Here is a 278676-nt window from a genome sequence, read left to right on the forward strand (position 1 = left end):
GGTTGGAAGGGACCTTCTAAAGGTCATCTGGTCCAACCCCCTGCCATGGGCAGGAGAAAACTATCCAAAAAAGGGTACTTAAGGGCAAAGCAGGGCAGGAATTTCATTGAAGTGATACATTTACCTGGATTCTGCTAAACTCCAAGAGCCAGGAGTCACCCCAGCAGAGAGATGAACACCAGCACAAGCGCTGGCTGGCTGTGCCCTCTTCCACCCCCCACCGAAGGGAAATCTCCTCTGGCTGTGTCATCTGCCCTGGAACAGGAATTGTTCTCCAAAGGGCACTTTGGAAAACAGCCCCAGCCCCGTTTAGGGACCTCAATTCTCTCTGTGCTCCTCTAAGCTGAATGAAATGAGGTTTCAGGGTCCTCAAACAATACAATTAATGCCATTACAACAGAGTGCTTTGCAGTAACGACCTGGCGCTGGAATGGAATTGCTTTTCTGGGGCTAATGGGAATTCTTGCATTTCTAATGGGGCACATTTAGTGCAGACATATGTTTTAGAGGCTCTCTCCCATTTGTAAATATTGCAAGGTGTTTATTCCAGGGGTGGGATGCAGCTCTCCCCACAGCCCAGCTGGTTTTCCTGGTGCTTGTCCAGCAGCACTTCCCCGGGATCCATTTGTGACTTTTCCAAGCTTTCCCCCCTCCTGCTGCCCAGAAGCTGGAGGAGGTTTAATAATAGATAATAACTCATGTAGCATTACCATGATTAAGTGCTCCAGCAAAAGCTCTGCCGAGTTCAAATGACCAGAGATGTAAATCCAGAAGGGACAGCTCCACTTTTCTCAGCTCACTGCACTGACTTCTCCAAGCATCCACTTTGTCTCCCTGGTACCCTGGGGGTTGTCTCAGAAGTTCTTCTGTTTCTCCTCTAATTGCCCTTCCCTAAAACACACCACGCTCCTCAATTCCATCTCCTGATCCCTCCCCTCAAATAACAGCTCAGCAGGAGTTATTTTGCAGTCTCAGATGACACCAAAGTCCCTGGTCCTGGGGACATCTCCCCTGTCCCTGTGCTGCCCCAGGGCTGCTCTCCTGTGCCACGTTCTCACCCAAAACAGAGGCTGTGTCCCCATGGGATGGTGCAGCAGGTCCAGGAATAGCCATCAGAACTTGTGTCCCTCCTGCTGGAATTCACAGGAACAAATGCACAGGGACACGGAGTCCTCAGCCGGGTCACTGCTGCTCCTGCTGGTGCTGCTGGATCATGGGACCATGGAATGGTTTGGGTGGGAAGGGACCTTAAAAGCCATCCAGTGCCACCCCTGCCATGGGCAGGGACACCTTCCACCAGCCCAGGTTGCTCCAACCTGGCCTTGGACACTTCCAGGGATCCAGGGGCAGCCACAGCTTCTCTGGGCAACCTGGGCCAGCCCCTCCCCACCCTCCCAGCCAGGAATTCCTTCCCCATATCCCATCTCTCCCTGCCCTCTGGCAGTGGGAAGCCATTCCCTGTGTCCTGTCCCTCCATGCCTTGTCCCCAGTCCCTCTCCAGCTCTCCTGGAGCCCCTTTAGGCCCTGCAAGGGGCTCTCAGCTCTCCCTGGAGCCTTCTCTTCTCCAGGGGAACCCCCAGCTCTCCCAGCCTGGCTCCAGAGGGGCTCCAGCCCTGGGAGCAGCTCCATGGCCTCCTCTGGGCTCACTCCAGCAGCTCCACATGGTTATGTCAGCACGTTCCCAAAACCTGGGATGTATCCATCCATCCCTCCATCCCATTGCATGGATAACAGTGGGATCCCCCACACTGGTGTAACCAGTGCAGCCACAGCCACAGTCACAGCATTCAGGAGACCCAAATAAGACTTTCCCTACAGGAACAGCCCAGCCTCCCTAAAATCCCCATTCCTGTCTGGTGATGAGGGAGGACCCTGGGCTCAGTAACCTGATGACTTCACTAAACAAAGGCAGAGCCACTCTGCAGTGCCCTTCTCCACTGAGAGTGCCCAGCTGGGCACCTTTGCTGGCTCCCAGCCAGAAGAATTCCCTCCTAAAGGGAAGAGGATTCCCAGGCAAACAGGAGCAAGGGCAGTCTCAGCTAATGGGGGTGAGGCCTTGCCAGTCCCCCAGTCTCAGTGTCATTAGTGAACATGTTGTAGCAAAGCCGAGGAGAAAGGATGGACAGGCAGGGAGTGACCTCCTGGTGGAGGCTCAGGATCAGGATAATTAGTGGACTCATTACCCCTTCCCCAGCACAGACCTGTCTCCTTTTCATCCTGTGCCTTGGTACCAAACCAGGCACCTTCTGGTAAAACAAAATGTCAGCAAATGAAGGTCACGAAGCAGGAAAAGCTGCTTCACACACTCTGTGAAATCACTGCCACCCCGAGGGCACCTCAGCACAGCTGCTCCTTTGAGTTGGCTGCTTTATGGGATGTGTGATCTCCAGCCCACTCATCCATCATTTCCAGCTCTCCCATCCAGCACCAGCCACATTTGAGCCAACACTGATCACCAGCAGCACAGAGACCCTGCCCCTGTAACAGGGAATTTGGGTCCTGCTCACACAGGGGGGTCTCTGGCACAACCCACGGGCTCCTGGGGGAGGGGGTATCCAACAAAACTATGGGAAGCCAAAATCAAGATGTCAAATCACTGGAAGTTATCCTGGTTACAAAGTAAAGGTCAGGCTGTGCTTGCTGGGAGTGTTGTTAATGTGAATCAACCTCCCAGGGCACCGGGGGCTCAGCAGATCCTGCTCCTGCAGGGAGTGGCTGGAACACGGGACCTGGAGTTTTCCACAGGAGACACAAGGGAGACCTGCTGGGTTACACCGGGTCAGAAAGCACAAAGGGAATGCTTGGAAGACAGAGGGGGGTTTTGCTTTGCATTTTTTGATTCATTCAAAGAACCAGCTGCAAATCTTTGCCAGAGGGAACCAGAGCTGGGGCCAAAGTAATCCTGGAATGGTTTGGGTTGGAAGGGACCTTAAAGCCCACCCAGTGCCACCCCTGCCCTGGGCAGGGACACCTTCCACCAGCCCAGGGTGCTCCAACCTGGCCTTGGACACTCCCAGGGATCCAGGGGCAGCCACAGCTTCTCTGGGATATCCATTCCAGTCCCTCCCCACCCTCCCAGCCAGGAATTCCTTCCCATCTCATGTGCCACCAGGCTGTAATTAGTGCCCCAATATCCCCCTCCCCTTCCCAGACCCACAGGGGACACCCTGGGCCAACAGTCCTTTGAAGACCAAACTGAAGTGTCCTGTTGGCACTCGGATTCCCCCACGGGGAGGAATTCTGCAGCACTTGGTTGTGCTGCACAGAATATCAGACATTTATTAAACATCTGGGGTTGCTGCCCAGCTTTGGGATGACTTTTTCAAGTCTGTACACTGGTGAGAGAGATTTTTTCACACTGAACAGCACTGGGCTGTGAGAGCTGCTGCTTTCCCCTAAATACTGGACACCAAAGCCAAAAACCCTGAGCAGGTTGAGGTCCCCAGAGCCTTTTTAGGGCTCACCTGTCCAATGACTTCACCCACAGCTGAGCTGCTTGGTTTTATTTCCAGCCCATACAGGAGGATTAGACTTCGAAATGGGGGGGATGTGTATTTTGGAGCCTCTGAATCATTGTCTGTATCTCTCCAGTGAGAGATTTTGTGTCTTCTTGCCACCTTTCCTCTAAAGGAAGGACAATCAGCAAACCCTTCATATCCATTTCAATAAAATCACCAGCTGGAGACACTGGCGAGGCCATTCCTGAGTTTCTGCTGGAACACCAGGGCCTGTGTGAAGCTGTTGGTCCCAATATCTCAAATATTCACAGTTAAATCTGAACCCAGAGGGTAAATGCTCATCCTGTGAGCCTAATGATGCTCCTGGAGAGGGGAGGACTTCCTTGAAGAGCTCCTCCATGGAGCTGTTGGAGCAGGATAATGGCATCTCACAGGCTACAATTAGGGAGGGATGTGGAAAAAGGTGTCAGGGAAAGCAATGAAAAGGGCAATTTATTTCTCCTTTTTCTCTCCACGTCTCCCGTGCTCCCTTTAGGCTCAGGTTTCTTCACAAGCAATTCATTCTTGTGACTTGTCATTTTAACAACTGCTCACACTTTTAGAGGACATTTCCAGGGGAAAGAAACCCATGGAAAAAACTGCTGCGAAGCTGCAGTGGCAAACGGGAAATATTTTACTTTTCTCTCCCTTTATCAGTGGCAGAACCATCTCCTGCCAACCAAACCATCTCTCTGTTATTAAATAACTCATAAGGGCTCAGACAATCCATGGCCTGCAGGGCTGCTTTGTAGGAGCTGAATTCCATCCCTGTTCATTCCTGTCTCTGGGATGGAGAATTTGACAGGAGTAATTTGAGGGTGAAGGAGGAGAATTCTGTTGTCTGTCATAAACTGTGATTAAGGTTTTACCAACCACCACTGGATCCTTATATTTTTGGGAGAAACACATGCAATATACTTTAACCCCCACGAGGGCTCTGTCCTGTGGCACAGGGTGGGAGATGAGCTTTGCTGACCTCCTTTGGTGCCCTGACAAATTCAGTGTCCTTAAAGCCTCCTCCTGTTGAGCACAAAGGCCACAAAGCTTTTATTATACCCTTAGAAATGAAAGACACTGTGATGCCTTGTTTTTTCATATTCTGTACATCCCCTGAGGTTTAAAGTTGACTTGTGGATCCCAGTTATTCCAAGTAAACCCCTTTCAGGCTGTTTTCTGAGGAAGTTTCTTATACATGAGCTTTTCCTACCTCTTGCAGGTCAAGTGGAGCAAGGCCTCCTCTTCCACAGCATCATCTCCCATCTGTCTGGTTCAATGCCAGTCAGAAACTTCAGGTCTTTTTTCAAGTCTTCAGGGGCCCAAGACTGTGGAATTCAATGCAATGGAAAAGCTCAATTCCCTGGAAAATCGTGGACCTCATGGAGCCCCAGCCCCACATCCCTCCTGCCCCCCCAGATAAAAACTCAATGGTTTGGGTTGGAAGGGACCTTAAAGCCCATCCCATTCCACCCCCTGCCATGGGCAGGGACACTTCCCACCATCCCAAGTTGCTCCAAGCCCCGTCCAACCTGGCCTGGAAATCCTTTAGAGCCAAGGGCTGCAGGTTCATGAACAACCAGGAGCCTAAAAGAGAGTTTTGGGGGAAATGTGTGTGTGCAAGGGAAGGAATAAAGAATGGAGATAGAGACCACCAGGAAAGCTGCATGGAAGGACCAGGATAAATGTAATTAAGGAAACCAGGGAATCCCAAAGAAAGGAGAAACTGAAGAATAATCCCACAAAGTGCATCAGAGACCAGAAGAAACTGGGTAAGTCCAGGAGTGAGTAAAGATCAAACAGGGACCGTGAGAGCGGGTCCAGGAGTCAGGGAGAAGGGAAGAAGGATTTGGGAAGGTTTGGGAAGGGAAGGTTTGGGAAGGGAAGGCAGACTGACAGTGGGGCTGCATGAAGGGGGATGAGAGTGCCCTGGAATTCCAGGAGCACAGGGAGCTGGGAGCACAGGAGCTCCCTGAGGGGGCACTGCAGTGTCCTGAGGGAGCTCAGCTGGGCCGTGAGAACACAAATGTCTCATTTTTGTCCTTACCTTGGAGATCTCTCAGACTCTCAGGGCTTCTGTAGTTGCATCCCAAATAACTCAGAGCAGTTTGGGAATCTGGGAAGTGGTGGCAGCTGACAATGAGCCACTCTGAGAAGGAAAGACATAGAAACCAACTAAGTAAAAGCAGCCAGTGCCCATGTACAGCTGGATCATGGCATTATCCCATTACAGCCCCTCCAAACCATATTCCTGACCAGGAGGGACCACAGGACACTCAGGAGATTTCCTGCTGGGAGCCCTTGAGCATCACCACTCTCCATATCATGGTCTGGACGTAATTCTTCAAACACAGGCCAAAGCCAATAATTAGCTCAGTGTGTAATTATCTCTTTCAGCACCTCTGCAGTTCAGACTCTGTGAGGAATTTATTTCCTGAAGGGCTTCGGAGGGTTTTGCAAGTACAGAATGAAATTTGTTAACTGTTAATAACTCCCAAATTAGCTCATTTATTAAGGGCTGGAAATAACTCAGCCCTGTCAGCCAGAATCAACAAGTTATCTGGGAATGTACAGAGGCAAAGAAACAAAAGGATATTTAACCCTTTCTCCAGTCCAAGGCAGGGGGAGGACCAGAGATATCAAAGGATGTCTCAGTTCCTGGCTGGGAGGGTGGGGAGGCCCTGGGATAGAATTCTCAGAGAAGCTGTGGCTGCCCCTGGATCCCTGGAAGTGTCCAAGGCCAGATTGGAGCAACTTGGGCCAGTGGAAGGTGTCCCTGCTCATGGCAGGGGTGGCACTGGATGGGCTTTGAGGTCCCTTCCCACCCAAGGTGTTCTGTAATTCCATGGCTCTGCTGGACCCTCTGAGCTTGATCCCCAGTTTATTTTATTTTGGGCTTTTCCCCTTTTGAGCACTGGGTGAGAAATTGTTTCAGAGTTCAGCTCCTCTCCCAGCACAACCCCCAGGTCAGACTGATACAAACTCCATGGTGAGCAGTGCCCTGGGATGGCACCAGGAGCTGAGCAGGAACAAACACACAACTGCTGTGCCAGTCATTCCCGTTTGGGAGCTGTGGGATGGCACCAGGAACAAACACACAACTGCTGTGCCAATCATTCCCATTTGAGAGTTGTGGGATGGCACCAGGAGCTGAGCAGGAACAAACACACAACTGCTGTGCCAGTCATTCCCGTTTGGGAGCCCTTGGAACAGACCTGCAGGTGTCGTGGATCCAGGAGGAAAGTCCTCGCTGTGCCCTGGATCTCTGCCCCCTGCAGGGGTCACTCCTTTGTCCTGCTCTCTCATGGCCACTGCCCTGCCTGGGAATAAACATTGTGTCTTGGAAGCCCTTCTCTAGTCCTTGTGTCACATGTGAGCCCCAGGCAGGCTGAGGGAAGCAATTTAACAGGGGGAAGCATCTCTCAGTGGTTTTGACAGGAATATCACATTCACTGGGTGAAATAAGGGCAGCAAATTGACTGCAGGGCTCTGGGGAAAGCTCTGAGTGCTGGGAGTCTCATGGGTTATTCACAGATAGAACCAGAGCAGCTTCAAGGGGCTGCAGCAGCAGTGACTGAGCCAGAGTGTCCCTAATGAGCAGCACAGTCCCCGTGTGACTCACTGAGCAGGACCCTCTGACCCCGCTGGGAGAGCAGTTCTGAGAGCTCCAACTCCCACAAAACTCGAGCTGGGAAAGAGTCTGGAGCAGCAGGAGGGGCTGAGGGAGCTGGGGGGGCTCAGCCTGGAGCAAAGGAGGCTCAGGGGGGACCTTCTGGCTCTGCAAGTCCCTGACAGGAGGGGGGAGCCGGGGGGGGTCGGGCTCTGCTCCCAGGGAACAAGGGACAGGAGGAGAGGGAACGGCCTCCAGCTGTGCCAGGGGAGGCTCAGGTGGGACAGGAGGAAAAAATAATCATGGAGAAGGCTGTACAGCAACCTGGTGAGCACAGTGGTGCAGTCCCCATCCCGGGAAGTGCCCAGAAACCGTGGGGATGTGGCACTGGGGGATGTGGTTTAGTGGTGAACGTGGTGGTGCTGGTGGAGAGCTGGACTTAAAGGTCTTTTCCAGCCTTAACAATTCCATGAGTCTGTTTTACAAACACGTGAAAGAAAAGCCTAAAAGAAACCTTGATCCCCAGCCCCTCAGGCCAGAGGTGTTCCTGGTGCATTCCCAGCCCTGTGGGCACTGGAGCTCCAGAGGCAGCACCATCTCCCTGTGACAAATGGGGCAGCTTTATCTCCAAACACAGACAACACAAAGCACCCTGATAAGGGCAAGGAATTTGTTTGCTTCTAATGGATTTCTGCCACTGGGAACAGAAATAAATGTCCTGTCAATTTGTAATAAATATACACCTGCCTTATCTCTGGTGTTAATCTGAGGAAGCAAAAGCTGTCTAATAAGAAGTGATAATATTTATTTTAACCTCTCCAAATCCTCAATGACACAGAGGAACGTGCATATTCCCAACTCCACGGGGTTTGTAATCCATTCCAGTATTTGGAAATATTATTTGAGGCCATTTGTTATCCCTTTGGATCAAAATAGAAATAGACTGTAAATACAGGTTTTTTTGGTCAAACCCAAAAGGTCACTGACTCTCTGAAGCTTTGACTGTGGTAAAGGAGATGCTGGGACTCCTCTCCAACCTGTATCCAGTGGGATGATCACTTCTTATCTGAGAACTCAATTTAAAACCATCCAAATCAGTAAGAAAACACCTTTAAAGCCAATTTTTGCCAGTGATTTGAAATGAGTTACCTGCAGAGAGACTCAACAGATCTTAATCTGCTACGTGGGACCTGTAAGAACATTTAACATGAAAATCTGTCAGCTCCCACATCACTGTGCTGAACTTGGGGAAGAAATTGCTGTGTTGGTAGAGGAGGAGGAATTGCAACTAAAAGAGAGAGAAAAGGGGCAGGAAAATGTTTCTATCAAAAATAGTGTGGGCACAGGCCTAGGGCAGGGACTGTCCCTGTGCTGGCACTGCTGGGGCACCTCCAGCCCTGGGGGCACTTCTGGGGTCTCAGACAAGAGAGACACGAGGGTCTGGAGCATGTGCAGGGAAGGGAAGGGAGCTGGGAAGGGGCTGGAGCAGCAGGAGGGGCTGAGGGAGCTGGGGGGGCTCAGCCTGGAGCAAAGGAGGCTCAGGGGGGACCTTCTGGCTCTGCAACCCCCTGACAGGAGGGGGGAGCCGGGGGGGGTCGGGCTCTGCTCCCAGGGAACAAGGGACAGGAGGAGAGGGAACGGCCTCCAGCTGTGCCAGGGGAGGCTCAGGTGGGACAGGAGGAGGAATTTCTGCCTGGAAAGGGTGGTGAGGCCTTGGCAGGGGCTGCCCAGGGAGGTTTGGAGTGCCCAGCCCTGGAGGTGTCCCAGGAAGGCCTGGCCGTGGCACTCAGTGCTCTGGGCTGGGGGACAAGGGGGGCATCGGGCACAGGGGGATCCAAGGGCTGGGAGGGCTTTTCCACCTTTAATGACTCTGGGATTCTACCTTTGGAGTTGGCTGCTGATGGTGGGAAGTGCACAGAGGGCAGTGAAATGTGTCTTCTGACTTTCCTACAGCTCAGTGGGATCAGTGCCATGGAAGGAATGGGAATCAGATCCACCAGGACAAAAGTCTGCAGAACTCTGGGGGGCTTAATCAGCCAAAATTTCCAGCCTAAATTGAGTTTCCAGCTCCCATTGCAGTGACCCCCCTGATCACACACACACTGCACACGGGGCTGTGGTGGCTCCTGAGCACTCCAACCCATTCCCATGGGAGTCCATAAAATAAACCAGCACTTGGCAGGAGAGAGCAGGAACCTTGATCAGGGAGGAAAACCTTTGAAAGCACCTCTTACAGGCCAAAAGGCTCCCTAAGGAAATCAGGTGAGGCAGGGACTGTGCTGAGCCAAAAGGCCTGATTTAGGTGAAACCCATCTGGATGAAAATGTCAGACAAGGGGGTGCTAAAAGAAAGGAAAATATAAAGATTGCTGGTGAGGGATGTCAGAATCAGGAGCTGATCCCATCTTATGGCTTCTCATTTTTCAGTAGACGTTGTTCATATCAAAAAATGAGATTTTGGGATCCAAAATTATTAGCATTTGGTTCTGTATAAAGTAGCAAAGTTTGGGTAAGGCTGTTATCCCATCCTTTCCTGTTGTGCCTTACTCCCTTGGCTCAGGTTAGTCAGACTTTGCCAAAAGAGTAATTTATGTGCATTTTAAGCATTTTCTAAGACACAAAATCTGGGGAGGAGGAAGAGACAAGGCACCAGAGTGGACAGGGCCTTGGTGGGCAGCTCCTGGCTGTGGCTGCTCTCCCACCACAGCTGACTCAGGAAGCATCTGTGGTCCCACATTCCCTGGCTTTCAAGCCTTTCCAAGGGACAAGTTGACATTTCAGAGCTCCCACCCCTGCCCATGACAGCAGCCACTGGCAACTGTCCCATGAATGGATGCTGGTTACAATTCCAGCTCAGTCCTGGGGAGGGAACCTGGGGTGGCTGTGAGATTCAAACCCAGGGAACCATCACAAACTGCTCAGAGCAAAGGAAGGGTTTTCCCTCCTTGCCAGGGCTTGCTGCCCATCCTTTAACGACGGAGCACAGAGGACTGGGGTGATAAAGGCAGATGGAGCACTTCTCATTTCTGTGCCCCTCCTGCCCCCTGACTGGCACCAGGCCAGCAGTCAGTGGCACTGAGTCCCTGGTGCCCCCTGCACATTCCTGCTGCTTCCCAGCACTGCCAGGCTGGGGTTAATGGATCACTGACACCGACAGATGGGATCCACGGGGCTGTGGAAGCTCAGGAGGGAACCTCAGGGTGACCTGAGCAGCAAAAGGTGACCTTGGACAGGAAGGTGACAGATAAAAGCTCAGCTCTGGCTGTTCTAAGGCAAAGGAAGCCTTGGACATGTGAGCAGGGGGATCCAGGCTCTCCTTGTCTAAACTCCCTGTTGGCAGAGCAGTTGTGGGAAGGGATGGACACAGGCAGAGCTGGTGGGGGTGTGTGACCATGACAATCAGCATCAGAGAGGATGAAAATGCTGCTTTTTGGGCAGGATTTGCCATTGCACTGATCACAGAATCACCAAGATTGAGCTCTGAGCTCACCAAGTCCAACCATTGCCCCAGCACGGCGTGTTCACCACGTTCTCAGGTGCCACATCCCTGTTTTTGGAACACTTCCAGGGATGGTGACTCCACCACCTCATTTGCTGCAGCCTTCCAGAAACCCAGCCCATTCCATGCTTTCAGGAGCCAAGGAATTACCACACCTTTGGGAGCAAGGCAAACATTCCCAGGGATCTCACTGTTACTGTGTTTCTCCAGATGGAAAGTCAGTTCTGAACTCAAACCTTCCTGACATTTTTGGAGTGAACAGGGATCCTCTGTCAGTCTTGGAGGATCTGAGTCTCTCAGAAACTATTCCCATTTTCAGGCAATGCCCTTTCTGAGGACACTCTTCCGAACTCTTTCCCAAAGATCTGTGCTCTCAGTGCTTTCCCTCTGCATCCCCTGCACAAAAGCTCTCCCAGCCTTTTCCTCCTCCATCCAACTGTGCAGCTCTCATTTGAACTTTTTAATGGATGCACTTTAGGAAACCAAACCCTTTGGATCTCGTTCCTCATTAGCTGGGGAAGGCTGATCTTTTGTCTTGGCTCAGTTTGGCTCCTCTGTGTGTGATCTGTGGGAGCTGAGCTGGGCTGGCCACGGCACCAGTTCCTAATCCAATTATCCCATTGTGTTCCCCTTCTCCGTGTCAGGGACCTCGTGTCTTCTTTGCACAACATGAAAGACACCCTTAAATCCTGGCACTAATTAGTTCACACATTAATATTGCCTAAGGCTGCCCAGATCCCTCTGCCTGAGGGGCTGGGAGAGCTGGGGGGGTTCACCTGGAGGAGAGAGGGATCCAGGGAGAGCTGAGAGCCCCTGGCAGGGCCTAAAGGGGCTCCAGGAGAGCTGGAGAGGGACTGGGGACAAGGGATGGAGGGACAGGACACAGGGAATGGCTTCCCACTGCCAGAGGGCAGGGACAGATGGGAGATTGGGATGGAATTGGGCTGGCCCAGGTTGCCCAGAGAAGCTGTGGCTGCCCCTGGATCCCTGGAAGTGTCCAAGGCCAGGTTGGATGGGGCTTGGGAGCAACCTGGGCTAGTGGAAGGTGTCCCTGCCCATGGTAGGAGGTGGCACTGGATGGGTTTTAAGGTCCTTCCATCCCAAACCATCCCAGGATTCCATGATTATCGACCCTGGACCTTTACAGCCTGGTTTGTGCTCAGGGAGCTCTGTGTGCTCTGGGCTTTGTGTTGATGGCTCAGCCACTGCAGAGAAGCTTTAAATGGCACAAACCCTCCCTGGCTGCTGGGAAAGCCTTAAAGGTTATTGCAAGAATTTTGATAAAGGTGCTACAAGACACAGGGTCCATTTTGGAGCTGTAAAGCTCAGACCTGCCTGATTCCCCTGTGTTGATTACAGGGTAACAGGATTAATCTTCCACACAGCACTGCAACGTATCCCATGGAACAGAGAGCCTGGAGATGAACCCTGTTAACTGGGAAAATCCCACCAGGATACAAACCATCAAGGGGGGCCTGATCCAGACTTACAGGGACCAAGGGAGATGAAGCCTCTGCTTTTTTTTTTTTTTTTACCTTGGGACAAGGTTTCCATGACCTTAAAGCATGAGTGATTTAAATCCTGCTCTTCCTGAGTGCTTTGGTCATTCAGAGCCGGGGACCAGCAGTGTAAACAATGTTCATTAATGAGGAAATAAATCCTTTGCCAGGACTGCAGGGATTTCAATGAATTTTAAACCTTCCAAACCACCTCTCTTGCTCTGTAAGGATTACAGCAGCCAATCGATTCCCCTTGATTCGGGGTGTTCATTTGTTTGGTTTCTTCTAATAAAAGGAACCCCAGGTGTTTATTGGCTGAACAGTTTATTTACACACTGTCCTTAAATCATGAACAGGGAGTGAAAGCAAACTGCCCGTGGGAAGGGTGTTGTGAGACCCAAAATGTAGGTGTTGGGTGGGGTTGGGGCTCCTCCAGGGGGACAGGGAAGCACCTCCTGCTCCTGTGCAGTGTCCCAGCAGTGGGCTGCACGATATGGAAATTCCTGTACAGCCCCATTCCACGTGGATTGAGGGAAGCTGCTGGTGATGTGAATGACTCACTCCCAGCAGCACATTAGGGGACTTTGCTGCCTGCAAACCCACTGCCTGTGCCCTAAATGTGACAAGAAGAAAGGGTTTCTTGCTCAAGCAAAGATAATCCCCTGACAGCCAAGCGGGAATGGGATGAGCCCCTGCTGCTTGATGATCCTCTGACAGCCAGGAGGGAACGGGATGAGCCCCTGCTGTGTTTGTGGGGTCACTGAGCATGGCTGGCACCCTCCAGGGCTGGACAGCCCTTTCCAGGAAGAACAATTTCCTAATATCCAATGAAAAAGCTTTGTTTTCCATGCAGCAGCTGGGAGGAACTACAACCCATCAAGCACCTTCTCTCAGTATTTTCCTGTGTGTTAACACGTTGTTGGAAGAGGAGGAAGTTCCCAAACACTTCCAAACCAACTGCTGGCTACTGAAAAATACTTCTTGGAAAATCCACAGGCACTCAGGCAGGTCTGTGCTGGGAAAGGGCACGACTGGGGGCATTAAACTGAGCCTTATCAAGGCTGGCACTGAATTTTGGGTTTTCATTAAACAGAGGCTAATTTAGGTCTTCAGCACTAAAATACAAAACATTGTTTTCATAAAATCATGGGATCCCAGACTGGTTTGGGTTGGAAGGGACCTCAAAGCCCATCCAGTGCCACCCCCTGCCATGGGCAGAGACTCCTCCCACTAGCCCAGGTTGCTCCAGCCTGGCCTTGGACACTTCCAGGGATCCAGGGGCAGCCACAGCTTCTCTGGGCACCAATTTTGGGAGTGGGTTGTGCAGAGCAGGATCTCAGAGAGGAAAAAGGCAGGATCTACGACCAAGTCCTGCTGTGGGCAGAGGAACTCCAATATCTCCAGAACACAGCCAACCCACACCCTGCCAGAACTCCACATTTGGTCCTTCATCTCCTGCTCAACTTTGGCTGCAACATCCACAAGGTTCAACATTTATTAACCAGGACAAACAGCATTTTCCCAGACATCTCATTTCCTTGGGGATCCTGGCTGGAAGAACAGCCAATGACTGAGAGCCTGAGCTCCTCCCGTGCCAGACTGCCCGTGCCAGGCTGCTGGAAATGCTTTGTACTTGTAATGGAATATGAAAATCAATTAAAAAACTCCTCTTCCTTAATTAAGGCCAAACACATGTGTGAAACTGTGTGACAGGTTGTTCAATAATTCAGCTGGAGCAGGGAGATGGGAAGAGCAAACAGCTCTGGAAGGTGTTTAAAGCTGAGGGTGAGCAGCAGCTGATCCGAACGGGAATGGCAGATGTTTCCCTCCATGTCCAACAAGTGTCATTGCCCCAAATAAGGGAAGAAACACTCCAGTGCAGCTGACAGGAATATGGGAACAAGGATGGGCGGGTGGGACACTCCTGACTGTGCAGCACCTCCATCAGCCCCTCCCCTGCTGCTCTGCCTTGGCCCTCCTGGGTCAGGGCCAGCCCAGCCACCCTCCCACCCCTCCCTCTGCAGGGCACAGGGATCAACTCCAGGGTTTTCCGTGGAGGTGAGGATGGGCAGGCTTCAAATCTCCAGTCCTTCAGCTTCTGCAGTTTAATTTTCCAGCTGCCCAGCCAGAAGGAGCATTTGGAGCAGTCCTGGTGCATTTGGGCTTGTTTTGACACGTGTAGGGATGTGCCACTGAAACTCGGGCACTGAGTCAGCCCTTGGGTTGGAAGGGACCTTAAATCTTGTCTCCTTCCACCCCCTGCCATGGGCAGGGACACCTTCCACCAGCCCAGGTTGCTCCAAGCCCCGTCCAACCTGGCCTTGGACACTTCCAGGGATCCAGGGGCAGCCACAGCTTCTCTGGGCAACTTGTGCCAGGGCCTCCCCCCCCTCATGGGGAAGGATTTCTTCCCAATATCCCATCTATCCCTGCCCTCCTTCAGCTCAAAGCCACTGGTGGTTTGCAGCAGGCAATGTCTTACACTCTGTCTGGGAGGAAAATAGGGAAGAGTCTTCTGCCCTGAGAGAGGTGGCAAAGGAAGCCAAGGCCTCTCCATCACTGACACACAGAGCAAAGCACTCAAACACCTTTTGTGCCTCTGCTCTGTCTCACAGAGATTTATGATTCCAGGCAACACTGCCTTTATTCTACACCAAGTGCAGCTGCAGCCCAAAGATGCGTTTGCTCTGTGGGAAATGAACAGTCCTGAACAAACCTGGAGCCATTTGGGAGCTGCTCTGCACAGGCAGGGCCCAAAGCAGTGCAGGACAGGGGAGGATGGATTGCAGGAGCATCCCTGGGTCAAAGTGCTGTGCAGGGAAAAGAGCCCCACTCCTACAAAAAGAATTCTTTTCCTGTGTGAAGCAGAGGAAGGAGCACTTGGAGTGGGGCTGATGGTCCTGGGAGAAGGCAGCTCTCAGAGGGGCTCCCCAAATGCCTGGGATTGAGATAGCACTGGGGCTAAAGTGGGAAGGGAGAGGGGGCAGGAGGCTGTGTTTTACCCCCAGAAGCCTCCTGGGGTGCAGGGCAATGGACCTGTGCTCAGGGTCACTGCTGACGAGTGACACAGACCTGAGATGAAGCAGCTCCAGGAAACAGAGTCCCTATTTTTAAACAGAATTCCTTGTGGAGTCAGACAGGCTCCTCAGCACCACAGGGAGACTGGATTTAGCTATTCCAGTGGCACTGCTCAGTCAGGATCAGGTCCTTGTCCTTCCCTAGTGAGTAACAGAACAGACCTACAAGGGTCAGAAACCTGGAGCTCCCCTGGAGTTATGGAATAAACCTGCAGACACAGTGCCCACAAGCTCAGGTGACTCCTGAGTCCTCAGCCAGGAACTCATTCCCTCATTAAACCCTGGACTGGCCTCCCTGCACACAAATGCACAGACACTGGTTCAGTGGGTTCAGTAACTCCCAGCTAAGATAACACAACATCTGTTCTCCCTTCATTTGCTCCCCTCACAATTCCACTGGTGCCTTAAACCCAGCAGGGAGGAAAACTGGAGCTGGTGGAGTGAGTCCAGAGGCCGTGGAGATGCTCCAAGGGCTGGAGCCCCTCTGCTCTGGAGCCAGGCTGGGAGAGCTGGGGGGGTTCACCTGGAGAAGAGAAGGATCCAGGGAGACCTGAGAGCCCCTTGCAGGGCCTAAAGGGGCTCCAGGAGAGCTGGAGAGGGACTGGGGACAAGGGCTGGAGGGACAGCACACAGGGAATGGCTTCCCACTGCCAGAGTGTGGTACCTTGTCCCACTGTATCCTGGAATCCCTCTGGTCTGTTCAGAGCATCACATCCCCCTCCCACCCCTCCCTCTGTGCCCAGGGCAGGCAATGTCCATATTTCACTTCCCAAACTTCCCCAACAATCCCAGAGAGTGACAGATCCACACCACAGCTTCAGAGGATCCGTGTTCCGTTCCTTTTACCCCCTGCAGCTGATTTGACAACACATTTCTCCCCCTGACACTTATCGAGGAGTCAGTCCTTTCCACAAGGACAAAAGCAAAATTCCTGGGTTTACTCAGAGCACCAGTTAGAGCTGTGCCCTCCCCAGCTGTTCTCTTATTCCTGGAGAACTGACATTTTCCTGCTTGTGCTGGACACTGCTGTAAGCACAGAGTTCAGCCCAGCCTGGACACCTCCCTGTTCCAGCAGCAGGAGGATCAAGCACAGAATTGTTCTGATGACCTTCAGTGTAGGACACACATGAGCAGCAAAATTGCCCCTGATGTGCCCAAAGCACAACCCTGCAGAATTTAAGGGCTCATCTTCCTCTTGCCACGAACAGGAAAAAGGACTTACCTTGGGTTTGACAATTAAAAAAGTGATTTTTCAGGATTGTTCACCATTTTAGTCCCTGTTCATCTCCTCCCACACCCTGCCCTGTCGCCCCAGCACATGAACCTTTCCTGGCTCAGTCTCACCATCAAAGATATTTCTGGCAGAAAGAGAAAAATGCCCCCAAAAATGTGGTACATGGTGGGTTTTTGAAGCAGAGGGAGCACTCTGTGTCACTGTGGCTCTGCAGTTCATTACAGAACTCCCTGCCCCAGGACAGTGCACTCTGCAAGCCACAATTTCATTTTAATAGGAGAGGATCTTATCCATGTGGATGAATTCCTGAGGGGAGGGAATGACAGGGATGGAACCAGGATTCTCTCAGCACTGACAGGACAGAGGCACAAATTAAACACTATAAAATTCTGTCTGAACACAAGAAAACACATTTTTCCTGTGAAGGTGGGCACAGGTTGCCCAGAGAAGGCTGCCCCTGGATCCCTGGAAGTGTCCAAGGCCAGGTTGGAGCAACCTGGGCCAGTGGAAGGTGTCCCTGCCCGTGGCAGGGGTGGCACTGGATGGGATTTAAGGTCCCTTCCAACCCAAACCACTCTGGGATTCTGTGAGACAGAGGGAAAGCAGTGTCCTGGCCCTGCTGCAGTTTCTGGGTCTTTCCACAGGAAGCTGACAGGAATCCTAAGGCACTATGCTAATGGATTTGGGAATATGAAAGAGCCCCTGCTGTGCACCCACATCCCTGTGCCATCCCTGGAGCACAGGCAGCTCCCGTGGCTGGGACAAACCCAGGAGTGAGGCAGACACAGCCCCAGCCCCTTTTCCAGGTGTCTAAAGGGAAGAACCAGGTCTTGAGCAGAGCTCAGACCTTGGTTTGGTCAGCACAGAGCAGACTGAGCTGATCCATGGGGACTGCACCTCTCCATGTGCCCCAGGCCATCATCACTTCCCAAAATTCCTTCCTGTGAAAGAGCCCAGGCCATGACACCCCACCCCAGGGATCATGGCTGTCCCTGCTGCCCCCGGGGCCTGTGGGAGGCTGGCACAAAACCCCTGCCAGAATCCCTGGGGATTTACACTGGGCATTGAAAATCCAGGCCAATTATCTCAGTGCTCATTAACACAATGAAACCTTGCAAAATTTGGGTTGTGTGCACTCATGGAATCCTGGAATGGTTTGGGTTGGAAGGGACCTCAAAGCCCATCCAGTGCCACCCCTGTCATGGGCAGGGACACCTTCCACCAGCCCAGGTTGCTCCAACCTGGCCTTGGACACTCCCAGGGATCCAGGGGCAGCCACAGCTTCTCTGGGCACCCTGTGCCAGGGCCTCCCCACCCTCCCAGCCAGCAATTCCTTCCCAATATCTGAATAATGTTTAATTCCAGGCTGCTCCAGGCAGCCCAGGATTTCCAGAGAACAGACAGAGCAGGACTGGGGGAGAGATGCCAGGCCATGATGGTGCTGTTGGGATGCACATCCTCTCCAGGCACAGCTGCCAGGAGGACTGGGAGCTCTTTGCTTTTAACATAAAACAAACACACTCCTTCCCCTCTGCCCTTCAGGTCACACATTCCATTTGTATTCTTCTCCTTCTGAATCCACAGTGGAGAGTAATTGCCTGGGAGTGAATGACTGGACTGCACAAGCAGGAGGGTTGCTAATTCTGGGGTCATTATCCTGCTGGGGAATGGAGGAGCCAGAGCTGGCAGCTGAGATGAGATTCTGAAGGCAAACACTTGTTATAGTCAGCTCTTAAATGATTCACTCTGAAACACAAGTTTGGGCCACTAATTACAAGAATGTAAAAATTTTTACTATTAAACAGAGAAGTCCATCAAGGAAAACTGGCCTTTCCTCAACAGAATCATGGAATCCTGGAATGGTTTGGGTTGGGAGGGACCTTAAAAACCATCTTATTCCACCCCCTCCATGGGCAGGGACACCTTCCACCAGCCCAGATTGCTCCAAGCTGGCCTTGGACACTCCCAGGGATCCAGGGGCAGCCACAGCTTCTCTGGGCAACCTGGGCCAGGGCCTGCCCACCCTCCCAGCCAGGAATTCCTTCCCAGTCTCCCATCTCTCCCTGCCCTCTGGCAGTGGGAAGCCATTCCTCTGTCCATGGCCTCTCACAGTCTCCCAAGCCCAGCTGAAGCCCCACATCCCTTCCCAATCCCCTGTCCCTGAGCAGCTCTGATGCCACTGGATCCCAGGCCCTGGTAGCCAGGTTTTTTCAGCCAGACTACAGAAGGCCACCCATGTGATTTTTGGATCAGGAAAGCAACTCCTACTATTGCCAGCCAGCTGTAACCCACTCCCACACCATCCCCAGTGTCTCTGAGGGCTCGCAGGGAGCTGGGCTCTCACGGGGGTATTTCCCAACCCCACGTGCAGATGGGAGCACCTGGGCTTTGTCTCTCCACAGGATGCCCTGGAGCATCCCAGCTCCTGATTAAATCAAATGCCAGCTTGGATTCTGTCTCACAACTTTTCTGCAGATCTCGGTGTTCGGCTGCTGAGCAGAGCCCATCACAAATTATTAATGAGTGAGTTCCATCTCCCTGTGCCCCTTTATTAGGCTGCTCAGCAGAGCCAAACCTTCAAAGTCCAGAGAGTGAAAGGATTGAGAAGCAGTGGGTTATTGAGAGAGGTGTGTAAATCCTGCCATTAATAATGGTTTAAAGGCAGGGAGTGTACACAGGGATAATTCCTCAGGCAGAGCCAGGAGTAGTCCAGACAATGGCAACAGCATCTCTAATTAAAGGAGGAGTCAGTGATTAATTAAACTTCTTTTAGAAAGAAAGTAGACACAAAATCCCCCCCTTCTGGAGACTTGCAGGCCATGCACTGGGCACAGGGAGGGGGACTCCCCAACACCTGGGGCTGCTCCAGCCCAAACTACCTCCAGGCCACCATTCCCACTGTTATTGTCCGTGCCTCCCTCTGTAACCACAATCCATGGAATTTGATGCTGGTTTGGATTCACCAGTGACAATTTACTGCCAGGTTCTCTTTAAATCCTGTCCCTTGGTGACATGCTCACCTCCACATCCCCCAGGGGAGGTTTCCCTGCTGCTCCAGCAGTGCCCAGTTGTTCATTGCTCTGATCTCCACAGGAAGCGCTGTCGGCACCGAGGGGCTGATCCAGGACTGTCCATCCTCTCCTGGGAACAAAGCAGGGACAAATCATTTGTCTCTTCCCAGCATTCAACCAAACTGCTGCTTTTCCAGTGTTCCCTTTCACAGGCTGAAGACTCTCCCTGGGCCAGTGGAAAGTGTCCCACCCATGGCAGGGGCTGGAACTGGAGGGGCTGGAAGGTCCCTTCCAACCCAACCCACCCTGTGATTCTGTGATAATTCAGTCCCCTCCTGATGTCCCTGTGTACATCTCACCCATCATCACCTGATTCCCACGTGCAGGGACACCTCCCACTAGAGCAGGATGCTCCAGGACTCCTCCAGCCTGGCCCCCCCTCTCCCAGTTCCCGGTGCCAATGCTGTGCCCACCCAGCTCTCCCAGCAGGGCTCAGGCTGCTTTGGCTCCACGGATGGAAAGCTCACCCTGACTTGCCCAAGGCAGAAATATGGTGATGGCCTCAGTCGTTCCAAATGTCATGGTTTTTTCCCTGTGTTTCAGCACAAACCACCCTGACATTTCAAATCCCTGCTCGGATTTCAATGAGGGGTCACTCAGTGCTTCCCCCCTGTTATCCCTGCAAAGTCCATAAACGCTGCGAAACGAAGGAGCTGCCTCCCTGGGAAATTCAGATGCCACTGATCAAATGAGTGTCTGCCCCCATCCTGCAGAAATGATGAGCTGTAAATGCAGATTGCAGGTGAGCTGTGTTTTGGGAGCAGGTCTGGGGGAGCAGCACGGTGTGTGCCCTGCTCACAGAGCGTGGGGCTGGTTGGGATCCAAACCTCTGCTGTTGCTGGTTTTCTCTGGTTCAAATTATAAATACAAGTGGTTCATTAAATGTTTTTTAAATTCATTTATGCAGCAACTACCTGACACCTGGGTAGTGCACTAGGAAGGCTGTATTTTATATGTACATGTAGGATTGGGAATTTTATTATAATTCTAGAGAACTGTAAATTTGCAAGCAAGAAGAAGCAGGCTCATAGTTACAAAAGGAGTAGAATTGGTTATATATCACTGAAAAAATAAGATCAGCTTCCCCTGGAGTATCCACAGGGATCACTCCAGCTGGGGGCTCAGTCCAACATTGGATTTGCCCCCTGCTCCATCAGCTCAGTGCCACTGAGCCACTGGCCAGTTCTTAGAACAAGCTGGTTCTCAGAAGTTGGTTTAATAAGTCAGAGACACCAATTTATTCAAACAAATCAGTGCTCAGATTTGGGAAATCTTATTTTCCTCTGTACCCCCAGCTTTGCACTGACACGGTTTGTGTTGGTGTCAGTGGGAGGAATCCAGTCAAGCAGTCAGGGAAAGAATCATAGAATTCCAGACTGGTTTGGGATGGAAGGGACCTCAAAGCCCACCCAGAGCCACCCCTGCCATGGGCAGGGACACCTTCCACCAGCCCAGGTTGCTCCAACCTGGCCTTGGACACTTCCAGGGATCCAGGGGCAGCCACAGCTTCTCTGGGCAACCTGTGCCAGGGCCTCCTCACCTTCTCAGCCAGGAATTCCTTCCCAATATCCCACCTATCCCTGCCCCTTCCAGTGCCTGACCACCCTTTCCAGGAAGAAATTCCTGAGGAAGAGGCTGCCCCAGAAATACCTGGCTCCTGCAGCAGCAGGGGAGGGACAGACCAGTCTGTGGGTCTGCTCTGGTGGCACCTCGTGCTCAGCCAAGGGACAGCTTTGTGCCTCTTGCAGCAATTCAACCCAGGGATGATCAGAGAGACACGAAAAGCTTTGTAGTCGTGCTCGTGGTGTCCTCCCACACCCCCACAGGGCCTTTGATTGGTTATTGGGTTCGTTCCCTTATTCCCTCCAACTGCAGTGCACAGACAGGAATTCATTACAGGCTTTGGATTAATCTTAAAAACCACTGACAGAGACAAGACTTTGAGGCCAGTTCCTAATGCGTCATCTCCAAACTGCCGCTGAACTTCCAGATCCCCTTGGAGGGCACAAAGTATTTGAAAAAGTTTCCTGAGGTGGCACAAAACTTTCAGTGTCAGAGATCTCACAATAGACCCTGTTTTCCTGCTGGTCCCATGGAGAGATCTGAAACCATGAAGCAACAAGCGTGCCTGTTCAAGCCCGTGGCTTTTGTTGGATATTTCCCTGGCATGAGGTGGGAAATGGTGGAGCCCCATTGTCCAGGAGATAAATGTGCTCTCCCTGGAAAGCCTTCGGAGGTTTGAAGAGCAGATTCTGCCTCGGAGTTTCATGTTCCTCTCCAGATCTCGAGCAATGGCTCCTGCTTTGAGGTTCTTTATCTTCCCTCATCCTTTCTTCTTTAAGGAGCAATTTTTTGCTCTTCCTCGTGCTGGAATGAGCCTCCCTGTGGGAATCTGAGAGCACAAAGGATCAAAGTGCCCGGCCCTGCAGAACTGACAGAAATGTCTGCGGGTTTCCAGCAGCACTGACACCACATCGCTGCCTTTCAGTGGCCCAGGATTGTCAGGGCACTGGGAAAGGCAGCCTTGGAATGACATCCTGGGCTCAGGCTCCATCCCTCTGGGCTCAACCTGGGCAGGACTGAGTCGTCCTGATGTGAAGCATCTGGAGCTGTGAACACCATCTGTGGAGCTGCTCAAGGTACTTCTGAGCAGCTGCTGGGAAGGAAAAAGCAGACCCAGCTCTATCCAGAAGGGAAGTTTGAGAAGTCCATGTTTTCCCCAGCAGAAACAGTTTTCCCACGATCCATTGCCTGGATCCCATGTTGTGGTGGGAAGGTCCCACCCAGCCTGGGTGTCTGTGCATCCTCCTGGAGCACCACAGGACGTGGATGCTGCTTCCCCAGGGAAGCATTCCTGTGTCCTCCTGTGAGCATTCCAGGTACACCATCAATCCACATGGAGCAAGCCAGGCCACCAGGCACCAGGGGAGAGAGCCCAGCCCCAGAGAAAAGGGGGATCCAGCCCTTCCCAGTGCCAAGCTCCATTCCAGGCACACAAAGCAGAGCACAGCCCTAGGCCGGGTTAACACGGGTAGGAAGGGTGTTGGGATGGGAATCCCCAGGCCTGGATTCTTCTCTGGCAGCTTTGGGAAGCTCCCCAAGGAGGCTGAGTGGGGAAGTGCAGATCCCTGCCAGCAGCACCCTCTGAGGTGCTCACTGCTCCAGGGAAGGACAGGGACCAATCCAGCTCCCGGGGGCTTTCCTTGGCATCTCTCACTTCCAAAGTGCCATCCAAATCCAGGATTTCCCTTTTCTTTCCCTCAGGGATAATGCACAGGGATGCTGGGCCTCCCTGACAGCTCTTCTGGCATCCAGGGAGAGCACGAGCTCGGGTGATTCAAGGTCCTGCCCCGTGGAATGAACATGGAAGGGGAAGGTTTCATCGCCTGCTGTTCACCAGGAACACTCCTCATCCAGGGAAAAGGAGAGACTTTGCTGGGTGAAGACAGGAAGGAAGCAAGCAGAGACTTGGGTTATAAAGATCCATTTTCACATTCCCTCTCCAGCTGTCCCAGGGATGTTTCCCTGTGGAAGGCCCTGTCCCATGGGAGCAGGGGCTCAGCAAAGTGCTTTTAGCACTTCCAGCAGTGCAAAGCCCCCTGGGCAGGGAAGTGGAGGGGGGGGAAGTACTGCTGTGCCACTAAGGTGAGCATTAAAAAATACAGCTTTTGCCCATGAAATATTTAGGACAGAACACATCCATATTTATACTCCAATCAAACAGAATGGGAAAGTTCTTCTGGTGTCAGCTTTTGGAAACCAAAACAAGCCCGGCCTGACAACTGCTCTTCCAGAAAGGAAATCAAAAGTCTGGGGAGGAACAAATGTTCAGAGCACAGAGTTTGGGAACCACTGCCCAAGGCAGGCTTGGAACACCAGCAGGAATGACAGTCAGCAAATCCAGAGAGCCCAGAGGCTTCCCAGCCCTGGAATGTCCCAGGCCAGGTTGGACGGGGCTTGGAGCAACATGGGCTGGTGGGAGGTGTCCCTGCCCATGGCAGGGGTGGCACTGGGTGGGCTTTGAGGTCCCTTCCAACCTAAACCATTCCATGATTCCATGATTTGTGGATACATCTGTAACTCTCTCAGGCTGTTTGGGATGCCTGGCCATGGTTTTGGGGTGTCTGGCCATCAGGTTCCAGCCACTGACATCACAGAAATGGCCCCATGTGGAATAAGATTCTGCAATTTTATTCCCTGTGAGTAAACAAAATTACTTCTTCTTAAAAATCCAAAGGTAACCACAGTCTTTTCAAACTGTGTGAAAGGGTGGGGAGTGGATCCCTGTTCCCAAGACATTAATGAAATCCTGGCTCAATTTAATGATGGCAGCAGCCATGTGCAGCTTTCAGAACATCCAAAGGGCTCCTGTTGGAGTTATTTGATCTCAGGCTTTTTGTTCAATGTTTTCAGAGACTCTGAAATGTCTGAGAAGCTTCATGTCCTGAATAGGGAAGGGATCACAGGACTAATATTACTATTTATTACTATTTTTCCCCCTCAAGCAAAGCTAAATTTCCTGCATGAAGACTCAGGGTGATGTGAGGGACATAAACACCCATGTTTAGTGTTTTGATCAGGCACAGAAGAAAGCAAATCATGAGCTCGTCTCTCTGAGCTGCCAAAGTCGGGGATGATGCTGGGAAATAATGAGGTGGGGGTTAGGAATGAAGTTTGTGTGAAGGTAAGGCAGCATTCCAGCATTCCAGCATCCCCCTCGGCACCACAAACAGGCCTTTGATGAAACTTTCAGGAAGGGTTTAATTTTTCTCTTTTATCTTCTCCCACACTCTCCTCTGCTTCCTCAGAGCAGCACCCACTGAGGAGCAGATGGTCCAGGAGGAGGGAGACCCCTCCTCAAGGTGAGAGGGTTCTCTGTGGCTTGTTGGAGGAGAGAGCCCAGTTCCAGGTGTTGGATATTCCCAGAGGGACCACAGGCCCTGGCCTGGCCCATGGACAGCAGGCACAAACAGCATCCTCGGGACACAACTGGCTCAGCAGGAGCTCTGGGTCTGTCCATCCTCTGCTGCCTGGGAGGGCTGAGTATTCCCTGAGAGGAGACTCCCTCTGCAGTGGCAATGGTGGCACTGCCTGGCAGAGGGAGGATGCTGCTTCCAGCCTTTCCCTGCTGGGGTTTATTCCTCATGGAGCTGTGCTGCCACAGGGGCCAAGAGGTGCCCGGCCCCAGAAACCACCAGTCCTGGTGCTCAGGAGGAGATCCCAGAGCAGAGATGTTCCTGTTGTCACCTACTGGTGGCCTTCACTTCCATAAACCCCCTTCCTCTGGAGAGCCAACCTGGAGCGTGTCCCTCTGCCCTGTGCCACAGCTGCACCTCCAGAATCTCTCCATATTTTCTGAAAAAAAATTGCCTTCTTGGCTCTCTGCCTCCCTCCAGGCACCTCATGGAATCAGAGACTGGTTTGGGTTGGAAGGGACCTTAAAGCCCCCCCAGTGCCACCCCTGCCATGGGCAGGGACACCTTCCACCAGCCCAGCTTGCTCCAACCTGGCCTTGGACACTTCCAGGGATCCAGGGGCAGCCACAGCTTCTCTGGGCAACCTGTGCCGGGGCCTCCCCACCCTCCCAGGGAAGGATTTCCCAATATCCCACCTTGGACAAGGGATGGAGGAACAGGACAGGGGGAAATGGCTTCCCACTCCAGAGGGCAGGGTTAGGTGGGATCTTGGGAAGGAATTCCTGGCTGGGAGGGTGGGCAGGCCCTGGCTCAGGTTGCCCAGAGAAGCTGTGGCTGCCCCTGGATCCCTGGGAGTGTCCAAGGCCAGGTTGGACGGGGCTTGGAGCAGCCTGGGAGCAGTGGAAGGTGTCCCTGCCATGTCCAGACAGAAAACAGCTTTCCCTGAGGAACAGAACAGGCACTGGAATCTTTCTTCAGGTAAGGAACAGAGGGAGCAGCTTCCAGAGCAGATAATTCCAGCAGTGCAATGAAACCATCCCAAGGGGTGTCTGAGCAGGGCTGAGTTGTGCTGGGAAGGGTCAGGAGCAGGGAAGGGTGATGGACTCCCACACACACTGCACTGATCTCAGCTGCCCAGCTCCAGCAGAGCCCAGAGATGTTCCCAGCCCTGTCCTGGGAGCTGCACTGGGGGATTCCCTGGAGGATCAGGAGGGAGAGGTCGAGGACAAACTGCCCTCCCCCTTCACTGGGCTGCCTTGTTCACATCAACAACCCACAGCAGCCACAGCTGGGAAGGGGAACAGCTGGAAACTCAGAACAGAAGCTGTCTCTGTTTGGGATCTGTTTGTGCTACAAGAGTATAACATCTTTTTTTCTTTATTGTTCTCCAGACACACTGTGGCCTCATTGAAAGACTCAGCAAAATGTGATATCACCCATGTGGAAAGTAGGAAAAAAAGGGAGTGAGTTCCTTTACTGGTCTGAAAACTGCTGGATGTCTCTTCAACAGTTATTTTGGAAGGATTTGCTGGTGCAGGATCCCCCATGTCTCATTCCCAGGTGTGAGTAATGAAATTAAATTAGAATTAATTGCAGACAGTCTATTCCCTGTCAGAGCAAAATGGTTGGGAAACACATGGCTGGGACACCTCTTCCTGCAGTAACAACTCCAGCATGCAAAGGGAAGGATGAGGTTGGTCTTACACACCAAAAACTGGAATGAATTTTCCTGGACACTCACCTTCCATGTTCCTTTCTGTGCTCCCTGTTGTGCCACAGTGCCCAGAACCCAGCACAGCAACGTGGGCAGGAGAATCTGGGGGAGGCCACATCCCTGTGGTTTTGGACACTTCCAGGGACGGGCACTCCACCACCTCCCTGGGCAGCTCCTTCCAGTGCCTGACAACCCTTTCTGTGAAGGTATTTTCCTAAATATCCGACCTAAACCTGCCCTGGAGCGACTTGGGGCTGTCAGTGTTTGTCCCTGTCATGTCCAAGGCACTTTATTGATGATATCAGTTATTGGTGTTGCTGTGATTGTGCTGTCATTACTGCAGGATTTCTTAATGGAGCTTCCTACAGAGAAAATCCCACCTTCCCTCTGGATGCCAACCAGCTCCAAAGGGAACAGTTAAACAGGTTTGTGCAGATTGATGCAAACACTGAACCAAACTCATCCCCAGAGCCACGACTTGGCCTTTGCCCAGAGAAGCTGTGGCTGCCCCTGGAGCCCTGGAAGAGTCCCAGGCCAGGCTGGAGCAACCTGGGATGGTGGAAGGTGTCCCTGCCCAGGGCAGGGCTGGAATGGGATGAGCTTTAATGTCCCTTCCAACCCAAACCATTCTGGGATTCTGGGAGTCTGTAAACAGGCTGGCTCTTTGGGAATTGAGGAAATCACGGAATCTTCCCAGAACCTCAGAGTGATTTGGGTGGGAAGGGACCTGGAAGCCCATGAAGATCCACTGCCACCCCCTGCCAGGGTAGGACACCTCCCAGGTGACTCAGACCTTCCCTCGACAAATCCCTGTTTGTCACCTAAATTTATGGATATGTGAGACTGTGGGGAAAGTGTTTCTGGGCTTGCACAGCTCGTACAGAAACACTATTTTGTTATTCATTAAATGTCTAAATAAATAATGCACTGCTGTGCTGCTCGGGAGCCTTTTTTTTTCCTCCCTTCATAATTTGGATATGAAAAATTGAAAAATTAAAAAGTTTTGCAGCCTAACTGGATGTTTAATCCTCTCTGCAAGCCTGGGTAAGGGTTTCATACCTGCAGGCCCTGGTGCATAATTACCATGCCCTGCTCCCATCGTGGGGTTGCTCTACAAGAAGGTTCTGGATGGCATCAGAAAACACCTTCCCTAATTTTAGTATGCAAAGTTCTAATTACAGTATGAATTTTTTATTTCTTAATTCTTTACCGTTTTTACTCACCCTCCGGGTACTGCAATGTAATTAATTCTGCTTTACTTTTTTTCTAATAGATTTATGTGTATTATCATATATATTGAATTTTCAGCTCTGTAGCTTTTTTTCATTTTTATTGCTTCCCACGCTGACAGTGTTCACTTCATTAAAAACATGTAATCCCTGAGCTGTGATCAAGACATAATTGCACTTTTTTTGTGTTATAATAACATGCATGTTTTTTCCTATTTTATTGCTGAATCCCTGTTATGCTTCCAGGACTTCGAGCAACCTCCCAACCTGCAAGGAGATTCCAGGCTGGAATTAAGGCTTTAGGGGAACTGTGGGCTCAGTTTCCATGCAGTGAAATGTCCTACTCAGAGAAAACAATAAAATAGTGCTTTTTGCCCTCTTAATTCCCTTGCACCATTCATGGAGTCCTGGAATGGTTTGGGTGGGAAGGGACCTCAAAGACCCCCCAGTGCCACCCCCTGCCCTGGGCAGGGACACCTTCCACCAGCCCAGGTTGCTCCAGAATCATTCAACTCCCAGAAAAACCTACAGATGAAATCAGGGGTTTTACAGGACCTGGTTCAAATCTGGTCATTTGTTGTTTATTCTTGTTAGAATTTGATTTAATTCTGGCTCCTCTGAGCCTGAGTTATGTAATACCATCATTGAACTCCTCGTGCAGTTCTGTGCAGCTCTGATATAATTCTTTATATCTATATAATTCTTTAATTCTAACAAACATCACTCACACAACTATGGGAATTCTTGTCTCCACCATAAGCAGCCCAAAAATCTCACAGACTTGTGCAAAGCCCAGGACAGGTAATTGGTGAATGAAAACTGAGTGTTTCCCAGTGGCTGGCAGGATGGTGGGACAGGGAACAGGAGCTGAAGAGGGAGCAATCCATAAGCTGTGCCTGGCAGAGCAGGCACACCCTGTTTCCCAGCAGGATCCCTGTGGGATGGAGGCCAGCAGGGTGATGGAGAGCTCCACTCACACCCAGGGGCAGTGCCACGGCCCCCAAACCACGCTCACATCCCTGGAATTGCTCTGGATCAGCGGGAACAGGAGCCTCCCCTCAGGAAATAATGAGCTCTGTACCTGACACGGAGAGATGGGGATGGATTTGGGAGTGATTGGACTCTTAATCAGCCCATTGTATTTCTTTCTTGCTCCTCAATTAAAGAAGGAAGTGGCTACAAGATGAAGACACTTTTACAATAAAGCCAGATCCATGGTATCCCACACAGATCACAGAGTGATCCATAAAAATGGGAGACTTCCTGAGGTTCACAGAGACCAGGCCCAGACAATTCCTGCTCCCAGAGGGATGATAAGGAGGGAACCCTTCAGCAGCACTGGCCAAGTGTGGACAAGTACAGAAACAGGGAGGGAACTGGGAACAATTCCTTCCTGGAAAGGGTGTCCAGCCCTGGCACAGCTGCCCAGGGCAGGGGTGATTCCCATCCCTGGAGGGATTTAACAGCCCTGTGGATGTGGCACTTGGGGACAGGGGGCAGTGGTGGCCTTGGCAGTGCTGGGGATGATTGGACTTGATGGTCTCAGAGGGCTTTTCCAGCCTGAGTGATTCCATGATCAGACTCATCCCTTTGTACAGGGTGAGCAGGGAAGCCTTGCAGAACAGAAGGGTTTGTCTTCCTGATAAGAAAAACCCAAACTCCTTGTGCCTTCCCTGAGCCCACCCTGAGCCCTCAGAGCTCACTGTGCCCCTCCCAGCCCGAGCCATGGGGGAGCTGCTCTGAGCCCACCTCCCAAAGGGAGCTGGAGATCCTGGTCCACCCACTCCCTCTGCCTGTCCAGCTCCAACAGGAGCAGTTCCAGCTGGTTCCCAAATCCTTTCACACTTCCTACATCACAGACACAACCTCAGTTGCCCAGAGGAGCTGTGGCTGCCCCTGGATCCCTGCAAGTGTCCAAGGCCAGGTTGGATGGGGCTTGGAGCAACCTGGGAGAGTGGAAGGCAGTGACCAAAGGACATGGGGGGAAATTCCAGCTGCCTCTTCCTTGGAACAGGGAATTCCAGAAGCAGGATATTCCATTTCCTTCCTGTGTGTGAGTCTGGATGGGAAAGGGCAGGTGGAGGCTGTGCTGGTGAGGGAGCACCTTGGTGGCAGGGAAGGACATGGGCTCTAATTCTGGATGGAAGAGCATTTCTGTCCTTTCTTTCCTGGTGCAAGTGCTCATGCCCTGAAAGCCCAGACACTTGCAACACCATCTGTCAGATGTGAGATTTGCTGCCTTGGTTATTCCATAGGATCCCAGAATGGGCTGGGTTGGAAGGGACCTTAAAGCCCTGCTCTGGGCAGGGACACCTTCCACCAGCCCAGGTTGCTCCAAGCCCCAGCCAACCTGGCCTTGAACTCTTCAGTGTTTAACTTTGGGAACAGAGAGCCCATGGATTTGCCCAACAAACCCGGATGATGTCCCCCAGCAGACCCACAGGGCAGCCCAGGAAGGAATCCAGGGAGCCACTGTCACAGTGCCTGGGAAGCAGCACTTGCTGGTGCTCTGGGATCAGGCACAGGTCCTGCAAGGCTGCCATAAGGGATAAATCTGCACCCTCCAGTGGGAAAGATGACCCACTGGCAACCCTTAGGAATCTAAATGTCCTCCCAGGAGCCAGGGCTGTGCATTATTCCCAGGAATAACCCCAGCAGCACCAAGGTTTGTGGAGCATTTCAATGGCCCAGAGATAATGAAGGATTTGTTCAGGGAACAAAACTGGAAACCTAAAAATCACAGCAGCTGAACCAATTATTCCAAAAACCTGCCTCATTTATTTCATGGTGGTGGAGGTTTGCAGAGAATTAACATAAGATGCAACTCCAGTAGCTTATGTTGAGCTGGGGAACACAAGGAAAAGCCTGGCTGTGGGTTTAGTGGAGTTGCTGTGGACAGGAGCCCTTGGCACTTCCACTCCTGACTCCTGGGTGAGACAACTCTGGATGATGCTTTGCCCACGTTTTGGCCCTGCAAAACCACCTTAGTTGGATTGCCAGCAGGAACTGTGCCCAGTGTATACCCAGTCTGCAGCTTTCCTTTCCCATCTCTCTGGGCTGGGCTGCTCCTCTGTCACCAAACTCCTCCTGGTTAAAGCCTTGGATAGTAACTCACTCCCTTTTGAGGCAGATCCAACCTAAGGAATCCTTTGCCAGAGGGTATTTTATCCCTCTGGCACATTTCTAGGTGAGTAACACAAGACTGCAGACAGACCTAGCACTGAATTCCCAAAATCTAATCCCAGGAGCTATTCAGTGACACATCTGGTGCCCTCGGATTTCACAACAGCCCCTCTTTTAACCATGACAGGAACAACACCTGGATTTTAACTGCCAGGGATCCCAAAGATTCCTGTTCCTGTGTATTTTCTGACGAGCAGAGTGTGCACAGTTCTGCTGGAGGTGGCTGTTCTCTTCCAAAAGGGAACCTGCTGCTCCAGCTCCGTGGAAGTCAGCCCTGCCTCCTGCACCTGCCACAGTCCCTGGATCAAACACAGCCCCACCTCCAGCCCGGGGAGAGGCAACAAGGATGTGGGAATGAAATCCAGAGGGTGACAAAGACGTGGGAATGAAATCCAGACTCAAAATACAAACGAGTCTCACACAGGGCTCTCCCCCCAGCAGTGTCTGCCATCCACATGCGCCAGACTTTTCCCGTGGTTTTTCCAAAATACCATTTTCAAATACTCTGTGAAGATGGACAGACTCTCAAACTGCTGCTTTGGCATGAAGTCCCAGAATGCCTGAGGCTGGAAAAGCCCTCCCAGCCCATGGAGTCCTGGGGAGGGCAGAGAACCCAGCCCACAGAGCTCCCCCAGCACATGCCAGCAGTGCTCCCCGTGCCCCTGGGGAGGGGCAGTTATTCCCAGGCACTTCCCGGGATTCTCTGCTCCCTCCACCCCCACGGCAGAGTAGGAACCAGTGAATGCTGAACAATGTGGGCAAAGTTCTCTGGGGCTCTGCTTTGATGCCAAAGCACCGGATGCGAGGACTGAGCCGATGTGGCTGCGGCTCCCGAAAGGGCAGGATGGAAGGGAATGAATAATTCCTCCTGCTGGTCCCAGCACTTCAGGAGGTTATTCCCAGCAAGACAGCACAAGGGTTTGAATTTGCTTCCAAAAAATCTTCAGCTGTCAAATTCCCCAGAAAGTCGTGTTAAGAAGAAAAACTTCCCAGGAAAGCAAGTGAAACCTTTTTAGTGCTGAGACAGAATATATGTATTTTTCAATCAAAAAGCCCTAAAGCAGTGACAGAGCCACCAGGGTCAGAATAAAGCTGGTGTTTCTCCACTAAAGTGAGCAATGTTTCCTCTTTGATGTCTCTAAAGACACATGGTTAGTCAGGATTGGATCTTCCCCAAGAATCCTTTGCCATGAATGTTTTAAACCAGTCCCTGAAACCGCAGGCAGAAGCCACAACTAAACCTCTGGATGTGGGGACTGGAGGTGCCAAACAGCAAGGCCACATGTATTAGGATTAATTCATGTCACAGACCATGAAAAGAGCACCAGCTGCAGAGCTGTTTTTGGGGGAACTCACGGGAGAACAAGAGAGAGGCACTTTCAGGACAAGGGGACATTGATTTCCCCAGGACAGATTCTTTCCCTTCCTTTGAAGGATCTCCTACCAGCAGCAGATTCATGGGGTAACTCTTTGCTGTCTTCACCCCATCAGTCAAAGGAACCTGCTGGCCAGACATCCCCAAAAACCTGTTAAAGCTGTACCCACAGATCATGGAATCCTGGGATGGTTTGGGCTGGGAGGGACCTTAAAGCCCAGTTCCACCCACAGAGGACAAAGCAAACACTGAGGTGTGAGGTACTTGAAGCCTCTGCCCAGTGCCCTCCAGGCTCAGCACCAGCCCTGGAGGTTGTTTTGGCCTCCAGTGGGATTTCATGAGCGTTCCCGGAGTGCCAGGAGCGTGAACCAGCCAGTGCTGGTGGAAAATCCCAGTCCCTGGCAGCAAATCTGCTGCCTGCAGGAGTCAGGTAGAGCCAGAATCCCAGGAGGAAGCAGCACAGCTGAGGTGCACAGGAATGGGGAGGAAAGGAGCTTCCTGGCACCGTGAAACCCTCCAATAAAATGAACTGCAGGGTGGTGAAGGGACACTTCACTGTGCCACTGAGCTTGTGGAAATAACTCTTGTGGCTGTGCTTGTGTCTGGAATGGTGGGAATGCCAGGAACACTCGAATCCCACACAATTCCTCACTGTAACTCATCAGCATCTCCAGCCCGGGCTATCAAAGGCTTTTGGGGGGTTGACTTCAATGGTTTGAGACTGTTACAGAGCACCTGAAAAGCCTCTCAAGCAACACTGGCTTTGGAAACACAGAACTAGATCAAACAAGATCTCAGGCCCGAGAGCTGAACTGCTGTGTCCCACACAGCGAGTCGGGGAAAAAGGAGGAGCCACCAGAGGAAGGAGGACCTTGCAGTGGAGGTTTTAGGATGTTCCACAACCCCTCTGAGGGTCCTGCACCCCCAGCAAAGCAGGGCAAGGCAGCTGCTGGGTGCTGGAGGGGATGCCCAGTTCCAAGGATGTCAGATGAGGACTCTTGGTGCCTCCAGCCCTTCCATATTTGAATTTAGTTAAAGAAGAGGATTTCAGTTCTGGGTAGAGAAACACCCCTTACCTGCTCAGGTGTGAAAAATCAGGAAGCTGACTCCATGGCATTCCTCTGCAGAGCAAGGTCAAGCCATCCACAGCAAAGGAACTTTTCTGTTGGGCTGTGACCACTGGAGCAGCACCTGGGAAGGATCAACAGATTCCCAGGTCAGTTTGCACTGAACAAACTCCACATACAATAACATTCAGTAGTAACACTCCATCATATAATAATATTATAAGATAAAATACAATAATATAGTAATAACAACAATCAACACACTCCACATTTCACATCTGAGAACAGTGTTATTGTTCTCTTTTTCCATTCTCTTTCCTGCTCAGAGGCCACAATGGAAATGTTTAAGGAGAGTAATAACTTCCCTACATACCTCTTCTCATACAAGAAGCTTATTTGAAACAGAAATTCTTAAATTACATTCTAAAGGCAAATATGAACCAAACAACAATTACTTGAGGCTGCTGATGCCATCTCCTATAATCTTCTCTCCTGACTCTACAAGAGGCATTTTCTCTGCCTGACAATGACATTCCCAGTGTTCCAGGTCAGCACAGACTCTCTCCTAGTGCAGGTGCCTTCACCAGCCAGACCCAGTGCTGACCAGTGTTACACCACCCTCCAGACACAGCAAACCCAACCTTCCCCAGCCAGACCCAGTGCTGACCAGTGTTAGATCACCCTCCAGACACACCAAACCCAGCCTTCCCCAGCAGCTGCCCAGCAAACAGCCCCAGGGCTCACAAGTTCAGGATCCTGCAGAGGGCTCAGGGCTCTCCTGGCACACACAGCTCCAACTGGAGCTGGCTGTCAACCCCAGCCTCAGTTCCCAGCCTCTCCCCAGGACCTCTGCTGTGTAACCCTCCACTGTCATTCCCAGAGACATCAGCCATGAATAAAAGATGCTGCAGCCAAGGTCAGGGGTGGGGTCAGGTTGGAGCTGGAGCAGTCCCACATCACTTGGCAGCACTCGACCTCCAAATCCCACCACAGATCATCCATTCCACCCACGGGCTGAGCTCTGCAGGAAGGAAGCTCTGTTTGCACCTCTGGGAGCACGAGGTAACTCTGAAAGCTGCCCTCCTTTCCCAGGAAAGCCCAGTGGTTAATTAATCCTCCCTGAGGGGAGGCAGTGTGTGGGGCAGGACCCGCCCTGGGCTCTGCAGCAACCCCGAGGTGGGAAATGCAGCACTTGGGGGACACTCTCATGGGGCTGGGGGGGATTTTCTTCTTTAGGATGTACAAGCTGTGCTCAGGGCTGTAAAACTACACCTCGGTTTGGGGAAATTATTCAGAAATGAATGGATTGCCCAGGGAAGCTGTGGCTGCCCCTGGATCCCTGCAAGTGTCCAAGGCCAGGCTGGAGCAACCTGGGCTGGTGGAAGGTGTCCCTGCCCATGGCAGGGGTGGCACTGGGTGGGCTTTGAGGTCCCTCCAACCCAAACCCTCCTGGGAACCCCTGAAACAAGAGGTGTCCAAGTGACCTGGGGGTCATTCCTTGGGATCTGTGCCTCTCTGATGCACTGACTGGGCCGTCAGGACAACTGCACCAAAGAAAAGAAAAAAGGAGCTGCTGAAGCTTTAGCTGTAACTCTGCACCCCACAACAAGCCACCTTTGCCTGGAGCCTGCTGCAGGACTCCCTTTTCCTCTCCATGTATTTCCCTGGCAGAGGAATTCCAAGAGAGGGAAGGCAGGAGAGTTTCCCAAGCGTGATCCTCCACTGATGATTTTGGATCCTGTTTAAGCAAAGCCCCCCCAGGCAGCACCAGGAAGTACCTCCTCCAGCAGAGCAGTCAGTTTTCTTAGGAAGCTCCTGATAGCCAAGGGAAAAGTATAAATTCTACCCTGTTTTCATAGAGTCACAGAATCCCACAATGGTTTGGGGTGGAAGGGACCTTAAAGATCATCTCATTCCAACCCCCTGCCCTGGGGGTGATTTGTTGAAGCTCAAGGAAAGATCTTCAGGGTTTTCTCTCCTCCAGCTGTAATTATAACAGGAGTTTTAACTCCATCCAATGAAATGATTGAAACGTGCAGAGAGGGGTTATGAAATGGAGCTTCTCCTGTTTCCCTTCCAAACCCTCAATAATTTATGGATATTCAGAAGTTTAGGATGTCACAGGAAGGTGTTTGTCAGGGATTGCTTTTAAGGGTGGGGTCAAAACAAACCAATAAAATCTCTGAGTCACAGAAGCTGTGCAGGACAGAGGGATTCCAAGAGGGCCCAGCACCTCTGCCCAGCCTCAGATCAGAAGGAGCAATGAGTGACTGACAGTCAAGAGGGGGAAAAGTCTCCCTGCATCCTGATTCCATGTCTCCTTTGCTGACTCCGGGGCTGTCAGTCCCTCCCAGCCCTGCTCAGCAGGAAGGAGGTTCTGTCTCCATTTGCTGCTCCTTCCACACGAGGTATTTAAATGTTCTCATCTTGTACTCAACAGAAATGTATAATAAACCTCCCAATTACCTCCCACCCCGTGAAATGTCAAACCAATCAAAGGGCTGAAGGGGGAAATTAAAGCCTATTTTCAGAAGAGCAACTCGCTGATGTGTCACTGACCTTCAAGAGAAGAGCAGGGGAGCACAACTTCTGCAGTCCTGGGTTCCAGCCCTCAAGAGGAATTCAGGAATGTGGGATCTCTGAGATAATGTAATCAGATTTAATCGAGGTATTACCTAAAACTGCCCCATCTGGTGGGCTCTGGGTTCAGTATCAGCTCAGAGACCTTGATGAGCTGCAAGATCATTTTGTGTGGGAGGAGCAGAGACCAGACTGGGTCCAGACTGGAAATCCATCTGCTTCCTCATCTCCTGACAGAGGCCATGTGAGGCTTGAGACATTACCTGGGAGGGACCTGAAAGCTCATCCCATCCCACCCCTGCCATGGGCAGGGACACCTTCCTCCAGCCCAGGTTGCTCCAACCTGGCCTTGGACACTCCCAGGGATCCAGGGGCAGCCACAGCTCCTCTGGGCAACCTGGGCCAGGGCCTCCCACCCTCCCAGGGAGGAGTAAACTCCACAGCAGCAGAAGAAGGAGCCCTTTAGAGCTAATTTAGCCACTGGTATCACCCCAGGAATGGGGCTCTGAGGAACATCCCAGTGTGATGGAGCCCTGGAGAGCTCTGGATTGTACCTGTCACAGCCATCCCTCCTGCCCAAGCCAGGCAGGAAGTTTGACACAGGGACAGGTTTTAATCCCCAGGGATTTGCTGGGACACAGGGAGCACTGGAATAGCTCCTGGGGAGAAGGGGATTATTTCCCAAATCTCTCCTGCCCTTCAGTTCAATCTTTTCCTTGAGAGAAAATAAAAAGAAAAGCCCAACAAAATCATTCAGCCTTTTTCCTTAAAGAAACCCTTCAGTTTTGGAAGTTTCTGATCCCTCTCTAAGGTGACACAGTTGGCTCCCCCCTCACTGCCTGCCTGGGCAGGATTTATCTAACTGGGAGAATACTGGTAATGATTATGGTACCAAAATCCATCTGTGATAATTACTGACCTTCTACCACTCTTGGAATTAAAGTTTTATGCTTTATTTTCTTCTAAATCAAGTAATTGATCCTCACATGAACTGGAATTATCCCAAACACACAGACTAATTGAATAGTTAACTGAGTGTTCAATAAACTCCACGCCTCAGGATCACACCCCTTAAACTGCTTAATTAGATTTTGCACGAGGAGCTGGAAGTGGAGCTGCCTGGTTTCACTTCCCACCTCACTTCCCCCTCTGAGCACAGTGACAAACTAACCAAGGGCTGAGCAGATGTCTTGACATTTTTCACAAAATGGAGCTGCTGGAACAGCTGGAGGGGTCTGACATGTTTGTAAGTGCTCCTCAACCAGCTTTCCTGCAGCCAGAGTGTCCCTGAGCCCAGACTTTGGACACCCAGCCCAGCAAAGCACTTAAACCACTGCTCAGCCCAGCTTAAGCTGTTCCAAGAGCTCTGCTGAACCCCACCTTCCCACATTTGCACCCTCAGCAGTTGCAGGGGGTTTGTTTCACAGAATCCCAGGATGGTTTGGGTTGGGAGGCACCTTAAAGCCCATCCAGTCCCACCCCAAGGACTTTAAGGTGCCTTCCTACCCAGACTAGTCTGTGATTCCAAGGAAAATGATGCCAGGGTTGGGCTGCAAGAGGTCACCTCGTCCAGCCCCCCAAAGCAGCTGCAGCCAGAGGTGAGTCTGTCCCCAGCCAGGCTGTCCCAACCCCCTCCTGGCAGCCCAGGAGGCTCCAAGGCTCTGGGCACTCTCCTCCTCTTTCCACTTCTGGACCCTCATCCCAAACTCCAGCAGAACAGAGAGTCCTGAGAACGCACAGAACGTTTTAAAATAGAGCCTTCCAAAAAAAGCAACACAAAGAAGGGGCACTAAATCCCCCCCCCCAGTTTGTTCCAGTGTCATTTACCAGTGGGTGGGTTATTTCCAGGGAAAGCTTCCAACAGTCAGGCCCTGCAACCACTTAAAACTTTCTATTGGCAAAGGCAATCGACCTGGCAGCCCTGAGCCCCAGGTATTTAACAGCATTAACCACCCCATTATCCACTCCCTCACTTAGCACGGTTGCCGGGGTATCCACCTTTGTTGTGCTTGTGCTTCCAGCTCTATTAAGTGTTGCAGGAATCACTGTGTCTGAGACGATGGAAAACACCAGGCTCCGAGGGCAGAGGCAAAAGGAACCTGGATTATATTTAACTCACTTACAGATTTGTCATTTAAGCTGCCGAGGCCATTAATCTGCAGCCCTGATATGCCCATCATATTAATTTTGGGTTCATTTAAGCTCCGGGGACACAAAAGAAGCGATTCCCAGCCTCTCCTTCCCGCTGTCACACGGAGGCAGGGCAGAGCCGGGGCTGGAAGGATGAGAGAGCAGCACCTCTCACCTCTGCTGCAATTTGACGGGGGGATAATTAAACTCACTCTCGTGGCATTAACTGGCTCCACGTGACACAGAATAAACCCTGAAAGGAGCTTTGCTTTTGAACAAAATAATTGTGCAAGCTTCACATGGGCTCTGAGAGCAGAACAGCCACGGCTGAGCTGATTCCTCCCACGGCATCCACGGGGATCCAGGGGCAGCCACAGCTTCCATGGGCAACCTGGGCCAGGGCCTCCCACCCTCCCAGCCAGCAATTCCTTCCCAATATCCCATGTATCCCTGCCCTCTGGCAGTGGGAAGCCATTCCCTGTGTCCTGTCCCTCCATCCCTTGTCCCCAGTCCCTCTCCAGCTCTCCTGGAGCCCCTTCAGGCCCTGCAAGGGGCTCTCAGCTCTCCCTGGAGCCTTCTCTTCTCCAGGGGAACCCCCCCAGCTCTCCCAGCCTTTCCTCCGTAATTCCAGGCCATGGAATCAAGCCACAATTCAGCTCTCCCTCACTGGAGGCTGCAAACACCCATCAGAGTGAAGTGCCAGGAGCTTTTATTGAAATGAATCCTGTGATCACATTAAAAATTCTGTCCCTATGAGGATCATTTTTTAATTACATTTAAAATCAGGTAATTGCCCACTTTGGTTGTTTGGGTTCTCTGGGGGCCACTCACAACAACAGTGATTATCCAACCTGGGGGTTCCATATGCAGCATTCCAGGCTGAGCCACAGAGGGGCACATTACACATCAAAATCCAGGGAGAGATTGGCACTCCTTTGCCAATTTGACATCCTGAAGTGATTGTCTGGAAGGTTTTAAAGGCAGAACAGGACGTGTGTGTTATGGTGGTGGAATAAAAGCTGATGCAGGTTGTTAGATGGGGTGAGGAAAAGGTAGTCAGGGAGAAACACACGGATCATAATCCAAGGCAAGAGACAGACCAGGCACAGGAAAAGCCCTCCCAGCCCATGGATCCCCCTGTGCCCGATGCCCCCCTTGTCCCCCAGCCCAGAGCACTGAGTGCCACGGCCAGGCCTTCCTGGGACACCTCCAGGGCTGGGCACTCCAAACCTCCCTGGGCAGCCCCTGCCAAGGCCTCACCACCCTTTCCAGGAGGAAATTCCTCCTCCTGTCCCACCTGAGCCTCCCCTGGCACAGCTGGAGGCCGTTCCCTCTCCTCCTGTCCCTTGTTCCCTGGGAGCAGAGCCCGACCCCCCCCGGCTCCCCCCTCCTGTCAGGGGGTTGCAGAGCCAGAAGGTCCCCCCTGAGCCTCCTTTGCTCCAGGCTGAGCCCCCCCAGCTCCCTCAGGAGTTCTCCAGCCCCTTCCCAGCTCCGTTCCCTTCCCTGCACACGCTCCAGAGCCTCCCTGTCTTGGCCCTCAAGAGATCCTTCTATTTTACCAGTGTTACCCCAGGAAACTCGGCCCTCACATGTGGAAGAGAACCTGAAAATCAAGTGCTGGGCTCTGAAATGGGAGAGATCCCCTGGTCCCTGACACCTGCCCTGCTCCACTCACTGAATTCCAGGGCTTTCCATCCCTAATGGAGAGCTCCCTGCAGATGGAATCGGGCTGTGAGTGAAGAACCTCTGAGATATTTAGGGAAGCAATTCCTCCTGCTCCTAATCCTGCCAACACTGAGTTCAGATAAAAACCAAAACCCAGCAGTTTTTATTGGAAGGGATTTAGTGCCTGTGTTTAAATGTTTAAATAAGGGAAAAGAAAAACCCAAACCCTGGCTCAGGGCAGGAGCAGGGGATCCGTGCTGGGATTGTGGCTCAGGGCATTTTCAGGGAATAAAAGGAATTATCCCCTCCACAGTTCTCCAGGTGGGCTTTGCTACAGCTTCACTGTGTCCAGGGAGAACAGGAACAAGCTGTGCCTGTTCCAGAGAACAGTTAAACAGGAGAGCTCACCCTGCTTTAGAGCAGTGCAGACAATGAGGATCAGAACAGCACCGTGGCAGAATTCCTGCTCCCAGAACTGGCTGGCAGGCAGCAGGAGGGAGATCCACACATCCCTAAAATCCTGGAGACCAGCAGGGAATGTGATGACTCTAAATGTGCTCATAGATTAAAGAAGCACAAGGAGTAAACAGAGCAAGGCAGTGGAAACACCACAAGTAAGGGAATTTTACAGGTGCTCAGCCTGCTGGGGGGCTTTGTGCCACAAGAAATTTAACTTTCTTTGTGTGTGTTTTTAGGCTTTCAGGGGGTTTAAGCCTTCCTTTGGCATTGCCTCTGTTTGAAACCTAACCCAGCTGCAGCACTGCCTGCACACACTGGAAATGCTGCCCAGTCAGGATTTATCCCCTCGCTCCCAAATCCTCCCCTCTGCTTCAGCCCAGCCCCAGAGCTGCCACAGAACCATGGAATGGGGCAGGCTGGAAGGGCCCACAGTGGCCCAGCTGGTGCCACCCAGAGCACAGGGATTGTGTCCAGAGGGCTCTGGAATATCCCCAGGGAGGAGACTCCCCCCTCTCTGGACAGCCTGTTAAATCTTTGTAGTCCAGGAGTTAAAGACCCAACCAAGGGAGCAGAACACGTGACCTGGGAGGAGAAATGGTATTTTTTCAACTCCAGACATGCAAGTGGCCCATCAAAACTCAACTATGGAAACGAAAATTTACCCTGCCAAAGGCTGGGATTCTTTTGTAATGAACTTAAGGATCCCAGCACAGGGAGGACATGGAGCTGCTGGAGACAGTCCAGGAAAGCACCAAGAGGATCAGAGGATGGAGCAGCTCTGCTGGGAGGAAAGGCTGGGAGAGCTGGGATTGTTCAGCCTGGAGAGGAGAAGCTTTGGGGTGACCTGATTGTGGCCTTCCAGGACCTGAAGGAGCTACAGGAAAGATGGAGAGAGACTGTGGACAAGGGATGGAGGGACAGGACACAGGGAATGGCTTCCCACTGCCAGAGAGCAGGGAGAGATGGGATAATGGGAAGGAATTCCTGGCTGGGAGGGTGGGAAGCCCTGGCCCAGGTTGGGCAGAGAAGCTGTGGCTGCCCCTGGATCCCTGGAAGTGTCCAAGGCCAGGTTGGAGCAGCCTGGGCTGGTGGAAGGTGTCCCTGCCCACGGGATGGGTTTTGAGGTCCCTCCCAACCCAAACCAGTCTGGGATTTGATGACAGTTTTTGCTGTCTGGGCTCCTGGAATCAGCCCTGCAAGGACCCAGCAGCCCATCCATGCAGGGTGGTCCCACCTGGCTCCTCTCTGGGCTGGCAGGGAGGGGGTGATGGAGCCCAGGGGTCCCTGTGGGACAGGGGGGGGTGTTCAGTGCCCAGGGACCCCCGCTTGGGCTGGCGCAGCCCCTGCACCCACTGTAGGGTTTGCATTTCAAAATCAATTGAGAGATAAATTTCACTGCAGAGCTGCTCCCCCTGATTGCTGCTTGCAGAAAAACATAAATAATTAATTGCATTAGAGAAATGTCACTCAGTCCCAGTTTTGCTTCACCTGAAGTGAAAAATGACCACTTGAAAGACAGAAAAATTGTCAGGCACTAAATCTTTACTGAGTGCTGCTGTCTGTTCCCCTGCTTTCACAGAACCACTGCCATGTAAGCAGGGAATTCTCTTTGGAGACTCAGCCATCCTGATTTATCCATGGGGGGAGGATGTTATCCCAGCCTGACCCTGCAAGAGGACGAGGATGGCACCAAGTCTCTCATGGAATCAACAGCAAGGATGTCCTGGAAGACTCAGAGATCTTTGCCAAGACTGAGCCCCTCCAGAACAACTTCATTTTCAAAGGACACATAAAACCTTCCTGCTTGTGGCACAGAGAGCACTGAGCCATGAGGGGACACGGGAGGTCTGGGGGGGTAAGGTGGGATCTCATCCCCACCTCCCAGGGTTCTTTAGGATCATCCTAGACCAGCACTGGTGGGATCAAGCAGATCTTCTCCCAACCCTTCTCAGCAGAAGGACACAAGCAGAAATGTTCCCAGGGCTGGAGAGTCAAGTTGCAGTTTGCCATTTGCCAGACCCTGCTTTGCTGTGTCACCCCGGGGAGGGACACACTGACGGGGTTTCCTACCCCAGCAAACCAACAGAAAATGGAGTTTTACACAGAGTTTGCAGATTTCAACTCAAAGAAGGCTGGATATAAAATGAGTTTGTTACTCTGATGCTCCAAGAGCCTCTTGTCTCACTGGAGCAGCAGCAGGAGGGTTTTCAGGGATGGACTGACTGTTGCAGTTCATTTTTGGGCTGGAGGAAGAGTTGGCAAACTTGAAAGAGGATAATTCTGAGTAATGATTCTGAGTGAGCAAGAGACACCATGAGTGCCAAGGATGTGCCCCCACCTGTAAAAACGGGGTGGCTTCAGCTACAGCCTCCAAGGTCATTTATTCCCATCACCTCTCCAGAGATATCCCGGGGGGAATCATTGTACAACAGGAATAAAACCCAGTATTAAACTGCAGGAAAAGGCTTCTTACCCTCACCAGTACACTTGAGAAAAGTGCTTTTAACTGGAGACAGTTTCAAATGGGAATCTTTATTCATCTGTCCGTTTTCAAAGCAACTTGTGACTTCACTCTGTGGAAAAACCACCCCATTCCAAATGCCTGAGGACAACAGGAACAAGCAGCAGTTGCCTATGCTGCCCTTGTGCCTTAAACCAGGTTCATCTCAGGGTGATATTTAACCCAGGATGGCATCACCCCTTGTGTGACCCTGATAAATGGGGCTCCTCCTCTGTTTAACCTGCACAGGAATTAAAACCTCCAGAATATCTGCACTGCCACAAATAAATCACAGGTCTGCTTGAACGAGTCTGAAATCTCCCTCTGACAACTGCTGAAGGAATAAATAAGCCCTGGAGCTCTGCAGGGGGATGAACAGCCCCGTTCTCACCATCGTAGCTCACCGAGCAAACGACGCTCGGGTTTCAACCCCAGCAGGGCCCGTCCTGCCCAAAGGGGTGCCAGGAGTGTCTTAAGCAAGCCTGGCTCAGCTGGGTGCCAGGGGGGCAGGACGTATCCCAGGGGGTCTGGATGTGATTTACAGATCCCAGAGCAGCATCCTTGGGCAGTTCCCCTGGTGCCAAAGCCTCTGGGTGTCAGCTCAGGGGGCAGAGCAGCACGATGGATCAGAGCCTGGCATCGGAGCCCAACACCCACCTTGGGCATGCAGGACTGAGCCATCCCAGTGAGCCCCTGGCATTCTGCAGGGCACCTTTCCTGGGAAACACACCCCAGAACAGGGACCACTCTGTCTTCATCTCCCTCCCTCCACCATGAGACAGAAACAAAAGCGGAGACAGCAACTCCCTTCCCGGCCCCCTCTGGGTTTGGGGAAGGCCAAACTGCCCAAATGGATCCCTATTTCATGGCACAAGAAGAAGCAAGGCAGGGCACCTACTGGGAGAATGCTGGGTTTTCCCCTGTGCTGGCTGGAGCAGGAACAAGGGTTGATTCCAGGGACTGCAGACCCTCAGTAACACACGGGACTCACCGGGACTATGAGGGCTGGGGGGATCTAAGAATGATTTCTGGCATAAACCAGCAATTCCATCATCACTTTCCCTGGCCTGGGTATCCAGCTGGTCCTTTCTCTCTCTTCCACCTCTGAACAGCTTCTGAGCAGCCAAACCCAACCTTTAGTTTCCGTGAGGAGCCAGTCCACAGTGTGCTAACAAAGCAAGGCTCCCCTTCCACAGCAAATAACATCACATCTCATATTTCACTGGCAATAAAAGCAATTTCCCTGAAGGGCTGATTTTCACCAAACCTGGCACTTGTGGCATTTGATAACTCAGTTGCCTTTTATTTCTGGTTTTGAGACATCAAGTGGCAAAAGGGGAAATAAAAATGGCAGGAAAAAAAACTATTCTGAGGACGTAACAGTCCATTAAGCAAAATTTTAAACCAGCCTGTCTCTGGCTCTCTGTGGCTCAAATGCAATCCTGCTCCTGCCCTCCAGGCTGTTATTAACGCTGGTGTAATGAGTAACTAAAATAAAACTCAAGTGAATGAATATGCTCAAAGGCACTTTGTTATTTCTGCAATTAGAGACAAACTGCCACGGGAGAGCCGAAAGCTTTGGGGAAATCACACCCAAGGAAACACTTGCCACGACTGCAGTAATCCTTGGGCTGCTCTTGGTGGGAGGCTCCCAGTCCTCCCAGTGCTGTCCCTGTCCCTCCTGGGTGCCCAGGGTTTGTTCCAGAGCAGAGCTCTGTGTGAGTTGAGCCCTCCCTGCCCACAGGGCACCGTGCCCAGCACTGCAGGTAACGATCACATTAACTCAGTAATTATTTATCCCAGCCAAACTCCAAGGGGATTTATTCTTGGAAGAGACACAGCAGAAAAAAGGGAAAAAGGAACAGGCAGGCAAGGTTTAAAATCCCTCATGTTCCCTGTGCCTGGCTAACAGGCTTTGGGAAAGCACCAGACAGTAAATGCCATTTATTCTGACTTTAATAATCCTTCTGAGGCTCTTTGGCCTGACATTTCCGAGCGAGCCAGGGAAACACGGGTGGAACAAAGCAGAGGGAGGGAGCCAGAACGTCCCACTGAGAGAGCAGTTATCCATGAGCAGGGACAGCTGAGTGTGCCTCTGCATAGCCCTGCAGCTGGTGTTATTTGGCTGCTCCCTGAACAGCCGGGTGAGGAGAAGCACCCCAGGCATGGCAGGCACAGCAGGGACCGACCCGGGGCGGTCTGTGAGCAGCTTGGGCAAACAGACTGAGAATTCCAGGGAATTGTGACAACTGGCAAACGGATTTGAACAAAAAATACTTCAATTTATGACCAAGAAGAGCCCGGTATTTCATGGAGCAGGGTATGCTGCAGAAGGACAGGCTGGGGAGAAAATGGGAGAGCAGGAGCTCCTCGGAGAGGGGCTGGACTTACAAGGGATTGCAAGAGAATTCCAATGGCAGCAATTCCCAGTCTTTAGGGAAAAGGGGAAATGGGCCCTGGGCTCATGGGTGGCTTTAACCACCTCAGTGCTGACAGATGGGCACTGTCATAGAACAGAATCCCAGAGTGGGTTGGGTTGGAGGGGACCTGAAAGACCCTCTTGTTCCACTGCCATGGGCAGGGACACCTTCCACTGTCCCAGGTTGCTCCAAACCCCATCCAGCCTGGCCTTGGACACTTGCAGGGATCCAGGGGCAGCCACAGCTTCTCTGGGCAACCTGGGCCAGGGCCTCCCCGTGGCTGATGTGAGTGCTGCAGGGCATTCCCAGCAGGCATTACAGACATTTCAGATGCCAGTGATGAATGGGATGAGCAGGGGAGGTGCTGTGGGACCTGCTGCTCACCCAAGGAGGACAGCTGCTGGGTGACACAGCCTTGGACACAGTGACCACGAGAGAATGTGGAGCTCAAGGCACCCAGAGGACAAGCAAGATAAACGGTACAAATACAACTGTGGGCTTCAGAAGGAAATCACTGCAGCCCCCTCATGGACCTCACTGGCAGCATCTGCTGAAGATACATCCCTAGGGGGGTGAAGGGGCCCAGGAGAGCTGGGTAATGGCCAAGGACAGCCCCCTCAAAGAGGAGAATGGCTCATTCCAGTGCACTGATCACACAAGTCCATGGGGCTCTCTTGGGCTGCAGCAGTTCCAGCAGCTCCACACAGGTGTTCCTCAACCACTGAGGGCTCTGTCCAGCTTTGGGTCCCTTGCACACGAAGGACAAATGTGCTCCAAGTTTACTTCTAGCTCTCTGACTTTGTTCTTTGTCTGTCCTGCAGGCTGACACTGAACCCATGGACAGATCTCTCCAGAAATCCCGTGGCTGGATCTCTCCCTAAATCAAGGCAACTGAGAAGAACCAATGTTTTTAACACACCTCTTTCAGTCTGTACCCACCGAGGATGATCCTGGGGCTACAGATGAAAACCATGGACTGGGTTTTCCACTTTGGACACATCTCCTGAGCAAGAAACTCCTTTATATTTTAATAGTGAAACTCCTCAAGAACCCCTGTTTCCAAGTAAACTCTGCCAGGATGTTTGGCAGCATCAAAAAGACCTTCAAATAGACTATTTAGCAAATAGCCTTGTCTGTGAGAGCTGAGAGACTCAGCAATGCTCCGCAATTTATGTCCTGCTTTTCTTAGGGGAGGTGATAAATCAAAGCAGGGATTTTACCTGGAGATACAGAGGGAGAAGGTGCTCTCTGCTCTGCACCTTCATTATTTGTGTGCAGCTTCAAAGCACAGAGCTGGCTGAGAGCTCCGAGAGGGACAGATAATGATGCCCCGTAATCAGCAGCGTAATCAGGAGATGGCTGTGTTACATTCCTCTCCTGGAATATTAATGGAGTGAGGACACTGCAGACTGATGTGCAACCAGGGTCTAAAATCCTTCCAAATGGCTCCCTAGTCCGTTCCTCCTGCTGCTGTGCTGCTCTGCTCTCAGGGCTGAGGGGAGGAGGAAGGCATTCTGGTGAGGAGCAGTGCAGGCTGCACCTCCTGCTGCACCTCCTGCTCCCCAGAGCCACAGCACAGACAAAACACACTGGGTGCTAAAAACCAGCCTGGGTTTGGCCTCTGGGACTGAGCCTGCACTCACTCAGGCTTTAGGCTGCCCTGACAGATGTCCCCAAGTGCCACATCCACAGGGCTTTGAAATCCCTCTGGGGTGGGGGCTCCAAACCTCCCTGGGCAGCCCCTGCCAAGGCCTCACCACCCTTTCCAGGCAGAAATTCCTCCTCCTGTCCCACCTGAGCCTCCCCTGGCACAGCTGGAGGCCGTTCCCTCTCCTCCTGTCCTTGTTCCCTGGCAGCAGAGCCCGACCTCCCCCGGCTCCCCCCTCCTGTCAGGGGGTTGCAGAGCCAGAAGGTCCCCCCTGAGCCTCCTTTGCTCCAGGCTGAGCCCCCCCAGCTCCCTCAGCCCCTCCTGCTGCTCCAGAGGAGGGATTTGGGTTCAAATTTCCAGTCACTGTTTCTGCTGGGAAGCACATACAGAGAAAGAATTCTTGGCTGTGAGGGTGGGGAGGCCCTGGCCCAGATTGCCCAGAGAAGCTGTGGCTGCCCCTGGATCCCTGGAAGTGTCCAAGGCCAGGCTGGAGCAACCTGGGCTAGTGGAAGGTGTCCCTGCCCATGGCAGGGGGTGGCACTGGATGGGCTTCAAAGTCTCTTCCAACCTAAACCATTCTGGGAGTTTATGAATTCCAACCCCTGCCACAGACTTTAAGGCATGAGGTGAAACAAGTGGGGCAGAGCATCTGTCAGAACCCACCACGCTGCACTTTGGACACCCAGCTGAGGAGAACACCCACGGCCTGGGCTCATCCTAAATCCCAGGCCTTTGCAGGATGAACACTGGAACGTTCCCTCCCCAGGCAGGAAAGGCTGGGAAGTCTATTCAGCAGGAGGTCTACTCCATGGCTGGGAAGTCTATTCAGCAGGAGGTCTATTCCATGGCTGGGAAGTCAATTCAGCAGGAAGTCTGTTCCATGGCATATCCTGCCCGGGGAAAGCGTTTGCATCAGGACCCGCACGAGGAGCCAACACGGCTCATCCCACCCCCCTGCGGTGCTCGTGCAAGGCAGGAAACACGATTTAAACAGGTGTTCCAAGGCTGCCGCGTCGCTGTTCCCGGTTATTCCCGCGGCTGGGAGCAGGGATGAAATCCAGGCTGGGCCCGCCACCTGCTGCTCCCGGCGGCAATTACAGGGAGCAGCGATGGGAAGCCCTGGGCTGCTCCACCTGCCTTCCAGGGAAGGGGCACCTGGAACGGGGCTGCTGGCACTGCCACCGGCAGAACTGGATGGAGAAAACGGCCTGAGCCCTGTTCCACACAGGAATGACGGGATAATAACCCTGCTCCGGTGCAGTCCTGCGAGAGGACACAAACCAGCTGCTCCTCGGTCCATTCGGGAAGGAGGAAATGGCAGGGACACCTCCCACCAGCCCAGGTTGCTCCAAGCCCCGTCCAGCCTGACCTTGGACACTTCCAGGGATCCAGGGGCAGCCACAGCTTCTCTGGGCAACCTGGGCCAGGGCCTCCCCACCCTCCCAGCCAGCAATTCCTTCCCAATATCCCATGCAGCCCTGCCCCCTGGCAGTGGGAAGCCATTCCCATGTCCATGGTGTCCCCAGGTCTCCAAATCCCAGAGTGAGATTTGCCAGGGAAGCTTCACATCCCTGTGAAGGGAAACACCTCAGCATCACCCCCAAGTGCCTTTGGGGTGACAGTGACATCCTGAGGATTCCACTGATTCTTTACTGCCACATTTTCAGTTCCTTCCCTGCAGTGACAGTGAGCTCTGTGCCATGACTGCAGAGCTGGGACGTGACCCCAGGGCTCCTGTTACACACATTCCAGAGGCCCTGGAGTTGGGAAATCTGCACCAGGTGAGGTCTCAGGGCTGTCCCACACCTCCCCACTCTCAGCCTCCCAAAGAGTTCAGCAGCAGGCAGGGCAGCCAAAACTCCCTGCAGGGAGCAGCCCTGGGCACGGCCATTGGCACCACCGGGTCTGAGGGACAGGAAGCAGCAGCCAGGCAAGAGGGCAGAGCCAGCATCTGGAGCCATTCAATCTGGAGTTAACCACATAAATTATGTAATGAGAGAAGATGAACTCAATTAGTGTTTCAGCAGGGAGAGCGTGACCGGAGCCTGTGCCCAGAGCTCAGCGCTGACACTGCCCAAAACACCTCCTGGGGTGCATTTGGCCAAGAAGTAGTGCAGGCTCCAGAGAAGAAGACCTGAGGGCTGCAGCACTTGCTCTTGCCCCCCAGGAAAGCTGCTGGAATACCTGCTGGCACTGGTGACACTGATGCCAGCCCCAGCTCCCAGCTCAGCGTGTGCTGACCTTGGGCTCTGCTGGAGGAAATGAAGGTGCTGCAGGAGCAGCCAAGTGGAAAACTGAAACTACCATTTTCCAAAGATATTCAAGGTAAAAAAGCCTCAGGGACAATCTTTTGTCAGTTCCTGAGACTTGATTAACTGCCTTAATGCCACATGATTAATGGCTTTCAGAGGCCCAGTCTCCATGCACGTGGTGTGACTGGAGTGTCTCCCTTCTCCAAACCCCCACGAGCTGCTCCAGAGCCACGGCCCCAGTGACCCTGAGGGACCTCACAGCCTTCCTCAGGCTGCATCCTCCTCCTCCCAGCCCAGGCAGGGGGATGCAGCAGGGAGCACACTGCACATCAACCCGGGCCCTCGGACAAGAGAGACACAGAGGGGCTGGAGCATGTGCAGGGAAGGGAAGGGAGCTGGGAAGGGGCTGGAGCAGCAGGAGGGGCTGAGGGAGCTGGGGGGGCTCAGCCTGGAGAAAAGGAGGCTCAGGGGGGACCTTCTGGCTCTGCAACCCCCTGACAGGAGGGGGGAGCCGGGGGGGGTCGGGCTCTGCTGCCAGGGAACAAGGGACAGGAGGAGAGGGAACGGCCTCCAGCTGTGCCAGGGGAGGCTCAGGTGGGACAGGAGGAGGAATTTCTGCCTGGAAAGGGTGGCGAGGCCTTGGCAGGGGCTGCCCAGGGAGGTTTGGAGTGCCCAGCCCTGGAGGTGTCCCAGGAAGGCCTGGCCGTGGCACTCAGTGCTCTGGGCTGGGGGACAAGGGGGGCATCGGGCACAGGGGGGACTCTTCCAAACCTCAGTGATTCCATGAGTCTGTGACACCTACACAAGAGATCTGTGACACAGAGCAGAACAAGTGGTGGGAAGAACATTAGAGAAAAGGAAAAGCCTCTAAAAAGTTAACAAAACTCTGCTGAAGAGTCAGCAGGACCCTGCTGAGTACGGTGCTGACCATGGGAGCAACAATCCGAGCAATTCCACTCTCTCCAGGGATCACTGGTGGAGGCTCCCCAGGACCAGCAGTGACAGGAAGCCCAAAGAGATCATTTCAGCCCTGGAACCTAAAGCAGTGGCCAAACAACTGCAAATCACAGAATCACAGAATCCCAGAATCAGCTGGGTTGGAAGGGACCTCTGAGATCATCCAGCCCAACCCTTGATCCAACCCCGCCGTGGTTCCCAGCCCATGGCACTGATGCCACATCCAGTCTGTCCTTAAACACCTCCAGGGACGGAGAATCCACCCCTTCCCTGGGCAGCCCATTCCAATGGCTCAGCACCCTCTCTGCAAAGAAATTCTTCCTAATCTCCAACCTCCCCCTCCCCTGGCCCAGCTGCAGACCCAGCCCTCTTGTCTTGCTGAGAGTTGCCTGGGAAAAGAGACCAACCCCCCCTGGCTCCCCCCTCCTGTCAGGGAGTTGCAGAGAGTGAGGAGGTCTCCCCTGAGCCTCCTCTTCTCCAGGCTGAGCCCCCCCAGCTCCCTCAGCCTCTCCTCCCAGCACTTGTGCTCCAGTCCCTTCCCCAGCCTCGTTGCTCTCCTCTGCCCCTGCTCCAGCCCCTCCAGGGCCTTCCTGAGCTGAGGGCCCAGAACTGGACCCAGCACTCCAGGGGTGGCCTCCCCAGCGCTGAGTCCAGGGCAGGAATCCCTTCCCTGGCCCTGTTGGCCACCCTGTTCCTGAGCCAGGCCAGGATCCCTTGGCCCTCTTGACCACCTGGGAAATGGGAAGAGAAGACCAGGAGAAGAAAGAAGCAAGCACTGGCCTCGTCCCCTCGTAGGACTGGCTGTGTCAGCACGTGTTCTCCAGATGGATAATCCCTGTTTCACAGCTCATGGCAACTCTGGGGGTGCTGAACACTTGGATTAATTGTCACAAACAAGACCAAATGCCTGTATCCCATGAGCAGGAGGTGGTTAAGCACACGTGCTCCACACAGGCCTTACACAAGCCAGCAGTGAAGCTCCAGGAGTGAATCATTAATCACTTGTCAGTGGTTAAACCAGTGCAGCCTCCAGGAAAAATTCACAGCCTTTTCTGCAGCCCTGGATCAAAAATTCCTCCTGTTCCTGCCCTTGTTAATAGAATGCAAGAACTGTGCATCTCAGGGATCTATAAATAAACTGCCAAGGCTGACTTGCTGCTCCTGTACTGAATGGTAGGAAATTGCATCCTGGAGTTGCTGGGGCAGGCAGGGACCCAGAGGAGCTGGTGTGGAGGGAATTTGGGATGGTCCCTCTTGTACCCCTCACCAGGCTCCCTTTCTCAAAGGCACTGGGAAACAGGATTAGTGCCCCTGGATCCCCCTGTGGCAGGATGTGTGTGGGAAATGCACACTCAGGTATCTGCATTACAGGGCTCTTGCAGCAATAAACTGCTCATTACATGGTGCCATTGCCAAAATCATTCCTCTTTTCCCAGAGGAATGGAGCTCATGGAGACAGAAATGCCTGTCCATTCCCAGCTTGGAGTTCTCCCAGGTTTTTAGGATCTTTGCTCTATGGGGAGTTCTAGTGCCAGCCCAAACTCAAGTCATTTTACAATACATATTTATTTCCCTGCTTCTTAACAGAACAATTTGGAAACCTCCCAAATCCTTCAAACAACAAAAGTACTTTTCCTTTATGGCACAAGAACAGGTTCTTGCCTTTCTTTTCCCAGGGAGAGCAGCCAGCAAGGGCAGCCCCCCAGCTTGCACAGGGATGGATTTTTCCCTTAAAAACTTCAGGAGTTTGGCATTTCCAAGCTGTCACTGCCACAGCACTGCCTGTTAATTACATTAATGATTCCTTCAATGTGGGCAGCAGAAACGGAATATCAGGTAGAATTGACTTTGTCTCCCAGAGAGTGGGCAAATAAAACCTGGCTGATCTTACTGTCATTTCATGGCATGGGGTGGTGAGAGATCCCTCAGCAATGTGACTTAGCACTGACAGGGAGCACTGGATTCTTTCTTCCTTTGATTTTTACCATGGCCAAGGCTGTAGGAAGGCTCCAGAAGGCCCAGCTGGGAATACAGGGGCTGGAGAAGCACCAGTGGCACTTCCAAAGGGAAGAGTCAGCTCCTTGCTCCCCCCTCCCTCCCCACACCACAAGAACACCCGTGTCACTCCCTAAGAACTGGTTTTACAGCTCTTTCCCAGTCTTAAGGGGCAAACACCCTGATGATCTACAAATGATCATCCTGCACATGATTTGGGAAAGGAGAATACACTGAGATGAGACCATAAGGATGAAACAATCTCCTCACCATGCCAGATGTCACTCTGAATAAAGACCTTGGAAGAGGAAGTGTCATTAGTGCAGCTCAGGTGATGTTGTTTTTGCAGGAGCAGGGAATACACTCCAGGGAAGGATGGTTTTCCCTGCTGAGGGAAGAACTGCCAAGAGATCCTGTGGAAATTCCCATCAGTGCCTTCCTGTTTTGTTTTGCAAGGGCCCTGTTCCCTCAGGAGTGGTGCCTGGCCTGGCATGTTCAAACACCCAGTTCCACCCCAGCAGCCCAGGGGGACACCAGCAGGCAGGGACTTGTCCCAGGATCCCTGTCCCACTCCAGAGCATGGCAGCTGTCACACAGGGAGGGCTCAGCTCCCAGCTCTGGGAACACACAGCCAGTCCTGCCTGCATCCCACATTTCAGGGCTGGGGAGAGAATAATGGCACATTCCTGCTGCCTCAGCTCTGCTCCCCTGCTCTCCACGTTCACGGGGAACACTGAGAGTGAAAGCTGAGCTAAATGGAGATTTCAGGGGGTTGCAAAGCAAGAATTCCAGGGAAAAGCACAGAGCATGAAGCTGCAATGCCCTGAAATCCTTCCCAGCTGCAGAGGCAGGGAGCTGTCTGCCCAGTTTAACCCACAAACCCCGAGGAAAGAGGCCTTCCAAGGGATGCTCTGCTCGGCAGGCAAACACAGACCGGACCCATCAGCACCTGGATCCACCAAAGCACAGCTCCTGCCTGGATGGGGCCAGGAGGGATCCCTGGGAGGGCTCCAAGGGCAGCACCAGGCCAGGCAGGGGCGTTGCTGACAGGGAGGGGCTTGGCTTTGTTGCACCAGAGCCCTCCAGAGAACAAAAGCACTCACAGGAAGCATCATCTGCCACTTCCTGACACAGAACCCTTCCCCTCTGCACCCTCTGAAAGGCTAAAATTTCACGGTCTCCTTTTACACCTGGTGCTAATTCTTCAAAAAGAAACCAGAGAATATTCCAGTAACCTTCTCTAGTTGGTCTAATATTCGAAATCTGCTCCTTTCCTATTCTTGATTATCTGCCCATCAGCAGTGCTGATTTTCATAGAATCCCAGACTGGTTTGGGTTGGAATCATTCAGGTTGGAAAAGCCCTCTGACACCACAGAGTCCAACCATCCCCAGCACTGCCAAGGCCACCCATGTCCCCAAGTGCCACATCCACAAGGATTTTAAATCTCCTCAGGGAAGGAGACTCCACCCCTGCCCTGGGCAGCCTCTCCCAACACTGGAGCTCCCTCTCTCTGGCTGGGAGCAGGAAAAAGGAGGAAGGACATTTCTGTGGTGCTACTGCTGCTTTTGGAAATTTAATAACAATGTTAGAAAACAATTAAAGAATGTTTTCATCAACTTCAAACAGACAACAGATGTTGGGTTTAATAAAAATGAGTTATGAAAGCAAAGAGAGTAACAAGAATTAATTACAGAATGCTGAGCAAAGTCCAGAAATCTGACATTTCCTCACAACTAATTTATAGGTCTGTGTTTCCTCAGGAGAGGTGGATACTCTTTCTTTACTTAATTTTAATAACACAGAATCCCAGACTGGTTTGGGTGGGAAGGGACCTCAAAGCCCATCCAGTCCCACCCCTGCCATGGGCAGGGACACCTTCCACCAGCCCAGGTTGCTCCAAGTCCCATCCAGCCTGGCCTGGAACATTCCAGAAGACAGGATCACACTGGTGTCAGCACCACAGAAGGCACAGATCACTGGCTCTGTATTTCAGCAGTGTAATATCAGACAAAGTCACTGCTCCAGCTCCCAGGGGCACCTCCTCCTGAAGTTCTTTAGCAACACAAGTGTCAGAATGATCTCCTCCAGCACAGCGATCCCCAGGACTAACAGGAGGAAGGATCAGTGACAGGGATCACTGCAATCACAGGCTCTGCCCAAATTCTGCATAAGGAACAGTTAAATGGACTGAGTTCCCCAAAACATCAGGGTTCTAAAGACCTGACCATTTTCCCTGTTCCCCCAGGGCACTGTGGCACTGACAGGACTGAGGGACCCTCAGCAGGAATGCTCCTCTTCCCGGGTGGAACTGCCCCCCCCAGCGCCCTGCCAGCCCCTCCCAGCCTAACTGGTGCTACTGGGGCAGCAAGGGGGGCCTGGGACTGGCCCTCTCCCGGTCAGGACAGCCCCGCGGCTCTGGAATGCAGCCATCCAAAGGGACGGAGCCACACGGCCGGAGTAGCCATAGCAACCCACAGTGCCATCTGCCTTCCTTCTCCCTGCATTAGTGCTCCCCTCCCAGCTCCTGATTTTCCAGCAGCCTGTGTAATTCCCGGGCCCAGGGAGCTCCAGCCAGCTGGGATGTCAACACTCTCGGAAAATAATTTTATTAACAGGTTTTATTCTCCTTGTCTCGGAAGTGCTGCAGTTAAATCAGATTTTATCTAAACAGCAGAGATGGAAAGGAAGGAGATGCCACCAGTGCTTAGTCTCGCTGGATAGAAAGCTGGTGCAGCCATAAAACTGTGGTTAGACTATAAAAACTGTACAACTGACACTAACTTTCACCATGAATGGATGGATGAACCTCACCCTCACAAAAGAATGGGCAGAATCAGCCTCCTACAGAATCTTAATGGCTTGGTTATTTTTTATTTATTATTCTTGTTCCAATGTGAGGAAGAGGAAGAGTGAAGGAAGGAATGCATTTCAAATTTATAACAACATCTACTCGCAGTCACGCTGCACTGGAGCTCTGCTGGGAGAGCACTACATTGGGAAACTTGGAATCCCAGGATCCCTGAGGCTGGAAAAGCCCTCCCAGCCCTGGATCCCCCTGTGCCCGATGCCCCCCTTGTCCCCCAGCCCAGAGCACTGAGTGCCACGGCCAGGCCTTCCTGGGACACCTCCAGGGCTGGGCACTCCAAACCTCCCTGGGCAGCCCCTGCCAAGGCCTCACCACCCTTTCCAGGAGGAAATTCCTCCTCCTGTCCCACCTGAGCCTCCCCTGGCACAGCTGGAGGCCGTTCCCTCTCCTCCTGTCCCTTGTTCCCTGGCAGCAGAGCCCGACCCCCCCCGGCTCCCCCCTCCTGTCAGGGGGTTGCAGAGCCAGAAGGTCCCCCCTGAGCCTCCTTTGCTCCAGGCTGAGCCCCCCCAGCTCCCTCAGCCCCTCCCCTCCATCTCCTGAGCAGGGTCATGAATTAGGTGAAACCTTCCAAGTCTCGCTGGCTTCAGAGGAACAGAAGTCTGATGCTTCCTTAAACTGTAGCATGAGGAGAAAGGTGAATTTCTCCCACTCCAGGTTCACCCCACTAGTGTCCCTGACAGGATGGTGGCTGCTACGTGTGGAATTTTAATCCCCTCAGACACTTCCTTACTGACAGAACCAACAGCAAACCAGCTCTGTGGCTCTGGAACCCCACAACCCCAAATGCAAAGGCATTGACATCACCTCCCCATCGCTGGCTCATGCAAAGGAACTTGCCCAAGAGCACATTAATGCAGAAGCCCTGTCTGCAGGGTCTCCTTGCAGGAATGGGAGCCTGTGCTCCCTCCCTTCCCCTGGAATTAGTATGCCGTGGTGAGGATCAAGGCCATTTGCACGAATATAAAATATTCAATTAAGAAGGCTCTGGAATATTTAATCATGACATTGAAATGCTAAGGAGTGCATTAACATTTATTATTCCCTATAAAGGATGGATCTCCAGTGCTCTGCCAGCCACTGTTCCATAACAGCCCTTTGGAGCTCCGTGTGGGTTTTTGGTCTCCTTCCTAAACCAATGCTAAAAGGCAGCATTAATGCAGATTAGGTTAAACCTCATAACCACTGCAGAAACACTCCAAGAGAGAATGGAATTACCAGCTCGTGGCTTAAACAACTGAGGCAAACTGGGTTTATTCCTATTTCCAATTAGCAGAGCTGAGGTGGCAGGGAATTACACAAGGAGTCTTTCCAGCAGTGGCTTAGGCCACAGTGAAAAGAAAAGGCAGGAAGAACACAGGACTCTGCCCAGAGCTCTGCCCTGGTTTGCCCTTTTTTGGATCAGGGGCTTGTTCAAACACACGAGTTTTGATACATTTGTGACTTCTGAGGTGATTTCTCTTCCATGAATGGAGAGGCTGCAATACAACCCTGCCAGGAGCAGCAACACTCAGATTCTGTAACTCAGCCCTAATTATGAGCCACGAGGATTTTTAAACTCCTTTGTTCTCTTGCATAACTTCCTGCCAAATCCTGGGACAGGTTATGACACTGGGAAGCCACTTCATGTCCCTGTGTTGTGGTTTATCCTCATCCTGAATCCAAACCACAGCCCTGCACCAGCTCCTGGGAGGAAAATTAACTGTATCCCAGCCAAACCCAGGGCACTCCATACTCCCAGTGTGCTGCTTCCTAAAACCAGGAATAACAAATCTGTCTCCCAAACAAAAATCAGACATGCTGCCTTGCAATCAGTGGAGGTTACTCAAAGGGATCACTTATGAGATACACTCAAAATGTAAGAAAAGTGACAGAGACAAGTAAAAATAAATCCTTCCCAAGAAGGCAAAGGACAACAAGGATGTTGTAAAAGAATAATATTGGGGAAATTATTTTAGTAGCTCAGATCTGTTATTGGGAAGGAATACAGTAACTTTTAGTATTAGAGAATGCATGAAATATCCATCCTTTGTGCTTGTGAAGATGCTGAGTAGGATCTTCATTTTTGATGGTAGCAACAAGATATTTCCCAGTCAACAGTGACTGTTTAAATAAGATTATGAACCACCCCCAACCTCAGCTAATCACAGATAACTTTCAGGAAACTTTAAAGCCATTTTTGCGAGCTCCAGAATGTTTAATGTGCCAAACCAGACAGGCAACACCAGGCAGGCTGGGAGGGCTGGGGTTTGGGTGGCAGATTAATTACCAGGACATTGCAAAACTGATTGGATTTAATAAAAACTAGACCTCAACGCCCTACAGAAACATCCTGTGCCAGAATTGTAATTAATAACCAAGCTGGAAACTCTCATTCAAGCATCTGAGGGTGTGCAGGGAAAGGTGCTCACTGTGAGGATGTGAAATTCCTCCTGCCCCTGTGCAAGCAAAGCTTCAGAGCCCAAATTCCAAGACAAACTGGTGCAGAAGCAGCAGTGCCAGGGCTCAGTGATTCCAGCTGGGACAGGTGTGACTGCCCTCCAGGGACACACCAGGGACACGGTGGGGGAAAGGGCAGGGCCAGCACGAGATCCAGGGGTAGGAATCAGCCAGGAACACACTGACACTGAAACAAGAAGGCAGCAGCCAAGCACTAGAGGAAATACTGAGGAATGCAATCCAACAGCAACAATATGGCAACGGGAAAGATAAGAAAGCAGTTTAAAAATGAGCTTATGGCAGCAGTGGGATAGGACTGAAAGCAGGTATTCAGGAATCCTTGATGTTCCTAAGGGATACTGCTCTTCACACCAGCTGAGGAAGGGAGCAAAGCCATTCCAGGGAGGAGGTAAGGCAGTTTTGCACTGAAGTGACACTCACTGGAACAACTTCCTAAGAGCTGTGGTTGGTTTCTTAATCAGATCAAAAATCATTCATAGAATTATGGAATATCCTGAACTGGAAAGGACCCACAAGGACCATCCAGTCCAGCTCCTGGCCCTGCCCAGGACACCCCAACAATCCCCCCCTGTCCCTCAGAGCATTGTCCAAACCCTCCTGGAGCTCTGACAGCCTTGGGGCCGTGCCCACTGCCCTGGGGAGCCTGGGCAGTGCCAACCACCCTCTGGGGGAAGAACCTTTCCCTGAGATCCAACCTGACCCTGCCCTGGCACAGCTCCAGCCCTTCCCTGGGTGCTGTCCCTGGGAAAGGCACTTCTGTGGCCCACATGGCACCAAAATTCCGACAGTGTGGCCAGAATGCTTCTCTCCCGTCTGGGGACCCGTGGGAGCAGGAGCAGCAGCGCTGCCCCGTGTGTGTGCAGGAGGCTCAGCTTTCCAAAGGCAGGGAATGCTGGGCTCGGCTGGGCTCCACGCGGCTCGTTTTCCCGCAGCCTCGCCCGTGCTGGGAGAGCCGCAGCTGGGGCACAGCGAAGTGCTGGAGCCGGGAGCGCCGTGGATAACGATGCTGTCACACGAGCGCTTCAGCAGGAGCCTGTGCTGGCCAGCGCCCGCTCCCGAGGCCGGGGAGCGGGAAGGGAGCTCCTGCCATCTCGTGGAGACCAGCGCTCTGCTCCACATCACACACCCGCACGGCACACGGGCTCCTCCTTCCCCAGCACCCCAGGAATGCCTGTGAGCCAGCCCTTCCCACCGGGATGCAGCAGGAAACGCCCTCTCAGCGAGGAGCCCCCGGCAGTGCAGGTACCCCAGGCGGCAGCAGGACAAGTGGGCGGCCCGGCCACGGGGCTGAGAGGGATGGGTTGGGTGGGAAGGGACTTAAAGCCCACCCAGTGCCACCCCTGCCATGGGCAGGGACACCTTCCACCAGCCCAGGCTGCTCCAACCTGGCCTTGGGCACTTCCAGGGATCCAGGGGCAGCCACAGCTTCTCTGGGCAACCTGGGCCAGGATGTGTCCAAAAAACCTGTGGCTGTGGCACTCGAGGACACGGCTCAGGGGTGAACACGGTGCTGGTTGCTGGCTGGACTCCATGACCTCAGGGGTTAACACAGGCCATGGCATCCCAGCTGCCAGTCCATTATTCCATAGAATATCTCTCCAGTCATGAATAAAGTTCAAATAAAGGGCAAACCTTGCACAGCAAAACAAATGAGTTGCACGAAGACATTTGCATTCCCAGCAAAATGACTAAATAAGCAGGGGCAGGGTGAATGCAAATGGATTCACTGCTGATACACTGAGAGCAAAACTCAGGCCCCAAACAGTAAATCCCACGTCCCCACTGCTGCAAGCACAGCCTGCAGAGCCCTCCTCCAGCCCAGGCACCTGCAGCAAATATTAAGAAACGGTATAAAAATTATTGTACCTGCTCATAGACCCAGTGCTTTTCCAAACAAACAATATCCAGCCTCTCAAAGGAAACAAGGATTGTCCTCCCACTACGGGAGATCCCAAAGGTACATGGGAAGTCACAGATCAAACCTCATTTAGGCATCAGCTCTTTCTGTTTGGAGAAGGTCACCCAGCTTGTTTGGCAAAAAAATGTGCATTGTGACCTCTGTGACCAAACCCATCCCTCAGTCACATCACAAAGAGTGAGACCAGAGCCCAGACTGGCATCAGCAATTTGCAGCAGGGAAAGGTTTAAACAGGTTTAACAAAGACTGTTCTGCATTTTAAAGCCAGTAATAAATGAGCCTGTACAGACCTGTACATGTATAAATATATGAAATGTGGTTTTCTTCCACCAACCCCAAACAAAAGAAGCATTAGGGGTGGGTTTTTTTCCAACCATACAATTAATGGACTTAAGATCTCAAAAATCTGAAAGAAGGGCAAGCTCCAGACATTTATTCTTATGCCCCTATACTTATTATATGTATATATAATTTATGGGATTGCTTCATTGGCAGGACCTGTCAAAAGGGCCTCCCCAAAGAAGAAAAAAAACCTTAAATATTTCCATGAAAAAACATGGAAAAGCACAGACCCCTCAGCCAAACAGCATGCAAGTGCTGTTTTGGTGGGGGTTTTTTTTTCAGTTTTCCCACACACTTGTAGTGACCTGACTGAGGTTACTGGGCTTTACATGCTTTACACAGACTTTTTGGCTTGTGTTTCTGCAGCTGCTGCCCAAAGAACTTACACCAGCCAAGTGAGGAAACTCCAGCAGCATGGATTGTGGAGTGCATCTCCACTGGGAGCTGAAGAGGGAGGAAGTGTGACAGAGGGCCTTGGAAAACCCTCTGTAATGCAACCAGGATCTGTGCCATTATGAATCCCATTTTTCCAGGGAGATTTTGATTGGCATCGGCAGTTTCCCCAAACAGAACCAGCAGGATGCCCAATTTCAGGTCCTTTCTGGCAATTCCTGAGATTAACATGGATACATCCCTAATAAAATACAATGGGTTTCCTCTTAAACCCACAGCACAACGAGCTGAGAAGGCTGACTTAGAGATGTGACCTGGAACCAGATTTGCACTTTATTGATTATCTAATTGTCTCCAGGTGTAGCTGCTCTCCCCAGAACCAGCTCTGCTGGGCACACACAGCTGCTGCTCCAGCCACACACTCAACAAAAACCACATTAACTCTTGTTTCCTCAACAGCTTTCTCTGCTTAGTCTGGATTAGCCTTTTTTCCTCTATATAATCAACCTGATCTCTTCCTTTATGGAACAACAAAACAGCAAAAAAGCTTAAAAATTATACAAGAAATGTTATTTCTGAAAAAAAAAAAAAAAAAAAGAGTTTTTCTGAGAGAAATAAGTTTAGATGGGATTTCAGAAGGAATTGCTGGCTGGGAGGGTGGGGAGGCCCTGGCACAGGTTGCCCAGAGAAGCTGTGGCTGCCCCTGGATCCCTGGAAGTGTCCAAGGCCAGGTTGGAGCAACCTGGGCTAGTGGAAGGTGTCCCTGCCCATGGAGGGGGTGGAATGAGATGAGATGAGCTTTAAGGTCCCTTCCAACCCAAACCATTCTGGAATTCTGTGCAGGAAGCCCCACTGGCATCAGGTGGTACAGACAAGAGGGGACTTGCTTAGTCATGCTAAAAAAATTTATAGTAAGAATTCTACAACTGCCTAAATTACACCCACAAATCTCACACACATGCTTTGTCACCAGAAAAAAAAAAAAAGAATTACCACTCCCTTGACTTTCTGTGGATCCGTTTTTGCTCCTGAAAGGAAGCACTGTGGTGGCTGCTGCAAATAACTGGAGCAAAGCAAATTTCCTTTGCTTTTGCTGATTCAGGCAGAAGCTGAGCTGATAAGTACTTAAGAAACTATGGGAGCACTAATTTATTGTCAGAGATAAGGAGGAAATTATGGGTTGAACGGGGGGTTTTGTGCTTTTTAGGGAGGAAGGAACCCAGTGAAGCTGTGCCAGCTGTATGGAGCCAGTGGATCACAAACCACGATCAGACACTCAACAATTCCTGCAAAATCTAAACGCAGCCCTTCCTCTCCATTCCTGCTTTAACTGTTCCATGCTCTCCTTCCCTTTTCCCCGGTGCCTGCAGACACCTCTTCTCTCCTCCTCCCAGCTCGTGCCCCCTCCCCTGGCACACACCTACCTGTGATCCGTAACACCGTGTGACACCCGTGTCCCGTGCTCTCCTCCGGGCAGGAATGCCGGCAAAGGATCCCTGTCTGCTCTAGAGAACCGGGCTGCTAATTACCACGTGCATTCCCTGCAAGAAGCCCAAAGGCTTGAATTATTCTAAAAAGTTGCAACAGCACCCCGAAGTATCCAACTTGAATATTTTATTATTTTTTTTTTTAAAGCAGCTATTTGTTACTAGCACACCCCACAGTAATTCCTCCCCGGAGGTGAATCTCTAACCCACTTACTGGGGCTAATTTGAGCGCCAGACCCACCTGATCCCACAGCTGACCCCGCTGTGGCTGCCCGTCAGGGCTGGGCTGCTGGGGGCACCCGTGATTTCCATTCATTACGTGTTATTCACATAGTACTAGGTAGTTTTTAATGTATTATTCGAGTAGCTTGCCTAGTTTCCCACTTGGAACCACGAGACCTTACTACTGAACTTTCCAGCCAGGACAGGCTTCCAGCGCTCTGATTAACCCCGGTATTTAACACGCGGTTACACTGGGCTCAGCCAGGCTGCTGCTCACACCTGGCTGTTAGTTATTTATTTACCTGCGGGCGGCACACTCTGTCCGCGGCCTGGGGGCTCTCCCTGTGTGAGGGGCGTGAGCAGCCCCTGCCCCGCCCGCCTGCCCTCCTTTCTTCCTACCAACGCGGCTGCTGCTCCAGCCCACGGGGAAGGCTCCTCGGAGCACCGCCTGCGTCTCAACCGCTGCCGGAGAGCCCTGACCGGGCCTTCCCCCGGAGCTCGGGCCGCCCCTCAGAGCCGGGCCCGCCCCTCGGAGCCGCCCCTCAGCTCTAACGGCCGCGGAGCCCGCCTTCGGCGCGGGTCGAACCACCGCGCCGGAACGGGGGGAGCCTCGGCATGGACCCTTCCTGCCCCGCCTCTTCCAATGGCTCCCCTCCAGGGGGTCCTTTCCAAACACCCCTCTGACTCTGCGCAATGGTCGCGGCTCCATGACGCGCGCGCGCGCGCTGCCGCGCTCGAATCTGAGCGCGGGGCCGCTTTGGGGGGGGGCGGGACTGACCCGGGACCGCCGTGAGGGGACGGGACTGACCCGGGATCCACCTGAGGGGACGGGACTGACCCGGGACCGCCGTGAGGGGACGGGACTGACCCGGGGTCCGCCTGAGGGGACGGGGCTGACCCGGGACCGCCGTGAGGGGACGGGACTGACCCGGGACCGCCGTGAGGGGACGGGACTGACCCGGGACCGCCGTGAGGGGACGGGACTGACCCGGGATCCGCCTGAGGGGACGGGACTGACCCGGGACCGCCGTGAGGGGACGGGACTGACCCGGGATCCACCTGAGGGGACGGGACTGACCCGGGACCGCCGTGAGGGGACGGGACTGACCCGGGGTCCGCCTGAGGGGACGGGGCTGACCCGGGACCGCCGTGAGGGGACGGGACTGACCCGGGACCGCCGTGAGGGGACGGGACTGACCCGGGGTCCGCCTGAGGGGACGGGGCTGACCCGGGACCGCCGTGAGGGGACGGGACTGACCCGGGACCGCCGTGAGGGGACGGGGCTGACCCGCGATCGCCGTGAGGGACCCACCGCGAGGGGACAGGACTGACCCACGATCGCCGTGAGGGGACCCGGAGGACCCGGGCCATGCTCGCCGCCCCCGGCCGCCGCCGCGCCCGGGGCGAGCCCCCGGTGCGCTCGGTGCCGCTGAGCAGCGTCCCCGCGGGCACGCTGACGCCGCTGAAGGAGCTCCTGCAGGCCCAGGGCGCTGTCCCGGCCGGGCAGGGCCCGCCGCCCGCGGGGCCGTGGCGGGGGGCGCGGGATGTCCCGCACGGCCAGGCCGGGCCCGCGGCAGAGCGGCCGCCGAAGCGCCGCGCCCCGGAGCCGCCCGGGCAGGAGACGCCGGCCAAGATCTTCCAGCGGATGAAGGAGCGGGCGGAGCGGCAGCGGGGCCGCGGGGGCGGCACCGACGGGATCCTGACCCGCGGCACCGGGCAGGGCCGCACCGGCCCCGACGGGACCTTCCTGACCCCCAGGACTGGGCAGGGCCGCGCCAGGCACAACCGTGCCACCGAAGGGATCTTCCTGACCCCCAGCACCGGGCAGAGCCAGGGCACCGACGGGATCCTGGCCCCCAGCACTGGGCAGGGCCGCGGCACCATCGACGTAATCCTGACCCCCGGCACCGGGCAGAGCCAGGGCACCAACACCGACAGGATCCTGACCCGTGGCACCGGGCAGAGCCAGGGCACCGACAGGATCCTGACCCGTGGCACCGGGCAGAGCCAGGGCACCAACACCGACAGGATCCTGACACGCAGCACCGGGCACAGCCGTGCCACCGACGTAATCCTGACCCCTGGCACCGGGCAGAGCCAGGGCACCAACACCGACAGGATCCTGACCCGTGGCACCGGGCAGAGCCAGGGCACCGACAGGATCCTGACCCGTGGCACCGGGCAAGGCCGGGGCACCATCGACGTAATCCTGACCCCCGGCATCGGGCAGAGCCAGGGCACCGACGGGACCCTGACCCGCGGCACCGGGCAGAGCCAGGGCACCAACAGGATCCTGACACGGAGCACTGGGCACAGCCGTGCCACCGACGTGATCCTGACCCCCGGCACCGGGCAGAGCCAGGGCACCGACGGGACCCTGACCCGTGGCACCGGGCAGGGCCGGGGCACCGCCCGGCCAGGACATGGTGAGTGCCACGGGCTCTCAGTGACTCCTGGAGAATGGTTTGTTTTCCTTCAAAACACTTGGAATAGAAGGTACAGAGCTGTAATTCTTAGTTCAGTTCACTTGTGCTGCAGTGACATCCCCGGTTGTCACATTTTCATAAGTCTTTCAATTGTTTGCTTACATCAATCCGTAGCCTGAATGACAGGAATTATTAATAGTTCCTTTTCCAGAAGAGTTTTGGTTATTCTGGAACACACTGGGGTCAGCTGTTTACGGGGAAGAACTCAATGCTTTGCCAATTAGTCTGAATCCTTCCTCCTTGGAAGGACCATGGAGAGGACAAACCCTGCGAAGCTCCATGAACCAGGGACCAGCAGAGCAGAGCCTGGTCACACCTGGGAAACAATGGTTGTTCCACGGGAGAGCTGTCCCAGGTGTGAACACTGTCCCTGTGTGTCCTGCTCATGGCTCATCCAGTCTCTGCAAAAGGTGCCAGTGGCACCTGGGTGGGTGTAGAAGACATTGGCAACCAGCACTTGTTGTCCCCCTGATGGCTGGGGTTAAACAGAAAGGTTGGAATGGTGGGATTTTTAGTGCTGAAAGGTGTCTGTGGCACAGCTGATTTCCCTGCTCCTGACACAGAAGATTCCCTCCTGTTGTGTTCTCACTCCCTTTGCCCCAGCCTGGGTCTAACTGCTCCCTGCCTTGTGTCTGTGAGTGGGATTGATCCACTGCAACACCTCCAAAGCCACTTGGTACCTAAAGATCAAACAGTTGCTTTAACTGCTCCTACAGCCAGTACATAAGGGAGGGAGGTTCATGGAAAACTTGTTTGGGTGTGAAATCCCACTGGGCTATTTCCCTGATGGCTTTGCCAGTGCACCTTTAGTTTTTTCCTTACAGACACGGTGAGATCCAGGGCACCCTCAGGGAGTTTGCAGGTGACATGGAGCTGAGTGTGACCCTTTTTATAACGAGGGTGGGGAGGCCCTGGCCCAGGTTGCCCAGAGAAGCTGTGGCTGCCCCTGGATCCCTGGGAGTGTCCAAGGCCAGGTTGGAGCAACCTGGGCTGGTGGAAGGTGTCCCTGCCCATGGCAGGGGTGGCACTGGATGGGCTTTCAGGTCCCTTCCAACCCAAACAGTTCTGGGATTTTGTGGGGTATTTTAATAAGCATATCAACAAACCACATCCCCCGGGAATGTTTCTGTTCCCCAGACCAAGGAGTTTTCCCTGTGGTTGCTTTGCAGGGTCAGTGTTCCCACGGGTCCCTCAGGCCCTGCCCACTGCAGAGCCCCCTGTGCTGGAGACCCCCCAGAAGTTCTTCCTGCGCATAAAGAAGAAACTGCAGCAGCAGCAGCAGCACAAAGGTACGTGGGACTGCCCTGGGAAACACTTCACAGCCTTCCTCAGCTCAGAACCAAGGCACTGGGGAGGCTGGAAAAGCCCTCTGACCCCATCGAGTCCAGCCATCCCAAGGCCCCCACTGCCCCATGTCCCCCAGGGCTCCACCACAAGCCCGTTCCAATGCTTAAATATCACTAACTTCTTTGTTGCACCTTTTTTTTTCTAATGTGCAGATCCAACACCTTCAAACCCCATCCAGCAGGACGTTCCTCCTTCCACAGCCACGGAGAAGCCTTTAGTCAGAGCTGCCTGTGCTGAGCAGCCCAGGGCTGAGCCTCCCGAGGAAGTGGACACCAACAAGGAGGAGGATGTGGACGTTTTCCTGGTGGAACCAATAGATACCGATGGTGAAATGTCTCCGAGTGCAGGGACTAGTTTTCTGAATGTAAATTCCACCCCTTTGAAAAACGAGGATCAGGTAACAGAAAAGTGGGGAAATGGAGGAGCAAAACATACAGAGCTTCATCAAGACAGAAGAGAGTTGCAGCCCAGTAAAAAACAAGCTGCTCTGGGAGTGGAAAAGACCGTGGAGAGTAATTCCCCAAAGCCCTCCCAGCACTTCTGCAGCATTATGCTGTCTAGTCCCACAGTCCACATCCCAAAGAAGCAGAAGCTGACAGAAAGGCCTGAGGACCCTCTGGACAAACGTCATACCGACCAACCTGCTGGCAAAGCAGACAAAGAGGTGGGAGAAATTAATCCTGTAGGGAAAAGAGAGATTCCTCTGGGCTGGGTGTAGCTCGTAGTTGTGGGTTTTCTTGTCAAAAGCAAGGAGCACTCAGAAGAGAACAAACCACTGTTTCATTAGATTTTACTGGTAAATTTTCCCATCAAAAAGATTTTTTTTTTACCTTACTCCAAGATGAGTTACTCCAAATGTTCAGGTTTTGGGTGGTTTTTCTTGTCTAAAAGAGGCCCTTTTGGTTTAGTGCACAAGCCACAGTGTGGGCTGAAAGGGTCCCAGTGTTGGTTCCAGCTCTTGGCTGCCCACTCAAATCCAAGGAGGAGAGACCTTTCCCAGCTGTAGGCTAGGGATGAATCCATGAATCTGCCCAGCTGGTGAGGAGGTGAAAGGCTTGGCTTTCCTACAGAACATCTGGACTCCTTTGGAATCAAGTGGGACCAGAATCTTTTCCTAGGAGAGCAGTGTGCAGCCTGGCAGTATTCCCACCTTTCTGTATGGAAGGCAGTGGATCTGGAAGCATGCTGCATCCCTGGGATTCCCTGAAACCTGGCACAAGCACACCTGCCCGAGGCCTGAGTTTCCCTTGTTCTCTGGAGGGATCTGGGGTTGCAGTCCCTTCAAATTAAGCGAGTGACTTGTTTTGTTCTCCCACGTGGCCAAGTGTGTTTGATGTGTTTCCTGTACTAAAAAAAACAATTCACCTTTGTGGTGAGCTTTGACTGAGATAGGGATCAGATGCCCTTTAATAGTCAAGATTTGTAGCCAAGGAGAAGGGATGTTGTTACTGGATCTGAGCACTGAGGAGCTGCTGGGTAATAAATACAATTTTAAATGCTTTATTTTCTTTTTTTCTGTAACAGAAAAGCATCTGCCTGAGCAGCTGGAGGATCAAAGTGATGGAAGGCAACACGGCGATTTCTCTGGAGGGCAAACGGCAGTAAGACCCTGTTTTGTGGTTGCAGTGTAGTGTAAAACAGGCCCAGCCTGGGGCACCCACCACCCAGGGATGGTGCAGAGCAATTCCTCTGTGTGGGCAAGAGCTGGCCAGACAAGGCCAGAGCCGTTCCTGTTCCAGGCTAGGGAAGGAAAGCAGCACAGAGCACGTCCTGCCAGCACCTGCATCCCTCAGCAAACGGGCATCACTGCCACTCCCCTTGGAACACAGAGCTCCAGGTCAACCCCCCTTCTTTTCTGCAAAGGAGAGGTTGTGTTGCCCTTGCTCAGGCTCTGTCTCTCCCCAGGGACATGAAGGGCCTGCTGTGGCACAGCAATGCCGTCACCGAGCGCGTGGCCCACAACCAGCTGAGGACGTCCTCGGGCAGCCTCTACCTCCTGCAGGGCAAGATCGACTCTGCCACCATGAGGAGAGAGGGTGAGGGCTGGGGCAGAGCAGCACTGCCACTGCTCAGGGGTGCCCTGGGGAGGGGAGGGATGGACCTGCCCAGCTGGGCTGGGATCCTGTTCTCTGGCATGTTCTGCAGTAATGAGCTGCAGGTTAGTGCTTCCAGGCAGCCCCGGGGGCACAGAGATCAGCTGTGGCACAGAGGAATGAATACTTAGAATCACAGGATCTCCTGAGCTGGAAGGGACCCCCAAAGCCCATCGAGTCCAACCCCTGGCCCTGCCCAGGACACCCCAACAATCCCCCCCTGTGCCCCAGAGGATCATCCAAACCCTCCTGGAGCTCTGGCAGCCTTGGGGCCGTGCCCACTGGTCTGGGGAGCCTGGGCAGTGCCAACCACCCTCTGGGGGAAGAACCTTTCCCTGAGATCCAACCTGACCCTGCCCTTCCCTTGGCATTATTTCCCTTAACACAGGTGTGCCCTGGGTGTGTGATCCCAGGTTTTAACTGAACACACCTGCACTCTGCTCTCTCAGGCCCAAAGATGTGTCTGTGTCTTCAGTGTTTCCTTCTTAATTCCTGGGATACCTGCTTGATAAACACCTGACCTGGCTGCTCTCTGACTGGAAGTTTTTATTAGTTCCTCTGCTAAATACTTGTATTTGCTTTCATTTTACCATTCTGAGAAGAAGTAACAGCAATAGGTTTGTGAGCAGAGTGGCTCGAGTGCTGCAGAGGCTTCCTAAAGCCTGGGAGTGAATGGACTGTGCTGGGATGGAACTGGCTGGGCCAGTTCCTCTGATCTTTGGGCTGAATATGCTTGTCCTGGATGTTTTCTCTACCCTCAGTGATTACAAGTCTTGCTGAGCTGTTGGTGATGTCCCCTCTGTCCCCCCAGGGTTTCCCTACCGCTTCATCAAACGATTCACCTTTGGCTTTTCCAGGAGGTGGAAGGAGTATGTCCAGGAGTTCCTCGAGGAAAGGAGGAGGTAATTTCTGTTTCACTGCCATGTTCTTTAAAGTATTCTTTGAGGTTTTGCTTTTTAAGAACATTATACCAGAGAAGTGTGAAAGGCTGCAGATGTGTGGACAAAGCCACTGCTGTGCTGTGCCAAGGGGCTTCTGCCCACAGGAAGGCTTCACTTTTACATCGTTTGTTAAGGAACAGCTCTTTTAGATGCTTATTGTTTCTTTTCTTAAACTCTAAATCATTAGGAAAGACCGAAAACAGAACAGTGGTGTGGATGAAGATGAAGAGAGTGACACTGGGGTGGAAGGTGATGTGTTGGAAACTGCAGAAGGCTCAAAGAAGAAACCTGGAATGAAGAACACCACCTATGAAGTATTGCCAAGGAACAATGAAAACACCTGTGAGTGTTTGGTAATCATTGCCTTTGGAAAAGGCAACTGGGGGTGGACGGAATGGGTTGTGGAAAAGCTCCTTATGTTGGTGTTGTTTCCAAGGAATTGCTGTAAAGCCACAACCTGTTGAGCCCCCTGGTTTTGCTCAGCCTTAGAGAGCGGTCCCAGCCTTGTGGACTGACAGCTTTGGGCTTTGACTCGCACCTTTCTCTGGGTTCTCTGTCCAGTGGGGGTTTGGCCAAGCTCCACTGTGCTGTTTGTTGATGCTGCAATCAGATTTCCTTGCTAGCACTATAAAAGCTCCTTTATTTTTTTCTCTCCTCACTCCCATTTATTTGTCTCTCATCATCCACGTTTATTTTTTGCTCCCTTTTCTCTCAACGAGGAGCTATTCAGTGTGACAACTTCTCTTTATCATTCTCCCTCCCTCCATGACTTTGCCAGTATTTATAACCTTGTAAACAGAGTGAAAGTGCTCACAGAGAGTGGTATAACCTGTGAAGGTGATCACTTCAGTGCTGTTTTTCCAATCAGAACACTTTCAAAAGAACCACTTGGGCTAAGTTTTACATTCTCCATGTAGCCTGGTTTAAACACCACATTGCTTGTGAGGTGTGCAAGGCTGAATTTTCCATGCAATGTCTGGGACAAGCCCCTCATTTCCTGCTTTTCCCCTGCAGACACCACCCCAAGGCACAGCTCCCAGGGCAAGGACTCGGGCAGGGTTTGCACTCGCAGCGGGAGACAGGTCAGACCCCCCATGAACTTCTGGTGTGGGCAACGAGCCTTTGTGGATCAGAACCTTAATGTCACCCTGGAAGAGGGTGGAGTGGATTATATCAGCCTGGTAAGGCTTCTTTGGTACTTAAGTGTGTCTTAAATATAATGACTATATAATGAATAAACTTGGCAAGGCGTGTAACGGAACCGGTGCAGCTCTCAGAGGTACCTGAAGGGAAGGAAGCCTTGGGAGCAGGATGAAAACACTGTAAAACAAACTAACAGAATTGCCTTAGCTCTGTGTTATCAGGGAATTGTTGTCTGTCAAATGGGGACAATGGGGAATTGGTTCTGGAAAAAGACTGGGGTTTTTGGAAAGATAATGTATCAGACAGGCAGTTGGTGAGGTCCCACCTCAAATCCTGAGGTCCTTCACTGCAGGATAGCCCTGGAGGGGCTGGAGCGTGCCCAGGGAAGGGAAGGGAGCTGGGAAGGGGCTGGAGCAGTAGGAGGGGCTGAGGGAGCTGGGGGGGCTCAGCCTGGAGAAAAGGAGATTAAATTAGGTTTAGATTAAATTGTTTTATTTTGAAGATGCTTAGTAGTGAAAAATCCCGCAAAAAGACCAGTTTCATCTCTAAGAAGAACAAACCAAAGGAAGTCATGAAGACAACAGAGGAAATGCCCAAAAGCCAAAATAAAGGTAAAAACTTTTTTTTCCCTATTTTCAAGTGATTGATGGAATCAGTGGGATTGTGAGCTGGGTGCTGGAGCAGTGGGGTGGGGTCTGTTAACGCAAAGGATTTATTTAAGTCTTTTAATGGTCAGCTGCTTTTTCTCTGAAGGGTCATCAGAGCAGCACTGATGTAGTTTTACAGCTCCAGATATAAACTGTGCTTGTCAAAGTGTTCTCTAACTGCATAATTGGGACACACGTTTCTTGGGTCACACTGAAATGAAGGGATCCAGTGACTTGGGGGCCTGGCTTTGCTTTTTAATGGGGATGAAATAAGAGACATGACATGCCTGTGTAGGCGTGGAAAAAAAAGTCTATTAGTGGAGTTTTTGATAAAAACTTGTTAATAAAATGTGGGCAACAGTAGAAACCTGCAAACAGTGTGAAATGTCAAGCAGAAGTTTCTCTCCTAAAGCAGCTGCAATGTTTCCTGCAGAAAGGCTCTTTGGAGCAGGAGCAGAGCTTTTGGGAGGTGTGTGCCCAGGCAGTGTTGGTAGTCACGGACAGCCCTTCCCGGAGCTCTGAGTTTGTAGTGCCTGGCAGGTAAAGCTCTGGCAGGGGTTGCAGGTGCCCTGTGCTGAGAGCACGGCCACGACTCACCCTGCACCCTGCCATTGTCTCTTCCAGGGAAAAGCAGGGAGAGAGGAGCCAGCTCCAAACGGGAATCCCAGCCTGCTGCAAGCAGGGAGAGAGGAGCCAGCTCCAAAGGGGAATCCGAGCCTGCTGGAAGCAGGGAGAGAGGAGCCAGCTCCAAATGGGAATCTGAGCCTGCTGGAAGCAGGGAGAGAGGAGCCAGCTCCAAACGGGAATCCGAGCCTGCTGGAAGCAGGGAGAGAGGAGCCAGCTCCAAACGGGAATCCAAGCCTGCTGGAAGCAGGGAGGCCCAGCGGTTCCTGTCGGAGGAGGAGGAGAGTGACCCTGCAACCAGGGGCACAAAAACCAAATCCCAGCCTCCTGCCAGGGTGCCTTCCTCAAACAGCAAAGTGCCAAAGAGACGCAGCCCCAGAATCCTGGGAATGGCACAGGAGAAGCGAGGAGCAGACGCTGCAGAGCTGCCCGGGTACGAGCAGGCTTCCAAGTACTCCCTGAGGTCAGCCAGGAAGCCTTTCCCAGCCAAGCACTTCCCCGAGGAATCCTCAGGCAAGGATGAGGGAGAGGGATCCAGTGATGATGATACCCCACTGCTGATCAGAAGGAAAAATAAATCTGTGTTAAAACCAGGGCCTCAGAACTGCAGATCTCGCTCTGACTCTGACAGATCCCAGGATGGTGCAAACACGGCGTGGGGTGAGCCAAGGACAGGAAGAGCCTCCCGGAATGTGCCAGTGAGGCTGAGTGGGACCAGTGACGAGTCTGAGCTCACCACCGAGGGAAACACTCCTGCCAGTGGGTCCAGAGACTCCCTCCTGCCTGGGGAGGCCGTGAGGACATGGAGCAGAACCAACCCCCCCAGGTGCTGGCTGGATTTCGACAGCGAGCCCGAAACCAGCAAGGAGGAACTTCCCACGAAAGACAGGAATGCAGAAGTACCTGGTAAAAAACCAGGGGCTGGAGCTCCCAGCACTGCCAAGTCTGCAGCAGCCAGATTGAGAGAGCCTGAGAGGGCAAAGCAGCAGAAACCTCTGGAGCTTTTTCCCAGGGCAGCTGATGGTTGGTCTGAGAAGGAATTACAGAAGCTTTACAGGCAAGGGGTCGCTCTGTGTTCAGAGGGAACAGTTCCCGTCGGGCACTGGCAGGGGTGGGGTGGTCTGCTTTGGGATTTCCCAGATTCCCTCTCTTGCACGTGATTTTCAAGGGTTCCTTTATGTTTTAGTTCCCTCTTGTCCCCAAGTTAACCATCAGTGAAACAAAGGAGAAGCTGGGTATTCTCTACCATAGCTGGAGGTGTGTGAGCCTGCAGCAGCCCCTGTCACAGTGTGAAGGGAGAGGATTGTGAATCTACTCCTCTGCTGGTTTTCAAAACCACATATTTAATCTCGTTAAAAATAAAAACTCATTCCTATGAGTAACATTGAAAACCATGAGTAGGTAAATGACATGGTAGTATTTGTGTATGATGTGGACCATGGGTCAGTGGGGGAGGTTCTGTCCCCAGGCTGGAGTGACATGTTTAATGTGCCATGTTTATGTCAGCAGGTTTGGTAAAGGGGAGAGGAACTGCAGGAATGTGCATGTTCTAAGTGTCTGGAGGAGACACCAGAGGAAAAAATTCTTTGCAGAGAGGGTGCTGAGCCATTGGAATGGGCTGCCCAGGGAAGGGGTGGATTCTCCATCCCTGGAGGTGTTTAAGGCCAGACTGGATGTGGCATCAGTGCCATGGGCTGGGAACCACGGCGGGGTTGGATCAAGGGTTGGACTGGATGATCTCGGAGGTCCCTTCCAACCCAGATGATTCTGTGATTCTATGATCCCAGACTGGTTTGGGATGGAAGGACCTTAAAGCCCATCCCATCCCACCCCCTGCCATGGGCAGGGACACCTTCCACTGTCCCAGGTTGCTCCAAGCCCCGTCCAACCTGGCCTTGGACACTTCCAGGGATCCAGGGGCAGCCACAACTTCTCTGGGCAACACTGGAGAAGAGGCAGAGCCCAAATTCCCTCAATCCCTGGCTCAGGGCCCTTCCCGGGCGGGCTGTGGGGCTGTGCTGCAGTGCCAGCTGTGCTGCAGTGCCGGGGCTGCCCTGCTGAGGCCCCGCTGTGTCCCTGCAGGGCCATCGCGGCGCTGCCCAAGCACCGCAGCGGCTTCTGGCAGGAGGTGGCCATGGCCGTGGGGACACGCTCTGCCGAGGAGTGTCACAGCAAGTACCTGCAGGAGCAAGAGGCCAAGGGCTCCAAACCACAGGCCAGGAAGGCCAAGGCAGGAAAACCTGAGCAGAAAGGTACTGGCATCTTGATTCTGGGGGTTTGGGGGTTGTTAAATGGTTTTGAGACATGGAGGGGCTGGAGCGTGTCCAGGGAAGGGAAGGGAGCTGGGAAGGGGCTGGAGCAGCAGGAGCAGCTGAGGGAGCTGGGGGGGCTCAGCCTGGAGCAAAGGAGGCTCAGGGGGGACCTTCTGGCTCTGCAACCCCCTGACAGGAGGGGGGAGCCGGGGGAGGTTGGGCTCTGCTCCCAGGGAACAAGGGACAGGAGGAGAGGGAACGGCCTCAGGCTGTCTCTGGACAGTGACTGTTGTCCTGCAGATAAGAAGGAGCTGGTGATAAGTGCCAGGGTGGGAACCCTCAAACGGAAGCAGCAGATGAGGGAGTTCCTGGAGCACCTGCCCAAGGACAACCACGACGACGTGTTCACCACGACACCCTTCCAGAACAGGAGAGTCAAGGTACAGCCGGGCAAACAGCTCCAGGGGGTGTCTGTGGGGGTGTTGGTGTGGGTGTCAGTGTTTGTGCTTTCCCAGTGGGTGTGGGACCAGGCTGGTCTAGTTCCATCAGTAATGCCCTGTGGATCTGGGGGAGGAGGGTCCTTCCCTTGCTGTGCTGCTGCCATCCTTTGCTGCAGTGAAGCACCTGGCACACATCCAGCCATGGCTCCTGGGAAGTCAGAGCTCCCAGGCAAATTCAGCACGTGCTGTAACCAGCAGCGTGGCACAGAGAAATCCCCAGGACTGGGGATTCCTGGGACTGGGATGAGCAATTGGCTGTGAGGGCATCGATGCTTCCATGTCCAAGACACCCTGGTTTTGCAGAGGGATTCTCCAGACGTGACTCTTTTAATAGAATATAATTTCAGCCAGTGGTTCCAAAGGCTTCCTCAAATTCATTCTGCTTGTGCTGGGCAGAAGAGCCTGACTCCTCCTGTAGTGTCCAGTGGCACCTCCAGAGAGAAATCCTGTGTATGAGAGTCAGGAGTGGATTCCCCTTCCCTGAACCAGCACAGCCCCTCCTTGAGCCCAGGCAGGCTCTTCCCATCTGGAATTTCTGTGCTAAGTTCTAGAGCCAAATCCTTTGCTGTGTGAACAACACTCTCCTCTTGTGTGTTCTGAACTTCCATCTGCTGACTTTGTCCTCCTCTCCTCATGGACCCTGTCCTGGATCCTGTCCTGTCCCTGCTCCCAGTTTCAGGTGTGCTTTGGATCTTCTGTGCTGCTCCTCCCTGAGCCTTTCCAGTGCCTCTCTCTCTTCCAAACGTGAGGACCACAAGTTCCCTGAGTAACCCTCCTTCTGAGCAGCCATGGTCAGCTTTGAGCTCGGAATTCTGATCAGAGATCACTCTCTGAGTGTGTGGTGGCATCCAAACTGTCGCCCAGGGGCTGGGCAGCACCGGGAGCAGCGTGTGGAGCGAGGCAGGGCCGGGGATTGTGTCCCTGGCTGTGTCCCTGTCCCTGCACAGGGACGGGGTGGAGTCACAGCCACCGCAGTGAGGAAGGGCTGGAGTGACTGTGGAGGAGAGGGGAGAGTCTGGGCTGTCTCTGGGGACAGGGACACCCCTGGCTCAGGTCCCTGATGGCTCTGGGGGGGCTTTGCAGCTGCCGCCGCTCCGGAACGACGACCCCGAGGACTTTTCCCTGGGGGAGCTCTCGCTCAGCCCCAGCTCAGCCGTGTTCCCGCTGGCCAAAACCCCCCAGTGCGAGCACATCAGCCCGGGAATGCTGGCCCCCGTCAACAGGTAGGAGCTGGGAAACCCCCCAGTGCAGCACAGCAGCCCGGGAATGCTGGCCCCCGTCAACAGGTAGGAGCTGGGAAACCCCCCAGTGCAGCACAGCAGCCCGGGAATGTGGCCCCCAGCAGCAGGTAGGAGCTCGTCTGCCAACCTTGGCCTTTGGCTCTTCCCCAAGGTCCCTTTGAGGGAGGCAGCTCCTGGAAGTGGGACACCAGGTCCTTCACAGCCCCTCCTGCCGGCCCTGCTCCGGCCCCTGTGGCCGTGGGCGCTGCCCAGCTCGGTGTGGGCTTTGGGGATGGCACTGGGATGGGCTTTGGGCCTCAGCACAGCAGTCTGACCCTGTTACCCAGGGCTTCAGGCTCTGCTAAACTCACTGGAATCATCTGGAAACCTGGAGTCAGGGGGTTTGGCTGAGGGGCAGGAACTCCATACGGGAAGAGGAAGAAGTCCCGTCTGACCCTTTCATTAGGAGTTCCAGCACTGATCTCACCCGACTCTGTCTGTAACTGACCCAGAGCAGTTTTCCTGGCCGTGCCCATTCCCTGAGCTGGAGCTGGATGTGATGCCATGGCTGCATCCAGCAGGTTCCACGGGGGCTGTGGCAGCCCCCCGACGTGCTCCTTGTGCCCCGCAGGAAGGAGCTGGACAGACACGTGTTCCGGATGCAGAAGCACACGCAGGGCAGCAGGGGCACCTGGGACAAGGTCCAGAAGAAGTCGGTAATGCTGCTTCCCTCCAGTACTGCCCCCTGCCACCTCAGCCAGGGGCCTGCAGGAGACACATCCCTGGGATGGAGAGCAGGAACCCTCCCCAGCTTCCTCCCAAACCCCGGGGTTTGGTCTCTACTGCTGTGGAGAAAAGTCCCTTTTGTTAGAAAGGAGCTGCTTGTTGTCAGGATTAAAGCCACAGCCTCGGGTCGGGATTTGTAACTGCTTTGGAATTCTGGGGTCTTTAGGTAACATTGTTCTGAACAGTGGGAAAAGAGTAGCCATGGAATATCCAGAGCTGGAAGGGACCCTCAGGGATCACGGAGCCTGACTCCTAATCATGACCATAGCAATGGTCACCTTGTATCCTACTCCCTGAATTTAGGTATTGATTCCTCCACTAGCCCAGGTTTTGCAGTTCCAGGCTTTTCCATGAAAAGCCACAATCCCAGGAGCAGAAGTGTGGCTTGTGCCCCTGGTTCAGAGGGAGCAGTTGTGGCAGCTGAGCAGTTCAAATTTTGGGAAGATGTAGCACAGGGCTGGTGTGGCTCCATCCCAGCGGGACCCCGAGCTGAGCCCGTGTCCTTCCCTCCTTCCCCCAGGCTGGAGCCGTGCTGGGGACACCTTCCCGCAGGGCCAAGGTCAGCTTGGAGACCAGTGAGTATTCCTGCTTCCTCCTCCTTCATTCCCAGCTCCTTCCACATCCCCACCTTGCTGGGTGCCCTCAGTCTTGGCTGTCTGGGCCTCCTCCCCCTGCCCTTCCCCCTCGGACACACCGATGATCCCTGTTTTCCATTGCAGACGTGGCAAAGGACTCAGTGGTGGGGAAGCTCTTCAGGGCTCAGACACCAAACTCCTCAGAGGAGGAAGAGGAAGACCAGGGTTCCTATTTCTCCATGTGATGAATTTTGTGGATCTGCTGGCTCAGCACTTGGGTGCCTCATTCCGAGTGTGGTTCAGCCGCCCCTCCAGGAGGGAAGGGCTGGAACTGCAAGATCCATTTGGAAAATCTTCCCCGATCTGGTTTTTATGTATTTTAACCCCATTCCCATCTTGCTGGCACTGTTTGGCTTTTCCATGTGTACATAGTGGCCCTTCCTTGCCCAGCTCCTCCTCTCCTGTTTCTCCTCCTGCTGCCTTTTTCTCCTGGGAAGGAGAAATGTACAGGGGTGCCAATGACTGGCAAGGTCATTTTAAGATAAAATATCTCTTGGGATATGAATGTACAATAAATTCAGGTAAAATCTGGAAGTAACTGAAACTGCTTTTTACTGTCCCTGAGGGAGAATCTGAATTTTTACATTTCCTTAATGTAATAAACAAGGATGAGCTTATTTTACTCATGGATCCATTGGACTTTGTGGAGCAGCAGAATCCCTGACCTGTCCAGCTTGGGATGGGGCCCCAAGGCTTCATCCCCTTGGTTTTGAATCATGGACTCAGGGAATGGTTTGGGTTGGAAGGGCCTCAAAGCCCATCCAGTGCCACCCCTGCCATGGGCAGGGACACCTTCCACCAGCCCAGGTTGCTCCAACCTGGCCTTGGACACTTCCAGGGATCCAGGGGCAGCCACAGCTTCTCTGGGCAACCTGGGCCAGGGCCTGCCCACCCTCCCAGCCAGGAATTCCTTCCCACTATCCCATCTGTCCCTGCCCTCTGGCAGTGGGAAGCCATTCCCTGTGTCCTGTCCCTGTTCCAGGAAGGTGGAACTCCCTGCAAAGAGCTGTGAGCGGGAAGGGATGGGAATGAAGATCCCGGTCCTTCTCCAGGCAGCCACAGCGTGGCAGCAGAGGGACGGATCCCCCGAGCTCCTGCAGCCGGGGCAGAGGGAGCAGGACGGGCACGGGAGGGCCCCCAGGACCGGCCCCCCCAGGACCAGGGGACCTGCCCCGGGCCCACCCAGCAGCGCCCCGCTGTCCCGGGCCCCAGGAACACCGGGCAATTCCCTTTCTTCCCAGGAAACGCGGGGCTCAGCGCTGCAGCCAAGGGCAGGAGCTGCCGGGGGCTCCTTGCTGTGACCCCCCAAAGCTTTGGTTTGCCGAAGCACCGGAGCCATCGTGTTTTGCAAAGGAATCTCGGGATGCTCCCAGCCCGGCCGGAGCCTCCCAGAGCCCGGTGCTTGTGAGGGTTTATTGGGTTGGACACCAATCCCGGTAAAGTGCAGAGCAGGGCCCCCAGTCCCAGCCCCTCAGCTCCGGGGGGCCGCAGGGCCCTTCCCGCCGGCGCGGGGGGGCTGTGGCAGCAGCTGAGGGTCGAAGCTGTGGCGCAGGTACCGCTGGATCTCCTCGGCACAGTCCCGGCTCAGCCGCGCGGCCGCGGCCACCGCGCTGGGGGAGCTGCAAGAGAGGGCAGGGGGTGAGCGGGGCCCTGGATACGCTGGATACACCGGATACAGCACCGGGAACAGCCCGGGCTGCCCCGAGCACACCCCGGCAAGGCTGGGGAAGTGCAGGGAAAACAGGGAATGGCAAAGGGAAAGACGCGGTGGGGCGGCAGGAGGGAGGGTGAAGCAGAGCCCGTGTCAGTGCCCGGGGCTGCTCAGTGGGAGAGACGGGAAGGCATAAAGAGCAGGGATGAGACTGGGACAGGAGAGCTCCTGGGAGCCCTGGCAGGGACAGAAAGGATCTCTCCAAGCAGCTCTCCCAGCAGGAAAGGCACAGCAGGAAGGATCTCCCTGAACAGCTATCCCAGCAGGAAAGGTGCGGGGAAAGATCTCCCCAGCTACTACAGCTGGAAAGGTGCAGGAAGGATGGCCCTGGGAATCGATCCCAGCAGGAAAGGTGATGAAAGGAATCCTGGGAGCAGGTCCTGTGCCCCAGGAATGGGGCAGGCAGGCTCTGTGCCCCAGGAATGGGGCAGGCAGGCTCTGTGCCCCAGGATGGGGAAGCAGGCTCTGTCCCCCCAGAAGGTGCAGGCAGGCTCTGTCCCCCCAGAAGGTGCAGGCAGGCTCTGTCCCCCCAGAAGGTGCAGGCAGGCTCTGTCCCCCCAGAAGGTGCAGGCAGGCTCTGTCCCCCCAGAAGGTGCAGGCAGGCTCTGTCCCCCCAGAAGGTGCAGGCAGGCTCTGTCCCCCCAGAAGGTGCAGGCAGGCTCTCCCAGGCAGAGCCCAGGCCCAGGCAGCCCCGGCAGCCCCGGGGTGTTGTTACCTGTTGGCCAGGTCCCGGGGGCAGCCGAGGCAGTGGCAGAGCTGCAGGGCCCCCACGTAGCTGAGGGGGGGGATGCTCAGGTAGAAGCCCAGCAGGTCCCGCCGGGGCCCCTCCAGCTCCGTGGGCACATCGATGGCAGCTCCCTTCCTGTGCTCCAGCAGGGCCAGGTCCCTGAGCAGAGCAGCAGTCTCCTGCTGGCAGGAGCTGAAGAGGATGTGGATGCCAGCCTGGACCAGGGCCGAGAGCACTCCATCGTAGTATTGAGTGCGCTGGAAACAACGGGACGTTTCTCCTGCAGAGGGAAGGACAGGAAGCACAGTGAAGATCCAGTGTGAGGACTCACAAAGCAAACCAGCTCCAGGATCCCTCACCCTGAGAACTCACAACCAGACACACAGGGAGGGAACACATCCCGGGCTGGACAGAGCTTGGAGCAACCTGGGATAGTGGGAGGTGTCCCTGCCCATGGCAGGGGGTGGAACAAGAGGAGTTTTAAAGTCCCTTCCAACCAAACCATTCTGGGATTCCATGAAATCAGGAGAGGTTTGGTGGAGCCACACAAGTACCAATGCACCTGAACACTGTTCCATGAGGGACCAGCAGCACCCTGGAATTGGTGTAATGAGAAAAACTGGACAAAGAGGATGGAAATGAGTGACACCCTCAGCAGTGGGATAAACAGGCAGCTCCAACTCAACCCACTTCCTACAGCCCCCTTGGAGCAGCTGCATCTCCAGGGATCAACTCCAGCAGTGTTCCCATATGGGAACTATCAACAAGTGAGATCTGCCATGAAACCAAAGCTACACCCTCAACAACTGGATTGCAGTGGTGGAGTTTCATATCCCAGAACATCTGTAATGGAATCAGGATCTGGGCTCCATTCATCTGTGGAGCAGGTGCAGCAAGAGCTCTCAGTTACTGTCTAGATGGCTCTGGGAACAGACAGGGGAACCATCTGACTGCATCATTTGGGTTAGAACAAAAGTCTGCATGGATAATATTGTTGCTTGTTCCTTTATCATACGATCCCAGACCAGTCTGGGTTGGAAGGGACCTTAAAGCCCATCCTATCCCATCCCATCCCATTCCAACCCATCCCATCCCATCCCATCCCATCCCATCCCCTGCCATGGGCACCTCCCACCAGCCCAGGTTGCTCCAACCTGGCCTTGGACACTTCCAGGGATCCAGGGGCAGCCACAGCTTCTCTGGGCAACCTGTGCCAGGGCCTCCCCACCCTCCCAGCCAGGAATTCCTTCCCAATATCCCATCTACCCCTCAGCTCCGGCAGTGGGAAGCCATTCCCTTGTGCTGCCCCTGGGAACGCCCACCTGGTTTGGCCCTGTCTGTCTCCAGGATGACACAGACCCTCTGGAACAGGCCCTGCAGGCGCTGCAGCCGCTGGCTCAGTCTGTTCCTGTTCCCAGGGCCCTGCAATTCCGACTGGAAGGTCCTTTCCACGGCCAGGCGGGTGCTGACGACGTAGTCGGAGGTGCCCAGGGAACAGACCTGCACGTGGAGCCCGTGCACTGCCCGCAGGGAGGAGATCACCTCTGCCCCACAGCTGATCTCCCTGCTGTCTGCCAGGATGCTCAGGGAAGGGCCCTTCCCCGGGGGGTGCCGGCAGGGCCCGGCTGAGGCCGAGGAGGGCTCTGTGGCTGCGGGACACGCTGGGTCTGAGGCGCTCCCACGGGGGTTCTTCCCACAGCTCTTCACCTGTGAGGGCTGGAGATCACACAGGGACTGTAACAGACCACAAGGGGGTTCAGTCAAATTAATAAAGGGATGCTTTGCAGTATTAACACTTTCAGAGTGACACTTTCATCCCCTGCATCCCCCTCCCAAATGAGCTGATCTGATTATCCAGGAGTCGGAACGACAAAAGCAGCAGCTTTCACCAACGATTTGAGCAGAAGCTGGACCACGTACAGGACAGAAGTCAGGCTGGGAAGTGTGAGAGATGAGGAATCCAACCTCAGGCTGGAGGGAGTTAACTGAGGATGGTGAACAAGTATTTTACAAGCACAAACCCCACAGAATGGGTGGACACTGCTGTTCCACACAGATCCATGCTCCTCCATGGCTGACAGTCCCAAGAGACCATCTAATGCCCAGTTTTTATTTACTGACTGCTGAGATACCCTGGGAGTATTACCCTGACTCCAGGATACCCTGGGAGTACAAAAGCTGCAAGAGCAAAGGGTAGGGAGATGGTGTGAAGCAGCACCAGGAATGGCTCTGCTCCTGTGTCACCAGAAGCTGTGGCTGCCCCTGGATCCCTGGAAGTGTCCAAGGTCAGGCTGGATGGGGCTTGGAGCAACCTGGGCTAGTGGAAGGTGTCCCTGCCCACGGCAGGGGCTGGAATGAGATCATAGAATCAGCTGGGTTGGAAGGGACCTCTGAGATCATCAAGTCCAACCCTTTTAAGGTCCTTTCCCACCCAAACCATTCCAGGTTCCCCTGACTCCTGCTGCTGTGCTGTGACAGCCCCCAGAACAGCCCTGCCCCAGGAATCCCTTCCCAGCACGTGGGGTGAGAGGAAGGTCCCTGCTGTGACTGGACACTGACCTCACTGGGAGCCTGGACAGAGCCAGGGGCAGCTGGTGGGAAGGACGTGCTCCTGCTGGGATGGTCTGGGTGCAAATCCAGCCTCTCACAGCCTGAAGCCCGCAGGCCAAGCAGCATGTCCCTGTGGTGCCCCCCAGGCCGAGGGGCTGGCACTGCCCTGGCACCGTGGCTGTGCTGTGCAGGGGGCACCGAGGGCTGGGGGCACCCTGTGCTCCCCTGTCCTGCCCTGGCATAGCCTGCTGCCATGGCCTGCTCCCCGCTGACAGCCGTCTCCTCCTCGCTGGAGTCACTGGGGACAATGATCCGGGAGGGTTTCCTCCTGTGCCCCGGGGCGGGCGGGCTCTGCTCCAGCCCGGCCTGCTTCAGTCTCCTCCTGCGCCGGGTCAGGTACCGCCCGGGGACACTGTCCCTGGTGAGGAGACCCCAGTTCACACACTCCTCCTCCTCCTCCTCGCTGGGCCCACTCTGTCTGCAGGCTTCCTCCTCCTCATCCCCCACACAGAAACTGTCCTCCTCGTACTCCGCGTCCTGCTCGGGGATCTGTGGGAAAAACAATCCCAGTCAGCTGTGGAGCAGTGGAATGATGGTGCTGCTGCTCCCCATGGAGGCACTTGGCTCATCCAACCCTGGTGCAGGGACAGCAGGGGCTGAGGGGCTTCTCACACATGGAATGGTTTGGGTGGGAAGGGAACTTAAAGCCCATCCAGTGCCACCCCTGCCATGGGCAGGGACACCTTCCACCAGCCCAGGTTGCTCCAACCTGGCCTTGGACACTTCCAGGGATCCAGGGGCAGCCACAGCTTCTCTGGGCAACCTGGGCCAGGGCCTCCCCACCCTCCCAACCAGCAATTCCTTCCCGAGATCCCATCTAACCCTGCCCCCTGGCAGTGGGAAGCCATTCCCTGTGTCCTGTCCCTCCATCCCTTGTCCCAGGTCCCTCTCCAGCTCTCCTGGAGTCCCCTTAGGCCCTGGGAGGGGCTCTCAGGTCTCCCCGGAGCCTTCTCTCCTCCAGGTGAAGTCTTGTGTTAGAATTTATTATTTACCAGAAAATGCCAACTACCCCTCAGAGCAGGACTGGAGCCATGTGTTCCCACCCCCCAGGAATCCCCAGGGACAGAGGTCACTGCACACCTGTGAGAAAATGGCCGAGCTGTTGAACTCCCGCCGGACCATCCTGTACCTGCTGCCCAGGGCGGGGCTGCGCACGGACTCCAGGTACACCGCCCTCATCGCCGTGTCTGCCCCAGAACAGCAAAGGGATACAGAGTTACTGCTCACAGAACCCTCCAGTCATTCTTACACTGTTTGCCATATTCAGTCATTCCTTTACAGCCTCCCAAAAACCTGTATTTCCCCAAACAAAAATCTGCAGTTCTCCAGCCACCTCTGGAAATCCCAAAGCACAGCCCAAGGGCTCTGAGATGAAGGAGGGCAGGGACAGATAGGATATTGGGAAGGAATTCCTGGCTGGGAGGGTGGGGAGGCCCTGGCCCAGGTTGCCCAGAGAAGCTGTGGCTGCCCCTGGATCCCTGGGAGTGTCCAAGGCCAGGTTGGAGCAGCCTGGGCTGGTGGAAGGTGTCCCTGCCCATGGTAGGGGTGGCACTGGGTGGGCTTTATGGTCCCTTCCCACCCAAACCATTCTGGGATTCTAAATGTCCCCAGCTTGCTGTCATGAAAGCTGCCATGGAATCCCAGGATATCCTGAGCTGGAAAGGACCCACCAGGATCACCCAGCCCAACCCCTGGCCCTGCACAGGACACCCCAACAATCCCCCCCTGTGCCCCAGAGGATCATCCAAACCCTCCTGGAGCTCTGGCAGCCTTGGGGCCGTGCCCACTGCCCTGGGGAGCCTGGGCAGTGCCAACCACCCTCTGGGGGAAGAACCTTTTCCTGAGATCCAACCTGACCCTGCCCTGGCACAGCTCCAGCAGCTCCTCAGGCTGCAGAAGGTTTGCCCAGCTGGCAGAGCTGTGGGTGCCATGGCAGGAGCAGCCCCTCAGCCCAGGTGAAGGGGTCGCTGCTCATTTCCCCCCGGCCATGCCCATCCCACCCCATCCATCCCCCAAGGATGTGGGGTCCCACAGAGCCCCCCACTCACCATCCAGGGCCTGTGTGCCGTCCCCCTCGTCGTTGAGGAACTGGGCCATGGAGGAGCTCAGCTCGTCCTCGGCGCCGTCGCTCTCGTCCGACGACAGCCCCTGAGCCCCGTGCTGGGACAGCTCTGCCTCCTCCTCCAGGAACTGCCTGGCTGTGGCCTGGGAAAACAGGGGGCCTTGCAGGGGGTTCTGATGCACTAATGCTGCCCTGAGACCCCCGAGTCACTGCAGGCCAACAGGCACCAGGCTCCTGGCTTGGGCAGGGGAATGCCATGGCCTGTGTGCCCCTGGACAGGGAACAGCCCAGGCAGAGCCACCAACACGGGGGGCTGAGCTGCCCGACACCATCCACGGGCTTCACAGCTCATACACCCAGTGTGACTCTTTATTTGCTGTCAAAAACCTGGGTTCCTTTGGAAGGGCTGGATTCCCCCAAACCCAAATCAGTGGGAACTTCAGAGCCCAACCCCACCCAGGTGCACCCTTTTCTGCTCAGGTGCCAGCTCCTTAAAGGATTTACTGGCTCCAGAGCCAGGGGCTGCTCTGGTCACAGTCTGTGTTGATCTCATTGCAGCTCTCTCCTGACTGATAGTGGACTGGTCACAGTGGTTTTAATGCCTGGGAACTCCCGTGGATCTGGAATTCTGGCCTGTCCATCACTATGGATGTTTAGGTAAGGTCAGTGTGAAGGCACAGCAGAATTTCCTAAGCAGACACACTCTTTTTCTATGATCCTTTTGGTCCCAGCTGGCAGAGCTGGGACCAAAACATTTAAAAAAAATGTTTCAATCTAACTGAAAAAAGGATTTTAATCCACCTCATTCTTTGTATCCCGGAATATAAAACACCGATACCGTAGGGAAGGCTTGACAATGAAGATTATCTTTCAAACGTCAAAAATATCCAATGTATTGTGCCCTGGAGCCCTGATTATGGCAATTGCTGCCCAGTGGAACCACAGCCACAAATATTTAAGAGCTCTTCACTTGATTCTGGCCCTGCTTCCTCTCCTGCTGCAGTGATGGACTAAAGTATCAAATACTGAGCTAAGATTTAAGATTTGGGCTTGAGGGACCATTGCTGTCTTGAATGTTCAAAGTTTGAGCCCTCAGAGTAGGGGGTAAATTCATATGATCAAGTATCCCAATGCAAATAATAATAATAATAATAATAATATTAATTTCTGGGCAAGACCCTGAGCTCCCAGAGATGACTAATCCTCGAGCATTTCTAAAGACTGTAAAATGGACATCGTTATTTGGCTTCAGAACTGTGTCACCAGGGCCCTGCAGACTCTGACAGGCAGGAAGGGATGGCAGGGCTCAGACCTTTATCCAGTTCCAAGATTTCAGCTCCAGTGTTTGCAGTGCACTGGTGTGGAACAGCTGAGCCTCAGCCCTCCTGGACAGTGTCCTAACACCACAGACTGCCCAGCCCCATGCCCACCCCCCAACTCCAGTGCCAGCTGCTCCAAACACGACCTTCCACAGCCAGGAGACGTGGGGTCACACACACACCTGGGCTGTGGAGCTGCTCCGGAGCCGTTTGGCTCGTCCTGGCCGGGCTTTGTTCTGGGCTGTGCAGCTGCTCCTCGTGGTCCTGCTCCAGTTCTGGGCAAAATCCCCACTGTCATCACTGGACTCTGACTGGGAACAGGGAACACAGCCCTTAGAGAGTCAGGGGAAAGCAAGGAATGTTTAATTACAGTCATAAATCCCAGACTGGTTTGGGTTGGAAGGACATCCAGTGCCACCCCTGCCATGGGCAGGGACACCTTCCACTGGCCCAGGTTGCTCCAACCTGGCCTTGGACACTTCCAGGGATCCAGGGGCAGCCACAGTTTCTCTGGGCAACCTGGGCCAGGGCCTCCCCACCCTCCCAGCCAGCAATTCCTTCCCAATCTCCCATCTCTCCCTGCCCTCTGGCAGTGGGAAGCCATTCCCTGTGTCCTGTCCCTCCAGGCCTTGTCCCCAGTCCCTCTCCAGCTCTCCTGGAGCCCCTTTAGGCCCTGCCAGGGGCTCTCAGCTCTCCCTGGAGCCTTCTCTTCTCCAGGGGAAACCCCCAGCTCTCCCAGCCTGGCTCCAGAGCAGAGGGGCTCCAGCCCTGGGATAACTCAGTCATCCTTCAACATTTGCTTTTTAAGGAACACCTGATTTCCTGTGGTTGATATTTTGGGGCTTGGAGCAACCTGGGTTAGTGGAAGGTGTCCCTGCCTGGGGCAGGGGTGGCACTGGATGGGCTTTGAGGTCCCTTCCAACCCAAACCCTTCTGGGATTCTGTGATCTTTGGAGCCCTGGGGGAAGAACTGAAGAAGGGAAGCAGGGATAAGTTCCCATTATCTCCCCCCTTTCCAAGGCACTCACTGACCAGGTCCAGGGGGTGCTGACGTTTCCTGGGGACGCGACGCCGCGGGCACTCAAAGTCACTCTCGTCCATCCCCTGTGGGAACAGGAATAACCATCAGTGCTCACAGCATTCGTGCTTGGCTGCTTGAATTGCCATTTTGCTTCTCTTGCCTATTTTCTTTTTCTAAGACTCACATCAGGAGACTTCAAAACATTCTTTTTTATCCTGTTTTTTCTCTGGAAAACGATCTCTTCCTCGCTCTCACTGCTGGTTCCTGCAGCAAAAAGAGTAAACAACATTCACTGGGAATTGCACAGTTCACAGGCAATATTGCTATAACTGAGCAATCAAAACCTGCCTCTCTCACAAAAGTAACTCCAAAGGAGATTATTTATTGATCTGCAGGACAAATATTGTTCTCTTTAGCCTTGTTAATCAAAAGAGATAATCTCCAGCTGGGATGTACAATAAATCCTGCTTCCCTGGGGACTCTCGGGGTGGGAGTGATTACCCTGGGCAGCACAGAGATGGAAAAAGGGAGGGGAAACACCAAACCAAGAGAAAAAGCCCTTGAAAGTTGAGTAAGAGTTACCCTTGTGGCAGCATTTTGTGACACAAACCCCTCTGGGTGCATGGAATGGAGCCAAGGAACAGTGTTTGTGAGTCCAGAGGAGGCACAAAGATGCTGCCAGGGCTGGAGCCCCTCTGGAGCCAGGCTGGGAGAGCTGGGGGGGTTCCCCTGGAGAAGAGAAGGCTCCAGGGAGAGCTGAGAGCCCCTTGCAGGGCCTAAAGGGGCTCCAGGAGAGCTGGAGAGGGACTGGGGCCAAGGGCCTGGAAGGTGTCCCAGCCCAGGGCAGGGGTGGGACACCATGAGATTTGGAGTCCCTTCCAACCCAAACCATTCTGGGATTACATAAGAGATCCCAGGCTTGTGCTGCAGTTGTGATCAGAAAATTTGAAATAGAAGTCAATTGTCATGTGAGTAAATGGAAAGAAATCCATCAGTAGAGTTTCCATTCCTCAGGAACAGTGACAGGAAAACATGAAGGCATGGATTCAGGGATCAAGAGATCCAGAGGAGCACCAGTCAGATCCTGAGATTAAGAAAGGGCTTTGAAGGCAGCTCTAACTCACACAGTCACATCTCCCATGGCTTTAACACCTGTGAGGAGGTTCAGGTTTAATTCCCACTCCTTCCTTGCGTGTGGGGTGAAGTCTCCTCATCCACCCAATTCCAGTATTGCAGCCATTACTCCTTCTCCTTTCAGCCTTCCCACCTCACTCACAAGACCAAGCTGAGGATCCAGAAGACACTGGATCCTGTTGACTAAACATGAAGGTATCCAAACTGTCCCACCAAAACCCCTACCTGCAGCAGGACACGCTCGGGATCCACGGAGGGTGGTGTCTGCCAGGTTTGCAGTTCTTCCCAAAGGGGAATCCACAGCTGAACTCCCAAAGTTCTGCTCACGTGGGCTTTTATGGACTTTATCTCCAGGAGGCACCTCTGGAGTCTCCTCTCTGGCACTGGAGAAGACTTTCCTAGGAATCCTTTTGATAGCTTGGACATTCCCACCCTTCCTGCTTATTGGGGTTGAAAGCGCCGAAGGCAAAGGTTCGGGTGATGCCCTTCCCGTTCTCCTGCCTCCTGATTTCAGGGAAGGCACTGCAGCAGGAGCAGCCTCTGGCCCTTCCCTGTCATTCACACCCCTGCTCTGGAATGACAACGGTGTGGAAACGTCTCTTCTCTCCAGACCTCTGCAATCCCATTCTGGCGAGGTTTCCAGCCTGGACCCATCCCTCAGGAATATCTTTCCATCCTCAGCGGATTTTGCCCCTGCACCACTCCCCGAGGCACCGTTTGCTTTGCTGGTGTTCCCAGTATTCCCGTTTTCCTGGGGGGTTTCACTGTCACTGTCTGTGATGGAAAAGCCCAGGTCGAAGGTGACGGAGAACAGCTCCTGGGAACAGTCGTAGAGATCCTCGTTCTCCAGGCCCTGCTCAGGCACTCCTGCTGTTTCCATGGATTTACTGCTCTGGGGCTGCTCCCTGCAGGTGCTGGTGCTCACACAGGGCCCCTCGGAGGGAACCCCCTTGGATCCTCGCTCTCCATCTGTCCCAATGATGTTCCCACCTGGATCTGGCCTGGCTGGAGGCTCCTTGCTCACGGATAACCCGCTGTCCCCGGTGTCATCCACAGGCTCATCCTCAAACAAATGGATGCTCTGCTCTCCACCAGCCACCACCTTCTTGTGGTCAGTGGCAGCACCTGCAGTGTCTCTGTGCACAAAGTGCTTGTGGGAAGGGTCGTTTGTCAGGCTGTGGTTTGTGGTTGGAGCGTTCCCCTGGATGGCAGGGAATTCCTTGCTGTCAAACAGCCCATCAAAGCTGTCATTCCAGGCGTGCTGCTCTTCAACAACAGCAGCCTTGGAAGATGAGGCAGTTTTGGACAAACAGGGACTTCTTGGAGCACAGAATTCCCTGGGGATGTTCGGTTTGGGATTTTCCATGAGCAGCAGTGAAGGATCAGCTCCTGAGGATGGGGAGAAGGCATTGTCCCATGGTCCTGCAGAGTGACCCTCAGGGATAACCTCTGGGACAGGACATATTGTTTCCTCACTCCTCACCATGTTTTCCAAGTCCTCGAGTTCATTCCAGGAGGGAATGGGGGGAGGGGACCGTGACAAAAGCCTCTGCACCCGGGACAATGTTTGGTCTAAGCCAGGAGGCTCCTGGGAGGGTCTCCCGAGTGACTCCCCGTAGGATTCGGGGAGATAGAACAAGTCCGAGGACAGCGGTGATGTCTCGTACCCCGAATCCCCAGGGAGCATCCCCAGGGATCCAGGAGCTTTGCCTGCAGGTTCGTCTCCCTTTGCTGCTGGACTGTCAGGAATGTCAGTGCTGTCACTGCTGTCACACAGGTCAATAACTGCATTTAAGTCAAACGTCACCTCCAGCTCCTTGTCCCTCTCACTGCCCTGGTCAGGCTGTTCATCCAGAGCAAACGTTCCTGGGGGAGATGCTGAAGGATCCACCTCCACACTTGATCCAGGAGTTCTTTTGGGAGGCTTTGGCTTGGTTATCTTAAAGGTGGTGAAGAGTTCACTCTGGTTATCACCTCTGTCAGGCAGGAATGGCTTCATTTGGGATGTGTGTGCCACGCCTTTCCTGGAGGATCGTGCTCTCTGAGCCCAGCTGGACTGGGCCATGTGGAGATGCCTTTTGTTCCTTGGAATATTTATGTCTTCCACACATAAGTGGGGCTGGAGCTCCCGTCCATAGCTGCAGTCTCCCTGGGCCAAACACAGGGCAATATTTACTGAACATACCCCATCAACACACACAGCTCCCCAGCACGGGGGGTTCAAACAAGTGCCAAAGGTTTCGTTCTCCTGAAGAAATTCTCACTCACAGACTCTCAGCTTCTTTTTTCCCTGTGCTATTAATCCTCTGTTCCAAAGGGAACCAGCCCTTCTAAACACACCCCTGGAAAAAGCACCACGGACTTGGACACCACCCCCAGTGAGGGATCCACACAGGGACTGCCTGGATGGAAGAGCTGGTTATTTACTGCCCCTCTCACCCTCTCTCTTAAATTAAGGTTTCAAAATTAAGGCCTGCAAAGGAGCAGCAAGGGCCCAAAGGGGCTCTGAAGGCAATGGTTTAGAATGTTCCATCCAAGTTCCAACCCGTCTCACTAATTACAATAAAAATAAGGATGTAAGAGCTAAACAGCAGGAACAATCATTATATTATATTTTGGCAGTTCAGTGAGATGAATCCTTGGACTCCTCAAGCCCTGAAACAAAACAAGGTCCCTTGGGTGATAAAACTGACTTTTACAGTAAGAGATTCCCTGGATTATCTGCCTCCTGACAGTCCCCAAAAGTTCTGTCCTATATCACATACATGTGTGTGTGGGTATCCAGATATACACACATATATTTATTCCTTGGCAGAGCAGGAGAGCCCCAGACTACACGCCTGACTTCTGAGAAGTCTTCATTCCAAAACAGTGAAGAAAAGAACTGCTGTGAAAGGGTTAAAGGAGCATTTTGATATGGTAGGTTCTAAATAATTCCTTCCTTCAAGCTCAGTCAAAACACAGAGTCAAGGTTTGGAATTCTCTGTGCAATCCCAGAAGGTAACGGGGTTGGTAACGCTGTGGTCACACTGAGCTCAGGAACAGACTCAAGGTTTGGAATTCTCTGTGCAATCCCAGAAGGTGACGGGGTTGGTAACGGGGTTGGTAACGGGGTTGGTAACACTGTGGTCACACTGAGCTCAGGAACAGCCCAGTGCTGCTCAACCAGGCTCCTCCAGCCCTGAGGCATCACACAAACCAGACCTGCCCTACAGGGATCCAGGATTAATGAGCTGCCAAACCACCAAAAATCAGGGCAGGAGGAGTAGGTGCTGCTCCTGCCCACCCACACGCTCCTGACAGTGCCCAACACATCAGCCTTGGCCTTAGATTGTTCTGCAACACAAAATGAGTCAAACTGCAAACCCCAAACCTACAAACCCAAAACTAATCAAAGGACAGACCCCAAACTTACAAACCCCAAACTAACCCAACTACAAACCCCAAACCTACAAACCCAAAACTAATCAAAGGACAGACCTCAAACTTACAAACCCAAAACTAATCGGAGGACAGACCCCAAACCTACAAACCCAAAACTAATCAAACTACAAACCCCAAACCTATAAACCAAAAACTAACTCAACTACAAACGCCAAACCTATAAACCCCAAACTAATCAAACTGCAAACCCCAAACCTATAAACCCAAAACTAATCAAAAGACAGACCCCAAACTTACAAATCCCAAACTAACCCAAGTACAAACCCCAAACCTATAAATACAAAACTAATCAAAGTACAGATCCCAAACCTACAAACCCAAAACTAATCCAACTACAAATCCCAAACCTACAAATCCAAAACTAACCCAACTACAAACCCCAAACCTATAAACCCCAAACCAATCAAAGTACAAACCCCAAACCTACAAACCCAAAACTAATCAAACTACAGACCCCAAAACTACAAACCTATAAACCTAAAATTAACCCAATTACAAACCAGCAAACCTTCAAACTGAAAACTAACCCAACTACAAACCCCAAATCTACAAACCACAAACTAATCAAAGTATAGACCCCAAATCTATAAACCCAAAACTAATCAAACTACAGACCCCAAACCTATAAACCCCATACTAATCAAACTCCAAACCCCAAACCTACAAACGCCAAACCTACAAACCCAACCCAAACCCAACTACAAACCCCAAACCTATAAACCCCAAACTAATCAAACTGCAAACCCCAAACCTAAAACCCCCAAACCTACAAACCCCAAACTAATCAAACTACAAACCCTGAACCTACAAACCAAAACCAAACCCAGTTACAAACCCTAAACCTACAAACCCGAACCCAACCAAACTACAAGCCCCAAACCTACAAACCCCAAACTAATCAAGTTTCCCAGAGAAGCTGTGGCTGCCCCTGGATCCCTGGAAGTGTCCAAGGCCAGGTTGGAGCACCCTGGGCTGGTGGGAGGTGTCCCTGCCCGTGGCAGGGGTGGCACTGGATGGGCTTTGAGGCCCCTTCCACCCCAACCCAGTCTGGACTGTGGGATTCTCACACAGAATTCGGGAGCAGTGAGGGGTGACCACACCGAGAACCCCCCAGCCCCTGCACAGCCCATGCCGTGCCCTGCCCTGGCACACCCAGCTCCTGGAGCCTGGCAGTGCCATGGCCAAATTTAGCATGTAGGGCAGAGCTGAGTGCCCTGATTGCAGCTGCCAGGGCCTTATGTAACTGCTCCCCTTGCAGGGGCACTCCAAGCACTGCCTCCCAGGGGAGTGCTGTGCCAGCCAGTGCTGCTGCAGGGAAAGGGCACCCTGGGAATGACCACGCTGGAGCCACCACGGGCACGAGGGGTGGGACCTTAAATCACCTGCTCAGCCCCCCGGGCAGCCTGGCAGCTCCAGGGTGTACCAGCCACGCTGCAAATAGGTCAGGCAGGAGCAGCAAAACATCTGAGATTATTGGGCTAAATCGATGGCCCCGAGTCAGGTTAACAAGCAAGGCGGGTTTTAATGGAGAAAATAAAAAGGGAAAAAAAACCCTTAATATATGAAATGTTTCATGTTTGAGACAGAAATCTATGTGTGATTATGCACATCCTGTTTCCCAGCACTTAAAATGTAAGACAGCGACTCCCAAACCTGAAGTTGCCCTCTCTGTCCCCATGAGCTGCTCTGGGGGCACGTTTGCTGATTGAGCTCCCTGCCAGGACCCCGGGGGTTTGGCTATTTGGAAATTAAGAGAGAAGTCTGGGGGCAGATACAATGCAGGTTTGAACAACTAAAACTTCTTTAGTGGAGAGCTGGAGGGAAACCATCTGGGGTTTCCAGCCCTCAGTGTGTTCTGAGCAAGCATGTGCTGCAGCTCAAACACCCCCACCCCATTCCCAAAACCAGGCTTTTAAGGGAATCCTGGAACTCCAGTGGAAGGTGTCCCTGCCCAAGGAACTTGAAGGTCCCTTCCACCCAAAGCAGTCCATGATTCCATGCATTCTTTACGATCAGCCTGCACTCCCTTCCCCACAAGTCCTGTTTCCCCGCTGTCCAAAGGCTCCCTGGTCCAGCCCGGTCACATCCAGGTTGGACAGGTTGGTGCCCTGGGATTCACCTCCCTCACAACAGCCCAGCAGTTATTTCCACCTGCCAGGAGCTGCTTCATGAGCACAATAATCAATCCCTGGTCCAGCACTGCTTCATTTCCACAAGACACTCCAGGGGAAGAAACGCTGTCAGAAGCTGGTTTTTGGAAGTTTAAGTACATTACATGAGATGACCTTTAAAAATATATTTAGCTGAGTCATGGAAGAAGCCTGAGGGGCACAGAACCCCCAGCTTCCTTCCACGAAAGCTGGGATAATTCTCTTCCTGATGGTATCACATCATTGATGTATCTGCTAATTCTGTTGCTTTTTGCTTTCAGCTACACAATAAAAACACCCAAAGATCCCTAAAAAGAAAAATTATTAGCAAAATACAGGGTATGTACCCTGCAAATATGGGAACAGGCATCACTGAAGAGGCTGAAGAAGTGAGAGTGAATGTTCCAGCACATCAGGAAATAAATGAGGTTGCCCAGAGAAGCTGTGGCTGCCCCTGGATCCCTGGAAGTGTCCACGCCAGGTTGGAGCAACCTGGGCTGGTGGAAGGTGTCCCTGCCCACGGCAGGGGTGGCACTGGAGGGGCTTTGAGGTCCCTTCCCACCCAAACCATTCCAGGATTCCACTCCCTGAGCTACAGCGCTGCCAGGCCAACACTAAAACCACCATGAGAACAGGAATATCCAGGCAGGAGCAGTTCAATATTCTACATAAATGTGATTATCATCATGGAATCATGGACAGTTTGGGTGGCCAGGGCCTCCTCACCCTCCCAGCCAGCAATTCCTTCCCAAAATCCCACCTATCCCTGCCCTCTGGCAGTGGGAAGCCATTCCCTGTGTCCTGTCCCTCCAGGCCTTGCCCAAAGTCCCTCTCTCTGTCAAAACATAAATACTATTCCCAAAGCCATTTGTTCTACAGCAGCTCCTGCCAGAGTCCCAGGACTGTCCTGGAATTGCCAGCTCCCACTTGGCACATTTCCTGTCAAAGCCCTGCAAATCAATCTGCTCTAAAAGCTTAAGGAACAACCAACCAATTATTCACATTTATAAACATTTTGACAGTTTGAAAAACAACAGAGAAGGATTTTAAACCCAGCATCCGAAATGCAAAGTTACTGTACCCACCCAGCCATCCCTGAACTCACAAAATAACAATGGGACAAACCCCAAAGGCAACAGCAGGAGAACCCACACCTGCTGTGCCACAGAGCACCTGCAATCCAAGGCCTGAACAACCCAACCCAGGTCTCAGCTAATGCTCAGATTGAAATCATTTGGCAGCCAGGTCAGAAGAACCAGTATAGAGAAACTCTCTGAACTGGAGAGCTGAGATTGTGGGGCTCACAGGTTCTCCCAGCTCACCCTCCAAACCCAACCCAAACCCCCTCCCACCTTGTCTGAAATTATTTCCTGCTGGGGCAGAATCCTTTCCCTCCCTCAGAAGAGGATTTTAGCCAAACTATTGGCAAGGAGGGTCTTAAGAAACCAGGTGAAACTATTTCATTGTCCTTATTTGAAGCGTTTTTAACTCTGCATTCGGGGGCTCCTGAGAAGTGAAGTCCCAGCTGGCTGGAAATGTTGTGTTTTCCCCCCAAAACCTGTTGGATTCAGAGCTCCCAGAGCATGGGAAGCCTTTCCAGGTTCAGTGGGGTTTTGGGGTCTCCTGGGAATGTTTTCCCTGCTCTCAGGGGGTTCAGCTGGAGAACCCTGGGGGCAGCCCAGGACTGATGACAAACGACACCTGACTCCAGTGGCAGCTGTTCCAGGGTCATCCTGGGCTTGGAAGAGGTTTCCCAAGGGGTTTTTGAAGTGGAAAACAGAGACAAACCTCTGATGGGAGAATCTGGGATCGTTTGGTCACTGAGTTCCCACTGGCAGCTTTGGACTGGGAAATATCCAGTCACCCTCCCACTGTAAATTAGAATTAATGACCAGTAAAATGCAGCATTACCTGTCTCCCAGGAAAAACCCCAGCTCTCCACTTCCCTATTCCCTGTCCCTCCTCCTCGGGAGCTCAGACAAACACCATTCCCATAAAAAGGATTACTCTGCCCCAACCTTGTTTCCAAACAGCACGGCTTAATTTTCAGAAAATGCTTAAAAGAGATTGAATTATTTTGCAGAAGGACAACTTGATTGGTTCCCTTGTCACACCAAAAATCCCCCTGGGAGTAAATCCCCCCCCCTGCCCCTGTGCTGCTACAGGAATAAAGCCCACGGGCATTAAAGGCTTTGCTGCAGTGGATGTCCCTTTTCCAGGGATCACATTTGGGGTTTCTTTGACTTTTTTATTTTCTTTTCACTGGGCCAACATCTTCTTTAAGTTTTTAAGAGCATATAAATACAATGTAATTTTTCCCAACCACTTTCACTTCATCTATTTTAAAAACAAGCCCTTAAATTGACTTTTTTTTGATCTGTTACGCAAAAAACTGTTTCTTGAATCACTGAATGAGAACAAGGAAAGGAAAGCTGAACATCAGTAAATTTCTGACTGAATTTCTTCTCTAATAGAAAAAAAAAAAACCACCCAAAACCCCCCACAAACACCTCCTGAGCTGGCTCCTGTTGTGACTAATCTCTGACTGATTCTGCCCAAGAAATAATTTCATCAGAACCTTCCCGATCATTTGGTTACTCACAGGAACATTCAGTGCCTCAGTAAATAAATAATCAATAGACCTGTTTGAGGTTCACTATCTCAGGTATTTAAGGAAACAGCTTTGACCTTATTGGTCTTTATCCCTCTGCTATTAAGCCCCACAAATAAACAGCAGCCAGGTCAGCTGGGTACCTTTAGCCAGGGAATATTTATAGCAGGAAAACCTGGATGCACATCCACAGCAACCCTTCAGCCACAGGGCCCTGGAATGCTTTGGGTTGGAAGGGACCTTAAAGGTGATCCAGTGCCACCCCTGCCATGGGCAGGGACACCTTCCACCAGCCCAGGTTGCTCCAAGCCCCATCCAGCCTGGCCTTGGACACTTCCAAGGATCCAGGGGCAGCCACAGCTTCTCTGGGCAACCTGGGCCAGGGCCTCCCCACCCTCCCAGCCAGGAATTCCTTCCCAATATCCCACCTATCCCTGCCCTCTGGCAGTGGGAAGCCATTCCCTGTGTCCTGTCCCTCCATCCCTTGTCCACAGTCTCTCTCCATCTTTCCTGCAGCCCCTTCAGGTCCTGCAAGGCCACAATCAGGTCACCCCAGAGCTTCTCCTCTCCAGGCTGAACAACCCCAATTCTCCCAGCCTTTCACTAAATCCCTGCTAAACCAGTTGTTTTTCCATCCACTTTTCACACAGGACTAACATATTAGGTAGATTTCTTTTTTTTTCAGGCTTCATTCCTGCTTGAGGGAGATGTCCCAGAGGCTGGAGGAACATCCCTTCCTGCTGCTCAGGTGATGGAATTTCTCCCACCCAGCAGAGTCAGGAATGCAGCCAGGACAGACCAAACTATGGGGAGATGCCTTGGTAGGTGTGCAGAAAATGAAACATTGCCTAAAAATCCCTAAATTTCTTTACTTTTGCCCTTCTTCTGAAGTTTTAATTAATACTTTTTTTCTAAGAACAAGCCCTCTAGGAAAAATAAAAAAAGAATACAATAGTTATCAAGGCTCCCCATGGGGCCAGCTCCAGCTTCGGGAAAACTTTCCCTAGTTCTTTTAAGATCCTGATGGGAACAACTTTATCTGTAACCCAGGAGCAGTGTGGGTGCCCACAGGCAGGAGCCACAGCAGGACAGTCCCCAGCAGCCCAGGGACAGGACTGTTCTCCTCTCTCCATCCCCTGTGACACCCCCTGGGCACAGCTGGTCTGGTTCTGGGCCCCCAGGACATGGAATATTTTGGGACTGGAGCAAGTCCAGCAGAGGCAGCCAGAAGGGTCACAGGGCTGGAGCACGAGGAGGGAGGAGAGACAAGGGAGCTCTGTTCAGTCCTGCAGGGATCTGCTCCCCAGCTGTGCCAGGCTGGGAGCAGGGAACACAGAGCCCACTCCTTGGAGGGGTGTGGGGGCACCTGATGGGCACAGCAGCATGGAATCCTGGAATGGGCTGGGTGGGAAGGGACCTCAAGCCCATCCAGTGCCACCCCTGCCATGGGCAGGGACACCTTCCACCAGCCCAGGGTGCTCCAACCTGGCCTTGGACACTCCCAGGGATCCAGGGGCAGCCACAGCTTCTCTGGGCAACCTGGGCCAGGGCCTCCCCACCCTCCCACCAGCAATTCCTTACCAAGATCCCACTCAAATCTCCCCTTTTCCAGTGGGAAGCCATTCCCTTGTCCTGTCCCTCCATGCCTTGTCCCCAGTCCCTCTCCAGCTCTCCTGGAGCCCCTTTAGGCCCTGCAAGGGGCTCTCAGCTCTCCCTGGAGCCTTCTCTTCTCCAGGCTGGCCAGACCCTCCCCTTTGGTGAATTCCAGTGGGAAGACTGTCAGTGCCTTTCAGAGAAGTCAAGGGTTAATCCAACCTGCACCAAGAAGTCCCTGTGGGTGCTGACAGAGCAGATGAACCCATTGCACGTTCCCTTTCTGTGGTGCAGTTTTGGTGTCCATGACCCTGGACAGTTGGGTTCAGAGCCAAGAAAGCACCCAACAACTTGTGCAGTGCCAAACTTGGGTGTCAGTGTGATTCCAGGTGCTGCCTTGTCCCCCAGCCCTGCCAGGGCCCTGTTTTTCCCTAGAAGGATCCAGCAGGGTGGAGTGATGGTCCTGCAGTAACCTCTCATGTTCCAGGGAGGCATTTTGGGCACACCAGGAACATCCAGCCAGGAATCCTCCTCTCGCTGATGAGAGCTCAGCGTCTCCACCTCAGGACAGCTCAGCCAAAGCTGGCTGGGAGTCAATCCAGACAATGCCTGGAACTCTCACTGTGGAGCACCAGGAGGGGCTGAGGGAGCTGGGGGGGCTCAGCCTGGAGAAAAGGAGGCTCAGGGGGGACCTTCTAATTTCTGAACCATCTCTTTGCCTCCTGATTCCCTTCTCCTCTCTGTCCCTGACCTCTCCCTGAGCCCTCTCTCTCTGCAGCACATCCTTGACCCCAGCTGGAACAGGAACTCTCAGAGAAGTCAGGAATGTCACTGATGTGTGAAGGAGCAGCTTATCTGAGCTCAGAAAGTCTATTTACAGCCTCCCTTTCATGTTCTCTCCTAGCAAGGAGTACAACTACAATGTCTCCATTCTCTTCCTCGATTAGTCCTGTTATTCAGGAAACTCTGGCAGCTTAGCAACACATGCTGATGACCTAAAAAACTTCCACACACTAAAAGGCAATATTTGGGGAACAGAGAAGAGCTCAAGTGGAGGAGAAAATAGTGTGGGAACAACTGAAGTGTCCACCCACCTCCACACCCTTTTCCTTGCCTTTCATCCCAAAGGATATTTGCTATCCATACCAGTCAGCAAACAGAACTCCCATCTCCCAAATGGCTGTCATCCATCTTTGTTTGGCTGCTCTCCCCTTATCCTTTAATTATCAGGAGCAATTAGGTTTTTAGTTATAGCTTTCACAGAAAACAACCCAAAAATGCTCAAAACAATCCCCTTAGAACATGAACACATTCCTGCATCACTTTTGTGGGATGATTTTGATGTACCTACATGATACAGAGTTACTTCCAATCCTTATTACACTCTGGAATAGCTGATATCCCTCTTGGTGGCTTGGCCCCCTGGCATATATAGTTCTAGTATGTAATGTTACTCTGTAACAAACTGATACTTGGATCCATAAAAAAAAAAAAGACTGATTTAAGGGTTGGGGGTGTTTTCTCTTCTGTAGGGAAACACCAACTGTTTTGAAACCACTTCTGTGGCAAAGATTAGGAATCACAGAATACCAGGGGGGGACACTTTGGAACGAGCTCAAACACACGGAATTCATTCTGCAATTTCCTTTCTTTTCTAAATTTTCATTATTTTTTATCTCCTCCGATTGTGCAGGTTCCCAGCCAGCCTTACCTGCTCCTGCCTCATGTGCTCCATCATTTCCATGGCACTGATGAAGAGGTGACAGGGCTCTGAGTGCCCCACCAGGGCCGTGGGGAAGGGCCGGCTCTGCCAGAGGCTCCACTCGCACAGGGACAGCTCCCGAGCCACCCCCTGCTGCTGCTGGGGGGAAGGAAGGTGGGAAGAGACTGGGGTCAAGGCACTGTCCAGCAGAACTCATGTGCTATCCATGTCCAGTGCTCTGTCAGCACTTGAAATGCAGAGAAGTATTTAAACATCATCACAAAGGTGTAAGTCTGGTCTAAAGTTAAAACTCCACGAGCAACCTGGGCTAGTGGGAGTGTCCCTGCCCATGGCAGGGGGTGGGTGAGATGGGCTTTAAGGGCCCTTCCCACCCAAACCATCCTGGCATTCTATGAACACAGCATCCTGCAGAGACTTGGGATATTTTTAATTTACAGACCCAACCTCAGTGACCCATTTCAAACATCTCACTGCTAAATTCTCAACCTCAAAACCTACATGTAAATCTCAAAATGGCATTTTTAATACAGACCCTCTTCAAACTCAGAGTTACCTCTGTTATTTACAGTATCCTTTAGGCCTCGTGCAAAGGAAATATTACATTAAAGTCAAACTCACTGGTATTTCTTCCAGGTTTTCTAAGGTTTCAAACTGAGTTCGAGGCAATACTGGTTCCTTTATTCCATCACTCTCCTTAATCCTGTAGAGTCTGTCCCATGTTTCATATTCCTCAGGTGACAAGGACCAGTTCTCATGAGAGAAAGTTTGCTTCTGGCCTATGGGGGAAAAAACAGGAGCAGGAAAATGTTACCTGCTTTGGGAAAAGGGATGCACAGAATAAAAGGATACCAGTGAACAGAACAAACACCTTCCCTGTGCCACGAGCAAAACCAGGAACACAGGGTGGGACATCAGGGACAGTCCAACAGTGTCCATGTGTTACATGGACAAAGCTGCCTGGGAAAGAATCACCTAAGGACACAGGGAGACAGACAGATAGAAATCACTGCCCACAATAATGCCACATCCCCCAAAACAGCCGTGGTGGGGATGGCAAAGGAACCTCCCCAGAACCAGTGCTGAGCACGGGGCTGTGTCAGGGCACCTGTGTGAAGCTTGGAGAGGAATAATGAAGTTAATTTGCCAGTGTCTCTGCAGACAGGATTTGGGATGAATGTGCAGCCCAGGCTCTGCTGGGAATTAATTCCAGATAAGGGGAATCAGCCTGTGTCTCTCAATCCTCTCAAGTTACAGTTGCCAGAGTCTGTGTCTGCACAGGATGAGACTCAAACCCAGATCCCGGAGAGTCCAGAGTCCTGCTCAGAAAAAGCTGGAAAAATGAACAAACACCAAAGTTTTTTAAAGGCCATCACTAAAAATCCCAGAAGATCAACACTGCTGTGAAGTATTTTTTACTCCAGTGAAGGAGATGTTACACTCCTTTAAGATAACACCCAGTTCAAGGACCTGGGAGAAGAGGAGAAAAGAGACAGACCTGAAGAAAAAGCAAATTAGGAACACTTTTCAGAGAAGCATAGAGAATCATGGAATCATGGAATGCCCTGAGCTGGAAAGGACCACAGGGACCATCCAGTCCAAGCCCAGGCCCTGCCCAGGACACCCCAACAATCCCCCCTGTCCCTCAGAGCCTTGTCCAAACCCTCCTGGAGCTCTGGCAGCCTTGGGGCCGTGCCCACTGCCCTGGGGAGCCTGTTCCTGGTGAACTGTTGCCATCCAGACACATCCTGGGAAACACTGGGAACAACAGATGACTTCAGCTCCCTGTGTTACAGCTCCAGCTCTGTGTGTCAAAGACAAGATGAGCCTGTGATACCATCAGCCCAGATAACACATGCTGCAACACTACCACAAAGGCCTCCAGGGGCTGGCAAAATTCGGGAACAGATGCTTCCCAAAGCTCTGGGCTTCCTGCTTCTGAGCAGAGTTAGGATTTTGGCTGTCAAGAACAGTCCTAAGCATTTTTCTGGAAAGAAAGAAAGGGACACAGACACAAGAAGAACATTGCCATTCCCACTGAAACTGATAAGGCTGTTTGGGTACATAGCTGGGAATTACCAAGTTCTGTGGCATTTAGTCCCTGGCAAAGCCTCTGCCCCTCGTGTGAGGCAGCACATGCTCATTATCTTCCAGAACATTTTATGTTATGGATGCAATGTCCTACCAAACACAAACATATCATTCAATCATCCCTGTTATTGTCCTGGTTTTTCCCCAGAACCAAAACATTTTCATTCTCCTTGAACGGGGAGCAGAGCAAGAACCAGCCCAGAGGGGAACAAGGAGGTGGATTTAGCCTGTAGCCAGCAGGGAATTTGTCAGTTCCCAGAATCACAGTGTCACAGAATCCCTGAGGCTGGAAAAGCCCTCCCAGCCCATGGATCCCCCTGTGCCCGATGCCCCCCTTGTCCCCCAGCCCAGAGCACTGAGTGCCACGGCCAGGCCTTCCTGGGACACCTCCAGGGCTGGGCACTCCAAACCTCCCTGGGCAGCCCCTGCCAAGGCCTCACCACCCTTTCCAGGGAGCCTTTCCACCTTTGGAACCTCAATCCTGGCCACCTTTGGCAAATCAACTCCCCCCTGGCCACCTTTGGTGCCTCTCACCCCCCAGCCCATGTGCCTCCCCTGGTTGCCACAAGAGGAACGTGGCAGCCCCAGCCCTGCCGTGCTGCTCCCTGGGCAGGAACACGTTCAGCATCCCCATCTGGGTGCCCTCACTGCTCTTTTCTAAAACAGACCTACAAACACTCTGAAATTATTGTTTTCATTCCATGTTGTGCTCTGCTTATTTCCTCGCAGCTGTGTCCATTTAATCAGGTACTGGAATATGAAGTTTCCCAAGGCTTTAAGGAGTTGCTGTTGGTCCTTACAGAAAGCACTAACAAGCACTACAGAAAGCACAACAACTGCCAAGTATTTATAAAAAAGTAGATCTTTTCTCCTGTCTTATAACTGTGTTCACCTTCCTGGGCATTTCAGTGCCATTTAACTGCACCAGCTGAAGAGCCATTCCTCCTTTTAGATTAATTTTCCTCAATTTTCACAATTCATGAACACCCTGCCCTTGATTTCTCCTTTTCCTCCCTTTGCAATCCTCCTGATTTCAAGCACTGTTGTGTTATTGTCATTTATGAAGCCATAACACCCAGAGAAGCTGTGGCTGCCCCTGGATCCCTGGAAGTGTCCAAGGCCAGGCTGGATGGGGCTTGGAGCAACCTGGGCTGGTGGAAGGTGTCCCTGCCCAACCCAAATTATTCTGGGATTCTTTGATTAACATTTGCCTCTTCTGCTCACAGCTGGAGTTCCTGACCTGCAGTCAGAGATTCCATGGAGTCAGTGAACCAAATGCCTGACTCAAGGGAGGGATATTTCAGGCCAGAGCTGTGGGATGTCCAAGGAAAGGCTGAGGACCAGGCAGCAGTGGCAGCACAGTGTCCCAGGTGCCAGGAGTGGCCCTGCAGAGCCCAGAGCCCTGTGAGAGGCGGGTGGGATGTGCTGGGACACAAACACCCCCCGGCAGCTTACGCGGCGCTTAGAGCAGCACCATAATCCTCTTACCAGTGACACAGGAAAAGGGAGCAGATTTGTGCTGCAGGGAACTGCATCTTCTCTCCTTGCAGAGCCCTCTGGAGTTGCTGGGCTCGTATTTCTCAGCAGTGATAAACATTTTGTGCACCCGGGGGTTGATGCCCTCTGGAACCATCCGTGGGCTGCGCTGGTAGAAACGCAGGGCTTTGTTCCCCGAAATGGCCTTGTGGATGCTCCTTTTGTTACACTGGCTCTGGTTGTAAGTCTGGAAGGAGAAGATAAAGAGAGAAATCATATGTTGACTGCTTGTTTTGTCACAGGACTTGATCAAAACTCAAAGAGCACCTGAGTGTCTGTGGGGTTTCTTGTTATTTTCTGTTCTCTCGTCGCGGTGATTTTTGGTTTGGGGTTTTTAGCCAGAGCAGGAGAAGGCACAGCACTGGGAGAAAAAGGAGCACAGCTCTGGGCTGGGGGAGGTTCCAGTGTGCCATTGATACAGGGGTGATGGAAATGAGATTACATCAGAAACTGAGAAAGGAGGCCAAGCAGGAGAAAGGCAGAAGATGATTTGTTGATGTCATACACGATCTGAGTCCTTTAATTACACCCCACTTTATTGTGCAATAGAGAAACCAAGGCAAGGCTGGAGAACACAAGGGAAGAAAGCAGCGACTCTGAGACTGTCCTGTGCTCTCCTCTGGGTCCCTGGGACAGGCCACTGCTGGGCACCAATGCCCTGAGTGGGACAGTGTGGCAGCTACAACCTGGCAGAGATCTCTGGGGGCAGGACCAGAGGAGACAACCCAACCCAGGCCCTCTGAACACACCAGAGGAGACCAACAGCCAGCTCTGATGAACAGCCCCTTGGGCACTCCAACAAACAGCCTTTTCATCCTAGGGCAGCTCAGGAAATCCTGGGACAATCCTAGAAAGAAAAGGTCTTTTTATGGCAAAAAAACTGTGCTAGTAAATTCCTTCAGAGCATTGTCACCGTGCTGCTGTTCCCTTCCCTGCTCCCAGGGGCAGCTCCGAGCCCTGCACCCCATCCCAGCAGCTCTGAGTCCAGCCAGGCTGAGCTGCTGTCCCAGGACACCAGGAAACCCCAATCCAAGCCCATTCCATCCCAGTTCAGGGCCCAGGACACATGTGATGTGACAGCTGACCCGGGAAACACGTGGGAGCTGAGGAATAAACACAGGGATCCCTGCCAGCCTCACACTGCCAGGCCTCCACAAACACCCTGCTCTTCAAAAGCTGGGGAATGGAATTCAAGTGGTTTGATAACAGAAACCAACAAACTAAACCAAGCAAAAAAACCCCAAACCCAAACAAACAAACAAACAAAACCCCCAAAACACAAAGAAACAACCCCCCCCTCCAAATCCCCAACATTCCCACAAATTATGAGGGGCCATAACATGACCATTCATTATTCAGCTGCAAGTTATGTGATGGGAAAGAATGTCCACATTAACAGAACTGGAAGGAGACTCAATCTTAAAAAAGTCCAACAACTACCCCAAAAAACACCCCCCAGCAAAAACAACAAACAAACCAAACCAATATTGTTCAGCAATTAAATTTATTTCCTGATCTCAAAATAAAAACATTATCTACAATTGCTGTTCTACCTGGGAAAGGCTCTGCTGCAGAGATTTCTGAGAAAATCTGGAGAACACAGTAATCCAGCTACTTAAGTGAAGCTCCAAGGAATTTAAGGGACTATTCTATATCCCATTACAGAGCAGAGCTCTCAGTACTATCCAGCCTGCATAAGTAGCATGAGAAAACATCTATTCACAAACACCATTCAGGTTTATCATTTTTAACCCTCATCCCTTCAAAGCTGCTTTTTTCCCCCCTCAGGCAGGATCCTCTGCAGTCTCATCTAGAATTAAATCCCTGCCACCTACAAATACAAACCAGAGCGACAACATCGACTGGAATACATGAAATAACACCAAGACACAGAAATGTTGGGTTTACAATTGGCTTACACAGATCTTGCACTAAGGAGTCTGCATCCTCTCTCACCAGAGAGGTGGCAGCAGGGGCTGCCTGGCCTGGCCTGGCCAAATCCTGCCCTTTCCCACCCCCTGGATGAGCTCAGGCTCTGCAGGGCCGTGGGATGCAGGTGGCACAGCTGATGGGGGGCTCCCTGGCTCCCAGCCTGGTTTTGCAGTGCCCCATGGCATTCCCAAGGGACAGCCTGTACTCAGGGATGATTAACCATGCTCCACTTGAGTGCTGAGGTTCAGGAACTCGGCCAAAGTGGATTTCCCCTAAGCTGATCTGCTCAGACCTCACACGCAAGAGCAGCCACTGAGCACTGCTCTGAGCTCACAGTGTCGTCACCACGTCAGAACCAGTGCTCCCAGTGCTCCCAGTGTCAGCATCTGATGACATGACAGGCTGGGAGAGCTGGGGGGGTTCCCCTGGAGGAGGCTCCAGGGAGAGTTGAGAGCCCCTTGCAGGGCCTAAAGGGGCTCCAGGAGAGCTGGAGAGGGACTGGGGACAAGGCACAGAGGGACAGGACACAGGGAATGGCTTTAAGCTAGAAAAGGGTAGATTTAGGTGGGATATTGGGAAGGAATTCCTGGCTGGGAGGGTGGGGAGGCCCTGGCCCAGGTTGCCCAGAGAAGCTGTGGCTGCCCCTGGATCCCTGGAAGTGTCCAAGGCCAGGTTGGAGCCACCTGGGCTGGTGGAAGGTGTCCCTGCCCATGGCAGGGGTGGCACTGGGTGGGCCTTATGGTCCCTTCCAACCTAAACCAGTCTGGGATTCTCTGACATAGTTTCCCAGGACAAACTGAACAAGGAGACTGAGGGCAGAGCTCAGGGGTCTGCAGCTCGTCCCGAGGGGCAGCTCCGATCTCTGCTCCCTGTGACAGGGACAGGACCCAGGGAATGGCTGGAGCTGTGCCAGGGAGGGTCAGGTTGGATCTCAGGACAAGGTTCTTCCCCCAGAGGGTGGTTGGCACTGCCCAGGCTGCCCAGGGCAGTGGGCACGGCCCCAAGGCTGCCAGGGCAGGGTCTGGACAAGGCTCTGAGGGACAGGGGGGGATTGTTGGGGTGCCCTGGGCAGGGCCAGGGGTCGGTCCCTCCCAGCTCAGCCCCCCATGCCCACTCACCCTCTCCTCGCGGCCCTGGGCCAGGATGACGACGATGCGGCCGTGCCGGCGCCGCCCGGTCCGGCCCATGCGCTGCACCAGGCGCACGGGGCTGCGCTGGGCGTCGAAGCAGACGATGAGATCCACCTCCCCGATGTCCAGGCCCTCCTCCCCCACGCACGTGGACACCAGGGTGTTGTACCCGCCCTCCCGGAACCGCCTCACCACCTGCAGGGAGAGTTCAAGTCCCAGTTACCAGGGCAGCACAAACGGCCCTGCGGGTTTTCTACGCTGGAAATATTAATTTAACACTTTAAAACGACAAAACTTAGTCTTTCTAAATCAACTACTGCCTCTTGATCAAATCCCACCCACCAATGTGACCAATGTCAGCACTTCAACTGTTTAATTCCAAAATGAAGGAAAACAAGCACACCTTACTCTGACTCCAGCCATGGCATTCTTCTAAAACTGATCTTCCCAACTGTGCAATTAAATATCTTTGGGGTTGTCTTTTTTTTTTTTTTTTTAACTTTGCTAGGTCAAAATTTAAGGACAGATCTTATCTTTCCTGCCTATGAGAAAAAAGAATTCCCTAAGCACACATTTGAATATTCCCCCAGATTTTTAATACATGTGCGTCAAGAGTTGTTAATACACAAATAAACAGAATGCAAATATATATATATAGTATATATATTCACTATATAAATATATATATATATAAATAGTTTATATTTACATATTCTGTTCAGTGAGTATAATTCTGGATACTCTGACAGGCACTGGACTCCCCCAATGACAGCAGAAGTTCAGTTGTTTCCACACAGTGTGTACTCCTGGGGTTGTGCACACAATTAATGCTTTTTTATCACTATTTCCTGGTACAGCCTCCTCTTTTCTGTACCTCCAGCTGCTCCTTCTGGGTGAAGCCTTTGGTGCTCTTCCCTGTGGAGTGTCCCACGAACGTCATGGCGCGGACGGCCGGGCTGAGGCGGGACAGCATCTCCGCGATCTCCTGCACGCTGTCCCGGAAGGAGGAGAAGATCATCACCCTGGTGTCCCCACAGGGGCCTTCACTCCTCTCCTGATCTGTTGGATCGGAAGAAGAAGCAGGATTTTAGCAGAATTAGTAATGAAAAAGGACAGGGCATCAGATGAGTTACATGTTCACAGCTCCCACCTCACTCCATGGGAAAACGGGCAGAAAATGCTCCAAGATACATCTCTGGGAAAAATTCCCCTTGGAATCAAAGCAGTGCTCTAATTTTGGGGAACTGACACCAACCACGGTAAGATTGTCCTACATCTGAGGTACCATCACTAAGGTTACTTGGGAAAGCTCAGGTTGGAGGGCAAGTGTCTTGGAATGAAGTTCAAGATTCCCTGTTCTTCCGGCCAGGCACTGGAACAGGGAAGGCTGGAATCACCACCCCTGGAAGGGTTCAAAAGGCCTGTGGATGGGGCACTTGGGGACAAGTAATTCTTGGCCTCAGGCTGGATATCACAACTTTTATCCTCAAGCTCCTTAAACATGCTCATCTTAACTCTGCAGGAGGCAATGGCAGCAGAGCCCCGAGGGAAGGGTCCAGAACAAACCCTGTGAGCAGGGCAAGCAGGAGACAGGGAAACACCAGGAGAGAGTTTACTATCTCTGTTTTACTCAGCTGTTGGAGCATTTTAAATCAAATTAACAATGAGAACTCCTAGAACATTTTATCTTACAGAAATTTTATGGTAAAGTCCTTCTAGAGAGGACTTGTCCACACAGAGGACACAAACACACAAATTAGCACAAATCAGGAGACAAATCAGCAGGATATTACTTGTTTCCACCCCCAGGTTCAACTGGTGAGGTACTTTTTGAGTTGTTGGTACTTACCAGAGCACCCCTTTTTCCAGGATTTGAAGTGTTCTATTACGATTTCCTCCAATTTCCTTAATTTTGGATGGCTGTAGATAAATTCCTTTTTCTTTCCCGACACTGGAAAGGCAACAAAGCAGTGAAAGACATCAGTAAACCTGCAACAAGCATGAAGGTTTAGTGAACTTCATTTCCTCCCACTGTAACTATCCGAGTCAGACACCCAAATTCCTGACACTAATTCTAATTGCACCAACCCACAGCAATTAATAAACTCATGACAGAAGCACATTTGTAAAGCCCAGCTTTCTGAGAAAGCGCTGTTACTTTTGTTACAGTCACACTGGAAGAGACATTTAGTCAAACAGTAATATTATAGCCTTCATTTTAAATCAAATTAAAATCTTCAAACACAGAAAACTGGTTTGGAAGCAGCTAAAACCACCAAGGGAAGAGAGAGAGGGAGTGAGAGAGGGAGGGGACTGTTGGGAAGACAATGTGGAGTGAAGAGGAGCAGCCAAGTGCAGCACAAGTTTTAAACAGGAATGCTGTTTAAAGGGGGAAATCCTGACCTGTGTCACTCCTACAGACCCCCCCAGTCTCTGGGGCCACGGCTGTGTCTGAGAACATGTCTCGGAGGTGCTGGTAGAGCTTCAGGAAGTCCTCGTTACGCCCCAGCTCGTTCTTCGTGCGGGTCAACCCTGGGGGAAGAGTTGGAATGCCTCAGGATTCAGTTTGCTTTCCCAAATGTACTCTAACACTGCTAATGCATTTCCAGCTGGGATCAAGGGAATAAAGCACCAATTCCATTTGCAACCCACTTATTCTGTAAGTTGCCATACAGATGAGGTAAATGAAAAGGAGGGAGTGGAATGAAAGGCAGGATGTTCCTGAGGACATTTCACCTTTGGCTCCATCCATAATTCCCCAAAGGTAGATAAACAAGGAGCGGACTCCCATCTGCAGCAGCAGCTCATACCCGTGGTATAAACTGATACAAAGGGCAAAGTCCCCTTCGATGATGCCTTGGTGGATTCCCTGTGGAACAAAACAGACTCATCACTGCACCAGGAAGTGACTGAGGAGCAGCAATCACACTGCATCTCCTGACCAGAGCCAGACTGGGGGCTGGGAAGCAGAGCCAAAGCCCCAGCTGATGCCCAGTGAGCAGTCTGTCTATCCCAGCCCTCAGGGAACAGATTTCACACAGCCCAGTGGAGACAATCCTTTTCCACCTCCAAAATACCTGTATTATCCTCCAGGTTTAGCTCATCTCCCCTCAGCCTCTGACAGCTGAACCACCCACCCATCTGGATGTGGCAGAACAAGGGATTTCTGGCACATCTACCCAGGCTATGAAATGAAAAGGCAGGAAAGTTGCCTTGCTTACTGTGAAAGGGATTTCCCAATGTTCTTTCTAAGGTACACAGTGGTTTTTTAGGCAATGTTCTTTAAGATTACAAAATTTGACCACTCCCTGACAAGTTACAGAAAAATAGGAGCAGGAATGTAGCTTTAGGGGGAAAGTGTGAACTTTGCTGTGAGGAAGTACAATCTAAGTCCTCAAAACAATTTCACTTTGGAAATGGAGTCCTTAATCTTTTCCTTAACTTTTCTATATTGGCATCAAGAAACATGGAACAGTTAAGTATATTTTGCAGATTTCATAGATGATCTTTAAGGTCCTTTCTAACCCAACCCATGCTATGATTCTATGATAATTTATTCCAGGGCTAAAACCAGAAATCAAACCCAGAAATCTACTTAAAATGTCTCAGGAAATTGGGTACCTATGGATAATTACTATTTACCCCCTACTTTAACGACATGAAATCAATAAAAGACACTTACCACATGCTGTGGAGAGGGGTTTTTCCTATACTGATCCCTTGCCAGGATGATCTGGTACTTGGTCAGGCTGGGAATGTCCCTCCTGGCCAAAACTCCCATTCGGATCAGGCGGCCGGCGAACGCCTCGAGCACCTGCAAGCCCAACACAGCCCCTTGAACCTGCTTCCCTGAGGACCTGTGCCTCCACTGCACACACAGACACCTCCTGCCTCCAGGATAACCCTGTGTCCACCTGAACTGGGATGGGGAAACACACCCTGAGAGCTGCAAGGGCACAGAGAGGGAAGGGAACGGGATGGACAGCCAGGCCTGCAGCTCAGGCTGCAGCTCCTTCTCTCACTGCTCACATCAACTTCAGGGGCAGTTTGGGCACAGAACACTTGTGTTTCTCTTCCACAAGGCCAGATTAGGTGAAGGGCTGGCCAGGAGGTCAGACACTGCATGTGGGAGGGATGGGAGATGTGAGCACAGAGGAATGAGCACCAGCAGCAGGGCCCATTTCCTCTGGAATCCACCCCAAAACACACTCAGTTTTCACCCATCACATGTACCTGCTTTCCACATCGGTGCGACAAGCAGAATAACCTGCACTAATGCATCCTAATCCTGTTTTTCCTCTTTGTTCCCCAGCCTTAGGTGGTCAGGATTTTTGCACAGACTTAGTTTTGCGTGAGCGCTAACTCGGCCGTAATCGCAGTAATCAGATTTGTCCCACAAACACTGTTTACAACCTGTTGGTCCCCTGGCCAACGGCCCCAAAAACATCTCAGGGCACAACAACAGGCTCTCCAAAGGCAGTTCCCTGTGCCTGCATCCATGCACACCGTGTTTCCCGAGTCTTCCAGCCACTCCAGCTCCAGCACAGCTGCCCTGCACTGAGGGCTATAATGCAGCAAATGCCTAATCCCTTTAGAGTCCCTTCAGCCCCCTGAAGATCATCCAACTAAACCAATAAAACCAGGCCTAAGTCAGGCCTCCAACACTGATCCAGGCACACCTGGAGCCTGTGAGGAGAAACTCAAACCAGAATCCCAGAATGGTTTGGGTTGGAAGGGACCTTAAAGCTCCTCTCATTCCAATCACCTGCCATGGGCAGAGAGACCTTCACAGAATCACAGAATACCCTGAGCTGGAAGGGACCCACAGGGATCACCCAGTCCAAGACCTGGCCCTGCACAGGACACCCCAACAATCCCCCCCTGTCCCTCAGAGCCTTGTCCAAACCCTCCTGGAGCTCTGGCAGCCTTGGGGCCGTGCCCACTGCCCTGGGGAGCCTGGGCAGTGCCAACCACCCTCTGGGGGAAGAACCTTTCCCTGAGATCCAACCTGAGCCTGCCCTGGTACAGCTCCAGCCCTTCCCTGGGTGCTGTCCCTGTCACAGGGAGATCACTGCCTCCCACTACCCCAGGCTGTTCCAAGCCCCATCCAACCTGGCCTTGGACACTTCCAGGGATCCAGGGGCAGCCACAGCTTCTCTGGGCAACCCGGGCCAGGGCCTCCCCACCCTCACAGTAACCAATTTCTTCCCAATATCTAATCTAAACATAATCTAAAATCCCAAGAAAAGGAGTGAGAATAATTGCCAGCACCAACAACAGCTGCATTAATCCCCCAAGGAATCAGAAATGCAGGAGAACTTTGGAAGGGTGAAAGAAAACTTGTGCCAGCAGCAGCAGCTGACCTGGGGAGCACCCACCGTGCTGGGGAATTTCCACCCTGCCCACTCCATCCCATGGGTCCTTCCCAAGCAGCACTCTGGAGCCAGCAGGATAAGCTGCTTACAGCAGATAAGGGCTGCTGATAAAGGGAAATCATGGAAATGGAGCCAGAATTCTCAGTGTTTTGGTGCATCTCAGGTTGCTCCTCTTTCCTCTGAGGGTGGGGAGGCCCTGGCACAGGTTGCCCAGAGAAGCTGTGGCTGCCCCTGGATCCCTGGAAGTGTCCAAGGCCAGGTTGGAGCAACCTGGGCTGGTGGAAGGTGTCCCTGCCCATGGCAGGGGTGGCACTGGGTGGGCTTTAAGGTCCCTTCCCACCCAACCCATTCCATGGCTTTACTCTGGCCTTGGCACAGCTCCCCCTGCCCATTCCATGTCTCCTGGGCAGTTGGATTCAGACCAGCTGCGGGCACCAAACCCCCACCTGAGGCCAAAGGGCTCCCAGGCACTTCCCAACCCCATGTCCAGGTTCTCCTGTATCCCCAGAGAACCTCGGTCACGGCCTCCCACAGCTCCCAGGGAAAGCAAAGCAAGACACTCCATCCTGAGGCATTCCTTCTAATTAAGGCTAATGGATTAATTAGACCAAATAAACCACTAATACCACTAACACCAACAACAGGCAAACACCAACTGGAAGCTACAGTAGTGCCAGGAATTTCTGAAGGAAAAGGGAAAAAAACCCAAAGAAATCAAATGATGTTTTCTTAAAATACAGTCAAAACCATTCACCGAGGCACAGGGAAGGCTCAGTGCACAGGGGTCTCTTTTCATATTAATGAGAACAAAACTAAAGATATGGTTTGGTTCTAATAGTTTAAAATTCAGATCTTTGTGTTTACCAAAGAGTTTGTTATTGTTCTGTTGTTTTTCGAGCCAGGCTGTACCTGACAGTCCCTTTTAAAGGACAGAGGCAGAAATGTCTGTGCCAGCTTATAGAAGAAGATATTTATAAAATCAACAGAAATGTTGACCATGCAAGGAATAACTCAGTGCTTTTTACTTGAATGGATATCCCTGGAACAGCTCATTACCCTTCCATCAAACCCTGAACAGCCGGACATGAGGACACTTGAAATGCTGAGGATGAAGCTTAAACTATGTCTGAAGTAGTGGAAATGGAGTCAGTCTGAACACAAATGGTCCTCTAGAAAAGCAATTAATGCTTTCATTAAAGAGCAATGCCCAACAAGTCTAATATTTCAGCTCTGGTTTGTTATTTCCTACACTTGTTGCAGCGCTGTTTTCCGAACAGACATTTTCATTACAGGTACTTTTGTGTTTTATCCCTTGACCCAGTTAAAAGGTATAAGAAAATGATATTGTCCCTGTTTGCTCAATGTACACCCCTGTCTGATTTAATCACCTTCTGCAAAACAAACCCAGGCCGGCTGTTATGAAAGACAGCGGGATCCAGGCACCTGGAGCTTCAAAACTACCCGGGAACAGTAAACATAACCTACTTAGGAGAGACACAGGAACAGGCTCTGCTCACTCACTGCACTTATCTTGCCTCCGTACCTTCATTTTTAATTACAAAGATAATACTTCTGAAAAAGTCCCCTCAGCCTTTCCAAACCATGGTAGTGTCATGTTCCCCGTCTCACAAACAAGATTGCAGAATTAATTCCAATTAATGGCTCGGGAGGACCCGTGGCTGTCTGCAGCTCCCTAGGTGGAGGCCGGGGCTGACAGATTTACAGCCAGCACATAAGACACGACTGGCTGAGTTATCCCACCCTGCACTCAGCTTGCCAAGAACACAAAGACATTTCTGTTCTGAGCTATCTCCCACAGCAAACCACAGGTTCTTGGAGCTTGTACCCGAGATGAGCTTAGAACCTGTTTTTGGAGCTGAGGACTTGTGTTACCAGACAAAGAACTGTTACTGTGCCAGCTACACCTCACTAAAAACTGCTTTTAATCTGTTTTCTGTTGGCACAATAAAAACCAAAGGCTCTAAACTAATGCCCTGGTCTAATTATTTTACTGCAGATTTGAAGGGTTCTTTACCAGAGAAAACCACACACAAAAAACTGGGTTTGTAGCACTTCTTTCCCAGCAGAGAAGGAGGGCTGGGAGAAACCAGCAGCTATGCAGGTTGTACCTTCCCAGACCGAGGACTCCAAGGGTTTCCAGCACTCCCAGGCTTCACTGACAGACCTGGCTGGGTTTTGCACACCTTTCTGGCCTTAAATAGAGCTGCCCCTCCCTTCAGCCCCTTCCCCTGCGCTCCCAACTCCCACAGCTCCAGCATTTTCAATGCCCAGCATGGAATGCCCAGTTGGCAGGGGCGTTAAAGCCCATCCAGTGCCACCCCTGCCATGGGCAGGGACACCTTCCACTAGCCCAGGTTGCTCCAACCTGGCCTTGGACGCTTCCCCAGACCCTTCCCAGCACGCTGGGGCAGGTGCTGGACTGGTGTGAAGGCAATGAGCCCCCACTGGGTGTCCATGAGTCCCACCACCCCCCCAGCTCTGTGGGAATGTCCACATGCCCCCAGCACTCTGGTCTGCCTTGGTGGGATCACTCAGCCCAGGAGCAGGGAAGTAACAAAAACAGCTCCAGAACTAATCCAGAGCTCAGTTTTAGTTCTTCTCCCCGTAAAACTTCAGTTGTGACAACCAAACTAACTGAGGGAGAAAAGTGCTATTTTGTTCAAGCTTCCTCCTGACATTTCTCACCTTGCCAGGAAGGAAAGGAAAACAACAGGGACACAGCAGGACAGGGTGTTTTTAAGCTGATCTTGTCGTTCTCCAAACCCAGTACTGATCAGTAATGATCTTGGCACTGCTCAGAGTTTTGTGCTAAGCTCCCATTAACCCTTTCAGACCCTCCACAGTGTCCCAGGGATGTGTCACACCCTGAGCACACGCTGTTCTTCCCTGGGAGCCGGGATCCATCAAAAACATCCAATACTTTGTCCTCTTCCAACATCTGACTTTTCTACTGGAACAGCATTTTTCAGTTCTCAAAGGTCATAAAACAAGAAGATCTACAGTTTCTACTTTTCAACTAATTTCACACAGAACAATTTTACCCTGTCATTTAAGAAGTTATAAGAAAAAAGTGGCTTTTCTACATCAACCTGCCACTCAGTGAGAGTGACTGTCAGCCCCTTGCCACGGGACAGAAAGGAGCATCCCACTGAGGATGTTTCAAATCCATAGTTTTTAAGGCTGAATATTAGTTTTTCTGTTCTATTCAGAGGTGTAACTGCCAGGAAAGCACAGAGAACACAGCACTACCAAACCCATGTTACCTCAAGAGTGGCTGTTTATTAGCCAGCAGTCATACACAGAATTAACAACTTTGGGGACAAAACAGCAAATACAGCAAAAATCAGCTTTGTTCATCTCTAGTAACAATGAGTTATTTTGTTATCTGAGCAGTGTCCAGACACAGATCATGACACTTCTTCAGTACTCTATCAAATGCAGTAATTACTAACTCATCAAAACCAAAGACAAATTAAATACAGAGATCTTTAAAACAGGATTTTAAACTCCTCCCAGCCTCTTTCTCACAGTCAGTGTTCTGTGGCACATCTCACATACAGGGAAATTTAGCTGTGATTTTAAACAATTTTTCAGGTCATCTTTTCATTTTCTTTTCTCTCATCTCCAGCAATGATGATTAACAACCCTCTAAACAGAAATAACTTCGCTTAAGCAACTAATTTTCATTATAACTTGAACAAACGAGTTGGGACTGTTTTCCCTGAGAAAGTGCTGGAATTACTTAGGCAGGACAGGCAGAGGAAAAACCTCCACACGTTGCCTCAAACAGTCCTGTCTTCTCAAGAAAAACAGTTTCCTGGAAAAAAACCCTCCAAGAGCCAGAATGCCCTCACTTGTTAGGAACAACCCAGCTTCCAGAATTCTGTGGAAAACTCCTTACCCACAGCACTGCAGCTGTGTGAGGTGGAGTCACCTGGGGATGGATGGATGGATGGATGGATCCCACTGTGCCTCCCCTGGGGGTCCCTGCCCACAGCAGCTGCTCCCCAGTGGAGGCTCAGCTGGATGTGAGAGGAGAAGCTGGGCACTGCCACAGCCCCCCTCCAGCACCCGGTCAGTGAACCCTGTGCTCTGCACTGACCGTGAAATCACATCAGCTCACAGCCACACACTCACACCACATCCAGCCCTCCTCAAGGATTTGCCTTCCCAGGGATTTCAGCTCTGTCTGTGAGGCTGATTCACTGCCCACAACCAAGAGGCCAACCCCCCCCCCCGTGGGGCTGAGCTTCACTCACTGCAACCACTGCTCGGAAAAAACCCTCTCCCGGGATGTTCCCACCCGCAGCTGCTCCTCCCTTTGCAAATTCCCAAAGGAGAACTCTGTAGGAACGGCAGGACTGTGGTCTGTGCTGTCAGGAGCACAGTCAGGACTTGCAGTCTGAGCTTCTGAAGCAATTCACAGTTCACTGTAACAGCAAGCTCAGCCCCCGGGCTGGGGTAACCAAAGCCAAGCCTGGGGGAAAAGTACTGACCAGAAACGGGGGAAAAAGGAGAGGGGGCAGATTAAGCATCACATCAGAGCCAACAGTCCCATCCCTAATCTCTGGCTTTTCCTGTGGGCACAACAGAGCACGGGAGAGGACTGTTTCCTACTGTTCTAAAACTCTAAATGCCCCGAGATTCCCCTTCTCTGCCTGCACACAAAGGGCCACAACACTCCTTTCACCTTCAATTTGTAATGAAAGGCAACTCCACACAGAGCCACGTGCCGCTGACACCCAGCTCCTGCTTTAATTGCCACCACCACCCCAGAGCGGGGCTGCTCATCCCCCTCACTGTCAGCCACGCTGCTCTCAGCAAGGGCAACGTTACACAGCTGAAAACTTCCAGCGCTGGACTTGGGTAACAAAATATCCCGTGGCTTTTGCACTAACTGGAATGAGTTTGGAATCATTTTATTCAGTTCAGAGACCTCCTGAATAAAACGAGAGATCTGTCTTTAAAGCACGGTTTGAAAGCAGTAAAATAAAATCAGGACAAAGGAGGACAAACGGGACATGCAGAGCAGTGGGGAAAATAAACGATGAAGAGAATAGCTGGGAAAGAGGGAATGAGTGAAAAAACACACATGACATAAAAGTTCTTTAAGTTCTGCACTGCTCAGACCCTACAGCACGTGGTGGGAGAAGCTAGGGAGCCGCAGGGCCGCCGAGGAAAGCGGCTGTGCGCAGGAAGCGGGTGTCCAGCCCTCCATCACGTATCTATTCTCCATCCATCCCTCCCTCCATCCCCCGGCGCTGGGCGGGCAGAGGCGGGCGCTCCCGCCCCCCAAATCCCTGGGCAGGGCGATCCCCGATAAAGCCGCGGGCGCTGGCAGCGGTGCCATCCCGGCTGAGCCATGGAGACGGGCGGGTGCCGCATGGGCGGCGCGGGGCCCGCCGCGATCACGCTGGAGGAGCTGGACGGGCTGGAGGAGAGCCCCGACTCGGCGTACCACAGCCACGGCAGCTCCCTGGAGGAGGAGGCGGCCGAGCGCACGGACGACGAGGAGCAGGAGCGGCTGCTGAGCTACTGGCAGAGCGTGGGCAGGGGGCACCAGGTGGACGTGCCCCGCGGTAAGCGGGATAAGCCGCTTAGGGAGCGGGAGGGAGCCGGGTGCTCCGGAGCGGGCGGGCGGGACAGCCCCGGAGAGCGGGCAGGGAGCGCGGCACACAGCACAGGGCACGGCCAGAGCACCCGCGGACTGCTGCAGCTCTGGGGCACCCCGGGTCTGGGACTCAGAGAGTAAAGCTTCGCCCGGGGCGATGCAGAGGTTCCCAGAGCTGTAGCGGCACCGGGGTGACCTGTTCGTACTAGAACGCAGCAAGGCGAGGTTGCAGTCCTAATTAAATATTGAATATTTGCTACCTGCAAAAGCATTCTTGTTTGGAATAGCTCCTGTCAGTGCTTCAAAGAAAGATGGTTGTATTTAAAGATGGCACAGAGTAAACAAGTAAAAGGATCAACTTTGCTTTTTTGACAGCGAGCCTCCCAGGCTCATCTTAGTCACAAATTGCTCATTTTCAATTTTAAGAAAGACTGGAGAATCTGAAAGACTGTAACAAGTCAGGTAACTCCAAACAAGCAGCAGAGTCACTGCAAACTCAGCTCAACCAGAAACTGTAACTGCTCAGAGAAGCAGAGAGATCTGAACCATCTCTGCTGTCCAGGTAACTCACCTTCCCCGAGGTGGGAACCAGAAAACCCTGAACAACAGACTGCTCTAGACACCACCAAAATGAAATCACTGCTATTTAAAAACTCTTCCTGTAATTCAGTGCAGCAAAGAGAGTCCAAGCTCCTTTTCAATTCATGCCTTGAAGTCTCATCTTAACTTAGTAGTGGTTTAACACTGAAAATTAACCTGCTAAAAGAAGGGTAAGATGACTCTGAACAGAGTTCTCTGCCTTGCCTTGTTCTCAGTGCCCTCAGAGGGGTCTCTGGATGCCCTGTGCCAGCAGTGCCATCCCATAGTTTCAACACACACTCCAGCAGCCCCGGGGTTGTGTCTGGAATCAGCACAGCAAATCCACAGGGCAGGAGGGAGGGGGAGAGGAGGGAGATCCCCATTTAACACCCCGAGTGCAGCGCCAACAGCTGGAGGCCAAAGGGCTCCTTTAGAGCAGCAGCAAACTCAGTTCCTTCCCACAGAATTCCCCAGTGGTGTGATACACAGTGAAACCCTGCACTGAAACTCCTAAGGTCCCCCAGGAAGGATACAGAGTCCAGGAAATATGTCCAAAGTAGCATTTGACCCCATTTCAGTTACTGTGTTAGAGAAGGGTTGCTCTGTGACACTCAGCAAATGTTACAAAAAGTAATACAGAGTAATAGAAGGTCTTTCTTCAGGTCCTGCCCAGGGCCAGGTGGAGGCAATGGAGGTGACTTTCCAGGAGGAGGAATCCCCCTGGCACTGGGAGAGGCCACCTCTCTTCACTCTGCTCCCTGTGACAGGGACAGCACCCAGGGAAGGGCTGGAGCTGTGCCAGGGAGGGTCAGGTTGGATCTCAGGACAAGGTTCTTCCCCCAGAGGGTGGTTGGCACTGCCCAGGCTGCCCAGGGCAGTGGGCACGGCCCCAAGGCTGCCAGAGCTCCAGGAGGGTTTGGATGATCCTCTGGGGCACAGGGGGGGATTGTTGGGGTGTCCTGGGCAGGGCCAGGGGTTGGACTGGATGGTCCTTGGGGTCACTGCAGCCCTGACTGCAGCAAACCCAGCTTTCCTGTCCCACTGCTCCCTGCCAGCCTGGCCCCAGCAAACCCAGCTTTCCTGTCCCACTGCTCCCTGCCAGCCTGGCCCCAGCAAACCCAGCTTTCCTGTCCCACTGCTCCCTGCCAGCCTGGCCCCGGGCAGGCAGAGCCCTCCACACCTGGGCAACAGGAGGCACAAATTCACCAGCTGAGGGACAAAACTCCCAGAAGGACTTTAATTAGTTGTAATCCCTATCCCGTGCATTCATATGGAGGGAAAAAATATAACCCACCCATTTATCAATAAAGTGATCTAAATATAGAGTTAACTTTTCTTGAGTCCTAAAATGCTTCCTAATTCTTGGAAAACTAAGTGCTGAAGGCTAATCTACTTTTTACTTTTTCCTCAGCCTCCAAAGAGATCAATTTTATATGTCAGTTATTAGTTACATTTTCAATGTTTCTCAATTACATACTTAAGAAAAATGTTTCAAATTATCTCTAATGTAGCTTCCTCACCTTTATTTTTTCCCTCTCATTTGTTTAAAGATCTTTACTGTTCCAAATAGTCTTAAAGCTAAAGCCCTGCACTGGATGTCAGGACATGGAGGTTTGATTCCCAGCTCAGCTACAGATTTACCAAGTGACCTCGGCCAAGTTAATTCTCCTGCATCTTAATTGTCCTCTTCCCTGAAACATGGATAATGCTCTCTTCCCCCATTATCCTGCCTTTTCCATTTAAGATCCTGAGGCACTTAAAACACCCAGGAAAAGAGCTCTTCCAGCTGGAATGTGTCCTTTTCCTGCATGTCCAGCACACACCATGAGGGAGCAGGGCAGAAATCCACACCCAGGCTTTCAAAGCACACAAAACTGAATTTCTAATCCTCTGTCAAAGCACACAAATGCCTTTATCATTCAGCTTTGGAAGGCAAGGGACCAAGTCCTCTGGAAGAGAGGCTTCCCATACCTCAGACTAACCTTATATCCACAGCCTCCAAGCCTGTCTGTCAGGGATCAACTCCTAAGCAGAGTTTATTTAGGAACTTCAGCCAGGATTGATGTCAGGGCAACCACAGTTGCAAATACACCTAATCCAACCACACTGAAATGGCTGAACTGTAGGAGAACAGAAGTTCTAGAAAATGCCAGTTTTATTCATGGAACTATCATTTATTTGCTCCTTTTATCCACTGGAGCTGGGCTGGAAACAGCAACAACACAGGCCTTGCACTCAACATATGTCCTGACTAATAATGCACTGAAACAGAGGGGTATCAAAGAGATGCATTTTACTTCTTTTAAGAACTATTAATACTTCTATTTTTATCTATATAGAGAGATACAGATAGATACAAAAAGTAAATGCAGAAACATCAAACTCTAAGGTAAAATTAGACATTAAACACCTGTAGGAAATGAGTGTCCACAGCAGTATTCCATTGAGCCTGTGACCAGGAGCAGCCAAGCCAATTTACCTCATGTGGATCCACAGGATTCCAACACCAGGAGAGTTACCAGAACTGGGAATGTCACCTGCACAGAGCCAGAAACTGGCCCAGAAAACTTGGGGAATTGCAAATATGAGGAATGGGAAAGGGAAACCTTTTCCTAAGGGTACAGAGGCAGGAGCCAGGGAACCTTTCCTAAGGGAAGTTCTTTCCTTTCCTAGTGAAGAGCAAACTAAACTGGTTCCAAAGTCCCCAGAGCTTGACTAAGAGAAGGAATCAACACATTTCAGTCTAATTTTTCAGTCTGAAGTGGGATCTGTGTCCTTGTGTTACAGACATGGCAGAGCCAATCCAGCAGCTGACCAGGAATAACAACCCCCAGGAGAGACAGACCATCCCCTTCACCCTGATCCAGCGCAAGGAAAAGGTACTGCTGCCCTCCCCAGCTGGGCTGGGCACCCACACCCCACTGCACACATATGGCTCCTTACCCGAGCCTTTGAACCACTCAGGATCTCCACAAATATGGCTCCTTATCAAACCCTCTTAACCAGTTAGGATTTCTAACACCCCAAGTGCAAAGCATTGTAACTGTTTAACTCATTTCATTTGGAACATCTCACCCCTTTAACAAGTGATTTTTCCTTTTTGTAAAGTAAAAACTCTCAGGCAACTCAGAAGATAGCCAAGAATTACAGCCTTTGTGACATTTTATAAGTGATTTAACAAAAAAAATCCCATGTTTTGACATTTGAAATAAAATGCCCATCTTCTTCATTTAAATTGGTTCTTTAAATCTGCTTCTTTGCACAGTCATGTGAATAAAACCTTAGCAAAGAGTACTTGAAAGAGATTAATATCTGAATTTCAAACCAAAGATGTACTTTTGTCTCACAGATCATTACCAAACAAAGCAGCAGTTTGCAAACCCATCTCCTCCTCTAATAAAAATCTGAAATGGATGGGAGCAAATTGCTTCCAGCTCAGGAAACGTGCCAACAAGGGTCTAACCTTAAATCAATAAACCCAGAAAACCTTTACTAACCACCTATGAAGACTTTTTGTCACATTTCTTGTAAATAATAAGTCACATTTATAAATATCATAATTGGAGCGTGTTTCATCTGAACAGTTTGGGACTCCTGACTGTTTTATGTTGTAATGAAAAGCAAATTCTCAGTACCTACTGTAACAAATGCAGCTAAAAAATAAGGTTGTTCAGTGTTAATTGCAAATAAATGGTTAATACAGTCCCAAGAAATGTCAGTTCCTTATTTTGAAGGAGAACTACCCAGAAATCTGCTGAAATAAGTTGTGGTCCAAGGTCAGCAGCGTATCCCTTCCTGTGTTTATACTGAATAAATGATTGGTATATGTTGATATACTGAGGAAGGAATGAAATTCATGTTCCTTTCAAGATCACCCTCCTGACAGCTGAGAAAAGGTGCAGCTGTTCTGGTGCTAAAGGTGTATTTGTTTGGGGGGGGGTTCTAGCTGCTGATATTGAAATCCTAAATCCTTGCCTTTGTGATTGCAGCTGGGAGACCTGCTCTATGAGAAAAGGCAGTATGGGAAGGCCAAGTGGGCCTGCATAAAAATGAAGGAGAAACAGTACGAGCAGAGCATCTGCCTGGGCTTCATGAAGCTCATGAGGTACATCTGTGAGCAGAACTCCTCAGGTAATGGGCACCACCATTCTGCACTGCACTTAGACAATCACATTTAGGCACTTAGTTCCCTAATTGGGGAGGTGCTTTTATTAGCTTTCCCAAATCCACCACCCTGGCTCTAGCCTTTCCAGAAGGATCACAGAAATCATGGAGTGGGTTGGGTTGGCAGGGACCTTAAAGCTCACCCAGTGCCACCCCCTGCCATGGGCAGGGACACCTTCCACTAGCCCAGGTTGCTCCAAGCCCCGTCCAGCCTGGCCTTGGACACTTCCAGGGGCAGCCACAGCTTCTGTGGGCAACCTGGGCCAGGGCCTCACTGCTGCTTCCAACTTGGAATACGTGGCCCCAGTGCCTAAAACATCCTGTTAGTAACCCCGGGGGGTTTATAGGACTCAGTGAGAGTTCAGCAGTCCAGCACAGCACATAAACACTCCTACAACACCCCGTGTCCCCCAGGGCTGTACCTGGGCATCACCATCCCCATCGTGACCATCGTGCACACCAACGAGTCGCAGTCGGCGATGACCCCGGCGGTGACAGTCGCCTACTACCTGCCCGAGGTGCTGCAGGACGAGCCCCCACACCCCTTCGACTCGGACATCAGCATCGAGGAGTGGCCTTCCACCATCGTCTACAGCAGGTCAGGCATGGTGGGCTCTGCTCTGGGAAACTGGGAAACGGGCAGCTCCCAATCTGGGCATGGCACGTCTTTTAAACCAAGTTATAAAAGGTAACAAGTGGCAAAACTTGTAAAAGCTGCCTGGAAATAATGGTTACCAATTTATAGGAGACAGGCTCTTCCCTCAGAGGGTGGTTGGCACTGCCCAGGCTGCCCAGGGCAGTGGGCACGGCCCCAAGGCTGCCAGAGCTCCAGGAGGGTTTGGACAACGCTCTGTGGGACGCGGGAGGATTGTTGGGGTGTCCTGGGCAGGGACTGAGGTTGGACTGGATGGTCCTTGTGGGTCCATTCCAACTTGGGATATTCCACGATCCCATGAATTAACTGGTATACTGATGCATCTGTAAATGTGTGATAAAACAGTATCAGGCTGTTCTGTGTAGTTGGGAGCAAAGCATCCGACATGGCAGGGACAAAGCTAAGATCTACCACAGCATCACTGGTGACACACAACCCAATCATTTAGAAGGCTCCAGAAAACCTGGACGTTACAAAGAACCTGACGTGAAGCTGATTGTTGCAGGAGCTTCAGGGGCATCACCAACGAAGACTCGATCATGAGAGAGATCAGCGTGCTGGCAGCCATCCTGGAGAGCCCCGAGCTGTGCCTGCAGGACACCTTCATCATCGCCGGCTACACCAACCCCGCCGCCGCCAACCGCCACAACGAGATCTGGTTCCTGCAGCGGCCCTGACCCGCCCGGGCTGCCCTGAGCTGCCTGTGCTGCCCTGCTCCCCCAGGCACAGCTCCCAGCTCACACACACACTAGTGCCCGACCCAGAGAGCTCAGCGACGGGGCTCTGAGCCCCTGTAGGGAGGCAATCCCCCAGCTCAGTCACCACACCCAGGTCACCCCAACACAGTCCCCTGTGTCACCTTGGACAGTCTCTACACAATTTTAATGAGGGTTTTAGCACTTTATAAGTTAGTTCACCTTATCTTTTGTTTACAAGATAAGGCAGGCAGAGACCTCTCCCCTCATCCACTTGCTGGCATCCCTAGACTGCTTGTGGCTTGGGATGGTCCCTGGGGAGACCCTGGAGCTCCTGCTCTGGGCACCCGGTGCTGCACAAAGACCCCGCTGGGGCAGGCAGTGGGAACACACCAAACCCACCTCAACATGCAGAAAAAGAATGTCCAGGTCGTAGTTCCTGAAGAGAACTACCAGATTTAGCCCCCTGGGATTGACCCAAGGAGTCAGAGTAGGCCAACGCCGACTGCTTTGGATGTCCTCATCCGTGACACAAATCCTAATGCTTACCTCACAAAGCACCCAACCAAAAGACTTTTAGTCTGGGGAAGAGACCAGAAAGGCACCACAGTCCTAATGCTCATTGAAGTTTCGATAGCAAAAGTTACAGGTTACCTTAATCCCACACTCCCAGGAATCCCATGACTGTCTCTGGCATTCCTAAATAGCCGCTGGTTATTTTTAACTCCAGTTTTCTGAACGCTTTTTTCTCACAACTTTGCTGGATGCTAAAACACTGCAGCGAGGTAATTAATCTGTTCAGTCCTTTTGCCACACCACTAATGTAATAACTGACACAGAATCACATTAAAAATCCCAGCTAGAAGTGACCTCTGCAGAGAGAAGGGCCAGGCAGAGCTGGCTGCTCTGGCTCTCACATGCCTGGAGTTCGAGCAGCTCCAGGGATGAGGAGTCCACAGCCCCTCTGGGCCCTGCTGCAGTTTGACCACCCTCACTGTGAGAATTTTTTCTTCCTAGTATCCAGCTTGTGGTTTCTTTTGCCCTTCACCCCCAGGATAATCCTGCAGGCAGACAGCTGCCACCTGGCAGAAGGGCTGAGAGCAGCATTCCCACTGTTTCACACAGCCCAAGGGCACCTACTGCACTTTAGAACTGGGGCAGCAAAGTTTTGCTCTCAAAAAATCCCTCCTGAATGTCTCCCCCTACTGATATGAAGGCAGAGTTTATGCTTAATAGAAGTGTCTTTTTATATAAAATTTATTGAGTATATCACCAGCATTATTTATTGATTGCAGGATTTGGGGTTTAAACAGAGCTTTTGTACTCTCTAATCACAACCTACAGACCAGCAACCAGAGCCAGTGGCTGCTAACTCCCAGCAGAGTGAAAAAATAACTCCAGGCATGGATTTATGGAGTACTTCTGGAAGAACCTGAAGCCTCCTGTTCCCACTGGCTCTAAGCTTAACCCAAAGCCTCTCCCTGAGCAGCAGGACCAGAGTGCAGCTGGCCCTGGCTTAAGTGGGACCAAGGTGCCCTCTGGTGCTTGCTGGGCATGGAGATTCCTTGGGACACAGCAAGGAGAGGGGGAAAATGGAAAAAGAAAATAAAAAGACAGAGAAAAGCCTTAGTTTTAACACAAACAAACCAACAGTCCTCGTGGGGAGGAAAAAAAAATCCCAGACCAACAAAAATGCAATGAAGGATCTCAGCCTGGGAAAAGGAAAATTAAAAAATGCCAGCCAGTATTAAATTAAAAGCTCTCAGCTAACAGAAAACAATAAAAAGGTTTTAAAAATTCAGTTGAATAGAGGGCCCAGGGAGGAAGGTTTTGTCCTCAACCCCCCCTGTCCCCCGCCAAGATTTTTAAAAGAGCAAATACAAATAATTTTTTCCTTTGGCAAGATTTTATGCCAAATTAAAGAGGTTTCTGCAATCTGATTGCTTTTGCCAGTCAGAGAAATTATCTTACTGCTTTGGCACAACAGATGCTGAACAGTCCTTGGAAGCAGTGAAATCCTCCCACCATACAGCACCAGTTTGTACACAGTCTACATTTGAAAGCTCTGCTGCAGAAAGCACTTGCTGTGTCTGGTGTCCCTTCCCATGGGCAGCCCAAGCCCTGCCGTGGCTCCTGGTCCTACAAACATCCTGTCCCTGAGACAGGAGCAGTGTCTGAGTGTGCTGATCTCCCACTGCAGCCAAGCCCTCCCCGCTGGTTCTGGCAGACTGTCAACTCCCACATAGTATTTATTTATTTTGACTCGTGTTAGATGGCTTCTGCTGCTGAGAAAAAACTACTTCACCTCCCGTTTGAAGATACACTTTATGGCTGTGGAACGTGGAACAGGGCTGTCACTGGCCCTCGTGAGCACAGGGACCAAGAATTCCAGCTTTGAACTGGCACACAACAAGGGTTATTTAGTTGTTACACCAGTGAATGCCAAGCAAACAGTACTATGACTCCAATTTCAAAACTTCATGTCAAGAATGATCACCTGGGAACAGGTATTTAGTTATCCATCCGTGGCTCTCCTCTGGAAGCCACTCATGGATTTCCATTTTTAATTTGAAGCTGATAGATTTCCACTGTCCAAAGGAGGTAATAAAACAGCATTCACCTCCATTTTTGGAAGATTAAACGATGTAGCCTTAACAGATGAGTGTTGTCCTGCATACTGTGTATTTTCCAAACAAGCATTAGTGCCTAAAATGTTTATTCCAGCTATTGTGATACTCAGGGCCTTGCTTACTGTATGTAAACACACATAAACAGAGTTTCTGTGGCGTTGGTGCACTGTGCTGTTTGACACTGTCCTTCATCCCCACTGACATGTCCTGTTACTGGTCCTGTCTGTCAGCATTAAGGATCCTGATTTCCTTGTGCAGAGCAGCCCTGGCTCTCACTCCTGGAGCAGGGAGGGAGCAGCAGGAGGCACAAGCTGCTGGGCTGATTTCACCACAGCCACCTCAGCCCCAGACTGGAAATGGTCACTTTGAGAAACTGAGGAACAGGAACCACTTCCCAAAGTGCTGAGGCCTCCAAGGCTAAGGCTTGGCTTGCCCAGACAACACAAACCATCCTTTCACACCCTCTGCCTTGGTACAAACTGTATTTTCTAAGAAAATCAGGAGCAATTCAAATGCAAATACCAGATCAAAGCAAGGAAACAGTAACCACTGAAGCCACAGTGCCAACTCAGGCAAGGTTTGTGCAGCCAAACAAATCTCAAGTGAAGCACCTCAAAATAAATCCCTGCACTCACCAGAGCACTCAGAGGCACCTGCAGTGATGCAAAACTACCTTTCAAGTTTCTTTTTAAAGCTTATGAGTGGACCTTCCTCATTTAAATAGCTCTCAGGTCACTGGTTTGAAAACAGCTGATGCACTCACAAGTTTGCCTTCCAGTGGTCTCCACATAACTACACCAAGACCATTAAAGTTTAAGCAAAACCATACTCTGAGGCCAACAGTCTGACACTAAATTAATCCCAGGGGTTTTTATGCCTCTCACCGAACACAGAGCACACGTTTTGAACTTTTCAAAGCTGTATCTTATGTAATACCATTTGCCTGAAAATCTCTTCCATATTTGAACATTAGATTGGTAAAAAAAAAAAAAGGGAAAAAAAAGAAAAAGGAAACAGCTCTCAGAATAATAAGAAAATAAAATCAACCAACCAAAAAAAAAAACCCCACAAACAAAACAAAACAAAAAAACCCAAACAAACAAACAAACAAAAGATCAAAAAAAAATCAAGGGAACTAATTACACTTACAGGTGACTTAAAACCCTAAAGAATATTCTCTAACATAGAAAATGTTTCAGAAAATCCACATACAGACTTCATAAGGCATTCCCAACATCTGAATACTTTAATCCTACTAAATTCAGCCAAATGCAGAAACCCTCAGTTTTAAGTCTGGTGCCAATTCTGCAAAGACTCCTGAAAAAGGATGAGGAAAGTAATTCCATTCTCAGTTTTTCACCTGAGCTTTTTAAGGTCACAGTGGAGTTGAGACCATGTTTTTTCTTTGCCTTGTGCTCAAAGCTACCTGCATAGGAAGGTGTTGCTTTTATAAGCTACAGCAAGTCTAGGCAGAGATATTCATGTATTTCCTGTCACTGGCCAGTGACCAGCAAATAACAAACAAACTCACCTGGATGTAAGTGTTCTGAATTCCTACCAGCTCTTCCCCAAGTGGCACCACGATTTTTTCCACCTGTCTCTCGTGAGAATAAGGCTGGATTTCTGGGGAATCCTCAGCACACACCTCTATCCGGGCGATCAGTAAGTTGGAGATAACCTGCTGCACAGCCTGGCACAGAGGCAAAAAAAGAAAAATTACTATTCCCACAGTTTAGCAGGGCTTGAATACATTGGTAAGGAAAAGCTACCCACTGCCCGTGATGGAAAACAAAAGACTCTCCCCTTAGACACCTCAAGCCAAGAGCCAAGACTGTAAATAAATTCAGTTTTGATGTGGAACTGTAACATACTTCAGTACCTTGCAGTGTTCAAACTGGTATTAAACACAGTCTCTACTCCAATTTGATTATGTGAAGCACAGAAGTGGGGTTGGCTCACCTTGGTGTCACTGCCTGGTGTGGCACTCAGGGCCAGGATCCGAAACTGGCTCGTGTATTTGCTCAGCTCCCTCACAACCTGCCAACAGGGAACTTGCTGTTAATACCTTCAAAGGAGATTCTTTCCTTACACAAACTATATCAAGGAAAATACCCACCAAGAAGGAAAAGCTTAACGAAACACTCTGAAAATATTCAATCACAGAATTGTGGTACAGTTTGGGTGGGAAGGGACATTAAAGATCACCCATTCCACCCCTGCTGTGAGCAGGAACACCTTCCACTAGCCCAAGTTGCTCCAAGCCTCGTGCAACCTGCACTGGAGCACTTCCAGGGATGGGATATCCTGGAAGTGTACCAAGAACAACCCTGGTAAATTATGAAATGATTTCTCACTTGATTTAACAGAAAGATTAAGAGCACACTAACTCAGGAGAGCTGCCAAGAAGTCTGAAGATCAACTCTTTAAAAAAAGTAAATGATGGATAATAAGTCCCATGAAATCTGAACTCCACAGGTATTATACATATATTCCACTCAATCTCTCCAGTATATAAAATTTACTTTTGAAATCTCCCATTGCTATGAGATTAACCCACGATAATACAACAAAGTCTTTGTTGATCAACAGAAACCTCAGTTTTAAAAACAAAACTTGAACTGATTTTACTAAGTTAAAGAACCTTACAAAAAAACCCACGCTTTTTTTTTTTAAATTGCCTCAGTCAAAAAGATATTTCAAAACAAAAATTACAATTTAATTCAGGCATGAGAAAAATACCTTACAGGTATTACTTAATAACAAGGCAGTGACAACGTACAGGAGTGTTTGATCTCTTTCAAAGTTAAGGACCTCGAGAACAATCTCCCCACAGCAGTGACAGTGACACTTTATGGAGATCCTGAGGTGACTTTGGGGTTTTGTCACTGGGAGAGAAAAAGGGGTGTCTCCAGCATTACCTGGCAGTAGGCATGATTCCCAAGGGCTTTGTGGGCTTCATCAATAACCAAACATTTAATGTCCCCAGCGGGACAGGTGCCACGAGAAAGGTCATTGACCATTATCTGAGGGGTAAGGAAAAGGACTCTCTTGGTATTCCACAGTTCCCGGCGGCCCAGAGCTTGGGTTCCTCCTGGAAATAAAGGAAATAACATCAGGGAGCTGTTCTGCTCAGAGTAAAACACAGCCCATGAGCTGAGAGTGATGGCAGAAGCCAGCAGGGCTGGCAGACACAGGGAACCCCAGACTGGTTTGGGTTGGAAGGGACCTTAAAAACCATCTTATTCCAAACACTGCCACGGGCAGGGACACCTTCCACCAGCCCAGGTTGCTCCAACCTGGCCTTGGACACTCCCAGGGATCCAGGGGCAGCCACAGCTTCTCTGGGCAGCCTGGGACAGGGCCTCCCCACCCTCATTGAATACAACAACGAGGATGAATTTATTGCACTAAAACACTAAATCCAGAACGACGGAAATGAAGGCTGGGAAGCTCAAGATGCCCCACAGCTGCCCACAGCCCTAAACCTCACCTACAGCATCTCCGGGAAAGGTTTGTGCCTAAAAACAGCTTAAGGCCATTGCTGCAGTGAGCAATAAGCTGCAGCTCGGGGGGGTCTGCAAAAACTTTATTAAAATGGGGAAGAAGGAAAAAGAGGGGGAAAGGGAAAGGGGGAGAGGGAGGGGAAGGGATAAACGGGAATGTGGGAAGGGCAAAGGAAGCGGGGGTGGGAAAGGACAAAAGGAAGGGGGAAAGAGGAGGGGAAAAGCAAAAAAAAAAAAAAACAAACAGGAAAAAAGAGCCATTATTCTTTGGCTTAAGCTTCACGCAGAGCAATTGCGTGTGAACACCCGCAGGCTGCGACCCATAGGGCTGCACCGCAGCGCTCCACCACCCTTTACACGGGTGACCTGGGGCTTTAACTACTGCAAAACCAACGGTTTACCCTTTCGAACATCTCTTTATTCCACCCCTCCGCTGCTCCTCTTCACACTCTGCCCTCCGGGACATCGCCGCAGCCCGTACCTGTCATCTCCGCCATGTCCCGCGCCGGGATGCCCATGACTCGGGCACACGCCTCCATCTGCTGAGCCACCAGCGGCTTGGTCGGGGCGAGGAACAGCACCTTCCCGGAGGGGAACCAGCGGTAGAAGTTATACATGACCACGGCGGCCACGAAGGTCTTGCCCAGCCCCGTGGGCAGGCACACGAGGGTGTTGGCCAGCAGCGCGGCGCCCGCCATGCGCTCCTGGTACGGCCGCACCGGCAGGTTGGTGGGGTAGATCCAGATGGATCCCGCCGCCTCGCTGAAACCCTCCACGGGCACGGGGTCCGCCGCGGCGGCGGCTGCCAGCAGCAAGTCATCATCGCTGTCGTTATCCGCGCCCTCCTCTTCGGTTTTACCCTCAGGCGCCCGCCAGACCTGAGGCAAAGTGCGCTGCCGCCCGCTGCTCATCCTCCCTCAGGGAACGGCGCGCCCGCCGCCATTTTGTCGCTTCCTCAACGCCGCCGCTTGAAAACGCCGCCGAGGACGAAGGGGAGGGACGGGAGGCGGCCGAGCCGCCTCCCGTCCCTCCCCTTCGCCCTCGGCGGGTTCCTGGCCCGCCCTTTCCCCTTCGGGCGCCGCCAAGCCTGAGGTAAATCCCGCTGCTCCTCCCGCTTCTCTTCTCCCTTTAGGGCGTTCCCCCACTTCCCTGAGGCGGCGCCATTTTGTCCCTCCCTCAGCGCGGCCGCCTCAAACCACCTCAGGAGCCTCCGCCCGAGGGCCTAGGGGAGGGTCTGGAGGCGCCTCCCGGCCCTCCCCTTCCCCCTGGGCGTTTATCCCGGCTCTCCCCTCCTCCCTCCTGAGTCTCTTCCCAGCCCTCCTCTTCGGAGGAGGAGTAGGAGGCGGGTGGGAAAATGGCGGCGGCCGCGGGTCCGGCGCAGCCCTGGAGCGCGGAGGAGCTGCGGAGCGAGGCGCTGGCCAAGAAGGAGATCATCAAATTCCTGCAGGAGCACGCGGCGCAGGCGGTGAGTTCGCGGGGAAGTCTGAATAGTTTGGAGCGCGCGTGCGGTGCGTTTTTGGAGCGGGTGTTTTCACGGCTCGCACTCGCGTGTCTGGCAGTTCCTGGCGGAGCACAAGCTGCTGGGGCAGGTGAAGAACGTGGCGAAGACGGCGAATAAGGAGCAGCTCATCGCGGCTTACACGCAGCTTTTCCACACGCAGGTGAGGGGACGAGGAGGGGGGAACGGAGCTGGGGGGGGGTGGGTGGTCCTGTGGGGGTTGATGGTTGATGGATGTGGCTCTTCATCCTCAGCGGTTCAAGGGCACGGACGGCGCGGAGAAGGCGGCGGAGAAGGCGAAGCCGGCCAAGGCGGAGGAGGCCAAGGGGAAGGCGGTGAAGGCTGAGGAGGCTGTGGAGGAGGTTTGTGCGACACTCCCACCTCGTGTTTGTCGTGTGGGAAACCAAATTAACCAGGTCCCCTGTCTCAGGATGAGGGTTAGGTTGGGTATCAGGGAAAGGTTCTTCCCCCAGAGGGTGGTGGGGCACTGAACAGGCTCCCCAGGGCAGTGGGCACGGCCCTAAGGTGGCCAGAGCTCCAGGAGGGTTTGGATGATCCTCTCAGGCACACGGTGTGACTCTTGGGGTGTCCAGGGATTGGACTGGATGATCCTTGTGGATCCCTTCCAACCCAGGATTCTGCAAAGACCTGGTTACAGCAAGAACTCTGGTGTTTGCACCCTGCCTTAACCTTAATCTGCTGCATTTTCCCCATACATTCCAGCCCTGCAGTTACCCACGAACACGCCCTTCCCTAACAGTGCATGTCTTTTCAATGCCTTAAACTAAGTGCTTGTTCTCTCTCAAACATAGTTGATCTGAAGCTATTTAACCCACCAGTCACAACGCTTATTTTTACAACCTCAGGGGCCACCAAAGTATACAAAATCCATTTTAAAGAAGGGCGATAAAACCAACTTCCCGAAGAAAGGAGACACTGTGCACTGCTGGTACACGGGAAAGCTGCAGGACGGGACCGTCTTCGATACCAATATTCAATCAAGTAAGGTCATACACAGATGGGTGCACAGAGAAACCGTTTGGGGTTTGCTGCAGGCACTCTAGAGTGCATTAACTGGGCTCCTGGAGCAGATCTGGGCAGGTGTTTGCCTCTGGAAGTGTCCCTGTGGGATTCCTGACAAACTGCTTTGTTGTTGAGCTGCTGGGATGTCCCTGAGCCCCCTCCCGGATCCTGATTTTCCATGAGGTAAGGCAGGGCAGTATTTTAGGAGCGGCTGGTGTCAAGTGACACTGCTGCATCCTGCCAGCCCTCCCTTCTGGCATTCTCCAGGCCTGGGAATGTGAAAAGCAGGGAGTTAATCAGGGCTGAAAATACTTGAGGGCTGAGATGGAGCTTTCCTCTCCTATGGAACTCGAGCACCAGCAGTGTCCTGAGTTTCTCTAAATAAACATCTCAGTGTCCTTCTCTAGTAAATCCTTAAACATGGAGGCACTGGAATGAGAGGGATTTGAGTACTCTGGTGTTTTTGTGACAGATCAGAGGGGTTAGGAGTATGAAATGCTGCAGTACTAGAAAGGCTTTTCCAGAGTGTGTCCCACACTCAGAGGAACAGTATTCCAGAGTCACTGGAATGCTGTCTGGGACTTCTTGTACTTGTTTTATGTTCCCTTTTGACTTCTGGTTCCTGAATGTGTTTGTGACTTGTACTGTCACCTTTATTAATTCAGAAATGAGTCTTTGGGGTTTGAAAGATGCTCATCAGCTTTAGCTCTTGGTGCAGCTTGAACAGTGAACGATGGCTTTGGTGCACAGCACTGAATATTAAAATAATATTATAATGTTATAATAACATAAACACTAAAAAATAATACAATAAAATGATAAGAATGTATATTTATTTCTCATATGTATTTGTAATTGTAGACAGCAGTGTGGTGTGTGCTGGAGTGATGTTAAAGCAAAGCAACACCAAACTCTCTTCCAGGCTCAAAGAAGAAAAAAGCAGCCAAGCCCTTGAGTTTCAAGGTTGGCGTAGGAAAAGTGATCCGAGGTGTAAGTACAGCATTGACAGCTCCCTCAGAATTCCAAAGGAGTTTCCTTCCCTGGGATTTATGACCGGGGTGCAGTTTTTGAGCTGCTGTTCTGTTCCTCGTGGAGGTAAAAATGCAGCTTGCAAGGGTTTACACGGGCAGGATGTCCCATTATCCGGTGTCATTCCCCTGGGGAGCAGTGTGGAAAACACTCTGTGTTCCCTGGGACAAGCCCAGCCTCCTGCTCCTGTCAGTCTGCTCTGAGGCTGCCGGGATCCCTCTCCTCCTGTCCCTGTTCCCTGGGAGCAGAGCCCGACCCCCCCGGCTCCCCCCTCCTGTCAGGGGGTTGCAGAGCCAGAAGGTCCCCCCTGAGCCCCCTTTTCTCCAGGCTGAGCAGGAAAAAGGCCTTGCTGAGGGCCGGGCCTGGCCCTGGGAAGGGGGCAGATCCCTGGGCAGTGTCCCTGGGCAGTGCCCAGCGCTGCAGGAGCTGCAGCTGTCCAGGTCTATCCGTGTGTCCCTGAGCCTCTCCCTGAGCTGGGATCTGGCACTGCAGGAGCCGCTCGTGGGGACACGGGGAAGGGAGTGAGTGCTGGGGAGGGACAGGCACTACTGACTCCGGGTCTGGAACAGCCTGGAACGAGCACGGATCCACTGCTCCAGGGAGGCTGGGCTGCCCCGTCCCTGGCACTGTGCGAGGCCAGGCTGGACCGGGCTTGGAGCAGCCTGGGCTCGTGGAGGTGTGGGATTGGTGGGAATCCCTAGGAGCACATGGAAAGGCTGGGAAGTGCAGCTGTTGTGACACCCTGCTGTGCTGTCCTTGCAGTGGGATGAAGCCCTGCTGACCATGAGCAAAGGAGAGAAGGCCCAGCTGGAAATCGAGCCCGAGTGGGCCTACGGGAAGAAGGGGCAGCCCGATGCCAAGTATCCTTGTACAGAAACCTGGGAATGCTGGGTGGGGTGAAGTGCTGGGACAGGGATGTAATGGGGGGGTTCACTCATTACAGCAGGCTCAGAATATTCCCACTTGAGGAAATTCAGTGCACTTGGAGGGTGGGTAGGATTGTCCTTTTGTTTGGAACTAAACCTTGTGCAGGGAGAACTTGCTGCTGTTTTCCACCTGCATTTTTAGTCCAGCTGAGCTTCCAAATGCTTATTACTGACAGGGATACAAAGCAGTGGAGTAGGGAAGCAGGAGGAGTGACCTGTAGGGTAACAGCAGTTAAATTTGGTTCTGGTTCTGGGATACAACTGGAGTACGGGATGGAGGGGGGATCCTGCAGTGTTTTACACATTCATGTTCTTTTTTCCCAGTGCTTTGGGAAGAAGAGGTGGTTCCCTGGTGCTGGAATCCTGTAATCCCAAGGGCTGCCTGGACACTGTTCTCCCCTGTAGCACAGCAGGACAGACTCCCAAACCTGGAGACCAGGCTTAGGGAATGAGGAGCAGGGTGTGTTAGTGGAGGTGCATCCATGGAGCTGGCCCTGCGTGTCCCTGACAGCTGGTGCTGGGCAGCAGTGCAGGATCCAGCCCAGTGCTGGATCCAGGATGTCCCAAGGTCAGTGACACCACAGGGACACAGGAGAGTCCCTGCCCAGGGAGGGATGGGGAGCTGGAGGATTTGGGGTGTTTTAGGCTTCCTTAACGTGCCCCCCCAGGATTCCCCCGAACGCAAAGCTCTTCTTTGAAGTGGAGCTGGTGGACATCGAGTGAGGAGTGAATTCCCCTTGCTGCTGGAACCCAGGGACTGGTGTTGGGGATCCAGTTCCAGCCTGGCCCTGTGGAAAGGGAGCGCTGTCCCTGCCCCTCTGTACAGTGACACCACTAAACCAGTTTGTACCCTCGGTGCCGTCCCTTCTTTGTGTCTGAGGTCCCCCACCCTCCCCTGGCGGGGCTGCAGGGCCACAGGGATCCTGTGGAATTCCACAGCATTCACACTCCTCTTCGGAGGTATCAATACCAGTGTCAGGCACTCTGCTCCCAGAGATCCAGGCGTTCCCAGGGCATCCCTGTGCCACAGCCCTTCCTGGGAACACCACGTGTTCCTACTCCCGGCTCGACCACCAAGGCAATCCAAGAAGGCTCAGAGCACGGCTGAATTCCTTGCTTTTATTACAAAAATGGGAATGATCACTTTGATCAAAATGAAAAAAGTTTTGCTCACACCGTGTACATGAAAAACTCCAAATACAAAAACCATCCCAAACACAGTTTGTGCTTTTTAGAAAAGAACCAAGGGGGTTTTGCCCCACGGGTGAATTCCTGACCCCACAGCTCTGCCAAGGCCTCCAGCCCCGCTCCGGGGTCAATCCCAGCACAGTGCCCGGCTTGGGAAAGCTGTGGTGGCAGCTGGGGTGGGAGCAGGACGGCCTTGGCTCCAGCTCTGGGGCAAAACCAACCCAAAGGGCCCCAGCTTCACCCACCCAATCTATGGAATCGTGGGACCGACAGGAATTCCTGCGAAAGCTCCATAAATTAGTGCAGGGAATTAAAAAAACGCATTTATGGTAAATGAGAATTGTACAGAGACCATTTATCGGTTACCAGCACACAACTCTTCACACGTACCCCGTGAGCAGCAGCTCGGGTCACATGCAGAGGACCCGCAGCAGGTGGCACAACAGTTCTTTCACAGCCCAAAGTTAGAAAAATATATCTTTTTTTATTCCATCTCTGTCGATGTGCAGCACAGTGAACAGGCTCAGGTGGTGTGGTAATACTGTCCGTAGTTCCAGGCGTTCTGGTAGTTGTACTGCAAACACAGCGGGAGGGGCTCAGCCAGTGTCCCTGAGCCAGCACAGACCACCCCACACAGCTCCCACTGCTCCCAGCTGGGCACGGCACCCTTGGCAAGGAGGGACAATGCCCCGCTCCCCCAGGAGGGGTCTGTCTGCTTCCTGGAGCAGGATGTGGAAGGCAGGGATATGTGATCACAGTGATCATGGAATAGCCTGAGCTGGAAGGGACCCCCAAGGACCATCCAGTCCAACCCCTGGCCCTGCCCAGGGCACCCCAACAATCCCCCCCTGTGCCCCAGAGGATCATCCAAACCCTCCTGGAGCTCTGGCAGCCTTGGGGCCGTGCCCACTGCCCTGGGGAGCCTGGGCAGTGCCAACCACCCTCGGGGGGAAGAACCTTTCCCTGAGATCCAACCTGACCCTGCCCTGGCACAGCTCCAAGTCTGCCATTCCTGCAGTTCTGTGTGTGAACATTTGGGGCATTTTTCCCGCCCAGTACTGGACAGTTTCCCAGCTGGATGAGACTGGGAAGAGCACTGAACCTCAATGGGATTTAGGCATCCAATCCATTCCCAAACCACAGCTACCCCAGGGGCTGGTGGTTTGTGCCTCAGCTCCATCCCTGCTCTGCCCAGCTCTGCCCAGTCTAAACACCAGTTTTCACTAAACCACTTCAACACAACTTCCATGGATCTAAAAGACACGTGGATGTGGCACGTGGGGACATGGGTTAGTGGTGGCCGTGGCAGTGCTGGGGGTGGTTGGCCCAACCTCAACCACTCTATTCCAAACTGCCACACCACGGAGGAACAGCGAGCTCCATGTGCCCCCGGGCTGGCCCTGCCCTGCCCTGGCAGCACCCCCGGTTACCTGGTACCAGGCGTTGTAGTTGTAGGCAGCCTGGTTCACCTGCATGTCCCCGTCCATCAGCTGCGCCGACGCCAGGGCCGGGTCCTCCGTCAGCATCTTCTTCTCGTCCGGCTCCTCGGAGCTGGGGGGAAAACAGCTTGGAATTGGCATCCTGGATAAACTCTGGGCAAGTCTCCGGGTGAGAAGTGTTAGATCTCGTTAAACAGCATTTCCCAGCTGGGCACCCTGTCCCAGCAGGGAATGGGATTGTTTAGGGAAGGGCAGTGGTGCCTCAGAACAGCCGGGGTTTAAACTGTTCTGGTTCCCCCACTGAGACAGCAATGCAGGTTTCTGCTCAGAGACCCAGTTATTTACCAGCCCTGTTTAGCTCTCCTGTGAAATACAACTCAAAAAGTTATTTTCCAGTAAATGTTTCCATCCCTGGAAGTGTCCAAGGCCAGGCTGGATGGGGCTTGGAGCAACCTGGGCTATGGAAGGTGTCCCTGCCCATGGCAGGGGGTGGCACTGGATGGGCTTTAAGGTCCCTTCCCACCCAACCCACTCCATGATTCTGTGAATATTTAATCCAGCAGTACAGCTCTAATTAGTGCACACTTTAAATGATTTTAAAAAGTGATTTTGTTCCTGCGCCAGTGGGGTTAAAGCCTCAAAATACCTGTATATCCATTCAGAGACTAAATAACCCCCCAGTGTCTGAGGCTGTTCTCTGGACTCTTCCAGAGCACTCCCACATTGCTGTGTCCCAGCTGCAGCCCGGGGGGTGTGTGTGTGTGTCCCAGGGGTGTCACAGTGTGTGTGTGTGCCCCAGGGAGTGTCCCCAGGGGTGTCACAGTCTGTGTATTGTCCCCAGAGGTGTCACAGTGTGTCCCCAGGGACGTCACAGTGTGTGTATGTGTGTGTCCCCGGGGGTGTCACAGTATGTGTGTATTCATGTGTGTGTGTGTGTATTTCCCCAGGGCTGTCCCAGTGTGTCCCCAGGGCTGTCCCAGTGTGTCCTGTCCCCAGGGCTGTCCCAGTGTGTCCCCAGGGCTGTCCCAGTGTGCTCCCAGGAGTGTGTCCTGTCCCCAGGGCTGTCCCAGTGTGTCCCCAGGGCTGTCCCAGTGTGTCCTGTCCCCAGGGCTGTCCCAGTGTGTCCCCAGGGCTGTCCCAGTGTGCTCCCAGGAGTGTGTCCTGTCCCCAGGGCTGTCCTCCCTACCCGTTCTCCGCCCGTCTCTTCAGCGTCTCCTGCTCCTTCAGCAGTGCCTGGTGTTCATCATAAGCATCCAGGAGCCTGGGGGGACAGGGGGATCAAACCCTGCTCACCACTGTCATCACAGCATTTCCCACCCCTGAGCAATCAGCTTAAAATCTCTGCTTCGAACTGCAGAAGTACAACATTCTAAACCAAACCCCACCACAAATTTCAAGGAGTGATCCACCACGAGAGGGGAAAGCCAAAAGGCTCAGTTTGATTCCACAGCAGCTCAAATTCCCAACTTGCTCAACGTTCCTCACACTTGATGCAGTTTTTATGAAGTTCCTTTATAGAGGAGTTTTCCAGAAGTTACTTGTGATTCTGCTGCTCCTTCAGTGCCTGCTCACGATCCACAGCAGGACTGAGATTTGGGAATCAACACTTCAACACCAGAAATTAGTATTGTGCAAAACTATTCCAATCCCAAAGCAGCACCTGCAGCCTTTTGCCCATCCAGGATGGGAAGAACAAGTATGTTCAGTGCTGCACAAAACAGTCCTGGCTAAAATTCCCACAAATAGTCAGATACCCTCTCCTCTGGTGCATCCAGATTTCCCCACAAAACCTGCTGCTTCTGTCAATACTGCTCTGGGTGAAAACAGTGTCTCGTGCTCATTCTGTGCTCTGGGGTTATTTGGGAGCTGCAAAGCTCACTGGGTCTGGCCTGTCCCGGATCCCAAACCTGCAGTGAGGGGCTGCCATGCAGAGGCAGCAGGATTTAAGGACAGATGCTGTTAAAAACATACAGAGCAGTAAAACTTAACTCATGGTTAGTCCTGACGAGTTACTGAGCTGCAAAATGTAAATAAAAACAGGAGCTTGTTTTACAGAGGAAAAAGTATATGTAGTGTTGATTTAAAAACATGCATTGCTGGTGTATCCTCCCACATAAGTGTAAATAGGGCTGAACATGGAAAAATCCCACCAGGGCAGTTTTGGAAACCTCAAGCAGCAGCTCCCAGGGAAGAGTCTGAAATGACACTTGTGTCACAGACATGTCACCTCCTCTTTGGGGAGCACCTGCCTTCACAGGGCTTAGCAAGGGGAAACTACAGTAAGACCTGACAGGCAGTAAGACTTTGCTCTGTGAGGTGTTGAGCATATCAGAAAAGAAGGGATAATTTTCTGAAAAGAGATTCCTGTTTAAAAATCTATTCCTATTCAAAAATCTATTCCTATTTAAAACCTGGAATTTGGTTTAGAAAAGCCACTGTTCCCTAGCCAAGAGCACAAAGGAAACCATTTAAGAGATGCCACCAAGCCACCCCTGCCCAACTCCTCCCAGCACTGTCTCAGCGACCCCACTGCACACAGCACATCTTACTTGTTCACATCAGACCCAAAATCTTCCAGGAACTCCACTTTTCTCTGGGAGAAGGTGATCCTCATTTTGATAGACAAGGCTCCATGGACAGCCTTGTCAAAGCAGCTCAGGATGTTCTCCTCGTTCTGCTTCAGGTCCCCACTGTACTCCATCTCCAGCAGGTTCAGGTACAGTTTGGTGTTTTCCTGTGCAAAGGGCGTGTCAGAAGGTGCACCCCTGGCCCAGCAGCTATTCCACACTCAGTGTGTGTCACCAGTCACACACCACAACACCCACAGCACAAATACACACAATGACAGGCACCAAAGAGCTTTCCCTTCCCCTTGGGCTGGTTTGTGTCACAGACAACCAGAGGTGATCTACAGCACAAACCCAGGGCTGGCACTTTGCTCACAGCACCTGCAGTGCCAGGTATTCCTGTGCTCACACAAACCCACCCCCCAGTACTGCCCACAGCAATCCTGTTCACCCTGAGAGGTGAACACACTGACAGCAGCTAAGATTCTAAGGAGGATGAAGGGATGAAGCACACTGTGCTTCTGATGAGAGAAAAGAGTGCAAACTTCAGATTTGGGAACGTGGCAACATCAGTTTAGAGGGACTGTTGTCTCCATGCAGTAATGGGACATTACATACAGTTACAACTCCTGTCATCACCATTGCCATGATTTTAAAACACGGTTCAGAAGGAGAGAAAAGCAGCGGGGTGGGTTGGGGTTTTGGTACGACAGCGAGAGGGAACACATACTTTGTCAAGTTCTATGGCTTCTGACAGCACTTTTCTTGCCTTTGGCAGGTTCTTCTGCACTTTGAAGAGGTGCCTGGCCAGTTTGATGGCATAGAAGGAGGCCTCAGTGATGGACTTGGCGTTCCTGACCGCGTCCTCCAGCAGGAGCTCGGCCTCCTCCATGTTGCCGTGCCTGCGCTCCAAGCTCACCCTGCGCAGGCGGATCATGGCCAGCCCCAGGATACACTCCTCAAAGGTCTTCAGGATCCTCCTGGCCTCCTCAATGTTGCCTGCAACACCAGCAGAGATGGTTTCAGACACGAGAGACCCAAGAGGCTGCCAGAAGCAGCCCCCCCTGCCCAGGCTGAGGCTGCCCTTACCCTGCTGCTCCTCGAAGGCCGCCCACAGCATGTGCACCATGGGCTTCTTGGGCAGGTGGATGGTGCAGGCCCTGCTGTACACGTGCCTCACGCCCTCAATGCTGTGGTTCTCCATGTATTTGGCATACTAGAGTTGGAAACAGAGCAGAGACAGCCCAATTTAAAGCTTGCATTTGCCTCTAAAAACATGCCAGAACGATAAAATTCTTTTGTTTAAACCCATTCAGCACCTTTATGGAACCACTAGACTAGTTTCTGTAAGGAAGGACGTAGAGAGGCAACGCAGTTGGCAAATGCAGCAGTCAAATCTGGTTGCAAGCAGACCATCTCCTAATGCAACAGATATAGTTATAGATGAACAACGTTCCACAGGGTACAAGGGTTAGTCACCAGGTCAGGTGTGCACTCAGGACAGCTGTGAGCTGCTTCCCTTACCTTGATCCAGAAGTCCTCATAGAGGGCACATGAAATGACACATCTCTCAAAGAGGACCACGACTCGCTCGTGAGTGCCATTCTCTATCTCAAACTCTAAGTACTCTTTCCAGTTTTTCAGCTGAATTTTCTCCAGAGGTTTTACATGAAAGTAAGGCCTCTTGATCTGCAAGAGTCACAGGACCAACAGGTGACTTAGGGACACACACCAGGGCACTCACACAACCGACAGCCACACAGCACTCAACCAACACCAGTCAATGACCAGGGCTCCGGTGACACCCCACCAGCTGCTCACACCAGGGTCACCCCAGCATAGACCCAGGGATTCACTGACAGGGACAGCCCACTGGAACACTGCTTTCCTAGAAAGCTTTTGGAGTGGCAGGGTTTACAGGTGCTGGGAAAGAACCCCAAGTGGGTAATCCCTTGCCAACCTGTAACCGTGACATTATAAACAACAGTGAATATTCTCCATGGCCACCCATACAAGTAAAGCACTGTCACACATCCAGCCCACAAATCAAACTCAAAACCAGGCTGAGAATCATGACAAGAAATGACAGAGCACTGAACTGAACTTCCCATTCAACATTTACATCCAGCTGGTTACGCCAAGTCCATGAGTTTGGCAAGATCATGTTGTCACTGATGGCTACAACGGTGGGACAGAGCAATTTAAACAGACAATTTAAACACTGCTCTGCTTGAATTTAAATGGCTTTGTCTGGCACCCTGCCAGAGATCCTTGGCTCTTCCTCACCATCTCTTATTTCACCTGGTTATGTCTCTCCTGTACTGCAATCTCCTCCCAGATCCAAACCCCCACAAATGGATGAAGGACTTACAATAACCAAGGAGAAACATCGAGTTCTTCAGGGCCACCTGAAATTTAAAGCCAATCCCCCCTTCCTGCTCCTCGCTGACCTTTGCTACAGAACCCAACACTCTCTTGCCATTTTGACCAGCTCACAGGCACCTTGTTCCTGCTAAATAAAACAGGTCTGAGCTGTCCCCAAACCTTTGGTGACATCTCTGCTCACCCACCTCACTTCTGTCCTTTAGAGACACGCTGAGCTTTCCATTTCCAACTCCCCACAGACACAGTACATCAGTGCTGCAGAGCAGATGCTCTCTTGGTAGGGGAGCACTGCCTGTGGCCAGGAGCAAGAGGACACCCAGCTTCTCACACGTTTCCTGCCCAAAGCCCACAGTTTCAGCTTTCTCCCAGGTTCCACAAATTGGTAGCTCAAGGTTCCCCAAGGCAGGAACCTCAGGACACGCTCTGCCTGCTCTGCTCCCCTCTGCCACAGGGAACTGGCACACAAGTCACTGGTGATGGGATCCCTACTGTGGTTTGGACTTCCTGGGGCTGATGAGGCATCTGGCCCAGCCCAACCAAGGGCAATAAAGCACCCACCACTTCTGACATCACCTGACACATTAGGGAGTCTCTGTAAATCTGTCCCAACTGAGTAACACAATGTGCTCTTTAAAAGAGAAAGTAAATTTAAAACAAGAACCATGTTTGTCAGGAAGAACATAAAGACTGAGGATGAAAACCTCGGGTTGTTTTTTTCAAATGTAATCCAGCTTAAATCTAAAAAGTTGTATATTTGCTGTGATGAAATGATTAGTTTAATTAATTATTTTTAATACATTACATGTAAGAAGTACATGTTGAGATGGCTACTGCTGGAAAACAAAAGTTGCCTGATTTCAGGGTTAAGTGTGTAATGTTAAAACACAAACCCATACAAATTCCATTCTCCTTTTAGCACAGGCTTACCTTTCAATTGGAATCACTTCATCCCCTTATGACTGTGCAACACCCCAGAAGAATGAGGCAGCACTAACTCTCAGGATTTACAGGTTCAGTAAACAATACTCCACATTGCCTCTTTCCAAACACCACATAAGGTTTCTAAATCAGCTGACAGCTGCCTCTTCACAGGAGAAGTGGCAGAGAAGTGAAACTCTGTTCCAGCTGAGTCTGTTCAAAGCCTCCCAGCAGTTGAAGCTAAGGCCCAACTGTTGCACACAATTCCCAGCTCCCAGTCTCGTGTCCAAACCTCTTGCTCACGTTGGCTCACAAACCCCAACTTACCGCTTCCTCAAACGTCCACCTCTTACTGACTTCATGTTCATTGTGGTTAAAGATCTCCTGGTGGATCTCAATGATTCTGTGCCTCATGTTCTCTATCTCAGTGACCAGCTAGAACAGAATTGTTAAGAATGTGACACAGGCAGACACAGTATCCCCTTTGTAAGTGCACTGTGTGTCAGCGGTGTGCAGCAATCCGCCCAGACCCATGAAATGTTGCCCTGAGCAGCCAGGGAAGGGCTGGGATAATGCCTGATGGAGCCTTGGCCCTTGGCACACACAACTAAATTGGTTTTCTATCTAATGCTAAAGCTGATCTGAGATTAAAGACGAATTTGGATGCAAGTCAACCTTGGATTCAGCATGTCTGTGTTTTCCCATCAGCAGTTCCTGCAGACAGCTCCAGGCCTTCATGTGCCTGTGACAGCCCTGACCCTGCCCAGACCACTGCTGAGCTTTCTCAGACCCCAGATCCCAATCTGTTAACCTGTAACAACTAACATTCATCCCTCAAGTTCTGGGCATCACCCCTTTCCTTTCCTATCTCCACTCCTTCAACACCCATGGCCCTGTTAGCAGTCGAGCTGGAGGGCATGGTGTGCAGGGGATGTCCCAGTGGAGCTGAGGCAGTGCTCTGTGTGCCAGCCCTAGGGATACCCAGCAGAGCTGAGGCAGTGCTCTGTGTGCCAGCCCCAGGGACATCCAGCAGAGCTGAGGCAGTGCCCCGTGTGCCAGCCCCGGGGTGCTGAGGCAGTGCCCCGTGTGCCAGCCCAGCAGAGCTGAGGCAGTGCCCCGTGTGCCAGCCCCGGGGTGCTGAGGCAGTGCCCTGTGTGCCAGCCCAGCAGAGCTGAGGCAGTGCCCCGTGTGCCAGCCCCGGGGAGCCTAGCAGAGCTGAGGCAGTGCCCCGTGTGGCAGCCCCGCAGAGCCTAGCAGAGCTGAGGCAGTGCCCCGTGTGCCAGCCCCGGGGAGCCTAGCAGAGCTGAGGCAGTGCCCCGTGTGGCAGCCCCACAGAGCCCAGCAGAGCTGAGGCAGTGCCCCGTGTGCAGTGTTACCTTGGCGGGGTCGGTGATGTCCTCGGTGCCGCAGGGCAGCTCCTCGGCGGGCTGTTCCTCCCCGCTGTGCCCGTTGGCCGCCGCCAGCTCCCGCCGCAGCTGCACAAACTGCTCCGTGGTCAGGAAGTCCCGGGGAAGGTTGTTCTGGATGTGCTCTTTAAACCTAAGGGCAGCCACAAACGAGTCAGCACCAATCTGGAGTTCGTGGTGCCACGCTCTGCCCGACCGGGGCACAGCAATAAATCCCAGGGGGGCTCTGCTCTGTGGCTCCAGAGCAACACCAGGAGTGCCCCTGCTGCCAACTCATACACCAAACACAACTGTCACCACCCATCAACCACAAAGGGGCCAGGCTGCAAAGACAAACAGCAGCTGGGGCACTTGGAAAGCCCTTGCCATGGAAAACAGACAGCAAAGGACAAGAAAGCTCTGTAGAAATAACAGGTAAGACTGTGTGTAATTTAACTGAGGTTGCTGGTTCCCCGCTCACCTCTCCCTACTAAAGCAGAATTCCACTATTTCAAACTCCACCAGTATTTCTCTTTGGTCAATTTAATTAATGTTTCACCACACGTGGGCATTGCATGAGGAATTAAAGCTCAAAACCACTTATTCTGATTTCTCAAAGACTTCCTCTCTTCTTCCTCACAATTCGAAGGCCTGTCTTTATTCCACAGCAGAACCTGTGAATTTACCTGAAACCAAATTCCTAAATGTGCATCAGTATTTTAAACCAATCAGTCCAACTGAGTACATCAGTAACTAACTGCATAAAGCTGAGTAACCTTTCCAAGTTCTCGTGCTGAGTGAACACTCCCAGCTCTCAGAGCCAGGTTAAGGTGTGCTTAGGAAATCCCTGGCATTAACTGAGCCTTTGTTTCCCCTTTACCTCTGGAAGTGGTGACTGTAGAGCTGCGTGGGGATTCCCAGGATGCGGTCATAGATGGAGGTAACTTCCCTTAGGTTTCCCTGGTCATTTTCCCAGTTTATATACATTTCCCAGAGTCTGTCAGAACGGAAATCTGTCCCAGCAGCCAGGACTGCATGTTCATAGGCTCTGGAAAAGGAAACCACTTGTTTCTGGATGCGGTGACAGAACAAAGAAGGAAAGTTCTGGCTCTTACTAAATGAGTATCCTCACTTACTTGAAAATACACTTGTATTAATAATTTAAGTTCTTCCAAGTATTTTCCAGCTATCTGTAGCAAAGTCTCTAAAGAGTGGGAAAGCTCACACTCATTTTTTTCCCTCCAGAACTACCACAACAGCACAAGTAAAGGCAATGGCAGAAGCCACTTGCAGGAACACGAGGTATTAGGAAAATTCACAATCTTTACCACTTCTCTCTTGTGCAGACTCTAAACCCACTACTGCAGCAGTTTAACACCCAAAAGCTGTGCAGCAACCCTGCAGCTTGGTTCAGTTCCAGCTCAAGTAAGGTTTCTGATCAAACCTTAGCCCAGACTCTTACTCTAACCAGCACCTCTGCCAGCCACAGCACTCAGACACATCCCAGCCACTGAAAACCTCCAAGGAATTAAATTCCAAAAATCTAATGGGTTCCAGTGCTGCACCAAGTATTTCTGAACATCTAGTCTGAAGCTCTCAAGCCACAACTTTTGCCCCTTGTACCACACTGTGCTGTCTCCCCCTTCTTAAGGAATTTGGCTCCATCATCTCCTGACAGTCCTCAAGGTACCACCAGGCTGTTGTTAGTTTTCCCCTTATCTAAATACATTAATCTGCTCCCAGTGGTGTGTAACTGTGGATCTCAGCCTGCTCCCAACTCACCCCCGGATGGTACTGTTAGTTTCGGGATCGGCAGGGTCCAAGGTCTCCTTTAGGAAATTTATATAATGTATCCATAGATCAACACTAAGAGGAATTGCCTGAAGCCCTCGGCGATACACCTATGAAGAGAACATGAGCTGTACTTCAAATCCTTAGTGGTGTCCTAAGAGAGAGGCAACACTGTGTTATCCGGTGAACCTTAGAAATACTAATTACTGGAATTTTGTTTAAATAATCTACCATTACCATTCGGGTGGAGGTTGGATAGAACATGGCAATGTTCTGATCTCCACGTGCAGAGTCTTGATCTTCAAAGCGCAGCGGTCCCTGCATTCTGACCAGGTTGTGTGGGCAGGCTTTGGGGTACAGACCATAGGGCACAGACCCATTAGAGCATCATTGACAGCGTCTGACCAAAAATGCAATAAGACGGAGCAATTGTGACCAGCAAACCAACTATATTGCTTTGAAAATGAGTAACAAACGGAAGTGACAGAAAAGCCCTGCCCTACTTGTTAAGCTGCAGTGTAATACAGAGGCTTGCACTGCAAAGCTTGACAAACTGTAGAGGTTTAACGCACCTGCCAACAAAGAGAGAGAACATTAGCTCCGGATGGCACAGTGTGACACGGGCACACACGGGGCAGGCACGGGCAGCCCGGTGCCAGGCTGGCAGGACTGGCAGGCCCTACGTGGTGCTGCCCTACGTACCTCGTCAGACTGCTTCACGTTGTCGTGCCGCTTCTCCAGGTCCGCGTACTTCTTCCAGTACCCGTAGCAGTACGGGTAGTGCGTGAAGAACCGGTCAAAGGCCTTCCTGGCCGCCGGCAGGTGGTTCTGTGGGGAAGGCACAGGGACAGCCATCAGCCCTTCCTCCCAGCACCCCTGCCCGTTATTTACACAGCAATTATTAACACTGCCCTAAAACAACGCTCGTGGTTTGTGACCTCTGCTGACATCGAGCAACCTGGGCTATGGAAGGTGTCCCTGCCAAGGCAGGGGGTGGAACAAGAGGGGTTTAAGGTCCCTTCCCACCCAAACCAGGCTGGGATTTTACAGTTCTATGGCAACGCTGGCAAGGGCAGCTGTCTTAAGGCAGCATCCGTGACAGCCTGGTGTCCAGCTCTGCATTTGCCACTGGAAGCCCATGACTTGTTTTAGTTTGGTTTCTTTATTTTTGGAAGGCTGAGGAGAAAGGGGCAGGTACTAACCTCCTGCTCTACATACTGCAGTAGATATACCCATCCTGTGAAATCCTGGGGATTGTCGTCTACTACTTTCCAGAACTTGTCAAAATCCGGAGGGAAGCCGGCCTCAATGTCCGTGGTCTGTAAGCTCTCAATGTTTGGAATCTCGCTCTCCTGCGTGCTCTCCTCGTGGAGGTCGGGGGAGCTGTCCGGGGACTGCTCCATCTCGGTGACACTCATGATCTCGGTGCTGAAGTCCATGTGCTGCTCCTGGGCCATGGGCTCGGCGCCGGGCTCGGGGCCATCACTGCTCACTGTGGGCTGCTCCTCCTCCGTGCCCTCGGCGCTCTCCATGGCGCAGGGGGTGCTACCAGAGCCTGTGCAAAGCAAACAGCTCAGCACTCCTGGAGCGAGGACTCGCCCAGAGCTGGCTGGCAGTGAGCAGCTCAGAGCCTCCCAAGCGCTCCAGGCACCCTGTACTGCACCACAACCCTCATCACAGCCCTTCGGGCACCAGCCTTATTCACCACTAAGGAAATGTTAGTAGCGGTCAGATTTGTACATCTGCTCATGCAAATTGGTGTGGGTTTTCTAAAAAACTATCACAGGGGGCTATTGAGGTGTAAAAGTGAATCATTACAGTTTTCCTGTAGGAGTCCAGTGGAAGTTTATTCTAAATAATTATGTTCAAATCCCATAGAATCATTCAGGTTGAAAAAGCCCTCTGAGACCATAAAATCCAAGTTACCCCTGCCAAGGCCACCACTAACCCATGTCCCTAAATTCATTCAGTTCTCCTACTTCGTACAAATCAGTAATTTCTTTGCAAAATAAACAGGTGGTAAAATGTATCTTCAGTGCTTGGCTTAAGTGATGACTTTGCAAAGACAAGAATTACTGTCAGCACCAGACTCAGTTCCCCTTGGTGAAGTCCAAACGAGCCAACCAGCACCAGAGGGCCACAGAAATGCTCAGGCTGTCCCTGACACACAGCCCCTTGATCCCACCCACACCCAGTGCCAGGCACTTCCTCCCACCCCTTGGGACAGACTCCTTCTTCCTCCAGTCCCTCAGGACAGACTCCTCCTTCCTCCCACTCCTGCCTTTGATCTCCCTGCCAGGAGCCACTGCCCAGCCCTGCCCTCCTGCAGCAGTGCCAGGCCAGCCTGACCTGGCTGTGTGCCTGCCTGCCTCGGCTGATCCAGCCTGCCCGCCTGGAGCTGGAGTTGGGGGCACTCAGCCCAGCCCTCTCCGTGCCCACCATGGCTAATGGATCCCAGGGAACAACAACATCCAGGGCACAACAGCCCAGAGCTGGGAGTGCAGCTGGGATAAGGACAGTGGGAGCCTGACACCCCCAAACACACTGCACCACTCCTGTTCCTTTGCTTTCCTCGGAGGAGGCGGCAAATACATTTTGCATTTAAAGGAGAAAAGAGAAGTCTCCATCCCATGTCTCTCCAGAGCTCTTTCCTAATTCCTGTTCCAGAGAACAGGCAGACCACTGCTTTCACTTCAACAAACACATTGATAAACCACCAGTGAAACAGCGGGAGGGAAATCCTTTACAGAAAGGAAAAATCTCTCTCCCTTATCTTCGGCAGCTCCAACATCTGGGATGACAGTTCATGTTTTCCCAGGAGTTCACCAAGCCAAGCAACTCCGGCACAATGTTAAAGGCTCCGTGTGGTGTACTCTGCTATTTTCTAATAACTAGTTTCTCAAAGTATTTCTGTTCTCCATTGGATACATCAGGTGGGAACCATGGGCTTGGAGCAACCTGGGATAGGGGAAGGTGTCCCTGCCCACGGCAGGGAGTGGAATGGGATAAACTTCAAGGTCCCTTCCACCCAAACCATTCTGGGATTCTATTATTTTGACAATGAACAACATTTCTAAGTTAATACATTACATATCAGAGCAGTATCTGTGCCTTTACCAGTGCAACATGCACAGAGCTGAATCACTCGAACAGCCACTGCTGTTCAGAGCTTACCTGGGAAGGGTCATAAAATCGAGGGTAAGAGGAGGGTGTGACACAAACAGCAGCCTCAGCACTTGGAAACACAGTTTAGAGGATGTTTACAGCTCTAAAACTTGAGGTAACTACTGACAGAGGTAACTAGTGACAGGATGAGAGGAAACGGCCCCATGCTGTGCCAGGGGAGATTTAGGTTGGATATTAGGAGACATTTTTTCATGGAAAGGGTGGTCAGGTGTTGGAACAGGCTGCCCAGGGCAGGGGTGATTCCCATCCCTGGAGGGATTTCAAAGCCCTGTGGATGTGGCACCTGGGGACACAGTGGCCTTGGCAGTGCTGGGGGATGGCTGGACTTGGTGACCAACCTTCACGATTCCATGATTCTAGGAACAAATGCAAGAGTTTTTAACATGGAATAATACAGGGCCTAAACTTATTCTGATGTGTAACAGATGTCTTCCCCCTCCAGCTGATTCAGAAGATGTATTCCAGCTTAAAAAACCAATCCACATATCGTCAGATTAGGAGGGTTAAAAAGGAAGAGGGAGAAGCAGCACTGGATCACCACACGTGGTCTGAGCTGCACACGAGGTTACAAACTGACTCCAAGTCTGCCTGACAGCTGTTCCAGTCCCGTCCCTGGAGCTGGGGCCTATCCCAAAAATCCACGGTTTGAACCAGCCAACAGGACAGGCCATGCCCGGGCCACCAACTGCTCCAGCCCGGGGAGCTCCGTGGGTGGGCACAGGGCGGGGGCACACCAGGGAAACCTAATTCCAGGGGTTTTTTTACCTTAATTCCAGGGTGTCTCACCCTAATTCCGGGCTTTTACCGTAATTCCAGGAGTTTTTACACCACTCAGGCTAAATAACCGAACTGGCATATCAGACACCTACACACACCGGTGTTAAATAATTCATATCAGCATGTTTCATTGACCCTGTTTCCAGCAAAGGACTATTGTACGCAGAACTGCCGCTTATAAACGGGAATGAACCAACGGGAAACAGGCAGGAAAAGCCGAAAGGGGCAGGAGCGGGAACGCGGAGCCTCATCTGAGCTCTGCCCGTCCCCGGCGCTGATAAGGCGCTGCTGGAACCACCCGGGGCAGGGCCGGGAGTGCCCGGACCCGCGCGGCCGTGCCAGGACCGGGTTTGAATCACGGAATCCCAAAGCCACTGAGGCTGGAAAAGCCCTCCCAGCCCATGGATCCCCCTGTGCCCGATGCCCACCTTGTCCCCCAGCCCAGAGCACTGAGTGCCACGGCCAGGCCTTCCTGGGACACCTCCAGGGCTGGGCACTCCAAACCTCCCTGGGCAGCCCCTGCCAAGGCCTCACCACCCTTCCCACGGATAAATCCCCCCGATGTCCCTCCTGGCGCGGTTGGGGCCGTTCCCTCCCGCCCTCGGCCCCTCCGGGCCCGAACGAGCGATAACGTCACACACCCGAGCGGGGCCGGCACCGCGCGGCGGCTCCTCCAGCGCAGCGAGCAGGGACACGGGGGCACACCAGGGACACACCCCACGACAGGGTTCCCCCTAAGGCGGACCCGAGGCCCGGTCGCGGCCGCGGGAGGCGGCGGGGCCCACAAGGCGCATGGCTCGGCCCGGCCCCCGCCCCCCCCCCGGCCCGGCTCTCTACGGCCCGGCTGTCTCCGGCCCGCCAGCCCGCGGTCTCTCCCGCCCAGCCCCTCGCCCAGCCCCTCGCCCAGCCCCGCTCCCAGCCCCCCCCAGCCCCGCTCCCCTCACCCCGCTCCCCTCACCCCTCTCCCCCAGCCCCGCTCCCTCAGCGGTACCTGCCGGCGCCTCCGCAGCCGCCGCCGGGCCTCGCGCACCGCGCACGCGCACAGCGCCCCGCGCGCGCGCACCGCCCGCCTCCAGCCGCGCCTGCGCACCAACCGCTACCGCCCCACACACACCCCCCCCGCCTCAGCGCCTTCCCGCCAAATGGCGCCGCTCCCCTCAGGAGCCGGGACGTGGAACCGGACGGAAATTAAACACATCCCTGTAGGGAAATAAATACAGCGCTGTACCGAAACACACCACAGAGTCAGAGAATAGTCAAGGATGCAAGAGACCCTTAGGATCATTCAGCTTAACCCTCCCCTTAGTATCGAGACCGTAATCCTGAAACCAGCCCCAAACACCTCCGGGATGGGAACTCCACCACCTCCCTGGGCAGCCCCTTCCAGTGCCTGACCACCCTTTCAGTGAAGACGTTTTTTCTAATGTCTAATCTGAACCTCCCCTGTCTCAAATAAGGCCATTCCCCCGCTCCTCTCTCTGCAGGCACGGCAGAATAGCCCGACTCCACCTCACTACAATGTCCTGTCAGGGGGTTGCAGAGCCAGAAGGTCCCCCCTGAGCCTCCTTTTCTCCAGGCTGAGCCCCCCCAGCTCCCTCAGCTCCTCCTGCTGCTCCAGCCCCTTCCCAGCTCCCTTCCCTTCCCTGCACACGCTCCAGACCCTCCATGTCCTTCCTGAGCTGAGGGGCCCAGAACTGGACACAGGATTTGAGGTGTGGCCGCACCAGTGCCAGCACAGGGGACAGTCAGTGCCCTGGTCCCACTGGCCCCACTGTTGCTCATCCAAGCCAGGATGCCACTGATCTTCTTGCCCACCTGTGCTCATGTTCATCTGGTCTCACCAGCACCCCCAATCCCAGTTCTGCCAGCAGCCACTCCACCCCATTCCTTCACAGAAATACATCCCTTTACAGAAATAAATCCCTTTATTTATTTATCCCATCGGGTCCCATGTCCAATGCGTACAGAGCTTGCAGCTGGGGAAGGAGAAAGGACCACCAGAATGGTGCCTCCTGCCCAGCCAACACTGCACAACTGCCTGAGGGGGTACAAAAATACGTGTTCTTCACAAACAGCACACAGAACACTGTGGTTCTGCATCCCTGTGCCCAGGGTTCTCCTCCACTCATCTGTGCAAAGCATGGTGCTGATGTGACCATGTGTGGTTATTCACCAGCAATCCAGGGGCCTGGGCTGGATCCTCCGAAGGGAAGCACAGACGGGCTGGAACGACTCCTCCATGGCCGTGCAGGTGGCAGGGAGGGAGCCAGCCTCACACTGCCCCGCTCAGCCAGGCTGTCCCAGCACAGCCCAGTCCAGCCCCACAGACTGTCCCAGCCCAGCTCCGTGGGCTCTCCCAGCAGCTCCCTCCAGCCCTGTGGATCAGCGACACAGGGATGTTCCCGCCTTGTCCCGCAGCCCCGTCCGCGTGCCCGGGTCAGGCGGCCGGTGGAGTTTCACCCTCAGCGCCGGTGATTTTATGTTCCTGTCTCCAGAAGCTCCTCCAAAGCCTTCCTGATGTGGGCTGGCTGGGCCGCAGCGTGGGCCAGCAGGCTGGGCCCCATCTGTGCAAACAGTGCTCTGGCCAGTCTGGCCGTGGCCGTCCGGAGGCTCCCGCAGGCGCCGGGCACGGAGCCGCTGTTGGACGTGTTCCCCAGGAGGTGCCAGAGCACAGCCAGGACCTTCTGCTCCACAGCGTAGGGCTTCCGTGGGTACAGCTCCATCACCAGGTCTGCAACACAGCAGGCAGGCTTTCAGAACTTAAACACTCACTTAAAATACAATGCAGATGATTCCTTCCAGCTCTACACAAAAGCTTGGTGTTGCAACATCATTAGTGTTCTCCCAAAAAACTCCAGATTTCCATTCAGACACCCCTTTTATCCTCTCCCAGAAGTTCACACTGTAGCACTAGTGCTGCTGACAATTGCCATTTTCCATTAAACTAAAACAAGTAAATGAAATAAAGGTTTTTTTCAAGTTTTTTTCTTAGTTAGGATTCTCAAAAGGGCCTTAATTTCTCACAGAGGAACATCTGGTATTTCCAATTTCGCCTCTGTCTCAGAAATAAGCAGTAGGTATTGGAGTTAAAGGAAAAAAAAGTAGCTTTGTATTGTAAATACAGAATCATAGAATGACAAAATATCCTGAGCTGGAAGGGACCCACCAGGACCATTGAGTCCAAATCCTGTCCTGCACAGGATATAATTAAAAATATTATATATATATATATGTAGTATTTATATATGTAATATATATATAAATAAAAGAGGAAGCATTTTGTTCACTTGCACAATTACATCCCAGAATTATTTAGGTTGGAAAAGACCTGTAAGATCCTCAGGAATGAGTTCAGTGTTTCATTTGTAAATGTTTCCCTTTCTGCCAGAACAGACTCTTCTGACATTATACAAACAACTCCAAAAAATCCCAGTAAGAGAGGAAGGGTTTAAAGGCTGCTGACGAACACCCTCGGGAAGCACAAATGGAGGGATATTTCAAGCACAGACTGTCCAGTGTGTTCTTTAGTTCCATTTCACACAGAACTCCTCTGAAAGGAAGCCAAGGAACACGTTTGGGTCAAGAGTATTTCCCATAAGGACATTCCTTGTCTACTTAAAACACGAAAATTTAGCATTTTTCAAGAAATTTTTGGCTGGGAGGGTGGGGAGGCCCTGGCCCAGGTTGCCCAGAGAAGCTGTGGCTGCCCCTGGATCCCTGGAAGTGTCCAAGGCCAGGTTGGAGCAACCTGGGCTGGTGGAAGGTGTCCCTGCCCATGGCAGGGGTGGCACTGGGTGGGCTTTGAGGTCCCTTCCATCCCAAACTACTCTGGGATTCCTGGAAAGAGCATAAAAGAATCATCACTGGCAGAGGGAATGCAATTCCCTATTACAATTATAATATGCTTAAGCAATTCATACATCTTAATCCTTAAGATACTTAAATACATAAGGTATTTAAATGTAAATTAAACCCTTAAGGTATTGATACATATTTATACATTCCAGGTATTTATAAATATTCCATCTGAAGCAATAACAACAACAGTAATAACAATAATTTATTAGTCAAATTATTATAATTTAAATTAATAATGAATAATTGTTATTGCATTATTTTTACATGCATAATGAAAATATAATATCCATATATAAATGATATAATGAATACATTATATATATTTAAGGAATATATAAAATATATAATATATGTCTATCATATATATGTCTCTATATATATAGAGATATATAGAGATATATATATCTATAAATATATGATATATATTTATATTATATATTGTGTGTAATAAAAATATATACAATAAATATATAACAAAGCACATGTTTCAATTATAATAAATGAATAAATAAAAGAAATAATTATTATTTTTATTATTGCCATCCTTTGTTTTGTCAGCAATAGCTTCAATTTACATTAAAAGGGTGAAGTCTGACAACTGCTGCATCTTATGCCCACAATCTACTGTGACAGAGGGGAAGATATAAACCACCACCCTCCCGCAGTTAATTCCCCTAATTAAGATGGTAGCAGACAAACATGCAAAGCAACCCCCCCTTTACCAGCCAGCTTTTCTGTCAGGTCTTGCTTGGCTTTCCCGTTCAGGAACTGGGCCTTTGTGCAGAAGGGCTGGAGGAGCAGAGAGGTGTCTGAAGGCAAAGAGCAAAACAGGGTTACAATCCCTAAATGGAAAACTCAACACAGTGTGGGAAAATGGAACCAAGAATCTTACTGACACCAGCTTCAAAAATCACAGTGATAGATTTAGAGGCGTAAAAGCATAAAAACATATTATTAATAGAATCATTGGAAGGGGCCTTAAAGCCCATCCAGTGCCACCCCTGCCATGGCCAGGGACACCTTCCACCAGCCCAGGTTGCTCCAGCCTGGCCTTGGACATTTCCAGGGATCCAGGGGCAGCTTCTCTGGGCAGCCTGTGCACCTTCACCACAAAAAACAGCAGCTCTGGAAAAATAACCAAACCACCTACTGACAAAATACAGGATGACTTGTGTGGCTTCAACCCAATGATTTGTTACACAGAGTAACAATCCTGTGAAACTCTTGGAAAGAGTAACAGCTTCAAATTAGAAGTTAATTAAAACACTTAAACCTCTTTGAAATGAAGAGAGAGTAAATTACTCACCTAAGTGCTGACACAGAGCCTGGATAACATTTGTGGCAGCTGCGTAAATCCCTGGATTTTTGGAGTTGAGGTTGTTGTCTACTATGGCAGGAATTAACATGTTGATCACAGGTGACAAATTGTCTTTGAGCAGTGGAATCATCTTGTGCATCGTCTCCAAAGCCACCTGGTTCACTTTGCTGTTGGAGTCGTGTAGGCGAGACTTGAAAGCATCAAAGACCTGGAAAAGCATCCAGACAGCACTCTTGGAATTAGGAACTAATGCCTGGGATGGACAGTACATTTCCTGAGTTACTGTTACACTTCAATTGTCCATCTTGGCAAAACATGGCTCTGACATCTCCAGGGGCTGCAACTGGATGGTCTGTAAGGTGCCTTCCAACCCAAACCATTCTGGGATTCTGTGACATGCAAATACCCAAGATCATTTTTTGAGCAAATAAAGCAGCATTTGATTTAATACCTTAATTACTCAACCATCTCTCACCTCATCTGATCTGAATCCCTCCTGTGCAATGGACTGCAGGTAAACCAGCCGCCTGTAACTCCCTAGGACTAAAATTTCCTGCAAGCCAGGATTTTTGGGAAGACATGGCTCTGTTTAGCACAGACAGTGCTTGAAAGGTTTCAAACCATTCACGGTTCAGACACTGGGAAGTTCCACAGCAGAATTCCATCATTCCACACAAAGACACGGCACTGCTGGAGGATAAGCTTGGGTTTCCTTTCCCTGTATCTGTCTTTAATTTACAGCTGCTGGACCTCTTCTTTCTCCCAAAGAAAGGTCTCCTTTCCTATCAGACAGGATCCTCACCCTGAGCTTCTCCCACACAAACCAACCCACAACTCCACTTCAGAGACAGTTTTTCAGATCTTGATCAATCCTTGCTGCTCTTTTCACAACCTATTCCAATGTTTTGATATTTACCCAGAAGTGGCATGAAAACAGCAGACAGGACTGCAGAAATCATGGAATCACAGGATGGTTTGGGTTGGGAGGGACCTCAAAGCCCATCCAGTGTTTTTCCCAGGGACAGGGACACCTTCCACTAGCCCAGGTTGCTCCAACCCCCATCCAGCCTGGCCTTGGACACTCCCAGGGATCCAGGGGCAGCCACAGCTTCTCTGGGCAGTAGTTCAAAAGTGCTTTCTCTGAGTGAAAACTTCCAACTTGTTCCTCCTATTTACTTCCCTTATCCCTTTGTAGCTCCCCCAGAGCTCCCCTGCTCCTCTAAGCTCTCTGTTAATCATTCCTGTTCAAAGAGGGAGCCAAGATTTTAATCAGAAATCTTCATGACCCAACTTTAAAGACCTTTGGAATCCAACCTTTTCCTACAGTTACCTTCACGAGGTTTGCAACCACCAGGCCTAGACTGTTCTCTGTATCCAGCAGCAGCTGCCTGATGCCAGTTATCCTCTCTCTGAAGTCTTTGGCATTCAACAAACCCACAATATCTTTAACATACTCTTCACTTTCCAGGGCACTACGAGGAGCTGCCTTCCTTGGGACCTCACGGGCCTCTGTGGTGTCCCTGTGGGGAAGGAACACGATACTCAGTGAGCACAGGAGCAAGCTGCAACAGGAGTCTCATCCCAGACATTCTCTTCCCATCTAAGTGCAAATATCAGAAGGGAACAGAAAATCTTTTGCTTTAAACACAGTGATTTAAAAATAAACCACCCAATAGTAACTGTTGTTCCTGAAGTCCCACATCCATTCTGCTCCAAATACAGCTGGTTTTGTGACCAGTAAGAGCTGGGAGCTTCCCTCCCATCAATGGGTCAAACCTCCCCAAAACTTACTGTAGCTTAACTCTTTATTGTCAAAGTACTTTGAAAACTGATCCCAGTGTCCAAGGCCAGGTTGGACAGGGCCTGGAGCAACATGGAAGGTGTCCCTGCCCATGGCAGGGGGTGGGACTGCATGGGCTTTTAGCTCCCTTCTGACCCAAACCATTCCCTGATTCTTGATTCCACACTGTGAATTCCAAGAGGTTTGTGTGCTGTGTGTATTTCACAGGTGGTCAAGAGACAAATTAACTTCAAAATTACCAGTCACTGTATTTAAGACTTTAACTGGGACAGGTCAGGGTTTTCCTTTTCCCACAGGAATGTTTAATTTTCCCAGCCCTGTGTGGATGTTTCCATACTCTCTTCCTGGTCAGTTCCTGCCAGGATAAACCACTGGAGGTCGTTACCTGTCCGGGACACTGAGAGCATCTCTGGAAGTGGGGGACGACCTCAAATGTCCAACACTGCCAGTCTGGGAACGTCTTCCTTTGGCTGAAGGTGTGTCCAGTGGCATCTCCCCCAGACCCTGCACAGAGGTACAACATCAATTCAGGGAATCATAGAATCACAGGGAATTCTCATGGCTGCAGTGCTGGAGACTGTCTACAGCAAAAGCCCCCAGAACATCTTTACCTGTCCCAGCTGCTAAACAAGAGCTTTCCACACACCTTCTCACGTAGGCTGCCAACACAGTCCTTAATGTAAGGCAAGTCCTTGGCTGGGATGTACCTCTCCAGGGCTTTCTCAAACTCAGGGTGGGCCATCATGCTGAAGAGCATCCTCCGACCATAGTACCTGCAGGGAGCAGAGCAGGACATCCGTGTCCACAAACAGGGACTGGCTCTGCAACTTGGGCATTATGCCGTGTAATTCCTAAATAGAAAAGGGCAGGAAGATTGGGTCCAGGGAGGGGAATGGAGCTGGGAAGGGGCTGGAGCAGCAGGAGCAGCTGGGGGGGCTCAGCCTGGAGAAAAGGAGGCTCAGGGGGGACCTTCTGGCTCTGCAACCCCCTGACAGGAGGGGGGAGCCGGGGGGGGGTCTGGCTCTGCTCCCAGGGAACAAGGGACAGGAGGAGAGGGAACGGCCTCCAGCTGTGCCAGGGGAGGCTCAGGTGGGACAGGAGGAGGAATTTCTGCCTGGAAAGGGTGGTGAGGCCTTGGCAGGGGCTGCCCAGGGAGGTTTGGAGTGCCCAGCCCTGGAGGTGTCCCAGGAAGGCCTGGCTGTGGCACTCAGTGCTCTGGGCTGGGGGACAAGGTGGGCATCGGGCACAGGGGGATCCATGGGCTGGGAGGGCTTTCCCAACCTTAACAATTCCATGATTCCAGTATTGCTGTTGATATGAGTAACCAGACCCTTTTCAGGCTCCCACAAAGACACTGTGCTCAAGGATCACTGTTTAACCAACAACTGAGCAAATCAATGAGAAGAGCCTTCCCCTGCAGCTGCCTTTAAATGGGATGGTCCAGCCTTGTCCATCACAGTCTGGATCAGATCCAAGTGTGGATCTCAGTGCCATGACTCCCTCTGTGGCCTGTATCTCCTCTGTGCCCAGCAGAGCATGTCCTGTGAGCCTCTCTTCTTCCTGCAGCCAGGGTGTGTCCAGCAGCACCAGGTATACAGGAAATTCCTGCCACATCCACTATCCTAACAGTCCTGGCAGTGCTGGGATAACGGCTGGACTCAAGGCTTTGGGTTGGAAGGGACCTTAAAGCCCCCCCAGTTCCACCAAGGAAGGGACATCTTCCACTAGACCATGTTGCTCGAAGCCCCATCCAGCCCTTATCATAGAATCACAGAATCAGCTGGGTTGGAAGGGACCTCCAAGATCATCAAGTCCAACCCTTGATCCACTACCACTGCGGTTACTAGACCATGGCACTGATGCCACATCCAGTCTCTTTTTAAAAATCTCCAGGGATGGAGAATCCACCACTTCCCTGGGCAGCCCATTCCAAGGGCTGATCACCCTCTCTGGAAAGAAATTCTTTCTAATATCCAACCTAACCCTCCCCTGGCACAACTTGAGACCATGATTCTTCACGCTCTTAAGGACCTTTTCCACCCTTAAGGATCCCGTGCCTCTCCTCTGTCCCACTGGGAACACACAGGGAGCCATTCCCAGCTTCCAGCCCCCGGCAGGTGCCCATCCCCGGGTGACTCACCGTGTTTGCTGGGAGCTGTCCTGGGCAAACCTGGCGCTGGCCGGGAGCAGCCGCTCGGCCGCGGGTCTGGGGCCGCCCAGGACGCGCTCGGGGCCCAGGCGCTCCACCAGCTCCGACAGGTGCTGGGCTGTGCATCTCCTCACGGCAGAGTGCAGGTGGCTGGGGACAACAGGGACAGCTCAGGGACAGCTCGGGGAGGGGGCTGCACACAGCACTCCCTGCCCACCGCACCGGGAATCACCCCAGGAATCACCCCGGGAATCACCCCGGGAATCACCCCCTGGCGTGGGCTGGGAGGCACCTCAGAGCCCCTCTCGTGCCACCCCCTGGCCAGGGGCACCTGGGGCAGGGACATGGGTAGGGGAATTTTAGAATTTAATTGCTAGTTTTCCTTAAACAACTGTACAGTATTTTAGGAAGCACATGACTTTGTGTTCTTTCCATCAGCTCCAAGGAAAACAAGTCCCTGTGCTCAGAGACACATCCTGTGGACTTCATATCACTGTAAAACTGAATAAAGCATTGGCTATTCTAGTTCTAGTTCTACTGACTTCTAAGGATCCTGCACAAGTCTAATGGCCCCTGTTTTGCCAAAAATAAACAGCTGTGCTGATGAAAACCAGAAAAAATGCCAGAATCAGCTTTCAAACTCATGCAGCAAATGAGCCTTTTATGTAAATCCTGCTGTCCCTGCTGATCCCACTTGTGCTCAAGAACACAAGTCTGCAAATTTAAACCTCTCCAGTTTTATATTTGGATTGAAAATCCTCCTTTGAGGGTAGTTTGTAACTCCTGTTGCATGTTCTGAAGGGAGAACAAGAGCTGTGAGGCTGAGACCTCACTCCACGTAACAAACAAGCCCCTGCTCCCCAGGAATGGCCCTGCCCATGGAAACCAGCTGGAAAGCTTTTTGTGTGCACAGAACACCTTAAACACAGCTCATACAGGTAAGAAATAGGGTTGTAAATTCCTGAAGTAAAATCCCTTTCAGCTCTAGCCCTGGAATCATGCTCCTGGATCAAGCACCTGCTCAGAGGTGAGTTCCCAGCAGTGGTGCAGTGCCTTTAGAGCAGCACCTCCCAAAAGCAAACAACAACGGGTTTAATTATTCATGGAATAATTAAAAATTATTATAAAAATTACAGAATCCCAGACTGGTTTGGGTTGGGAGGGACCTTAAAGCCCATCTGGTTCCACCCCCCTGCCATGGGCAGGGACACCTCCCACTGGAATTATTCCCATATTCCAAGCCACAGCCCCCAGAGCTGAAGCTCCCATGCACTGCAGGACCTTTGCTGCTGGCATGGCCAGAGTTTCCTGAAGTCAGGACTAGCAAAGCCTCACCTTTAGGTCGATCCCTGATGTGTTATCCATTAAAAACATATTGTATTCCATGAGTTAGAAAAGGCTTCTGAGCTGTGAACAGATTAATCCCTGCTCAAACACTGGCTTCTGAATTAAAGCCGGGGTGGTGTCACTGCCTGCTGCTTCTGTATTCACAGAATATAGAATAGATTCTTCTGTATTCATGGAATGCCACCCTGGTTTGGGTTGGAAAGGACCTTAAAGCCCATCCAGTGTTTTTCCCGTGGGCAGGGACACCTTCCACTGGCCCAGGTTGCTCCAAGCCCCGTCCAGCCTGGCCTTGGACACTTCCAGGGATGGGACACCCATCCCAAGGCTGAGTTTTGCCTTTCAGTTTAAAGCCCAGGGAACTGCAGTGGGGCTGTCAGGAGACTGAATCCATACATTCCACAACCACCAGCTTCCCAGGAAATATAAGAGGAAAGGAAACATTCTGAACCAGGACTAAGTGTGAGGATTTGGAGCTGTGCAGGAAGCCCAAGGGCTGGTTCAGAATGGAGCAGCCTGTGGAATGTCACTGAGTGGGGACAGAGAAGAGAGGAAGCACCAGAGCTTGATTGAAGTATTGATGGACAGTGAATGAGGAAGGAAAGGGAAAACAGACTCAAGAGGGCCAGGGAAGAAGGGAATTAACTCCTGCCACAGCCTGAGGGGAGCTCAGGCCAGAACCAGAGCAGGCAGCCAGAAAGCGAGGCTCATGTCTGAGGGACTCCAGAAAATAACACTGGAAAGGAGATTGAAATGCAGACACAAAGGTATGAACCAGCTCAGTCCAGAGAGGAACAGGAAACCAAGCAAGGTGCTTGCAGCTAGAGATTTGTAAGCTATAAATCAGCTTTCTGAATAAAGAGGGGTGCTGAAATCTGGGCAAAACAGCATTTGATTGCAGAGCAAATGAGAAAGAAGAGTGTTAGGTGAGCTTTACTAGGCAAAGCAATACAGCAGCTTCCTAAAAAACACTGCAGTGACAGCAAATAAAGTTACTGAAGTGGTGCAAAATGGTCAGAAAATACACCAAGCTCCAAAATCGACTTCTTACATAAAGCACAGAAAGGAACAGGGGGGGTTTTATCCCAACCAACATTGCCCTGGGTAGAGATTTAGCAAAGCTGGCTTTTCCAATTTCTGTCCCTTGTATTTTTGATTTTCTTTCAGAAAGCCCATAATAAATTGACTCTATTCACAAGTTATTTCTTCACAAAATCTGTATAGGAATTACCTTTGCCCTCCATTTATAAGAGAACAAAGTGCACGTGCTGGAGTCACATTATTAACCATGGCCTTCAGTGCCTTGTCTACCTCTTCCCTTATAAAAGTGTTGGATTCCCCAGCTTTGTGCAAAAGGACTTTTACTGCATTATCTAGTTCTTGGTCCATGCTCTTTTTCAGGTGGGTGAACAAATCCCCTAAACACACCACAGCAGCTCGAGAAACACCTGAGCGTAAATTCTTGACCTGCACACAGGAAAGACCCAAAAAACAGTGAATAATGGTGATAAAATAGACTTCAAAATAAACAAAGCTTCATGTTTCCCTTTGTCATTTTTTAAGAAACATTAAAAGCAACGGAGAAATACGTTTTTAACTTGATTCACAAGGGGTGAGAATTAAAATAGATACCCATAAAAATGTTATAAAGTTACAATCTACACGTTTTCAGTCTCTTTTGAGAGACTTTTTTTGAGGAAAACTCACCACAGTTGAACATAACAATTCACCTCAGAGAGCTATAGAACACATGTATACACACATATAGCCAGTGGAATGTTCTGATAGGAAAATTTAACCTCTTGAGCCACAGCCAAACTTGTTTCGTGGAGCTTTGCAGTCAGAACAGGGGCATGGTAGGCAGACAAGCACCTGACAAAGTTCAGACCCTCAATTTTCTTCTCCCTGGGTGCAAAAAAATAATATTTCAAGTCCAAACCACCAGCAAATTTTCATGACAATATTAAAATTCTAAGAAATCAAACAGCAAACAAACTGGGATTGTAAAATGAAGCAATGACAGTCATGGAGTTATGGAATGGTTTGGCATGGAAGGGACCTCAAAGATCATATTTCAAACCCTTGCCATGGACAGGGACACCTTCCACCAGCCCAGTTTGCTCCAAGCCCTGTCCAGCCTGGCCTTGGACACTTCCAGGGATCCAGGGGCAGCCACAGCTTCTCTGGGCAACCTGTGCCAGGGCTTCCCCACCCTCCAGGGAAGAAATAATGCAGGAAATCCTTTCCAAGTGAGCCTTTCCTTTAATGTGGGACTGTTTCAGCCCAGCAGGCTCTCAGCTCTGTCCCACAGTTCTGCTCCCAGCTTGCACTAGTGGCAATGAAAGGATCTCTTTCCTCCCCCAGGCTGAAGGCAGCAGCACTGGAACCACATTCCAGAGTGAGAAAGCACCAAGGTGCTTCTGTTCCACAGACAGCACCAGGAAGGTGTTGGTGGGGCCTCTCCAGAACAGTCCTTAAGCTCAGACACCTCTGCAGGTCTCTGTGAGCTCAGTTTAACCTCAGGCTGGGCTGCAAACCCCCCTTTTCCCCCGTGTCCCCACCAGCCCCCTCGCTGTGTGACATTCCCCCTCTGGCTGGGTTTGGGAGCCAGTTCCCCCCCCAGCAGCTCACAGAGCCCCCGAGCTCGGTGTGCACCCACCAGTCGTCGTCAGCCAGCAGTGCCAGGGCCTCTGCCAGGGCCGTGTCGGGCCTGGGGAAGGGCTGCAGCTCCGAGGGGTCCAGCACCTCGGGGCTGTGCGTCACCTGCTCCTTGGGCCGGCCCCGCGCCGCCTCGTCTGCGGGCACAACATCCACAGGCAGTGACAGCACCCCCGCGGCTCCAGGGGCAAAAACAGCAGCAATGAGAAGCTGGAGGTAGAGGGGGCTGCTACAGGGAGCAGGTTTTCCAAGAGACGTGGAATTATGGAATGGTTTAGGTGGGAAAGGGCTTAAAGCCCATCCAGTGTCACCCCTGGCACACCTTCCCCCCTGGCACACCTTCCACCCCTGGCACACCTTCCACCCCTGGCACACCTTCCACCAGCCTGGCACACCTTCCACCAGCCTGGCACACCTTCCACCCCTGGCACACCTTCCCCCCCTGGCACACCTTCCACCAGCCTGGCCTCGAACACTTCCAGGGGTGGGATATCCTCAGGGATTTGGTTTCATTCATATAGATCAATTTTTTTGCACACAACCACCGCTATAAAGAGTCACAAACACAAATGCAGTGGGTTGTTTAATGTAAAAAATGAGGCACAGTGTGCTAAAGCACAACCTGTAAGAGCCTCTTGAGAAATTCTGGACCACCATCAGCAGGAGCTTCTATTCTCAAAGTCTTTCTACTGCGCATTTTAAAGGCAACTCAGTGCCCAAACAGACCAAGAAATGATTTTTCTGGGGACAGAAGGGACTCCATTTGTCATTAACATATTACATTATTCAAGTTGCTGAACAAATAAAAACCCTCTGATGTTTAAAACACCTTCCTAAGAGATTATAGGTGAAAAATGATTAATTGAATCCCCAATATGAATTAAATCCCCTCCACCACCACAGTATTGGTGCTCCAGAGCACCTCAGGACTGTCCCTTGCACAAATAAATTGCATTTTGGTGCTCTCCCACTCCACAGACCCAAATTTTACTGTCCCAGCTTACCAGAATCCAGCAAGGGTGAACACTTTGACCTCTTCAAACTGGATGTTCTTCTCAGAGAAGGATTCAAGGCCACATTTTCTAAGGACAAAGATCCGTTTCTTGGCGATGTTAAAATATCCCCACAGAGATTAAACCCTAGAAACGTCCAGATCACAACAACAACAAATCAGAACACGGTTAAAAACCAGCATTTCCACTCCTAATGCCCCTTCCAGCAGCATTTAACAGTGGATATTCATTTGAGACAAACCCTCATCCTCACTTTCTGCTGTCAGTCTCTCTGGTTCACTCATACTCAGTCTAAGCCCTTCCCAAGGGATCTCTTCCTTCCCTTCCAGGTCTTTGCCTTCCTGATGCTCTTTGTGATTGAGTTCTTTTTCTTCTTTTCTCTTCCTCCTCAGCTTATCCTGGGCAGATTTTGACATGGTCACTTTTATCTGCAAAAAATTCATGCACAAGTTACCCAATAACTCACCCCCCAGTTCCTGATGTTGGCAAGGTCAGCATGGAAAATCTGCATTTTCACCAGTGGGATCTGACCCTATTCCCTCTCTTGTGTTTGACACTTTTTGCTCCTTAGGAGTCTCAGCAACTTTTAATACATCCCTCCCTTTACTCCTTTCAATTTGATCCCCCCCAAGGATTCACATCTTCAGTGGAAATGGGAAAATTCGGACACTTTTTATCATTAACTTCAAGTTTTAGTCATGGTAAAATGTTATTTTAAAGGCTTGCAGAACAACTTCTGAGTTTCATGTCACACTTCACTCAGGTAAATCTCACTCCATCCACAGCTGCAAATAGTATTTAACAAACAGCAGATTATGGGCAGATATTCAGATGGTTTGTAAAATATCCTAAGAATGGAGTTTAATAGACCCCTGGAGAAAACAAGACGTGATCCAACCCAGCCCATCCCTCATTCCACACCTCCATGTTTTCCAGCTCCATTCCCTCCTGCAGCCCTTGTCCAGAGACTCTTTCTGAGTTAAGTGGGAAGCTCCTGACGGGGCAATTTGCCATTGTAAAATATCCAGATGGAACCAAAAGGAAAATCAGGGAGCAGCAGCTGGATGGCCTGGGCTGTTTAACCCAGCTCTTGTTCCCCTGACACAGAGCCTGTGACTGTGTCCAGCTGGACTCACACCTCTAGGAGCAGGATGAGATGGGATCAGAGCCCCGCAGTTCTCACCTCTCTCTCACTGTCAGCATGGAAATGGGAAGCACTGTTCTGCTGGAAGCTTCTCCCAGGGATCCCTGGGGATGGCTCAGTCTCCTCCCTGACCCCCTGCTCATCTCCATTGGCCACACACGGCAGGGACTGGCTGTGAGCACGGGCAGGGGGGCTCCCAAACACACCTGCAAGGCAGAGCAGGGATCACAGATGGTCTGGCTTGGAAGGGACCTTAAAGTTCATCCAGTTCAATTCCTCTGTCATGAATGGAATTGTCTATCCAGGAACTGCAACCCTTTCAAGTACATTTCTTCAGATTCCCATTAAACTGGGAATTGTTCACCATCTAAAACCTTGTATGCAGTTTATTTTTCTTCTCCCACTCCATAAAGGCACATTTTCCCTCAATTCAAAAGCTCAGTGAGATACAGGAGGTAACTTTGGGTCTGTATTACCTTTACCAACAACCACCACGGTGTCCCCAGACAGGAAACCCAGATCATCCATCAGTGCAAAACCAGCCACGGGCTCTGCAAGGCCTGGAGGGACAAACATCACCCAGTGTAAGTCATGGGGATGCTCTGGGACGTGTTTTGTGACATTCTGGAAGAATACAATATCTTAATTGATCACTTTCTTGAACCAGTGTATTGTCAAATTACTGAAGCCAACAGGATTTATTAAATACTCCTCTGAAGGATCTTCACATCACACTGACATGAGCCCTCTGGAGCCAGGCTGGGAGAGCTGGGGGGGTTCCCCTGGAGGAGAGAAGGCTCCAGGGAGAGCTGAGAGCCCCTGGCAGGGCCTAAAGGGGCTCCAGGAGAGCTGGAGAGGGACTGGGGACAAGGCATGGAGGGACAGGACACAGGGAATGGCTTCCCACTGCCAGAGGGCAGGGACAGATGGGAGATTGGGAAGGAATTCCTGGCTGGGAGGGTGGGGAGGCCCTGGCCCAGGTTGCCCAGAGAAGCTGTGGCTGCCCCTGGATCCCTGGAAGTGTCCAAGGCCAGGTTGGAGCAACCTGGGCCAGTGGAAGGTGTCCCTGCCCATGGCAGGGGTGGCACTGGGTGGGCTTTGAGGTCCCTCCAACCCAAACCATCCTGTGATTCCATGACCTTATCAGGCTCTCAGCTCTTCACTCCCAGCAGGGCCAGGGCCTGATTAACGGGCTCAATAAGCAAAATAAATGTGCTGCTCATTATTTTACACTGAAGGTCAACTCCTCACAAAGGTCTTTTCATCCAAGGAATGCCAAACCATTTCCCACAGCATGGGCTGCCATGGACAGGCAGGATTTGCTCTCTCATTATGCTGTTCCTTGGGAAACCCATAGCCCAATCCATCCTGTGCACACAGCTCCCCCAGCTGAATCCAGCTGAATCCAAGCTGATTAAACACAAATAATCTGCCCATTACAGGCATCTGCAGAATTCACTGTAAGGATAAAACTCAACAGCACCACTGAACCTCAATTTCCCACCAGGAACTGAACTGCTTGCAAGCCTGGAGCTCCTTCTCACCTGAGCACCACTAAAACCCCAGCTGGACCCCAAAGCACCCAGAAATGACCTTTTTTAAGTGCTGAAGGGACATGAGCTCATAGAACACGTGAGAACAGCCTCCTCCAGTGGCCATTCTGTGCCCTCAGTGAGCAGGGTGTGCTCTGCCAGGGACACACCTGTGCTGCAGGGATGCTCTGCCACGCCTGGCTCTCTGCTCCTCCCTGGAGATCCTTCTGCAGGAGGGGATTTGCTGCCAAGCAGTGGAAAGGTGTCTGACCTGTTCAAATAAACACAGTTTATAGGTACAATTCTAGTCAGAACCCAGATAAGAACACTTCACAGCAACAACAACAACAACAGATTTCAGTTTCTCCCTGGACAAATATTTCCAGTATTTCCACAAATGTCCACACTGAGTTGGAGAGGAAAATGAATCCAGGAGGAATTATTTGATGAGTAGGTCCATTATGAAGAACAACATAAAGACAACCCTCATGAGGAAACCTTACACCAGGAATAAATTTGGGATACATTCAAAAAGGAAGGAATTGCTTGGCCTGGGGACTGATGACACTGGTTCCAGCCTGGCACAGCAGAGTGACCAAATCCATCTGTCACTGCCAGGCATGAGCTGTTCCCAGCTGTTCCTGTTTACCAGGAAAATGCTGTTATCTACAAGAACAACTAATATTTCTTTTTTTTTAATGATTCTCTGAATATTAAAGATGATTCAGCTCAGAGCTCTGTGCCCAGCTGGGTGAGGGCACAGGGAAACAGGAGCTGCTCCATGTCTCACTAGGGCTAAAATACACACAAATAAACACTCTTTAAGATCCAAAGGAAGGTCCATGCTCCAAGAACATCACTAATACCAGTATCCAGCTCCCATGGCAGTTTATCAGCAGATAAACCAAATCATTCCAAGAGCAAACACACCCAAACCCCACATTCTTGCTGCCCAACCACAGATATTTTGTGAACAGACAAGGCCAATTTATTCCAGTGCTCACAAACCACCATCTGAGCTAAACTCTCTGGCATTTTTATGGACATTCCAAGGCTTTCAGTGTCATCTGGGATGGATTCTGTCACTTCTCCAAGGTCAGCCTCACTGCCTCTCCTCCCTGCTGGGTCAGAATCCCTGGCTCTGTGGATCCTGTAAAACATTAAGCTCAGCCTGATGGCCATGGCATGATGGACAGGGCATGGCCTTGCCTGGCACAGCAGGACACTCAGGAGTTTAGAGCCCTGATTTTTTAGGTATTCCAGCACTTTACTGTGGTATTTTAAATACTATTTATAAAACTGTGACTCAGCAGTGATGTATATAGGGAAGGGATGTGAATATAAACTGGTTCTGAGCTGCACAACTGTGAAAACCTTCTGTTTGTGAATCATTCCAGTCTCAAAAACCTTTCCTTTTTTATTCCCTCTCCTTCTTTCTGTTCTATTAATACAGTTGTATGCCAGCCATATGGAAGGGAGGGTTGGAAATGGGTGATCTTTAAAGGTCCCATCCAACCCAAACCATTCCAGGATTCTATGATTCTATATAAAGGTGTATTTAGTACACACAAAAATAAAAGGTATCTTCAGATCAGAGCTACAAACAGCTTTATCATTGGCCCTGAGACCAGCAAATTCCTGAAGAACTTCTTTATTTCATTAAAAAACAGTTTATAGTGCTCATAACCAACCGGGTTATTGCCCTTTACAGGGTGCCATCAGACAACTCCTATTTAGAAGAGCTCTGTGAAGGCATTTTAAACTAACAATTATCTGTCAGCAATGAAATGGAAACAGTTCTTGTTCACAATAAGAAACATCCACATTGTCTTGCCCTTCTCACAGAACCCAACCCATTCCTTCTTCAATTTCCAGGCCATAATAAGCCAACCTCATCCTTGCTCCTAACTCATTCTCCCTCTCCCTCCCCTGCTCAGCCACGGGTCATGTCCCTTCTGTGAAGTCTTCATCAAATATTTACTTCCCCTGGCAGTGCCTCCCTGCCCTGGGCTCTATGGGAACTCCTTCACCTTACAAGCCACAAAAAACCTGGAATAACATAATCATCCAACTCTTGCATTTTCAGATATTAAAATTATTCACAAAGAAAAAAAAACCAAGCTGTTAAGCAAAACAATTTTACATAAAAGGAATATAATTTAATACTATCATTTAAGCAAGAGCAGCAGGGCCCGTGTAGGAAACACAGAGGGGCACTCACATCACTCTCCTCCCGCGGGGCAGGGTGGGCACGGGGGAGGGCAGGGATTCCTGGCTGTAGATGCCACTCTCACTGGGGGAGGAGCCCTGGGAGGGGCAGTCCCCGGAGCCATCCAGCTGAACTGCAGGGTCGGGGCTCTCCAGGTCTGCGATGCTGCTGCTCAGCTTGGCCCTCTTCTTGGCCGCGCTGTTCCGCAGGGAGCGCAGGGAGTTCTGCATCTGCCCAGGAGGGAAGAGGGACAGGGGGCAGTCAGTGCACAGGGAGAAACTGTGTTAGGCTAAATAAAGAACATTTCTGAGTGCTCAGTCCAGTTCTCAAGTCCCTGCTGGGCAATGTGACCACCACTCACCCGGGTTATCACATTAAAACAATCCCTTCCATTATTTTACTTCACAGGAGGAATTATCCTGCAAGCAAATGCAGCTTCCCCAGGATGCTGTATCCCAGCTCCACTTCCCAAAGCACCAGGACAGACTGTTGCAGAAGTACAGCAGCTGCTGTATGTTTTCTGACAGACTGAAGGGAGGGTGTGAGGGCTCACAGCACACACAGAGGGATCCCAGGCTTTCCCCAGCAAATCTGCACAACACACAGTCCCAGAACCATGGAATGGTTTGGGCTGGAAGGACCTTAAAGCCCTTCCAGTTCCAGGGACAGGGACACCTTCCACTAGCCCAGGTTGCTCCAAGCCCTGTCCAGCCTGGCCTTGGACACTTCCAGGGATCCAGGGGGAACCACAGCTTCTCTGGGCAACCTGGGCCAGGGCCTCCCCACCCTCCCAGGGAGGAATTTTTTCCATATACCCCATCTAAACCTATTCTCTTACATGCAGAAGTAGATGCTGCAATCAGTGCCCAGCAAGCACAAGATCCTACTCAAATAAGCAGGGAAACCTACAATTACTAGAGTTTGATGCTACTGCATGTTCTCCCTCTTTTTGCTCAATATATTTCACATTAAAAAATTCCTCCTCTGGCTGTCTCCCACCTCAGCTTCCTTTCAGTGGGGACCAGAGGACAGAAGGTACAGACAGAAAGGCAAAGCCATGGAGTCACAGAATCCCAGGATGGTTTGGGCAGGAAGGACCTCAAAGCTCATCCAGTGCCACCCCCTGCCATGGGCAGGGACACCTCCCACCAGCCCAGGCTGCTCCAAGCCCCGTCCAACCCGGCCTTGGACACTTCCGGGGATGGGGTGTTCAAACACTTCCAGGGATGGGGCAGTGCTGTTAAAAGTGTGTTTTACCACATTTAAACCCACCTCTTCCTGGTCCACCTCCTCGGCATCCACGTGCAGCTGTGCCAGCCCCGCTGCCAGCTCCCTGCCCAGCTGCCCCAGCCAGGCGTCCTGGCCGGCCCCGGCCCTGCCCAGCCGCGGGATGGGGGGCACGGGCCGGGCCCTGGGCAGGCCCCGCCGGGGCAGGGGGGGTCTCACCACCCTGGGCTGCAGCTGCAGGGAGGGTTTCTCCAGCACGTTCTCCCCTGGGGAACACACAGCCAGGTGTCAGGGCTCTGCAGGGGAGGCACGAACAGCCCCAGGACAAACTGCCCCCCTCGGTGCTGGGTCACACCCCAGAACTGCTTCTGCCACGAAAGGAGTGCTCTGAACACACCTGTGCAGCCCCAGTTACCAACTTATTCCACTTCTACTGTCTCCTTCCTTTAAGAAAATAAAAATTAGTGTTTTATGCCTGTGCATATCAACACAGAATCACAGAATCACAGAACAGCCCGAGTTGGAAGGGACCCACAGGGATCATCAAAGTCCAACTCCTGGCCCCACAAGAAAAAAACAGAACAGTATTTGTGATAATAAGCTCTTATAAGTCCCTTTAAAAAGTAATTACCTTTCTTAATGAAGAAAAGAAAGACACATGCCCTAACAAACTCCCCTGTAATTCTGTAACAACAAAGTTACTCCAAAACACACCAAAAAAAAATAATTGAAATGCATGTGAAAAACACAGAGAAAATCAGCAAGTGACAACCACATCTACATAATAAAGGCACATTCCAGGGACAGGTGACTCCCAAAGCATTCAGTTAGAGATTTGCTACATGTGCACAAAATATGGGTCTCAAAGAAGATGAAATTTCAAACAGATTTCTTTCATTTGATGTGGAAGCTGTTACTTTGTTTATAGGAGCCTCCTGAGTGATTAGGAATCAATTTAAACTAAACAAAGAGTAGAGACCTAAAATAAGATTGCCTTTAGTAAGTGTTTGAAAGAAATCAGCTAAATTGTTTAAGCAACTGTGATTAAATAATGTTAAAACTATTCAAGGTTATTATTAAGGTTCACCAATGAGTACAGGAGGACTTCAGACAGGAAATCAGAGCACAGAGAGCAGTTTGTGCCATGTCAGTGTGAACTGGGATGAAATCAGCACCAATTCTTCTCATGAGAGATGCAGCTGCTTGTAACCAGGTTTTAACCAGCTGTTCTGAGAGGGGGCAATCTGATGTGTCCATTCCCAAATGCAATTCCTGCTCGTGGAAGGTGTCCCTGCCCAAGGCAGGGGCTGGAACTGGCTGAGCTTTCAGGTGCCCTCCAACCCAAACCCCTCTGTGATTCCATGATTCAAATAAATGACAAAGTGCAGGAGTAACACTTTCCTTGCATGTGTGTTAATTAGAGCATTAACAATAACAGGTATTTCTTATTGGCTTTCTCTGGAAGTGCTCCATTTTGGGGTTGGTTTCCTTTTCCTCTGAGGACAGCCCTTTCCCTGGGACATCACTGGGGAGGAAAGCAGAGCTGAAGCACATGGTGCTTTATGGCAAAGGCTTCACTCTTTAGGAGGAGCCTGCAGGGCTGTGAGCAGGGCAGCTGGAAATCCCTCCCATTCCTGGCACTGCCCAGCTCCCTCTCACCTGCCACTGGGGGTTTTCTGCCCACTGCTTGAAACCCCTCGAAATCCACCCCCAAAATCCCTTTTTGTCACACTGAGAACGTTCCTACCTGTGTTGTCTCCCGACTTTGGGCTGAGCAGCTGCTTCTGGGAGCCAGGCTTAGGCAGCCCCTCGAAGCTTTTGCGAGGCCAGGAGTTGGAGAGGTTCATGGGATTGTCCTGGGCCCTCCTTGGAGATGCAGCTGGAGAGGAGAGGTGCTTGGGGCTGTTCCTGGGGGAGGACAGGGGGTAGCAGGGCAGGATGAAGGTGCCCTGGCTGGCACTGAGGCCTTGGAAGGACATGGTGGGCTCTGCCTGAGTGCAAAACCCTCTCTGGGTCTTGCTGGGAAAATTTAGGCTGGAAGAAACTGGGCAAAGGAAAACAGAAGAGTATTTGTGATAATAAGCTCTTATAATAATAATTTACAATCAAATAACGCATCACAAAAATAAATCACGGTGAAATGTCACACCATAACAATTTACAAGGAAACAATACACCATAAAAATTTGCAATTAAATAATACACCACAGTAATTTATAATAAAAGAATACATCATAGAAATAATTTAAAATTAAATAATACTAAAATTAAATAATAATAATTTGCAATGCAGTAATACACCATCTAGACTGTCAAAGCCTGAAGGTTTTACCCAAGCAGGCAAATCAGGTACCTTCATTTTGCACTTTGCATTGCCCCTCCAAATGTGAGTTTAAGCCTTAAACTATTTCTCAGGCTTGTTTTGGAGCACTATATTTAAAATAAAAGGATGACACAAGTAGGTCAAACACAGTTCTGATTCTCTTACAGAAAAGGTGGTGCTGTAACACCCTGATAGAGTCAAATATCAAAGGTGGGAGCTGTAAATTAACCACTAATGAAAATACACAGGAAGAGGCACAAATATGTCTGACCAGGGACTGGAAAGCCTTTCAGTAACATTTGTTGTTTCTTAGAGCAGCAAAGAAATCCAGAGGTAATTGCAGAGTGCCATGCACTGACTTAGGACACTGTCACAACCCACATACCTTTGTCCTGCTGACAGTTGTTCAATCCCAAAAGCTGTAACTCCGAGTCCACACTGCCACTCTTCCCACGTGCCTGTGGGTATCCAAGTGTCCCACACTTCCCTGAAATTTGGGGCTGGTGAGAGCCCATAGCACCTTCCAAGAGCAAACACAAATGACTGGCTCAGAAACACGTGGTGTTCAGCAAAGAATGCACAACAACATTTCCTGGTGAATTAGGACTCTGTGCTGCTCTGAGTGTAGAATCCAAATACACTGAGAGTACTTAATTCCAGAGTCTCTAAGCAACCCCCTAATACAGCTCAGAGGGAAAAAGGGAAAGGACTGGCTGTTCCTCCAGGGCCCTGCTCCAACAGGGAATTGTAGGGGGCAGAAGAAACCCCGGAACAATCCCCTCTTTGAGCATGTGACAATAAAGGGGAATAAACACCTAAAACCCCCAAACACAGCGAGGGAGCAGACTTGGCAAGGCCTCAGGGCTGCTCACAAAGGGCCACGGGGAGAGAACAAATCAGGTCTGGTCTTGCCCAGCTCTTGAGGAGCCTTTTGGCTCCTGAAGCACCAAAATGTGTCTGTTGTGTGAGGGTTCTGTGAACCCTGCCCTGCTCACACTCACCAGCACAAACGGCAGAACTCCCAGAGTTCACTTCCACACCGCTCTGCAATAAAGTCCTGGAAGCTCTTTTTCTACTGAAAAATAACTCCTGGCTGGCTGGGACTCCTTGGGAGGGCTGGAGCTTCGGGGAGTGAAGGAAATCACTGGATGCAGAGAACTGTGGCAAGAGGAGAACAAGCTGTGTGTAAAGGAAAGCACATTTCCCTGCCCTGGGCAAGCAGCAGGGGCACAGACAGCATTGAGAAGTGCAAAACATCCTGGTAAAGGTTGTCTTCTCCCAGATATTCAAATATTTGAAGCATTAGAAAGCATTTCAGTCGTTTTCCAGGTCTTAAAATAATACAGGTTAGCACTATGCACACATTGAGGGGGAAAAAAAACAGCAAAATAAAATGGTCGAGAATTGTACTATTTTAAGAATTAAATTTTAAGAATTACACTTTAAGAATTACACTTTAAGAATTACACTTTAAGAATTACACTTTAAGAATTACACTTTAAGAATTACACTTTAAGAATTACACTTTAAGAATTACACTTTAAGAATTACACTTTAAGAATTACACTTTAAGAATTACATCTTAAGAATTACATCTTAAGAATTAAATCTCAAAAATTAAATCTTAAAAATTACATCTTAAAAATTAAATTTAAAAAAATTAAATTTTGAGGGTTTTTGGGTTTTTTTTACCTTTTTTTAACATAAATTTTGACATTTTGAATTATGTCCATTAGATGTGGGAGTGTTTAAATAGACAACAAAATCCCAGAACAGAACAGCTACTTGAGCTGTGCAAACTTCAGGTTTAGTCAAAAAGCTGGAGCTGGGGATATCAGGAGCTTGTACTGAGAACTGGGCAAAGGTTAGGGGAAAATCTCAGTAACAGCAGTATTTAGCAAAGCAAAGATCATGCTTTAAATGAAGGTTCCTGATTTAATTAGTGAAATCAGTGATTTACATCATCTCCAGGCTGCATTTCCTCCGCTCTCCCCTTTACAGACGAGGCTGCACAAGGAGAAGTCTGAGCAGAAATGGAAATATTTATTCAGCATTGGAAAGAAAAGCACCATGTTCAGCCTGAAAACCCCTTTATTCACATCCTGCTGTGTGAATGGGGCATTTGTAATCTAACACCTACATAATACATTGATTTATAAAAAATGTTATTTTTCATTTCACTGAACGTCTCAGTTCACCACACAAATGGGATCCTCTGACTGGGAGCTTCACAGAAGCTCTCGGAATATCAAAGTGCAGTTCTCCATAATTCCATGATCTCCCCAACCCACAGCCTGGCCCACCCAATCCAAGTTGTTTTGGGCAGTGAGAGGCCCCCAGAACAGCTCCCAGCTCTGCCAAACCCTCCCTGCTCCAGGAGAAACCTCGGGGTGACTCCACAGATTGTCCTCCAAGTTACGTGTCTGGGTCAGACAAACAGCAGCCAAATGCTCTGGTTTAGTGTCTTTAAAGGGTTTAATTAATGTTGTAATGGGGTTTCACGAAAATATCACAAAGGAAAGCACAGAACTTCAAACTTGGGAGGAGAACCACAACCACGAGCACACACTAATTGGTTTAAAGTCCTTATAATATTTAATCTATCGCACAGAGAAATAGGATTGGTTATGGAATATAGACAATATTAAATAAGCAGTTAAATAATGAAGTTTGAACAAAACCTTTGGGTCCTTTCCAAGTAAAGAAGAGACACAAGATACACACTCAAGCCTAGAGAAATTCCACCCCCATATCCTGCCAACAAGGAAAAAAAATAAACCTCATAATTCAAACTTTTTAATTACATATTCCTAATTCTCCTGAGACTGTTCCCATTAAAAATGGAAAATGAAGTCACATGAGGTACCTGTTGGCAGTAAATAAATAAGTGAAGCCTGGTTTTCCATTCAGTGCTTTAAAAGCCAAGCAGTTCCCAGAGGCAGCTGAGCTCCAAGGTCCACAGCTATGTGGGCACTGGTTCTTGGGGGAAACCCTTCCCTGGGCCTGGGAGGGGGTCTGTGGTTAACAAAAACGGCCACAATTTTATCCTCCCCTCCAAAACCACGCTGTGATTTCCTGTTGGCATTTCCCAGGCTCGGGTGGGGGTCGGGTCCAAGTCTCCAGCCTGAGGCACCCTCAGCAAAGCCACCAAAATGCCCCAAAGCTCAGAACTCCCCATGAAATCTCCTCCCTGAGAGCCGGGGCTAAAGCTGCTTAATCGGCCTGCAGGGATTAGACTCTCACTGAAGTATTTCAGGACAAGTGCTTAAAGCACAGCACGGTGGGGGAAAACTGATGGGGCCTCCCCAGCAAGCAGGCCCTGAGGGACCCCGGGGGCCCTCACACAGGGGGACAAAGAGCAGCAGGAACACGGAGAAGGGGTTTGTCCCGGGTTATCCGGGTCGGGATAAAAGAGATGAAACCTCGGCATTCCTGCCCCCGGGATCAGCAAACAGCATTTCCCAGCCACAGAGCTTCCAGTCCACAACTGAATGTCACTTGTATGAGTTCCTGTGGCCTGGTTTCAGCTGGGATGGAGTTAATTTTCTCCTCAGTAGCTGGTGCACGACAAACTTAGGCCCCGTTTTTCCACATGGACAAAGCAATTTATGCAGAAGGAGTAAAGTAAAACACTGCCATTATTGTACAGCTCCACTCAGCTGTTCCAGTCCCAGCTACAGGGATAAAAATTCTGCTTCCCTGTGCACAAATTATAATTACAGCATTACTAATTTGCTAAACATGGGCTTGAGGACAGTGGGAAGTAAAGGCAAACCCAAAGCTGCCAGATGTTCCAGGGGAGTAGATGACAGATCCCAGCAAAGGGATTTCTCAGAAGGGTTCCTATAGATTCCACCAGTACCACCACTGTCAGGCAATATTGGAATCCATCCACCAAAGGAATTATTAACTTGGTTACCAAAGCACTTGAGAGTGACCCATCATGGAATCACAGGATGGTTTGGGTGGAATGGACCTTAAACATCACCCAGTTCCACCCCTGCCATGGGCAGGGACACCTTCCACTATCCCAGCTGTTCCAGACCCAGCCAGACAAAAGGTTCTCCTGATCCAACACCCAGCAGCATCAACCACAGGCTCCCAGGGAAAAGACCTACAGTACACAAATACAGAATGGTATCTCCCCAAAATACTCCTGCAGCCTCCAGAAAGGCCAGAGCTCCCGTGCCAGTGCCACCCCAGGTTCCCAAGAACAGGCAGCCTCATCCCACTGACTCTGTGTGCCTCTGATCCTTGCTAAAACAGAGAGCTGCTGTTCCATAAATCTGATTTCACACTTGCACACCCACTGAGGTCCCCACAAAGCCCAGCTCTGAGGTTCTCTGTTATGGGATCAGGATGGAAATCAGGAGAATTCCACAGTGCTGCCCAACACTGCAGTTATGGGAGATCACAGAGGTCACAAGTACTTTGTGACAGGGCTGGAAACATCGGAGAGATGTTCAAGTGCTCTTGTTTCCCCCAAAAGGGAACCTTTGGGTACCAAAAGGCACCTCCAACAGCAGATGCATGGTCTGTGTTTCACAGGGGGTAACTCTTGCCCCACAATAATCCCTAGGCATGGTGTTTTCCATATAGCACACTGAATTTCCAAGGAAAACACAGGAAGGCTCAGCTACCAATAGGTCAGTGAGAACTCTGTTAGCTCATTCTGGGGTAACCACCTTGTCCTTCACGTTACAGAGTCAGAGAAGATGAGAGCTCAAAAGGGAATCTGGGACTGCTTGCAGCATTCCTGGACTCACTAGTGTGACCCCTCATGGATGGCAAGGCTGGGAAACCACTGGAGAACCAGGAGGTTTGGTCACAGCAGGCTGAGTTCAGCTACTTGAGAAATGTTTCGTCAAGAACCCAATTAACCAGCACTGACAGAATCATGGAATGCTTTGGGTTGGAAGGACCTCAAAGCCCACCTCATCCCTCCCCCTGCCATGGGCAGGGACACCTCCACTATCCCAGGCTGATCCAAGCCCCGTCCAACCTGGCCTTGGACACTTTCAGGGATGGAGAATCCACAACTCTCTGGAGAAGCTGCCAAGCCCTTGGAGTCACTGTGCTTTATCTACCTTTTATTTTTAGTACACATTAACTTACACATGTTTTACTTCACATCTTATCTGATCAGGAAAGTCTAGACATGGCCTTGGACAGCCACTGTGTAACATGACCCTAAAAATCCTGGCAGGAAAACTGCTTTAAACATTAAGCTCCTTCCATGCATCCCTTCAGCCACAGAATGACTCCAGAAGTTAATTTTTAAGCAAATTCATTTCAAAGGAATGTCTGAATTAATAATTAATATTTTAAATGTCAAGTCAAATACCAGAATTCCATGCATGATAAATGAATTTACCTCACTGGAGGGAGTTAAGGGGAGATCCAGGGCTGCCTTCCCACACACACACTGATTTCTGGATGCCCCCAGCACAGGAGCTTTATTTATACAGCTCATGGCAACCTCAGTTCAGAAGGGCTGTCCCAAGGATGGGAAATTCTTGGGAAGGAAATCTTCCCTGTGAGGGTGGGGAGGCCCTGGCACAGGTTGCCCAGAGAAGCTGTGGCTGCCCCTGGATCCCTGGAAGTGTCCAAGGACAGGCTGGATGGGGCTTGGAGCAACCTGGGCTAGTGGAAGGTGTCCCTGCCCATGGCAGGGGTTTGAAATGTGATCTTTAAGATCCCTTCCAACCCAAACACTCCATGATTCTATGACTGACACCATCTCTAAATGCACTCTGAATATCAACAAAACAGAATCCAGAAGTGAACTGCTTTCTCTCCCTCTCTCCAGGGTTGGAAACCTCGGGCACTCCTCCCACTTTACAGGGATAAACACAACCACGTGCACAAAAGGTTAATTCCTTTTAGAAAAGGACCATCTCCAGAGCACCTTCCCCCATTCCAAGCTCCAGCCAGGCTTTGGTGCCTGTATTAACTTGCTTTGTGTTCAGAAAACCACACAGAGCAGCAGCACAGGGCTCAGCCCAACCTGCCTGGAGAGCACTGGCAACTGATATTTCTACAAGCTGTCTTAGTCAATACTGCAAAACTGCTTCAAAAAGAAAACCCTTCTTGCTCTGGAGGTGTTTCCTACGTATCTTGGTGTCCAGAGTCTGTAGGTATCCCAGAGGAACTCAGCTGCCTGATTCATCAACTCAAAAAGACACAGATCTCTTTAGGGGCCTGAGTTAAAGGTAACACAGACACCAAGGAAGGGATGAGCACGTCTGCATTCAGGTCTAGACATGAACTTTGGGGTTTTACAGTACAGAAACATGAACTCACATTTATTTATGCTCTGAGTTTCCCAACAGCCTGGCTGCAGAGGAGCACTCACTGTCCATGACCTCATCCAGCACAGCAACAAGTTACCAAGCAACTGGGAATTAAATTCTCACTGCGTAAACGTGGCAGGAGGAATCTCCTCTGCACAGCCTTTGATTTTCTGGGATCTCTTTGCTTCAGCTCAATCACAGGAGGTTGAGACATGATAAATCAAACGTGTCCACTTATAAAAACCCCAAACACCACGGAAAACCCACCACACACCGATACCACACGTGGGGGTTGTATCCAAAACACGTGTCACAGCACCACTGCCAAAGGCAAAACGACCTGGACAATATTCCAGAAATTCCTTCCCTTTCCAGCTGCTGACTGGGTAAGTGATAAAATCAAAACTCAGTCAGAATTGCTGCTCCAGCCTGACCTACATTTTTCCTAGTGAGATCAGCCTGAGCAGCAAGAGCCACCCAGGCATTTGGAGCCTCCAGGTTTATCCCAGGGCAGTCAAAGAGCCCTGGCTCAGCCCCACTCCAGAGCTCTGCCTTCAGAGCCTGAGCTGAAGGAGTGGGTCAGTTCTCCCCCAGACAGCTTCAGGACACTCTCAGCAGTCAGGCAGGTGCTCTCAAACACAAATATACAAACAAAGGCTGCGTTTTCCCCACTCTTGTGCTCATTCCCTGGGGTTCACCTGTCACTGCTGACATGCCACACACATGTCACTATGGTCAGGCCTAAGAAGTGCCTCGGGGAGCCCAGTAACATCAAAAATTATGTTTATTAAGTGATAAGTTGTTTGGTTAAATCTGACACAAGGAATTCCCCAACTTGCCCTCCCAGACCGATGTGAGGGTACAAATCCTTGCACATAAAACACCAGCCATCCCTCCCAAATAGCTGCCACTTAACAAGCCTCTGACAACTTTCCAACCTCCCCTTGGAAATGCCTTAGGATGAAGGATGCCAGGGAGCTACATACCTGCTCCACACCCTTCGGGAACGGCATCCTGACTCCCGAGCCACCTTCCCCGTCTCCAGCCAGCTCGGATTCCCACGGCAGCTTGTTCTTCCCTCTCCCGGCGCTCAGGACTCTCCTGGGGCTCATCCCTTGCTCGGCACACTTGGAGCCGGGGCCGTGCGGCGCATCCTCCCCGCCGGGGCACCCGCAGCGAGCGCTCTGCGTCCTGCTGCCCATCAGCAGCCACTCGGTGTCGGCGCCGGGGGGCTGGCAGCGCCCGCGGCAGTGCCCGGCGGAGGGCAGGGGCAGCCCGTACTCCACGAATCCCTGCTCGCCCAGCCTGGGCAGTGCCTCCCTGGCCAGCCGCGCCCGCACGGCCCGCACGGCCCCCGCGCCGCCCGCCCGCAGCTCCAGGGCGCCCACGGCGCTGAAGAGCGCCTGTGTCCCGCCGGCGCCCATGGCCGCGGCCAGCGCCGCCAGCGCCTCCAGCGCGGCGTGCCGGACCCTGCGCTTCGCGTCCAGCAGCGCGGGCGCCAGCGCGGCCGCCAGCTGCGGCAGGTCCAGCTGCTCGCCGGGGTAGGTGAGCAGCGCGGCCGTGCACGTGTTGAGCAGCTCCTCGCGGAGCCGGGCGCTGCGGTGGCGCAGCAGCCGCTCCTGCAGCAGCAGCCGCAGCACGGCCCGCGGCCCCGCGGCGCCCATGAGGCGCAGCAGCAGCCGGGCGCTGTCCCGGCGCATCGCGGGCTGCGCGTCCCCGAGCGCCCGCGCGGCCGCGGCCACCAGCGGGGCGAGCACGGCGGGCACCCTCCGGCCGAGCCGCAGCGCCAGCAGCCGCGTGGCCTCCAGCGCGCCCCGCGCCACCGCGAAGTTGGGGTCGCGCAGCAGCGCGTCCAGCAGCGCGATGAGCCCGCGCAGGGCGGCGGCGGGCGCGGCGCTCAGCGCGGCCGGGCTGCAGCCCTCCAGCGCCCGCCGCAGCTGCTCCACCGCCTGGGCGCGCCGCCGGTAGTCCCGGGGGTCCAGCAGCCGCGCGCGGAGCTCGGCGGGCACCAGCGGCAGCTCCGCACGGCCGGGCGGGGGCGAGTCATCCCCGTCCTGCTGCGGGTCGAGCGGCTCCGAGCCCGGCTCGCCCCGCGCGGGGCCGGGGGGCTCCGCGTGCCCCGAGCCCTCCTGCGGGCCGGGCGGCGCCGGGCCGGGGGGCTCCGTGTCCTTCGCATCCCCCCGCGGGTGGAGCGGCACCGTGCCGGGGCCCTCCCGAGCGGGGCCGGGGGGCTCCGTGTGCCCCGAGCCCTCACGCGGGTCGGGGGGCTCCGCACCCTCCTCAGCGGGGCCGGGGGGCTCCGTGCCCGGAGCCTCCTCAGCGGGGGCGCCGCGCTCCCAAGCGCGGCCGCGGCCCCGCGGTCCGTGTGCGCTGGATGCCGGTGCCGATGCCGGCCCGTGTCCCGGCCCGTGTCCCGGTCCGTGTCCCGGCCCGTGCCCGCCGGGCTCGCCCATGTCCCCGGCCCGCGGCCATGGGGCCCCTCAGGCCCCGCCCGGCAACGCCGCCGTCGCCAGGGGGCGCCGCGCACCGCGCCGACGCGGCGCACACCACGCCGCGGCCACCCGGGGGGGGGGACACGCACATATCTCCGCGCCGTCTCCTCACGTCGCGGAGGGTGAAACGGGGCGCGACTGCACCGATGATGGAGCGCAAAGCGGTTCTGAGGGAGCGACGAGGACAGGGCACCGCTAGGGAGCGGGGAGGAAGCGAACCAGTAATGCATCCCCCCCGCGCGCGGTGCAGGTGATCCCGGCCGGGAAGGGGCAGGGGTGGGTGTGAGCGGCGTCCCGGGCGCTGATTGGCGGGGCGGGCTGGGCGGAAGTGACGTCGCGGGCGGTGAGGAGCGGAGCGAGCGGCGCTGCGGCCGGGCCGGGCCGGCACCGGGACAGGTGGGACCGGGATAGAGCACCGGGACAAAGCACTGGGATAGAGCACCGGGATAGAGCACCGGGAGAGCCGCGGTACAGCGGGCAGCGCCGCCTCCTGGCGCGGGGTGCAGCGGGAGCGGGCTCGGGTGCTCGGGGGACCCGCCCTGGGGAGACCCCCGTGTGAGCCGGCAGCGGCGGAGCCCGGCAATCCCGGAAGGGTTTGGGTCGGAAGGGACATAAATCTCGTCCCGTTCCACCCCCTGCCGTGTTCAGGGACACCTTCCACAGGTTGCTCCTGGTCCAGTCTGGCGCTGTCGGGGATAAGGGGCAGGGATGAGGGCACAAGAGCCGGTGGTGTTTTCATGGAATCCCGGAATGGTTCGGGTTGGAAGGGGCTTGAATCCCGTCCCGTTCCACCCGCTGCCGTGGGCGACACCTTCCATAGGTGCTCCCAGCCCCGTCCTCCCTGCGGGCACTGTCCCAGCCCGGCTCCCTCAGCCCCGGCGCAGGCTGGCTTGGATTTGGGCACCAGCGCTAAGCACGAACACACGGAGAGCGTCAATTCCGTCAGCAGGGCGCTCTCTGTTTGTATTTCTGTTTTCTTGCCCTTTTTGCGTGCGGGGTGTCGGACCCGAACCCAGCCCGGCTCTCAGGGTGTGGTTGGGGTTTGTGCTGTCTCGGGACTCCCAGAACCAGCCCAGTGGCTTTGCTGCCCCGCGAATTCCGGGCTCTAAATCGGGGCTTGGCAGGCACTGAAATTCCCCCTCGGGGCACAGAAGTGCCCGGAGCTCTCCCTGCTGGTTCCTGCTCTGCACACACGCTGCGTTTTGGCAGTCAGATCCCTCAGTGAGCCAGCTCTGCCGGGTAACCTCCTTATTTCCAATAACTTGCTGTTCAGGATGAGTTTTAAGCCCAACCTGGGAGAATCTGACAGCCCAGAGCCCCGGGGTGGCCACTGATGTGAGCTGGGAGCACAAACCCCTGTGCTGGGGTACAGTCCAGGGCTGGGTCGTGTTCCAGCTGCTGGTTCCTGCTGAGCAGTGGAATAAATACCAGCAGACTGTGGTGTAGGTGTGCAGGGGGTGTGAGAGGTTCTACCAGGGTGCTACAAAAACTTCAATTGCTGTAGAGAGACTTAAATATAGTTAGTTATAATTGTATAGTTATAAAGCTGAGCTGTGACCATTCCTTTTCCCTGCCACGTGTCTGTGTTTGTGCAATCAAGTCTTGACCAGAGCACAGACACAAAGGGGAAATAAAGTGTTTTGGCTGCTGAACAGCATTTTTTTTTTTAATTTTTCCAATTTGTGCTGTAAAACCCTGATAAGGAAAACTTTGTATATTATCATGCCTTTTACAGCTGTGCTTAAAATACTTCCTTTCAGTTATTTTTTTCTACTGTAGCACTATAATAGGAGAGCTTCTGTATCTTTCCATGGGTAGGAGGTTTCCCTCCCTACCTGTGATCCTTCACGTCCCTGTCAGTGCTTCATACTCTGCATTTAAACCTTGGCAACCCCTTTTGTTCTTTCAGATGAAGCACTTCTAAGTGGGCTCCCTGCAAGGGAGGTGTCAGTTAAGGAGCTCTAAAAATGATGAACTTATTGTTGAGATGAAGGAGTGAGAGCTGGGAGATCATTTATTGAATTACCATGAAATCAGCTGTTCAGTGAGGGCTGGGGGGGAACAGTGGGGCTGTTTCTCGTGGTCCAGGAGCTGACACATCCCCCCCTCCACCTCTGTGCAGGGATGGGGCTGAACAAAGTGGTGGGCAGCACCTTGGAATTGCAGTGCTGCTGCAATTAGAGCAGGTATCCAAGTGCTTCCAGTGGAACCTTTGGGAAGGAGGGTTTAGTGGAGCTGTGGGGGGGAGCAGGACCCTTCCCTCTGCACCCCTGGTGATGGTGGGAGTGTGGGTGGCTCTCAGGGCTGGGAGGGGGTGAAGTGCTGGTAACTCCAGGGTGTCCACCTGAGTCCTGCTCCCTCAGAAGCTCTGGGAAGCTCCTCAGCAGCTCCCACCGTTGTCTCCTGATGGAGGAGGCAGGCCCAGCTCCCAGCGTTCCCCAGCTCTGGTCTCTGCCACTCCACAGGGATGTTGTGGCAGTGAAAGCCATGAGGTGAGGTGAGGTGAGGTGAGGCTCTCCTGAGCTCCATGCATCCAGAGCACAGGAGCCTCTGCTCCTGCTTTTCCTGCCCCCCTGGCTCTGTGGGGCTGGTTTGCAGAGGGAAGGCATGGAATGGGAATGGAGAGCTGGGCCCTGAGAGGGAGGGCCCTGCCACAGAGGAGAGGGAGAGGGGGGCACAGCAGGGCTGGGCTGCTCCCCAGGAGCACTGAGTAGGCAGGAGTTGGGCTGCACAAAGGAGTTTTAGAACTTTTAAAACTTGGTCTAAAATAAGCCAGTTCTATTCTTCAGTTATCTCTTTATTTTTATTTTAGTCACTGTTCAGTTCTCTCAAATCCCTGATGTAGAGTCATGGAATGTCCTGAGCTGGAGAGGACCCCCAAGGACCATCCAGTCCAACCCCTGGCCCTGCCCAGGGCACCCCAGCAATCCCCCCCTGTCCCTCAGAGCATTGTCCAAACCCTCCTGGAGCTCTGGCAGCCTTGGGGCCGTGCCCACTGCCCTGGGGAGCCTGGGCAGTGCCAACCACCCTCTGGGGGAAGAACCTTGTCCTGAGATCCAACCTGACCCTGCCCTGGCACAATTCCAGGCCATTCCCTGGGTCCTGTCCCTGGTCACAGGGAGCAGAGATTGAGCTGCCCCTTGGGAGGAGCTGCAGCCCTCGCTGAGCTCTGCTCTCAGTCTCCTGTTCTCCAGCTGAACAACCCAAGTGCCCTCAGCTGCTCCTTGAATGGCCCCTCCAGGCTCTTCACGTCCTCATGTCCCTCCTTTGGACACCCTCCAGCAGCTTTAGATCCCTCTGATATTGTGGTACCCGAACCTGAGGCTGCCCCAGTAGAATCCTGTCACGTGGTCCATGCATCAGATAACAGGCATTTCACTCCATAACGAAAAAAAGTGATGGTTGAGTTGTGTTTTTGATGTGGAGATGGATCTGGCACAGGCTGTTAAGGTCCTGATTTAACTCACATGAAACAGCATTGCACTTGAGGGTTGGAAAGGTGAGCTGGGGATCAATAAACCTGGTCAGATAACAGCAGAGATGGCAGTGCTTGTTCAATGTTACGTGTGGCACACGTGTGTGGGGTGGAGCCGCAGTGACCATCCCTGTGTCCCGCTCAGATGGACCCGTCGTCCCCGCCGTACCTGCTGGCCAAGCTGACCCCGCTGCACTCGGAGCAGCTGCTGCAGGGCCTCAACGTGCTGCGGCAGCACCGCGAGCTGTGCGACGTCGTGCTGCGCGTGGGCGACGCCAAGATCCACGCCCACAAGGTGGTGCTGGCCAGCATCAGCCCCTACTTCAAGGCCATGTTCACCGGGAACCTGTCGGAGAAGGAGAACGCCGAGGTGGAGTTCCAGTGCGTGGCCGAGGCGGCGCTGCAGGCCATCGTGGAGTACGCCTACACCGGCACCGTCTTCATCTCCCAGGACACCGTGGAGTCGCTGCTGCCCGCCGCCAACCTGCTCCAGGTGAAGCTGGTGGTCAAGGAGTGCTGCGCCTTCCTGGAGAGCCAGCTGGACCCCGGCAACTGCATCGGCATCTCGCGCTTCGCCGAGACCTACGGCTGCCACGACCTGTACCTGGCGGCCAACAAGTACATCTGCCAGAACTTCGAGGACGTGTGCCAGACCGAGGAGTTCCTGGAGCTCACGCACGCCGAGCTGGACGAGATCGTGTCCAACGACTGCCTCAACGTGGTGACGGAGGAGAGCGTGTTCTACGCGCTGGAGTCCTGGATCAAGTACGACGTGCAGGAGCGCCAGAAGCACCTGGCGCAGCTGCTGCACTGCGTGCGCCTGCCCCTGCTCAGCGTCAAGTTCCTCACGCGCCTCTACGAGGCCAACCACCTCATCCGGGACGACCACACCTGCAAGCACCTGCTCAACGAGGCCCTCAAGTACCACTTCATGCCCGAGCACAGACTGTCCCACCAGACCATGCTGATGACGCGGCCCCGCTGCGCCCCCAAAGTGCTCTGTGCCGTGGGGGGCAAGGCCGGGCTCTTCGCCTGCCTGGAGAGGTAAGGAAGGGATGCAGGGAGGGGTGGCCATGGGGGCTGGGATCACCCCAGGGCTCTTCACCTGCCTGGAGAGGTAAGGAAGGGATGCAGGGAGGGGTGGCCATGGGGTCTGGGATCACCCCAGGGCTCTTCGCCTGCCTGGAAGGGTAAAGAATGGCCACGTGGATACAGGCAGGGGTGGCCATGGTGGTTGGGGTCACCCCAGGGCTCTTTGTCTGCCTGGAGAGGTAAGGAAGGGATACAGGGAGGGATGGCCATGGAGGTTGTGATCGCCCCAGGGCTCTTTGCTTGCCTGGAAGGGTGAGGAATGGATACAGGCAGGAATGGCCATGGTGTCTGGGATCACCCCAGGGCTCTTTGCCTGCCTGGAAGGGTAAGGAATGGATACAGGCAGGAATGGCCATGGTGTCTGGGATCACCCCAGGGCTCTTTGCCTGCCTGGAAGGGTAAGGAATGGATACAGGCAGGAATGGCCATGGTGTCTGGGATCACCCCAGGGCTCTTTGCCTGCCTGGAAGGGTAAGGAATGGATACAGGCAGGAATGGCCATGGTGTCTGGGATCACCCCAGGGCTCTTTGTCTGCCTGGAAGGGTAAGGAATGGATACAGGCAGGGGTGGCCATGGTGTCTGGGATCACCCCAGGGCTCTTTGCCTGCCTGGAAGGGTAAGGAGTGGCCAAGGGGGTGGTGGCCATGTGTGACTGGGATCACCCCAGGTCAGGGTAAGACACTCCTTGTGTAACACACTCACACAGCTGTGATTTCAGAGTAATCAAGGCTGGAAAAGACCTTCAAGTCCCCCCATATTTGCAGGGTGTAGTTGCTGCTTTCCTTCATAAGAACTCTTAAGCAGGGTTGTTTTTTTTTTTAACAAGCACAAGCACAATTCAAAATGCTTTTGTATTTCATGAGTAACCTGAAGTGCTGCAGGGTTTTGCTTGTGCCAACACACATAGCTGTGGAATCATTTTCATTCTGTTAATTGAGTTAATAACATGGGTAACTGAAGTTTGTGTCTTGCTTCTTTATCGTTTCAGGTATTTTCATTTTACGTGATTTTCCCCTGATTTATTATTATTCAAAAAAATCACAAAAATTAACTTAATATGCTTCCTGATAACTCAAAAATCCTTGGAATTTAAACAGACTTATTCAGAGGAGAGCAAAGGAGAAGAAAAGGAGGCTCAAGGGGGACCTTCTGGTCTCACAACTCCCTGACAGGAGGGGGGAGCCGGGGGGGGTCGGGCTCTGCTCCCAGGGAACAAGGGACAGGAGGAGAGGGAACGGCCTCCAGCTGTGCCAGGGGAGGCTCAGGTGGGACAGGAGGAGGAATTTCCTCCTGGAAAGGGTGGTGAGGCCTTGGCAGGGGCTGCCCAGGGAGGTTTGGAGTGCCCAGCCCTGGAGGTGTCCCAGGAAGGCCTGGCCGTGGCACTCAGTGCTCTGGGCTGGGGGACAAGGTGGGCACAGGGGGATCCATGGGCTGGGAGGGCTTTTCCAGCCTCAGGGATTCTGGGAAGGGGTTCTTGATCACGATACAATCCTGATTTCAGTCTGTAGGTGCCCTGTCTGTGCTGGCAGGAGCAGGTAAGTGCCCATCCCTGGATTCCAGAAGGAACCTCCTGTTCCATCACTGGGGAGACCCCTGAGGCTCATCATGGGAGCAGAAGGATTGTAACAGAGAGAAGAATAGTTTTGTTTCCCCAAACTGGTGTGGCTGGGTTTGCTTTAACACGGCACTAACATTTCCAGAACTGGGAGTTAAACTGTCTGTGTGTCTGCTTATATCCATTTATACAAATATGTATATATACATATGTGCATACACACAAAGTGCTTTGATGTTGAGTGCCCTTATCAGCTCCATGAATGTTCCTGTGCTCAGGGACTGCCTGAACTGGTTCCCCAGCTGGATTCTGGGATGTTCACTCCAAGATAATCTTTTCCATGACAGTTCCACGTTTGCTGATATGAATATAATCTTAAAAACTCTGGGAAGAACCGTATGTTCCTTTTCCCGGTGTTCAGAGAGGTTGTCAAAATTATTTAATTTCTAAGGTTTTTCAGTTAATTTATAGGGACCAACGTTAAACTACATGTTAGGTTTATAGATTTAAAAAATAAGGGGGGTTTTGTGCTTCATAAAAAAATCTGTTTGAGTGAATAAACTTGTCCTCTGATATTCTTCAGCTCTGCTTCTCTCCCAGCCTCTTCAGCGACTGTAACAGTGTTACCTAGCAGTGTAATTTGGATTATTTTGATTTCTTTTTTGCTTCTTCATAACAAAATTCCTGAGAATGTATTTAGTCTACATTCTCTAACACCAGCCTGGTGTTCCAGCAGCTCCTGTTCCTGGGTTTTTGGTGCCTGTCAGCTCTCCAGGGACCTCCTGCTCTTGGATGGTTCACATTTCCTCTCTACTGGAGAGCCTCTTAATTATTGAAGTCATTTATTAATTAAGCGATTTAGGTGGATTGACTAGACTTTATATAGAGCAGGCTCAGTCCACCGTGTTCTGAGTATAATTAGAAGGAAATGCATTTTAAAGACACATTTTTCAGATTGCTTTGTTCTCCGCTGACATTTTGTTGAAATTATAGAGCGCACGTAAAATGTGTTTATAAAACTGCAAATTATACTTTCCAAGTGCATGTTTGTGCATAAATATAGAACGTGGCTCCTCCTCTCTAATTTTCTCTTCTCTCTTTGATCTTGGTGGCTGTTCTTTTTTTTCTTTAAACTTACCCTTCTCGTCCCCTGGGTTTTTGGTTGGGTTTTCCCACCTGATCCCTGTTTTCCTGTCCCAGCATGGAGATGTACTTCTCCAGAATGATCTAGTTGGGTTTTCTCACGTGATTCCCGTTTTCCAGCATGGAGATGTACTTCTCCAGAATCATCTAGTCAGGTTTCCTCACATGATCCCTGTTTTCCAGCATGGAGATGTATTTCCCCCAGGACAGTCTAGTTGGATTTTCTCAAATGATCCCTGTTTTCCTCTCCCAGCATGGAGATGTACTTCCCTCAGGATGACTCCAATTAGGTTTTCCCACCTGATCCCTGTTTTCCTATCCCAGCATGGAGATGTACTTCCCTCAGGATGACTTCAATTAGATTTTCTCACATGATCCCTGTTTTCCTGTCCCAGCATGGAGATGTATTTCCCCCAGGACAATCTAGTTGGGTTTTCCCACATGATCCCTGTTTTCCTGTCCCAGCATGGAGATGTACTTCTCCAGGACAGTCTAGCTGGATTTTCTCACATGATCCCTGTTTTCCAGCATGGAGATGTACTTCCCTAGAATGATCTAGCTGGGTTTCCTCACGTGATCCCTGTGTTCCCGTTCCAGCATGGAGATGTGCTTCTCCAGGATGATGTATTTGGGTTTCCTCACATGATCCCTGTTTTCCAGCATGGAGATGTGCTTCTTCAGGATGATGTGTTTGGGTTTCCTCACGTGGTCCCTGTGTTCCCGTTCCAGCATGGAGATGTACTTCCCGCAGAACGACTCCTGGATTGGCCTGGCCCCGCTGAGCATCCCGCGCTACGAGTTCGGGATCTGCGCCCTGGAGCAGAAGATCTACGTGGTGGGCGGCATCGCCACGCACGTGTGCCAGGGCATCAGCTACAGGAAGCACGAGAGCTCGGTGGAGTGCTGGGACCCCGACACCAACACGTGGAGCTCGCTGGAGCGCATGTTCGAGAGCCGCAGCACGCTGGCCGTGGTGGTGCTGGCCGGGGAGCTCTACGCCCTGGGCGGCTACGACGGGCAGTCCTACCTGCGCACGGTGGAGAAGTACCTGCCCAAGGTGAAGGAGTGGCAGCTGGTGGCCCCCATGACGAAGACGCGGAGCTGCTTCGCGGCGGCCGTGCTGGACGGGATGATCTACGCCATCGGCGGCTACGGGCCCGCGCACATGAACAGGTACCCGCGCCGGGGCAGCCCTGCCAGCTCCACCTAAACCATCCTCGCTACCCTGGGGGCGTCATAAACCCCCCCTCTGCTGTGTCAGCCTCGTGGTTCAGCTGGGAAGGTGTGTTTGAACTAACCTGGGTTTGGGTTCTCTTGGAAATCCTTCGGAAGGTGCCCAGTGCTCCACAGCAGAGCACCGAGTGCCATGACTGGAGCTGTGCCAGGGAGGGTCAGGTTGGGTCTCAGGACGAGGTCCTTCCCCCAGAGGGTGGTTGGCACTACCCAGGCTGCCCAGGGCAGTGGGCACGGCCCCAAGGCTGCCAGAGCTCCAGGAGGGTTTGGATGATCCCTTCAGGCACAGGGTGTGACCCCTGGGGATGAGCCTGTGCAGGGTCAGGAGTTGGACTGGATGGTCCTTGTGGGTCCCTTCCAGCTCAGGATATTCTGTGATTCTGTGAATAATTTGGATTAATTATTCAAGAAGTGAATCCTACACCTTGCCATGCAGGCTCCTGCAAGCTCTGGCATTAAACCAAGCTCAGTGCTGGGTAATTAACCACCTTTTCTCCCAACTCTGTGCTGCTGCTGATCTTCTCTCCCCCTTTTTTTTGCCCCGTTGTGCTCCTGGAGCTGCACTTGGACAGGGAACAGCTCAGTGCCACTAGTGTGTTAATGACTGACCATCTGTACAGCTCCAGTGATCACAAAAATTAATAATGATGACAATTCATTTCCATTCAATCCCTCTACTACCCTCAGTGTTGGACCAGCAGCCTCTTTACTGCTTTTCCTGAGGAATATAAATACACTCTCTACTTTCCTCTCTGAATGTTATTTTCAGGCAAACCTCAGGGAAGTTTTTGATTTGCTGTGTTACCCAAATAGATGCATTCTGGGTCTGCATTGTGTTCAGTTTTCCATGAGTTGATTTTTAAAAAAATTAGCACCAGACATCCTGGAAAGAGCTTTCACCTCTGGGGGAGCTTGGGTGGTTTCAGGGTGTGACCTGAAGGTCCAGGACAGTGGCACGAGGACATCAGAGAGGCTGAGCTGCAGTCACTGTGTCAGGGGGAAACATCACAGAATCACTGAGGTGGGAAAAGGCCTCTGAGATCATGGAGTCCAAACTTAGACTGAAAATGTTACAAAAATATGTTAAAAAACCTGGTTTTTGGCAGCCCTGTTGGGCCCCTCCACCTGCTTTGGTTGTGGAAGGACCCTGGGACAGGATTGGTGCCTCTGAGGTGGTAACACACGGTCTGTTGGTGCTGCAAAGCAACTGCACCAGGGGATTTTCCATCAGCTCCAGCACTTTGTGTTTCACTGTTGCTGTGCTGGGCAGGACTGTGCCTGTGACAGAGGCTGTGTTTGTCCCTGCAGCGTGGAGCGCTACGATCCGAGCAAGAACTCCTGGGAGCCCGTGGCCTCCATGGCTGACAAGCGGATCAACTTCGGCGTGGGGGTCATGCTGGGCTTCATCTTCGTGGTGGGGGGACACAACGGGGTGTCCCACCTGTCCAGCATCGAGAGATACGACCCCCACCAGAACCAGTGGACGGTGTGTCGGCCCATGAAGGAGCCCAGGACAGGTGGGACATGCAGGGGGAACTTGGGGGTCCTGTCAGGGGTGACCTGTCTGAGCTGATAGAACCTGCAGTTAAAGTCTGCACAGCACTGCACTTCATCTGGGGGTGAAGGTCACTTAGCTCTGGGAAAGAATCTTTATTTATCTCTAAATCCAGCTTATTAATACTGAGCTGTAGCAAAAATAACATGGAGTAATATTTCTGTTCTGCTTACTGCATTTGCATTGATTTTGAGGCTGTTTCAGCAGTTCTGTGGTCACTGTCCTGCTGTGTTTGATGTGGACACTCAGGGGTGCAGCTGCAGCTCCTCCCGAGGGGCAGCTCAATCTCTGCTCCCTGTGACAGGGACAGGACCCAGGGAAGGGCTGGAGCTGTGCCAGGGCAGGGTCAGGTTGGATCTCAGGGAAAGGTTCTTCCCCCAGAGGGTGGTTGGCACTGCCCAAGCTCCCCAGGGCAGTGGGCACGGCCCCAAGGCTGCCAGAGCTCCAGGAGGGTTTGGACAATGCTCTGAGGGACAGGGTGGGATTGTTGGGGTGTCTGGGCAAGGCCAGGGCTTGGACTGGATGGTTCTTGTGGGTCCCTTCCCCCTCAGGGTATTCCATGATTCTATTCTCCAGTCTCTTCTGCCTCCCTGCCAAGGTGTTGTGGGACATTGTTTTATCACAGGAAAGGGCACGAGAGCAGTAAAAAAGGGGTGTCTGACCTGAGCAGAAAGGGCTCTTCCCTGACACCCATTTTCTTTAGGAACACTGCAGACAGGAGGCTGTTGAGGTGGAGGGGGGGTGGTTGCAGCAAGGAGCAGAGGTGCCCGTCCCAGCCCTGTCTGACAGCAGAGGTGCCCATGCCAGCCCTGTCTGACAGCAGAGGTCCCATGCCAGCCCTGTCTCAGAGCAGAGGTGCCCATGCCAGCCCTGTCTGACAGCAGAGGTGCCCATGCCAGCCCTGTCTCAGAGCAGAGGTGCCCATGCCAGCCCTGTCTGACAGCAGAGGTGCCCATGCCAGCCCTGTCTGACAGCAGAGGTGCCCATGCCAGCCCTGTCTCACAGCAGAGGTGCCCATGCCAGCCCTGTCTGACAGCAGAGGTGCCCATGCCAGCCCTGTCTCAGAGCAGAGGTGCCCGTCCCAGCCCTGTCTGACAGCAGAGGTGCCCATGCCAGCCCTGTCTGACAGCAGAGGTGCCCATGCCAGCCCTGTCTGACAGCAGAGGTGCCCGTCCCAGCCCTGTCTGACAGCAGAGGTGCCCATGCCAGCCCTGTCTGACAGCAGAGGTGCCCGTCCCAGCCCTGTCTCAGAGCAGAGGTGCCCGTCCCAGCCCTGTCTGACAGCAGAGGTGCCCATGCCAGCCCTGTCTCAGAGCAGAGGTGCCCATGCCAGCCCTGTCTGACAGCAGAGGTGCCCATGCCAGCCCTGTCTCAGAGCAGAAGTGCCCATGCCAGCCCTGTCTGACAGCAGAGGTCCCATGCCAGCCCTGTCTCAGAGCAGAGGTGCCCATGCCAGCCCTGTCTGACAGCAGAGGTGCCCATGCCAGCCCTGTCTCAGAGCAGAAGTGCCCATGCCAGCCCTGTCTGACAGCAGAGGTCCCATGCCAGCCGTGTCTGACAGCGTTTCCCCCGCAGGGGTCGGGGCGGCGGTGATCGATAACTGCCTGTACGTGGTGGGGGGGCACTCGGGCTCCTCCTACCTGAACACGGTGCAGAGGTACGAGCCCATGTCGGACACGTGGCTGGACTCGGCGGGGATGATGTACTGCCGCTGCAACTTCGGCCTCACCGCGCTCTGATGGAGGCAGGACCCGCCCACCGCACCGGGACGGAGCCGGGGCTGCTTGGATACCATCCGTGCTGCGGGCCCGGAGCTGCCAGCTGAGGAACCTGCCGAGGTTGGGATTAAAATGAGGATTTGTTTTCTTCCCATAACTGGGCTTTGTTCTTTCAGCAGCGAAGGGATGGAAAGCTGCTTCACCAGCTGGCTTTAGCCGGCCCCCTGTCCGCGGCAGTGGGGTTTAGGGAGCACTGTCCACGCCTGGGAGCCGGTTGGAAACTTGTCCATCTAACCCTTTCTAGAGCTTTCCTCTCTTCCTCCTGCCTCCTCTGGAATATGAAGTTTACTGTGCTTGGGGTGAGAGCTGTGTGAGTGTGTGTGTGAGTGCAGGGTTTGCTGAGTGGTGCCTGGCTGTGGCTGCACACGGAGGAAGCGCCAGTGCTTCATGGGTTTTTTATGACCAGTAACTCAAGGGCTGCCTTGTTTCTGTATCTCAAGGTCTGTAAATAATAAATGCCATAGGATGTTGCCTGTACACTCTCCTTTGTTACCTGCTCGCTGGTAGGAGGGCTGGGAGAATCATTAGGAACTCCTTAGGGACATTTCCAGGGCAAGTTTCTTGCCTCTTCTCGGCGTTTTTGGGTCTGATGGCGAGAAATTGCATTTTTAACTTTCCCTCCCGTTTTCTTTCTGTGGAGAAACGACTGCTAGATGGTCTGACTTCATCTTGCTGCGTGTTTTTGGTTGGAATGCAAGGAAAAATCCCAGCAGCAGCATTCCCAGCATGATGCACAACAACCCCCAGAGCCCAGCCTGTCCCCTCCTCCCCCCGAGCGCACTCGTGTCCGTGTTCCCTCCTTTTTTAAAGAATGTATGATCTGCTTCCTCAGAGTGTTCCCATCTACAAATGGTGCTAAATGTGGGGTTGGCAAGGGGGCTGTTCCTGGTTTCAGTGCATACGACACATTTGGGTTGTTCCAGTTCCTTCTTTGCTCCATCCCCCGTGCCTGGAGAGCTGTCCCAGATCACACAGCGAGCTCCTCCCTGGGTGCTGCAGTGGGGTTTTATTTCACATCTGTTTGTTGTTCCCATTCTCACAAACAGGGAGATCCCAGCTCAGGCTCTTCACACAGTTTTTTGCCTTTAGCACCAGTGCAGTGAGGTCAAAGCCCAGGGCTCATCCCAGACCCGGGTCCTGCTGAGGCCGAAGTCATCCCTGGGATCAACCACAGTGTCACTGTGTGACAGCCCAGAACTCGGTGAAAATTGGGGCAGAGGGATAGAACCCAACGCTGTGAGTTAGAACCTTTATTTAAAATAGAATTAAAATCGAATTTTAGCTAATTTAGACTATTTGGGGTTGTCCTCTGATCATGGTTACCTTGGATTTGTGTTGCTCTCTGTCTGCCTTTTGCCAGGCCTGGTACTGAGGAGTTTTTCTGCCTCCAGAGTTCCTTTCCCTTTGTTGTAACATGTTAAATTAATGTTTGTTTCCCCTTGGTTTTCAAGCCCACGTAGTATTATTTTTGACAGTGCAATAATATTTGAAATAGTTGCTTTAAAAGCCATTTCTTTATAATTCTGCTGAGCTGGGGGGTGTTGAGTGCACTGGATTTATCCTGAGTTCCTGTGGAGCTGCTTGCAGCCAGGGAAGCAGTGCTGGTCCTGTTCTTCCATCCTGGACACTCAGATTGAACTGGTCAAGGAGAGTGTTTGACCATAAAACATTACTCCTAAATAACAGGTTTTTGCAGAGACTATGAAATCCTTCAGGTCTGCTTCAGATTTGATAGAATTAAGCAGGACTTAAAATGTATATAAGGTAAACTGCATTGAAAATGCTGAAATTGTTGATTTAACCCACTAAGGATTCCAGTTATAGCAATAATAACCTGATTTAGTTATTCCAGGGCATCTCTTGGTAGGACACGAGGAGCTGCAATGGCTGTATTTGCATGTTTGTATGTGGAGAGGAGAAGAAATCATGGAATCCTGGAATGGTTTGGGTTGGAGGGACCTTAAAGCCCATCCAGTGCCACCCCTGCCATGGGCAGGAACACCTTCCACTGGCCCAGGTTGCTCCAACCTGGCCTTGGACACTCCCAGGGATGGACCAGAATAAAAAATCCATGGGTCAGGTGGTTGTTTGTATAAACATCTTTCAATGGCAGCATTCAAAGCACTTAAAGCTGCCAAATGTTTTATTCTCATTCCCCAGGCAGTGGGACTGTTAAATCCCAGAGTGGTTTGGGTTGGAAGGGACCTTAAAGCCCATCTCATCCCACCTTCTGCCACGGGCAGTTCTTAGGGAATCATGTCCCTTAAAATCATGCCATCCCCATTTCCCATCCAGGTGCTGCTTGTCCTGTCCCTGAAGTGCTTTGGGTAGAGGAGGATCAGACACAACAATCAGTGTAAATCTGCTTTTAAAGATCAATAATCTCATGGGAATGTCTGTCTGCAGGTTAAAAATTAAGGACCTTCAACTAAGATGTCACAACAACTCCAAATTATCATCCAGTTCCAGTTCTGACTCTCTCCATTTATCTGTAAAGCACTTTACAACGGGTTGCAGTGAGTTTATATGTGCACAAACAGCTCCTGAACTTCTGCTTTTTTTAAGATACTCATCTTTAAGCTGCTTGACAGTCTCTCTTCCTAGGAATGCTTTCCTGTCAGGAAGCCTAGTTGGAATTTCTTGAGGGGTAAATGTGTCCAGTCCACATTCCAGACAGGTTTTTTCTGGGGGGTAAGGTGTTATTTCCATGAAGTTCCCATCTGTAAGTCCCCGTCCACTGTATGAAACAATGCAAAACGCCCCAACTTGCCTTAAATTCTTCCTCTTGACCTGAAATGCAGAGAACTGGATGATAATTCCTGCTTTTTTGCCTTATGAGCTGTGCTGTATTTTAAACCCAAGGATTTTTAGCAGGATTTAATAACTGTACAGAGAATAATGTACCCGCTGGGACTCGGCCTCGCCCCGAGGGTTTGCCCTGGAGTCAGAGCTGATCCCTGTGGTCTGTGCCCGTGGAGTGGTGTTACCTGTGCATCTCTTTGCTTTTTCTCCAGCAGCAACGTCCCGAGTTCGGTCTTGTTTACAAAAGTGGCATTTGAGTCCCACAGGAAAAGAACTGTGAGGTGTTTTGGGGTCTTTGGTAGTTCCCAAGGTGTTGCTCTTGTGCTCTGTAAGTATTTGTTGTAACTATTTCATTGAATGTGAAGCCATTTAGTAAATAAACCTGGGGAAAAACTCACTTGTCTGATGGTTGGTCGTGGAGCTCCCACCTCCATCCCTGCCACACTTCCATGCTTCCTGGCCCTTCTCCCCTGTTTTTCCAGGCAGTTTGTGATCAAATATCTTTTTTTTTTTTTTACCCACACACTGCTTTCATTTACTATTAATGCACTTCCACAAGCTCCAGCACTCACAGGATCAGAGCACACTGACTGTAAGGTGGATTGTTGCTCTGCAGAATGAGACATTCCCATGCTGAGGAAAGGCTGGGAGAGCTGGGATTGTCCAGCCTGGAGAGAGGCTTCAAGGTTCCTGACTGTGGCCTTCCAGGTACTGAAGGAGCTACAGGAAAGATGGAGAGAGACTGTTTACAAGGGTCTGGAGGGACAGGACATGGAATGGCTTCCCAGTGCCAGAGGGCAGGGAGAGATGGGAGATTGGGAAGGAATTCCTGGCTGGGAGGGTGGGAGGCCCTGGCCCAGGTTGGGCAGAGAAGCTGTGGCTGCCCCTGGATCCCTGGAAGTGTCCAAGGCCAGGTTGGAGCAACTTGGGCTGGTGGAAGGTGTCCCTGCCCGTGGCAGGGGGTGGAACTGGGTGTTTTTTAAGGTCCCTTCCCAACCCAAACCATTCCATGATTCTGTGAGTATTTGTCATTGCTATTTTTGTTGTTTTTAGAATTCTACACTTGAATATTTTCATGAAAATATGCAAATGGGCAGGGACACCTTCCACTAGCCCAGGTTGCTCCAAGCCCTGTCCAGCCTGGCCTTGGACACTTCCAGGGATCCAGGGGCAGCCACAGCTTCTCTGGGAAAGGATGTGTTGGGATGTTAGAGCTGGGGACTGAAGGGACCACAGGGCCTGGGGAAGGGGAAAGGGACAATCCTTCCCATGCCAAGTCGAGTTGTTCAGACCAAGTAGAAGGTTGTTTAAGGAGAACAGAAACAGCCTTTCCCTTCAGTTCTTCGGGGGAGAGAACAAGTTCCATGTCTGGCAGGTTGTGTTCTTAGGTGGTGCAATTAGGAATTCCAGCCCTGTGTGCTTTGAAGCAGGAAAATGATATTTCTCTCCGTGCTGTTACTGGAGAGCTGGAGCTGAGTGCAGGCTGAGAGCTCTGTGTAAGTGGAGAGGGAGTGCAAACACCAGGAGCTCAGAGCTGCACAGCTGGGGCCATGGTTTGGCTCTGACAGCTCCAGCCTGCAGAGGGGTTGCTCAGCCCTTTGCCAATACTAGGATGCAGCAGGGATTTTCTTCTGAGGTGGGCCTGGGTTTGCCTGGCAGAGCCCCCCAGCCCTGAAGGACAAAGCAGAGCCAAGAGATCCCTCTCTTCACTGTTAAAGGTGTGGTTTAAGGTTCCTGGGGGGACTAGAGCAAACACCCTGGACTGCTCAGCTGCTGTGGGCAGCAAGGGGACCACCACAAGAGAATGGGAAGTGCCATTAAATCCCTCTCCCTGTGTCCCAAGGGAGGCACCACACTGTCCTTGCCATCAGCACAGTTCCAGGGAATGTGCCAGCCAGGGGAGAAGCTGCCTGGGAGTGGGTATCCCACTGGGATCCATGGAACATATTGATTCCCAGGGTTTACAGGGCTGTGAGCAGAGCAGGGACAAGCTGGAACCTGGAAGAGCTGGGGGTGTTCAGCCTGGAATTCTGTGACCCCCACAGCAGGTGCAGCAGAGCCCAAAGCTCCAGGGGCACTTTGGGCACCTGAGGCTTTGAGTGTAAGAAGTATGAACATGATATAAAATACTCTTCATCTCCCTCTCCTCTCACCCCCCCTGCCTGGAAGGTGAAGTGTCTGCTCTCCCATGTTCCTGCTTCCACACCACGGGGGGTTTGGAGCTGAGGGAGGGGGGTTTCCAGCATCCCCTGGTGACTCCAACACTTCTCCATGCTGGGAGCAGAGCAAAGTAAACACTTCAGCTCATTCTGCATTTCCTGGCAATGCACATATTGGGAATTTGAAGATATTAAGATTTTATTTAGGGTGTTTAGGGAAATATATCCATCTGTTCATCCCTGAGACAGATGGGGGTGGATGGCTGAGGCTTCAGGTGCGTTTTTTAACCATAAAACTGGGCTCAGCCCCCTTCAGCCTCTCACCTAAACCAGCCTGAAACCCTAATTCCAACCCCCCTGCCATGGGCAGGGACACCTTCCACTGGACCAGGCTGCTCCAAGCCCCATCCAGCCTGGCCTGGGACACTTCCAGGGATGGATCAGAATAAAAAATCCGTTGGTCAGGTGATTATTTTTAGAAACATCTTCCAGTTATAGAAGTCAAAGCACATCCCACGGTTGGAGTCACCGAGCTCCAGCACCATGGACAGCACAGCCCGGGATGCCATTCCCATGGGAATCCCCTGCTTTCTCTGGGAGGCCCAGGCTGACCGCAGGGAACCTGCTGATGAAATCCAGCAGCTGATAACGCCCTGCAGGGCATCAGGCATGAACTGTGCAGCAGCACATGGGAAATCCATGGAAATCCTGCTCCTTTGTGGCAGCATCACTGTTAAAAAGCCACGGGAAGAGAGGCTGGGAGTGATGGGCAGGAGAGAGAGGCTGAGGCTGGGAACTGGGATAAGTGGGATTGATAAACCTGGCTTTCCCACTGTCCCTGCCTGGGTCATGCCCATCCAGGCTGGATCTGCAGCTCTGGGGGTGAGGTTGCCCAGAGAAGCTGTGGCTGCCCCTGGATCCCTGGAAGTGTCCAAAGCCAGCTTGGAGCAACCTGGGCTAGTGGGAGGTGTCCCTGCCCATGGCAGGGGGTGGGATTGGATGTTTTTTAAGATCCCTTCCCACCCAGCCCATTCCATGGTTTGTGACTCTCTCAGCATCCTTGATGCTGCAGGTCACAGTCTGAAGCTTGGGGTGGTTTGGGTGCCTCTCTGAGAATATGAGAGTGTAAAAATGAGTATAAAACGTTCTCCCTCCACCTCTCCCCTCCCTTTGGCTCAGGGCATCCATCTGCTGCTGAGCAGAGACCATGGTGAGCTGTGTTCCACAAATCCCCTGGGGAGCTGCTGCCTCCCAGATGGATCCACAGGGTAGACTGTGCTGTGTCCAGCTCCTGCTGTACAGAGACATTCAAATTGCACTTTTGAGGGATATTTCGTGTTTTACAACCCAGGAGACAAGAGGTGCCTGTTGGAGGTCAGACACAGGCCCTGCATTGCCCTGTCAGCAAACCAAAACCAGCCCTGCAGTGCTTTATTCGGGGCACTCAGGGAAAGGTTTTTACCCCTTTTGTTCACACCTACAAATACTTTTCCTGAGGGAGACTCATCCTGTGCCCTGAGGGTGCTGTGCCAGCCAGGACGGGTCTGTGTGCCCACAGGAAAACCCCCCAGAGTTGGGCCCTGGAGGCTCTGAGCACCTTGCACTGCCCTGACTGGGATTTGGGTCCAGCCCCCAGCACGAGGGGAGCAGGCACAACCAGGGCCCTGCTCATGGAACCAGGGGGACCACGTTTCCCTGGGCAGCTCAGGCATGGGGGGATTTTGGGGCGCTGAGCTCTGCAACCCCATTCCTTCCTCTGCATCAAAATTCCACAGGCACATCCTAAACAAACAGTGAATTCACAAATGGCTCCACTTATATGCAAGTTGAAAACCTCTGGTTTACGGTGTGAGGGAATAGGCTGGGCTGGTTCTGGGATCCCCCTCCCAGCATTCCTGCCCATCCCATGGTGCTGCTGATCCCAGATCAGGCAGGAGGGGTCCCACAACCCCTTACCCACCTCCCTGGGGTGCTCTGGGCACCAAGGGGTTTATTCAGCCCAACAGCATCAACACAGGCAGAGAGATTTCTTCTCCAATTAATTTTTCCTTTTTTCCCCCTTTTCCCAGGCACTGCTGGAAGGGCTGCTCAGTGACACCCACGTGTGTCCCCTCTGCTCAGTCACACTGAGGAGCTGTGGGCAGGGGAGCAGATCAGGATGTTATACCCCCCTCCCAGCCAGCAATTCCTTCCCAAAACCCCATCTCTCCCTGCCCTCTGGCAGTGGGAAGCCATTCCCTGTGTCCTGTCCCTCCATCCCTTGTCCCCAGTCCCTCTCCAGCTCCCCTGGAGCCCCAGGTCTTCCTGGATCCTTCTCCAGGTGAACCCCCCCAGCTCTGCCAGCCTTTCCTACAGGAGAAGGGCGGTTCAGCCGCTCCATCCCCAGGGGAGGGAGACTGGGCAGAGCCCGGCGGTGCCCCCGTGCCCGGGCATCCCGCTGGTGCTGCTCCAGCCCCCCGGCTGTGGGGACAGTGCCGTCCTGGCTGTGGGGACAGTCCCGTCCCGGCTGTGAGGACGGTCCCGTCCCGGCTGTGAGGACAGTCCCGTCCCGGCTGTGGGGACAGTGCCGTCCCTGCCGGGCTGTCCCTGCCCCGGGCCGGGGGTCGCTCCCGGGGCCGCCGGAGCTGCCGCGGGGCCCCAGCGCTGCCCCGTCCTTCCATTCCGGGGCTTTGGGGAGAGCGGAGCCGGCACGAACATTCCTCGAGGAACGGGCTTTCCCGGGCTGCTCCCGGGGAAGTGCACAGCCGCTCTTTCCCGGGGTAACTCCCGGTGTAATTCCCGGCGCCGGCGGCGCTCCGGGAGCGGAGCTGCAGCGGGGCCGGGCGGGCACGGGGGGTCAGTGTGGGATCGGGGATGGGCACGGGGGGTCAGTGTGGGATCGGGGATGGGCACGGGGGGGTCAGTGTGGGATCGGGGATGGGCACGGGGGGTCAGTGTGGGATCGGGGATGGGCACTGGGGATCAGTGTGGGATCGGGGATGGGCACGGGGGGTCAGTGTGGGATCGGGGATGGGCACGGGGGGTCAGTGTGGGATCGGGGATGGGCACGGGGGTCAGTGTGGGATCGGGGATGGGCACGGGGGTCAGTGTGGGATCGGGGATGGGCACGGGGGGTCAGTGTGGGATCGGGGATGGGCACGGGGGTCAGTGTGGGATCGGGGATGGGCACGGGGGGGTCAGTGTGGGATCGGGGATGGGCACAGGGGGTCAGTGTGGGATCGGGGATGGGCACGGGGGTCAGTGTGGGATCGGGGATGGGCACGGGGGGTCAGTGTGGGATCGGGGATGGGCACGGGGGTCAGTGTGGGATCGGGGATGGGCACGGGGGGTCAGTGTGGGATCGGGGATGGGCACGGGGGGTCAGTGTGGGATCGGGGATGGGCACGGGGGTCAGTGTGGGATCGAGGATGGGCACGGGGGGTCAGTGTGGGATCGGGGATGGGCACGGGGGGTCAGTGTGGGATCGGGGATGGGCACGGGGGTCAGTGTGGGATCGGGGATGGGCACTGGGGATCAGTGTGGGATCGGGGATGGGCACGGGGGTCAGTGTGGGATCGAGGATGGGCACGGGGGGTCAGTGTGGGATCGGGGATGGGCACGGGGGGTCAGTGTGGGATCGGGGATGGGCACGGGGGGGTCAGTGTGGGATCGGGGATGGGCACAGGGGGTCAGTGTGGGATCGGGGATGGGCACGGGGGGGTCAGTGTGGGATCGGGGATGGGCACGGGGGGTCAGTGTGGGATTGGGGATGGGCACGGGGGTCAGTGTGGGATCGGGGATGGGCACGGGGGATCAGTGTGGGATCGGGGATGGGCACGGGGGTCAGTGTGGGATCGGGGATGGGCACGGGGGGGTCAGTGTGGGATCGGGGATGGGGATGGGCACGGGGGTCAGTGTGGGATCGGGGATGGGCACGGGGGGTCAGTGTGGGATTGGGGATGGGCACGGGGGTCAGTGTGGGATCGGGGATGGGCACGGGGGATCAGTGTGGGATCGGGGATGGGCACGGGGGTCAGTGTGGGATCGGGGATGGGCACGGGGGGGTCAGTGTGGGATCGGGGATGGGGATGGGCACGGGGGTCAGTGTGGGATCGGGGATGGGCACGGGGGGTCAGTGTGGGATTGGGGATGGGCACGGGGGTCAGTGTGGGATCGGGGATGTGTCCCCCAAGCTGCCCTGACCCTCTGAGACCCCGAGAGCCCCCTGCCCGAGGGTGAATCCCAGAATCCCAGGATCCCTGAGGCTGGCAAAGCCCTCCCAGCCCATGGATCCCCCCTGTGCCCGATGCCCCCCTTGTCCCCCAGCCCAGAGCACTGAGTGCCACGGCCAGGCCTTCCTGGGACACCTCCAGGGCTGGGCACTCCAAACTTCCCTGGGCAGCCCCTGCCAAGGCCTCACCACCCTTTCCAGGAGGAAATTCCTCCTGATGTGAGTTTAACAAACACAACCAACACCCCACTCGGCGATTCTCCCTTGAGCCCATGGGCACCGATGGTGGATCCCCCTGTCATGGAATCATGGAATCATTTAGGTTGGAAAAACCCTCCAAGGTTTTGGAGTTAACCCAGCACTGCCAAGGCCACCACTGACCCATGTCCCCAAGTGCCACATCCACAGGGCTTTGAAATCTCTCCAGGGATGGGCCCCCCCCCCCTGCCCTGGGCAGCTGTGCCAGGGCTGGACACCCTTTCCAGGTAAAAATTTTCCCAATATCCAATCTAAACCTCCCCTGGTGCAACTTGAGGCCATTTCCTCTTGTCCTGTCCCTTGTTCCCTGGGAGATGAGGTGTCACCACCATCTCAGACACAACACTGGCCAAGAGGCTCCTCAGTGGCCCAGACACCTCCCACCAGTCCAGGTTGCTCCAGGACCTGTCCAACCTGGCCTTGGACACTTCCAGGGATCCAGGGGCAGCCACACCTTCTCTGGGCAACCTGGGCCAGGGCCTCTACTTCCATTTGAGCTCCTGTTCCACCCCTCCAGCACTGGAAATCCCATGGAACATTTGGAGATGTGCCTGTGCATACACAAGGCATGTGCTGAGCTTTCTCTACCTTCCTGTTTATTTTAAATCCTAAATGAAAAAGTACTTTACCTACTAGTGCAGATTAATTTGGAGAGCTGGAGATAATAACACTTTTTAAATTTCCCCTGAATTTCCCAAAGGGTTTGTGGTGATTCAGATTAAACTAATTCAGCTCAGGCTGATGCCCAACTAGAAACAAACACAGGCTTTTTTTTTTGTCTTCTCCCAAGTCCTCACCCCGTGCAGGGAGGAAGCTGTGAAAATAATAAATCCAGTGAGGGATGGGGAAATCCTGGGAGAGGGAGGTTCTGCAGGCTGGGTGTGTCCAGACCCAGGGGGCTGGATTTGGGTCCCCCTCACTGGCAGGGTGGGAATGGGAGGGAGGGGAGGGGTGAAAGGGGAGCAGGATGGTCTTTGTGGGGTCTGGCCCTGTGGGGTCTGGTCCCTGTAGTGCCTCATCTTGGCTTCTGAGACAAAGCATCCTTCCTTCCCAAAACCCTTCCTAAGACCATCCCATGCCTGAGTGTGCAATGAACATCTGCAGGAGTTTCTCTAATTCCCAGGAGTCACTGCAGTGTTAAAATACTGCCTTTGACAGGATGAATCCACCCAGGAAGTGCCCATCTCTGGAAGGGCTCAAGGCCAGGTTGGATGGGCTTTGGAGCAACCTGGTCTCGTGGATTTATGGCTCAAAGCTGGGTTTTCCCAAACCCATCCCAAAATTTGCATGAGCAGCTCCTCAAGTGAGTGGGGAAGGTTTAGATGCTCCATCCCCATTCCATCCCCAAATCCTCAGGAAGGCTGGCAGTGGCTCCCTGAAGAGCCAAACGTGCTGCTGGGGATGGAGAGGTGCTGTTGCCCACTCTGGCTCTGACAGGTGGGATTGGGGCTGGCAGGACCCCCCACCTGTCCCACAGCCCCCCATCCTCAATGGTCCTGCACAGGAACCCCCAAGTACGTGAGGATTTGAAGCCAACAGAGTCTGATTTCTGTGTCATTCCTAAAAAGCTGCCGGGAGGATGTGGAGATGAAAAGCCCACAGTTAATCCTGGGAAGTGTCCAGTGATCCTGTTCTGTGTCCCTCTCTGCCTTCCCACGGCTCCTTCCTGCCCAGGGACATCCCATTTTATCTGCTCTCACATTATCCCTGGGTGAAAACCAGCCCAGCTGCTCTAATTCCAAGTGACAGACCCCATTGCACAGTGTCATCCCGAATTTCCAGCGGGAGGAAGAGAAACAGAGTGAGGAAATGGGGGGAAAAAAGCATTTTAACACTCCCTGGAGACGCTGTAAGATGAGCTGTGACATGGGGGGAGTCTGGGACACGTGGAGAGTCTGGGACATGTGGAGCCAGCACCGGGCTCTGCTCAGCACCGGGCTCTGCTCAGCACCGGGCTCTGCTCAGCACCAAACTCTGCTCAGCACCAAACTCTGCTCAGCACCAAACTCTGCTCAGCACTGGGCTCTGCTCAGCACAAAACTCTGCTCAGCACCAAACTCTGCTCAGCACCGGGCTCTGCTCAGCACCGGGCTCTGCTCAGCACCAAACTCTGCTCAGCACCGAGCTCTGCTCAGCACCAAGCTCCCCTGGCCCAGCTCTGGGGGATTCCAGCTGGGACAGCCCAGCAGGGATCTGCAAGGACTGGGTTTGGGGGGCAGTGGGATTTCCAGTGGTGGTCCCAGGAGTTGTGGGGTCACTGGGAAGTGCCAGCTCGGGGAGCAGAGGGGGGCTGAGCCCGGTGTCCCCCACACCTTGGGGACCCCCTGGGAGGGAGCAGGGGATGTTTGTACCACCCTGGAATAACTTGGGGACAGCCCTGGGGCACGGACATGCTGGGGGTGGGATGTGGGATTCACACAGGATTTACTCTGGGATGTCCAGGGAGGAACCAAAGGGATGGAGACGGGGGATTTGGGGAGGGGGAGTAGCAGAGTAGGGGCACAGGGGGTGAAGGCTGTTGCTGGTGGGTGCCCAAGGCTGGGTGAGGGGCTCCCAGGGCCTGTGCTGAGGGGACAGAACCCAGGTTTGATGATCACCCCCCTCCTGCCACGAGAGGGGAGCGTTTCCTCCAGGGAATCACCTTCAGGGGGATCTGATGGCAGAAAACTGATGTTGTTCTGCAGGAAGAAAATAAATAAATAATCTTATTTGAGGCATATCCTTTTTAAATTGCTTTTTAATTATTAAATTTAATTAATGAAAGTTCTAATTTTTAATCAATAAAGAAGAAAAGACCTTCTCACTCAACAGAGAACTTGATTAAAGGTGGAAATTTTTGAGAGGGAAGAAAACTGTGCTTAGTAAACAGATGAGTTTTCCTCTTATTACAAAAGAAAACTTCCATCACCTTGTCCAGAGGAGGCCACGGAGATGCTCCAAGGCTGGAGCCCCTCTGACATGGAACCAGGCTGGGAGAGCTGGGGGGGTTCCCCTGGAGAAGAGAAGGCTCCAGGGAGAGCTGAGAGCCCCTGGCAGGGCCTAAAGGGGCTCCAGGAGAGCTGGAGAGGGACTGGGGACAAGGGATGGAGGGACAGGACCCAGGGAATGGCTTCCCACTGCCAGAGGGCAGGGAGAGATGGGATATGGGGAAGGAATTGCTGGCTGGGAGGGTGGGGAGGCCCTGGCACAGGTTGCCCAGAGAAGCTGTGGTGGAGCTGAACTGTAAAGTTGTGACGAGCAGAGAGTTCCAGGGAGTGACAGCAGAGCCCTGGGGGGATTTTGGGTGTTTTGTGACAACCCCAGGACAATTCACAGCATTAAACTTGACAAATGTTCTTGTGCTGGAAGGAGATGGGGGTTTTCCCTGCAGGTGAGAAGGACTTTGTACACGGTGTTCTCGGTGGGAGGAAGACCCCATAACCCCCTGCAGCCCCCTGGCATTACCGTGCTGCTGGTGTTTGAACGGGGCATCAGTGGGGCAGCGGGAGAGGCCGGGGGTGGCACCGACCCCCCCCAGTGCCGGGGCTGGCACGGTGGGAATGGGAGCAGGGGAGGGGGAGGTCCCGCTCCCCCCTCGGCCGGGCAGGGGCTGCCCCGCACCCCCAGCAGCTCCCTGGCACCGTCCCCGCTGGAGCAGCGGGAGGATTTTGGCAGCTCCATCACCTCAGTGTCGGGGGAGGGGTCCTGGGGGAGCCCCCCCGCCCCTGTTCGCTCCCTGGTGAGACTGTCCCGGGTTTAAAGCCGCTGGGACAAAAGGATTGGAGGCTCCGGAGGGATCTTACATGTATCCCGGTGACATTTGACATGCTAATCTTATGGAAATGGATTAATTACAAATGCTATTTCTGTAGGCTTAACTCCCGATCAGAAGGTCAGCGCTGGGGGATAAAAGCTGATGAGATTGTGCTGAATAATAATGAAACCCCGGGATTTCTCCGGGATCCGGCGCTGGATTGACGGGGGGAAGCGATGGGGAGCAGGAGGGAAGCCCGGATCCTGCCCCCGGTGCTGCGCAGGCTTTGGAGCAGCTCCAGGGCGCGGGGGAGCGGGAGCAGCTCCCGCCTGGGATGCTGCAGCACGTGGGAAGAGCCGGGGAATCCCGAGGGACACCCCAACCCGCCCCGGGAGGGCGGATGGATGGGGGGAGTCACCCTGGGGAGCACCGTGGGCTGGGGTCCTTCCTACTGCTGAGGGATCACCGCCCTCAGCGGAGAAACAGGGCGGGATGTGGGGTGTGGGATGGGGGAGTGGGATGTGAGATTGGGATGTGATGTGGAATGTGGGATGCGGGATGTGGGGTGTGGGATGGGGGATGTGGGATGGGGGAGTGGGATGGGGGAGTGGGATGTGGGATTGGGATGTGATGTGGGACGGTGGAATGGGACGCGGGATGCGGGATGGGGGGTTTGGGGTGGGGGACTGGGATGTGGGATGCGGGGGTTGGAATGTGGGGGGCAGGATAGGGGATATGGGATGTGGGATTGGGATGCAGGACGCGGAGTGTGGATGTGGGAATGTGGGGTGCAGAGGGTGGGATGCAGGATGTGGGATGGGGGAGTGGGATGTGGGATGTGAGGTGTGGGGTGTGGGATGTGGGGTGCAGGGGGTGGGATGTGGGGTGTGGGTGTGGGATGCGGGGTGTGGGTGTGGGATGTGGGGTGCAGGGGGTGGGATGTGGGGTGCAGGGGGTGGGATGCGGGGTGTGGGGGTGGGATGTGGGGTGCAGGGGGTGGGATGCAGGACGCGGGGGGCGGGCGGGAGGCGGGTGCAGGGAACGGTGATTTCCAGGCGAATCAGTTCGGTAACTGCGCTCTCGCCCTGTGCTTCCCTTCTCCCTCCCCAGTTCCCAAGGATAACGCCGGCAGACGGGCGCCGACATTGGCTCTGCCGCCGGAGCAGACACGGAATTTGCTTTTAGTCATTCCCATTCCAGTTTATCCGGCGGCAGCGCGTTCCCATGGGAATTGCCGGTGCGGGCAGGCGGCAGGGATGGGATGGGCTCGCGGGGGAGGGCTCGGGAAAACCTCCCCGGGCCGGGGCCGGGGGACCCTCCGGGACCCTCGTGGTGCCGCTCCGGCTCCGCGCCAGGAAAACTTCCTCTTGGGAGCGCGGGTGTTCCCATCCACCCTTGGCATCACCCTGGATCCCCCGATGGATCTGCCAGAGTGGCAGCACCCCCTGCCCGTCACTGCTCTGGCGTGGGGCCGGGGGGCTCCGTGTGAGCAGGAGGGTGAGATCTGTCCCGAGCCACACGGGAACAGCCGCGGGAAGCGGGGCACGGAGTTCCGGCAGGGAAGCTCCTCGGGAAGGCAGCCGGTGGCTCCCAGAACCCTCCCAGCACGGGACAGCTGCTGCAGGGGGCTGTGCCTCCGCACTCGGTCCTGCCCTGCCAGCCCCTGGAGATGGGAAGGAAAAGGACCTGGCTGGGACATGCTGATGCTCCCGGGAAATCAGGGAATACAGGAAGCTCAGGTACCCTGGGGGCTCCTGGAGGTGGAAAGTCCTGGAGGTGGAAAGTCCTGGAGCGAGAGGGTCCTGAAGCTGGAGGGTCCAGGAGGGTTCTGAAGCTGGAGGATTCTGGAGGCTGAGGGTCCTGGAGCTGGAAGGTGCCTCCTGCAAGGGGCAGAGCCAGGGAGTTATTTATTTCACGTGGTTTGTGGGACCGGTTTTTGCTTTGTCGGGCATCAATAAACCATTTCCTCGGATTCCTGGTGCTCGTGTCCTGTTAGAACCAGGTCAGAGGGGTTCGGGAAGCTGCCTGGATGTGTGTGACCCTCCGCTGGGAGGAGCTGGGCTTCGCCTTTGGGAATTAAGCCCGGGATAACTAAAGCCTCCCTTCCTCCGCCCTCGGCCCGGGCGCTGGGATGCGCAGCAGCCCGGCGGGAGCCCTGCAGATGGTAGCAGAGCTCCACTGCAGCACAGCAGCGCCCGGGCCGGCATTGAACCGCTCCCACGTGTGCCTCTGGCATGTCTTTCCAGCAGGGAAAAGGTGCCTTTGCTCGCTCCTGCCCGGCAGAGTGTGCTCCCCGGGCTGCACTTCCCAGCGGGATGCGGGGAGCAGGTCCTGGTGCCGACCCCGGATGGATGGAGCAGGAATGAGGAAGGAGGTCCTGGCCCAGACCCCAGACTAATGGAGAGGGACCAAGGAAGGAGGCCCATGTGTGGTCCCTGGATTGCTGGAGCTGGGCTGAGGAAGCAGGTCCATGGCAGGGAACCTGGACTGGTGGAGCAGGGCCAAGGAAGGAGTTCCATGGTGTGGACCCTGGACTGGTGGAACAGGACTGAGGAAGCAGGTCCATGGCAGGGAACCTGGACTGATGGAGCAGGGCTAAGGAAGGAGTTCCATGGTGTGGACCCTGGACTGGTGGAACAGGACTGAGGAAGCAGGTCCATGGCAGGGGCCTTGGATTGACAGAGGTGGAGTGAAGATCCCTGGCCCAGGCCCGGGATTGGTGACACAGCTGCTGAGGAGCAGCCAAGATTGACCTGGAGGGGTCACTCAGGGCTTTCAGTGACAACTCCTGATGTCCCTCAGACCCAGCCAGAGCAGATTTACACCTGAGCAGCTGAGCACTGCGAGTATTTCCCACAGTAAGAAGTGCTGGGAGAGGAAAAGGCATTTCCAGGAGCAGGTGACTCCCCCTGCCTGTTTTCAAGGGCATTAGTGAGGGGTTGTTTGGGATTTGATATCCCAGCCCTGGCAGGGAGTGCACAGAGCAGGGCTGGCTGCAGAGGGGTTGGATTTGCAGGGGTAGGGACAGACCAAAGCCAGCAGAGAGCTCAGCCAGCCCGGGATTTCCTGGCAATGCTCCCACTTGGAGCATCCCCGGGGGCTCAGGTCAGGTGGGGGTTCAAGCTGCTGCCCCAGGGGAACACCAAGAGCCAAGAGCCAAGAGCCAAGCTGGGAGAAAACCACATGGAAAACCATGAAACCTCCCCCGGGGGTGGTGCTGGGGGTCCCATCAGGTGGGTCCCTCCTTCATCCTCACTGGGACACCCATGGGAGCCGGGATGGACCCAGAGCTGGGGGAGTGTCTGTGCCCATCAGGAATGTGGGCATTGGCTTTCTGGAGGAGTGTCTGTGCCCATCAGGAATGTGGGCATTGGCTTCCACTGCAGTTGCAAAGACTGGGATTCTCCTTACAGCAAAAAAAATCAGAGTAGTGGAAGAGGATCTCGTTTGGCAGGAAGGATGTTATTAGTTTGAAAGGAGGTTCTAACGAGAGTAGGAAAAATAACCCCTGCCAGTGTAATAATTACAGAGCCTCCACTTCTCTCCATTGGAACATTTTAATGACTTTTAAAGCAGAATCACTTAGTTGGGTTTTTTTTTCCTTTCCGGAACATCTAAAACTCAAAAGGTCTTTTCCCCCAGTCTTTTGTTTTCTTAGAAAAAGAAAAAAACCCTGGAAATCACAAACTGAAATGGAGAAATAAGATTCCTGGATCAGTGAGAAGTGAGACAGGAATTAAGGGATTTGAGGGATGTGCTCACCCCACCCACCATGGGCTGGACAACCTTTTCCAGGGAGAAATTCCTCCTCCTGTCCCACCTGAGCCTCCCCTGGCACAGCTGGAGGCTGTTCCCTCTCCTCCTGTCCCTTGTTCCCTGGGAGTAGAGCCTGACCTCCCTGGCTCCCAATCCTAAAAAGCTGTAGTTGTGCTCAGGATGGACCTTTCAAAAGCAGGGATGACAGTGATCAGCCACGGGAAGGGCTCCAAAGGCTCCAGACCAAGAGCTGGGATGTCCCTTCTCCCAGCACTCCACACCCTTCCTTGGGCACACTGGCTCCTGCTGCCCTTTCCCGGGAATATTCCGGGCAGGGATCCCCCCAGCACGTGCTGCCTGGGAGGTGGCAGGGCAGCAAACAAGACTGACTTGCAGCAGGATCAGGATTTGATGGCAAACAAATTGGCTCCTCCGTGTCCTGTCGGTGGGAGCCGCGTTCACAGATCATGTTTATTAATGAACCCGGATCTCTCCCCAGCGGGATCACAAACCCCCTGCTTGGGATTCACTTGGTGCTGCATAATTTGACATCCTCAGAGCAGGAGCACTGTCAAGAACTGTGCATTTCCAGAGACAAGGTTTGGGTGGGAAACTCCTTGGCAAAGTCCCTCGGCAGCTGGATGTGACCTCGGGGTCCATCAGGTCACAGATTCCTGCCCTGGGCAAATGCAGGGGTTGAAAACAGCCCTTCACCTTCCCCAAAAGGTTAATGGTTTTGTTTGAGTGCCTGCTCAAATATCTGGGTGTTCTGGGGTGTTCCTCCAGCTTCCACTGGTGGGGGCAACACAGGAAAAAATTCCAAGACAGGCAGAAAATGTACATTTTCACTGCCAGAGCAAGCAGGGGGATGAGAGCTGGGAATGTCCCTGGAGCCATGGGGATGGGGCAGGAGGATCCAACACCCAGAGGGCCCAGCAGGTGACACAGCCTTGGCTTGGATCGTGGGAATTGGGGCACACAGGCATCAGCTCCAGCATCACCTGGCAGCCTTTCCCTCCTTGTGTGGTGAGGTGGAGAACCATGGAATTCTGGAATGGTTTGAGTGGGAAGGGACCTCAAAGCCCATCCAGTGCCACCCCTGCCATGGGCAGGGACACCTTTCACCAGCCCAGGTTGCTCCAGCCTGGCCTTGGACACTCCCAGGGATCCAGGGGCAGCCACAGCTTTTCTGGGCAACCTGGGCCAGCCCCTCCCCACCCTCCCAGCTAGGAATTCCTTCCCAAAATCCCATCTCAATCTCTTCTCTTTCAACTTAAACCCACTCCCCTGTCCTGTCACTGCTTGCCCTTGCATAAATTCCCTCTCCAGCCCTGCTCTCATGACTTCCCAAATCCACCAGGAACCTTTGATTCCTGGAGAAACAAAGAGGTGCCCACTCATCAAACTGAACAGGAATTTCCTGCAGATTTTCCCCAGAACAGACAGCAGCAGTGACAATGATTACTTGTTACATCATTAATATTTAACAGCTTGCCACAATAAAATATTTAAACTCAAATATATTGATTTTTAGCACGTTAATACAGTTGCAGCACAAACAGGATTAGCAAGGTCTCACGTGCAGAACTTTAATTAAATCCATAAACCACACTTTTTTAATAAGCTCACACATGGAACTTCATTTTAAATAAATGCTTTAAACCAGGCAGAGTGGGATGGGAGACTCTGCAGGACACGGGGAATCCTGTCTGATTCCCAGTCTGGCTGCTGAGGATTCCTGCCCACCCAGGGACCTTGGGTGACATTTTATCCTGCTCCAAGTGGGCACTTAAATGTTGCCCTCAAGAAAGAAATAAGTTTTATCAGGGAATAATATGAGTTTAGGTTGAAATTCTGTGGTTTTTTCTGCCTTCTAGGGGAAGGTGTCCCTGCCAGGGCAGGGGTTTGGAATTGGATGGTCTTTAAGGTCCCTTCCAACCCAAACCAGCCACAGGAAACAATTAAATTGTGTTGCTGGAAGAGCCTGATTGAGAGAGAGAAACCTTTGTGGTCTCTGACAAACAGACACAACTCAGACTCCTTTGGTTCAGACTTGTTGAAAGCAGAGTTAAGTGGTTAAATACCAACCCAGCAGCTCCCCCCTGGCTTGGCCTGTGCCCCCCAACAGACACCCCGCGTTTGGGGGTGTCCCTCTGCCCGTGGGTGAGGGGGGGCTCTGCCACTGAACCCCCCCAGTGCCAGGGCTGAGGGGATGCTCAGCACTGGGATTTCACAGCCAGAGTCACCCATTTAGGCTGGTGTTTGGAGTTCCTTCCCCCAAAATATTAGTAAGAGAAAGTAAAAATATGATTTGTGTCCCTGATTATAATATTGCATAATCAATACATGCATATTTATACAGCTCTGCCTGCACAGTCCTGCTGTTCCTGTGCAGGAGATGCTGCTCCCTCCTTCCCATCTCTCCTGTGTCACACCAGGACTGTGTTTTTCCTGGCTGGAGCTGCCCCTGGGAAGGGCAGTGCTGCTGGAATCCCACCCTGGGTATCAGCTGCTCCCATTCCCAGGTTCCTGGCACTGTGGGATTTGCCCATCACAGCTCCCTCTCCTCCCCCAGGGATGGCTCTGGTGGCCCAGAGCTGCCACCGTGGCCCTGCCACCCCAGAGGAGATGCCCAAATATTGCCCTGGATGCCCCAGTTTTCCAGGGAGCATCATCTGCTTGGAATCCTCCCTGGGAGCTCTCGGAGAGGAGGAACCAAGACAGAATCCCAGAATCCCTGAGGCTGGAAAAGCCCTCCCAGCCCATGGATCCCCCCTGTGCCCGATGCCCAGAGCACTGAGTGCCAGGGCCAGGCCTTCCTGGGACACAAACCCACCCAAACAATGAGTTTTGTGCCCAAACTCGGGTCACTCCTGGAAAGGACGTGTCCCAAGGGCAGGTGGGACCAGAGCTGTGGGTGCCCACGGGCACAGCTGGTGCTGGAATTTGGGATCTGGCCCTGGATGGCCTGGCAGGGAGCTGTGGATCCAGAACCACCCAGCCTGAGGTGCTGCTCCAGCTCCCCTCCTCCCTCCCTCCCTCCCGCTCAGCAAACAGGGCTCACTGGGAATATTTGTTGTTGCTGCTGTTGGGCTGGGTTTTTTTTGCCTTTGCACTTCTGCTACTTAAAAATGCTGAAACTAATTTCGCCTGCTGCATTTATTCCTCCCCAGTTCCTGAGTGCCCAGGCTGCTCTGCCAATTACCTCCAGCTCAGGGAGAGGTTTTCCAGCGTAATTAAAGGAAATAAGGACAACGAAGCAGCCCGAGGCAGCCCCGGACCCGAGCAGAGGGAGGGGGCAGGGGCAGCCGGGTCTTCCCACCTTTCCTGCCTTCCAGGGGGCTGCAGGGGCTGGCCCGGTGCCCACTGAGCCTGGAGAGCCTCTCCGGGGGGGATCCCACCCGGCTGACGGTGGGGAAGGACACGGACATCACTCGGGTCCCCGCTCAAAGGAGCTCCCCCCGACTGAGCCCAGCACTGACCTGTCCCCACGGCTCGAGCTCCCAGAGCCCTTCCCGGGTGCTGGGGTAGTTTTGGAGCATTTCCTGTCCCAGCCGTGGCATCTGGGAGGAGATCATCGGCCAGCCCTTCAAATCCCACCAACATCTGCCCTTCCTGAACCTTAACATTGTCAGGAAAACCATCTCCAGGCACCCCTGGGTGGGTGGGCACTGCCCGGGTGCCAGCACAGCCTGTGCCCCCTGTGATGGGCACTTGAGCTTTGTGCCAGATCCAGCCTGAGGGGAGGGAAAAAGGAAAAGAGAAAGAGGGAGTAAAAACCTTCATCCAGCTGCTGGGGATTGGTTTTACTGCAAAAATCTCGTTTCTTTTGGAAATGAAGGGATATGGGGGTTAGGAGCAGGAAGGGAGAACATCCATTCCTCCTTGTCCTGTCCCTCCATCCCTTGTCCCCAGTCCCTCTCCAGCTCTCCTGGAGCCCCTTTAGGCCCTGCAAGGGGCTCTCAGCTCTCCCTGGATCCTTCTCTTCTCCAGGGGAACCCCCCAGCTCTCCCAGCCTGGCTCCAGAGCAGAGGGGCTCCAGCCCTTGGAGCATCTGTAACAACTCCACGTCCTTCTGCCGTTGGACCCCAAAGCTGGATGCTCTATTCCAAGTGGGACCTCACCAGAACACCGTGTGCAAATGGCTTGATTTGGGAATATACAAAGCTGTCTGTTCACCAAAAAAAAAAAAAAAAATCAGGGAAAAAGAACATCAACTGTACAAAATCTCATTTTTCGACTGGCTGTGGCCAAGAGCATCTTCTGGCTTAATGTGATCGTTTATAATCTGAAGGCAGAAGTCTCATGCAATTTGATTTACATGAAACGAGTCAGAAATAAATTTTCCGAAGCCGGAGAGCGCTGAAATGTCAAACCCAAATGAACTGCCTGGAAGGAAAAGTGGTCTGGGACTGTCACTGGGACCTGCACGGCCCCACGGCCAGTCCAGAAGGCTCCTCAAGATGGAAATAATTAGTGGTGCTGAGCAGTGAAGGTGCACAGATGGTGCTGGAGGTCTGCAATATTCCCTTTATTATTACCTGCTGAACGCAGGGAAGTGAAGCTGGTTATGGACCCAGAGGCAGCTTCACACCTGATATGAGTGGAATCAATTTAAAGATAAGTTTTATCACATGAACTGCAGAGAGAGACTGTTTGCAAGGGCCTGGAGGGACAGGGCACAGGGAATGGCTTCCCAGTGCCAGAGGGCAGGGAGAGATGGGAGATTGGGAAGGAATTCCTGGCTGGAAGGGTGTGGAGGGGCTGGAATAGAATTCCCAGAGGAGCTGTGGCTGCCCCTGGATCCCTGGGAGTGTCCAAGGCCAGGTTGGAGCAGCCTGGGCTGGTGGAAGGTGTCCCTGCCCATGGCAGGGGTGGCACTGGGTGGGCTTTGAGGTCCCTCCCACCCAAACCATCCCATGTTCCAAGATCCCTTTGAGATTCCCTTGCCCACAACCAGGGAAAGCAGATCCCAACCCGTTTCCCGCAAGCAAACTTTAAATTAAGTGCACCAGAAGGGTGCAATGGCTGCTTCCCTTTTTATGCTCTCAGCTTTTATTTCTGCAGGTCCTTTTGGTCTCAGCTGCTGATGAAGTGCTGGGCTATCTGTTGCAGATGACTTTAGGCAAGTCGTGTTTGCCACGGCCACGCTCGGCGGAGCCACTGCGGGAATATGCAAAATAAATGTTATGAAAGCAACATGATTAAATTTTCTGACAGTGGTTGCCACGATGTTCAGAAATGCATGAAATGAATGAGAATTGTTCATGGCTTTGTTATCTGTGCCAGGTTGCCGGGGAGGGAGGGAGGGGGAAAAAAAAAATCCTGAAAATTAAAATAATTTTTCAATACGTTAGATAAATATCAGGGCTGTGGAAGGGGTGTGTGAGCAGGCAGGAGGAGGCTTTCAATTAAAATTAGGGGAAGCTGAACCCAAAGGGTGGCACAGGGCTGGTGTGTGCAGGCAGGGGAGGCTGCTCAGAGCCTGCCCAGTGCCAGCAGCTGGTGGTGGGACAGGCTGGAAGATCCTCCCAGCTGTGGGGATGCCACGGGTGTCCCACCATTCCTGTATTATTCCATCCCTGGAAGTGTCCAAGGCCAGGCTGGACAGGGCTTGGAGCAGCCTGGGCTGGTGGAAGGTGTCCCTGCCCAGGGCAGGGGTGGCACTGGATGGGCTTTAAGGTCCCTTCCCATCCAAACCATCCTGGGATTCTGGGACTCTGTGGAGGAACCAGTTTGTCTTGTCCATGAAGAAACATTCCAGACCGGCCTGGGGTCCTCTAACCCGGACAGTTTAAACCTCCAAGTCTGCTTCTCACTACATCTCCACCAGAGTGTGGTTCTTGTACCTCTGCTGGCCATACAGGTCATCAGAGAATCATCATCCCAGGGTGCTTTGGGTTGGAAGGGACCTTAAAACCCATCTCATTCCATCCCTGCCGTGGGCAGGGACACCTCCCACCAGCCCAGGTGGCTCCAACATGGCCTTGGACACTTCCAGGGATCCAGGGGCAGCCACAGCTTCTCTGGGCAACCTGGGCCAGGGCCTCCCACCCTCCCAGCCAGCAATTCCTTCCCAATATCCAACCTAAATCTACCCTTTTCCAGCTTAAAACCATTCCCTGTGTCCTGTCCCTCCATCCCTTGTCCCCAGTCCCTCTCCAGCTCTCCTGGAGCCCCTTTAGGCCCTGCAAGGGGCTCTCAGCTCTCCCTGGAGCCTTCTCTTCTCCAGATGAACCCCCCCAGCGCTCCCAGCCTGGCTCCAGAGGGGCTCCAGCCCTTGGAACTTTCCCTTCCTACATGGGAAAGCTCAGGGGAGCAGCAGAAGCCCCCAGACAAATCTGTTTGCCCTTCAGGCTCCTGCTTTGCTCTAAGCACATCTAACCAGGCTGCCTGGCTCTATTATTTCTTTCCCCGTGAACAGCCAGCTCAGCCTCAAATGCATTAAAATTGAAAGTGAGTTTTGAATGCAGCCCAATATTTTATCTGCAATCCTGTATCGTGTGTAATTTGCTTGGCCCGGAGCAGAGAAATGGCTCTTGTCGACTGCATGGGAAATAAGGCAAAGATAATGCCAGGGGTTTTGCTTTATCCCCAGTGATGGATGCTAAGCTGGCTCAAAACCTGGGCTTTAGCTGTCCTCAGGAGCTGAGCCAGAGGTGCCAACTGCCCTGGGATCTGTGCTGAGGCACAGCCCTGCCCAGGGGGATGTGGCCATGGAACTTCAGGGATAGCCCAAAGCCCCTGGGGCTGGTGGGCATCACCTGGAACAGCTCTGGACAAGGTTGTGAGAGGATCCTTCACCAGGACGAGGTTCTTCCCCCAGAGGGTGGTTGGCACTGCCCAGGCTCCCCAGGGCAGTGGGCACGGCCCCAAGGCTGCCAGAGCTCCAGGAGGGTTTGGATGATCCTCTGGGGCACAGGGGGGGATTGTTGGGGTGCCCTGGGCAGGGCCAGGGGTTGGACTGGATGGTCCTTGGGGGTCCCCTCCAACTCAGGACATTCCATGACTCTGTGAATAGCAGGAGGGAGGTGCTGCAGGAATCCCAAACCCTGCTCAGTGACGGGAGGAGGCACCAGTGCCCAGGGAGGGAAGGCACTGAGCCCTGGCTCTGCCGTGGAATTGGGGGCTGCCTCATTTCTCTTCATTAACCAGCACCCAGCACGAGGCAGAACATGCTTTTCCACATTTTGGTAGCTAATGAAGACTTGTTTGCTGGGATGGGAACAACTCACAGCAGTGCTTCCCCTGCCTCTGTGGGGCAGCTCAGGTCAAAGCAGGCCCAGAGCCCCTGGTGGGCTTTGGCAGGAGAAACAGGGTTTGTGGCAACCTGTGCTGGCTCATAAATTCCTCTGGGAACATCCCATGCTCCAAGTGCAGCCCGTGGGCTGGAGAACCACGTGTCCAAGGCCAGGTTGGATGGGGCTTGGAGCAGCCTGGGCTGGTGGAAGGTGTCCCTGCCCATGGCAGGGGGTGGCACTGGGTGGGCTTGGAGGTCCCTTCCCACCCAAAGCATTCCAGGATTCTGTGATTCCTCTCACCTGCTCTGGACACTGTGCTCTAATTAGTTTTTTGATGCAATAATTGGGAAGTGAAAGAGCTGATGGGGCTGAGCTGTGGGAGCAGCATGGAACACGTGGAAGAAGAAGACTGTTTTTTTGGAGAGAGAGGGTGGAATTCCTTCCCAGCCCAGGCTGTGCAAACAGCCCAGCTCCCACTGGCAGCAGATCTGTTCTGCACAGGGTTCTGATGGATCTGCCTGACTCCTGCTCTGCTCCAGGCACTTGTTCATGGGCAGGAGTTTATTTGTTGTGACTCTGGTAGTGAGCAACATTTTTTAACGAACCCTATAAAAGATTTCAGGGAATGGAGATGGGGAAGGGGAAGCAGATCGGCCTCAGAGGCAAATCTCAGGCCTCCCAGATTTCTAACACTGTTCTCCCTCTGGAAGGGAGATCATGATCCAGTGTCCTGTGCAGGTCACTGTGGTTGGCAGTGAGCTTTGATCTGCTCCCTTTCGCTGTTTCCTCGTGCACAGTTTCACTTTAAATGTTCACTAAAATATCTTTTGCCCTTTCCTTTCTTCTGCCCTGTGCTCTGAAGTGAGTCTGCCCAGGGATGGGCTGGGACTGGGACTGCTCCCTGTGGGATTCACTCCCAATAACTCAGGGACTGCACTCGACTCCTGCTTCCCCCTGGCCCGGGGGTCTCCTCTCCCCTGCCCTCCCCTGGCTGCTCCTCTGGCCAGGCGGGCTGGGAACGAGCTCCTCTCCTCGGCTGGAACCTGCCAAAGGGGAGGGAATTCCTGGAAATAGGTCAAACACCACAAGCAGACCCGGAAGATCCTTTATTCTGTGCCGGGAAGCAAAACCTTGGGGAAATTTGAGCTGCTGCCTCCCATGTAACCGTGGGTGTCTCTGTGCTGTGGGGACCCCTCCCTGCCCCGTCCCCCCACTGGCAGGTGCTGCCCTCACATTTTAGGAGAAATGGTTTATTTTTTGCTGGAGCGATTTTTAATTGAAACAGAGTAGCCAGGTAATAAATTATGAAAATCTCCAGCCAGGTCTTCTTTGAGCATTTAAGGAAAAAAAAAAAGCTTCACTTGCAAAGTTACCCTGACATTGTGGTTTTTGCATAGCTAATAAACCACGCTGTCTTTAACTCCAAAGTGGGCATTTTCATGGAATGCTACCCTTTCCATTACTGCAGACATCTTCCACTTAATTTGGCATGGGACACATCAACCTTGGCTTTTGGAGACAAGGTTGGAGCCTGCAGAGCATGAAAATGAGTTCTTCTGAACACCTTTTTTTTTCGGTCCTTTGCTGCTCCACGGGGCACAGGTCTGGAACCAGCACAGGAACAGGGGTCACATTTGGTGTGGTTTGGCCTGAAATTATTGAAGGAGATGCAGTTCCTGCCTGTGACAGTGTGTTCCCCCCAGCCTGACCTTTATTTCCCAAAGCCCTGCTCCAGTGACAGCCACCAGTGGGTGTAACGACGGGTCTGGTCGTGGTGGCTGAACCCAACTCACAGTGGGTTTGGGGGAGACACAAACAACCACCCTGTTTTTCCCCCCAGGAAAACAGAACACTTTGAGCCACAGAGTTTTTTCTGCTGTTAATATGCATATATTTTACTGAATTCATTTTGAAACATTCCCTTGTCCTGGAGTGCCTGCAACAGCCTTCTGCTCCTCTGTGGAAAAATAGAATTTTCTCATTATTGCCAGATTATTGTTGAAAAGAGATGATAAAAAAGGAAGACAGAGCTTTCAGGTTGGATTAGCTCTTCACTCAGATCTGCTGGAGGTGTTTTGTCACCTTCTCTCCCATGGGGGACCTGGGGTGCTCTGCCAGCCCTCGTGGCCACGCAGAGATGGGAAAAACAGGGGAAAAGGAGCAATGGAGATGGATGTGAAACAAATGGCTTCCTTTCCTCCCAAAAGCAGTTCCCAGGGCCACGTGTGGCACTTCCAGGGTGAGCTCCTGCTCCATGGGCTTGGTAACAAAGCGTGGCAGCAGGTTAAGCTGGGATTAGTGGTGATTAGGCTGAGCAGGCTCTGGCTGTGCTACTTCACCAGGGCTAATGAACTAAAGTGTTTATTTCATGCTTCATTTCTACAACTAAATGTCTGTAATATATAATGTGATTATTCCAGCCTTTCTTCAGCTGCAGGCTGATGGCCACAAGGAACCTGAGAAGTGTCATTATTGCAGGGGAAAGTGCTGCTCAGGTATTTCCGTGAGAGGGTTATTAAGTGCTCAACCAGAACATCTCTGTCTCGTGGAAACAAGTAAACCCAGCAAAATAATATCTAAGGAATTATTAATACTTTATTCCGTCATCTCAGGAACTCACAGGGATCTTTTGGGACTATAATTAATGTATGCTCTGCCCACTCTTGGAATATATAAAGTCTTGATATACTTTCATCCCGATTTTGCCATGACACACTCTTCGAGTTTTGCTATTTTCCTGTATAATTTATGGCCTTCTCCAGCCTAAATGGCTCCATGATTCTATGGCCACATGACTCATGTTTTGAGCTCTAAACACTGCTGTGGTAGATGTGCACCTGCTGAATCACTTCTGTTCTCTTGATCACATTTACTGTGAGACTACCCAAAAATCCCACAGCTCCCACACTGATGGCACCTGCTTTTCTCCATGGTACCTCAGTGTTAGGGCTTGGAGAGGGTGGTCAAACACTGGAATGGCTTCCCAGAGAGGGGGTTGATGCCCCAGACCTGTCAGTGTTGCAGAGACATTGAGACACAGAACCACAGAACATCCCGAGCTGGAAGGGACCCACATGGATCGAGTCCAACTCCCGGCCCTGCACGGGGCAATCCCACCCATCCCACCACGGGCCCTTCACATCTTAAATTTTGGACAGCTCAGGCAGTGGGACCAGATGATCTCTGTAGGACTGCAGAATCCCAGACTGGTTTGGGTGGGAAGGGACCTCCAAGCCCACCCAGTGACACCCCGTGCCATGGGCAGGGACACCTTCCACCCAGGTTCCTCCAAGCCCCGTCCAACCTGGCCTTATCAGGTCCTTGTAGGTCCCTTCCCACCAAAATTTCCTATTTTAAAAAATATATCCGTGTGTTTGGGATGGTTTTCTGACTGTTCAGTCTGATGTGTGTGGAAGTGCACATTCAATCCCCCAGGTCTGTGCTCGTTGTACCCCCAGGGAACGGGCCCGTGCCCAGCTCACCCAGGAGAGACTCTGCTCAGTGCTGCCCCTTTGAACTTACAGAGGAGCTGTGGGGTCGAGGAGAGGCACAGCAGATACAGGAAATCTTCCCAGCTACCTGAGGTGGAAAGGGCCATCCTTCCCTTCTCCTGGCTCTGGAAGTGTTCCCATTTCCCTGCAGTCTCCGAACCAATCCTCCCCCCCAGTCCCCGGGTAACCATCTGGAAAAACAACCAGAAAATGCCTTTTTTTCTGCTTTGCTGATTTTTCCAATCCCTGCACCCTCTGTTTCCATTCAGGGGAGAACCCTCAGCCTGTTCCTTGTGACTGGGAGGTAATTCCCTGCTGGATTGGGGGTGCCCAGCCCACGATGCCAAGGGGGCACTGAGGGGCACCAGGAGGGTTTGTGCTGCTCTTCCCTAACCCTGAAACAACACCAGCCCTGGATCTGGGAACTGGAGCTGGGCTGCAGGTGTCCCTTGCTTATCTTGTGGCATCACGGAATGGTTTGGGTTACAAGACATTCTAATTGGGAAGGAATTCCCAGCTGGGAGGGTGGGGAGGCCCTGGAATAGAATTCCCAGAGAAGCTGTGGCTGCCCCTGGATCCCTGGAAGTGTCCAAGGCCAAGTTGGAGCAACCTGGGCTGGTGGGAGGTGTCCCTGCCCATGGCAGGGGGTGGGAATGAATGTTTTTGAAGGTCCCTTCCAACCCAAACCTCTCTATGAAAAAAGGTTTGCTTATTTAAATTAATTAATTCTGTTTAAGGAATTTGGCTGAGCATTAATGAATGTGGATCAGAGACATTTGCGAGCATATTTTCCAAAATATGCTAATATGGAGAAAAATGAGCCAGGGAAAGACTGCAGTGCCTTAAATATAAATCTAATGTGTGTGTTCTCACTGATGACAAGGAGGGAGGTGAGGGAAGGGAGGACTTGCAAGGACGGGGTCAGTGATTTCTGCACCTGCCAACTGCAGGTGTTTGGGCAAACCTGAGGGGCATGGAAAGGAATAATTAGTCCTGCAAAGGTTAAAAATGACCAGGATAAGGCAGTGTAGCATTTCCACAGCACACACTGGGGCTTCCTCAGGGAAGAGGGAGTTAGGGTGATGTAGGCTGATGTTCCCAGCACACACAAAGTGGAAAAATGTTTTAAGGATGAACCAACCCACGGGTGAACATCCCTTCATATAAAAAAATGTAAAAACGAATTCAATCCAATCCTTTGATTGCTGCTGTGTGTCCCTTTGCAGAGGGCACATTCCCTACTTGGCTTGAGGGGCAGAGAGAGGATGATGCTGGAGAGGGTCCAGGGTCAGTGCTGGGTGAGGGATGTGGGCAAAGACACGAGGGACTGGGAAAGAAGGCAGGGATGGAGGGGAAGAGGAATCTCAGCTCCATCACCAGAATTGGAGTTTGTGTTTCACACCCAGAGCCACAGTGAGCTCTGCTCTGGGGGACCAGGGACAGGACCCCGGGGAAGGGCTGGAGCTGTGCCAGGGGAAGTTTAGGCTGGACATTAGGAAGAAGTTCTTCCCCCCGAGGGTGGTTGGCACTGCCCAGGTTCCCCAGGGGAGTGGGCACGGCCCCAAGGCTGCCAGAGCTCCAGGAGGGTTTGGATGATCCTCTGGGGCACAGGGGGGGACTCTTGGGGATGGGCCTGTGCAGGTTGGACTGGATGATCCTTGTGGGTCCCTTCCAGCTCAGCATATCCTGGGATTCTGTGATTCTGTGAAGGCTCTGTAGGTGAGCAAACACAGTCTCCTAATGGAGAGCAGGGAATGATGAGCTCACACACATGGAATGATGAGCTCAGACATATGGAATGATGAGCTCACACACACAGAATGATGAGCTCAGACATATGGAATGATGAGCTCACACACATGGAATGATGAGCTCACACACACAGAATGATGAGCTCAGACACATGGAATGATGAGCTCACACACATGGAATAATGAGCTCACACACATGGAATGATGAGCTCAGACATATGGAATGATGAGCTCACACACATGGAATGATGAGCTCACACACATGGAATGATGAGCTCAGACATATGGAATGATGAGCTCACACACATGGAATAATGAGCTCACACACATGGAATGATGAGCTCACACACATGGAATGATGAGCTCACACACATGGAATGACGAGCTCAGACACACGATCTGCTCACAGTCTCTTCCTTTCTGCCTCCCTTTCTCATCTCACACAAGCTTTGGCACGACCTGTGTGTGGCAGGAGCAGCATTTGTGTCACAGGAGGTTTGCAGTTGGTGTCTGCTGCCACCCAGCTCCATGGGAGCCCGGGCAGCTGGTGGCAGAGGAGATGGGATCTGGCTGGGAATGAAGAGCAGGTGCCCACATCGACATCATTAGAGGTACAGGGAGGGCTGGGAGATGCTCCTCAGATGTTTTTCTTCATCTTCCCCGTGCTGAAAGCCCCGAGTCTGACACAAGAAAAGCACTTTTATCCCGGGCTTTCCGTGGTGTGCTCCGGGTTCACGGCCCTTCCCGCTTTGTTCCCAATCAGCCACAGGAGGAACAGGATCAGAGGAGCTTTTCAGGTGCTGCTCGAGCTTCTTTGTAGTTGAAGAACAAGGAGAGTGTTCCCCAGCAGGTCTGAGGGAGGTTTTCACCCCGTTTCCATGATCTCCTGACATGCTGGGCTGTATCTTTGTCGAGGCTGAGGGTGTTTTATCTTCGTCTCTCTCAGCCTGCTCTGAAGGCACAAGCACTTCTTGCTGGGGAAGACATCAGGGGCTTCTCTGGGGCTTATTCCAGGGAAAACTGAAGTGATTTTTTTTTTACCTAAACCTTTCAAAATCAAAATTTTCCCTTCAGACAGGTGCTGGCAATCCCGGGCTCCAGGTCATCAGGTTACAAAACATCTGTCAGGGTGTTCTTTCCTCAGTGCCATGGGTCACATTAGATAACCACCAGATCATTTTTTGAGATCTGTATTTCTAGTTTCTAACTCGCCCAAGATGTCTGCAAGTGAGAAAAATTTCGTAGAAAATGTTTTTTTTTTTCCCTTTCACCCATCACTAATCACCACACTCGGAGGAACGTGTTGGCAAATAGCAGATGGTGCATTATTCCAGAAATAACTGATCAACATATGTTTACTTTATCCTTAAAGACCACGTTTGAAGCAGTCAGGAATTATTTCGTGCATGTGTAAAGAAAGGCAGCTTTCAAAAGGCTCAGCTCCCAGAGGGCACAATTAGCAGATTCAAATATATAGGTGGGAATCAAAGTTTTCCACCTCTACCTGAATTCCATTCATTTGAGTTGGGACTGGCTTGTCAAAGCCTTTTGTACCAAACAATCACTTCGGGTTAAAAAAAAAAAAAATCCCTGTTCTTAAGGTTATTTGTGCTCCATCTGCTCCTGAAAATTCAGGCACCGTGAGGGGAAGAAGGGACGTGTCCGTCCCCTACGGATGTGGCTCTTTGAGAACTCTGCACTCTGCCTCTGGTCCCACAGAATTCCCACTGAAAATAGGAATGTGCCTGAGAAAAAAAAACAAACAAGAAGTTCCTTTAATTCTGGGATCAGCTGGAAGCACTGGCAGGGGCTGCCCAGGGAGGTTTGGAGTGCCCAGCCCTGGAGGTGTCTGAGGAAGGACTGGATGTGGCACTCAGTGCTCTGGGCTGGGGGACAACGTGGGATTTGACGACCTTGGAGGTCTTTTCCAGCCTTAATGATTCTATGTTTACATGCTGGAATAATTAATTGAACCTTCTATTGTTTGCATTTGGCATTTTTCACTCGAACCCCTGCCAGTTAATGTTGGCCAAAGCAAAATTCACTCGAGACCAGAAAGCAAAGGTACCAAACACACCAAGCCAGGAAAACACTTAATTTTCACTATTTAAATGGGCAACTGCAGTTTACAGAGCCTGGATTTTGAAGACAGAAGGATAAGTCTGAATGAGCAACAACAATATTTTCCATAGGAAACACTAATGGTTGCTGTGATTTGTGTGGGATCCTGCAGCATCCCTGGGGAGAGGCTCCTCTGCTGCCAGAGTGAGAAAATCTCCTCTGAGGGATATTTCTGGCCAAGATCCTGCAAAGGCCACGTCCTCAGACAGGGAGCAGCTCAAAAAAATGAGGAAAACTGTAACCCATGCAGGGTTACATTGGCCCCATCAACCCCACAGGCCCCACAAGCCCCACAGGCTGCAGAGGGGACAACAAGATGCAGAGGTTTTTACCCCTGGCATTTCTTCACAGCTTCCTGGAATTCCAAGGCAATCCCATCACGCTTAATATCCACCAGTGGGTCTTTTGAACCTACCTGCAATTTGGTTTCTGCAACGCTCTGTGGAGGAGTGAGTTCCACAGCTTAATTATGGACTCCGTGATTAACTCCCCCTCAAGCTTTTTTTCCACTTTAATGGCTAATAATTTCACAGGGTAACCTGTAACCTGAGCAGTGAAAGGCCATTCTCACTCCTGGGGAATCCCAAGCCCCAGCACTTGTCTCCCTGCTCTGTCACCTCCCATTCCCAGAGCAGTCCTCCCCCAGGCTGCTCTCATGTCCCTCTCCATCCCCCTTTGCCTCCTCTCTGGAGCACCAACCAACCCAGCCCTGCCAAGTCTGTCACTGAAACATGGCCCTGTGATGCAAAAATGAGATTTCCTGGTGAAAATTCAAGGATTTTTTTGTCTTTTGAGCCCTGGGTGCATTGGAAATCCAGTCTGGGTGCCTAAATCCCATGAGATAAGGACCTAAAGAGGGAAAGAGGTTTGGCTGCATTTTTATTTCAATATAAATATTGGCATCTTCCTTCTGATCCCACAGAACATCACTGAGGTTGCTCTTTTTTAACCATCCATGTGCAAGCCTAACAGCCTTTCCAGATGGTTTTGGGAAACATATTAGGCCAAAATCCCAAACCAAACCACCCAACCAACCCCAAAAAGCCCCTGTCCAACCCACACAGGTGTGGATTTCTCCTGAGCCCAGGGAAGTGAGAACCCAAACAGCTGTTTTGAACATTCAATTTTACCTTCTTGGCAGGAAAATATTGTCATCTCAAGAACCTTTACCTTGGAGTTATTCCATAAGTAGGTGAGGAAAATGATTCCTGCTGTTGGCCTGCTTTCAAAGAACAAAATTCCAAAGTGATTGGTAGGTATTTTATGTATATATATTTATATACATACATAAATATCCATATTTATATACATTATATGTATATACACAGATATCTAACTCTAACCTGCAACAGGCAATAGCAATGACTCAAAGGAGAAGAGAAAGAGAGAAGATGATTCTCTTGCTGTTCTTGTTTTTCTAGAGGGAGAAAATCCAACCTGAGGTCTGCAGTCCCCAGCAAAAGCACTTTTCTGAGTTCCCAAGCCAAGGGATGGGGATTTAGTGCTTGGAAAACACCAACTGATTTCCACAAAGTGTCAAAGGAGGAGATGCTGCCTCCCCCAGAGGGCTGGGATATGGAACAGGGGGTAAGAGAGGAGCAGAGGGGGCTGCAGGGACAGGGGAGGGGTCTTCCATCCCTGGAGCACGCTCAGCATGGACAGAACATTTGGGAATTTTACTTGGGAAGGCCTGACAAGACCTGCACAACCAAAGGCAATTGCATCTTTAAACTAAAACCTTTGAAAAATATGATTTTTTTACAAGGAAATTGAGAAGAGCCAAAGAATCTTGTGAGGTTTGGAAGAAAAGCACTGATTGCAACCCCCACCTTTCTGCTGATGAGAATTCCCTCCTGTGTCAGGCTGTCTGCAGCCCTGGTGGCACATGGAAAACTGGCACTTGGGAAACAAATAGAGAAAAAAAGGGCTGTTATCCCTCAGGATTTGGAGAACAGAGGATTTGGTTGTTCTCAGTCTGAATTTAATGTCCTTTGACCACGCTGAAGCAAGAGGGTCACAGAGGGATGAAAACAGAGGGAGAGGAAGAATCCTGGAATGGTTTGGGTTGGAGGGACCTCAAAGCCCAGCCAGTGCCACCCCTGCCATGGGCAGGGACACCTTCCACCAGCCCAGCTTGCTCCAGCCTGGCCTTGGACACTTCCAGGGATCCAGGGGCAGCCACAGCTTCTCTGGGCAACCTGGGCCAGGGCCTCCCCACCCTCCCAGCCAGGAATTCCTTCCCAATATCCCATTTAAATGAACTCTTCTGCAGTTTAAAGCCACTCCCCCTGTTCCCAGCTCCATGGGAAGGGTGAGGGAGGGCACCACTCACTGTGCCTTTCCTGCTGCTGCCTGGGAAGCCCTGTGGGTTCCAGGCTGTTTTACCCAGGCCATGTCCTGTCCCTCCAGGCTGGGCTCATGGAGAGCTCGGGTTTGTGTTGGTTCATATCCCAGGGGCTGCAGCCCAGAGGTTTTACCTCTCTAGGATTTCATTCCCTTCCTTGGGCATTTTTCTTTTCTGTGTTCTCACGTTGCTAATTCACCACCAAAGCTATTTTTACCCAGTGGTTGCATTACCCCTCTATTCCTACGTGCTGATTTAGAACTAATAAAACCTTGATTATGTACCGTGAGCCAGGAGTGGGATTTCGTTTGCCCTGAGATCTGGGTGGGAATTTGTTTCCCTACTTCCTTTATCCAAACTATTTTTTTCTGTCTCACCGGCGCAGAAGACGTTCCGTGTGAACAATCACATTTAACTGGGACAGAGCAAATTAAAAAGGGATTTTCGGGGGCACAGGCGGCACCAACGAGGCTCCCAGTTCATGCAGATCTTTGTAGGCAGCCACGGGCTTCTCAATGGTTTTATTGTAAATTATGCACGGAAGAGGGTGAGGTTGTTATGGTGCTGTGTTGGCTCAGGAATTCCTGCTCCCCCTCAGCTGCAGGCTGGGAGAAGGCAGCTCTGCTGGGATACTCCACAGCAAAGGTTTGTTGGGACACTCCACAGCACAGGTTTTATTGGGACACTCCACAGCACAGGTTCTGTTGGGACACTGCACAGCAAAGGTTTGTTGGGACACTCCACAGCACAGGTTTGTTGGGACACTCCACAGCACAGGTTTGTTGGGACACTCCACAGCACAGGTTTGTTGGGATAAGAGGAGCAAAACAAACCAGTCGGGCAAGGGGCTGAAGGACTTTTAGACCCGAGCTATTGTTGTAATTCTGGAATGATGAGGAAAAAAAGCAGCAGGTTATTAATGAAGGGTTTGGGGCTGGAAGCAGGGAAGGGATTGCAGGGAGGGGAAGGGAAGGCTTGAGGCAGTGGGAGGGATGATTGGGGTGCATGGGATGGGGGTACTGGGCATGGAGGGCAGAGTGGGAAAGCAGCATGGAGCTGGACTCACACCAGGCATGAGGAAATATTCCATTCATTCCATTCCATTCCATTCCATTCCATTCCATTCCATTCCATTCCATTCCATTCCATTCCATTCCATTCCATTCCATTCCATTCCATATAGAAACCCAGGATGGTTTGGGTTGGAAGGGACCTTAAAGCCCATCCAGTCCCTCCCCTGGACACCTTCCACCAGCCCAGGTTGCTCCAGCCTGGCCTTGGACACTTGCAGGGATCCAGCGGCAGCCACAGCTTCTCTGGGCAACCTGTGCCAGGGCCTTCCCCCCCCCTCACAACCCTCCTCCTCATATCTGGTATAAATCACCCCTTTGTTATACAGAAGGTCATTTTCCCCTGCTCTCCTTTCCCCCTGTGCTCCTGCAGGATTTAGTTCTTTCCCAAGGCAGCAGCTCCCCAATTTTTCAGCTGCCAGGAGCTCTGTGACCCTGCAACACCACTTTTCACAGGTTGCTCTAAATCCACAGCAAAGCCTCTGCTTGTAGCATCGAACCTGAGAACACAAATCCTGAGGATTTAGGTTCCAGAAAGAAAACACCGAGTCCCAGGAGCTCCAGAGGGTTTTTCACATCCCACGAGTTGGAGCCAATTTCACGAACAGGGGCAGCCTTTTGACTTCATTTCATGCACTCAGTTGTGGTTTTATATCTGATTTATTTCTGAAGGGCTACACGGTGCTTTTGGTTGCCTCCATTGAACCTGAATTTTTATATTTTTAGGGATTCTAAAGGAAATTTACAGCAGCACTAAGCCATTGCTTTTTGAAGCAGGGGATTCGGGGAGAAGGGAGCATAAAAGTAGAGTTTGTGCTGGAAATCTGCATCCTGCTCTAAAATTTGAGCCCGTTTGATGTTTTGAAGTGCTACAAAAGACAACACGTTAGAAACCTGCAGCAGGACATGAAAGCAAGCAGGAAGGTACACAAATCTGAAGTAGAAATTGCAGGAATAAAGGACAAAAGGATTCCTTAACGAGGGCTCCCAGCTCCCTGGGTTACTGCCAATCTTCCAGGTGCCAGGAGCTGCCCCTGCTGCTGCCCAGTCCCGCAGCTCCCAGCTGAGGTCTCCCTTTATGGGGCAGTTTGCTCCAGTTATTGACCCCCTATGGATGTTTTGTGGGCTCCTGGTGTGTGTGGGAGCCAGTGCTTCCCTGCAGATCCCATAAAACCAGCTTGTTTTCAAACAACAACGGTGCCTGAGCAGCGCCTGCACAGTCCTCCCCAAAATATTGGTGTAATGAAGTCCCGTGGGGTTCAGGGTAACACTGAAAGTGCAGGGGGTTAATGTTTATCATGAGCACTGGGCTGCCCCTCAGCCCTCACAGCCCCCAGCACACGTCTGCTGCTGGAACCTCTGCTGTTTTCCAGCTTTCCCGTGTTCCTGACCCTTCATCCGGGGTGGGAACCACCAACCCACCTGCACAGGTGCCAGAGGGGCTTCAGGAAATCAGCAGCTCCTGGGGGAAATCTCTTCCAGCCCAGCTGCAAAGATGCAAAGTGGTGAAGCCCCCAGATCCCAGAGCTTTGGGTTGGACGGGGCTTGGAGCAACCTGGGCTGGTGGGAGGTGTCCCTGCCCATGGAGGGGTGGCACTGGGTGGGCTTTGAGGTCCCTTCCCACCCAAACCACTCTGGGACTCTGTGAGTGCATGTAAAGCCAGGAACCCACTGTCATTTATCCCAGATGCCTCCATTATGTGTTTCCACTTTTATTTTCAGGGGTGGCTCAAATGCCGTGGAAGGATTTCAGAGGCACAGGGAGGAGCTGCATCTGCCTCTCTGGTTGTCTCCCTGTTCCCATCTCCTCTTTGCCCCTTGTTCCCGTTCCCTGTCCCCTCTGGCTGGGGATGCAGCCCATCAGATCCAGCTGTGGGACTGCACTCCCTGGGGAATGGAAGGAGAGACCCACACAGCACACAGAGAGTTGGCAGGTTTAGATAAAAACAACCTTCGCTGCTGTCTGTGCACTAATGAATCTCTTGTTTTATAAATAATAGGGAAACTCCATAACTGGGAAACGTGTTTTATAAACAACTGGGAAATGTGTTTTATAAATAACTGGGAAACGTGTTTTATAAACAACTGGGAAACGTGTTTTATAAATAACGGAGAAACTTGTTTTATAAACCAGGGGAAACTTTCAAGCTAAAATTCCTCTTTGAAAACAACATTCTCAGGTGTCTCCCAGAGTCTCGCAGACATCAGCAGGCACTTTGCTGGGAGACAAGGGAGCTGGTTGCCTTCCCATGGCAGTGGGAGGTGACAGTGTGGCACAACCTGCTCACCCTTTTCCCTCATCACTTTTCCTCACCTTTTTCCCCCCTCCTCCTCTTTCATCCTCACCTTTTATACTCCCCAAACCACTGCTGGAGCAGAGAAGCCTTGGCTGTTCAAAGAAAACCTGTGTCAAATGGCCACATACTCCAAACACATGAAGCAGCTCCAACCCAGCAAAGGGAAGAACTGAGCATTTCTGCCTTTGGCAAAATCTCCTGCATTTTCTGTGAGATAATACAGGCTGGGATATTTCCTGGTGATTGACTTGCAAAGAAAATAACTCAGGCTCAGCCAAATAAAGAGGGATGTGTTAAAGTACCCCTGGGGTTACCCTGGACACCTCAGGCACAGCAGCTGCAGGAGCCTCTCACAGCTGAAATCTCCCCCAGGTTCTCCAGCTGAAGTTGAAATGGGAGTTGAAAAGGGGGATTTCAGCAGAAGAAATGGGGGGGTGTTGTGTCTGCTGGTCACCACAGGGACAAGACACACAGGATGGTGAATCCCTCCCTCCTCATTCCTGTAAGTGCCCTCTGCAAACACCCTGACTCCTCTGAGCACCCCCAGCCCCTCTGAGCACCCAGCCCTGCTGCTGAGGTGAGAGGGGTGCTCAGGGCAGCACCCTCTGCATTCACAACCACGGGGGCTCTGGGGCAGGAGCAGCTGCTGGCCCTGCTGAGTCTGAGCTGTGTGGTTGGTGCTGGCCAGGAGCTGAGTGTTCCTGTGGGCATGGATAAAAATAAATATCTGTTCAGGTTCAGAGTTGTGCATCAGCAACCTCCCAGGTCAGGGTGGAGTTTACATTATTCTGTGTGGTGAGTGATTTGATATTGCCCCTTTGGAACAGCTTTTAAAAAATTAGTTTTTTCTAAAAATGCTTCTGGAGGGTTGTTCATTTTATTAAATCCCTCTGCCAGAATAGCCAAAGGTCTGGTACTAAACAAGCCAAACAAAAAGCAAACCACTTGATGGTAATTAGAGCAGGAGCTCTGTGTTCCTTCCTCTGCTCAGCTGAGCTCAGGGAGACGTTTCCTGAGGAGCCCTGGAGGGGCAGGAGGAATGGAGAGGGGACAGGCTCCAGGGAAGTGTGTTTGCCTGGAGACATGGGGGAGCTCTGCCAAGGGAGGGTTGCTTGAGTCTGTGGCTCTTGTGTCTATTTGTGTAAATCCTTCCCTAGTGTTGACCCCCAGAATGTGCTGAGCTGGAAGGGACCCCCAGGACCATGGAGTCCAACCCTTATCCCTGCACAGCCCCATCCCCAAGAGTCCCACCCTGTGCCTGAGAGTGCTGAGGTGCCAGCCAGGTACAGCAGATAACTCACTGCTCTACTGCCTTTATTTAAATTAAACCTTAGGAATTCAGGTCTGTTTTGGCGAGGCAGCTGTTTGCATTTTCCTGGTTACCTTCACAGGACAGCTGAGGGAATGGGAACGATCTGTCCCTGTTTCCTTGGAAAACACAGCTCGTGCAACTGCACATCAAACCTCCCCAGACATGCAGGAGAACAACAAACAATCTGTTTGCAGAGCAAGGCTTCCTGGCTGATTGTTGTAATTGAGAATGCAGCAGAAAGGCACCGAGCTTTTGCCAATTTATGCAGCTCCTGCAATTTTCTCCCGTGAGCTGAGTGCCAGCACAGAGCCCTGGCACCTCCACTGCCCACCCCTGAACCTTGCCTGGAAGTGGGAAAGCAGTCACTGTGTGTTGGGAGCAGGGGAAGGAAGGTTTGTTTGCTGTTCAGGATGTTCCAGGCAGCAGCTCAGCAGGGAGGGTGGGAATGACTCGTTTCCCCTCCTATTTCTGAACAGACCAAACGCAGAATCCCGAATGCACCTGCAATTCCTAAATCTCCACTGCCACTGGGAAAGCCCTCAGTTCCTCTGCCACGGCTGGGCAATGCTTGGCAGCAGAAGGAAGGTGGAAATGGGCCTCTTGGAAGGGGTTCCAGGAAGGCCTGGCCGTGGCACTCAGTGCTCTGGGCTGGGGGACAAGGTGGGATCGGGCACAGGGGGATCCATGGGCTGGGAGGGCTTTTCCAGCCTCAGGGATTCTGGGATTCTGCATTAGGCACTAAGGGAGGATGACCCAGGCTCTCCACAGTGAACTGGAGTGGTTTGCTCATCGAGGTTGTTAAATAATTCAGGCAGATTTATTCCATTTTGGTGGTTTCCTTATCTTTCCTTGATTTCTCACCTTCCTGCCTCGGGAATGACAGGAGCTGTGCCTGGGCAGGGTCAGGTTGGATCTCAGGACAAGGTTCTTCCCCCCGAGGGTGGTTGGCACTGCCCAGGCTCCCCAGGGCAGTGGGCACGGCCCCAAGGCTGCCAGAGCTCCAGGAGGGTTTGGATGATCCTCTGGGGCACAGGGGGGGATTGTTGGGGATGTGCAGGGTCAGGAGTTGGACTCCATGACCCCGGTGGGTCCCTTCCAACTCAGCACATCCTGTGATTCTGTGACCCTGGAGCCCCCCCCCAGAGGGATGAAATGTCTGCCCCCCAAACATGGTCCTGTATCCCCCCCAGCCACCCTCACCTCCTCCAGGGGTGCCCAGCTCTGCTGCTCCTGATTCCTGTGGGCTGGGTGGATTCCAGAGCTGCTCTCAGTGAGGGCAGGGGGCTCTTAGTGGAGAAACAGCAACTCCAGGAGCTGGGCCAGGGCCAGGGCACAGGGATTGCTGCACAAGCTGGGAAAAAGGTGCTCCTGAACCCTGGGACCCTAAATCCAGGAGCTGGCTGTGGTACTTCAACAAAGCCATTCATGCAGCCTTTCTACTCATGTCAGGGAAAGCTTTTATTTAAGATAAAAAAGTCACAGAATAGTTTGGGTTGGGAAGTACTTTAAAGCTCATCTTGTTCCACCCCCTGCCATGGGCAGGGACACCTCCCACTGTCCCAGGTTGCTCCAAGCCCCATCCAACCTGCCCTTGGACACTTCCAGGGATCCAGGGGCAGCCACAGCTGCTCTGGGCAACCTGTGCCAGGGCCTCCCCACCCTCCCAGGGAAGATTTTCTTCCTAATTTCTAACCTAACCCTGCCTTTCTTTGCTGTATTCCCATGGGCAAGACTGAAAGCTGTACCTGGCACCCTGCCCCCTTTAACTCACAGACATAAATCCTCCTCTTTAAGCCACTCCTGAAGGCAGCCAAGTGTCGTTTTGCAGGTGGAAAAGCTTCTCTCCATATTTGTTAAATAGTTTTCCGGGGTGTTTATCTGCAGCATTAGAATGAGTAATTAAACCACGGAGGAGATCCTACCTGCTGGGCCCCCGAGGGAACTGCCTCAGGATTCAATCCTTGCTGGCAAAGTCTGCAGCTGCTGCTGCTTGTTGGGGCTGTGGGACAAACCCAGGACACCTGGAGCCAAGGGGAGGTGTCCCAAAGGCCCCTGGAAGCAAAGGGAGGTGTCCCAAACCCTGGAGCCCAGAGCTCTGGCTCTCTGCACTGCTCAGAGCCTGCCGGGGATGGGGGGGAGGAAGGGAATCCAACTCCATGGGGTGAGCTGGCAGCAAAGGGACCGCCCAGGGGAGGGACCCCGGTGACATTTTGGGGTGGCAGCAGTGCTGGAGTGCTCGGGGTGCTCTGCTCAGGCACCACAACCCTCGTTGCTGAGCCCCCAGCCCTGCAGCCCCCACCCTGCCAGGGCTGCTCAGCCCTGGGGAGGAGCAGGGACAGGGGCTGCCTGCCTGGGAACCTGGGCAAGGATTTCCAAAGGGAAAAAAACCCAAACCAAACCAAACTGAGAAATCACAGTGAGGATTCAGAGTGGGAAAGTCAAAACTGCCTTTTCCCTGTCCTTTGTCCCGGCTGTGGAGCAGGAACAGAGAACCCCTGCCAGCCCTGCCAGGAGATCCTCACACGGGGTGAAGTGCTCCTCAGCAGTTTTGCAGCAGTATCAGCCCCAAACAGACTGTTCAATGCACAGCAGGGATGCTTCTGAATGCATTTTGGACTTGAAAAGATGACTAGTTGTCGTTTCTGCAGCAAAAGGCTCGAGCTCCTCAAAAAATAAACTGCTGTTATGTAAGATATTTTATTAACAGCACTTCAAAGGGTTTGGCAAGTAATAAACTACGTGTCACTGTGTTGCCACGAAGTAGTTTATGTGCTGAAAGCTCACAGATGGCTTTAACTGTGCTCAGAGTTTTATTTTTTGTAGCCTCTGTCCTGAGTGCCCAGTGCCTGTTCCCCCTGTGCCCAGGGCTGGATGTTCCTGCTCTGCTGCTGGAAGCAGCTGGTTCAGGAGGAGGTTGGGCCATCCGGGTGGGATCTGGCTCAGGGGGGAGGACATGGCCTGTAAGAGACCTATTAAAGCCTTGTTTAGGAGTTTATTAATCTTGGATCTTATAGAATCATATAGAATCCCAGGCTGGTTTGGGATGGAAGGACCTCAAAGCCCATCCAGCCCCACCCCTGCCATGGGCAGGGACACCTTCCACCAGCCCAGGTTGCTCCAACCTGGCCTTGGACACTTCCAGGGATCCAGGGGCAGCCACAGCTTCTCTGGGAATTCTATTCCAGCCCCTCCCCACCCTCCCAGCCAGGAATTCCTTCCCAATATCTTGTAAATCTCACAGATCTTATTAAAAACTTATTGCTTTACTAAAGCATTTGCAGGCAGTGATGGTTTTAGGAGATGTTTTGGTGGCTGTTGGAAAGGGGCCAGGGTGGTGTCCCTGCCACTGCTGTTTTCTTGTGTGACAGAATTTATTCCTGACACACCTGGGGACTGGACTTGGCTCCACAAAGCCCGTGGCTTGTGCAGGTGGGGGGGAGGTGGAGGTTTCTTTCGTAGATAAGCAGACAAATATATCACTTTACTCTCCCACCTCCATGGTTCTTGAGCGTTTTCTTGCTTGGCTGGGCTATAACTCACTGTAATCATGAGCATGCTCAATTATAAGATAATAAATACCCATTTACCTCCTAGTTGGGAAGATGCAAACATGGCTTGTAGGCAGAGAGCAGTGATTCCCCTGAAGTCTGGTGGAGGAGCTGCTGGAGACACAGCCCCTGCTGCTCCCCAGCCCCAGGGACGGACCTCTCTTCCCCAAGCTCCAGTTCCTAATCACAAAAACAACAAAAATGCTGCAAGCTTAGTAGAGACAGATATTTTCAAATATCCCTCTAATATTTCTGACCCCAAATTCCCCGGGCTGGGATGTGTGGAGGTGTCCCTGCCCCCTCCCTGCTGGCAGTGCCCATTTTTCCTCACTGTGGCCCAGTCCAGCTGCAGCCTGGTCTCAGTAAGTGGGGGAATGCTGGAGGGAACAGGGAGCTGAGTGTCTCTGGCATTTAGAATAACGTGCCTTTTCTCACCCTGCCTGGTTTCAGTGTGGTTCAGACACTGCTGTCTGGGAGCTGTGATAGATCCTGCCTGTGCTGTGCCAGTGCTGCACGGTCTGTGCTGCCCTGAGAGCAGCTTGGAGCTATTCATGCCTCCAAATAAAATATGGGCATGTTTAAATCCTCCCCTTTATGTTTGGTGCAGCAGTTATTAGTGAGAGCAATGTATTTTTTGGCAGCCTTCACTATTACTGTGACTATTTGTGTTTAACTAACGGCCCTTCTCTTCCCCCCAAAATTCCTGTGATGTTCTGAGGCTCCCCCAGTCCTCCAGGCAGCAGTTTGCTGTACCAGCACGGCCTCATTAGGTTGATGCATGTGCACATACATACTAATAAGGCTGTCACATGGAGAAGGAGACTTGATTTTGCTCTTCCTCGGGGTTGCCACTTGAAACAAGACCAGTTGCCAATGGCAGGTGGTGCCTTTCAGGGGGAGGAGAGGAGGGAAGGGGGTCAGGGGTTTATTTCTCCACGGGATATGCAGAGGTGGAAGGGCCCCACGAGGATCCAGCCCTTAGCCCTGCACAGGCCCATCCCCAGGAAGGTGCTGGTTTGCAGGAGCAGGGCTCGTCCTTTGGCTCCTGGAGTGGTTCAACCCCATCTACCAACCACAGGCAGTCCCTCTCTGCCCCCGGGGGATGGGGAGAAGTGAGGGAGCTCGTGGGCTGAGCAGACAGTTTGGTAGGAGAAGCAAACCAAGGCATGCACTCCCCACCTCCCCCGGTGCTCAGCCATCCCCAGGACAGCACATGTGACAACGGCTTGGGAAGGGAACACTGTCCCTGAACATCCCACCCTCCCTCCTTGCCCAGCTCTGTGTGCTGAGGGACACGGGAGTGCTCTGGGACATCCCCTGGGGCGGTTGGGGTCAGCTGTCCTGGCTGTGTCCCCCCAGATCCTCGTGCTGAGGAGCAGAGCAGCCCCTGGTGCTGTGCCAGCCCTGCCCAGAGGGCACTGACACGTCCCTGTGGGACCAACCCGACTGACATCCCTGTGGGATCAGCCCAACTAACACATCCCTGTGGGACCAACCCAACGGACACATCCCTGTGGGATCAGCCCAACTGACACATCCCTGTGGGATCAGCCCAACTGACACATCCCTGTGGGACCAACCCGACTGACACATCCCTGTGGGATCAGCCCAACTGACACATCCCTGTGGGATCAGCCCAACTGACACATCCCTGTGGGATCAGCCCAACTGACACGTCCCTGTGGGATCAGCCCAACTGACACATCCCTGTGGGATCAGCCCAACTAACACATCCCTGTGGGATCAGCCCAACTGACACATCCCTGTGGGATCAGCCCAACTAACACATCCCTGTGGGATCAGCCCAACTGACACGTCCCTGTGGGATCAGCCCAACTGACACATCCCTGTGGGATCAGCCCTGCTTCCAGCACCGATCCCAAACAGCCCCACACTGGCTACAGGGAAGAAAACAATCCCACCCCAGCCCCCCCCGGATCCCTTTGCTCTGCTAACCCCCCGTGCCTCAGGTAGCACTTCCAAACCCGTAATTACCTGCAGGTCCATAATTTCCGTGTGTGGGCAGAGGAGCTGCTCAGCTCAGCGAGCACTAAAAATAGAGCTGCAGAACCCCCCTGCCAGCTCCTGAGCTCCCTCACATTAAATGTTTAATTAACAAATTTTTACTGCATTACTTATGGCTGTTTATCCAGTCCATTGCTGTGTTTTGTGAATGATTCTGAGACATGTGCACTTGTTTTGTCATGTTTGTCATAAACCTTAAATTAGATTTTTTTGTAGAGCGGGCAACATCAATGACTTTATTTTTTTGTAATGGGCTCTGGGAAAGGTTTTTCTTTCTTTCTCATTATAATGGAGCCATCCATTTCTTTTGAGACATTGGCTATATAAATCTAAAAGCTCTCAAAATGCCTCATTTCAGCTTTAATAGCCAGCCTGATTTTTTTTTTTGGTTTTTTTGTTTAGAAAACACAAGTGATGCAGAATTGAGATTACAGTGAGTGAGCGTGAGCGGTGCCACAAACCCCTCGCTGCCCACTGGGAGCTGGTGCAGGCACTGCTGGGAATGTGCCACCAGCTGGGATGGGGGCACCCAATCCCTCTCTTTTTTCCCTTGTCCCCCCACCAGGACACGGACATTGGCTGGAAGCAGCGCTGGCTCAGGCACCCAGACATTTCTTTGCTGCTTTTGGAAGGCAGGTTGTGCTTTTGGGTGTCAGCACAGTGAAAAGAGGAGCTGAGGAGAAAGAAAGCTGCACTTTGAATCCGTTTGGGTGGGATTTAGATACATATCTGTGCCCGAGCCAGGCTGGACGGGGCTTGGAGCAACCTGGGCTGGTGGAAGGTGTCCCTGCCCGTGGCAGGGGGTGGGATGAGATGGGTTTTAAAGTCCCTTCCCACCCAAACCTTTCTATGATTCCATGACTCTCCCGGTGCCTGTTCCATATTTTTCCCCCCTCTCTGAGTCCCTCCCACAGCCAGCCCGGGAGTGCCCAGCGATCCTTGCCCAGCTGAGCCAGCCCGGGAGTGCCCAGCGATCCTTGCCCAGCTGAGCCAGCCCGGGAGTGCCCAGCGATCCTTGCCCAGCCGCTCCTGCCGCGGTGGCCCCGGGGCCGTCCCGGGGCACCGCTGTGTCAAACCGGGGCCCCGCACGGCTCCAGCACAGCCTCTGCTTTCAGCCCCCGGCTCCAAAGGTGCTGCCAACCTGCTCTGTGCTCTGCTCCACCTGCCCTCCTCACCCTCGTGCAGCAGAACCCGCGGCGGTGAGGACGGGAGGGCAGGGCAGGGATGTCCCCTGGGATGTCCCCAGGGATGTCCCCTCTGCCCCCGGGGGTGGGTGGGTGGGCAGGGAGGGGCTGAGCTGGAGGGAGCTCAGAGGGAAACACGTCGAGCTCATTAAACACCGCGCTGAAGGATAAACCTGGCTCTCTAATTTAAATTTCAGTCCTGGTGTAATTAAGTAATATAAATTACCACACTTGGAAATTTCCATCTTCACAGCCCTCTGCGGAGAAAACCATTTTTTTTTAATGGTGGCATCCTCGTGAGGGAAATGGCTTTGCTTTGTGGGGAAACTGCAGAGGCAACAGGCCCCGTGCTGCCCTCCTGCAGGGGGATGAGGGGTGTGGGGGGCTCGGGCACCCCGGGGATGGGGCAGGGGAGTTCCAGGGGCAGAGACCTGAGAAAAATGAATTGGCTGGGCAAGAGCACAGGGGAGGGCTGGGCAAGGTTATGGCCTGAGAGTCCTGTCAGTGCAGGGGCTCCCAGGTCTGGTGGCACTCAGGCTGTGCAGGTGTTGATGTCAAAGATGTTTTCCTGTTATTTCACCTGTTTTCTTACTGCACTCTGAATACACTTGGATCTAAACTCACACACTGTTCCAATGTGTGGCAGGGACTGGGGTTGTGTTACAGATACATTTAGTGATAGGGTTGATTCCTGCAATCTAAAAACCATTCATCCATCATGGCTCCAAGGGGGTGAGCTGTGCCCCCCTTTCTCTGTGCAGAGGATACTGATTCATTTTCTTTGGACTTGCTCCAGCTGCTTTGAATCCCTGTGGTATAAACAGAAAATCTTCTTTATCCTCTTCCCCATTGTGCAGCATTTCCTGAAGGAGGTGGTTACCAGGGGCTGGGGATAAGAAACCACCTCGTGGATACCTGACCATACCCTGGTGCTGTAACCTGGGGGGCTTTCTGCTCCTCCAGCTGCTCCAGGGGCCAGCAAAGCCCTGGGATCAGAAACCCATGGGCACAGGTTGATGTCTGAGGATGGGTTCTCTAGAGCAGCACCCTGGGGTGGTCATGGCACAAACCACGAGCTGGTGCACCAGTCACAGGCTGCATTTTTATTCATTTTGTAGAAATAATTGCATGTTTTAATGAGTTGTCTGATGATTAAAGGATGAACTTGGCACTGGGGCTCCTGCTGTGACTCCTGGGCACCCCATGGGACTCTGGCTGAGCTGCAGCCCTGGACTGGTGCATGTGAGCTGAGGAGCTGATCCCTATCAGCCTCCCAGGGCTGGGGAGGATAATTAACATCTCCCAGCTTTATCTTTTTTAAACTCTTCAGATGAAAGACAGTGGAAGAAAGGAATCAGCTCCTTACTCCAGTGCTTTTTCCCTGGAGCGGCCCAGAGTGTTCATCCCATGACAGGGACAGTGAACTTGGCAGAAACCACCTTGTCCACCTCACGTCCAGCTGGCAGGAGCGGGGATGCCCCATCCTGCTGATGGTTTCCAGAGCTGCCAGGCTGCATCCTCAGGGAACAGCAGCCTGGCTGTGCTGGGGAGCACAGCTCATTGTCACTGAGGATGCAGCGGGAGGGAATGGGGGCCTGAGACAGGCGAATAAACTGCTTTTCAACAGCAAAGAGAACCAACATGGAATTCAGGCTTGGATTGCTTCACTGTTGTGCACCTCTGACAGGTGAACAGCACCTCTAATTCCAAGTACAGCCTTCCCTGGGCTCTCCATGTCAGTGCTGGTGCTGTTCTGCTTCGCTCAGCGAGGGCCTCTCGGAGCTTGTCAGCTGGAGAAGTTCATTTCCAACGATAACACTTCTTTCCTGGGAGCTGGAATGGGTTTTATTCATAGGCTTGCTTCAGTAAAAGGCTTACAGATTTCTATTTAAATGCTCCCAGCCTGGCTCCCTGGGCTTATTTTGGTTTCTGTACACATGTATTCTGAGATAACACGGAGGAGTTCAGCGGGTTCCATTAGAAGGGAAGGGAAGGAGCCTCGGAGAGGCACAATCTGCACTCAAAGTGATGAACTCTGAGCACAGTCAGCTCGTTCCCTCCTCAGTCATTTATTTGTTTGCTGTGTTCAGGACAGTGGGGGAGTGCTGGGCTCTGTTCCCTGCTCAGTGCAGAGGAAAAGGCTCAATCAGAGTGGGGGAGTCACCGAGGAGGGGCTGCCCCATCCCTGGGAGTGTCCAAGGCCAGGCTGGAGCAACCTGGTCCAGTGGAAGGTGTTCCTGTCATGGCAGGGGGTTGGAATGGGCTGTTTTCCAAGGTCCCTTCCAGCCCAATCCATTCTGGGATTCTATGGAGACCCTGTGCAGGTCCTGAGGTGGGAGGAGGTCGGTGCTGAGCTGGACCACCAGAGTCCTCCCTGTGTCCAGGAAAAGTTAATTCTGCCTAAACCAAGTCCAGGCTCAGAGCTTGTCCCCTGACAGGAGACTAAAGGTTTAATTAGATGAGCCAAGCTGGGCCTGAAAGGGAAGATGAGCACCTTGGAGAAATCCATGGAGAGCTGGACACCAGGGACAAAGGGATGTGCTATCCTGAAGGGCAGTGCTGGCACAGCCACAAGGGGATTTCAAATGCCCATGGGTAAGTTTAGGCTGGAAAGCAGAAGAAAGCTCCTGAGATTCAGAAAAAATAATTATAGAATAGCTCCTGACAGGAAAAGAAGGGGAAAAAAGGATGTATTTATTTTAAGATGAAGTTTAACAGTTTATGAAAACAATCACATGATGTGATCCCATGGGAATACGTTGAATATTCTGGATGGATCCCATGTTCTCACACAAGAGACTGACTGGGCATCTGCCAGGAGTGGTCATGGGGGCCCAGGGAAACTGGAATCCATCACAAATGGATCCAAGTAGGTGAAATTTTCCCAAAGACAGTATTTTAGTGAGGAATTTTTCTTCTGGCAGTGCAGTTCAAACACACTCAGCGCTCTCAATATTACACTTCTTCTTCCTGTGCTTGTGTTCCCATATTTGAACTTTATTCTTTGAATAATAAATAGACTTTGCAGCACATAAACAGCGAAAGGGCCATATTAAAAACAGACTGAATATTTAACTGAAGTTTAAACTTGTCATTCAATGATCTGTTAATAAATGCCATAAGCTATTGAGCTTTCAAATTAAATCCCTGAGCAAATGTTTTGAGAGAAGGGGTTGATTTGTCTGTGTGTTCTCCTTTATTTGCTGGGAAATTTAAATATCTAAGTCACAGCACTTCTGCAAAAAACCCTAAATCAAGATTTTCCATTGACAAGTTAATCTCGTAACACAGGTTGATGAAGATAGGCTGATATCCTGAATATTGAGTTATTTCCCAATCTTCTATTTTTCTTGCTTTGAAATTTGCTTTGCCAACTGTCTAAAAAGTCATTTTGATTATGATGGGATTTTACTTTCCCCTAATTTTGCAGGTTATTTACTGTGAATGAGAAAAGAATGGGTTTTAAAGAGAGGTGATGGACGAATGATGGATACCTCTCCTGCTTGCTATTCTTCTGTTAGTTAGAGGTAATAAATTCCTGCTTTTAAGGCAAAGAAAAATATCCAGTGAGGAACAGACCCCAAGAACCCCTCCCTGAGGCTCCCTCAGTGCAGCAGCACCTGCAGGCTGAGATCCACTGCAGTTCACCCCGAGCATTAAGTGAGTTTTCCAAGGCTGTGGAAGCCCAGCACGGGGGGGAGTTGCCTTTCCTGACCCAGCATTTACCCATTCCTTGGATCTGCTCCAGCTCACGTGTCCTGGACCAAGAGTGGAATTCCCTGGACAGCACTCTGGGACGCACAAGCTGCACTAAATCTGTCAGCTTTGCTTCCAGGATCAGCAAACTCCGAAAGGAGGAGAAAGAGAACAATTTAACAACATTCCTTTTCCACAGGTGGCTGAGCCTGGGCACAGCCCCTGCTCCTCAGCACCCCCATTGAGTGAAAGGTGAGTCCTCACGTGAAAGCACTGAAAGAAAGCATAAAAAGGGAGAAGTTCTCCCTTTAACCCCTCTAAAATCCACAGGAAATGTGCTCAAAGCACCTCGTTGTGGAGCTCGCTGTGCTGCTCGGGGCTGAGCACCACCCGAGGTCCCTCTCATTCCATCTGCGTGTCACAGGGTTAAAAAGTAGGAAAAAAACCCAAATAGAGTGTAGAAAAGATCACTTCAGGCTTAAAGAGTTGTTTTCTCTGCAGCATGCTACAGCAATTAATGCTGTTTGTTTCTTTTATGCTCTGACAGCAAAAAAATCCCTCAGCAGTGCTTTTTCTCACCTGGAGTGAATATTCCAGCTCTGGAGCTGCTCTGCTTTTCCCACGGTCCATGAAAAGACCATCCTGACTGTGGAAGGCTTGGAGCAGCTCTCAGCATTGCCCCTGAGCCCAGCAGTGTTCCTGCTTGCTCCCCACGCCGTGTTTTGGGGACACAGGCTGGATGCTGCAGCTGGACCCTGGGGAGCACCTTCAGCAAAGCTCCAGGGACATCCCAAGGCCATTGTGCTTATGGCTCTTGAGATTCATGGAATCAAGGAATCATGGAATAATTTAGGTTGGAAAAGCCCTCCAAGATCAAGTCCAGTTGTTCCCCAGCACTGCCCAGGCCACCACTGCCCCGTGTCCCCAAGTGCCACATCCACAGGGCTTTGAAACCCCTCCAGGGGTGGGGACTCCTCCCTGCCCTGGGCAGCTGTGCCAATGCCTGACCACCCTTTCCATGGAGAAATTTTCCCCAATATCCGACCTAAACCTCCCCTGGCTTCTATTTATGAGTTTTTTGATGTTGCTTCCACGTATGAAGCACCAGATTGGCCTGAGGGAGAGCTCGGGATGAGCCTCATCCTCCTTCCACAGGGAGGAATCCAGAGCATCCCTTAAACGCCCTTCCCAAAGCTGCAGGTTTTAACAGATATTTTGGTTCTTCTGCCTTCAGGTAACCTGGGGGGGTTTGGAGTTTGCAGAGGGGTGATGTGGAAGCTGGACCTGCAGCCACCTCACTGGCTGAAGACACCTTCTCCACGCGCTGCCTGCCTTTGTCCTGCTCCAGCACTTCCCACCGGCTGTTCCAAAGCTGGAGGAGGTTACTGGTTGTTGATTGTCTCAGCAAGGCACAAATCAAAGCAAGCCAGGCATCAATAAACAGAAAATTGAGCTCAGATTTGCCTGCTCTGGGACTGCTGGGCTTCACCTCACACAGGTGAGAGAAGCACCGATCCTTGGGGGGGTTGGTGGTGCAGGACACCGAGGTGAGACCTCGTGTGCTTCCAGGAAAGGTCACCAGCCTCTGGGAGATGGAATTACCCAGAGGGGAAGCAGATACGAAGGAATATTCCGTGGGTTTGATGTTTCAAGTACCAATAGTTGGAAAAGGGAACCCAGAACCCAGCAAGGAAGGAGGTGGTCGCAGGGTCAGGAGCTGAACATCTTCACGTGGCACTGGGGGACGTGGTTTGTGGTGGCCTGGGGATGTGGCTGGACTCGATGATCTTAGAGGGCTTTTCCAACCCCAATGATTCCATGATTCCATAAATCTCAAGCACCACAGGAATAATGGCCATGGGATATCATCGAGCTTGAGCCTCTGTCTCTGTGTGGGAGAGCCCAAAACTCCCACTGCACATTTGATGTGTGCTGGACTCTGCTTTTCTGGGAGCTACAAGACAAACAATAAGCAATAAGAAACATTTTAAACAACTTATTTCACTGATAATAATATGTGGCATGAAAAATAGCCCGTGGAGTGAGCAGGTACAGGCGGTTAAGGGACATATTTACATTTTAATATGCACTCTTCTCCAGGTGAGTTAATAAGAGGTTTTCTGTAATGACCTAAATAAAACTTCAATTTCTTGTGCCTGGGAGCACTCTGTGTTTTCAGAATCCATCCAGGTTTGCTGGGGGAAGTCAGCCAAGCCACAGACCCTTTGCCACACGTCCTCGTGTTGCTCCTGCATGAGCAGGAGGATGTTTTTACCCTGTGAAACGAAGCAAACTGGAACAGCAGTAATGATTTTATAAGAATTTCCTGAGCATCCTCCAGTTTATCTCTGCCATTAGCTAATTGGAGCCTGGATGGTTGCCATGGAGACCTGGAAAAGCAGGCAGCAGCTTCAGTGCTCACTGAGGCACCGATGGAGAGGGGAGAGAGCACTGGGGGGGTGGGATTTGTGCCCATGTCCCACTGCCAGCCCTGTCTGGGCACACCCTGGGGGGTACATGTGCCCTGGGGAAGGGGGCTGGGTCATTCTTACCCCCTGAGATCCCAGAGGGCACATCTTGAGTGGTGTCTGGTGGGGACTGGTGAGGCAGAGCATCCCCAGCTCTGCCTGGGCCCCTCCTGGTGAGGGCAGAGCAGTCCATGCAGGACTGATCCCAGCACAGCTGCCCTGCCTGGCACTGCTCCTCCTCCAGGGAATCCTGTCCACTGGGGTTTGTGCTCCTGAGCAGCCCAGATTCTCTCCATCCCAGGACTCTCATCCCAGTGGTCCCTCCCAAAGCTGAGCTTTGTACACTCTCCATCCCTGGAGCACAGGGAAATGCTCCTGGTGTCTTTAGGGAGGGGAGTCACCACACCACAGACTGGCCCCTGGCTGCTGGTGCTGGGGGAGGTGACAGGGACATGGACCTGCTGAGGGGCTGCAAAGGAGAAAAGCAGAACCTGGAGCACTGGTGTCAACATGACATGCAAGGGCTCCTGAGTGACAGGGCTGTGTCTGCTCAGGGCAGTGCTGTGAGGACAAAAACAGAGAAAGAGACATTAAATGGTTTGTAAATAGAATTTAAAGGCGTATCAATGCATCATTTCTCAGTAAGGGGTCCTCTTCTGGTGCCTGGGACCAGAATGAGCACCTTCCTCTGTAATAATGAAGCACCTGGGAAGGAAGTGGATGGAGTTCTGGAGGTCACATTACCTTGTGCTAAGCTGGGCTGTTGTTGACATGGGAGGTCCAGCTCTGATGTCAATCAGAAAGTCAGGAAAGACCCTGGCTCAGAGGAGAGGTGGCCGAAGGAAAAGGGGGTGGGAGTATGTCTGTTAGGAAAGGAAGGAGGGGGTATTTAGATGGGATATTGGGAAGGAATTCCTGGCTGGGAGGGTGGGGAGGCCCTGGCCCAGGTTGCCCAGAGAAGCTGTGGCTGCCCCTGGATCCCTGGGAGTGTCCAAGGCCAGGTTGGAGCAACCTGGGCTGGTGGAAGGTGTCCCTGCCCATGGCAGGGGTGGCACTGGGTGGGCTTTGAGGTCCCTTCCAATCATTCCATGATTCTGTGGTTCCATGATTTTATGAAAGGATGGTTAGTTCAGGACAGAGTTCAGACATAACCTGCTCCTTGCCCCCAGCCCTGCAGAGGTACAGGATCACTGACAACACAGATGTTTCCACCCAGGAGACAAACCCCTAACGAGATCTGGGGACTGAGGCTGAAACAAGGCAAGTTCAGATCAGAAGCAAGAAATCACTGCAGGTAATGAAGTACTGCATCTTAACAAGAGCTGTAATGGATTGTCCATCACTGGGAATTAATACAGTCTAGGTGGGGTGCTTGTTCCAGAGCTCCAGGAGAATTAATGGCAGGCAGTTGTCAGGTCTGTGCTCTCTGTGCTGCTCCAGGCACTACGATTGAAGTGGTGATTGAAGTGTTCTCCCACACCACACAACAGAGTGCGTGACCCTGACAGAGCCCTGGGGCACCTGGGATGTTAAATCGGGGTGAGATTGGGGAGGGGAGGGCTGGTGTGGCTTTCTGAGAGTGTCAGTGACTCCTCAGCTGCTGAGCAAACAGGGTGGGAGATGGAGGTGACCAAGGTGCTGAGGAGCCAGAGGAGCTCCCCCAGCAGAGGGAGGAGCAGAGGAGAGGCAAAGGCTGGTCAGTGAGGAAGGGTGGACATGGCATCTGCCCATCTCTCTACCGGGCCTTAATTACCTGCAATTGAAAGCAGTTTCATGCACAATCCCAGTGTTTCCCTGACATTCCTGGTTTCACCCAGCAGGGTTTCAGCTGAACTCCTCCTGAAGCAGCCCAGGAAAGGCTTTGCTGTTCACCTTGGAGAGGCACTGAGATAGTGCAGGATTTGCTGGCTCAGCTAATTTCTCCTCCCTGGTTAAATCCAGCTCTGATAAATTATAGAGGATCTTTGAAGTATCTCTGGTCCCTGCTAATTGATGTGCCTCTCAGACAGCTCCTGCTCCACTCCAGCTAATGAGCACAATAACCAACTGCCTTTGCACAGAGCTCAGTAATTCGTCCAGGGAATGCCATCAATCTTCTCTGGCCCCCAAACGTTCCCAGGGATGCCTGGCTGCTCCTGGTGGATTTGGGCCAGAACAAATATCGCCTCCTTTCTACACCTGTGACAGCAGAGCTCAGGCACCAGGAGACTGAGGGGCTTGGGTGCTTTCAGAGAGGTCCTGTAATGATCCTGCTGTCTCCCAGTTGCACTCACTGGTTTATGTTTGAACTAAAGTCTCCTCCTAGAAGTTTCCTTGCCCGGGGTTTTAGTGGATGAAAAGCTGGGCATGACCCACCCACGTGCTCTGGCACCAACCCCCCTGCCCTGGGCTGATCCCGCAGAGTGAGGGGGATCCTGCTCCTCTGCCCCTCAGATGCTGCCCTGCAGAGCTGCTCCAGCCCTGGGAACAGCAGCAGGAGGACGTGGAGCTGCTGGAGAGAGTCCAGAGGAGGCCACGGAGCTGCTCCCAGGGCTGGAGCCCCTCTGGAGCCAGGCTGGGAGAGCTGGGGGGGTTCCCCTGGAGGAGAGAAGGCTCCAGGGAGAGCTGAGAGCCCCTTGCAGGGCCTGAAGGGGCTCCAGGAGAGCTGGAGAGGGACTGTGGACAAGGGATGGAGGGACAGGACACAGAGAATGGCTTTAAACTGAAACAGAGCAGGGTTAGATGGGCTATTGGGAAGGAATTCCTGGCTGGGAGGGTGGGCAGGCCCTGGCACAGGCTGCCCAGAGAAGCTGTGGCTGCCCCTGGATCCCTGGGGGTGTCCAAGGCCAGGTTGGAGCAACCTGGGCTGGTGGAAGGTGTCCCTGCCCATGGCAGGGGTGGCACTGGGTGGGCTTTGAGGTCCCTCCCAACCCAAACCTGTTTTTCTATCCCTGATGTCCAGGGCATCACTTGATGGGTTCCCCAGGAATTGTCAGCAGAGGTTTCAGCAGAGCTGATGCTGCAGAGGGACCTGGAGCCCTGGGGAGCCTCCAGGAGCTGCTCTGGACAGAGCCAGTGTGGAGAACGAAGCTGAGAGCTGCCGGTGGAGCTGTGGGGGGGGCTGTGCTGTCAGTGGGCACGGGATGGAGATGAGGGGAGGTGCCCGGGGGCACACACGGAGTGATTGCCACCGACGGGAGGTGGAAGGGGAGCCGAGGCCACGTCACCTGTCAGAACCTGCCAGGCTCAAAGAGGCCCGGCTGGCAGCTCCCATCGCTCCTCGGAGGCTGAAAAGGTCGCTGCACATCAGCTGCTGGTCCCCTCCCGTGTGCAGGGGGAGTGGCACCGCTGCCCACGGAGCTGCAGCGCCGGGCGTGGCCGGCAGGAACGGAGGGATCCCTGCGATCCCTGCACATCCACCGGGAATGGCCCGGACAGGGCTCAAGGGCCAGCTGAGCATCTCTCCTCCCAGCCCTGGGTCGGACCAGTTCTCACAGCACATGAGATTTCTGTGGGCGCCCTGTCAGGAATAAACCAGGGGCTACAAGGAGTGGCTGCCCCTCGACCCCAGGGCCTTCCAGCTCAGGCTGTGGGATCTGCACACAGAGGGGCTCATTTGTTATTCCCCATGATGTGATCCATAATGTTGTAGCAAAGTGTCTTTACCAGGCTGGAACGGGGGAAAGCAGATGGAAGCCAGAGATGTGCTAATTAAGCTCGATAATAGAAATGTTAATTAAAAACCCCGAAGAGGAAAGGACAGTCTGTGATCTCCCTGTGCTCTCAAGTCGTGCAAAAACGTCCAGCTGGAAGAAGCAAAGCCTTGTGAGAAGCAGTTGGGAAGGACTGGCAGGGATGGGCTTTGCTCTGAGCTCAGAGCCCAAAATCTCCCCGAGGAGGGAGGAGCGTGACAGGCAGGGCCCATCCCAGGGAACTGAGGAGCTCTGCACCACGGAGTGACAGGCAGGACACATCCCAGGGAACTGAGGAGCTCTGCACCACGGAGTGACAGGCAGGGCCCATCCCAGGGAACTGAGGAGCTCTGCACCACGGAGTGACAGGCAGGGCCCATCCCAGGGAACTGAGGAGCTCTGTACCAGGGAGTGACAGGCAGGGCCCATCCCAGGGAACTGAGGAGCTCTGCACCACGGAGTGACAGGCAGGGCCCATCCCAGGGAACTGAGGAGCTCTGCACTAGGGAGTGACAGGCAGGACACATCCCAGGATGGAGCTCTGCACCAGGGAGTGACAGGCAGGGCCCATCCCAGGGAACTGAGGAGCTCTGCACTAGGGACACCTTGGGAAGGAAAGCCACTCTTGTCCAGACTGAAATGCTCCTGCTGCAGGGAGAGCCATGAGCAGAAGTGCTTTGGAGACCAAGGGGTCTGTCAGGGTGGCTGGTGGAGTGTCCCCTCCATCCCCAGGAGCTGCTCCTGCCCAGCCTGACCCCCTCCCACCTCCCCTGCTCCCAGCCAGGCTCTGCCCAAGCTGCCCCTCTCTTTGTGCCCCGGGGTCCCAGCACAGCCTCACACCCGAGTCCTCTTCCCACGGTGCCTCTTGGGAGTTACCACATTCCACTTTGGGGTTTGTGGCAAAATCAGCTGCTTCATAAAATGTTTTCCATTCCCTCTTTATTTTTTTTGCTGTCAGGAAAAGGTGGCACAGGGAGTCCATGTTCTTCTCATCTCCTTCCCTAGGGACAGTCCTGCCCCAGCCTCTGTCAGACCCACCTTGGGTGTCCAGTTCAGTGTCCCCAGGACTTTCTGGTGGGGTTTTCAGTGTGCAGGGTCACAGAGTCACAGCATGGCTTGGGCTGGGAGGGACCTTAAAGATCATCCACCCCCTGGTGGGATCTTTAGGAAGGCAGGGACACCTTCCACTAGCCCGGGTTGCTCCAAGCCCTGTCCAACCTGGCCTTGGACATTTCAAGAAGGATAGAGAGGTGTTTTGGACAAGGGCCTGGAGGGACAGGACACAGGGAATGGCTTCCAACTGCCAGAGGGCAGGGAGAGATGGGAGATTGGGAAGGAATTCCTGGCTGGGAGGGTGGGCAGGCCCTGGCACAGGTTGCCCAGAGAAGCTGTGGCTGCCCCTGGATCCCTGGAAGTGTCCAAGGCCAGGTTGGAGCAACCTGGGCTGGTGGAAGGTGTCCCTGCCCATGGCAGGGGTGGCACTGGGTGGGCTTTAAGGTCCTTTCCCACCCAAATCATTCCAGGATTCTGTGATTTTTTCCAACACAAATTATTATATTCAGCAGTGACACCAAACCTTCAGTGCAAACAAGAACCTTCACCCAGGCTGAAGCTGTTGGGTTGGATGGCAAACAGAAATACAGCACAAAAGATGTTTCCTGTTAAACAGCTGGCCCCCATGATTTGTTCCCTGTGTTGGGGATGATCCATGGCTCCTGTTCACATTAATAGGCAACCATAAAGTATTTCTGTCAGTTGAGTTTTATTTGGAGTTAAACAAAATATTACAGTTTATGACAGGCATCAACTTTCCAGCATCCTGTTGCTCTTCTAGAGCAGCCTGAACAGAAGCTTTTTTTAAAAGGTCTCTGACATATTGCATAAACAATCACACTGTTGTGATAACATGGCTTTTTAGCTTGATTACACCACAAGATGAGCTTTCAAGCTTTATGAGAAGGCCATAAAAGTCAGCAGTGAGATGAAACACCGACACAGAAAGCAAATACCACTTTCTGCTGAACTTTATTAAAGAATGAATGTGTGTATTTGGATGTGCCAGGTGGTGGATACAGAGCTGGTCTGGTGCAGTGCGGGGTGGAGGAGCTGCCTGCTGGAACAGGGCAGGATCACCTGGTGGTGGCTGGATCTGCTGGACATGTTTCCACCACGGATAAAGGGATGAGAAATGGGAACCAGGCAGGTCCTGTTTCACCTCAAATCCTGTGTCCAGCTCTGGGCCCCTCAAAGAGAGACACGAGGGTCTGGAGCGTGTGCAGGGAAGGGAAGGGAGCTGGGAAGGGGCTGGAGCAGCAGGAGGGGCTGAGGGAGCTGGGGGGGCTCAGCCTGGAGCAAAGGAGGCTCAGGGGGGACCTTCTGGCTCTGCAACCCCCTGACAGGAGGGGGGAGCCGGGGGGGGGTCGGGCTCTGCTCCCAGGGAACAAGGGACAGGAGGAGAGGGAACGGCCTCCAGCTGTGCCAGGGGAGGCTCAGGTGGGACAGGAGGAGGAATTTCTGCCTGGAAAGGGTGGTGAGGCCTTGGCAGGGGCTGCCCAGGGAGGTTTGGAGTGCCCAGCCCTGGAGGTGTCCCAGGAAGGCCTGGCCGTGGCACTCAGTGCTCTGGGCTGGGGGACAAGGTGGGCATCGGGCACAGGGGGATCCATGGGCTGGGAGGGCTTTGCCAGCCTCAGGGATTCCAGGATTCTGTGACTGCAGGGGTGGTATCCCTGGGGATGCTCCTGCCTGGCACTCCAGGAGAGCAGCAGGAGCGAGAGCCCATCATTTGTTTTCCTGCATAACAATTCAAACTCCTCCAAAAAGCCCCTGAACTCCTCCCAGGTGCTGCTGCTGGGCTGTTGCCTCGCAGAAAAGCTGTTTGGAGGACAAGCCAAGCAAACCCAGAGCACGTTCCTCATCCTGGCACATAAAGGATCTCCAGGTGAACACGGGGTTTTCTTGCTGAGAACCTGCTGTTTATTGGGACAATCCCTGCTAAAATGGGTCCCTGCTCCTCCTCTGTGGTGTGGGAACACCTCCAGAGAGGCTGTTGGAGCTCAGCTTATCAAAGGGCTCCAGAAAAGAGGCAAATTGCAGCCTCTGAATAGAGCAGGAATAAATCACCCACCGTTCCCTCCTGGCTGTGGGTCTGCAAGGTAAACTGATATTCTTTGATTTCATGTTCTCCCAACCTACAAAGGGCTCCATTTGGTTTTTTTTTTTCTAAAGGGCAAGTCCAAGGAAAGCAGCAGCTCTGAGGGCAGAGACTCAGTAGGGCTCAGCTGCCTCCTGGGGAAACCTGCCCAGGGAAAGGCTTTTCCAGGGAAACCTGCCCAGGGAAAGGCTTTTCCATGTGGGATTTGTAAGGAGGGCATTTCCCCAGTGCAGCACCTGGAGCTGCACAAAGCACTGGGGATGTGATTGAAGCACAGGTGAACACCACCCCAGGAGAGCTGCACTGCAAGGCTCTGGTTTGTATTTTCAGTTTTAGAACTACATCCTGCAGACTGTTTGGATGAAGCTCTGGACCCTCCTCCCTCCATGGGGCAGCACTGCCCTGCCTTCCCAACTTCTCCCAGACCACTGAATGAGTCCAAATCCCATTAAAGCATCACTGCAAAGTGTTTGAGCTCAGCACAGACCATGGTTAATATACTTCTTATTAATGGGCTTCCTACCCTTGCATTTCAAGTGGAATATTAAACTTGGTGGAGTTCAGAAACAAACTGTTTAATTGCTGGACACAAGATATATTTTGATCTTTTGCAGGGGAAAAAAAAAAAACAACCCACCAAGAGTGAAAGCTGTGCTTCGTTTGTGATTGGAATTAATGAGATCAAAGCAAAATTTGGCATATTTAAGCAGCATTAATTCAAAGGAGCATTGCCAGCGGCCTCTGCTCCCTCCAGTCAGAATAGTCTCTTTAAAATATTTAAGGAGCATTAAGCATTTTATATTTTAACATTCCCCCTTGTGATATTTCTGTTTGGTGTTGTATCACTCTGATTTCATGGTCCAGAGACAGGATAATCAAACCATAATAACAAACAGCAATGGCTAAAGAAAAGAGAGTGAGGGATTGAATGATGAGGTTTTAAAAAAAAAGCTTTTAAAGTGGATAAAATGATTCTGTGAAATATCAGAGGAATCTTGGCCCTCGGGAAGGGAATGGAGCTGGGTGGAAATACACCCATTTATTGTCCTCACAGGGGTAAATGAGGATCAAATCAGGAGGAGAGACTTTTCTTCCCATGGATAAATAAGACAGAAAAAGTTGCAGCAATAATGGCAAGTCAATAGCACTTGAGAGCAGAGCAGTCAAATGATTTATTTACCTGGCAGCCAGTTGATCAATAGGAGGTAATGATATTTTGAGTGTTTGGGTAAGCAGGGAGAGGAAAATTGTAGAGAATTGTCTTATTTTTTTCTGAGAAAATGCCCTGAACTGAACACTTACAATTCACTCCAGTTCAAATGGCAGAGTTTGGGGGATTTGCAGAGGCAGGTTGGAGAGAGGCTGACAAAGAAGAGCCACGTCCTCAGCCAGGGCTGGAATTTCAAAGGCACAGACTGAGGAGCTCAGAGGGTTTCTCAGCAAAGCTGGAATTGCTCAGGGAGCTGAATATGGATAAACCCCCAGCCTGTGTGAATGCACAGGGCCAGAGCTCTGCAGAGCTGGGGCTCCAGGTGACAAATGCAAATCCACCCAGAAAGACTTCAATGAATAAATGAAGGAACTGGCCATCAAACCCACAGGAAATGTGGACAGAAATTCTGGCAGCCCCAGGGCAGGCTGGGCTTCCTAAAGGACATTAAACACTGAATGTTCAGGGTTCATAAGGGCAGAAAGGAATAAAGGAAGGAGTGAAGATGATGGACAGAACTGAAAGGTCATTTGCACACACTGGCCAAAGCCAAGTACATGGAATTTCTCTGTTTTCTGAGTGGATGGTTTGTGTTAAACACAGGAACTAAGGGAATGAAACGGTTACCACTGCACCAGATGGGATATTACTGCTTAAATAGGACAGGATGGATAATAATGGGAGCCATAATCTGACCAAGGAGATGCATAATTGCCTGGAGGAGAGGGGAAAGAATCCTGCTGGTGGAAGTCACAGGCTGGAGGGACTTACCTGTGGGTTTCCTGAAAAACAAGAGTGGGGACCAATTTTATTTGATATTTTCATAGCAATGCTGGTACAGCAATCAGAAATAAGTTGGGAACAGTGAGCTGGAAATGTCCTTTTTATAGAGGAAGAACTGGATGATCTTCAGCACTGGGATTGCAGCAATGGAGTAAAATATGAGGATCTTAAGGAGCAATAATAGCAGGTACTAAGAAATGTAGCTTTGAGCTAGAGACACTTTAACTGGACAGTTTCTTGTCCCCTGAGTTTTTCCTCCTGCTTTGTGCTGGGAAAATGCCAGCTCTTCTAAAAGACACAAGTTTTCCTTATGCAGCATATTTATCTTTATTCTCCTTATTTCCTCAGGGAGGTGACAAGCAGCTTTCCAAGCTGGATAATATTTAATTCTTCTTATTCCTGTAGGCCTCTGTGTTTGTTATTCTCTCTGGAAATCAGGAGTTTCTCTCTTAACCTCCCGTGGTCCTTTGTCAGTCCTGGCCTGTCCCCTCCTCTCGTCCCTCCTGAGAACCTGGGACATCCCATCCCTGGCCCCCCCAGCTCTCAGTCCTGGAGCAAAGCTGAGAGGAAACAACTTCTTTTGGCCTCTTTATTCTCTGTACTGTCAGACACAAGTGTTTGACTGTGATACATTAAAATACAGGAACTGGGTGGCCAGAGAAGGGCTGAGGTGCAGCTGGACTGGCTCACCCAGCACTTCTGGGGTTGGTTTGAGCAGGTTTGTCCCAGTGCCTCGACTCACAGAGGCTTCCCAGGATATTCTGAGCTGGAAGGGACCCACAGTGATCCTGGAGTGCAGCTCTGAAGCCAGTGAGTTGCAGGGTGATTTCAGTGTTCCACTGCTCCATCCCTGGGGAATCTTTCCCCTTGTGTGGATTAACAGGGAAATCTCTTCATGGCAATGCTGACATGATCCTCTCCATCCACGGATTTCCAAGCCTCTCTGAGGAGTTCTATCAATATTAGCACCTCTCTCCCTTGCTTTGCAGGGGGAAGAGGCAGCACAGAGGTGTCAGTGATGTGTCTGTGCTGCAGAGACAGTGACAGGGCTGGAACAGTCAGGAATGCTGTTCCTCTGGGTGTGGAGCCTCCTGGGAGCTAAACCCTCCCCCTGTGGGCAGCCCAGAGCCAGGGACACAGCCCTGGGTCCCCAGCACGGCTGTGTGTGCAGGTCAGACACTGGGGAGGTGGTGCCAGCACTGCTGGATTCAGCTGGAACACGGCCAGGGGGGAACTGTGGGAAAGGAAAAAGCAAATGCTCTGGCAATGAAGGGAGGAGTAAAGTCCCTGTCCTGGCAGGGGTCTCGGAGAACTCCAAGTCTCCAGCAAGGTGAGGGGGTGTAGGAGACCAGGGGAAGGGTTGAGTGGCTCAAAACAGCCAGGTGGGAATCTTGTAAAATGTGGAAAATGTAAAATATTCTTAAGAAAGGTTGTTCTTTGCTGTTTGATCTTTGTTTACTTTCAAACCTAATCATCAAGAAGGGAGATTGAATCCATTGTTTAATCCATAAGCTCTAAGGGATGTCCAGGTGTAGGAAAAACAAATTGTTGGTGGAATTGCCTTGTTAAGGGTTAGGGCTCAGACCTGAGGGAAGTCAACAAAGCTTGGGAAGAAGGATGGACCATAGATAGTGGCACAAGGATTTATGGGCCACGAGGACACCTGGCAGAGCTCCTAAGGCAAGGAAGAAACTAAAAAATCCAACTCAGCAACTGTGCTGAAACCAGCTCTGAGTGGATAAAAGGTGGTTCTGGCAGGGGCAGACCCCAACCAGCGACCCCAGAAACCCCCCGACCCCAAAGAAGAGAGAGACTAATTAGCACTAATTAGCAGGAGGAGTGAGAGAGCCATCAACCAGGGGAAGACAGAACTCTGCCTGACAGGAGACCTGTGTCCTCTGGAGCCAGTGAACAGCAACTCCTTCATTTGCTAAAATGTATAAATAGGACAAAGTTTCGATGGCTGGGGGTTGATTTGTGGAGTCCCCCTGAGCACCCAGGATTGTGTAGCTCTGAGATAAGTAATTAGTGTGTCATTATTGGGCTGTTCCATGCAGGGGAACAAATCTGATGTTGTGGACAAGACCAGGCTGGCTCTTGGGGGGAGACTATCTACCTTCTGTCTCCCTTGTCTTTCTTTCTTTCTCTCTTTCTTCTCCCACCTTCTTCTTCCTCTCAAAATATAAGCCAGACTGACAAATTCCTGGCTGTGTCTGGAAGGTGTCCCTGCCCACGGCAGGGGTGGGACTGGATGAGCTTTAAGGTCCCTTCCAACCCAAACCATTCCATGATTCCTTAATAAGAGAAGCTCCTCTTTTGCCTTGCTGGCTCTTCACGTGTGGGATCCACCAGCCATCCCTGAGTCTGTGTTTGGCTGGTGCTTCCAGCTCCTTCCATCCAGGAAAACACCGTTTTGGAGCCACGAGCTGCATGGCTGTGACCTGGGGAACAGCCAGCTCCTGTTCCTCTGGGAATCCAGACTGACCTCAGTGTGTGACCCCCCAGAATTCCTATTTCCAAGTAAAATCTGGGCCACGCTCCTCTCTGGCCCGGGGTGCTGTGGCAGTGCAGTTGTCCCTGTGCACACAGAGCAGCCCAACACCCTCCTCCTCCCCTCAGCAGCATCAAAGCCTGTCCCAGTTAGAACAGCTGGGCCCAGTTCATCACTGTGTGGGTGTAACCCAAACTGGGTATTCCAGAGCCTTCCATGCCATTGCCCAGAAACTGTTCTCAACAGAGCATTTACACCCTCTGCCCAGAGCAGCCCTGACCCCTCAGGCTATAACTGGGTGTCAAGAGGCCTGGGAGACAGGAGGATGTTCCTGTCCTCATATTCATTGTGGAACTGGGAGATAGGAGGGTGCTCCTGTGCTCACACCCAGTGTGGAACTCCCCACCCTGAGGGAGGTGCTGGGCATTCCTGCCTGAATGGAGGATAGATAATCTTGGGACTTTTTTAACCACTCGTGGGATCCAGAGGAAGACTGCAGACCACTGCTCTCAGCCACACTGTGACCACCACTCTTGACCAGACTGCACCAGCACTCTCACCAACAGGTTTTCCCCCTCTCCCTTTACTTTGGACTCAGGGGGCCCAACAAACACCACTCTGTTCACGCCCCAGGGTGCTGGGTTATACATTTGGGTTTTGTGGGTTAAACCCAACTGTTTGTCTGTATAATCGTACTTATTGTATTATTTTATTAAATTGTTATTCTGACTTTTAATCTCTCCTTTGAGTTGAGTTCATTTCCCCTACTGGTTTACCTTTAAACCAGCACAAAGCTGCTGGAAAACCTGGAGATTCCCAGAGCCACCGGGGCTGTGAGGAATGTGATCCTGGTGCAGGGAGGAGTGAGGAGCCAGCCCTGCTCAGGAAACACCCCCAGGCAGGGCAGGGTCCCCGTGGGCTGGCACACTGAGCCTGCCTGGCACCCCCAGCCCGTGGGCACTGCAGAGCAGGTCTGGGCTCTGCTGATATGACACTATCAATCAATCTAATTAGATTTTTTTTGCATAATCGCAGGAAATTTGCATAAAAAGCACAGCCGGCCCGGGAGACAGCTGAGGAAAACAAGGGTTGAGGGGAAACCAGAAACTTCTGAATTATGGCTGGTTTTTTTCTGAGGCTGCATCAGCGAGGGTGGAAAAGGGCTTGCCTGAGTGCCTGGAGCCTAAATCTGGAAGAATAAAAGACACAAAGCACCTTTTGAGAGTGAAAACAGAAGAAAAATGTTAAAACTTGAGAAGCTTCTCGGTGCTCCCGTGGAAGGACCGGCTGGGAATTTTCTGGGAACACACTTGAATGTTGAAAAATGTGGATGTGATTGAGATTTGTAGCGTGAGGTTTCAGGTTCATTAAAGGAAATCGGGGAGGAGGATTCTGGGGTGGCAGCAGGGTGGGGTTTGGTTCACCTGCTGCATCTCCTGGGTGTTGAACTGCCTTGGCCCGGGCAGGGGATGCCCAGAGGCACCACGTGGGCATTTTTCCCTTCGTGGGAAAACATGTTTTCCATGAGCAGGGAAAGAAATGCGTCTGCTTTGCTCCCCCTCCTTCTGGTGGTCACTCCTCCTGTTCCCTGCTGCCCTAGACCATTCCAGAGGTCTGAATTTCAGGGAATGTATTGGGAAAAACAAGCCCCAGAAGGCTCAGCGTGGATCCATCTGGAGCTGAGTGTGACAGGGATCCTGGAGCTTTGCTGGGCCAGACACAGGGGGTTGGGACTGTGAGAGCCTGAGAGGCCCCTCAGCAGCTGATTCCCTGGAAAATAAAGCTGGGGGGTTCACCTGGAGGAGAAAAGGCTCCAGGGAGAGCTGAGAGCCCCTTGCAGGGCCTGAAGGGGCTCCAGGAGAGCTGGAGAGGGACTGGGGACAAGGGATGGAGGGACAGGACACAGGGAATGGCTTTAGACTGAAACAGAGCAGGGTTAGATGGGATCTCGGGAAGGAATTGCTGGCTGGGAGGGTGGGAGGCCCTGGCCCAGGTTGCCCATGGAAGCTGTGGCTGCCCCTGGATCCCTGGGAGTGTCCAAGGCCAGGTTGGAGCAACCTGGGCTGGTGGAAGGTGTCCCTGCCCATGGCAGGGGTGGCACTGGATGGGCTTTAAGTCCCTCCCAACCCAAACCATTCCAGGATTCCATGATTCCCTGATGAGGGGGTGTCACTGCCTTCCCACCTCCTGCTCCAGTCAGACCCATTCCATCAGTGGGGACTCTGTGGGGCTTCACCCCGTTACACCTCTGGAGAGCAGCACCAGCCTGGGCATCCTCAGGGAAAAGGCTTTTCCTGTCGTTACATCCATGTCTAAAGGACAGCAAGAGGTTTAATTGTCAGCAATGTGCCAAAGTTGGCTGCTGGTACTGAATGTTTTGCAGCTCAGCTTTCCAGCATGGAACCAAGTCTCTGAAATAGTGGCTTTTATCAAGAGAAAATGTTAATTTGTCTTCCTTAACAGTGTGTGTGTGTGTGGTGACTGACCCAGATTTTGGTTAATGAAGGGAATAATATATTTTTCTCCTGGCTGGGAGGTACTGAGTTATTTTTATTTTCCTCTTTAATCTTGGGAATGGGTTTAGCCTTTAAATGGATGCAGAGACTCAAACCCACCGAGCTGATGATGCAACGGGATCCCAGTTTAAGGAATTTCAGCATCTGCATTCATGGATTTTTTTCTTGTCTGCAGAGAATCCGAGCCAGAAGGATCAGAGGGAGTGGCCAGGCTGTGTGGGCTTCAAAATACATCTGAGCACTTCCTCTTTCATAAATAACACAGCACTCCTGCCGTGGTGGTCACAAACACAGAGGTCCCCAGGGCTCTGGGGTGTGTGTGATGGTCCAGCTCAGCCTCCCACCTCTGGATTCAGCAAGGATGCACCCAGACAGCTCCTCCTGTCACACCCAGCTCCTCTGAGCCCAAACCACAGCCCCAGGGGTGATGTGGAGTGAGGAGGAGTGTTTGTGGGGGGTGGAGGATGCACACACAGACCCACTGTCCTGCACTCCCACTGTGTTCAGTCACTGTCACAGCCCTGCAGGTCCCAGTTGTCTCAAGCAGCCCCAGCTGGGGCCCCACCACCCTCCCCAGCTCCACCTGGAGCTTCAGCACCCTCCAATCCTTCAATCCCAGGGCCTGGCCTTCAGGGGAGTCCTATTTAAGCTCCAGCCTTGGGCTAAGCCCTGCTGGTGGTGTCCCTGTCCCCTGCCTGGGATGCTGCTGGTGGTGTTCCTGTCCCCACCCCTGGCTGGGATGCTGCTGGTGGTGTCCTTGTCCCCACCCCTGGCTGGGATGCTGCTGGTGGTGTCCCTGTCCCCACCCCTGGCTGGGATGCTGCTGGTGGTGTTCCTGTCTCCAATCCCTGGCTGGGATGCTGCTGGTGGTGTCCCTGTCCCCACCCCTGGCTGGGATGCTGCTGGTGGTGTCCCTGTCCCAAATCCCTGGCTGGGATGCTGCTGGTGGTGTTCCTGCCCCCAGTCCCTGGCTGGGATGCTCCTGGTGGCACCAGGTTGGTGAGAGCTCTGTTTGTGCCATGGTCCCCCCAAGCCTGTGACAGTTTCTCCAGCTGCAATTTTAGGCCTGGAAAACTTGTGGCCTTGCCTGTTGCCACAATTGCAGCAGTCTTGTGTCCTGACAAGAATCCCCTGTGTCCTGACAGGAATCCCTTGTGTCACAACAGGAATCCCTTGTGTCACAACAGGAATCACTCGTGTCATGACATTCCCTGTGTGTGCACAGTCACTGCTCACCTCAAGTCCTGCTGGATAATGGTTCTCCTAAAGATCCAAATGCACTTTACCACCTTAATGATATATTCATCCAACAGGAACATTCCCAATTTCACTGCATTGACAGTATTTGTCTTTAAGTCTCACTTTCTTTAATGACAAGTCTTTTGTCACTTGGGCCCTGGATGCAGCTGCACATGTGAGAAGGTGCCAGAGGATGGATTTCCCAGGAGACCCTTGGAGTGTTCCTTCTCATTAGAAAGGAGATGTTGCAGGGAAGCAGGGTTTTATTTTCCACAGCCAGGCTGGGAGTGACCTGCAGCAGATGGCACAGGAACGTGCTGCTGGTGTTGGAGCCTTAAAAACAGACTTAGAGAGTGTCCAAAGTGCAGAGCACAAAGTGTTTATAATTAAATCTCTAAATTGAGCTTGATGGGTTGTCTCTGAACCCTCTCCTGGACTCCAACACTTTTTGGTTTGCAGCATTTGAAAGCAAGGATTGGAATAATTTGCTGTGGAAGAGGAAAGAGGCACAAGGTCTTCACAGAATCATTTTGATTGGAAAAGGACTCCAAGGTCCTCAAGTCTGACCTTGGGCTGATCATCTTTTTGGGTGGGCTGGAGAAAGGCCCTTAACACTAAAAGTCCTGGCTGGTGTTGTGTGGGGGTGTTGAATGAGGGCATAAATCCATATTTCTTGTACCCTGTGGGTGACCTGGCACCCTCCCTGTTGTGTTTCTGGTGGCTGTGGGCAGGGGGAAGGGCACTGTGTGCCTTTCCTTGTCCTCCTCACCTTCCTCCTTCCCCCAGAAGGCTGCCCAGGGGTCTGTGAGGCTGGGACACAGCAGGCAGGAGATGGGATGAAGGTCCTGCCCCCACGGGAACCCAGGCTGTGCCCTCACAGCACTAAACAGCACCAGCTGCCCTGAACACTCCCTGTGGGGCAGGAACACCTACAGGAGTCCTGCTGGAGAGCTGGGAGCTGGCTGGAGTTACAGAGGCGGTCAAGCAAAGCAGACACACACTTCAGGAGCTGTTTATCACCTTTTATTTTCAGCACACAATGTGCAGGGTTTGGAAGGCAGGAAGGACCCCCCCGTGCCCGGGGAGCCCCATGCCCAGCAGCAGGTCTGCATCCCTGAGCGATGATACATCACTTTGCCTCACATTAACTTGTCTTTGACGTGTTCCTCAGGAAAATGCTCCTGGCTTTTTAGTGACAAACAGGGGAAGGCCATGTGCAGTTTAGAGGGGCAGTGGCACCTCAAATAATTATACCTGAGCAACTTTACTGTGGTGGTGCTGAGGGGCTCAGCTCCCCCCCAGCAGTGATGCACGAGGCCATAAATCTGCAGTTTTCCATAAATCTCTGGTTTTCCCTACTCAGAGACCCCATCTGCCTTTTGCAGCTGCTGTTTGACGGGTTTCAGGGGCATTAATTTTTCAGCTGTTCTGAATTTTACCTCAAGTCCTTTTCCATTAGAGGATGGGCCTGGCAGGAGGTGAAATATTTCAAATCAGAGCCTGAGTGGTACAGAGAATTCCCTGCCTTTTCCAAAGGTAACACCATTTCTACACAGAGCCACTGGAGCTGCTGCCTATTGGTGCTCAGCTATTTGCTTTCTTCTTTTTTTTAATTAAATAGCTAAGCTGAGAGGATTACATGACTTAAAAAACCTCAAACTATTGAGCTGGAGTATTAAGTCGTATTATTGAGAAAATCAGCCATCAACTTGGAGCTGTGAAGTGTGATGTGAAGGGGAAAGGGCAATGGGCTGTGTAAGTGTATTTGCATGTCTTTGAGAAGAAGAAACTCTTTCTGTGGAGTTCTACAGAGGGAATTCTTGGCTGGGAGGGTGGGCAGGCCCTGGCACAGGGTGCCCAGAGAGGCTGAGGCTGCCCCAGCCCTGGAAATAAATTAAGCTTTCAGCCTAAAACCCTGTGTTCCCTTTCTTTGGAGGTGGAGAAAGTTTCAGAAAGGAATTTCTCTGCCTTTTGGAGAAGGAAGCAGCTCCCCTGAGGTGGGCTGGCAGCCTGACCCCAGTGCTGGAGTTCAGCTCCTTCCTCCCAAAGCTGAACCCAGACACTGTGGCAAAGCGAGGGCTGAAAGGTCAGGGGCTGCATTTCCCCCTAAAATAGCTGTGTCTTTGTCTCCAGTACTATCCAGCTGATATTTGGCTCCCTCCTGGAGCAGGAGGGCGATTCCAAGGTTGCCCCCACGCTGACCATTCCCAGAGATGTGCCAGCTTTGCCCCACGAGCAGGGAGACACTCTTCTGCCTCTGGTGCCCTGGGTTTGTGGGGTGAGTCTGTGTTTCACTGCCTCGTAGACAAAGGTTGCAAATAAGGAAACAATAGAGCAAAAAAGCCTTGGAGATGGGAAAATAACCCAAGAGGAGCGTGAGGACAGAGGCAGGTGTGCCCTGCAGGGCTGAGGGCAGTGACACCGGGACAGGGGTGTCTGTGACACCCTGCTCCCTCTGATGAGACCCAGCTGATGTCAGGTGAAGTTTGGAGGTTTCACACTGGAACAGGACAAACAACTGTGGTGCCAAAACAAATCCTCTCCAGCTGCCTTTGTGCTGGTGCTACCTGCTAATAACCAGGGGAGCTGGGACAGAGCAGTGCAGCCTGGTGCTGTTTTCCTCTACCAATTAAGCTCAAATTTTTGTCACCTCAGCTCTCTGCAGAGGTTTTTGGTCCCCCGTTCCCTTTGCTTACCCTGTGTCACTGCACACAGCTCAGAACTGGGTTTTTTTTGTTTGTTTGTTTTGATTAAACTTTCCATTTGACATTAAATTTGACTTGTTTTTACAAGAGTAGGTGATGCCTGAGGGTGACACCTCAGCTCCTGATTCCTCCCCAGAGGAGAAAGCCCCTGATGTTTGTTTTCACTGGGCTGGGACAACAGATAATCTGATTTAGCCCAATCTATCCTCAAACCCTCAGGCAAAGCCCTCACAGAACCCCCCTGCTTTGGAGGCCCCTCTTAACCCCTGTTTGGTTTTGTTTGTAGGCTGGAGAGCTGCTGGGATGAGAGACTGGGGCAGTGCAACAGAAAGCTGGAGCTGGAATGTTCGAGAAGGAAGCAGATGCACCTCCTCTGCCAAGGGAAGAGGATGGAGAGGTGGGTAATGCATTTAAATACAACTGAGAGGAAGGGGCTGCTGCACTAAAGGGAAAGCTTTGGGTGAAATTATACGTGGAAAAGTGTTGTTTCCTGCCTGGGAGTGGAAGTCTGGGTGAGTGCTCAGGGCTGGCAGAGGGATTTAGGGCACCAGCCTGTTTAATTAACCCCAATTGAATAATTTCTGAACATGGATTTTTCAATTCCATATCGTGCCCTTGAAGACAGCAACAATCTGGAACTTTTTTTATTCTGTGTAATGTATGTTGGCCTCTCCCCTCATTAAACCCAAGATCACACCACAGCATTTAAAATTTTCTCCAGAAATGATTTCCTCTCCCTGCTAAAGCCTTTGCTGCCTGTCCACTGTGCAGAGCTGAAATTCAATTGCCTCTCCTGGCAGCTGGGAAACCAGGGCTGCAGGGATCCAGGGGAAGTGTTTTGCTCAAATTTATTGTGGAAATAAGTCAATCTCCATATGAAGGGACTTATATCTTAGTTGGTGTGTGCTCATTTCAGCCCAGATATCGATAAATCACAGGTCAGTAAATGGAGAGCCTGGGGGTATTTTTGGCTTTTCCTTTGTGCTTTTCAGCTCCATCATTGTGTAGGTTCAGATTTTCCTTCTTGGCCTGCAATGAATCCCAGGGTTCTGTGCAGCCTCTGGCCCTGGGTTTGCCCTGGGAGGTTGGATTGGGAATGGAGGTTGCAGGTGGGAGTGATGGAGCGAGTCCCAGTCGTTCTGGGGGGGCAGGAAATGCTGCTCTTTGGATGAGATGTTGGGAAGAAATTCTTCTTGTTGTAAGAATAAAGTCCTTATGAACCCACTCAGTAGTGCAGCAGCTTTTGCAGCATGGGCTCAGTGTGCATGCAGGGATATTTATTCTCCTAAATACAACTGACATGATCCTCTAACCTGTTTGGTTTGTTCAGCAGTGTCAGAAAGGTAATGCAGACAGTTCTCCCATTCTTCATTCTGTCTCTGGAGGCCCATCCTGTGGTTGCTCTGCCTTTGCCCTGACACACACAGGGTTTCATTAAAACACAAACATTATAACAAAAGTAATCCTGCTCAGTATCCTGAGCCTCTGCTGGCACTTCCTCTCCCATGCCCTCAACACTTAGCCCAGAATTAAGGGCCTCAGAGTTCAGCACATGCAGCACAGATTTCCTTAAACCAAGGAGAAATCCTGTGGTTAATCCCTGGAAAGCAGCTGGTGATGCACTTTGGGAATCATGGAATCCTGGAATGGTTTGGGTGGGAAGGGAACTTTAAGGATCATCCAGTGCCACCCCTGCCATGGGCAGGGACACCTCCCACTAGCCCAAGGTGCTCCAAGCTGGCCTTGGACACTTCCAAGGATCCAGGGGCAGCCACAGCTTCTCTGGGCAACCTGGGCCAGGGTCTCCCCACCCTCCCAGCCAGGAATTCCTTCCCATTATCCCACCTATCCCTGCCCTCCTTCAGCTTCAGGCCATTCCCCCTTGTTCCATCACTACCTGGGCAACTTGTCTGGAGGGTGAATTTCTCAACTCCTGCTCCAGCATATTTTTTTTATTATTTTCACCTGAACTCCTTCCATTTTCTTTGCAAACTGTGAATTATGGAGACTCCTGTCTCACCACGGCCTGGTAACTTTGGCAGGCAGGGATCATAGAATACCTGAGCTGGAAGGGACCCCCAAGGACCATCCAGTCCAAGCCCTGGCCCTGCCCAGGACACCCCAACAATCCCCCCTGTCCCTCAGGGCGTTGTCCAAACGCTCCTGGAGCTCTGGATGTGGTGTCCTGCCTCATGTCCCCTTTCTGGGGGGTCTCAGATGTGCCAGTGCCTCCCTGCCTGTTGGCATCCCCAGTGAACCTCTCGGACGTGCTCTGCAGGTTTTCCACGTGCTCCGAGGGGCAGCAGCTGCTGCTGGCTGTGGGAAGGGCTCCTGGGATTTGGGAGCCTGTGCTGGGTGCCCATGGCATCAGAACTGTGCCCTGCTCATTAACACAGAGCAGGCAAGTTGGGGATGTGAAGGGGACTCTGCTGGGGCACAGAGCCAAACAGCAATGTATGGAAGGGGTGTTGTTTGATTGGAATGCACAGAACTGAACCTCTGTTCTGAGTAGGAAAGGGAATGAATCATTCCTGATGGGTTCATCAGAGCCATTTATGTTCTAAATACTCATTCTCCACCCTGACTGCCTCGGGTTGTATGAGGAATGTAAAGGTTTTAAATGCCACTTTTTTTTTTTTTTTAAGCAATTGGTTTTGTTATTTCAAATAGAGCCTTTGCTGTACTTACTATTCTTGTGCAAGAACCTGGGAAATTGTAAATTCTGGGACTGATTATAGAGGTTGCTCTGCCTTGATAATAAAAGTTGATTATGTGTCATGGCAGCAGCAGGAGATGGAGCTGGAACAGGGATTTCTGGAGTGTTGCAGAGCACGAGCAGGGCTCTGCTGTGCAGTGCTGAGCAAACACGACAGGAGCAGCTCTGGCAGCTGCATCCCTGATTTCTGTCTGTCCTCTTCAATCAATAATTTTATTGACTGAGCCTGGCGAATTTACGTTCCTTGTTTTGCCTGTTTTGGGAGCAATAACCCTGCAGACAGTGATTTATGTCGGCCCCGCTGCACAGTTCTGAGGCGTTCTCCTCCTCTCCCTGCTGCCTCCTCCCCCGGGACATGGACACTCTGGAGTCCACTCAGCTCCTTGAGCAGCGTTTCCCAGATCACAGAGTCACCATGGGATGGTTTGGGTTGGGAGAGACCTCAAAGCCCATCCCATTCCAACCCCTGACACCTTCCACCAGCCCAGGTTGCTCCAACCTGGCCTTGGACACTCCCAGGGATCCAGGGGCAGCCACAGCTTCTCTGGGCAACCTGGGCCAGGGCCTCCCCACCCTCCCAGCCAGGAATTCCTTCCCCATATCCCACCTAAAGAGTGGGAAACACATCCCCTGCAGGTGCTGGGAGGAACATCTGAGCTCTGCAGTGGGTGGGGTGAGGAGGGAGCGGTGACTGCAAGAGGCAGAGGAGTTAAATGGGATGGAAAATCTCATTAACAGATCTTTTCATTAAATTACTGATTTCTGGTTTCAAAAGATTAAATAAAGCTGGTTTTGAGTAAATAGTTTCAAATGCTTTTAGGGTAAAATTATGAAGAGGGCGGGGACCAAGACAGGAAGGATGAGGAGGGTTGGGCTCAGTTTTAGAATAGTTTTTTGGAGAACTTCAGAAAAAATTGATAAAACTCGAAGAAAATCCACAGCCATTTAAATTTATGTGGTTTCCTCCCACTCAGCCCCTGCAACCTGGTCTTAAATAATGTTTCTCTTCAGTTTTGTTGTGCTGTGATGGGGAAGTGTCTGGTTGCCAGAAGAGCAGACACTGTAACACAGACACAAAGCACTGCTTTGAGCTCACAAACCTTTTCACTTTCAAATCCACAGTCAAGTGGGCTCTCTCTGCCCTCACTTCACCAGGTATTTTTTTGCCATTTATTACTGCCTTTTTAAAATATATGTTCTGAAATTCAGGTGTGTATATAATGGGGATGATATACAGTTGTACTCGGGACTGAATGTGAGCCATCTGTCAAAAACAAAAGCTAAATTCTGGGTAATAAAAGCCACCAAAAGATTGATATTTCACATTAAAGGGAGACCTGAAAAAAAAGCAATTTTGTTTATGGGCAAACCTGTGTCTGGCACATTTTTCATGTCATATAAAGATGGAAATCTCACCTTATGGCTATAGATTGCTGCTATATTTCAGGCTCCACAATTGTGGACAGATATGCAAGTGCTCCTACGTTAGGAGAGATAATTCCCCACGTGTTTTGGATGGCAGTGAGTCCCTTTGGACCCGTTTCTGCTGCTTCCCAAAGGTGTAGCATTTCCCATTGGCTGCCCTTGGTGTCTCTGGTGAAACACATCTTTCCAGTAATTTGATTGGTATGTGAAACTTTCTTGGTGCTTTCAGCTGATTTCCAAACTGTTCTGGGGATCTCAGGTCGCCCAGAGAAGCTGTGGCTGCCCCTGGATCCCTGGAAGTGTCCAAGGCCAGGTTGGAGCAACCTGGGCTGGTGGAAGGTGTCCCTGCCCATGGCAGGGGGTGGCACTGGATGAGCTTTAAGGTCCCTTCCACCCAAACCAGTGTGGGAGTGTGTGATCTGTCCTGTCTGACCTGCAGGGCTGGGTTTGTACATTGGACACTGGGGTTTTATTTAATGGAAACCATTTTACACCAGGTTCAATATTTGCTCATTCTGTGCCCAGTTTGGGGCTGCTCTTGCTCTCCACGTGCTGAGGTGCTGTGAGGAGTGTGGGGCAGCACAGGGTGGTGCCTCCAGCAGCACCACATGGGTGATGCAGTGAGGTGGATCCTGCTCCTCCCTGGGGAATTTTCCTCCTGGGAACACCCCTGAGCTTGTGGATGCAGCCCTGGCCCAGTTTGGGCTGTCAGTCTCTTATATAAGCCAAAGGTAATGCAAATTGCCTGGCTGTGCCTCTCCCAGTCTCCTGCTCCCTCTGAATGCACAGGATTGGATTTGGCTGCCTCGATCACAGGGGAAATTCCCAAGGGAGAGGAAAACCTGCCAGAGCAGCCAGGGGACTGGGACTCGCAAAGTAAATATTCACAGTGCTAAATCCCAAAGGAAAAGCCTGATTTGCAAAGGGGGTGGTTTGGAAATGCTGATTTTTGGGAGCTCTCTGGACGTGGGGAGGGCAGGGAGGAGGCTGCAGGCTGGTCTGTGCTTCCCATTCCAGTCACAGCCAGCCCTTCTTCCCAAAAGCCTCCAGAGTGTACCAGTGTGCTGTCCAGGCTCACAGCTCTGGACTGCCTTTATGTCCCTTCCTCCTCTTTTTTTATCTTTTTTCCTCTTTTTTTCCCCTCTTTTTTTTTTTCTCTTTTTTTTTCCTCTTCTTTTTTTTTTTTCTTTGCAGCTTTCCTCCCCTCCTTTTTTTCCTTCATTTCTCTTTTTTTTCTTTTTCTTTTTTTTTCCTGTTTTCCTCTGTGGAATTGAAGGCAAACAGTTGAAATCTGGTTTGTTTAAGGAGTTTTCAGAGATACATTTCATGTCCTCAATTTTTCAGCAAACAGAACAATCCCAGACTCTTCAGGTCAGGAATACAACTCACCATAATAAAGTCCTGCAGTGCTTTTCTAATCAGGAGTCAGTGCTGGTTCAGGCCCATAACTGCCCTAGCAGGACTAAATCACATTTTCACTACAGCTAAGCATGTATTTAGCAAGTGAGTTTTAAATCTGTATCTGCAGTGCCTTCTCTGTCAGAGTCTTTATCCCCCAGCTCTGTAATAAATGAGAGCTGGGCTGGCTGTGCAGGAGCTCCAGTGGCAGCTGTAGCTCAGCTCCCATTTGCATGCCCGTGGGTGTTTTCCTTCACTAGGAGTCCTTTTTTTCCAAAGCCTTTTCTGAACTGAAAATTGAAAAAAAAATATCAAAATAGATGAGCCAGGAGCACATCTCCTTTGTGCAGCAGGGGCTTCACAGCCCGTTCCACACACAAAACACCCGCTGGCTCCCCGGTGCCACAGCCTGGGCTCGCCCAAAACACTCACAGACACCAGATGGCTGAACCAGGAATTGCCTCCTTCAACCTAAAATGGGCAAACCCTGGCGAGGTAAGAGCAGGTCTGGCATCCAAGTCCTCGTGGGAGGGTCCAGTGGGCACTTTGTGGCAGAAGGAGGGAGTTTCTCCTCCTTTTTCACCCCTTGCCCCGAGGCCACCACAGAGTGGCAGGAGAAAAATGGGTGAGTTTGCAGCCTGAGCAGTGGTGTGTTATCAGTCCTTGGCACCTCTTTGAACACTGCAGCCCAATAACAACCTCCAGGGATGTGACCAACATTTCAAAAGTGTGATTCTGCTGCACGTGGAAATGCTTGAAATGTTGAGGGGGTTTTTTAATCAAAGGGTTTTCTCGCCTGTGCTTTTGGGATGGGTGGGAATTCACTTTTCCCATGAACCAGTTTTGCATCGTAGAAGATTCTCTGAGAGAAATTCTGATTTACTGGGAGGGTGGGGAGGCCCTGGCCCAGGTTGCCCAGAGAAGCTGTGGCTGCCCCTGGATCCCTGGGAGTGTCCAAGACCAGGTTGGAGCAGCCTGGGCTGGTGGAAGGTGTCCCTGCCCATGGCAGGGGTGGCACTGGGTGGGCTTTGAGGTCCCTTCCATCCCAAACCATTCCATGATTCCCTGAATGTTTCCTGGTGGCCCTAAGGGAGTTGTGGTGCAGACAACGCACCTTGAGAAGCTGCCAAAGCCTTTATGTATCTGTACACCCTTCTCTTTTAAAAAAACTACAAACCTAAACCCCCACAGTTTTTACAAAGTAGGTAGAGAAGGAAAACGCTGAATTAAAGGTTCTACTTGAACTGTTTTTCAGCTCCATTTCGTAGCTGTTTCTAATGTTAAATCACTGTGCTCCTGGCATGTCGTTATTATTTACAGGAGAAAATAAAAAAGGAGTAATAAAACCTTGTGGTTCTTTTTTTTTTTTTTTAAATGAAATGAATGTCTGACAGGTTCCTGCAGCTGTGAGGAAGGGTGGAGGGAGCAGTGCTGTGCAAAGCACGTGAGGATTGCAGTTTGCTGCACAACAAGTGTTTTACAAGTGGTTTTGTGTGAGATGTGACAGGGTGAGGCAGTGAAAGGGTGTGCTCAGGGCTGGCCTTGCACACCTTGGGGTGGAATGTTGCAGGTTCCTGTGCATCAGTCAGGGCAGTGACAGCTGCAACAACACCCATCATTCCTTTCTTACACTTGTAAACTCCCTGACAACCTGCTGAGAGTGATTTCTACTTGATAGGGGAGAGCTGAAAAGTGGATGAATGGAATTAAGGATCCTCCACGGATATGTGACCACATATGGTTTTAAATGAATGCAGAATGGAAATTATTTGAGATATAAAAGAGCAATTCAGAGCTTCCTCCCAAGCAGCACTTGTACCAAGGGCTCATCCTGCTGCTCTGCACATCAAAGGATCATCAGTGGAACGAACTGGTAAGAGGTTTTCAAATTTAAAACTAAATATTTCCTCAATTTCAGTGGCATCACAAGGAAACTTTGCTCCTCGGGTTTGGTCACCATAATTTCGTGAATTTTTGGAAATAATTTCTGGATGCTCAGCCAGCTGTGAGCCACAAAAAAACAGAAGAATCATTGTGTCTCCAGCTGTTTGTGGGAAAATCTGATGGCTGACAGTTCTCCTGGAAGAAGCAGCAGAATGATCCTAAATTTGACTCTGCATTTCTAAAAAAGACGAACCCAACAAACCCCAGAAACCTGCAGAACCACGCAGACTTCATTTGGAAAGAAAACCATTACTCAGTCTGAAAGCTGAGTCAGGATCAGTTCTCTCTTTTGACACCTTCAGAGTGTGCTTTCCACAACAGAATGTTGTGTGCTGTGCTGTAACAGACCCATTTCACAGAAACAATACGTTCCAATCTGGCTCTCCCCAGCCCCAAACTGACCTTTTTTCTGAACATTACTCTTCGAGGAATTTGCATTTTTTGTGTTTTGCTCTAATTAAGGGTGAAAACAAAACCCCCAAGACCTTTCAGGGAACTGAGCCTCCCCCCTCCCTGTGTCTGGGACCTGCTGGGTGTCCTGTGTAGCCCCTGGAATGAGCCCTGGTCACCAGGGTCCTTTAGGGTATTTTATGTGGAATTTTGGGCTGTTCTGTCATGGAATTGCCAGGAGCTGATAGAAAGGTTCAGCATTTCAGCCACCAGGCTGAGGAGGTAACGAGGAATATAACCAGAAAGACAAAAGGAAAATATTATTAAGGAATAATTACATAATTCATGACAGAAACTTGAGCCAACAGAATAAGCTTTCATGGCCCACAAGAAATCAAGGGTAAAATTGGGAAATTCAGGTAAATTCAGTGAAAGGACCTGTAACCTGTGCAGGGTCACTCATTCAGGTTGGAAGTTCTGTTGTCTGATAAACCACAACTGGGCATCAGCCCAGGGCAGGGGATGTTCCCAGCTCAGAGTGGTGGATCCAGCACCTTCCTGCCCAGAGCAGAGCCTGCTGTGGCACAGCCAGTGCCCCGGGGTGCCCTGGGCTGTGCTTTGGGGTGTGCAGGGCACGGTGACCCCGCACAAAGCTCCTGTGCAAGGATGAGACCCTTTAACCCCCCAGCACTCCCGAGGGAGCTCCCACCTCCCACCTTTTCTCCCTCAGGTCTCCCTTCCCCAGTTCCTCTGTGTGCAGCTCAGGGGGAGCTCTCACCTGCACCTTGAATCCCTTCCCGAGCCTTGAGTTGCTTTGAAACCCTCTGAGATGCTTCCGCTCCTCTTTCTGTCTGTTTTTGGGTTTTCCTGCTCCTTCTCTCCTTTAATGAATTCCTCAAAGCATTTGGGCTTCAAACCCTGTCTCTCTTTCAAGAGACTCCCTCTCAACTGAAGGAGACACGTTTCTCTCCTCTGAGGGTGCACAGGGACACTCTGTTCCCTGGGGAAGGCACATCCATACCCAGGAATGCCCCTGGCAGGGGTTTGATGCCCAGGCCTGTGGGAAGGGGGAGAGGCTGAGTTTGGTGTCCTTGGGGGGGTTGTCCCACTTTCCTGCCTTAGAGCTGGGAAATGTGGAATTTGGGGGATCCATCAGTATCACAGAATCATGGAATGGTTTGGGTTGGGAGGGACGTCAAAGCCCCTCCAGTGTCACCCCTGCCATGGGCAGGGACACCTTCCACCAGCCCAGGTTGCTCCAACCTGGCCTTGGACACTTCCAGGGATCCAGGGGCAGCCACAGCTTCTCTGCCCAACCTGGGCCAGGGCCTCCCCACCCTCCCAGCCAGGAATTCCTTCCCAATCTCCCATCTCTCCCTGCCCTCTGGCAGTGGGAAGCCATTCCCTGTGTCCTGTCCCTCCACCCCTTGTCCACAGTCTCTCTCCATGTTTGTTGTCAGCTCCCTCAGGCACTGGAAGGTGCAAGTAGGTCCCCCCAAAGCTTCTCTTCTCCAGGCTGACCATCCCTGCTCTCCCTCTGGAAGGAGGTGAGTCCATGACTCTGTGATCTCGTGTTCTGGGTTCAGTGCCAGGTTTTTGCCCCCCACTCCCCAGCCCATGGCACTGGTGTTGTCCTGGGGGCTGCAGGGGCTGCTCCTGCCCACCAAAGCATTTTTCTTTTCCTTTGTTCATCTCTGACTCACCTCCAATGTTTTTCAGTGGAGAGGGTGCCCAGCACCCCGAGGGTGGATGTTTGGAAGGGGAATCCCTTCCTGCTGCAGTGCCCCAGGCACAAATGGAACCTTAACCTTTAGTTTCACAGCCTGGAGCTGATGCAGTCACACTGAACCGGGGGGGTTTCTTGCCTCCTGGTTGTTTAGGGAGGGGAATTGGGATCCTGTACCCCCAGCTCCTGAGACATCTGCCCAGGCTCTGGGCTCTGGAATTCCCTGAATCCCTCAGTTCCTTCTACACAGACACACATTTGTCTCTGACACAACAGCTCGTGGAATTCCTGGATCCCTGATGGTTTGGGTGAGCCTCTCTGTACATGAAGTCATCTGCTGTTTCACTGAACCAGCTGGATAAAAAGACACTGTCCTTACATCTGTCAGTGAGCAGAAACTGTTATTAATTTCTGTGAAGTGAATGCCAAGCTGTAACTGCTTAGAATATTTAAATCCATCTTTCTGGATAATATGATCTGTGATCACTCTGCATTTGCCAACTTTTGTGGGTGCCAGAGTTCCTTATCTGCTCCCTCTGATATTCAAATTCACCCCCAGCTGCTTCAGAACAGGCTTTGCGTGCAACAGTGGGTTTCACTCAGAAAACAAATGACACAACTGGGTGAAAAACCTGAGAAAATGGGTTTCTAAATGCATAGGCACAACCACTGCTGTCAGAGGAGTTTACCAGTTTGTCCAGTCATTGCAGCAGGCAGCACACAGCTTCCCGTGAGCCAGGGAGCAGAGCACACCTTTTAAATACCCATCTAACAACTGGGAAATTCCTGGGAAAAAGACATTTTCCCGATCATGGATATTCAGCAAGAGTCACTGGGCTGCTCGGTACAAACTGGTTGCTCTGATAGGTTTGATTATATCCATGTGTGCCCACAATCTGATGGTGGGACTGAAATGTTTGTGCCTGATTGAGTGGCTGTTTTCCATTTAAATATTCCCAGAGGGTTTCTTTGGGTCATTTATTGCTGCAACCCTCGAATGGTAAAATGTTTTATTTTTCTTATGCAGAGAAAGAAATGTAACTTTCAAATGAAAAAATCGTGTGGTTGTGGAAGGTCTGCCCAAGAGGAACAGAACTTGGAGTTTTAGGGATATGAGGAATTGGAAATTAAGGTGGGATTTTCAGCTTCTCTGTTGTTCCTGTGAATGCAAACCTGGATGTTTTCTGTGCTTCTCCAAGCCTGAAGCTTTCTGCTAAATTTCTTACTAAAAGATAACAGAGGAGATTATAAATGCAGGCACCTCAGTTCTGTGAAGGAGGGCCCTGTTTGCTCACTGGTGCATAAAAAGGCCTTATTGGGGACTTACATCTCTGTCATGTTGATTTAATTTTATTTTATATCACGTTCTCCCACCAAATTGCTCTCAGTTTTTCTGTGTGGCGTTGGGTGCCCTGTATTCAGATGACAAGGCTGAGACAATAATCTGAAAAGGTTCTCTCTTTGTAATTTAACCTGCTATAGGTGTGTGAGCCTGATGGTCTGTACATCCATGGAAATTTCCTCTGGGCCAGGTCTTTCCCTGAGCAGTTCCATAAAACAGGAGGGATGTGATCTCTGGTTTCTATCAAAGAACCCTTTAGGTTGGAAAAGGCCTCTAAAACCATTGATTCCAGTCAATGATCAAAGTCCCTCTTGCTGATTTAGCAAAAAGGTCTTTTTTTCTGACTCAGGTGTTGGTCTCAGGTTGGAGACCTGGGGTTAATCCTTGTTTCCACCCGTGTCATACAGACCAGCATGGCTCTGCTGAAGCAGAGCAAAGGTACCCTGGCACACTCCCAGTGCTGGGGCAGGACCTCCAGGTCTGCCTGGGAAAGAGCCCGTGGGGGATCATGGAAGGGACCCACAAGGACCATCCAGTCCAACCCCTGGCCCTGCCCGGGACACCCCAACAATCCCCCCCTGTGCCCCAGAGGATCATCCAAACCCTCCTGGAGCTCTGGCAGCCTTGGGGCCGTGCCCACTGCCCTGGGCAGCCTGGGCAGTGCCAACCACCCTCTGGGGGAAGAACCTTGTCCTGAGATCCAACCTGACCCTCCCTGGCACAGCTCCAGCCCTTCCCTTGGGTCTTCTGCAGTGCTCTCCAGGTTGGAGGAGCCCACCCTGGGATCCAGGAGGAAGTTCTGCTCCTTGTAATTACACCTGTGAAACAGGGAATGAATAGGGTTGGCTGAAAACCTGGAGGGTCAGAAAATGGAACATTTTTACAAAATCAGTACCTGCACATCAGGTGGGGACAGTGTCCTGGCACTGGGTGTCAGCAGCACTGACTAAACAGTGTGGATCCCCTCCAATTAGCAGATTCCTGAAGCCCTGAAGTGCTTCCCAGGGCAGTGCTCAGGGCTGCATTTAGAGGCATTTACTGTGCTGGATTCTGCTGAGTGCTCTCCTGGCTGCTGCCTGGGAGAGCAGGACCAGCACTCCTCACTCTGCTGGGCTTGGCTTGTGCAAAAGGCCCTGCTTTCAGCAGGTGAAGTTTTCATCAGGCTGTTGTAGGAATAATGTGGAAAAGATGTTATTTGCCAGCTGACCTGCCTTGGAGGGAGGAAATACAAGACATGGGTGGAATGAAAGGAGAACTGCAGAGCAGATCCTTGTGGATGCACCTCCCCCAAACCAACTGCTCGATGGCAGAGAGACTCTGGGAAGGGATTTTGTTTCCTGGGTGTTGCTGTGCTGGATCTGGGACTCAAATCCAGGGGGGTTTGTTGGGGGTCCCCCTCACACCTTGAGAGCCTGGTTTGTACCAGGTCTGACCAAAGACCCCCCTGGGCTGAACCCCCTTGGCAGCAGCTCCCAGCAGTGCTGAAGGACGAGCGGGATGTCCAAGCCAGGGAACTGGATGCACATTCCATGTCAGCCCAAGCTTGGAGCCTGGACAGCCCTGGGCAACGATGGAAGGATTCCTGGTGAGCCCACCGTGGTTGGTGCCAGGGGAGTGCAGACAGAAGGGTGATGGAAAGCTTCCAAAGAGGCTCCAAGCCCTCAGTGTCTTCAGTTTTCATCCACCTACAGAGCCCATTTACACACCTGTACTACTGGGAAATGATCTCCAGGGACTTCTGCAGTGACACCTCTTGCAACAGCACGTAAAGCTTCCACTGACAGGTGGTTTCTGACAGACAAACTCCTGGGGAAGATGAAGGTCTTGTATCTGGAGACACAAGGTTTGTGTTTGGCTGGTGAGTGGTGCAGGACGGGGCTTTGCTCCTGCTGGGAAAGGTTCAGACTGGAGTCCAGGCTGCCCAGAGAAGCTGGAAGTGTCCAAGGCCAGGTTGGACGGGGCTTGGAGCAACCTGGGCTGGTGGAAGGTGTCCCTGCCCATGGCAGGGGTGGCACTGGATGGGCTTTGAGGTCCCTCCCAGCCCAAACCATTCCACGATTCTGCGAGTCCAGCTGCTCTTCCAAGGGGTGGAGGTGCTGCACCATGCCCCCTCTGGCTCTTCTGTGCTTGTGCCCCGTGTCCCCAGGGCAGGGATGGCTGGATGTGCCTGTCACATCTTCCCCTGGGCCCCCTCCAGCCGGGCTGTTCTGCTGCTCAGGCTGAAGAACAAAGCAGGTTTTGCTCAAGCCCAGGTTGGGAGAGCTGGGACGTGTCCGTGGGTGGTGACAGCCCAGGGGATGGTGGGTGGGTGGCAGAGCTGCCACCAGCTGTCCTGTCACTTCGCCCTGGCCATCCTGTCGCTCCCATCCGCCTCCTTTGGTGTTTTCCCCTGAAGTCCATGACAAATTCCTGACTCACCCGTTCTGGGAAGGCCACTGAGCTCGAAGCTCCTGGAGCTCAGTGCCCGGGTACCTGAGGCTGGGCAGGTGAGGAGCCCCTGCAGGGCTGTCGGTGCTTGGAGCCACCTGAGACCCACCTGCAGCCCAAGGAGCTTCCCTGCTAATTGTTTCCTAAATACCCCGATCCCTTTCTAAACCCCGTTGCCGTGGCAACAATAATTTCTATGCATTACGAATATCAGACACCTCTCGAATCAATTTGTTTTCCCTTGTTGCCATGGCGACAGACATTTTGTCAGAATTATTTAGGGGGAGAGAAATCCGGAGACTTTTCCAGGGAAGGAGCTGCAGGAGGAGCCCCGTGGGGAGCCCGGCCCCCCTCCCACCCTCCTCCTGCCCCGCCGAGGGGGGTCCTGCAGCTCCCAGGGAGTGTTTTGTGGTTTGGATACAAGCAGCCCCCTCGGCTACTGCCCCATCTCCGTCCTTTTGCCCTCCCAACTCCAGCACCTTGCTGATGACCATCGTCTGCTTTGGGCCCTCCCAGCCTGGCCACCGCCAGGGCCGTTCCTCTCTGATGGCTCCTGCTCTCAGACCTGGGGCTTTGGCTGCACCTCAGCCTTCCCAGCCTCTCTTTCCTAGAGTGACATCTACTCAAACAGGTTGGAAAGCTGCCTAAAGGCGTTTCTCTGGTGCAATCATCAGTGGTGCCGAAAAGGAGCGTGTTGGAAATCTCAGCAGCACATTTGGTTGCCAGCGTGCTAAATGGGGCCTGTGAAAGCTCTGCATTGCAATGGCCACCCTGCAGCCTCCTCTGGGCTCTGGATTGCTGTCCTTTCACAGTGGCAGTTCAGTGATGAACCCCTCAGCCCATTTATTAAACCCCTTGGGGCTCTCTGCCCTGTCCCCTGCTCCTGCTCAGCTGGAGGGCTGGCAGGACACCCCACCCCGGGTGAGGTGGGGCTGGAGAGGTGCAGCCAACACAACTGCTGGTTCTTAGGCTCCAGGAGATGCTTGGGGTGAAAGAAAAGTCACAAGTTAAAAAAATCAATCTGAGCAGAGCTGTTTTGGTCACCCACAAGGTTCCTGTAAGCTCTTACTTGAAGAGCAATAATGTCATTTCTAGGTCACGCCCTGCTGATGGTGCTCCCTGATTTAGGCTGAGGGAGCTGGGGCTGCTCAGCCTCCAGAGGGGACACCCAGAGGGGACCTCCCCAAGGGCTGGCAGGGCCTGCAGGGAGGGGCAGAGGATGGCCCAGGCTCTGCTCAGGGGGGCCCAGCAATGGCACAGCAGGAACGGGCAGGAACTGATGCCCAGCAAGTGCCACCTGCACAGGAGGAAGAACTTCTTGGCTGGGCAGTGACCCAGCCCTGAGCAGATTGGCCAGAGAGGGGGGGAGTCTCCTCCCTGGGGATATTCCAGAGCCCTCTGGACACAATCCCTGTGCTCTGGGATGGCCCTGCTGGAGCAGGGAGGTGGGATCAGATGGACACTGTGGGCCCTTCCAGCCTGACCCATCCTGGGATTTTTTTATAGGAAATAAAAAAATATTTGAAAGAGTCTGTTATTAAACACCTGAATGCTCAAATTATAGGTGAGCTTTGAAAAACAAATTAATCTTCTGAGTTTGAGTTAGGAATCTACAGCAGGACCCCGGGGCTGTGTCCTCTGTGCTGCATTTCTGCTGCCACGGGCTGTTTCTGCACTGGGAAGGCCTGTTCTCTCCTTGCCAGATAATACTTAATGCTCCTTGCACTGGAAATGTCCAGGCAGGGGAGCCAGAACACTGAAGCAGCAAGTTGACATCTGGCAAAGTGACTGAGGAGGTACCTTGGGGCAGACAAATGCTGCTCCATCCGACTGCTCCGTGAATCCATCCAGCTTCTGAGCGCAATCCTGGGGCTCAGGATGGTGCTGCTGAATGTAGGAATATCTGCAGGTCAGAGGCATCAAAACCTATTTCCTCGGAACTGAAGATAAGCAGAAAATATAATGTGGTGCTTCTCTTCCCCAGGAAATCACTGGGAGCACTTGTGGGGATTTACAGGAGGCGTTTGTGCTGCTCTACCTTCCCCGGCGGCCGTGGCTTCACCTGCACGCTTCCCTCCACTTGGTGGTAGCATTTTCTCGGTGTTCCCTCCTCTCTTCCAGCGTTTGGAGTGGCTGTGGATGTGAACGAGGAGCCCCTTCCCTCTGAACGCGGGATCGAAGGAGTGTTGAGTGTTTACTCCCCTCTGTGACACGGGGAACTTTGATGCTCAGGTGCTTCCCAGACTGGCTTTGCTTGTACTCAAACCACTTTCTCCTGATGTGAGAAGGAGAAGGAAGACACCGACAAGCTTGGAAATGCTGCTCCCTGACCAGCTGTGCTTGTCCTCAGGTGGGTTTGACACCACATGGACCTGACTCTGTGGCTGCCCCAAAACCAGCCTGAAATTCGCTCTGGGTCAGGGGGACCCTGACAGGAGGTGTCCTCTCCAGAAAGGTGTGGGTTCAGCCAGTGAAACACTCCCCATGTCCTGCCTCTTCCCAGCTCCTCCTCTGCTGGTGGAAGACGTTTGTGTGAAGGACCCAAAGCTGGGAGTGAAGGGGCAGCAGTTCTGGTGAGCTCTGTGCCCATGAGGTGGGAGGGATGGGCATCCATGGACCCAGGGCAGGGGCACTCCTGAGGATGCCTGGAGAGCCTGGGGCCACAGCAGTGCCCTCCCTGCTGGCCACGGCTCCAGTGGGATTGGCTCCTGCTCCTGGAGCTGGGGCTGCCTCCTCACCAGGGGCACAGAGCTGCTGTCACCAGGGGCACAGAGCTGCTGCTCACCAGGGACACAGAGCTGCTGCTGCTCACCAGGGACACAGAGCTGCTGCTGCTCACCAGGGGCACAGAGCTGCTGCTGCTCACCAGGGGCACAGAGCTGCTGCTGCTCACCAGGGGCACAGAGCTCCTGCTCACCAGGGGCACAGAGCTGCTGCTCACCAGGGACACAGAGCTGCTGTCACCAGGGACACAGAGCTGCTGCTGCTCACCAGGGGCACAGAGCTGCTGTCACCAGGGACACAGAGCTGCTGGACACAGAGCTCCTGCTCACCAGGGGCACAGAGCTGCTGCTCAGCAGGGACACAGAGCTGCTGCTGAGGGGCTGCATCCCACCAGCCCAGCGGGACAGGAGGGATTTCCCGTGGAGAGGAGCGATGCCAGTGCAGCAGGAGAGCTGAGAGCGGCCGAGGCAGCGCCGGGCACAGGCTCAGGGCAGCACAGACAGAGATGATGCCACTGTTGGCTTCAGTTTTTATTCTATCTATCAAAAATCTACCAAAATGCTCCACCCTTGAGAACGGGCTGCACTTACTCTGCTCTCGCTGCTTCGGGCTGTCCTTACCCTGCTGTGGGCTGAGCCAGACTGGGACCAAACCCAGCCCCTGTTGTGCTGAGGTGTTTGTGCTGCACGGGTGCACCCCCTCTGCCACGGAGCAAAACTGCAGCGACCACCTGCTGTCAATGAAATTACTGTGATATTGATTAGAGTCTTTTTAATTGCACCGAGCCATTTATTAAAGGCTTATCTGAGTGCTGTGACTGCTGCTCTCCTTCCTGGCAGCAGCAGGTTCCCAATCACTGGCAACTCGTGGTTATTAAAACACAGTAAATTGGTTTGCCAGTTAAAAACTCTTATCCCCTTCTAAAGGGTTGATTGCCACGGGGGCTGGCTGAGCTGGGGAGGGAAACTTTCTCATCTCCTGATGTCTCAGGGACATTGGCAACCCGGGCTGTGGTGGGAGTTGTGCTGTGCTTTGAAGTCACCTTCTGTGGCTCTTACATCTGTGGGTTATCCAGAGACATGACAGGGAAGGAAAAGAGTGGAAAACTCAGCACGGATCCTGTGTCTTTCTGCAGAGCCCCAGGGCTGCTGGGCACTGTAGTTTCTGCCTTCAGAAATGGTTTTGCTTAGAAATATTCAGGTAACTGAGGTCCTGGCCAGCCTTGGCACTTCCCCCAGCCCTATCCTGGATGCACAGCCCACAGGGATGGACTGGGGGGTGGCACTGGGGTCCTGCTGCTCCCCCTCCCAACTAGGGACCTCTCAGTTAAGGGAATCATCGTTCTGCTTTCAAAGGAGTGGGGAAGGTGAAGGCTGCTCTGGTGATAAAAGCTCTGGGGTGCCTGTGGGAGCTCTGGGTGTTGTGGGGAGGGCTGAGGGGACAGAGATGTGCTGGGGGACTAAAACTGTCCATATCTCTTCCCCCCAGCTTTTAGGGCTGCCCTGCTGCCCACTGAGGCTGAATGTCACCCCAAGGTCACAGTGATGGGAATCAGTCCCATGGATGTTCTCCATCACAGAACCATGGAATGGTTTGGGTTGGAAGAGCTTTGCAAGCCCATCCACTGCCACCTCCTACCATGGGCAGGGACACCTTCCACCAGCCCAGGTTGCTCCAAGCCCCGTCCAACCTGGCCTTGGACACTTCCAGGGATCCAGGGGCAGCCACAGCTTCTCTGGGCAGCCTGTGCCAGGGCCTCCCCACCCTCCCAGCCAGGAATTCCTTCCCAATATCCCACCCATCCCTGCCCTCTGGCAGTGGGAAGCCATTCCCTGTGTCCTGTCCCTCCATCCCTTGTCCCCAGTCCCTCTCCAGCTCTCCTGGAGCCCCTTTAGGCCCTGCCAGGGGCTCTCAGCTCTCCCTGGAGCCTTCTCTTCCCCAGGGGAACCCCCCCAGCTCTCCCAGCCTGGCTCCATGTCAGAGGGGCTCCAGCCCTTGGAACATCTCTGTGGCCTCCTCTGGACTCTCTCCAGCAGCTCCACATCCTCTGACACTGGTGGCCCCAGGGCTGGGGGCAGCCCTGCAGCAGATT

General features: G+C 52.3%; 7 protein-coding genes, 5 long non-coding RNA genes and 1 other non-coding gene across 33 annotated transcripts; 6 read left to right on the forward strand and 7 right to left on the reverse strand.

The window, feature by feature from the left end:
- Window positions 1-4517: 4517 nt before the first annotated feature.
- Window positions 4518-61682, reverse strand: LOC135416512 (uncharacterized). The gene is made up of 6 exons (XR_010431609.1): window positions 61560-61682; window positions 60973-61089; window positions 32974-33088; window positions 19430-19550; window positions 5539-5640; window positions 4518-4819 (listed from the first exon to the last, which is right to left on the reverse strand). It is a non-coding gene; the product is annotated as an uncharacterized LOC135416512 (long non-coding RNA).
- A 304-nt stretch (window positions 61683-61986) lies between these two features.
- Window positions 61987-76260, forward strand: MIS18BP1 (MIS18 binding protein 1). Of its 3 annotated transcripts, XM_064659718.1 has the most exons (16): window positions 62000-63683; window positions 64913-65032; window positions 65243-65754; window positions 66615-66691; window positions 66996-67126; window positions 67995-68085; window positions 68312-68466; window positions 69139-69305; window positions 69770-69878; window positions 70539-71595; window positions 72621-72790; window positions 73091-73230; window positions 74374-74513; window positions 75142-75226; window positions 75817-75871; window positions 76016-76260. In XM_064659718.1, the coding sequence occupies exons 1-16, from the start codon at window positions 62627-62629 to the stop codon at window positions 76114-76116; spliced, it is 4167 nt and encodes a 1388-aa protein (XP_064515788.1). In that variant the 5' UTR covers window positions 62000-62626; the 3' UTR covers window positions 76117-76260. The 3 variants fall into 3 exon arrangements, with proteins under 3 accessions (XP_064515790.1, XP_064515789.1, XP_064515788.1); XM_064659719.1 differs by lacking the exons at window positions 75817-75871; window positions 76016-76260 and having other exon boundaries at window positions 61990-63683; window positions 74577-75165; XM_064659720.1 differs by lacking the exons at window positions 75142-75226; window positions 75817-75871; window positions 76016-76260 and having other exon boundaries at window positions 61987-63683; window positions 73964-74494.
- Window positions 76261-76466: 206 nt separating this feature from the next.
- On the reverse strand, window positions 76467-128938 carry FANCM (FA complementation group M). Of its 9 annotated transcripts, none has more exons than XM_064659705.1 (23): window positions 128437-128938; window positions 127371-127543; window positions 126412-126489; window positions 125984-126142; window positions 108405-108536; window positions 107459-107591; window positions 107126-107254; window positions 106572-106673; window positions 105597-105781; window positions 104711-104917; window positions 101613-101847; window positions 98655-98812; window positions 98025-98171; window positions 86741-88664; window positions 85566-85645; window positions 85393-85464; window positions 84543-84692; window positions 83028-83184; window positions 82060-82166; window positions 80929-81468; window positions 79692-80103; window positions 78358-78649; window positions 76467-77550 (listed from the first exon to the last, which is right to left on the reverse strand). In XM_064659705.1, exons 1-23 carry the CDS (start codon window positions 128864-128866, stop codon window positions 77403-77405), a joined length of 6150 nt encoding a protein of 2049 aa, XP_064515775.1. In that variant the 5' UTR covers window positions 128867-128938; the 3' UTR covers window positions 76467-77402. The 9 variants fall into 9 exon arrangements, 7 of the variants coding, with proteins under 7 accessions (XP_064515775.1, XP_064515777.1, XP_064515776.1 ...); XM_064659707.1 differs by having other exon boundaries at window positions 84543-84671; window positions 98025-98174; XM_064659706.1 differs by having other exon boundaries at window positions 79692-80085; window positions 98025-98174.
- Window positions 115453-124609, forward strand: LOC135416508 (heme-binding protein 1-like). Its single transcript, XM_064659729.1, has 5 exons — window positions 115453-115697; window positions 119096-119187; window positions 120298-120439; window positions 120887-121070; window positions 121633-124609. The coding sequence occupies exons 1-5, from the start codon at window positions 115481-115483 to the stop codon at window positions 121802-121804; spliced, it is 807 nt and encodes a 268-aa protein (XP_064515799.1). The 5' UTR covers window positions 115453-115480; the 3' UTR covers window positions 121805-124609.
- Window positions 128939-129033: 95 nt separating the features above from the next.
- Window positions 129034-133285, forward strand: FKBP3 (FKBP prolyl isomerase 3). Its single transcript, XM_064659730.1, has 7 exons — window positions 129034-129420; window positions 129515-129616; window positions 129708-129815; window positions 130320-130455; window positions 131399-131466; window positions 132268-132365; window positions 133100-133285. Exons 1-7 carry the CDS (start codon window positions 129310-129312, stop codon window positions 133152-133154), a joined length of 678 nt encoding a protein of 225 aa, XP_064515800.1. The 5' UTR covers window positions 129034-129309; the 3' UTR covers window positions 133155-133285.
- Window positions 133286-133536: 251 nt separating this feature from the next.
- PRPF39 (pre-mRNA processing factor 39) lies at window positions 133537-149105 on the reverse strand. 4 transcript variants are annotated; one of them, XM_064659728.1, is made up of 14 exons: window positions 149059-149105; window positions 145307-145659; window positions 144807-144932; window positions 144096-144214; window positions 143194-143361; window positions 142305-142467; window positions 141256-141363; window positions 139150-139314; window positions 138715-138841; window positions 138356-138624; window positions 137608-137792; window positions 136245-136319; window positions 135050-135170; window positions 133537-134193 (listed from the first exon to the last, which is right to left on the reverse strand). In XM_064659728.1, exons 2-14 carry the CDS (start codon window positions 145634-145636, stop codon window positions 134143-134145), a joined length of 2007 nt encoding a protein of 668 aa, XP_064515798.1. In that variant the 5' UTR covers window positions 145637-145659; window positions 149059-149105; the 3' UTR covers window positions 133537-134142. The 4 variants fall into 4 exon arrangements, with proteins under 4 accessions (XP_064515798.1, XP_064515797.1, XP_064515796.1 ...); XM_064659727.1 differs by lacking the exon at window positions 149059-149105 and adding an exon at window positions 148709-148798; XM_064659726.1 differs by lacking the exons at window positions 145307-145659; window positions 149059-149105 and adding an exon at window positions 144342-144504 and having other exon boundaries at window positions 144807-144924.
- LOC135416829 (small nucleolar RNA SNORD127) lies at window positions 138187-138272 on the reverse strand. The gene has a single exon (XR_010431766.1). It is a non-coding gene; the product is annotated as a small nucleolar RNA SNORD127 (small nucleolar RNA).
- Window positions 149106-149973: 868 nt separating the features above from the next.
- On the reverse strand, window positions 149974-179427 carry TOGARAM1 (TOG array regulator of axonemal microtubules 1). 6 transcript variants are annotated; one of them, XM_064659714.1, is made up of 21 exons: window positions 177923-179427; window positions 171645-171801; window positions 171029-171163; window positions 170068-170364; window positions 168366-168586; window positions 167106-167323; window positions 165082-165155; window positions 163829-163912; window positions 163392-163558; window positions 162450-162636; window positions 162200-162334; window positions 161197-161374; window positions 160337-160442; window positions 159769-160004; window positions 157185-157343; window positions 155691-155817; window positions 155430-155548; window positions 154574-154763; window positions 153232-153451; window positions 152648-152734; window positions 149974-150798 (listed from the first exon to the last, which is right to left on the reverse strand). In XM_064659714.1, the coding sequence occupies exons 1-21, from the start codon at window positions 179387-179389 to the stop codon at window positions 150545-150547; spliced, it is 4818 nt and encodes a 1605-aa protein (XP_064515784.1). In that variant the 5' UTR covers window positions 179390-179427; the 3' UTR covers window positions 149974-150544. The 6 variants fall into 6 exon arrangements, with proteins under 6 accessions (XP_064515784.1, XP_064515786.1, XP_064515783.1 ...); XM_064659716.1 differs by having other exon boundaries at window positions 161197-161332; window positions 162462-162636; window positions 165055-165155; window positions 177923-179426; XM_064659713.1 differs by having other exon boundaries at window positions 162462-162636; window positions 165055-165155; window positions 177923-179426.
- A 295-nt stretch (window positions 179428-179722) lies between these two features.
- KLHL28 (kelch like family member 28) lies at window positions 179723-194459 on the forward strand. 3 transcript variants are annotated; one of them, XM_064659721.1, is made up of 5 exons: window positions 179723-179824; window positions 183049-183947; window positions 187424-187867; window positions 189236-189444; window positions 191058-194459. In XM_064659721.1, exons 2-5 carry the CDS (start codon window positions 183049-183051, stop codon window positions 191219-191221), a joined length of 1716 nt encoding a protein of 571 aa, XP_064515791.1. In that variant the 5' UTR covers window positions 179723-179824; the 3' UTR covers window positions 191222-194459. The 3 variants fall into 3 exon arrangements, with proteins under 3 accessions (XP_064515791.1, XP_064515794.1, XP_064515793.1); XM_064659723.1 differs by having other exon boundaries at window positions 179815-179896; XM_064659724.1 differs by lacking the exons at window positions 189236-189444; window positions 191058-194459 and adding an exon at window positions 188697-189170.
- A 12227-nt stretch (window positions 194460-206686) lies between these two features.
- Window positions 206687-213387, forward strand: LOC135416815 (uncharacterized). Its single transcript, XR_010431753.1, has 2 exons — window positions 206687-206888; window positions 213246-213387. It is a non-coding gene; the product is annotated as an uncharacterized LOC135416815 (long non-coding RNA).
- A 12406-nt stretch (window positions 213388-225793) lies between these two features.
- LOC135416816 (uncharacterized) lies at window positions 225794-226407 on the reverse strand. Its single transcript, XR_010431754.1, has 2 exons — window positions 226193-226407; window positions 225794-226010 (listed from the first exon to the last, which is right to left on the reverse strand). It is a non-coding gene; the product is annotated as an uncharacterized LOC135416816 (long non-coding RNA).
- A 39719-nt stretch (window positions 226408-266126) lies between these two features.
- On the reverse strand, window positions 266127-271132 carry LOC135416516 (uncharacterized). Its single transcript, XR_010431613.1, has 2 exons — window positions 270069-271132; window positions 266127-266321 (listed from the first exon to the last, which is right to left on the reverse strand). It is a non-coding gene; the product is annotated as an uncharacterized LOC135416516 (long non-coding RNA).
- Window positions 267532-277437, forward strand: LOC135416515 (uncharacterized). The gene is made up of 3 exons (XR_010431612.1): window positions 267532-267904; window positions 271119-276819; window positions 276917-277437. It is a non-coding gene; the product is annotated as an uncharacterized LOC135416515 (long non-coding RNA).
- Window positions 277438-278676: the final 1239 nt, after the last annotated feature.

This window comes from Pseudopipra pipra, chromosome 6 (assembly GCF_036250125.1).
Source record: "Pseudopipra pipra isolate bDixPip1 chromosome 6, bDixPip1.hap1, whole genome shotgun sequence".
Classification (NCBI taxonomy): domain Eukaryota; kingdom Metazoa; phylum Chordata; class Aves; order Passeriformes; family Pipridae; genus Pseudopipra; species Pseudopipra pipra.

What these genes read in the sequence shown, in the direction of transcription:
- MIS18BP1 (XM_064659718.1), top strand. Translation starts at nt 62,627, where the DNA reads ATGCTCGCCGCCCCCGGCCGCCGCCGCGCCCGGGGCGAGCCCCCGGTG. An exon ending in AAGGAACAATGAAAACACCT is followed by an intron (nt 68,467 to 69,138) that starts GTGAGTGTTTGG and finishes TTTCCCCTGCAG; the next exon opens with ACACCACCCCAAGGCACAGC. An exon ending in CAAGGTCAGCTTGGAGACCA is followed by an intron (nt 75,872 to 76,015) that starts GTGAGTATTCCT and finishes TTTCCATTGCAG; the next exon opens with ACGTGGCAAAGGACTCAGTG.
- LOC135416508 (XM_064659729.1), top strand. Translation starts at nt 115,481, where the DNA reads ATGGAGACGGGCGGGTGCCGCATGGGCGGCGCGGGGCCCGCCGCGATC. An exon ending in CTGTGAGCAGAACTCCTCAG is followed by an intron (nt 120,440 to 120,886) that starts GTAATGGGCACC and finishes CGTGTCCCCCAG; the next exon opens with GGCTGTACCTGGGCATCACC. An exon ending in TCCACCATCGTCTACAGCAG is followed by an intron (nt 121,071 to 121,632) that starts GTCAGGCATGGT and finishes TGATTGTTGCAG; the next exon opens with GAGCTTCAGGGGCATCACCA.
- FANCM (XM_064659704.1), bottom strand. Translation starts at nt 128,866, where the DNA reads ATGAGCAGCGGGCGGCAGCGCACTTTGCCTCAGGTCTGGCGGGCGCCT. An exon ending in ACCCCTCTCCACAGCATGTG is followed by an intron (nt 107,592 to 108,404) that starts GTAAGTGTCTTT and finishes TTTGTTCCACAG; the next exon opens with GGAATCCACCAAGGCATCAT. An exon ending in GCTCGGCCATTTTCTCACAG is followed by an intron (nt 81,469 to 82,059) that starts GTGTGCAGTGAC and finishes TTTTTCCCACAG; the next exon opens with ATCCCCGAGCAGGACGCGGA.
- FKBP3 (XM_064659730.1), top strand. Translation starts at nt 129,310, where the DNA reads ATGGCGGCGGCCGCGGGTCCGGCGCAGCCCTGGAGCGCGGAGGAGCTG. An exon ending in AGGAGCACGCGGCGCAGGCG is followed by an intron (nt 129,421 to 129,514) that starts GTGAGTTCGCGG and finishes CGTGTCTGGCAG; the next exon opens with TTCCTGGCGGAGCACAAGCT. An exon ending in TAGGAAAAGTGATCCGAGGT is followed by an intron (nt 131,467 to 132,267) that starts GTAAGTACAGCA and finishes CTGTCCTTGCAG; the next exon opens with TGGGATGAAGCCCTGCTGAC.
- PRPF39 (XM_064659728.1), bottom strand. Translation starts at nt 145,636, where the DNA reads ATGGAGAGCGCCGAGGGCACGGAGGAGGAGCAGCCCACAGTGAGCAGT. An exon ending in GGTGGACGTTTGAGGAAGCG is followed by an intron (nt 139,315 to 141,255) that starts GTAAGTTGGGGT and finishes TGACTCTTGCAG; the next exon opens with ATCAAGAGGCCTTACTTTCA. An exon ending in AAGAGACGGGCGGAGAACGG is followed by an intron (nt 135,171 to 136,244) that starts GTAGGGAGGACA and finishes TTTTCCCCCCAG; the next exon opens with CTCCGAGGAGCCGGACGAGA.
- TOGARAM1 (XM_064659711.1), bottom strand. Translation starts at nt 179,389, where the DNA reads ATGGGCGAGCCCGGCGGGCACGGGCCGGGACACGGACCGGGACACGGG. An exon ending in CGTGGTGGTTGTTGGTAAAG is followed by an intron (nt 163,559 to 163,828) that starts GTAATACAGACC and finishes TCTGCCTTGCAG; the next exon opens with GTGTGTTTGGGAGCCCCCCT. An exon ending in CCTGACAGAAAAGCTGGCTG is followed by an intron (nt 150,799 to 152,647) that starts GTAAAGGGGGGG and finishes GCTGTGTTGCAG; the next exon opens with ACCTGGTGATGGAGCTGTAC.
- KLHL28 (XM_064659721.1), top strand. Translation starts at nt 183,049, where the DNA reads ATGGACCCGTCGTCCCCGCCGTACCTGCTGGCCAAGCTGACCCCGCTG. An exon ending in CTCTTCGCCTGCCTGGAGAG is followed by an intron (nt 183,948 to 187,423) that starts GTAAGGAAGGGA and finishes TTCCCGTTCCAG; the next exon opens with CATGGAGATGTACTTCCCGC. An exon ending in CATGAAGGAGCCCAGGACAG is followed by an intron (nt 189,445 to 191,057) that starts GTGGGACATGCA and finishes TTTCCCCCGCAG; the next exon opens with GGGTCGGGGCGGCGGTGATC.